The following is a 250460-nucleotide window of genomic DNA, read 5'->3' on the forward strand; positions in this document are numbered from 1 at the left end:
AATGCAGCAATGCTACTTCCCGGGATTGTAGTGTCTCAAAACAGTGGTCTATGTATCAAAATGTGGAACTGGCCATTTTGGGCAGAGATAAGAATATTTTTGTGAATCGTTGGTAACCAAGAAGGCTGTGATGGTTCTGTAGCTGAGTATATTCAAGATAGAGATCAATACAATATATTAATTAAAGGAATCAACTGATTATGGATTACTGCAGGAAAATGGCCCCGAGGTAAAAAATATCAGTTATAATATCACTGAATTGAAAAGAAGGGTTATAGCAGGGTTACTCCTGCTTCCTTTCTGTTACATTTGGACCCTTTTGGCTGCAGCGGTTCAGACTTGTTCTGTTGCTAGTGGCATTGCCCCAGATCAGGATTGAGTTGGTTCTGCCTCTGTATCGTTTCCTTGTAACCAGACGGCATTCGCTTGGTATGTGCCGCATTACGCCTTGATCAGGATTGCAATGTGTTCTGCACTTTACTGCATTGCTCTGTCCCCAGTCCTCAGTGTGTGCTGCTCTTATCGCACTGCCTGACTGAGGGCTACTGTATGTCCTGCACGATGCAATGGTGTCTGTTTTATCCTTATTCATAGTTACAGAGTGATACAGTGTAGAAACAGGCCCTTCGGCCCATCTTACCTAGACTGGCCAACATCCCATCTGCCTGCGCTTGGTCCATATCCCTCCAAAATGTGTCCTATCCATGTACCTGTCTAACTGTTTCTTAAACGTTGGGATAGTCCCAGCCTCGACTATCTCCTCTGGCAGCTTGTTCCATACGCTCACCACCCTTTGTGTGAAAAGGTTACCCCTCGGATTCCTAGAAAATCTTTTCCCCTTCACCTAGAACCTATGTCTTCTGGTCCTCGATTCTGCTACTCTGGGCAAGAGATTCTGTGAATCTACCCGATTTATTCCTCTCATGAATTTATACACCTCTATAAGATCACCCCTCATCCTCCTGCACACCAAGGATAGACCCAGCCTACTCAACCTCTCCCTATAGCTCACGCTCTCTAGTCCTGGCAACATCCTCATAAATCTTCTCTGAACCCTTTCAAGCTTGACAATATCTTTCCTACAACATGGTGCCCAGAACTGAACACAATACTCCAAATGCGGGTTTCACCAACTTTTATATAACTGCAACATAACCTCCCAACTTCTATACTCAATACTCTGACTGAAGGGTGCACCTTATCTACCTGCAATGCAACCTTCAAGGAACCATGCACCTGCACTCCTAGATCCCTCTGCTCTACAACACTCCCCAGAGGCCAACCGTTCACTGTTTAGGTCCTGCCCTTGTTAGACATCCCAAATGCAACACCTCACATTTCTCTGCATTAATTCCATCAGCCATTCCTCAGCCCATCTGGCCAATCGATCAAGATCCTGTTGAACCATCCATCCTTACAACCATCCTCACTATCTGCAAAACCACCCACTTTTGTATCATCTGCAAATTTGCTAATCTTGCCCTGTATGTTCTCATACAAATCATTGATGTAGATGACAAACTGCATCGGGCTCAGCACCGAACCTTGAGGCACACCACTCATCACAGGCCTCCTGTCCGAGAAGTAACCTTCCACCATCACCTTCTGCTTCCATCCATGAAGCCAATTTGCTATCCAGCTATCGCTCCTTGGATCCCTTGCAATCTAAGCTTCCAGAGCAGCCCTTGTCGAATGCCTTACTGAAATCCATGTAATCAACATCTACAGCTCTTCCCTCATCGACCTTTTTGGTCACGTCTTGAAAAAACTCAATCAGATTTGTGAGACACGACCTCTCACATACAAAACCATGCTGACTATCCCTAATCAGCCCTTTCCCATCCAAATGCCTGTATAACCTATCCCTCAGAATACACTCTAGTAAGTACAGATGTTAAGCTCACTGGTCTATAGTTCCCAGGATTTTCCCTGCAGCCCTTCTTGAATAGAGGCACAACATTTGCCACCCTCCAGTCTTCCGGCACCTCTCCTGGATTTAAGGATGACTCGTAAATTTATTGTGTTGCTTTTGTTTAAGATTGCAGTTTATTCTGCACTTGATACATTGCCATCTGTTTAGTCCTTACTTCAGGGCTGAGTTACTGTACGAATAAACCTATTTATTCATTCAGGATTGCATTTGATGCATTGAGTCAGGACTGACGATTATTATAAAAACAAGGAACCACAGATGGTAGTTTACAAAAAAAGGACACAAAGTGCTGGAGTAACTCGGGTGTCAGGCATCATCTATGGAGAGTTTAAGAAGGAACTGCAGATGCTGGAAAATCGAAGGTACACAAAAATGCTGGAGAAACTCAGCGGGTGCAGCAGCATCTACGGAGCGAAGGAAATAGGCACCGTTTCGGCCCGAAACGTTGCCTATTTCCTTCGCTCCATAGATGCTGCTGCACCCGCTGAGTTTCTCCAGCATTTTTGTGTACCTATCATCTATGGAGAATAGGGATAGATGACATTTCAGGTCAGGACTTTTTTTCAGAATCACAATTATTTCTCTCACGATTGTTTTGCCCCCTTACTCCACCGCACTTGTTCAAGATTGCAGTATGTTCTGCACTTAATGCATTGTCACGCCTGTTCAGGACTGCGTTATGTTCTACATTTGATGCATTGAATCGGGACTGTCGATTATTTTGTCCCCTTACTGAAACGCACCTGCTCAGGATTGGAGTATGTTCTGCACTTGAAGCATTGCCATCTGTTTAGTCCTGACTGCACCGCACCTATTTAGGATTGCAGTATATTCTGTCAGGATTGCAGTCGATTCTGCACTTGATGCATTGCCATCTGTTTAGTCCACACTGCACCGCAGCTTCTTCTTCTTATTCTTTGGAGTTTTACGGCAGCCGGCATCCACAATGTTGCATTGCTGCCACCTTCTGGCTTCACTCCACAGTCCTCATGTCTTTACATTATATCCTTTTTATAAGGCCAGAGGCCCTCAAGAAATTAAACAACACCTTTACTCCTTTTCCTTCCCCTCCATACTCTAGAATGTTCTTTTCTGATATATCTGTCATTCCAATTTTCTTCATTTCACTGATCAAAACTCTTCTTTCTGTTTCATATCTTCTACATGCAACTAGAGCAAGCTGAACTGTTTCCGGCTGATGGCATTCCTCACACAGCCCAGTAGGGTGTTTTCCCAACATTTTTAATGTGCTGTTCAGGTGAGTGTGTCCTATCCTCAATCTTGCTAATACTACCTGTTCTCTCCTGTTCCCCCCTCTTCTTGCTGTAATGCCCACTCTATTTTGTAGCGAATAGAGGTGTCTCCCCTTTGTCTCCTGTTCCCAGTATTGTTGCCATTCCTGATTTATTTTCTTCCACACAATGTGTTTTCCTTCAGATTTGAATAATTGTAAGTTTACCTCTGTGTTCTCTTTTTTAACGGCCTCTTATGCTAATTTATCTACTTTTTCATTTCCTAGCACACCAATGTGTGCTGGGACCCACAACAAAGTCACGTCACTGCCCTTCCTTGTTACTTGGCTTAATAGTAGTAGAATTTCATACACTAGGTCAGGCCGCCTATGGGATGCACCAGACCCAATACTCTGGATTGCAGACAATGAGTCGCTACATATTAATACTTTGCATTGTTGCACCTGTTCTATCCACCGAACTGCCATCAAAATAGCGTACAGTTCCACTGTATACACTGCCAAATAGTTATTTGTTCTTTTGCAAATCTCAACATTCATCCCTTGCACTACCACAGCTGCCCCTGTTGTTTCAGCTACTGGGTCCTTTGATCCATCTGTGAAAATTAAGAGGTGTTCCCTGTATCTATTATATATATGGTTATGGTATTCTGTTTTTAAGTCCGAATTTTTTCCCCTCCTTTTTGCCTCCCATATCTCCAGATCAACTTTTGGGATGTTCAGTAACCATATTGGGACAGATGGCCACAATACTGCAGGGCAGAACTCTTTGTCCTCTACTTCCATGTCCCTTGCCACACCTCCTCCAACCCAGCCGAAGCTTCCAGACTGAGCCACCCCTCTCTCCCAGCACTCCTGTACTACCTGTTTTGTTGGGTGGTTCTCTCCATGACCCTTAAGGCTTAGCCAGTAATTAGCCATTAGTTGTCTGCGGCGCAGTCTCAACGGCATCTCCCCAGTTTCCACCTGTAGTGCACATACAGGTCACGTCCGCACACCTCCTATACAGATTCTTAGAGCTTCCGCTTGGACTTTGTCCAACTCGGACAACACTGACTTAGATGCTGATCCATAAGCTATACTGCCATACTCTAGTCTGGATCTGATCAGTGATACATAGATATGTTTAAGAGATAATATATCTGCTCCCCACTCTAAACCTGCTAAGCATCTCATTACATTGATGGCTTTTTTGCATTTTCCAATTATTTTTGTAATGTGGACCCTCCATGTTAATCTGGAGTCAAAATGGACTCCCAGGAAACGGAAATCTTTTACTCTTTCCAAATTGTTGCCGTATAGTTTTAACTGGACATCCTCTTTAATTTCCTTCCTTGTGAAAACCATTGTCTTTGTCTTCTCTATAGGGAATGTAAAACCCCATTTCACTCCCCACTCTTCCACCTGGGCTATCCCTTGCTGCATTTTTCCCACGATAAAATCTATATTCTTCCCCTTTCTCCATAGGCTGCCATCATCTGCAAAGAGCGATCGCCCCATCTCTGGTTGAATGTTTGCAAATATATCATTGATCATGATTGAGAATAGGATCGGGCTTATCGCACTTCCTTGGGGAGTTCCATTCTCGACTACACATTTACTAGAGATGTCTGACCCTATTTTAACTTGGATACTTCTACCGTTAAGAAAATCCAGTATCCAAGTTAAAAATATTTCCTCCTACTCCCATTAAATGCAGCTTTATTAGAAGACCTTCTCTCCACAACATATCATAAGCCTTCTCTACATCAAAAAATACAGTAACTACAGATTATTTTTTAACTTGTGCTTTCCTTATATCATCTTCCAAGCACAGAACTGGATCATTAGTACATCTCCCTTTTCTAAAGCCACTCTGATAATTAGCCACTATACCGTTTTCTTCCATTAGATGCATTAATCTTTCATTTACCATTCTTTCCATCAGTTTACACATGTGTGCTGTTAAAGCTATAGGTTTATAATTTACTGGATTACTTGCATCTTTCCCTGGTTTCCTAATAGGCACAATGATTGCTTCCTTCCACCTCTCCGGTATTCGCCCTTCTTCCCACACCTTGTTATATAGTGCAAGTATCTTTTGGAGTCCCTCCTCACTTAGATGCTTTATCATTATGTAGCAAATATCATCCTTCCCTGGGGCTGAGTTCTTACACTTGGCCAGAGCTCTCTTTAGCTCCCCCAAAGTAAATGGAATATTGTACTTGTCCTCTGTGGTACCTTTCCTTTGTAAGGCCTCAACATTTTCCTCTCTTGTTCTTTCCCTACCTCTTCTTCCTTCATCTGATAAGTTGTGGGAGCTGTGAACCCTACTAAAAGTGTTAACCATTAGTTCTGCTTTGTCTTTATTTGAGACTACAGTTTGATCTCCATTTGTTAGGATAGGATAACTCCACTCCCTTTTATCACCTTCCATTTTTTTAATCATCCCCCATATCTCCCCTACCTGTGTTGTGTTTCCAATTGAATCACAATACTTCCTCCAATATGCTCTTTTTGTTTGTCTTATAGTCCTCCTTACAATTGCCTGAGCCTGTTTGTAATTAATCATGTGTTGGTAGTTATGAGTTCTTTTTAATAATCTGAATGCTCTGTTTCTATTCACCACTGCCTCTTTACATTTATTGTCCCACCATGGCACAGCTTTCCTTTTTGATCTTCCTTTACTTTTAGGTATGGAAACTAATGCTGCTCTTTTGATACCTTCTGACAATTTATTCTCAAAGTTTTCTATATCTGTCTCTTCTTGTATCGGTTTTACATATCTATCACTTTCCTCCTTAAATTTCTCCCAATTAGCCTTTCCAAACACCCATCGTCCACTTCTGTTTTCTTTACTCATAGTTAAAGTAATATTTATTTTGCATAGCACAGGATGATGATCACTTCCTATGGTACCCTTTTCATATACTTCCCAGTTACATTTAGCAGCAATCCTATTAGAAACAAGTGTAAGGTCCAACACAGACTCCTTCCCTGTCCTAACATCTACCCTGGTCTTCTTTCCATCATTTAGACATACTAGATTACCATCATTTAATAATTCCTCAATTACCTGTCCATTATTATCTGACTTTCCACTGCCCCATAATGTATTATGTGCGTTAAAGTCCCCACACCAAATAACATTAGATTTGCTCTGGCCTTCTACTTCCTGTAACTTATTGACCTCTAATCGCTTACATGGATTATAGTAATTTATTACCTCTATTTTCCTCCTCTCAGACCACACTTCTATTACCACATATTGCTGTTCCTGCCCAATTCCTAATACCTTGTATGGTATCCCTTTTTTTAATGAAAGTGGCACAACCCCCTCCTCCCCCATTTCCCCTATCACATCTCACTGCAACATAATCATATAGAACAAAATCTAAACTTGGTTTCAACCAGGTTTCCTGGATACATACGACATCTGGTTTTTCCTTCCTACTGTCTATGAATTGCTTAAAATCTTGCCCATTGGCTAACAAGCTTCTTGCATTCCATTGTAGGATTAACATTAATATTATTAACCCACACATGTTGACTCTTGGCTCGCCTGGATACTGAGACCATCATGTATTTCCTCCCACTTCAATCCTGCCATGCCCAAGTGGTGGACTGCAGCCTTTACAATGATTTAGATCCTTTCTGTTTTGGATTTTACTTCTGCTGTCGCATTTATTACTCCTGCTATAAATATAACCAGGTTTTTCTTTTCTTTCCATATACTCTTTTCTTTTTCTTTTATTGTTTCCATTATGCCCATATCTTGCTCCCTCCTGATCCTTCTTTCATTCATCTGTTTTGTAGGGTCAGCCTTTTTTGCTGCCTCTGCATAGGAGACCTTTTCCTTCACTCTTATGTTTTGTACTTCAGCTTCACGTTTCATCGCCTCACAGCCCCAGTAAGCCACACTATGCTCTCCTCCACAATTACAGCACTTTGGTCTGACCCCCTCTCCACACTGACCATATTCATGGTCCCCACTACACCTTGCGCATTTCCTCGCCCCCTTGCACATTTTAGCTATATGCCCAAATTTCTGACATTTGAAGCACCTTCCCCAACCTGGGCTCTGATTATTTTTGTTAGCTTCATTGGCTCTATCTTCTTTACTCCTTCTCCTTCAAACCTCGCCACTACATTTAACGAAATTTCCTTTTCTGGTTCCTTTTCTGGTTCCTTGTCTTCACTCTCCGATCCACCAATAATGCTTTTCCTTCTTTTACGGCTGCTCTTCCTGGGGCTACCCCGTGTTCCCACGGTTTCCCACTCCTTCTCAACATTTCCTTCATTATCCTCTCCTCCACTGGCCTCCATACCACTAGACCCACTCTCTCCTGTCATTTTGTAACAGCAGGGCGCCGTTTCCCGGACCTATACAGGCCGTCGGCCGATACCCCAATACAATATTTCCCTACTATTACTACTCAGTGTCTCCTCTCTCTCTCTCTCTCTCTCCCAACCTCCGGACCGGCGCGGTCCCTCCCTGCAGCTGCACTCAATCGACAGCCAAACTCCGTGAGCGGCGTTCAACCCGCTCCTCAATCAACCCCCCTGCACCGCAGCTGCTCGGGATGGCAGCATTCGCAGCGCTGGCTCGCAGAGGACAGACAGTACACCCCCGGATACTATGCGGCACTGCTTCACTCGGGACGCCACAAGGTTGCCTGCAGGCTCTGCAGTTCCTGGTGCCGCCGGTGCATCCAGCATCTGCAGTTCGAGGTGTTGCCTTTGCCAGCTCGGGCGCGCGCGGGGGAGAGGAGAGGGGAGGGGGGGGTCCGGGGAGGGGAGAGAGGGGGAGGGTCGTGGCCAGGTGACGCTCCCCACACAGACCCCGCCCCCGGCCCTCAGCCCCGCCCCCACCGGCCGCCCGCCCGCCCAGTGGGAGCGGAGAAGGAGAAGAAAGGGGAGAGCACGGGGGGGGCGGGGAAGGCTGAACGGCCCGACCTGCAGTCCGGCTTCTGCGGCCGTTCACCTCGGAGGCGCCCATGGAAAGTTAATCATTGACAGGAGGGCGAGAGAGGAGGCGCTTAATCTTTCCAAGGTAAGGGGACTGACCGACCGGCCGTTTAACCATGGTGGAGAGGGAGCCGGCCGGCCGGCCTCTGCCCTCGGCTCCTGTCCCCTGTCCCCTGTCCCATCTCCAGTCCGACAACCAACCCCGCAGCGCCGACACTCGGGCGGCCTGGCCAGCGGTCTCCAAAACTCGGACTGGCACAGGACAGGAGTCGAGTCTAGGCCCAGTTACTGCAGCTCCGCCGGGGGGCGGCTGCTGCCTGCGGGACACCCGGGGGAACCTGTTGGTGGCCGGGGCTGGTGTTGTTCTGGCAGGGTTGGATGGTTTGTTTATGTTTCTGCTGCTGGGCTGTCCCTGTTCTACCTTGCGTAATGCAGCCAGGCCCGATATCGAAGCAGCTCTCACTGCCCCTGTGCCAGCTTGCAAGAAACCACTAAACATGAAAGAAAACTCATCATCATTGATCATTTCCTTGAGTTTCGTTCAGCAGCATTTCATCGGATATATATATTAAAATCATTTAATAAACGGCCTTTAAAAAAAAATCTTTCAGTGTATTGGTCAGTGGTTGGTAAGGTGAAGTGAAACTCAATCAGCGTTCTGTTACTTGGGTGACATTGAATACCACATCAGTACAATAAATGAAATGGATTTCTGTGGTGTGTGCAGTTTTATACTCGCCTTGGTTTTGTGGTTTTGTTAGTTTTGGAGGTGATAGTTTTGTACACGTCTGACTTTTTAATCAGGTGTGGGTGGTGTATTTGCAGTGTGAACACAATTCCTAGTTTGTTGTAGAAACAAAGAAGTGGTTTCCAAAAATGGACACGAAGTGCGAGAGTAACTCAGCGGGTCAGGCAGCATCACTGGAGGAAAAGGATGGGCAACGGTTTGGGTTTGAAGATGGGTCCTTATCCACAACATCATCCAATCCTTTTCTCCAGAGAAGATAGGCACAAAATGCTGGATTAACTCAGCGGAGCAGACAATATCTCTGGATAGAAGGAACGGGTGACGTTTTGGGTCGCAACCCTTTTCTTTCTTTTCTCCCGAGATACTGCCTGACCCGCTAAGTTATTCCAGCATTTGTGCCTCTCCTATTTTAATATTTTTTACAGCCTTATGTATTGTTTATTTTCTGTAAGGCAGTTATTTGGTATTTGTGATTCTTCAACAATATGCCCAATTGGCTACTTGCAAGTTACTACATTTGCTCTGGGGTCAAATAACTTAGCCCATTCACAGGCTCTCAATACTTTAGAACCTTGGATAATATCTTTTACATGTATTTAGGTATACTGGGACCAATTGTAGCACCCTGTTGCCATACTAATTTGACTAATCCAGGAATCTAACCAGTGATTCATTGCTTAAAATCACATTGTGACAACAGGCAAGGTAAATATGGTACTCTGTGTAGGAAAGAATTGCAGATAATAACTCAGCAGGACAGGCAGCATCACTGGAGAGAAGGAATGGGTGACGTTTCGGGTCGAGACCCTTCGTCAGACTATGGGATGCTATGCTTCTGCAGTGTGAACTGGCGTTGACTTAGAACAGAACAGCACAACACAGTAACAGGCCTACAGTATCGATGCCGAACATGATGCCAAATTAAACTAATCTCCCCTGCCTGCACGTGATCTGTTCCCTCCATTCCCTGCATATTGAAAAATGCAGTGCAATGTGAAGTTATGCTACAGAAATTGTAGGATTTAAAATGATTGTTGCTAATTATTGTTCTCAGGAAACTAACAGCACCACGCAGTTGACTATTGTTTTTGCAATGACAAATTTGTTGATGGAAAATGTTAATTTGGAACAAGGAGATTCATAGGAAGCTGAAGTGGTGGAGTGGAAAGCATTGAGACTGTCTGATGGCTGATATTTCAGCCTGGATAATGTAATGTTTTTCTTACTGTGCAATTGTATTTGCTTATTAGCTTATAAACAGAAGTGTGTTTTTTTAAGATGGTTAGCCAATGAACATTACAGTTGATGTTTTTATTTGTTATGTAAACTGGAAGCTCTTGTGTTTTTGTATGCTATGCAGAAAGTCAAATATTTTCCTGCTTAAAATGGGAAATATGAAGTGAAATTATGACATCATGTTAAAACATGTTTTTTTTGGTTTTCCGATATTATTTTCCACTTCTAATCCTATTCTAAATCCATAGATCTGCTTTTCGGTAGGATTGTTGGAAATGCTGTCAGTTTTTCCATCTTCTTGCTGTGGCTAGTATTGGTGTTCCTGATAGGCGTACAGGTTTGTAAGTTAATTGGCTTGGTATAAGTGTAAATTGTCCCGAGGATGTGTAGAATAGTGTTAATGTGCGGGGATCGCTGGGCGGTGCGGACTCGGTGGGATGAAGGGCCTGTTTCCGCGCTGTATCTAAACTAAACTAAACCAGGGATTGGAGAGGATTGCTCCTTCAGTGCAGATAATTCTTTGAACAAGTTGCCTGGTAAAGTGACTCACTAAACCAGCTGTGAAGCACAAACATTTTTTTAAGTGTAAGTAGTGATGTCGGTTGCAGTTCTAAGTTTCTTCCCTTTAATTTTAGATTCATCTAGAATTATTGATCATTAATAGGACAAATGATCTTGTATCGAATTCTTGAAACACTTGCTCAATGTTGACACCCATTTTGAGCAGCTGATTAATCACCTGCTGTTTAGTTACATTGATTAGTTTAAGCTGAAAAGCATTATAAACAATGCCTTGCTAAATTGAATCACAATGCTGGGAATGCACAACAGATCAAGCAGAAGGTACACAAAAATGCTGGAGAAACTCAGCGGGTGCAGCAGCATCTATGGAGCGAAGGAGATAGGCAACGGTTAGGGACAAAACCCTTCTTCAGACTGATAGGGGGAATCTGTGGAGAGAAAAATAATTACAATTCAAGTCAATTATATTCCAGCGGTGTACCTATTGGAGGCAGAGAAAAGGGGGAAGAGGCTGAAGATTGGTATGCAAGAGAGATTAAATGACAAAATAAATGAAGATGCAGAGCAAAAGAAGGTGGCAATGGGCTGTAAGAAAAAAAGATTGATCTTGAGTCGGTGGTTCACATGGGATCATCTATACTTAATCTACATTTCACGCTGCCTTGGGGAAGTAGTAAACACAATCCACTGATGCCTCCCCCAGAGGTGGGAGTGTTACAGGAAAGTGACAGATCACTAGAAAGTCACTACCGTGCTCTCACACTAAGTGGAAGTATTTGGCAAGGCAGTCATTAGTTCTTGGAGCAGAATAAGGCCATTTGACCCATCAAGTGTACTCTGCCATTAAATCATCTTTCTCTCTCAACCCCATTCTCCTGCCTTCGCTCCATAGCCCCTGACATCCTCACTAATCAAGATTCTGTCAATCTCCATCTTAAAAATATCCATTGACTTGGCTTCCATAGCCGTCTGTGGCACTGAATCCCACAGTCACCCAATCTCTGATAGATAGATAGATAGATAGATAGATAGATGGATAGATGGATAGATAGATAGATAGATAGATGGATAGATAGATAGATAGATAGATAGATAGATAGATAGATAGATAGATAGATATAATTTATTGCCACACAACCAGGGTTGGTGGAAATTTGGGTTGTCAGCAGCAGTACAATAATAAAGAACACACAATAAAGAACACATGTTCCATCTTCCTAACAGAAAAAATGATAGCTAATTGCAAGCATAGACACCAAACATAATATTCAAATCAGTACTTGTAAATTGCTGTTTCAACTGGAACGAGTATTTTGTGTTGAACTGTGCTAAGGCCGGAGTTAAAAGATGTTGCACAGGATGGTGCCTGTGGGAAGGTGTGATGGTGGTGATAGAAAAGTGAACCCGTGCTTCTTTTTTGACAACTGAAAAGTGAGGGGAGGATGATATGTATGGTTGTAAAATCACCTTGGAGATGGTGGAAATGCAGAGGATGATTAGTTTAGAGCTTAGATGCATCAATGACCCTTTCATGCTAGTTCTATGTTATTCCACTATCTCATCCACGAACGAGACATTATGGCTGATTTTAGAGGCCAATTAACTTATAAATCCGCACGTCTTTGGAATCTGGGAGGAAACCAGAGCACCCAACAGGAAACCCACGCAGTCACAGGGAGAAAGTGCAAACTTGACACAGACAGCACCTGAGGTCAGGATGGAATCTGGGTCTCTGGCATTGAGACAGCAGCTCTGCTTCTAGGCAGAGGGATGGGTTAAGGGGACTAGATCTTTACTTTGTAGAGTTTAAAACAATTAGAGGTGCTCTCATTGAGATTTGTTGAATGGGTTTGATTTCTCTTGGTTAGGATGTCTAAAACCAGGGATCACAATCTAAATATAAACAGCTGGTTAAGAATGCCAAAGGTTAGTGAATTTTTGAGATCTCTTATCAAGAGAGATATAGAGGCTGCCTGTCTCCATTCAAGATTTCCTTGATGCTCAGAGAATCAAGGTTTATGCAAGGAATGTTGTATTGATGTTACAAGATCAGCCATGATCTTATTGAATGCCTTAAGTAAGGGCGAGTTGGTATGTTTCTACTTAGTGAATGGTATTCCTGTCGGCACAAACTAAGGGATCCCATGCAGAATTTGTTCCATGTGTCTCTTCTGATTAGCTTGGTGCAACAGGAAACCCATATGTAAGGTCAGTGAGATATTTCCTTGTAACATGCAAATATTACGTACTGGAAATCTGAGAAAAGGCAGAATATCTGATGTTCAGAAAAGAGACCTGGCAAAAGATTAAAAGCCTGAAACTGTTTTCCTGACTGCAGAATATACAGAATATTTTCAACACTTTCTGGTTTTCTAACAAATAATATGAATGTTGGAAATTGGAAACAAAAACAAGCTAAGTGGCAAAGCTCATCCCAGGCAGCAGTGTGGGGAGCGATGCAGTTAAACCTTCTCTTGAACTCTAGAACTGATGTTACTATGTCTAAACACAAGGATCACTTGCCTGGCTTCCTCCTGCCCACACCTCTCTTCCAACTTTCTTCCTCCTTTTACAACCAGTCTGATGAAGGATCCCGACACAAAATGTCACGCATTCATGTCCTCCAGAGATGGTGCCTGGGCCACTGGCTCCAGCACTTTGTCTTTTTTTAAACCAAACCTAGTTTTCTCCATTGCTTGCAGTGAGATAGCTAATATATAGTGTCCTGCATAATGTTTGGGACAATGACCCATCATTTATTTATTTGCCTCTATACTCCACAATTTGAGATTTGTAATAGAAAAAAAATCACATGTGGTTAAAGTGCACATTGACAGTTTTTATTAAAGGCTATTTTTATACATTTTGGTTTCACCACGTAGAAATTACAGCTGTGTTTAATTATAGTCTCCCCCATTTCAGGGCACCATAATGTTTGGGACACATGGCTTCACAGGTGTTTGTAATTGTTCAGGTGTGTTAGATTGCCTCCTTAATGCGGGTATAAGAGAGCGCTCAGCACTTAGTCTTTCCTCCAGTCTTTCCATCACCTTTGGAAACATTTATTGCTATTTATCAACATGAGCACCAAAGTTGTGCCAATGAAAGTCAAAGAAGCTATTATGAGACTGAGAAACAAGAATAAAACAGTTTGAGACGCTATTCAAGAATCAGGTGTGGGTTTGTCAATGTCCGCAGAAGACTTCATGAGCAGAAATACATGGGCTAAGCTGCAAGATGCAAACCACTGGTTAGCTGCAAAAATAGGATGGCCAGGTTACAGTTTGCCAAGAAGTACTTAAAAGAGCAATCACAGTTCTGGAAAAAAGGTCTTGTGCACAGATGAGACGAAGATTCACATATCAGAGTGATGGCAAGAGCAAAGTATGAGAGAAGGAACTGCCCAAGATCCAAAGCATACCACCTCATCTGTGAAACATGGTGGTGGGGGTGTTATGGCCTGGGCATGTATGGCTGCTGAAGGTACTGGCTCACTTACCTTCATTGATGATATAACTGCTGATGGTAGTAGCATAATTAATTCTGAAGTGTATAAACACATCCTATCTGCTCAAGTTCAAACAAATGCCTCAAAACTCATTGGCTGGCGGTTCATTCTACAGCAAGACAATGATCCCAAACATACTGCTAAAGCAAGAAAGGAGGTTTTCAAAGCTAAAAATGGCCAATTCTTGAGTGGCCAAGTCAATCACCCGATCTGAACTCAATTGAGCATGCCTTTTATATGCTGAAGAGAAAACCGAAAGGGACAATACAGGCCTGGCAGAGCATCACCAGAGAAGACACCCAGCAACTGGTGATGTCCATGAATCGCAGACTTCAAGCAGTCATTGCATGCAAAGAATATGCAACAAAATGCTAAACATGCATACTTTCATTTACATGACATTGCTGTGTTGCAAAAATTATGGTGCCCTGAAATGGGGGGGGGGGGGACTATGTATAAACACTGCTGTAATTTTGACAGGGTGAAACCAAAATGTATAAAAATGGCCTTTATTAAAATATGACAATGTGCACTTTAACCACATGTAATTTTTTTTCTATTACAAATCTCAAATTGTGGAGTACAGAGGCAAGTAAATAAATGATGGGTCTTTGTCCCAAACATTATGGAGGGCACTGTAGATTGATTAGTCAGTGTGTTTGGGATTATGGGGCGAAGACAGGAGAATGGGGTTGAGACGGAAAGATAGTTGCACCATAATTGAATAGACTTGATGGGGCCGGATGGCCTAATTCTGCTCCTAGAACTCATGAACTAATCAATGATCTAAAGAAGATGTGTATCTGTTGTTTATGAGTGTGTAATTTAAACCTTGAATATTTTGTTTAATTGTACACTTCCTTGCGACTGTCTTGGTCACCACATTATAACGTTTGGTTCTTTTTAGGCATTCTGCTGGTGAAATCCACTCAAACAACTTTTCCACTGAATAATCATTAACCCCACTTAATACCATCTGAAATTTGGGGAACTGATGTATCACAGCCAATCCAACTCGGAATTAAACTCCCAAAGGCACTAGGCAGCTGTTTCAGAGTGTCATGGGGGAACAAGACCAGGGCCAGATTGTGAGTAATGGTGAATTTACACTTTTCAGAAAGTTGAAATTTTATTATGGTTTTGATTTTTCTTTTCTCTCTCTTTATTTGTTGCTTTTTATTTCTGCATGTTTTGTCTGTTTTTTGTTTTAAATCAATGCTTTCTATACCTCACTGAGCAATAGTTGCCTGGATTTTTCTCGGCCTGTTTCTCAAATATTGCCAGATGATTCAACATGTGGGAAGATCTTTTTGGACCTCTTCCTCGTTTATTTTCTATCCTGTCAGAAATGTTCATAAGTTTGTAACTCCCGTGTCTATCTCTGGAGGAAAGCAGCCGACATAATGAAGGACCATTTACACCCGTCATTTGTTCTTTCCCTTCAAACAGTCCTCTTTTAAATTGGGGCGCAGCCCCGAACTCCCATCCTCTCTCTTTGTGGCACTTGCACCTTTTCTTTCCCACTGCACTTTTTCTGTACCTGTAACACTATAATGCTGTAACTCTATATTTGGCACTCTGTTATTTTTTTCCTTTGCACTATCTGTGTACTTGTGTTTAGCTTGATTGTACATGTGTAGTTTAAGATTTGATGTCTATCCTGGTACAGGTGACAATAATAAATCAATGTTAAAACTAATTTGGTTTATCCATCATGATTCATGAATTATTATAGTTTCTTGAATTTAGTGAACTGCTTTAGGATAACTGGATGTTGCCACGATTTTCTGAATTTATTTCCTTGTGAAAAATTAACACCAAAGTGAAATTCAAAACATCTCTTTGGAGAGTTCCCCTTTTGTCACTTCTCACTTAAGAAAACCGAGTTTTAGTTATCGGTGTTCAGAGAAAACAGGAAACGCGTCTTTTCTGTAGAGAAAGATTAGCTGAATCTTCAAATTAACTGCCAGTTGAGTGAAATCCTGGGTTTTGGGAAATTTTAGGAGGATGAAACTCTTTAAGATGGTCAACTGAGAGTCTATGTTGCATACTGTTACTTGGTTTTGAGATGTCTAAATTAATTCACTACGTTTGTAGATTCTGTGGCCACTGAAATGCAGGCACCTATTTTATTTATTTATTTTCAAACATCCTGCAGGGTTTTCCAGAAAGGATGATGTCATTGAGTCATAAGGCTTGTAACAGGCCCTCCCATCCAGCAGGTAGACGCAAAGTGCTGGACTAACTCAGCGGGTTAGGCAGCATCTCTGTCGAAAAATAATGGTGACAATTACGGGTCACAGCATGTGCAGTTCCTTTCTACACCTTCCATCCAGCAGACCATTAAGCACCCATTTATGCTAACCCCATTCTATTCCCCGTGTTCCCAGCGACTTCTCCATCTTTCCCCAGATTCTATCATTTGGCTTCACTCGGGGGACAATTTATACAGGGCCAATTAGCCCAGATGTCCTTGGAATGTGGGGAGGACATTTTAGCACTAGGAGAAAACGCACGCAGTCACAGGGACAACGTACAAATTCCGCGGAGCGCCGGAGATCAAAGTTGAGCAGAGGTCACCGATACTGTCATTGTACAGTTCACTCACCTGGGGGCATTAAAGTGAAATCTGCCTCTGCTTGTAATAATCTCCCACGAGTTGAGGTACAAGGGAGCAAGTCATTTTACAATACTGTAGCTGTGGATTCCATACTGTATCTCTAAACTAAACACAATGGTAAGATGAATGAGTTTAATGGAATATTAGTGTGACTAAGCATGATTTCAGAATATTATTATTCCCTCTGCTGGTACAATAATTTCTGGGTAGAGCAAATTAAAATAATTCTGGGCTAATATAGTGAATAAAATACATATGATTCACTATTGGCTCTCAGAACATTGCTAATATGTTCCAGGTGATCAGCACAACTATCGAAGTGCATATTTAGAATTACATTTACCTTCTCTGGACAACGATTTTAGTTATGTTGAGGAACTTGTTCAGTTCCTTTCTGATCTGTTTTGGGGAAGTACCAGTTAGTTGACAATATGTTCCAAATGTACAAACAGAAAAAAAACACTCAGCACTTAATGGAGAATTTTGCTTACGTAGAACTGCAGCATGCAACAAATACCAATCTACTTTTTCTTTTGTGTCAAAGCACTTTATCACGAACAACAGAGGCGGCAATCTGCGTTGAAAAAAGATTGGCTGTTCTCCAGCGTTTCTCAGTATCGCTTTTTGTATTCATGACATCCTGCTTGATGTTATGAATGGTAACGTCTTCGATTCAGATAATGGCGAATGAGGTGAGACAGTGCTGCATTTTGTCTGAAAAAAGGTCCCAACCCAAAACGTCACTCATCCTTTTTTTCCACACATGTTGCCTGACTCGCTGAGTTACTCCAGTCGTTTCTATCTATTTATGTCTTGGCTCATTTGGCACTTTATTTTTCTCTCATATTTTTGACTCGAGCTGTTCATATGAACATAAAACCTTCGTACATGATTAGATGGAAAGACTTACAACGTGTTCAGACTGAAAGTGAAGATGAGGGAGCAACACATTATGATTATAGAACTTTGCTATGATGAAATACTAAGTGTACGGTTAGTTGTTTGAGAAGGAACTGCAGATGCTGGGGAATCGAAGGCAGACAAAAATGCTGGAGAAACTCAGCGGGTGAGGCAGCATCTATGGAGCGAAGGAAATGGGCGACGTTTCGGGTCGAGACCCTTCTTCAGACTGAAGAAGGGTCTCGACCCGAAACGTTGCCTATTTCCTTCGCTCCATAGATGCTGCCTCACCCGCTGAGTTTCTCCAACTGTATGGTTAGAATCATTTGCTGACAGGGTTTCTGTGCGCCATGTTCTCCCTTATCATTGGGAAACTAATAATGGTCCAAAATAATGTGTTGTCACCATTGATCACACCTGACTATAGTCCAGTGGAATAGCAATCACAAGAATATTAAAAGTGTGGCATTTGAATCCTTGTATCTTCACCATTCAATATTACCATGGCTGGTCTTTTATTTCCATGCTACTTCCCCACGCCTTGCCCATGTACATTGAATTTGTGAATATCATAAAAACATCAGAGTCTGTGTCGAACTACTCTGTGACTAAGCTTCCATAGCCATCTTTGTTAGAAATTTATTCTCATCTCTGTCTTGAATTTTGAACCTGATCGTTGGTTCTAAGCAAGTCAGCCAAGAAAACCTCACCCTGTCAAGCCCTACTTCTTAAAAAAAAAATCTCAATGAAGATCTGGGCATGTGCTTTGGCAAAGCAACTGATAATTTTGATTGAGTAACGATCTCTTCCTTGACTTTATTAGACCTGCATCTTAATAACACAATCAAATCCCTGTCTAATTTTGGATCTGTGATCCTATTCCACAAGGGTTACCTACTGCAGAGCCCTTTGTCAAAACTTGAAGGATGGCACATGATCACTCAGTTCTGCTCAACCACTTTATTTTTACTGTACAGTATTTTATCAGCATTGCAGCCTGTTGTATTTGTGAACCACCGTCCCCTTTGTACTTAGAAGGGTGATAATGGGGGTTGGGTAAAAGTCGTTGGACAGCCACAAGTGCAGCACAGCAAAATGTTTCAAGACGCTACACAATCATGATTTAAAAACTAAATGAAGGTTAGGAGAGGTGATTGGCAAAAAAAAAAGTCAAAGGTTAAATTTGAGGAAGTAAAATCAATTGTTTATTATATTTGTTCAAAAGGGAACTGCAGATGCTGGATATGATATTTGATATGTTTCCAGGGCGTAGAGAACACATTCTAGAAACCCTATTGCCAAGTGACCTTTTTCCACCCACTTCAGAATGTTTCCTTGCTATTGGCATCCCTTACATTAAATATGTTTTGTAGTGATACTGAAAACATTTTTGATTTACTGAAATTCAATGCATTAATGAAAACTGTGTGAGACACATCATTTTACTTGTGTTGCATCAAATACTTCTACCCATCAATAATTGTCAAGAATGATTCTTTTTCAAGAATATTTCAGAGTTACCGTCAGGGAGGTCTGAGAGGATGTAAGAGGAAGATTCAAGATCTCATTTTTTTTTTCTCTCTCGGGGATACATGCAAAGTCTGGATGGCCCTTTCCTTGTAATCCAGCTGCCGACTGAATCTTAATTTTAATCGTAGAACCGGAATACAACAGAAACATTTGTAATTTAGGAAAATGACATCAAATACAAATTCCAATCTATATTGATTTAGATTATGGTTTTGTATAATTTCTAACTGGAATTTATTGTAGAACAATCTATTTAATGACAGGTTAGTTTTTCCATTAAGCTGATTAGCATTTGTCCAGGGCCATTAGGTACCATTAACCCACTTCTAATTTACCCAAGTGACCACTCTTTACATGTGTATAATATCGCCGTTTAACTGTACACGGGATCTGGAATGAAGTGTTGCATCTAGAAGGAGGAAATGTAACTAAGAGACCGTTGCATAAGTAAACATGTGCTTTTGTGCTTGCACTTGTTCATCAGAGTCGGCTGAAACCCGTGCTTTCTAGCCCCTGCCGATCTCCTTCCCATTCCCAAACTGTTCTGTCTGTCCTTAGCCTCCACCACTGCCAGAGTGAGGCCACATGCAAACTGGAAGAACAGTGCCCTCCATTTCGCTTGGGTGGCCTACAACCCAATGGCAATTAATCAACAATTTCAGGCAACCTCCCCCTCCCAAGCACTCCTTTATTTTTACTCTGCCTACCACCCAGCACCTATGCCCTCCTCTACACCCCCCCCCCCCATCTGCACATCACCCACCCCTCCCTACTCTCTCCTAATTTTTCTACCCCACCCCCCAGTGCTCTGGTCACTATGGTATCTAAAATCCAAGAGAGCTCAAACAGATTTCACCATTATCATAATAACACAAGAAACTGCAGGTGCAGGGATCTTGAGCAAAAAGCAAATTGCCGGAGGAATACACAGGTTAGGCAGTATCTGGAGGGAATGGACAGATGAAGTTTTGGGTCGGGGCCTTTCTTCATATGCTTTTATCTGTTATCTCTGATAGTTGTGAAACATTGCTCTTGGTAAATTGTTGTCTTATTTGCTGCTGTGGCTTCACTTGAAATGTGTTCAGTCAGCTGTAATGTGTTTTAGGTCATGATAGTGAACATGTTTAAACCAAGAAGAAGGGTCTTGACCCGAAACGTCACCCATTCCTTCTCTCGGGAGATGCTGCCTGTCCTGCTAAGTTACTCCAGCTTTTTGTGTCTTATCTTCTGATATTTAAACCAAGACTCTCTTTCTACTTTTTGTTTTGCCTCTGCCTACAATGTTGTTGTATTGCTAACTACACAGCCAGAACTGAAGCTTCTGATTCGAGTGAAGATACAAAATGCTGGATTTAGTAGGTCAGGCAGCATCTCTGGAGAACATGGCTAGGTGACTTTTTGGGTCGACCCTTCTTCAGATTGATTTCTACATTCTAATCCAAGTGACTCGGTACTTCACTGGGTACACCTTACAACCAGCGAGCGAAGAAATGTCCCTTGTGCCTTTACTGCACTCATTTTGAGAATTAAGTTGAGAGCACTGAATACCCCAAAAAGATTGTTGGAAAAAATGGAGAGATATACGTTAATCCCTTTGAGAATGGATCTGCAAGCACTAGTAATGGAAAGTTGTAGCAATAGCTATGGTTTAGGGTTGTCTTTGAAGCCTTGTTGTTATTTGCATTGACCTCTTTTGTGAGTAGTTATAGGCCATTCTCACGTTCCGAGCTGACGCAAGAGGTAACCCGAGTGAAGGGGTCGTGGTTGAGCACGATATAACAAGTGAAAGATCAAGAGGTTAACCGAGTTCCCATGGGTAGACGGCAGTTTCCCGTTCACTTGTAATTTCTGCGATGTTCCCAGTTCGTCTCCCGAGTTACTCTTGAGCCAATCCTGATTGAAGATTTGTTTTAATAAGCAACAGTGTTATGTTTTAATAAGCAACAGTGTTAAAGAAGACCTCTCCATCCTGTGGCTTTGTTTTAAAGATATAATTCAGAGCGGCCGCATCTATTGATGTGACCTACAAAGGGAAAATGCGCACCATCCAGTGCCAGAGCAGTTATACTTATGATTTGTTTGAAACACACAGGTTTGAACACACAGGTTTGATATGTTTTAATTGAATTTACTGCCATGTCTACACACTGCGTGGAGACGGGAGATTAAATCTTTGAATGTGGACGGATGTGCACATCCGATTGATGTGAGACGGACTCAAGGTTCGCCTCCTGAGTTGCTTTGGTGCCCAGGCGTGAGTTGAGATGGAGAGGGGGGGGGCATCATTAATCTGTCTGGGGTGACATGGCTCTTGGGTTAGGCTGGGATAATTCTCTGCGGGGTGATCTTAGTGCGGGAGACAAGTGTAGGAGAGGTGTACTGACTGTGTGGGCAGAACTTTGGAAGTGATTGCCCACCAGTCTCAAAAGCCGCTGTGTCTCCCTGTCCCTGGGATAGCAGGGGGCGATCAAACAGCACAATACCCCCCTCCCCCTCCAACTCCAGAGGAATCCGCTCCCCGATGGGCCGCTACGGCGACAAGTGGCAGTTCGCCCACAGCCCGAGCTGCACCCCTCATCTGCCACCCCAAGAACAAGACGTACCTTGCACACCATCAGCTTCTGCCCCTACGGGGAGCGTGTTCTTCTGGAGTTGGAGCGGGGCTGGGCTGGAGTTGCTGCTGGCTGTGGGTCTCTGGGATCTCCGTGCTTGCAGTGGGCCTGGGGGTCGGTGTCCCGTTGGTCCTGACGTCTCCGGCCACCCCCCTGGACAGGAGCTGAGACTGGGAACTGTACCGCCCTTGCCCCCTCCCTCTGCAACTGCAAACAACCACACGCTCCTGCTCACCTGTAAGGGCGGTACAGTTCCCAGTCTCAGCTCCTGTACAGGGGGGTGGCTGGAGACGTCAGGACCAACAGGAACCCGCTCCCCGATGGGACGCTACAGCGACAAGTGGCAGTTCGCCCACAGCCCGAGCTGCGCCCCCTCATCCGCAATCCGGGTTCCTCTGGAGTTGGAGCGGGGCTGGGCTGGAGTTGCTGTTGGCTGTGGGTCTCTTGGTTCTCCGTGCTTGCAGTGGGCCTGGTGGGCCTGAGGGTCGATGTCCCATTGGTCCTGACGTCTCCGGTGACTGGCACGGACCTGCTGGCATCGCCGACGTGATGACAGTGCAAAGCCCCCGCGCCGGTGCAATGGGCGGGGAGCTGGAGAGGGGAGAGAAGGGGTCACACACATGGCCGGGAAGCAGAGGGGTGTAGGTGGGGGTGGTGACAGATGGGGCCAACAATGAGTGGAGAAAGACAGAAACACCGACGTGCAAAGGAGACCTACAACAGTGCACGATCTCTCTCGCGTGGCAGGTGACTGTCGCTGGGAAACTGAAGGGAGCGACAATCTGCTACTGCCTGCCCGCTGAGTTAAAGAGTTCCCACGGTAGACTCACGATACACTAAGGTAAACGCACGGGCCACTACGTTCTTAAATCGAGTTAAAATGTTTCAAATATTAACCACAAGAGTAAAATTGACTCGTGGAAAATTTGAAACATGTTTGATTTTTTGCAAGAGCAGACAAGTTACACGAGAACCTGCCGTTAGCGCCACGATGCACTACGTTGCGTCCACGAATGCTGTACGTTAATCGTACGTTATTACCTCGAGGTTTAACTCGGGTTACTTCTTGTGTCAGCTCGTAACGTGAGAATGGCCTATTAGCCTGATTGAATGTATGCTTTCATCAGTAACAATTATCTGGTGAAGTTGGAAAAATGTAAGTATTGTGGAACTAGGGTAAAATCAGTCTGTGCTGGCATTTCACTATGTGTTACATCCGGTTTCTGCCCTTAGTTGAGTTGTTCATTTGCTCTTGCGTAATCTAATTCTTAACAAAATGCAGTGAGATTCTCAGACGAAGGAGAGTAGCCCATTTAGTTTACCTTTTATTTTGGTAGTCATGACAGGGCAAGTGAATTATTGAGGTTAATCAAATCATTCAATCTTCATATGACGTTTAGACTTGTATTTTAATGTCTTCAGTTTTCATGAGTTGCATTTATAGATTGGTAGTTTAGCTTCACTTTCTGTCACATTTCTAAATGAACAGAGCTGTGTTGGAAGTGTCTGTGGTGCCTGGTGTAAAACTAAAGAGGCAGCTATGAAGTGCCCTGATTCAAATTCAGATTAGTTTATTGTATACATTGGGGAACAATGAAATTCCCTGTTTGCACAAAGCTCATAGAGTAAACAATATACACAGTAATGTCAACTGTAACACTAAATACAGTGACGGATATAAAACAGCAGAATGGTGCAACATTTGCAGTGCATCATTGAGAAGTGCAAATAAAACTAAAATGGAATAATAGATGAACTGTCGAGATGGAGTTCAGAGTTTGGGGAGCATGGTGGCGCAGCGGTTGAGTTGTTTCCTTATAGCGCCAGAGATCCAGGTTCAATCCTGATTACGGCTGCTGTCAATACGGAGTTTGTACGTTCTCCCTGTTGGGTTTTATCCGGGTGCTCCGGTTTCCTCCCACACTCCAAAGACATACAGGTTTGTAGATCAATTGGCTTCAGTAAAAACTTAAATTGTCCCTGATGTGCAGGATAGTGCAAATGTATGGGTTGATCGCTGTTTCGTGCGGACTCGGTGGACCGAAGGGCCTGTTTCCGTGCTGTATCTTTAAAGTCAAGTCTAAAGTAAGAATATGTGGCACCACCTCTGGGTAGGGGGCTGTTCACTACTCTCTGCAGGTTCAGGCATTCAAAAGTGCAGTTGCCAAACCGGCTGTGATGCATCCAGTCAGAATGCTTTCTATAGCACATCTGTCGAATTTCAAGAGAATCCTTGTGGCTATGCTAAATCTCAGATGCCTTAGAAAGTAAATACACTGATGTGTTTACTCGATCACCACATGAGTGCGAATGAACCATAACCAGGCTAGCTTGCGGATGGTAGACACAAAATGCTGGAGTCAGGCGGCATCTCTGGAGAAAAATAATGGGTAAAGTTTTGGGTGGGAACCCTTCTTCAGACACTTGTTATTGCTCTGCACTATGACACAAAGTTAGTTCTTGGATTTCAGAAAGAAACACGTTTATTGTTATTCCATTTATTACAATATATCAAGGAATGTATTTCAAGTTAAGTAAATAAGTTAGTTTAATATAAGGTATTACGAACTATCAAGTTGGATTTGATCAACCTGGATATATTTTGTTTCTGACATTCTTGATTTATTGTCAGAACAGGTTGCATTTTAGGAGGTGATGTTGACCTAATTTCTTCGAGGAATTCAAGCATTGCAGAACATTCTTTGCTTAAAGGGACACTTTAACTAGAGAATTGAGGTGCATGTTGGCAGTTGACAAGATCCAGATGAGTACAGTTGGCATATGTCAGGAGAGATACTGGAGAAGCTTAAATCTAGAATTGTTAAGGTTGTCCTCTTATTCGAAATGGGCAGTGGGGATGAGGGTGAAAACGACAAGCTGGTGAACCTTGCTTCAGTGTTATGGAGGTTGCTGGAAAATATTCGGAGCGACAAGATTTGTTTGCCTGGGAAAGGCAGGGACTGTTCTGCACATATACTCGTACTCAAATGACAATGATGGGAATATAGGGGGTATGATTAGTAATTTTGCAGATGACATGAAAATAGGTGGACAGTGTAGAAGGTAATTTAAGGATACAGTGGGACGTAGATAAACTGGATATATTAGTGGCAGATAGAATTTATTTTATACAAGTGTGAGATAATGCATTTTGCGTAGTCATATTTAGGTAGGACATAAAAGCAAACATGGCAGGAACCTTAGGGGCATTGATGTACATGAAGACCTTGGGGTGCATGTCCGTAGCTCTCTGATAATGATGACACGGGTGGATCGGGTAGTGAAAAAAGAAACGGTATGTTTCACTTAAGTTCAGGCATTGAGTATATAAATTGAGAAGTCACATTGGTCAGACTGAAGATAGACAACGTTCTGGAGTAACTCAGTGGGTCAGGCAGCATCTCTGGATGAAAAGGATAGGTCAGACTGAATTTGGAGTGTCTTGTACAGTCTAGTTGTCACTGCAGGAAGACTGGTAGAAACTGTGTAGAAGAGAATCTTGGCTTGAATGGAGGACTGGTTTGAAGTAGAGACTAGTAAACTAATGTCACTGAAATGTTGGAGGTTGCGGGATGACCTTGGAGGTTTACAAAATTAAGCGGGGCATGGATAGGATAGGTAGTCAGAATCGGTTACCTAGGCAGGGGAGTTCAGAACTGGGGAAGGGAGGGGGGTAGTTACAGGTCATAGTCATTCAGTACAGAAATGTCCCCTCGTCCAATCCGATCAAGATCCCTTATCTCAGTTCGTCCCATTTAACCGTGTTAGGCCCATATCTCTCTAAAGCTTTCCTATCCATGTACCTGTTCAAATGTTTTTTTAGGCAAGCCTATTAGTCTTAAAGAATAGGCACTTAACATATCTGGGCTTAGAAACAACCTTATCATTGCTTTGTGAATGTTCCAAGTCGTGCATTCATAGAATCGCAGAAGCGTACAGCATAAGAACGGATCCCTCTATACCTTTCCTGCCCATGTACCTGTCGGAATGTCTTTTGAAGGTTTAATGTGAAATTTAAAGATCTTTGAGGGGACGGGGTCAGGAGTAGATTTTTCCACAAAGCAGGTGATGAATGTTTGAATGAACTGCCACAGGAGATGGGGGAGGGAGATACTATCACAACATTTAAAAGGCATTGTGACAGTTATTTGGATAGGAAAAGAGCTAAGGGATATTGGCCTAACCTGGGCAAACAGGATTGGCATGGATGAGGTGGGATGAGAGAGTCTGTTTTCATCTTTTCATCCTTTTCTGTGATTCTAAGACTGCAGAACATGGCACATTAACAAAGTAATGTTAAGGTTGTTTCTAAGCCCAGATATGATTACCTATTCTTTGAGTCTCATAGGCTTGCCTGTAGTCATTTATTCAGATCCAACAGCTAGTGTGTTTCAGCGTGGATCAGTGAGTTGGAAAGACTTTAGGAAAAACTGAAGCAGCCCGGACGGACTCTGACTATCATCAGCAGGTCTGCACGAGAATTTTAACTGCATTTGTCTGTCACTAGTCATGCAAAGCTGAAGCCAAGCTAAGCCATTTCCCATTTTGCGATTCCGGAGGCTTTGGTGGTGTGGGGAGGAGGGGTTAAAATGCAGGCGAGGTTTATATTTGTTGTGGAGAGGAATGTTCTCCACAGATCCTTGGAAGTGCAGGACAAAGAAAAAGGTATGTAGTTTATTTAACCCTTCCCCTCGCCGAACCTCGCCGCTGCACCTGGGGGCCTATTATCCACCTCGCATCCGCACTGGGGGCCTATCCACCTCGTACCGCACTAGGGGCCTATTATCCACCTCGCATCCGCACCTGGCCGACCCACCTCGCACTGGGCCCACCCAACAATGCCGCCGCACTGGGACCTACCGAACATCGCCGCTGGAACGGGGCTTTCCGAACATGGCCGCCGCATCGCGCCCTACTCGCCTCGTCGCCTCATTGGGCTGGCCGATCCGCCCACCGGGACCTCCCACGCATCGCCCGTCGACCCCGACTCTATTGCCCGCGGACTCCTACCATCGGGTCCGCCGACCCTCGCCACTGCACCTCCCTCCAGCAACCCGCAGCCGTCGCCTTACTGGAGCCTGGACTCTGCAATGGGCCTGAAGCCTCCACGCTGCTAACCAAAGATACTAGTATCTTTGCTGCTAACTCCCACTCTCCTGGGTTTGACTCCACTGGGTCCAAGTGCTAGTCTGCCCAGCCTTGTTAACCTCAGTGGCCGTTCCATTGAGTCTTCCCCATCCCCCTCCAACTATGTGACCCCTGCTCTTCCCCTCCCACACTACAGCCCTCTCACCCCCCACCCCCTGACCACCCACCCCCTCCCCCTCATCAGATATCGCCATGGCCTCAGTTCTGCCTTCCTCCGGCCCCAACCCCCATCGCTGGTGTGTGCTCACCATCCCCCTCTGACCTCCCCCTCCCCGACACCGAACGGTCGGTCCTCAGCAGAGGCGTTAACTTTATCCCCCTCCGTCCCCACCTCAATGAGTTCTGCGCCCACTACAACTTGGAGCTCTTCTACCGTCGCCTCAGCCTCACAGCGTTCTTCCATGGGAAGGAGTCCTCGCCCCCTATTGATGATCCCTTTTCCCTTCTCCAACGAACCCCCTCCTCGTGGACCCCCCCTCGTGGCCATCTTCTGGCTTTAGACATTTTTATCCAAAACTGCCGGCGGGACATCAACCACTTCAACTTCTCCACTCCCCTGTCTCACTCCAATCTCTCCCCCCCTAAACGTACAGCTATCAACTCACTCCTCAACAACCCAGACTGGGTGATCCAACCCACTGACAAGGGAGGTGCCGTGGTAGTCTGGCGCGTCGATCTCTACAAAGCTGAGGCCACGCGCCAACTCTCCGACACCACCTCCTACTTACCCCTGGACCATGACCCCACTGACGAGCACCAGGCCACTATCTCTAACACCATCACCGACTTCATCAACTCCCAGGCCCTGACCCCCCGAGCCTCCAACCTCATCGTTCCACAGCCCCGCACAGCCCAATTTTACCTTCTCCCCAAAATCCACAAACCTGACTGTCCTGGTAGACCCATTGTCTCTGCCTGTTCGTGCCCCACCGAACTTATTTCCACATACCTTGGCTCCATCCTGGTTAAATCCCTCCCTACCTATGTTTAAGACACCTCAGACACTCTCCGTCATCTCTGGGCATTCCATTCTCTAGGCCCCCATCCCCTCATCTTCACCATGGACGTCCAGTCACTACACCTCCATCCCCCACCAGGATGGTCTCAAAGCCCTCCGGTTCTTCCTCGACCAGAGAACCAACCTATACCCATCCACTGATACTCTCCCCCGCCTAGCGGAGCTGGTCCTTACCCTTAACTTCTCGTTTGACTCCGCCCATTTTCTCCAAATACAAGGCGTAGCTATGGGCACGCGCATGGGCCCCAGCTATGCCTGCCTATTTGTCGGGTACGTCGAACAATCCTTGTTCGAGGCATACCAGGGCCCCATCCCCGACCTCTACCTCCGTTACATCGACGACTGCTTTGTTGCTACCTCCTGCACCCACACACAACTGACTGACTTCATCCGCTTCACCACTAACTTCCATCCGGCACTCAAATACACCTGGACCATTTCCAACACTTCCCTACCATTTCTTGACCTCACTATCTCCATCGCAGGGGATAGACTTTTGACCGACATCCACTATAAACCCACTGACTCCCATGGCTATCTAGACCACTCTTCTTCCCAGCCTGCTTCCTGTAAGGACTCCATCCCCTACTCCCAATTCCTCCGTCTACGCCACATCTGCTCCCAGGATGAGGTGTTTCACACCAGGGCATCGGAAATGTCCTCCTTCTTCAAGGAACGGGGGTTCCCCTCCCCTACTATAGATGAGGCTCTCACCAGGGTCTCTTCCATACCCCGTAACACTGCTCTCTCTCCCCATCCCCCCCACTCGCAACAAGGGCAGAGTCCCCCTAGTCCTCACCTTTCACCCCACCAGCCGTCACATACAACAAATAGTCCTCCGTCATTTTCGCCACCTCCCACGTGACCCCATCACTCGCCACATCTTCCCATCTCCACCCGTCTGCTTTCCGCAAAGACCGCTCCCTCCGCAATTCCCTGGTCAATTCTTCCCTTCCGCACCACCCAAAGGCCACAGGCTGAGCAGGGCGGAGATTTATGCTGGCGGCCCTCGGCAAAGGGATCCCAGGGCTCCACGATGTTTAAATCAGTGCAGCCCGAGGCTGGGAGCTCCGCAAACCACAGCTGCATGATGTTGAAGCAGCAGGCCCAACACCCCAGAGCTTCAAACGGCGATCCAGGTAACGCATCGCGTTAGGGCCTTTCTTCATCTAAATCCGGCCCTGCATGTTCCCGATGTTGGGGGAGTCAAGAACCAGGGGTCACAGTTTAAGAATAATGAGTAAGCCATTTAGAACGGAGACGAGGAAACGGTCACATATTCTTTTTTCTTTAGAGATGCTGCCTGACCCGCTGAGTTACTCTAGCATTTAGTATCTTATCTTCGGTATAAACCAGCATCTGCAGTTCCTTCCTGCACATTCTATGACCGCATTGGTTTTCCCATGTGCTCCAGTTTGTTCCCACATCCCCAACATTTAGTTCAGTTTTGTTTATTGTCACAGGTACAGTGAAAACCTATAGTGGAAATATGCTGGTAAGTCAATTGGCTACTTCCTGTACATTGCCCCCGATGCTTGTGGGTGGCAGGAGAATCAACGTAGCATGGATGAACATGTGGGAGAGAATGGGTTTCATGAAATGAGGAAGAATGGCACATTGATGTGTCTTGAATGTGTAGACTCATTTGACCGAATAACCATCTTGAATAACCAGGATGGAATCAGCCGACTTGCACAGGTACAGGCCCGTGTCTGAGGTCTCCGCCTTGTTCATAATCAAGGAGCCTCTCCGTAGATTGGCTCGGCTTCCCAGTTCGCCCATCGGCCCTTGGTACACCATCAAGTGCCAGGGTCCGATGAAGGTGCGGGGTTTGGCTTGAGGCTGGCTGAGGTCTTGGTACTGCCAGTAGACGGAGCCTGCCGGTAGTTCAGTGGCACTCGGGCAACGCAGGCTGAGTGGGTTGTTTGACAAGAAGGCCAGGGAGCAGGGGGCTGTGCCCGAGCAGTTAGCTCAGTCGTCCTAGTTTATGAAGTTGGGCAAGCCGCCTATTAGAAACAGCATGACCAGAATGAAAAGCACTATCGTTTCTTTGCACATCGTACTTCACTGATGGTTCGTCCAGTTGACTGGGCTGGAGCAGGGATGTAACTGTCACCACATCTACTGTCCCCTGATCTCATCAATGGGGCCCCTTGTGACTCCCCGTGAACTCATCAATGGACCCAAGTGACCTCATCAATTCCCATTAGTTTAGTTTAGAGTTTAGAGATAGAGCATGGAAACAGGCCGAATCAACACCGACCATCAATCACCCTGTCACACTAGTTGTCCCACTTTTTCATCCTCTCCCTGCACATTAAGGGCAATTTATTTTACAGAGGCCAATTAACCTACAAACCCACACGTTCTTTGGGATGTGAGATATGTCTGGAGCAACTAGAGGAAACCCCTGTGGTCACAGGGAGAGCGTGCAAACTCCACACAGACAGCAACCGACGTTAGGGTCGAACCCAAATCTCTGGCACTGAGGCAGCAGCTCTACCTGCTGCACCACTGTGCTGCCTTATTTCTTCATTGACTCTTTGTTCTCATGTCCTGCGCTACTTTTGTCTGATGATTAGCAGAGGCCCAGAATTGAGATGTTAATATTTTGTTTTGTTGTTTATTTCATTTTTCTGCATGTTCATCTAATTTTCCTGTGGACAGTATCTACAGAAGTTTCAACAGTACACAGGACTCGTGGGACTGAGCTCTAGGGGGAGGTTGAGAGGGCTAGGGCTTTATTCCCTGGAGAGTAGGATGATGAGGGGTGATCTTACAGAGGTGTCCCAAATCATGAGTGGAATAGATCAGGTAAAGGTAGTCTTTTGCCCAGTGTAAGGGAATTGAGAATCAGTAGACATAGGGTTAAGATGAGGAGGACCCGAGGGATAACTTTTTTACACAAAGGATGGTGGGTGTATGGAACAAAGTGCCAGAGGAGGTAGTTGAGGCAGGCACTATCTCAATGAGGCATTTAGACAGGTACATGGATAGGTAGGTTTAGAGGGCCAAAAGCAGGCATGTGGGACTAGTTTAGAGGCATGTTGGTTCGCGTGAGCAAGTTGAGCAGAAAGGCCTGTTTTCACGCAATAAATTCCTGGATTACATAGAAATACAGAAATGTTAAGGAACAGATGCTCTCCTCGGGGCCGGATTTACCTATTAGCTAGACAAGCTTAAGCTTAGGGCCTCGAGGTCTAGGGGGGGCCTCGCAGAGCCGGATTCACCACTTGTCTTCATAGGCTGAAGCCTAGGGCCTCGAAATCTAGGGGGCCTCCGGCCAAGGCAGGACACCTACCGTTCAACTCTGGGCGGGGCCCCCCTCTCTATCTCTCTCTCTCTCTCTCCATCTCCCCCCGCTATCCGTATCCGGCCCCCCCGACTCCGCTCGCTCCTCATCCGCTGGCACGGCAGGCCGTCTTGCACATGCGCATTGCTGCGGCCTGCGCGTCCTCCCCCCATGCACATGCGCACAACCACGGCCAGCACATCATCAGCCGCCCTGCGCATGCGCACTGCAACGGCAACCGGTCGGCACTGGGCACTTTCTCCCTCGCTTTGAATTGTGGGAGATTTGGCCGCCATGGATGTCCGGTCGCTGCCTCCGCCGCCAGCGCTGAAAACCAACGCGGAGGGGGCCTCACAAGTGGAACAGCTTAGGGCCTCTCTTCATCTAAATCCGGCCCTGCCCCCAGGAACCTGAAGCTGGAAACACGTTCCACCTCCATCCCGTTAATGTGGACGGGGGTGTGCGTGCCGCCCCTAGACTTCCTGAAATCTACAATGAGCTCCTTGGTCTTCTTGGAGTTAAGGGCCAGGTTGTTGTCAGCGCACCATGCTGCTAGGAGCTGGACCTCCTCCCTATAGGTCAACTCATCGTTGTTGCTGATGAGGCCAATCACCGTTGTATCATCTGCATACTTGATGATGTTGTTAGTACCATGTACAGGTGTGCAGTCGTAGGTGACGAGGGAGTAGAGGAGGGGGCTCAGCACACAGCCCTGTGGGACGCCGGTGTTCAGGGTGAGGGTTGAAGAGGTGTGCTTGTCTAACCTAACAGATTGGGGTCTGTTGGTTAGAAAGTCCAGTATCCAGTTGCAGAGGGAGAGGTCGATGCCCAGGTCACCGAGTTTGGTGATCAGTTTAGAGGGTATGATGGTGTTGAATGCTGAGCTGTAATCGATGAACAGCATTCTTACGTAGGTGTCTCTGTTGTCGAGGTGGGAGAGGGCGGAGTGAAGTGCCGTTGAGATGGCATCCTCCGTACTCCTGTTCTTGTGGTAGTCAAACTGATAGGGATCCAATGTGGGGGGTAGGCAGCCTTTGAGGTGTGCCAGGACCAGCCTCTCGAAGCACTTGGTGATGATGGGAGTAAGTGCAACTGGGTGGAGGTCGTTGAGGCTTGCCGCAGTGGAGTGTTTTGGCACCGGCACGATGGAGGTGGTTTTAAGGCACGTGGGGACAACTGCTTGGGCAAGTGACAGGTTGAAGATGTCAGTCCAGACGTCTGTCAGCTGCGCAGCACAGGCCCTGAGGACGCGCCCGGGGATGCTGTCAGGGTCAGCAGCCTTACGTGCATCAGTCCTACTCAGTGCCACGTACACGTCGTAGGGGATGTACGTGGCACTGTGAGGGACTCGGATCTGTGAGGGACTTTGTCTTGCCTGAGTCTGTAGTGCTAGGCTACGTTATAGTTGTATCGGGGGTAGTGTCGTTTCAATTAATCAATAAAAACAAAAATGAAGCCATTTTAAAAAAAAGATCAAATAATAGAGATATCCCACAGGGATGGTGGGTGGGCCTATGGATTTGAGAATTAATCTTATCATTCATTCTATCCATCGGCCTATTTGTTCTTCTGCGGAGAAGAACATTGATATATTTTTAACCAGCTATGCAGTTTGAATTGTAGTGCATTAACCCTTTGTTATAAGGGATCATCTAGGGGAATGGATATGATTGTCCACGATAACCGAATACGGTATTATCATTGCATATGTAGTAAAAATAAACAACTGCAGTTGCTGGTTAATATATAAAGGGACACAAAGTGTTGGAGTAACTCGGCAGGTCAGGCAACATCTCTGCAGTGCATGGGTCGGTGACTGTTTGGGTCAAGACCCCTTTTCAGACTCTTGGTCCCAAACTGGGTGAGGAACGGCAGAGTCAATGGTCGCAGCCCGTGGGTGGCCAGAGTGCAGGTCAGGATTGCTGGCAGCAGGAGCATGGCCTGGAAGCAGCTGAGTAAGTTGTGTGCACCGGTAGTGGCTGCAGAAGGTCTGACCGGGGTGGGGGCAGCTGGAGCTGCAAGCGGCTGGGGAAGTGGGGCGAGCCGGGGAACAGCTGGCGCTGCACGCGGCCAATGATGCAGCACCGGACGGAGGTGACGTGGACAGCCGCCTGCCTGTAGGTCTGTCCGATGTAATGAAATCCGTTACAACGAGGTCTGTGAAAAGGGTTTACTGTATCAGTGGATAGCACTTTATCTCCTGTGTATGTTTAGTTATTCAGCTTGACAAACTAAGGAACATTGCAAGCAACAAGCTTGCGGATGCTGGAAATCTGAAATAAAGCCAGTGCAGGAAATACTCAACAGGTCACGCGACACTCTGCGGATGTGGAAATTGAGTTAACTTTTCAAATTAATGCACTGGGAGGACCTTTGACCTGAAAAATTTATCTTTTCCCATCCCCACAAAATCCTGCGAGACGTGCTGACTATTTCACTACTTCCTCTTTTTATGTCTAACAAAGTAAAGAACTGCTGACATTTTATATTTAATTGGTATGAAACTTATGGTCATATGATCCCAGCAAATCAGGGTATGATATTTCAAATGAAGTTGCTCATTTCTACCCAAGTTTTTCCTTCAGCATGATGCAACATTTGAAGATACAGTCCCCCTCCATAATATTTGGGACAAAGATCCATCTTTTATTTATTTGCCTCTGTACTCCATAATTTGAGATGTGTAATAGAAAAAAATCACATGTGGTTAAAGTGCACATTGTCAGATTTTAATAAAGGCCATTTTTATGCATTTTGGTTTCACCTTGTAGAAACTACAGCAGTGTTTATACATAGTCCCCCCCCCATTTCACCTGATGTGATTTTTTTTTTCCTATTACACATCTAAAATTGTGGAGAACAGAAGCTAAAAAACAGTAGGACGGAGTATAAAGGAAGAAATAATTTAGTGAATTTCAAAAAGAAAACCTGCTTTGAGTAGTGGGACCAATAGTTGTGTTAAAGGTTCCATTTGGCAAGGTGTTGCTGCATCCAAGGTTATTGCTGAAAATAAAACCACATGGTAACACGGTAAGCATACGTAACATATTGACATAGATGGAAGAAGATTTCCCATTAGTTGGACAAAGACTGGGCAGAGATGAGTTTGAATTGTAGTCCATGGGATTTGTGCTGGCATTCCAGCGTTTTGCAATTTATAAAAATGATTTGTATGAAGACACCAGAGATAGCTGAGAAAGTAAATTTTGAAAAATATTTACAATTTTATCTTGTTCATGGGCTTCACTATTTTGGCCAGCATTCACTGGCCTCTAACCCACACCTCCCTCCCCCAAATTATATGTTGCAATGAGTCGCTTGCGAGGCCATTTTGGAATTGAGCAGTTAATCCAAAGCCAAAGATAGACACAAAATACTGGAGTAACTCTGTGTTTCAGGAAGCATCTTTTGAGAAAATGGATAGGTGATGTTTTGGGTCGGGACCCTTCTTCAGACCTGAAATGTCACCGCTCCGTTTTCTCCAGAGATGCAGCCTGACCCGCTGAGTTACTCCAGCTTTTTGTGGCTATCTTTGGTATAAACCAGCATCTGCAGGTCATTTTTATTAAATTAGTACCAAACTGTTCTACATGCAAGCAGGAAGATATCAATAAATGTATTTTTATATGCAGTGATTTCTAACAATAGTTAGAAATGTCTAAGTGACACAAAGTAGTGGTCTCTGAAAGGGTGATATTTGGTCAGTCGATGGCCAATTCAGATACATCATGAGCTTAGGGATAGAAAAACCTTTCAAGCATAGCTGGATGTCACTGCGTAAATATGAAAATATTATCAGGCACTTAACATTTTTTAATATGAATACTTATTTTGAGAGTTGATAAAACACTTCCAGTTTATCATTTAGTTTGAGAAAAAATAATGTGATCAAAGAATAGATTCAACTTCTCCGATTGAAAGACATTTATTTTGATCTGAGTTGATTTAAGAATAAGTTATATTTTGTAAATTTAGAATTGTGTTCATCAACTGTACAATACAGAATATTTTTGAAGTTTTTTTTATCAGTGTTTACATTTGGAGTTTGGTCCATTAATAAAGTTCTTGGTTAAGTTTTCAATTTAGACTCGCAAAGACAATTTTTTTTCCCCTTGTGTATTGAGTGATCTGAAATATGGTATACAAAAGCTAAGTAACTGCGAATACTGAAAATCAGAAACAGCAGAAAATTATGCAGCACGTCAAGCAGCATCCACGGGGAGGGAAGGGGAAGAAAACTTCCCTGCAAATGCTGACTGACCTGAACATTTCCAGTCTATTTTCCATTTTGTTCAAAAGGACACTTTATTTACTGTAAAGAAAAGAGAATGATCCGGTTTTGGTGGAATGTATATTACGCTCAAGGTAGAAAATAGATTATTTTAAAAGTGGTTTTAGGTGAGCGTCAGCGTGCTTTTTCTTTCCGTCAGTTGTCTTCAGCAATATTATTTTATTGGATACAAATAGATAAAATTGTAATAATTTCAGTGCTTTTTTCATAATTCCCTTTATGTTCCCTTTATGTTGGCAAAGAAGGAGCCTTTTTCTCCAGAGATGCTGCCTGACCCACTGAGTTACTCCAGCACTTTGTGTCTATCTTGGGGAAAATAATACTTTGTCATGTAATTGAAAGCAGTGTACATCATTGTCCCAAAAGCATCAATTTAGTTTTGAGATGAAAGGCTAACTGACCTTCTCTGCTGTTGAGGTGTTGCCCTCAATGCTTTTTTTTTTAAATGCCTTGCTTGAAGAAGCTTGTGGTTAAGTTTGTGTAAGAAGGAGTCAGAGGGGAAATGAAGAATCTGTGCAAATCGTCTTTTAATCTGTAAAGCACTGTATGAAAAGGCAGTGAAAGCTCATTCAATAATAACTGCAGAAGTCAATTGGATGAATAATTGAAGTAGCAAAATAGGCTGTGGGAAAAAACCGAGGGAATGGAACTAATTGGATTGCCCTTCCAAAGAGCTGGCATATGTGCAATGTAGCAAATAGCTACCTTCTGTTGTGATTCTAAATGAGGCCCTTGTTTGTGACTTGTGGCAAACCATCTACAAAGAAGCTCTGGTTGGTTAACCCATGCTACTTGCTATTTTATTAAACCTACATTTTGTCAATGTTTTGTGGCATGGCTTTAACTGGGGAAATTAATGTTTGGGAATGCATTTTTTTCCTGCAGCTACTATGATTGAGACAGTTGTATTGCAATGAATCATATCTAAATAGGAAACTTTCCTGTGATTTACAGCTGCAATCGTGAACTACTGTGTGAGTCATTCTTGTTGGAATATAAATGAAAAAATAGATGAATCCTGTCTCATTTTAACTGTAGAATTACTTTAGATAAAATCAAAGAGTACAGATTCAGAAGATCAGGCAGCACCTGCAGAATATTGTGTGGATGGAAGTAATTTTGATTGCATGGTGCATGTTTTGTGATGTACATGAATCTGTATTCTGTTTGAATTAATGACTACCAAAGTACTTTTAAGGTGAATGATTAAACCATCGACGTGGTATGTCTTTTGTAAAAGCCAATGGCTTGCACATTTCCCTTTGTAAACGCTGATGTCATGCAGTCTTCTGTTTGTACAGGAAGTTCTGCTATAGCACGATAGTTGGGTCCCCAAGGAACCTTGCGTTATAGAAAATCACATTACAACAACAATTCTGTCAATTGGGAAAAGGGATTGAGGGGGCTAGAGAGTTTTAGACGGGTAATAAAAGGTTTCTTGTCATGCAGGATTTGTAACAATATAGCTCTTTTTAACAGCTAGTTTATATTTGCTACTGCAAGCTAAAAATACCAAAGTCTGTCTATTACGTTGTTGATTAGAGTATCATTGCATTAGTATCAATAGAAGTGATTGCTTGCCAATTTTATTTGCTACCTGGGGTGAAACTGACAGACTGTGTTCTTAGAACAGAGTGTCTGATTACATAGAAACGTTTGTTCCCTTGACCTTTTTTTGAGCAAGACTGCTTTTTGGCCAATACAGCCCACATAATACAAATACTGTTCCCCAAGTCGTCAATCAGTTAAGAGTGTTTAATTGGCATGTGTACTGAAACTGAACAATTAAATTCTTATTAAATTAAATGGCTCTATTTTAATCATGCATTTTCTATCCGTTGACTGGTTAACCCACGCGATAATAAACTAAACTCAAACTCATAACGGGTCTGTAAACGCAGTACTCAATAGATAACATAATAAACAAAATAAGTTTAATGAATAAAATCCTCAATATTAGTACAAAACTAAACAAGTCTTTTGTTTAGTGCAAACAAGACTTTAGTTTGAAGTTTAGTTGGTGTTTGCAGTGTTGAATAGTCTGATGGTTGTTGGGAAGAAGTTGTTCTTGAACCTGGAGGTTATGGTTTTCAGACTCCTATACTGCTTTCCTGATGACAGAAGTGAAATGAGAGAGTGGCGAGGGTGGTGTTGGTCCTTGATGATGCTGGCTGCCTTTTTAAGACAGTACCTCCTATAAATCCCTTCATAGGTAACTAGATCAATACCCTTCATTCTCCTTCATTCCTGTTGCATAAACCAGCCCGTGATGCAACCAGTGAATGTGCTCTCTAATAATAATAATAATAATAATAATATCTCTACTGTACACCTGTAGAAGTTTAAAGAAGTAGAGGCATTTATGGCTCTTTTTGATTGCATTAACGTGCTGAGTCCAGGACAGTTCTTTAGAGATATGCACACTCAGGAACTTGTTGACTCACTCCACCACTGACCCGTTGATGAAGAGGGGTTTATTGATCCTCAACCTTCCTCTCTAAAGTCAACAATAGCTCCTTGGTTTTACTAACATTGTGAGTAAGGTTGTTGTTCTGGCACCATTCTATCAGATGACCAATTTCCCTCCTGTACTTCGACTTATTATCTATAATTCGTCCAACAATATTGGCAAATGTAAACATGGAGTTGGAACTATGCTTTGCTACGCAGTCATGGGTATAGAGTGAGCAGAGCAGGGGCTTGAGTGCACAGGCTTGAGCTGCCCCTGTGGTGATCATATGCAATGATATGTGGAAGCGTGTGTTATAGCAGAACCTGGACACTAATGTAAAGAATAATAATTTAAAGATCCTTCAAATTAGTATACCACCGGCTGTAACAGACTGCCATTTCCTCCAGTCAAGTTTGACTTTTGTTTTTCTATTCATTATGACAATCTTCAACAAAATTACTTGGAAGCATACAGATACCTTGTTTATGAAGCATGATGAATAATGAGAGAATAAAAAATGCAGTTGGAAAGATTGAAAAAAATGTTAACTAATTATGTCTAAGCATGAATTAATTACTTGCTATCATTCTGGGTTATGAGAGGTAATGGTTTTTAATATATATTTTGGCAGTCTGTTGCAATGACCAAGACATTTTGTTATTGTTATCACTTCAGTTACTTTTATGTGCCCTCAGCAACCTCAACCTTGTGTAACAATATCTCATTACATGCAGCAGATTTCAGACTGGAGGAGATAATGCTTGTTCTGAAAACCTTGCCAAATCTTCCTAGTCATAAATCTTCCTAGTCATAAATTTTCACAGTATAAATCCAAATAAAGTTCATGAACATTTAATTAAAAGTAGTCTTTCAACTCTCTTAGGCTCATGATGTGGCATAATATTTTGAGATAAATTAAAACATAGTAAATAAAACAGAAAATGCCTAAAACACTCGGCAAGGCAGGCAGCATCTGTGGAAGAGTAACAGTTAATCTTTCATGTCAAAGACCACTCCTCAAAATATAAGATACATATGTAATACAATGATCACACAAGTCATACACACTTCCCATGCCAAGAAGAAAGATATTTCTATAAATCTAAACAATTTCTATGTCTAATGTTTACATTCCTACTAAGACAATACATTTCATAAATTGGAGAAACTCAGCGGGTGCAGCAGCATCTATGGAGCGAAGGAAATAGGCAATGTTTCGGGCCGAAACCCTTCTTCAGACCCGAAACGTTGCCTATTTCCTTCGCTCCATAGATGCTGCTGCACCCGCTGAGTTTCTCCAGCTTTTTTGTGTACCTTTGATTTTCCAGCATCTGCAGTTCCTTCTTAAACATTTCATAAATTGTTTCACTACAATTTTACACATTTTAAAATATAATTACCTATGTATTTAAAACATTAATTATATAAGTTTGCTGAATTACAGTTTCTAAGTTCAAAACACACACACATCTCCCAACCTGAGCATACATGGGTCGTAAATCTGTCAACTCAATTAATAAGTGTTTGGTGCAAGGATACAACTCAATTCTAATTTGTAGCCCCTTTCCTGCTATCTGAAAGCTGGATTTCCAATCTCATGTACAAGGCAGAACACAAGGTTCTTTCAAGGTACAACTCAGACCATTACATCAGAATTACATCTGCTTCTTCGACTTTCTATAAACAAATCCATCAATCTAATGATCTTCCTCTCCTAAGCAACTACTCCCCTTCACATACATCCAATCCCTTATCACAATCTCATTATAATTTAACATAGCCAAGGCTAACTGCAGGGTCTATTATCTCTCAGCCTTGAATTCTGTCTCAAACTCAGCACAATCCTCACAGTTTAAGAATGTGCCATAGAGAAAAGAGCAGTTGACCTCTGGCCTAAGATGAGGCCCCTATTCAGCTATCCATTCTCCAACACAATCATACCAAATACAATTTCCTCCAGTGTTATAATTGCCGCAAAGCAATAAACTAAGCTATGCAGGTTCAGGTTCAGGCCTCCATGTTTTAATTCATCTTTCCCTATGTGTATGTTTCATTGTACTTTATTTCGTTAGGAAAACCTTAAGCTTTTCTTTTGCAACTTACCTAGCTTATATAAAAGTCACTATCCGAGCGGTCCTATTATATAATACTTCCTCATATTGTCTATTGATTAAAGTAGGTATGGGTGTCTTTTTGGTTTAGGTAACGTGACGTTACAGGACTTTGTCAGGGATGTTGCTACCCTATCTGCATGTTCCTTCTTCCCATTGTCCAGGGTATTTTCTGAATTAGCATATCCTAATTTGTACAATGACCTGATAAGTGCTAAATATGTCAAAATTTAAATTTTAAATATTTGTATTGTAGAATGTTGAAATGTCATTAAGTCAAATCCATTCACTATTCTTAGTGTTATTTAAACCATTGTGCTGTCAGAACTGCTTGGAAAACGGGATTATTTTAAATGCTATTTAGAACACATGGGCTAATGATATTTATTAAGCCGTTTTTTCTCTATAATCCAAAGATTCAATAGAGTGGATTTAACATCAAAGACAAATAAGCACCGGAGTCCATCAGGCCCATACCAGATCTTTAAAAGGGTGACACAAGGAACTGCAACGCAGCGAGTCAGGCAGCATCTGTGGAGGGAATGAGTAGACAACAAATAGGGTCCGCACCCTTCTGAGCTTAATGGTGTCTCAACGGTGTCTCAAGTGATCTAACTGAAGAAGGGAACCTATCCTAAACGTCATCTGTCCATTTCCCAGGCAGTCAGGAGCATATTGAAATCAAGTCAACACGAACAAATGCAAATGATTTGGAAGCAAATGAATTTGCACTGGGATGGAATTGGGTAATGGTGCAGGAAGAGGAGTGATGAGGCTAAGCACGGACCATAAAATAGGTTTCTTGTGAAGTGAAGGAAATGGTTGAAGTATTAAATAAGCATTATGAATAATGCAAATGTTACATCCTTGTTTTTAAAAAGTGTGGAAAATCCCAACAGCTACACATCAGTCAGTTTAACCTTTGTGGTGGGGAAACTTTTAGAAAAACGTTAGCAGGGTGAGAATTGGCAATTATGCCGAGAAGCGAGGACTGATTATTGTGAGCCAACATGGTAAGTGTAAAGTTTAACTGACTAAATGCATGTTTTAAATGTTCAGGGGGCCAAATGTTGAGAGAGTTGATTTGGTGTATGTATTCTTTCAAAAAGCACTTAATGTTGCCTTGCATGACAGACTTATCTATATTGAACCCCATGAAAGGGAAGGAGATAGTTGGCTAATTGACAGGAATTAGAGTGTGATTGTAAATGGTTATTATTCAGCATTTCAAGTAATATTTCCCAGAGGGTTGGTGACATACACTGCTTTTCATACTATACATTAATTACTTGGACTTGAGTATACAGACTTAAAGTTGCAGTTAATAATAAACTTGGAAGTGTCTGGAGATTAGGAAAAACTATAAATATACATAGGTAGGCTGGTGGGGTGGGTTAGGGGCAGGGTTGTATGTACATCATTGAGAACAGCAAGGGACTTTAAAATCGCTGTATAAAATTCAGATTGATCTTGGTATATTATGGTGAATTGTTCTGAGATGATCAATAAAGTTCTGGGTCTTTTTTTTTCTCCGCAGAGAAATAATGCTTTTGCCTAATTTTGATAATTGTTTATGATTCAATATAATCTTAGGCAGTCCTTTGGGATTGAGGATGACTTGCTTCCACTTTGGTTGTAACTCCTGAGCTTACTGAGGCTGGCTTGAGAATCAGTTTTTCCTTTGGGACAGGAATTGATTGACTATATGAGAGACAGGTAATTAGTGGAGACAAACAAATTTTAAATTGACATTTAATTGATTTGCACAAGAATAAGAGGTAAATTGTTTTCTTTTGAACTTGCTGCTTCAGCATGCCTTCGTCAGTTTGCAATTAAAAATACAAAACACTGGAAACACCCAATGGTCAGGTAGCATCTGTGGAAAGACAAATAGACGTAACATTATGTTGAACCAGATATGGAAACAGGATACATTTAACCCTGTTTCTCTTTCCACAGATACTACCTGACTTGCCGAGTAATCCCAGCATTTTATTTTGTTCCAGATCTTGAGATATTTTTCATATTTATTCATAAGTTTGCACTTGTTTTTTCAACATATGCATGAAGCTCTATTCAGAACAACGTACCATTTAACTACCTGCATATGGAAACACAATGAAATGTATGTGCAGACTTGCAAAAGTATTTAGACAAGCTATTTCAACAAATGTGCCATCGCTTATTTGCTAGCAGCGTCATGCTTTTCCGAAATGCTTGCAATCATGAGTTATTTGTGCTGGCAGCTGGTTGCTTAAGTGTGTGATGTTTAATGTAACACAGCTTGTGGGTTGCTGCTAATTCTATCATTACTTTAAGCAGGCTGTTGTTGCCATTCTACCCTGAATGTGTCCAATGTAGGCAAACCACGGCAGCTGCTATTCCAGTTTGGCATGTTTGCTGACATAATACCCGGCTCTTGAATTCTTAGTGAGGAACTCTGCCCTCCCTGACTTCTATTGCCTCATAAGTACAATTTGGAAAAGGTCAAATTCGGTAGGGAGCATTACCGAATCTGAGGATTGGTGTTACGTGTGACGTGTAGAATCACAATTAAATTGTCACAAGGAGGCATGTTGCCGCACCCAATCATTGTTGGTGCTCATCCCATGCAACAGCATTGAGTTTAATACTGCATAACTGGCTGGGCCCATATTGATTTATTTCCTAATACTTCAGTCACGTCAGAGAGTAGACGTGCACAAAACCTCGGCAGACACTGTGTAGTCGTGTAGTACTGACGGTGTGCTGCATTGTCAGGGCCACCACCTTTCAACTGAGATGTAAATCAATGTCTGTAGACTCTTTCTGTAAAGGCCCACTGAGCACTTTTGGGGGAAAAAAGGAAGTGAGTTACCCTGGTGTTGAACCAAATGCCCTTCATTCAGCTATTTTTGTGTTGCTATGCTCAAATGGGCAGCCAAATATCCAGAATTGACTGTACAGGTCCTTCCCAGTATACACACGCCTAACTTGTGTGCAGTCTGTACATATGAACATTTGGGAGACATCAATGTGGATTTTCCAGCTGTTCTGGGGCAAGCATCTCCTTCTGTGTGACAACACTATCCACAACGTATTTCTGGCTTGCTCGTTGTTGGTGTTGTGTATAGTTCACAGGAGTATTTGAAAAATCAATTCTTGGTTCTTTAGCTGGAAGAGAGGTGGGGGCAGGATAAAGTCTGGACAGTGATAGCTGGATGCAGGTATTGATTGGCAAATGATTGGACAATAGTCAAAGTGTGAGATAAGAAGATAAAGATAAAAGGTGAGAATTGTGAAGGCAGAGGAAGGAATATAGTGGAAGGGGAAAGGGATATTACCTTACCTCACACCCTTTGTCTTGTCATCTCCCAAACAAAAATCCTGCTCTATATCCACCTGTCACTTTAATAGGATCAGCCTACCATTGGAATTTTTCCTGCCCTCCTTACCTCTCTGACAGCTTTCTTACCCCCCCCCCCCCCCCCCCCCCCCCCATTATCAGTCTGAAGAACTAACGTGACCCGAAATATCAACTATCCATGTTCTTCAGAGGTGTTCCTGGACATGCCAAATTTCTCCAGTACTTTGTCATTTTCTGGAATTGAATTGTCTTTATTTCCACTTTCTGATCCGTTGAAAACCTTTTGACCAACATTTCAGAAAACTATTAAATCTAATGTACTTTAGATTTCATTTCCTGTATTATACCATAAGGCGGCACAGTGACGCAGCGGTAGAGTTGCTGCCAATAGTACCAGAGACCCAGGTTCGATGTGTGCTGCCTGTACGTTCTCCCTGTGACAGCATGCGTTTTTTTCTGGGTGCTTGAGTTTCCTCCCACTCTCCAAAGATATACAGGTTTGTAGGTTAATTGGCTTCTGTAAATTGTCCCTAATGTGTAGGCAAGAACGAGTGTACGGGTGATGGCTGCTCGGTGGACCGAAGGACCTGTTTCCAGGCTGTATCTCTAAAACTAAAAAGTGTAATATTTGAACATTGAATTTATCTGCCACAACTGCTGAAGGGACAACATTGCCATTGATTCTGACTTCATAAAGAGGGAATTATTGATCCTTTGCTTTTACAGGAGACTGGAGAGTATAGTGCATTGTAAGCAATTAACAGATTCTCATTTGTTGGTAAAACATACTGATTTTTATGCATAATTTATTAATTAACGTGCAGACTTGCTGCTATCCCAGACCCACTTGGGGATTATAACTGGTTTAAGACGTTTACAGCACTTGCATTCACGGTACCTTTTTTGGTAAGTTGGTAAAACAGAAAGACATGAGAAAGATTTGATTGCCTAACTAAAGAAGCTTCTTCCAAACCAAGTTCCATTGTTTTGTAAATCCTACATTTAACTTATAGTCCTCTGATTCTTGATTCCACCACCCCAAGAAAAAGACTGCGTTCAGTCCTTGTAATCAAGTTTAGTTGCCTCGAAAGAGGAACCAGATTTTATTTTCAACATAGTTATTGGTCAAAGATGTAGCCTACTTCTTTGCTATTCCGTTATAATTTTATTGCAGTATTCCAATTCTCTTTTCCTGCTGTGACAACCACCATACAGTTCACAATTCCTATGGTAAATGTAGGATTTGCAAGGACAACATATGCTTGTCTTTGAAATTTCATGTGGATGTATGCTTGTCTTTGAAATTTCTACCCTTGTAAAAAGAGTCTGACTTTCTACCTCAGCCATGCTTTTCATAATTTTATATACTTGGAGTCATAGGGCATGGAAACAGTCCCCAGAGCCCAACTTGTCCTGGCCGGCCATACTTCTATCAGATTTCCGCACAACGTCCAATGCTCCAGAGCAAACAATCGAAACTTTAAAAAGGTATGTGGTTAAATGTAATTATATACGTGAATTTTCTTTCTCAGGTGGCGACAGACAAGGTTGCAGAGAAGTTGAGTTCTACTCTCTCATGGGTGAAGAACACAGTGTCTCACACTGTCAGTCAAATGGCTAGTCAAGTGGTAAGCCCATCTACTTCATCGCTGCACACTACATCTTCATCAACAACGCTCTCGACACCTGCACTTTCACCAGGCTCACCAACTGCACTTAGTCCTGATGATTTGGAGCTTCTTGCAAAATTAGAAGAACAAAATAGGTGGGTTTTGTATTGATCCCTGAATCTTTTAAGTAAAATGTTAAAAAACTGAAGAAAATGATGGGATTTCAGCTGCTGTTTGACATCCACAATTTAAACTCTGGTGTACTCACTATCCACATGAAATGACTTGACCTTGGTAATCAATGATTGAGCAATATAAATTAAGATATCTAAAATATATAATTGTGAGCAGATGTGATTTAATTGATTTGAAAGAGAAATCTTGGCTCTTATTTACGGTGTACAAATGGGAATGTAGAAATAATATTTCTGCCAACACATTTCTTGGTTTCCAGTGCTTGTTATGTTGAAATTTCAGTTAATTAGGTGCTGCTCAAAGGAGATCTTGAAAAACTTTAATTTGCCCTGAACAGAAATTCATAAATACACTCATTCTGCTTGTCTGAGATATCTACCGTGAGTAATGCTTTCACAATGAAAGGTTAATGGTTAAATGATCTATTGATTTTTGAGCTGTAGAGGCATGCACGTTGTCTAGAGTGTACGGTGCTGAGGCAGAGCTACAACTTGGCTAGTTTGCGATATTGTTTATACTCCAAATAAGTTGACTTCCATTCCACTTATTTCAACTCGACTTTCAATCCTATCTTTTAACTAACATTTTCTCTTGCGCACTTCTAATTTCCATTCAAAGGCATTTTGGCTATATGCCTCAACCACTTCCTGCAGTGGTAAATTGTACATTCTAGCAATTCTTGGCCAAAATATTTTTTTAAACTTCCCAGTTTGTGTTCCAGTATTAACTGTCTTGTGTCTATAGCCCTTACTTTTGGATTTTCCCCAAAGTGGAAGCATTCGCATGACAAAATTTGACCAACAAACCCTCTGGGTTTTTCCAAAATTCTTCCCTTTTCTAAAGAATAAAAAATTACAGGCTGTTTTATCAGTTTCTGTGATTTCCCAATACTGATCCTGTCTTTGTAAAAATATTGTGTATGTTCCCCTGTACTTTTATGCCTTTTCCCAAGAAATGCGCACAGTACTCTTAGCACAGCCTGATCATGCTACTCGTATCCTCATTAATATTTCCCAGTCCTAATAAATGTTTAACAAATTACCTTTCTTTGAAGTGCTCTGTTCAAGTCATAAGGAATAGGAGTTGAATGAGGCCATTCAGCCCATCAAGTCTACTCCACCATTCAATCATGGCTGATCTATCTTCCTCCTAACCCCATTCTCCTGCCTTCTCCCCATCACCCCTAATACCTGTACTAATCAAGAATCTATCTCTGCCTTAAAAATATCCACTGACTTGGCCTCTGCAGCCTTCTGTGGCAAAGAATTCCACAGATTCACCACCCTCTGACTAAAGAAATTTCTCCTCATCTCCTTGGTGGCTCAGCGGTAGAGTTGCTGCCTTACAGTGGTTGTAGCGCCGGAGACCCGTGTTCGAGCCCAACTACGGGTGCTGTCTGTGCGGGGTTTGTACGTTCTCTCCGTGACCGCGTAGATTTTCTCCGAGATCTTTGATTTCCTTCCACACTCCAAAGACGTACAGGTATGTAGGTAAATTGGCTTGGTAAATGTAAAAAATTGTCCTTGGTGTGTTAATATGCGGAGATCGCTGGTCGGTGCGGGCCTGGTTGGCCGAAGGGCCTGTTTCTGCACTGTATCTTCAAACTAAACTAGTCCTGGACTCTCCCACTAGTGGAGACATCCTCTCCACATCCACTCTATCCAAGCCTTTCACTACTCTGTATGTTACAACGAGGTCCCCCCTCGTTCTTCTAAACTCCAGCGAGTACAGGCCCAGTGCCGATAAACAGTCATCATGGGTTAACCTACTAATTCCTGGGATCGGTCTTGTAAACCTCCTCTGGACCTACTGGAGCCAGCAAATCCTTCCTCGGATATGGCACCCAAAATTGCTCACAATATCCAAATGTGGCCTTACCAGCGCTTTATAGAGCCTCAACATTCCATCCCTCTTTTTGTGTACAAACCCTCATGAAACAAATGCTAGCATTGAGTTTGCCTTCCTTCTGTTGTTGAGCTGGATGATGTTTCGTCTGGCCCATGCCTTGCACTTGTCCTCGGTGTGATCTTTGTCATTTCTCCCCTGCCCCATCACAGCATGATGTTTGCTGCTTCACTATCCCAGTGTGTCCCTGCAAGTCCAACTGAGCCGGAGGATTCCCTATCATGGGCAACCATCCGGTCGGTAGTGGTCTGTGAGCGGCAGATACTGTTTGTTTCAGCAGTGTATCTGGAGGCCTTGTGCTAGACTACTTTATCGGTTTCTAAATTTTCTGATAATCAGAAAATTTAAAAATAGTTGCAGTGGATGAAAATAATTACAAATTAAAATAGATTATTAATAATACATTTAATTGATATTTAAAAAAAAAAAAAAATACATATAAATTTACATAAATACCTGAATTTGATTAAGATTGTCCTTGATTTGAGCACTTCAGTTTTCCCCTTTATGTTCCTTGGTGCCACACCAATCTCTTCCAACTCTCACAAAGTATGATAGCTGTGGTCTGTGTAAAGCTGAGGAGCTGAATGTGATGTGTCTGCAGCCTTTTAGTTTGACACAAGGGATATTCACCCGGGTGTTCATTGCTGGGCACAATGGTCGAGTAGAAATTCGGAACGTGCCATGGTTTGCTTTGCTGTCAGATGGAAATTCCCTCCGGATAATCTAGTAACAGGACAAAATCAGCCCAATATTTTCAAACAGTGTTGAGACTTTGCTAAATGAATTGTAAATTCCATGAGACCACAACATTGTAATTATGTCACTAGTGTAGAAATGCAAAGACATTATTTAAAAACATGATTTACAATCTTTGCTGAAGTATGTAAATTCACTGAGTTGGAATAAAATCTTCATGCCAGAAACTGACCGTGTAAGTATATACAATATGTATAAAAACCTTGCATTTTACACATGCTTGATTTACACGTTTTTAAAATACCATGTTTATCTAATTACTATCAAAGTTTAATTTATGTACTCTTTTTGTAATAATACGCTCAAACCTTTGCCTGGCAAACTTACACATCAGCAGCTTTCAAAGTTATCTTGTAAGTTCAGTTCTGCTTAATAGAAGGAAAATTCAAATGATTAGCTGCAGCTATTAAGTTATATGTTTAAATGTATCTGCCTTTGGGATATATTTTTCCAATTACGGAGCACAAGCGGCTAATTTTCAATTTTTATGCTGACGGTTAGTATCATGCATTTCAGGTACAGCATTGTACAGATGGAAAGCTTTCTTATGTTGTAGGAAGTAATTTCCCCTCATTTATTTCAATTGGCAACATAGGCACATGCAGTGCCTAGCAGATGTTTGATTTATGGAATAGGAATTCGAGGGGTAACTTTTTCATACAAAGGGTGGTGGATGTATGGAACAAGTGCCAGAGGAGGTAGTTGAGGCTGGAACTATCCCATCGTTTAAGAAACAGTTGGATAGGTACATGGATAGGACAGGTTTGGAGGGTTATGGACCAAGCGAAGTTAAGTGGGACCAGGGTAGCTGGGACATTGTTGGCTGGTGTGGGCAAATTTGGCTGAAGAGCCTGCTTCCACAATGTATCGCTCTATGACTCTATATAACACTATGTGCTTTTTGATTTACACACTGCTTTTCAAACCCATAAAACACAAGGTGCCTGTAATGGATTTTCATTAAAAACATAGTTGATTCAATATCAGCAATGGGATGGAAATCCTGTTTTGGTTGTCTGGGTTTAGCTGCAATATCCTTGATTCTTAGCTACCCTTTAAAATGACCACTCTTGCCACCTCTGCTGTAACAAATGTCATCAACCTAACAATCAGATTTGGACATAGAAATGGCAAAAAAGTGCTTGTCATTCAAACCTGCCCAGAGGATTGAGGACCTACCCAAAATGGAAATGCTTTCTCACAGCCTGATTTGATCATTCTCAAAGAATAATTTATTTCAGCCAGTGCCCCCATCATTATCCCTATGTGTGTTCTGTCTCGGCTACAGAATAAATCCTCCAGAGTTACCAGTGAGATAATATACAATTGGTTGTCCGTCATCCTTGATATTAATTCTGGACCTCTCGACCCAAAACGTCACTCATTCCTTCTATCCAGAGATGATGCCAGCCCCGCTGAGTTGCTCCAGCATTTTGCGTCTATCTTCTGAGCCCTTTAAAATCAGGTCACTCACAAGGAAGTGTCTATGGCAGTTTTGATCTTTTAATTATGACGTTCCACCCATCCACACATGGTTAATTGGTACATCTTTCTTTTGAACACCACTTTGAAGGAAAACTGAGATTAGCAAGGCCAAACAAAGTACTCTGTATAGGGGCCTTCGGTGTCCTTCACTATGCCTGGTTTGCAGACCCATCACAGGTGCGTTGCCTAAATACTGGATGAGTGACTGAGTCTGCAACTGCCAAAAGAGAACTACGCTGTTAAAAGTGAACCAGCTTGAGGAAGATAGAACTAAATCATCCTCTACAATTGATCTTGCAATTGCACCTGTCCATGATAATATTAATAGGAGTGACCAGTGCACAATCCTGGTGGGATCAAAGGTCTGCCTTCAACTGAGGGCCACCTTCCATTATGTTGTGTGGCAACAATGGATAGTTTAAAAACAGATAAAGCTGGACCTTGCACTCTTAGAGCAGAGTTTATTTGTCAAAACTATCATAAACATTTCATCTTGCTGAATAATTTCAAAAGCTTAAAAATATATTAACATGTCATTTAGATTTGGAAAACAATCTTGGTAACATGTGAGAGATTTCATTTAATGTTGTGGTTTGAAATGTTGTTGAATTACCTTGGCTGAGATTCCTGTGGCTGATGTTCAGTATTCAAATCAAGGGCAAAGCAGATTCTTTACATCTTAGGCGAAGCTATTTATCTCAAGATCAAGTGCAGGACATTTGTCCTGAATTTAAGCTTGTGCACTGAATAGCATGAGGTATGCAGTGTTTTGGTGAAGCGGGCTGCCCTGCAGTAAATCACAGAGGATTTCTGCTTTCACGCACGGAAATCTGAATTTACATTCAATTATGGAGTGAAAATGCCGACAGTTTCACCGTCATTATCCTTCAAAATGTGGGCCCATTAATTTTCTGTTTGTGCCGCTGATTCCACAGGTAGGCTGCGGCAATGTCATTTACAGAGTGAAGGTCTGTATGTTATTGCAACATTATCAGGGCATGCTCAGTACTTGAAAACGAGATATAGTCGGTGGGAGGAGACTCTGCTGTTTAAAGTCCAGGTGGCAGACCACAGTTTATTTGTTCAGGCTAACTGGGCTAGTGATAGTTTTTTAATTGCATTGGAGAATTATGAGCCTCACAAGGTAGGGAGTTTTTCCATTGACAATAGTGTTCTTTTGTGCGGAAGCTGCCTATTATTCACAACTGGCCAAAACATGTTGGCAACAGAAAGAAAAGTTCAGTGAAATTGACCATGTGGATTAAAGCGCATTTAGTGTTCTAATTAATTATTTGCAATTGGTTCAATGTATTTAATTTATTAATATTACTTTATTTTGCTTACCATTGTTTAAGTGTGTGTATCTTTCTTCGAATCTGCTGTTTTAAAACGTGATTAGTTTTATCAAGAGGCTGACTGCCAGGAGTCAGGGGGTAGCCTCACTTGGAGAGAACAAGCGGTGGCAGCTGAAGACGGGTTCTCGAGGTTGTAAAGGGGATTGGATTTAAGGTGTTGAGACCCGAGAGAAGCAGTTTGGGGGGGGGGGGGGCAACGGGGAGGAAAGAGGTGAAACTAGGGAGGGACCGTGTTGCGTGAGTTGTGTGGCATGAGATTTGCTGAGGTAAAAGGTGTGATCATGTGTTCATGTCCATTCACATTCACGTTTGTGGTAAATTAGTTTGTGTGAGCTAGGATAGTGTGGATGCTGTAATCTGTGCAGTAGAGACCACATCTAATTGTTTTAACCCTTCTTGCCAGTGGACCAAGATTGCACTCTGTCCATGTGGTCACTGGGCTATCCCTTCTTAACAAGATTCAAACACAGACGTCGTCCACTCAGTAACTTCAATACGTGCATTGCCATTGACTTTAAGACTCTCAGTATGTCCAAGGCAAAGAAGATAAATTGATTGGCACCTTAACCACCTTACTAAACATTCACTTTATCTACTTTATTCACTTTACTTTTATCTGGAGTATTGTGTGCAGTTTTGGTCCCCTAATTTGAGGAAGGACATTCTTGCTATTGAGGGAGTGCAGCGTAGGTTTACAAGGTTAATTCCCGGGATGGCGGACTGTCATATGCTGAGAGAATGGAGCTGCTGGGCTTGTACACTCTGGAGTTTAGAAGGATGAGAGGGGATCTTATTGAAACATAAGGGTTTGGACACGCTAGAGGCAGGAAACATGTTCCCAATGTTGGGGGAGTCCAGAACCAGGGGACACAGTTTAAGTATAAGGGGTAAGCCATTTAGAACGGAGACGAGGAAACACTTTTTCTCACAGGTGTGAGTCTGTGGAATTCTCTGCCTCAGAAGGCAGTAGAGGCTGGTTCCCTGGATACGTTCAAGAGAGAGCTAGATAGGGATCTTAAAGATAGCGGAGCCAGGGGATATGGGGAGAAGGCAGGAACGGGATACTGATTGGGGATGATCAGCCATGATCATATTGAATGGCGGTGCTGGCTCGAAGGGCCGAATAGCCTACTCCTGCACCTATTGTCTATTGTCTATCACGGGAGCATAATGACTCCAAAGTCATTATCCCCAGATACTCTTTGGAGTTCAAAATAGTTTCTTTGTCGCATCCCAATTCAGTGACTTTTTCAACATGGAGCAAACAAGGCAGCAGGTACATGAGTCCACCACCAGTTCAATATTTTTTTCTAAGATAAACCATGGAAATATAAATGTTCCTTAGTCCACAGGGTCAGAATCAGGCAAATTCCTAAGTGATAGAACTGAGATTATCTTCACCACACAGACAAGGTGGCCTCTCATCTTCTCAAAGGCATTGGGATTGGCAATAAATCAAAGCCTTGTTTACATCCCATGAATTAATGAAAAAGGAACACTTTGTGCACTACTGGTTGATAAGCAAACATTTTTGAGTTGTTTGAGATCCATGCTTGCATACAACTGTATGGCACGCGGTTCCCTGCTGAGGAGATGTTATGTAAATCTATTTAGAAAACAAATAACAGATTAACTAGTTGCTGCTTTTGAAGATTGCTGAAAAGGTCATAGAGACATACAGCACAAAATAGGTCTGTTGGCCAACATGTCCCTGCCGACCAAGGTGCACCATCTAAGCTTGTCACCTTTGCTCGTATTTGGCCCATATCCCTCTTAACCTTTTCTATCCATGTACCTGTCCAAATGTCTTTTAAAAGTTGTTATAGTACCCGTCTCAAACACTTCCTCTGGAAGCTCATTCTACATACACCGTGCTCCGTGTGGAAAAGGTCCCGCCTCTGGTTCCTATTAAATTGTTCCACTCTCACAAACTTATGACTGCTAATTCTTGATTTTCCTAGCCTGTGAAAAAGACTCTATTCACCCTAAAGGGCCTGTCCCACTTTGTGATTTATTTTTTTCCGGCGACTGCCGGCGTCATATCAGGGTCGCCAAAAGATTTTGAACATTTCAAAATCCAGCGGCGGCAAAAAAATGTTGCGACACTTGGGGGAAAAAACGCCACGCGTCATACGTCGTCACCACATCATGCCGCAAATTTTTCGGTGACCTGATACGTCAGTCAATGATACCGGCAGTCGCCGAAAAAATCAGCAAGTGGGACAGGCCGTTAACTATTCCCCGCATGATCTCCTACAACTCTATAAAATCACCCTTTGGCCTCCTGCCCTCCATGGAATAAACCCCTAGCCATCCCAACTTCTCCCTGTACCTCTTCCACTTTCAGGGAACAATGTATTTGTACTCCCAGATTCCTCTGCACGACATATTAGCTATCTTCCCTCTACACCAGTGGCTCTCTGCCTTTTTCATTCATCGATCAAACATTTGCACTTGCGGCCTATATTTTAAGGATGGATAATTATGTCAATTTTCAAAATGTTTTACTTTGATTTGCAGCTTATTAATCACAAAATTAAAGTAAGTAAATAAGTTTTATTTATATAGCACGTTTTAAGTCAACTCGCACCAAAGTGCTTTACATAAATTAAATAATAAGTTTCCATACAAACCATAGAAAAAGGTTAAAAATAAATAAATAAAGAAAATGGACACAACACATAGAGTTCAACACAAACGTCCCCCCACAGCAGAATCAAAAATCTCCACTGTGGGGAAAGGCACCAGAAAGTTAAGTCCTCTTCCTCTGAAACACCCGAGGTCAGGGCCCATTTGTGGCCTTGCAGCCAGTCCGATGATTTTCAGGGCCCTCTTGCCGTGAAGATGGAACTCTGGCGTCGGGTGAAACAATTCCTCAAGCGGCTTGGAAAGTCTGGAGCGGCTGCCTCCTCCCCGGAGACCGGAGACCGGGGCACTCGTAGACCTCAGGCCGTGCCGGTTGGAGCTCCGACCATGGCAAATTCGATCCCAGGCTCCGTGGCGCTCCAAATCCAGCGCCGCCGCGGCCGGACGCCCGCAACCACAGCCAAAGTCTCCGCTATAAGATCTTTGGCCACAGCTCTGCAATGTTGGGAGTCGGCGGCCACAGCGCTCCGGAGCTTACCGCACGGCGACCCGGTAAGGCATCGCCCGCTCCGTGGCTCAGCTCCGTGATGGTGTCCTTGCGCTGTGCCGTCACCGAAGCTGTAGTCCCGGCCGGTCCCGACAGGAAACGCCGCTCCATTCTCGATGGTAGGCCGCGAGGACGGGGCGAAGAAGCAGCTCGGAGGGATGCTGCCTCTCCGACCAGGTAGGTGACTAAGAATTAAAGTTTCCCCCTTCCCCACCCCCACCAACCACATAAAAGACCTCCACTAACATTTTGGACAGGACTTAAAATTAAAAAAAGGTGAAGAGACGGACTGCGGGCAGGCTGCCATACACAGACGGCGCCCACTCCTGCACATCCGCCATCCGAGAGTATCAAATAAAAAGTAAACAAATCATTGTACACAAAATTAAAGCATTAATTTAAAAAATAAAAATTTACGGTTCACTATCAATCTTTTGCAGCCCAATTTTGGGCTGCTGCCACAGGTTGGAAACCACTCCTAATGAAGGTCTCAAACTGCAATGTCAACTATCCCTTTGCCTCTTGACCCACTGGGTTCTTCCAGCAGTTTGTTTATGCTCCAGATTTTAGCATCTGCACTTTTATTGTTCTTAAACACTTGGTTAGAAGAGTAGTGTCTCAATTACTTTTTTTCAGACCCGTAGAAAATTGTGTTGTGTTGTTGCCAAAGTAACGTCCCTTTTTCCCAGCAAGACACATATTTCGCAGATTTGTATGTTTTATGAAATGCTGAAACCAGCCTTGAATGTTTGGCAATTTCAATTCGTGTTCTTTCAAGTCTTGCTTTTCCCTAGATCATCACCAACTTGGTGATGCAGACATTGATCCCAATCTCCTAACCACATATTTAACCCTATTTCTATTCTCTCCTTTGTAACATCTGTTATCCATAATATGTTTTTAGGGGTAACATTAGGGCACTGGATTCTACTTTGTCTGCATTGATTAGGATTGTTTCATTGTCAATGCTGCCTGATTTATTAAATGTTTAATGTCCTCAAAATACCCACTTTATCCATATTTGCAAATTAGATAACTTTTAGTATTGATCTTTAAAGCTTGCTTGATTTCTCGGAAGGGGTGCAATCCCCAGGACAACTGAGCATATGTCCTGAGACTGCTTTGCTGTCTTAAACTATACTCAGAATAGTGAATCCTGTCCTGAAAATAAACCGCGCACTGTGATTTTACAAAAGACAAAATTGTGGAAGTTTGAAACATATTGAGTTGAGATTGACATGCGTTTTTTGTTACGGGGGGCGGGGGGCGGGGAGAGAATTAACATCACACATAGAGGACATGTATCCCAGAATGCCAATTGCATTTATAGTGAAAATCTGTCAATCGAACATTTGTAAATCGGGGAATTCATATGCTTTACGAATGCAGTGTGTGTGTTCAGAAACTTGCCAGTGTTTCCCTGCTTTAGTTGAATGTGCGCTGATATTTGTGAGCACTGTCACGATGGACTGTGGTTATCATTATCCCTTCTCCTCATGTTGCTTTGTCTTTCCTTTTAATTTTTTTAAAATTGCTCCTCACCCTTACTCCCCCCTGCATTATGCTGGTTAAACTGTAATCCACAGCTCATATTGAGTTCACCAGCACTCTAATCCTTGCCCAATTCAAGTGAAGCCCATCCAAATAGTCTAGCTCCCTTTTCCTCCAGTATTGGAGCCAATGCCCTTGATTAACCCTTATTACTGCCACATAAATTTTTGAATTATGCATTTATTTCTCTGATTCTTCCTTGCTCTATGCCAATGTGCATGAGATTATGCAGTACAGAAACTTTTGGCCCAACTCATCCATGTCGATGAAGATGTCAGTCTGATGTAGTTCAATTTCCTCGCGTTTGGCCCAAAACCCTCTGAATCCTTTCTATCCGTGTATGTGTCCAAATGTCTTTTAAACATTGTATTTGTACCCGTCTCCAGCTTCCACTATTACAATGGTATTTTTTTTATACCACAACGTCAATAATCTGTTGCGCCACAAAGCTACCATCAGCCTCCTCATCCAACTGCCAGTCTCTTTTCGCATTGACACAGGCTGCAAATACCTCACACCTATTGGACCAGTGCATGGACGACACTCCTGCAATACAATCATCTTAGTCCACAAATCTGCCTCACTCGTATCACTCTTAAATAACAAGTTGTAGAGTGTTTAATAAAAAGTTTGTTACAATCTGCTGGAACAAAATATCCAGTTATCTTTCTGCTTCATTGATGCTTTTCAGTGCCCAACTCATCAAATCCAAGCCAAATTTATTTGGCCGGCAAACACTAACCGCAGATTTTGTTAATCCTAACCTGGAATTTCCATGATTTCCCGAATACCACATCTGCCACACATCAGCTACCTTGCCACGTATGAATTAAATATTTATTTTGTCATCTAATTTTGTCGTCATTAGTTTTATTGGCAAAAGTCCATGCTCTGTGGATGCTGTGCAAAGCTTTTAGCTGGAACCATAGAGTATTTCCTGGGCATCAGCATCTTTGTGACACCTGCTTAATTGGTTTTAGCTGGTTACCCAAGCTCCGAGGAGACTACCTTGTTTATCACTGCAGATTGAAACTGCAAGGTTAACAGAATTTAATTCTAAAACCAAATTAAACAAGGTTATAAAATTAAACTATAACCACCAACTGACCAAGATTTACATTCCAGGGATGCTCTGCTAAAGACATAGCATCCACAGCATTCCAACATGGGTAATAAAGATTCACGACCCTCTGAGGGAAATTTGTGCTCCCCAGATTGAGACACCCACCAAGGGAACTATCCTAGCAATGTGTGAACATTTCATGTAGTTCCGTGAGTTGGGTCAGGAACTTGCCCAAAAAAAGCTCCTCGGCCCACAGCCTAGGTGGGACCCCTTGAAATCTTGTGTTTTAATAATCAGTCAAATCTGCCATTTGCCCCTTCAGTAAATACAGGCCTAATCTTTTGTGCTCATAACATCAGCCCTTCATCCCAGAGAAACATGCACGCACGCACGCACGCACACACACACACACACACACACACACACACACACACACACACCTTCAGACTTGACTCAACTTCAGCTATTTGAAATATAGCAGCAAGTTTCCCTAGAAGTATACAGAACTACGGTTAGACCACACATGACATTTTTCTTATACATATATATGTAAGTGTTGCATATATATTTATATCATAATCTATAAGAAATATTTAATGTGTGGTCTAACTGTAGTTCTGTATACTTGTGGCAAGACTTGCTGTTATATTCTGAATAGTCTGAAGTTGAGTCTCATCTGAAGAAAGGTCCGAGACTGAAAAAGGGCCCTGACCCGAAACATCACCTACCCATGTTCTCCAGGGATGCTGCCTAGTTACTCCAGCACTTTTTTTTGCTGTTACATTATCTCATGCGATAAAGGGTAGCATTTTATTTGCTGCAGTAATTACTCGCAAATGGCCCATATACTAACCGTCACGTCTGTTCTGGTAGGAGCGCATTGATGTCTCTCATAGCCCTAGTTTCACATCATTGACATGTTCTGTGTTTCTTTAACAGTTTCCAGCTTAGCGAAAAAGACTAGTTCAAGCATGTGCCACTCTTTGAATAAATGTTGTTGCTGCTAAATTTCTACGTTTTGGGTCATTAAATTTTGAGACGTTATCATAGTTGTCCTGACTCAACTCTACAACTAAACAGATCTCTGAAGGTAGACAAAAATGCTGGAGGAACTCAGCGGGTGAGGCAGCATCTATGGAGCGAAGGAATAGTTGACGTTTGACCACAGTTATGCGAGTCCAGGTGTTACCACTGGCTCTGGAGCAAGATACATACCATTTAATAAGAATCATTCATGCCATACCAAGTGCTAATGTATTTCACTTTGTAGCAGGTTTGTGTTTTACTAACTTGAATCAATTGAACTGACATTAAAATAGCTCATAGGTTTTCTTTCCTGGATTTTGGATTTGTAATTTCAATTTCATTGAAATTGGTCCTCGGCATATTCAATTGTATGTTAGTTTCTGAGTCGTCATTTGAGCAGGGAAATTCTAAACTCCAAATTACATCCTCTAGTTACTCATTAGTAAATCCTCTTGTGTGACCTTGCTGACGGTTTGTAGAAATGAGCATGTTGCACTGGAGCAGGAGTTGCAGAAGTGTTGCATTTGCCTACTAAAGAGTTTGGAGAGGTGCATTGATATACTGAAATAAATATCTTTATTTCATTCCAGAAAAGCCAAAAATTAAGCCATTCAGACTTTTGAGGATGGATTCTTCCCAAATGGAACAGATGTAGGCCAGGTGCAACACCAGAGTAAAATAAAAACAGGAAGGTTAAAATACTCATCCGGTCAGGTACATTTGAAGAGAAAGAATCAGTATCTTAGCCTGATGACCTTTCATCAGAACTGGAAAAACTTAATATCTAACTTGTTTTCGGCAAGTACAAAGGCAAGAGTAAGGGAGGAAAAAAATCTTCTGTGCCAGGTAATAGGAGGGAAGGTTAAATGTTGCTGCAAGGCAGAGGTGATCTAGATGCATGCAAAATTGGCCAAATGGAACTACAATCGGGCGAGCCTGTCATCAGTGATGGGTGAGTTACTGGAGAGGATTCTGAGGGGCAGGAATTATCAGCATGGGATAGGCAAGGACTGATGAGGGACAGTCACTATGGCTTTGTGGGTAGGAAATCGTGTCTCAAAAATCTAATTTTTTTTTTTGAAGAAAGATCAAAATATTGACAAAAGCAGGATGGTGAACCTTATCTAGAGGGACTTCAGTGATACCTTGACAATATCCTGCATAGTAGGTTAGTCAGAAGTTGGATCACCGGAGAACAATGGTGAGCTAGCCAACCGGATTTAAAATTGGTGAAGAGGAAGGAGTCAGTGGGTGTCAGTGGAGGGTTGATTTTTCTGATTGGTAGCCTGTGACCAGTATTGTGCTGCAAGACTCTGTGCTGGGTCCTCTGTTCGTCAGCTATATTAATGAGTAGGAAGGAACTGCAGATGCTCCTTTATACCAAAGATAGACACAAAATCCTGGAGTAACTCAGCGGGTCAGGCAGCATTTCTGGAGTAAAGGAATGGCTCTGTATTGTCCTGAAGCATTACCTATTCCTTTACTCCAGAGCTGCTGCCTGACCTGCTGAGCTATGCCAGCATTTTGTATCTATTATTTTTACTATATATTAAGGATTTAGGTGATCGTGTAGTTAAGAAATGTAAAATATGCAAACTCCATGGAGATGAGATTGAAGGTCGGCACTGAATCCAGTTGCTGGAGTTGTGAGCAAGCAACTCCGGTAGTTGCACCATGCTGCCACCCATGTTGACTAACTTAAAATATACTCAGAAATGCTCTGGGACGACTCGCCCACGCTGTTGTTAAGATGAATAATGGAAGTAGGAAAGTCTGAACCTCAGCATTTCATCGAGCCTGAACTAGAACTAAAAGTTCTGGACATGAAACACTAACTGTTTCTCTTTGTACAGGTACCACCTGACTTGCTAAGTGTTTCCAGCATTTTCTGTTTTTATTTCAATTTTCAGCAGTTGTAGTTTTGTTGTTGATTTTTGTGATGAGGACCGAGATGCATACTGTAAGGGGGCTATTGGGCTGTCATGGAGGTGAGGTTGGAGAGATAGCAATATCTTTAAGTTAGACGTTAATTTAAGTCTTGCTCCCTCACTCCCGCGAGTATAGTGAACTTGCACAGTGTTATGGAGTATTGCATACAGTGTGGAAACAGGCTCTTTGGCCCAATTTGCCCACAATAACCAATGTGTCCCATCTACACTAGTCTCACCTGCCTGCATTTGGCCCATATCCCTCTAAACCTATCCTATCTATTTGCTTGTCTAAATGTTTCTTAAACATTGCGATAGTAGCTGGTTCAACTACCTTCTCCGGGAGCTCGTTCCATATGCCCACCACCCTTTGCGTAATTTTTTTTTATTTTATAATTACATCTCGGGTTCCTATTAAATCTTACCTTAGATGTATGTCCTCTGATTTTCAATTCCTGTACTCTGGGCAAGAAATTCTGTACGTTTCCCTGATTTATTCCCCCCATAATTTTGTACACCTGTATAAGATTGCACCTCGCATCTTCCTGCAATCCGAGGATTGGAGTCCTACCTTGCTCAACATCTCCCTATAATTCAGTTCCCCGAGTCCTATACATCCTCGTAAATCTTCTCTGCACCCTTTCCAGCTTGGTGACCAAAACGGAACACAATACTCAATGTGGCCTCACCAACATCTTGTATAACTGCAACATGGTTTCCAAACTTCTATACTCAATACTCTAACTGACAAAGGCCAATGTGTTAAAGTGTTATGGGCCTGTCCCACGTGGGCTTCATTTGTGCGTCACGCAGGTAGCGCGTGAGGCTTTTGAGAATCCCAAAATCCCGGGGCGCTGCACGCTACGGTGCGTCACTGCCTACGCCACCACGTCTCACCATACATCGTGATGCGTAAATGATGTCGCGTAAATAACGCCCAAGTGGGATAGGCGCTTTAGGAAGCCAATGATAATGAATGAGTAAAGTTTGCACAGTGGATGAATTTAGATTACACTTTTGGTTTTAGTCTACCATTAACATTTTGAACTATAATGAAAACTCTCAACACTACACACAAAACAAGCTAACACATGCAAAGTATTTCTAAATGTATGAAATTGTGCAATGTGTCTGTGGCCTGAGGTAAATCTGAACCTCAACAATGAAGTTCATGAATTGTTTTATTTTGTAGAAGTTCAAACCGAAAAACACTGAATATGTTACCCAAAATTTGTTACACAAAAGATAAGATTCTTGTACAGGTATATGGAAACATTTTTTTAAAAATTGCTCTTACTTTAAAAAATAACTGGATTCTGGATGTTTTGGGGGTATAAATTTAGACGTCATGCATACTTTGTCTCTTAAATATTAAAGATTATTAAAACCTTTATTAGCTGTAGCTATGTGTTAAAATATATAGTTACAGCTAATAAAGGTTTTAATATTTTTTAGTCCTTAATGCTCTCTTAAAAATGCGAAGGAGTGCTTAATGTCCTGGCTTGCTCTCTATAGCCTGCCTTCCTACAAGCAAAGTGTTCTATAATGAGCCATCATTCTCCAAATGTGCTTATTAGAATCGATGCGTGGGCAAATGAGCTTTTACCCAACCCAATTGAGAAATTGTAAATGTAGACAAGTACTCCAAATTGATCCTGCATGTCTTGCAAGAAAATCTGGAAGAGTTATTTTCTTATTTGTAAGGACAAGCATAGATGTATATTTATAGCAATTACAATTTTTTGACAAAAATGGTACCTACTCCATGAGGTAATTTACTAATAAATAGCTTTATATTTATCAATGCACCTTTTAAAAATGTCTGATCTCTCATTTCTCCTGCTGTCTTCAGCCATACAGACATACACAAGCATTGTCTAAGGAATAACTCTCCTATATCATGATGAAGATCGAATACTTGAGACAGTATGACATAACTTGTAATTTTATACCTGAGTGCTGTCAGGCATCATGTTGACTTTCCTGATAATCATGAAAATTTGGAAATGACATCCAAATTCCAGTAATTTTGGAAAGTAATAAAGAGCCACAAAAACACAATGATTTATCCATATTTAAGAATTTTATCTTTTGGGTCACACGAAATAACATTTACAGCTTTCACACCATGATTTAAGACGACATGTTGCCTTTGTTGTTACAGGTTACTGGAAACTGATAGTAAGTCTTTGAAATCTGTAAATGGATCGCGACGCAATAGTGGATCTTCCCTGGTATCTAGTTCTTCTGCCTCGAGTAACCTGAGCCACCTGGAAGAAGATTCCTGGATTCTTTGGGGGAGAATTGTTAATGAGTGGGATGATGTGCGGAAAAAGAAAGAGAAGCAGATGAAGGTAAGGGCCACCACCTACATACACGTGCTTGTCAATACTCTTGTTTAAAATTAAAGGACGGAAAACTGCTGAAAGATTTTTGAAAGGTCACTCATATCTTTGATTTTCGTGTGATTTTCATAATATATAGAACAGTACAGCACAGGAACAGGCTCTTCAGCCCACAATGTCCATGCCGAACATGATGCCAGGTTAAACTAATCTCCTCTGCCTGCACGTGATCCGTATCCCTCTATTCCCGGCATATCCATGTACCTATCTCTAGAACGGCACTGTCATGTCAGCCTCCACCACCAACCCTGATAGTTTCAGGCACCCAAATCTGTTTTTAAAAATAAAACTTACCGCACACGTCTCCTTTAAAATTTGTCCCTCTCTCCTTAAGGCTATGCTTACTTAAATTGTTAATTTGTATTGCATATACTTAACAGCATTAACACAAAGTAAAGTTGGATAAATAAATGTACCTTTCTCAGCCTCATTTTCAATTCCCATTAAAATGAATGGAAATTATAAAACTCTGCCAACACTGGTGGATTCCCCAGAGTAAGGTTGGGGAATCCCAGCATGATTTATCTGATAGATTTACAGATGGAGCACAGACATGTTAGCATCTGTAGATAGACACAAAGCTGGAGTAACTCAGCGGGTCAGACAGCATCTATGGAGAACAGGAAATGGTGATGTTTTGGGTCGAGACACTTCTTCAGACTTCTGTTTCTTCTGCATCTTGCAGAACAAGTTCAAGATCTATGGTGGGGTCTCAAGTCTGGTACGTGTCACCTGCAAATGGCGGAATATTGGGATTTCCCCCTAGAAACGCTAAACATAACCAGCTCAATTCTGCCTAAAATTGTACAGATCTTGCATTGTTCCCTAATAGTAACTCCATGCAAATTCTGCTTGAACTCCCGGATGCAACTGTCTGCAATAGACGAATAGCAAATTTTAGATTTGATTTGATTCCTTTATTGTCATTCAGACCTTTCGGTCTGAACGAAATTTCGTTGCCTGCAGTCATACACAATAATAATAAATAACAAAACATACAATAAACACAAATTAACATCCACCACAGTGAGTTCACCAAGCACCTCCTCACTGTGATGGAGGCAAAAGTCTTAGTCTCTGTGTCTTCCCTCCTTGTTCTCCCTCTGCGCTGAGGCGACCCAGGCCGAAGATGCCGCCCTCCAGTCCAGCGGACTTCCGAGGTGATGTCGCCGCTGCCGAAAGCCGGAACGCTGTCTCCGCTCCGTCGGCCCGCCATAGCCTCAGCTCCGAGTCCCGCTGCCTCAGCTCCGAGTCCCGCTGCCTCAGCGAGTTGGGCCACTGCTGCATCAGCTCCGAGTCCCGCTGCCTCAGCTCCGAGTCCCGCTGCCTCAGCTCCGAGTCCCGCTGCCTCAGCTCCGAGTCCCGCTGCCTCAGCACCGAGTCCCGCAGCCTCAGCTCCGAGTCCCGCAGCCTCAGCTCCGAGTCCCGCAGCCTCAGCTCCGGGCTGCTGCCGAAAGCTGGAACGCCGCATCAGCGAGTCGGGCCACCGCTGCCTCAGCCCCGAAGGCGGCCAGCCTCGCGTTGGTGAGTCCTGGCTGGCTCTGCCTCCGGAGCCTCGAGGTCGGTCGCAGGTTGGAGACCGCCAGCTCCGCCATTAGGCCTCAGCGCAGACGGAGGCAGAGAAGGGGGATACGACAAGAAAGTCTCATTCCCCCGAAGGAAGAGACAAAAAAACATGTTTAACCCCCCCCCCCCATAACACAACCTAATAAACTAAAATTTAGTTAAAACAAGACAAAAAAAACAAAACAAAAAAGTAAAAACAGACGTACTGCAGGCGAGCCGCAGCTGTTCAACAGCGCCGCCACTTCCAGAATCTGTGTTCTATTGCATAACTTCAGGTTCACATGATAATCCTTCAATGCGACTTACAAAACTGAAAACCTACTATCTATTGGCCAGGTGGGCGGAGGAATGGTTGATGGAATTTAATACAGAGAAGTGTGAGGTGTTGCATTTTGGGACATCGAACAAGGGCAGGACCTACACAGTAAATGGTTGGCCTCTGGGTAGTGTTGTAGAGCAGAGGGATCTAGGGGTACAGGTGCATGGTTCCATGAAGGTCGAGTCGCAGGTAGATAAGGTGGTCAAAAAGGCTTTTGGCACTTTGGCCTTCATCAGTCAGTATTGAGTATAGACGTTGGGAGGTCATGTTGCAGTTGTATAAGAAGTTGGTGAGACCGCATTTGGAATATTGTGTTCAGTTCTGGGAACCATGTTATAGGAAAGATATTGTCAAGCTTGAAAGGGTTCAGAAAAGATTTACGAGGATGTTGCCAGGCCTAGAGGGTGTGAGCTATAGGGAGAGGTTGAGTAGGCTGGGTCTCTATTCCCTGGAGCGCAGGAGGATGAGGGGAGATCTTGGAGGTATACAAAATCATGAGAGGAATAGATCGGGAAGATGCACAGTCTTTTACCCAGAGTAGGGGAATCGAGGACATAGGGGAAAAGATTTAATAGGATTCCGAGGGGTAAGTTTTCCACACAGAGGGTGGTGGATGTATGGAACAAGATGCCAGAGGAGGTAATTGAGGCTGTGACTATCCCTATCATTTAAGAAACAGTTGGACAGGTACATGGATGGGACAGGTTTGGAGGGTTATGGATCAAGCGCAGGCAAGTGGGACTAGGGTAGCTGGGACATTGTTGGCCGGTGTGGGCGAGTTGGGCCGAAGGACCTGTTTTCACACTGTATCACTCTATGACCTGACAGGGAACCACTTGATGGTTTTGACATTGGATTTTTGAATAGCGTTATTGTAAGGGAAAAGTGCAAGATTTGTACAAGTTGCACAAGTGGAAATAATAATCAAATTAAGCTAATTTTATTCCGATTTACTTGAAATTTAGGGTGCAGTAATTCGACTGATTTTGTTTCCCTCCTTTTGGTGCACTGTGTGGTATACATTCTCTTCTTGCATGTTGTGCATTTGCAGAGTGCCAATGTTGATGTTAATATGATTGAGCATTACCCAGATTTCTATTAAAAGAACAGCTAAATCTCAGTTTGTTCAGCTAAGTACAGCTTAATTAGAAGTTATGGTGACTTCAAAGGTAGATCATTCCCTAAAAGGATGGAAGCAAACCAATGTTAAAGGGTTTGAAGCCAAAAATGACAAGCAATTTGCCATCCTCACAATGAACTCTGTGTTTAAAAGCATTTACTCTCTGTTGGCTGCTATGTGCTGAGTTTTAACTGTTACTACAGTAATACCAGGAGTGAGTTGATACCCTGGGTATCAGTTTACCATGACTGTCTGAGCTCGGGCCAATTCCTATTCCAAGCTGCTGCTGGTAGTTGTGCCAAGGGCCGCAATTTCGCTCACAAACCTTTCATTTGCGACTTGGTCAAATATCTTCTGAAGAAACAAGATTCCCTTCATCCAGCTACTCTTTCCCATATTGAAAAATTCATGAATGTTGCAGAAGTATAATTTGCCTTTCACACACCTGCGCTGGCCTCTTTATTAAATAGTCTAGTCAAGTTTATTGTCATATATGCACAGGTAGGGTGAGATACAGGTACAATATAGATCATATGTTGCATCATAGGCACGTACACACATCACACAAAACATAAATTATACATAACTTCTACAGTGAAAAGCCTCCCCCCCCCAAAAAAAAGACATTGCACGGTTAGGAAATAAGTCTAGAGTAGTGCAAGAGGTAGTCCACAGTGTTGCAGAGCTGAGGTAAAATTAGGGTTGTGCAAATCTGTTCCAAGAACCTGATAATTTTAGGAAAGTCGCTGTTCCTGAACCTCATGGTGTGGGACATGAAGCTTCTGTACGTCCTACCCAATGGTAGTAGCGAAAAGGGGCATGGCCCAGATGGTGGAGATCTTTGTCAGATTATGCTGCCTTGACCCAATGCCTCAGGAGGAGGGCTGTGTCCATGATGGACTGGCTCTGTCCACCACTCTGCAGCCTCTTGCATTCCTGTGCATTGGAATTGCCGCAGCAGGTTACGATGCAACCAGTCAGGATACTTTCTGCAGTGCATCCGTAGAAGATTAGGGGGGCATAGTGGTAGTTGCTGCCTTACAGCGCCAGAGACCCGGGTTTGATCCTGACTATGTGTGCTGTCTGTACAGAGTTTGTACGTTCTCCCTGTGACCACTTGGGTTTTCTCCGGGTGCTCCGGTTTCCTTCCCACATTCCAAAGATGTACAGATATGTAGATTAATTGACTACTGTAAATTTTCCCACTGTGTAGGCTAGAGCTAGGGTAAGGATGATGGTCGACGTAGATTCATTCGAAGGAGACATACATTCACACTGTACCTCTAAAACTAAAAGAATGTTACAATATCTGGTGATGTTTTTGGGGGTGGCACAAAGATTTTGATGTTAGTTTGATGTTTGATGTTTACTTGTTGATAACTCATACATTGTAAATGGGATATCAGTAATATCTGTTAAGATATGGGAAGAATGGTTTGCAATTAAAATAAACAGTGGTTTTAAAACTATTTCTGTACATTCCAGGAGCTTGTTCGAAAAGGGATTCCTCATCATTTCCGAGCTATTGTGTGGCAACTCCTATGCAATGCACAGAATATGCCCATCAAAGATCAATATTCAGACCTTTTGAAAATGACTTCACCATGTGAAAAACTTATCAGAAGAGACATTGCAAGAACATATCCAGAACATGAATTTTTTAAAGAGAAAGACAGCCTCGGACAAGAAGTTTTATTCAATGTGATGAAGGTAAATCTATCATTGAAAGTCATTCCTTAAATAGTGCTGCTGCTTTATTACAAAAATCTGAAAAAGCACGAGAAATATCAGATGTGATATTATTGGAAAAATGTGTAGGTTCAGATTATTTAACTCTCAGATGTAATGAGCTGCACATGGAAGCTCCCGCTGTGTTGTTTTAAGAATATTTTCCTTGCTTGGAAGAACACCCAGCTGCAACTTTGAATTTGTATTTCTTGCATGACAGCAGTATTTAAGTGTTATTGCCTGTTTAATTCCAATTGCTGGGTCCCGATGCATAATAAACAATCGCCCATCAGAAACTGCGGTATTACCAGCTTGCATCTACATTAGAAGACTATTTAACAAGAGAACGAGCGACGTGTGGAGCAAAGGTGAAGAGCTTGATTGTTCTTTGTGAATGGTGTCTTTTTGGATCATCAACAAGTTTCAAGAATATTTAAAGATCCTATTATTTAATGAAGGAAGGAACTACAGATGCTGGTTTAAACCAAAGATAGACTCAAAAAGCTGGAGTCACTCAGCGAGACAGGCAGCATCTCTAGAGAAAAGGACTAGGCGACATTTCGGGTCGAGACCCATCTTCTGAACTACACCAGCTTTTTGCGTCTACTATTATGTGTTCTCTCTTTCCTTAAATTTGCTTTTGTATGTTATTTACGAACTTGTGTGATTAAAATCTTCATAAATATCTCACTAGGTTTCTTTAGTGACAAGATATCAACTTCCCCACCTTCCAATCTTCAGATTGCTTGTCCGAAGAAGGGTCCCGATCCGAAATATCACTTGTCCATTACCTCCACAGCTGCTGCCTGATCTGCTGAGTTCCTCTAGCACTTTGTGTTTTGCTCAAGATTCCAGTTCCTTCTGCAGTTCCTTGTCTCCTATATACTTTCGCTGTGCTGTCACCCTGTAATTGCTCCCATTCCCTAATTGGGCAGGTAACTGCATCCATAATTGCATCCTTGCTGCAGTTTAACAGCTTTTCTTTGGTGTCCTTCCCCATTTTGATGAAGAATCTTCAACCTGAAACATCGACTCTATTTCTCTTCCCACTAATGAGGCCTGACCTGAGTATTTCCAGCATTTTTTGTTTTCATTTAAAACTTTAGGACTGGGTTCTAAAAAAAATTGTAAATGAGAGGAAGGGGAGGTACAATTTTGGAGCTTTGCAAAGTGAATGTTTGACTCGCAGTGTCAGAGACCTGGGTTTGATCCCAACCTTATACGCTGTCTTCGTGGAGTTTGCACATTCTCCCTGTGACAATAGGGGTTTCCCCCCCCCCCCCCCCAAGTGCTCCAGTTTCATCCCTCAAGCAAAATGCATGTGTGTTGGTAGATTAATCGGCCTCCATAATCTGTGTGAGGAATGGAAGAGAAAATGGGATAACTTACAACTAGTGTGAACCTTGTACCTTGTACTTTCCGAAGAGTCCACCAGGGGTTATACTGGAAGTTGAACAATTTTATACGGGACAATTTTTACATTTATCAAGCCAATTAACCTACAAACCTGTACGTCTTTGGAATGTGGGAGGAAAACGAAGATTTCAGAGAAAACCCACAAGGTCACGGGGAGAATGTAAAACTCCGTACAGACAGCGCCCGTAATCAGTATCGAACCTGGGTCTCCGGCACTGCATTTTACTGTAAGGCAGCAACTCTACCGCTGCGCCACCATGACAAGTGATCAATGAGCAGCATGGATGGACTGGATAGGCAATAGATAGAGTGGATGTGGAAAGGATGTTTCCACTGGTGGGAGGGTTTAGGACCAGAGGTCATACTCAGAATTAAAGGACTCACTTTTAGAAAGGAGGTGAGGAGCAACTTCTTTAGACAGAGGGTGGTTAATCTGTGAAACTCATTGCCACAGAGGGCTGTGGAGACCGTCGGTGGATATTTTTAAGGCAGAGATAGACAGATTCTTGATTAGAGCGGCTATCGAGGGTTATGGGGAGAAGGCAGGAACATGAGATTGGGAGGCAGGGACAGCCATGATTGCATGGTGGAGTAGACTTGATGGGCCGAATGGCCTAATTCTACTCCCATAACCTGTGAACTTGTGACTTGGTAGGCCGATGAGCCTTTATCTCTAAACTAAACTGCTTTTAGAGGGGAGATGAAAACTGTAGATGTGCAGCATCCACAGTTTTGTTTTCCATGGATGCTGATGTTAGTAATTGATCGGTGAAGCAGCAGCCCAGAGCTATCATACTGATTTTTCCACTGGCAGAACAGTTTTGTGCTCATCAATGTCCAGTTTGTTGACTAAGGTTTATTATTGATGTAGCTTCTGGCTCACGGATACCAGGATGGTATCCTTTGGAGGTGATAGTTTAAAGTGGTTAGAAAGGATGAGAAAAAGAAAAATCATGGAAATGGAATGTAACAGGGCTGCATCTTCCTCATGACAGCTGTCTGTTTCTCAATTTATGGATTAATGGAAGCAAGATTAATACTTTGATTTACTTCAAAGAAAGTTACCCATTGATATAAAATTGTTTAAAATTTTAATATTATAATTTCTGAATTAAATTCCTCCACAAAAAATTTATTTCAAACGTTAGCATTGCACTAGAAAGACACAAAACTGCAGATGCTGGAATCTTGAGCAAATCACAAAGTGCTGGAGGAACTCAGCAGGTCAGGCAGCATCTGCCTATCATTTACTTGAATTTGTACTGCCCCCACTTTCTTTCATCAGCTTTCTCCCCCCTAACACAATCTGTCTACCTTACTTAGAGAATGGACAGGCAACATTTTGAGTTGGGACCCTTCTCCAGACTGATTGATGCCATTTGAATTGTAAACTTAATTTATTATTTAAGTATCTAAAGCTTTTAGCTACTACCAATTGCAATTTGTGCAAATTTACTAAATATAGTAACAGTAAATTTTGCTTTGAAGAAGGGGCCCATATCACCACAGATGCTACCTAACCTGCTGAGTTAATCCAGCATCTGCAGTTCCTTATTTCTAAAATTTGCTAAGTGGTTTCAAACTTAAATTTGTTTGGCAGTTTCTACTTGGCAACCTGTCTAAAGTACATTTGATGGTGACCTTGTAGAAATGTAGATTTATTTAGCCTTGATTGAATCATTTGCTCTTAATTAGATCTTAAAATTAAGTGTTGAGACAAAATATTCTGCCTCTTGGTTCATGTTTATAGCATAGTGGCTTTTCTGAACAATGTTTTAGCATTTCAATATTTTTTTCCTTGCAGGCCTATTCACTTGTAGATCGGGAAGTTGGTTATTGCCAAGGGAGTGCTTTCATAGTTGGTCTGCTACTCATGCAGGTATTTTATTTTTTAATTTAAAAAAAGTCACTCATTGTGCAATTGCTGTACTTTGGCTGATTTCTGGTCCTCATAATTACCAATATTAGGGAATTGTAGCTGTGTTTCATGTTGTGCTGATTCCGTGTAAATAAATAATTTAAAATTGATAAGTTCTGGAATATTTAATTTAACCCTACAGAAATGTTTTAAATTAATAAGTGATCAGCTGCTATCCTGTGTACTGTGATCATCAACTAAAGGAAGTGAACAGAAACTTTGGCAACCAGTCAATAATGGGAGTAATAAGTCTGGAGGTACCTTTGTCCATGGAAAACTAGAAATACCGCAAAGGACAAAGGGAGTTTTAATATTTGTTAAAACACATCCATTTTCCATCTTTTCTAGATCTTCCACGGTGGCGTGGATAAAGATCACTCCAGGCTCCATTGCTCTTGTTATTGACTGAATGTTGAAGCATCTGTTCACATTCTTTACTTTCAATTTCATTAGATTTGATAATCATGGGATTCTTGGTTACCAAGAATAAAGATGTGTCTCCCACTTCCTCCATTCTCATAACCCATCAGTTATTCCCTTAGACAGATAGACGCAAAATGCTGGAGTAACTCAGTGGGACAGGCAGCATCTCTGGAGAGAAGGAAAGGGTGACGTTTCGGTCGAGACCTTTCTTCAGACCCTTGCCCTAGTAGGGTCACTAGGGTAATGGTCACTCTCTTACCCTAGTTGCCCTCTTATCTGTTATGGAATAATTATAGAATAATTATAGAATGGTAGGAGACTGTTTAGCCTGTCGGGCCTGTACCAATTCTTTCCTTTCAAATGGCCTCTCTTGAATGCTACAATTAAACTTGCTTCCATGACAATACATTAAAACCCTGCCCTAATTACTTGCTATGTAAAAACATATTTCCTCCTTTCTCCAAACACAGATTGTCTGTGAAGCCGTCTTTCTGCTGCGTTGTCCCTATAAGCTCTAAACGACTACCATCAAATTTTCATTCCGGGTGCACATAATTGGAAATGTTCTTGCATCATACTTATTGTCATTGCCCAGCCAAACAGAAAAGGGTCATATGACCTTCTAGTCACTGCCCCGTTTCTTTCCCTCATAAGTTCTTGACTTGATTGTCTGATAAACTCTGATCATGCCTTCCTCTAGCATCAGCCATTGGTTGATATTTGCTAACTCGAGGCAGATGAACTTTGGTTCAGGACTGCATTGACAACAACAATGGTAGCCTACCTGTGAAAACAGCCCATCAACACTGATTCTTTTGGCAGCGACAACTTGGGTCAAGTTGCTCAAGGACAATTTGGCTTTCGTAATGTTGTTGACCATTTTCCTGTCATGGCTTTGAACTTGTCCATTTTCACTTAATCTTTAAAACTATGACTTCCAGGAATATCCATATATTCATCTGTCATTTTGCTTTGATCCAATGTTCCTAAATCTGAAGTGTGGATAAGGAATTGTACCTGAAATAAACCGAAAATAAACATCCAGCCTGTCACAGAGAGTGGTGAATCTGTGGAATTCTCTGCCACAGAAGGTAGTTGAGGCCAGTTCATTGGCTATATTTAAGAGGGAGTTAGATGTGGCCCTTGTGGCTGAAGGGATCAGGGGGTATGGAGAGAAGGCAGGGATGGGATACTGAGTTGGATGATCAGCCATGATCATATCAAATGGCGGTGCAGGCTCGAAGGGCCGAATGGCCTATTCCTGCACCTATTTTCTATGTTTCTATGTCGGGCATCATCTGTGGAAAGCCAATTAAGTTTTATTACAGTTTTTCTGTGTGTGAACTCGCCAGTGCACCACAAATTTATATCCGAAAGCCACTACTCTTGCACTCCATTTGTATCCATTTGTAATCTATTCCATTAGCTTTACTAATTACTTGAAGTACAAGTTAGTCTGCAAATAAAGCTTTTATTAGGATGTATTCAAGAGAGTTAGATATTGCTCTTTGGGCTAACGGAATCAAGGGATATGGGGAGAAAGCAGGAATGGGGTACTGATTTTGGATGATCAGCCATGATCATATTGAATGGCGATGCTGGCTCAAAGGGCCTACTCCTGCATCTATTTTCTATGTTTCTATAAACCCCGGATTCCTTGAACCTCAACGTTATGATGTCTCACTGATAGTTATTGTTGCACCAATATTTAGATACTTGAATTCTAAGCATATGATGGTAATAATGAATTTGGATCCTCCTCATCTTAGTGCATGTTTATTTTTTCCTGTGAAGATGCCAGAGGAAGAAGCATTTTGTGTTTTTGTGAAGCTAATGCAAGACTATAGACTCCGTGAGCTATTCAAACCCAGTATGGCCGAGCTAGGTCTCTGTATGTACCAATTTGAGTGGATGATACAGGTAAGACGAAAATAGATATATTTAGGAACTGCATTTTTGGAAAATAGTGCCATAAACTAATTAACTTTGATAATTTTACACCATGGATTTGGGGTTTTAGTTCATTTGTATGAGTCATGTAAAAAATGTAAGACTAGTTATCCCATTTGTTTTCTCTTTGCCATGATGTGTATATTGACTATTTGCAATGCCTGTATTAATTAATAGTCAAACAGCACGGAAACAGGTCCGTTGGCCCAGCTCATCCATGCTGACCAAGATGACCCGTCTTAGCCAGTCTCATTTGCCCACGTTTGACCTGTATCCTCTAAACCTTTCATATCCATGTACCTTTCCAAGTGTCTTTTAAATACTATTATAGTATCTGCCTCAACTACCTCCTCTGGTGCCTCTTTCCATGTACCCCACCACCCTCTGAATGGAAAAAGATGTCCTTCATGTTTGTTTTTAATTTGCTCCTCTCCCTTTAAACATGTGTCCTCTTGTGTTTAATTTGTTTGCTCTGGGTAAAGAAAATAATATTTGAATCTATCTGCTGCATGACTTAATGGCCTCTTTACAAAAATACAAGCATTTTCTAAAGATGATATATCTTTTAATTGAGGAAAATGCATTTGAATGATCAGAGGACTTGATTATTACTAACAAAGTAATTAGTACTTAATGTTCCAAGTAGTCTTGTTAAAAGTTGTGGTTCCCTATTTTTTTTTAGTTAGATTTACTTGATATTTTGCATAATGTTATTTCAGTGGCATCAAACTGCAAATTATCCTATACTATAAATCAAGCGTAAAAGGTTAATGCAATGTCTTTCTGCTAGTAGGTACTGATATGTGTAGTTCAGTACACTATGCTATTTCAGATTCTATTAACTAACTTCTTTACTCCACACAGGAACAGCTACCAGAACTTTATGTGCATTTTCAATCTCAGAATTTTCACACTTCCATGTACTCCTCCTCCTGGTTCCTAACTATCTTTCTGACTTCATTTCCATTACCGGTTGCCACAAGATTATTTGACATTTTCATGTCAGAGGTAAGTGATTGCCCATTTAATAAAATCTAAGTAAGGGCTTCATTTGGTGACAGTAATCAGAAAATGCAAAACTTATTCGCTGCCAGTTGCTATAGAATGATGCTGAAAGATTTATTTTGGGAATGGAGGAAGAGGAATGAACAAAACTGTTCTCTGCCTTCATCCTTGTTAAGATTTTACCTGTATTTTATTTTCTCAGGGTCTCGAGATTGTTTTTCGTGTTGGGATAGCTATACTACAGTCTAATCAGGCAGAATTGATGCAGCTTGACATGGAGGGAATGTTACAAGTAAGGAAGAAGTTAACTTAATTATTTCTCATTTTAGAGAAAAAGTTCTAATTTTGCAGATTTCGTAAAAGGTTCCACAGCATTAATTGAATCTATTTAATTTATTCACCAGCATTTTCAAAAGGTCATCCCACATCAGTTTGACAGTGGCCCTGACAAGTTGATCCAAACAGCTTATCAAATTAAATACAATGCAAAGAAAATGAAGAAGTAAGTAATGGATGGACTTCCATTTAATTTAAAAATACAAACCTATCCCATCATTACAAATTGGACAATCATTTAAAGCCACTGTTATATATAACTGCACATTTTTGCCTTTGAGCACATAAACAGGTCTAATATACAAAACTGGGCGATTAGCCAGGTTTACTATTTTCTTCCTTCAAGGATTCTTCCTTCAAGGCTCTGTATTACAATTGAGTTGAACGTTCTTTGAAAAGTGAACCAAGTGCAGAAGGAATTCAGCAATTCAGGCAGCATCTGTGTAGGGAATGTCCAGGTGACATTTTGGCTGAGGTACCTCCTTCAGCCCCGACCCAAAATTTTGTTTGTCCATGGCCTCCATAGATGCTTCCTGACCCGCTGAGTGCGTCTAGCACTTTGCTCATTGTTCAAGATTCCAGCATCAACAGTTTCTGGTGTCTCTGTTCTTTAAAAAGTCTTTAAAATACTACAATACTTAAGTATTTCTATCTTTATCAGAATAATATGGCTTTTGACTTGTTTTAGATAGTTGCAATACATATATCACATACATGGCTATACTTTTTGTCAGATTGGAAAAGGAATACACTACCATAAAAAATAAAGAGATGGAAGAGCAAGTGGAAATTAAGGTAAGTGACAAATTAATCCCACCAACTATAATGAACATAGAATTGTATGGAGGAATAAGAAATGAACCTTTTTTTGGCCCGGAAACCATCTTTGAGGTATGCACAATGAATTATTGTCTGTAATTTTAATGTTCACCCTGTTGTGCATTATCTATCTGAAGAATTTTTAATTTGATTATAATAATAATAATGATGCTATTTACCAAATTAACATAATGTTATTTGGTTATTTTGCCCTCCCCAATAATTCTGTGGTGTAAATTTTTAGGCTTTCATTTATTGTTCCTTTATATTCCTGTTTAATTTTCTATCTCACCAATTTGTTTTGTACATGACTCGTGTACAATAATTGACTTCCTGTTGTGATTGCACTCTGACACTTTGCATTAATTCATGTGTAAGACCAGATATTGAGTCCATGGTTTAGAATCATGATTCATTCCCTTAATTGCCTTGTGTTGGTGAGTCCAAATGTTGGGAAATACATTTACCAAATATGAATGTATATTCCTGGTATGAACAAGTGCAACTTTTCCTCTACCACTCCTGTTAGGATGGGGCAAGCCGAAGCTGGGAAATACACATTCTACCTTCAGCTTTCTTTCTAATTCAGTGAGGTTAAAAACCTAGGATAAAGTTGGCAACTTAATGGAAAATACAAATACTTTGTCTTAGTCATAGTCATGCAGCATTGACACAGACTCTTTGGCCCAACTGGTCCGTTCCGACCAAGATGCCCAATCTAAGCTAGTCTCACCTGCCTGCGTTTGGCCTATATCCCTCCGAACCTTGTCTGTCCATGTACCTATCCAAATGGTTTTTTAAATGTTGTTATAATACCTGCCTCAACTACATCCTCTGGCATCTTTTTCCATATAGCCACCACTATCTGTGTGGAAAAATGTGCTCGTCAGGTTCCTATTAAATCTTTCCCCTCTTACATTAAACCCGTGTCGTCCGGTTCTTCAGGGCAGAATGCAGCCAAAGAAAACATGGCGGCAAAAGGGAGGCAGGAGCTTAAACTATCACTAGGGACAAACTGCAAACACAACAAATGCTCTGAACCTGATTGCCTGCATCCTCTGGACTTAAAAGAAGTGGCTGCCGAGATAGTGAAATGTCCTTATGAAGGCAGATTGTTTTCCAACTGGAGGAAAAGGAGTAATTTGGCGAAGAGGGAACCCATCTAATTCACATTTGCCCTGTTGATGTTTCTTAAATTCGTACTTCCGAAGCAATAGGCCTCACATCTTAAACAGGAGACAAAAGCACTGTAAGTAAAAATGTAGACTTGTACTATCTATGGGACTATAATCTGGAGCTCTTCAGTGTGGTAGATTTTTATTTTTAAAAGTGATGATGTATTTCTTCCTGCTTGTAGAGGTTACGCACGGAAAATCGTTTGCTGAAACAACGAATTGAAACATTGGAGAAAGTGAGTGCTATTAAATTGAGTAATAAAGATTTCATCTTTAAAAACTGGTTTACTTTATTAATTCATAAAAAAAATGTCACTTTATTTATGAAGGTGTTTTAATTGCTTCCCCGATAAAAGATGTGTCAGCCATTGAAATAGTCTGGCTTCTTTACTAACCGTGCTTGGCTCAGTGGCACATTAACATCTAACAGAGCGGAGCAAGTGACAGAGGATATGTTGAGAACAAGCTGGTGTTCTTTTGAAATATGTGGAGGACAATAGGGCATGCTAAACCAATGGCGCTTTTTCATTCTGGCAAGGCAAAGGGATGATATTTTAGGACTGGCAAATGCATATTCCGTAATTTGAGATCTAAATGGTTTTGACTAGCTTGAAAGCAGCCTTTGTTTCTAATTGCTTGCTTGTTTTGGGGGGAAGGAGAGCAGGGGCAGGACTAGTAGGAGAAAATTGGATGGTTAGAAAGGAGGTTTGATGCTCATTAATCTGAGATTATTTCCAGATGGTTGCATTGATATTAGAAGTGAAGGTGCATTGGAGAAAGGGGAATCGTGCAATTTTTTTTCCTGCAAATATCCATTGTTTTCATCCTGTTGAATTCTTCACAGAATTAATTAATGGCAGATGGCAGCTTTTCACACAATATTATGAAACTGGTTTCTAAAGTTATCATTCTAAAATCAGGTTTTGACACATTTTCACCCATCTTTGAATCCTTCCATGCTGTTTATCTTTTCATACATGAAATGGCAAACGAACACCACTTTCATGAATTTTTTTGTGCCATATCCTGACAGTCCCAAAGCTTTATCTATTGTTTGGAAACTCATCCAACCTATATTGAGATGACACATGGCAACACTTTACCACTCTATTTTTGACCAATATCAATTATTGATATAGTCTCTTAATGGTTTGCCTAAAAATAAACTCTAATAACCAATGAAAAACAACAAAATGGAAAGACTATATCCAATACGAATTTGAAGCAATAGTCTTGAGTGGTCTGAACACATTTACTAAATGCTTGCTTGGTTGAGCATTTTTTGATTTTCAACGCTAGTCAAATTTGCTGCTGGTGTGAATTTAATGTATAAACTTTTTGATGATCACACCTTTAACAAGGATTCATTTGTTCGTCCCCGAGGCAAAATGACATAGTAAATTTAAACAATGCACATTCTTAATCTTGTAAAATATTGAGCTCCCCTATCAGAATAAAATGCCCCAAAAAATAGAGTTTAATTTACAAATATCTCATGACACTTGGCCGCCTCATAATGCTCGAAACTTATGAATAACTGATCTTCACTAATATCTTCTTTCGCAGTTGGAATTATCTTCCTGTAGAGTGGTGTAACATCATCTGTAAAGAGCTAGGGAAATAATTGAGAGGAAATTAAAAAAATATATCTAGTTTCACTTAAATTAGGTGACTGCATGAGGGTCTTTATGTTCAACTAAAATATAGTTTGAGGTGTGATTTGTTAATTTGTATGTGATTCTTTCTGCTGAATTGTTAGCTTCAGATTGAATAATTGAATAAAACCGTTGTTTTACTACTGTGTGCTTCTTGGCTATAGTTGGAACATAATTATGCATGTTGAGCTACGTTCCATCAGAGCAGATGCAAGCTGTAATCTGCTTTGCAAATTTTAAGTTTTGCATCCAGATCCAACTTTCAATTTCATTCTGCATATTTTCCTAACTTTACCAAAATATGACACTAAACGTTTATTTCTATCTTGCTGGAGTGCTCTATTCTGTAAGTCATTCTGTTAAACAGTCATTGATTTCATAGTGTTGTTAAAGGCCCTGTCCCACTTTCCCGAGTTACTCACGAACTCTCCCGAGTTTACTCCTTGATTCGAACTCGGGTAATGTCGGGTAATGTCGGTAGTGAGCCCGTAGATGTTTCGTAGCGGCTCGTAATGCCAGCCGTAAGAACTCGGGGCATCAGGTAAGTCGGGACGTTTTTTCAACATGTTGAAAAATGTCCACGAGTTTAAAAAAAATAGCCCTGAGTACCTACGGACGGCTATTACCGTAATTCTCCGAGTTCGAATCAAGGGGAAAACTTGGGAGAGTTTGTGAATAACTCGGGAGTGTGGGACAGGGCCTTAATTTATGTAATTTGGTGGATGATAAGATGTATATTCACAGCTTGTATGATGAATGCACTGAAGTACAGTAGCGTTGAAGTCTATTTAGTTTGTTTTGGTAGAACTTAAGTGGTTAATTGCAAAGACATGAACGTAGACACTTTTCTAAATAGCAGCATGATGGGTATGACCTGCTGAATGCTTCTTTACTTTGGTTAGTTTTATAAGCTGCATTGGGAAATGGAGCATTAATGTGAGTACTAATGTGCAGTAGTTTCAGAGTGAAATTGAACATTTTTAGCTCTATGCAGGAAACAGTTTAAAAAAAAAATGTTTATGGCCAAACTTTAACATTTTGTAATAGCTGTTCTCTAATTATATTTTCTAATAGCCTCTAACAATAGCATGGCTTCTTATTTTGTTTGTACAGTAGTGGCAGAAACTGCATTGTGGCCCTGTTTATGACATAATTGACAATAACTAGCTCTATGCTTTGCAAAATTCAGTTCTTTAGCTTTAGTCAAATACCTCTGCTTTGCTAATTCCTGACATGATGCAAGTTCTTTCTCACTGTCCGCCCCTTTTCTGCATAAGTAATATAACATGTAAGTATTAAAGGAAACAATCTGAACTATTTAGTGGCAGTAAAGGCCGTTTCGAGGAGTAATTTGAAAAAGTGACAACACCTTCCAGAATTTTCATGCAGTTTCTCTTTTGCCAGGTTTTACAACTTATTTTTTATCAAGCTTTCTTTTATATTCATTGTTTTCCAGTCTTTCTCTTATATCTGTCTGGATTTTTCCTTTGTAGGAAAGTGCTTCTTTGGCAGATAGATTGATTCAGGTACAGTTCATCATCCTGTCCATGTTTTATAAATGGATAACCACTGCATCCCATGAGAGAAACTGTCATACTTTAATTTACAGTTTCTTCCTGTTTTGTTGCAAACTTGTAATGATGACGTGTGTTTCTGGAAAATGGTTGTTTTAAAAAAAGTTTTAGTTAAATTATTACATTGTTTTCTTTACAGTAAATTTTTCCGATAATTAATTAAGGGAAACACCGTACGATTGTAATGGAATCAATCCCCTGTTTAAATTAAAATTTTACATAAAATCAGTAGATATATTTGAATAAATTACCATTCCAGATTCACATTTGTAAGTTTTTAAAGATATGTTTATATGTATATGAAGGAGTGTTTATAATTTTAATGCATGTTCAACTCCTCACTAACTCTAAGTTTTCTAATTCAATCAAGGCCATTAATTCTTACTACATGTATATTTAGCAGAATTGCATGTAGAACATTTGGTAAGTGCTTTACATTGCTAAACAGTATTATCAGGCAAAAATCTTCAAATTATAAAATCTAATGTTTGTCCACTGGGATGTATTACTAATCTACCATTGTAAATTCGGAAAACTTTTCACTACCCCCCCGCACCAATCCTTATTCCCTGCACAATTGTGTCCTAAGGGACAAGTGACAAGGGCACAAGAGGCAGAGGAAAACTACCTCATTAAACGGGAGCTGACCACCATTAAACAGCAGAGTGATGAGGCTAGTGCTAAGCTGGAGAAAGCTCAGAATGCCTTCAGGGAGCTCCAAGAGCAACGGGTAAGGAGGCTGGCAGCATCATCTATTTCCTGTTCTTCATTGCTTAATTTGCACCTTATTGTTCATGCCATCTTGTCTTATTTTCATCTCTGAAGTTATTTTGTGCTTGTTCAGTAAATGAACAGAATGCTTTGCGCTTTTTTTTCTCCTTTTCTTCCCAGGATAATTTTTTTGCTGGTTCTATACTCGGATAGACTAGATTTTCTTTCATTTTGTAGTTTAGCAAAAATCCATAATCTTTCATTTATATCCTCGCAGTCAATTTTAGATTAGGTTCATCGTAACATGAATACTGTGAATACAAGACAAATTGCTGGGGATTCTTGCAGTTTCCAAAAATCTCAAAGATTTTGAGAAAGGGACTCAAATTCTTTAAAATGTCAAGGTAGGGACCCACAGAGTTCAGATAGAAATGTGCAGATTTGGTTGTGGGATGGAATTAATTGCTATGATGCCTCGTGATCTATTTATCTTGCAACTTCAAATTTGACAAATTTTACAATGAGATGATAGAAAGCAGGAGGTTAATGATCAAAATATATATGACCGAATAATCCAGCAGTCAAGGAATGGTGCTTGATAGAGGATCACTTCACAACATTTCTTTGCGTGACAGCAATTGCTAGTGGCTCTCGTGTGTGGGGGAATTAAGGAGGGGAGATTTGGATGGTTATTCCTGATAACCTTTTCAATAAATGTCATAGAAGTAAACAATTGCTGCATAAATGTAATCGTAAGGTCTCTTAGTCCATAGAGATGTCACTAACTTCAGTTATAACTGAGTGAATAGTGATATGAGTGCCATTAACATGATTACTGTCGGCCTTTTAAACGGTGCATTGGCTGTTTCCAATGTATTTGTGAGGCCACAGGGCATATCTGAATTTATATTTCAAGCGGGAAAAAAACAAACTGTTGGAGGAACTCAGCAAGTCGGGCAGCATCTGTGGAGGGAAATGTAGTGTTAACATTTTCAGTGGAGAATCTTCCTCGGGACTGCTTCAACCAGATGAAGAGTCTCGACCTGAAACACTGACTTTCCATTTTCTTCCACAGATGTTGCCTGAAAGTCAACTCGTCAAGTCGAGATCCTTCACCTAGCTAAAGCAGTTTAGGGATCTCAACCTGAAACGCTAACTTTCTGTTTTCCTCCACAGATGTTGCCTGACATGCAGAGCTCCTCCAGTAGTTTATTGTTCAACATTTCCCGATTTGCACTCAATTCTCTGCCACAATGAACAATTTGCATTCCCGTATCATTTAATGTATTGTTACAACATGAAAGGCGGATTGCATTTACTAGCTTTGAGATATGAATCCAGGCAATAGCTTGCAAGATGTTTGACATTCACTACCAATTTTCATGCAAACTAATTTTTGATAAAAAATTTTTTATTTTTAATATGTCACCGAGTGCTGGGCATTGAGTATTTAATCTGACAGAAAGTGTCAAAGTGATATGACATTTGACACCTGCAAAAGGAAGGTGGAGGAAATACTATCAAACGGCAGATGAATTCAACAAGTCATGCAACATGGAAACAAGCTCACAGAATCTGTGTCGACCATCATGCACTCTTGAGTTTATCTTCATCAATTAGCATTTGGCATCCACAACTTCAGGTTGCGATGGGAGCTGAAATGATTAGAAATTACATTACAACATTTTTGGAATAGAAAATTGATCTAAGATATTTCACAGAATATATATTTTGCATTTCCATGTATAAGAACGCCCCCAAGCTGGTTATCGTCAAGTAAGTACTGCAAATTAGTCACTTCATTATGGAGGAAATAGAGCAGCCAGTTTGTTGAGAAAGCATTACGGTAATGGCTGGAAAATCTGTTTGTTTTTTTTTTCCCCCTGATATCAAACGAGGATTAAATGTTGCTGGCAACATGGGGAATATGTCCATGCTCCTCCTTAAAGTAGTCCCCTGGGATTGTTTACGTCCATCTGAGAAGACAAATTGCCGCAATTCAATATTGCGCACCAAAATGTGTCTCAGACTATTGCAAAGATTTACACCAATCTAAGGTTTTCCCACGTTCTATTTGTTTTTCAAATGGTTTCCCCGTAAATATTTTTTAAATCTCTAAATTGTTATACTATAGAGAGGTAGAAGATATGCCAACCTCAGGATTGTTCTGGAATTTTCAAAACATTTAAATTAATGTTTAGAGTGCAAGTGTTTGGTTTAATGAAGTGTTTTCAAGAAGAGAGTACAGAAACAGGGGTCTTCTAAAGGGATATTGTGGAACTTCAGATGAGTGAAAGTAAGGCAGCCAATTGTAATTGAACAATTGGAGGTAGACAAGAGGCCAATGTTGTTGGGTGCTGAGTTCTCTGGATTTAGAAATGTAAGGAGTTACAGAGATATGAAAGGAATGAGGCCTTGAAGCGATTTGAGAAGGTTTGACATTTTAAAATCTGAAGCCTAAATAGATCGAAGCTGTTACTCTTCAGCAAATTTATTATGAGGGGCTCTCTATAGATCAAGCTGATCTCAGAATAAGAGACCACTTTTTAAAATATCTTCAGCAGTATGATGGTGCAGCAGTGCTGCAGCGGTACCTCACAGCTCCTGAGACCCAGGTTTGGTCCCAAACTTGGATACTGACTGTAGAGTTGACAAATTGTTCTGTCGGGTCTTCTGCCAGATCCCCTGGTTTCCTCCCTCAACTTGATAGGTTGATTACACATTACACCACATTGTAGGTGAGAGGTGAAGGAGCAAAAGGAGACTTGATGGACTTGAGAGAGAATTTGCCAGTGTATAGGGAAATAACTGAAATGGAAAGGAAGTGATGAGGTTCTTCTGCTCGAATTTGGCATGGACCTGATAAGCGAAATGGCTTCATTAAATGACACAGGTAGACAAAAATGCTGGAGAAACTCAGCGGGTGAGGCAGCATCTATCGAGCGAAGGAAATAGGCGACCTTTTCGGGTCGAGACCCTTCTTCATACTGATGTGGGGGTGGGGGGGTGGGAAGAAGAAAGGAAGAGGCAGCCAGTAGGCTGTGGGAGAGCTGGGATGGGGAGGGGAAAGAAGGAGAAAGCAGGGACTATCTGAAATTGGAGAAGTCAATGTTCATACCGCTGGGGTGTAAACTACCCAAGCAAAATATGAGGTGCTGCTCCTCTAATTTACGGTGGGCTTCATTCTGGCCATGGAGGAGGCCCAGGACAGAAAGGTCGGATTCGGAATGGGAGGGGGAGTTGAAGTGCTGAGCCACCGGGAGATCAGGTTGGTTATTGCGAACCGAGTGGAGGTGTGAAGCGATCGCCAAGCCTACTGCTTGGTTTCACCGATGTAGAGCAGCTGACACCTGGAGCTGCGGATGCAATAGATGAGGTTGGAGGAGGTGCAGGTGAACCTCTGCCGCACCTGGAAAGACTGCTTGGGTCCTTGGATGGAGTCGAGGGGGGAGGTAAAGCGACAAGTGTAGCATTTCCTGCGGTTGCAAGAGAAAGTGCCAGGAGAGGGGGTGGTTTGGGTGGGAAGGGATGAATTGACTAGGGAGTTACGGAGGGAGCGGTCTCTGTGGAAAGCCGAAAGGGGAGGAGATGGGATGATGTGGCCAGTGATGGGATCCCGTTGGAGGTGGTGAAAATGTCAGTGGATTATTTATTGTATGTGATGGCTGGTAGGGTGGAAGGTGAGGACAAGGGGGACTCTTGTCTTCATTATGCCTTCATTAAATGACATAATAAGTAAGTACAAACCTAGCCCATCATGAGCAAAGGCAGTTTCAAAAACGAGTCTCTTGAAGTGGGTCTCAGGTCATCTCAGTATAAGTGAGCACTTGTGGATTAGTTCTTTGTTGCTAAATTCCGAATGGCTCAGGGTAGTGCTACTCGTGCATCATCTCTCTATATACAGGTCTGAAGGAGATATCTGTGGTCTGAAGACAGCTTTTTAAAATGAAGTATGATATAATTGATCAGCAAAGCTTTTCATTTTCTTTTTGAAATGAAATTGCCTGTTGCATTTTCCTGTCGTTCTTGTGACAACATTTTTCTATATCAGCGTCATGATTGTTCATTGGTGCAATTTCAAGAGTACCATCACTGGCTTGTTTCTGTGTGATGTTTGTATAGTTCCATGTACTGTTGACTGTCTTCATTTCATTGTAGATGGTAGAATGTCGATATAAGTTTGTACTATAACCTCAGCTTCGATGACATCAATTCTGTGTTCCATAACTGCTGAAGCTGTGACCAATTGTTTAGTTGTAGACATTATATTTCTGCATATTTGTGATTTTACCTGATAAATGATGTCTAACAAATATCATAAAATGAACCTGGAAATTATTTACATTTGTGTTTTTAGAATATTAGTTTTATGCCAAATATATATTTTCAGTGTTTTATTTAAACTATATTCAAGAGCATAAGAAAAATATGAATGAAAACAGTAAAAGAGGGTGTTTATTCAAAAAACATTTCTACTCTCACGTATATTTAGTTAACTTCCCTAAAACAAACAAACACCAGGATCAAATACTTAATGTATTCTTATTTTGAAGAAGGAATGAAAACTGATTTGCTTTTGTGTAGTTAATTACAGTAAACAGATAAACTGTTCAAGGGAATTAGACAAGTACATAAATAATTATAGCAGCTGTTAGCCATGTTGCTGCTTAGGTCTGCTTTACTATTTATTAAGATCATGGCTGGACTCCTAAATCGGGTCCACTTTCCCCACCCTATCTCGTATATATATAACCTTTAGACAGTGCAAATGCATGTTTGAATGTTAAAAGCTGCATCAAGTTTAGTGTACACAAGTGATCAGCATATCAAAATCAATATTTTGATAACATTTACTTTTTTTCAATGAAAATTGGTATAAACTATTAAGATCTTAAAGCTTGCAGTAAATACTTGCTTTTTGTTTCAATTTGATTACTTTTGGGTGTTAGCGGGAGTAAAATTTTAATTGTTGCAAGTCTTTCACCCAGTTGGAAGAAATTTTGTAGGATCAAAGATCTCATGCCAAAGTTTTGAGATGGCCACTTGTAATGGGGTAAAATTATTCCAGTTACAGAAAGGCAACTAACTTTGTGTAAATTGGAAAAGTTACTTAGAGCTTAGGCATATTACTGGTCGAGGTGGTATCTGTGTGTAAATGTGTGTATGTGTGACATTATTCTTGATTGCAATGCCTTTGTTTGCTGAACTGAGAGTACTATTAAGAATCAAGCTGGAAAAAATGACCACATCTGAAGTGTGCAGCACAATTTTTTAATTCTGTCAAGACATCCAGGTTCGGTTTTCATGTCTGTTTAGGGACAATTTAAACAATGTCTGAAAAAAAAGTTCTTGAAATGTCCACTCTTGTATGTTTTTACCCCCCAAACGTTTTTCAACAGCTGCTTCAGTTGGATTTTCATCCATATGTATATCTGGTGCACACTCCAGAATAATGGGTATGAAGCTGCAGCTGTATTGGTAATACAAGGGCTGTAAGTTTGGCATTTATTGCATAGGTAAATTTAGACATTGATGTGGAATAAATGCTGGTATGCAGATCTTATAAATCTGTGTAATTCTACTTGGGAATAAGCATCTACATCACAATATTGCAAATCTCCTGCCGAAAATAAATATTTTTAAGAAGGTGCTGGTGGTTTACTGGAATGCATAACATGTACATTAGTACAATATGTTTTGTGTATTAAGATCCAGATCCTTAATTTGAAAATCCAGCCAATTGCACAGATTTTTTCAATAAGCATTTGAAATATAAGATTCTTCCAAAGCTATTATTTGTAAGTGTTCATTTATACACTTTAATTCCCATCACTGTAAACTAAAACTGGATTTTAAAGCTTTAGTCAAAGCTTTTTCATAACGTGACTACTTAGACGGGCTAAAATGCCTCTGTATTTAATGTTTTTCAGAAATTGATACTGAAGTATCTTTTTATAAATGTGTTTTTTTGCAGCATAAATGCAATCCACGCTACAGTGAGGATTTTGTTCTTCAACTGGAAACTGAACTCGTGCAGGCAAGGTTAAGAGAAGCAGAAACACAATGTGCACTTAAAGAAATGCAGGACAAAATCTTGGACATAGAAAAGGTAGTTGAATTAACAACTTTGACCCTGTTTTTATAGTTTAGTAGAAATGTTAAGACCAAGATTGTTCAGTAGCAACTAAAACTTTCATTCTCACTTAATCAAATTCCAAACATTAAAAATCTATTTTCCATTTAGCTTAGTTTTAGAGATACAGTATGAAACAGGCCCTTCTGCCTACATTAGCTATTGATCACCAGTGCACATTAGTATGATATCCCACTTTCTCATCCAATCCTTACATATTAAGGGCCAATGAACCTACAAACCCACACGTCTTTGGGATTGAACATGTAAATATTACAACTTGCCGTTTTCCGTCAAACTTTATTGTGCGCCACAATATTTTACTGTGTTACAAACTATTTACAAAAAGCCATTGTTTTAAAGAAAATGGTGGAAAAGCTATTGATTAAGATCTGAATACTGAGAAAACGCTAAATAAAGCAAATGTAATCAGGGGATTCAAAGGTGATAATCTCCTTTCCAGCTGTAAAATTGTAGTGCTTAGTACACAAAGATGGCCATGCTGATCTTTAAGTCGACTTAATTGTTTTCCTAGTCACCCTTTTTATTCTTGATATTCCTGCAGAACAAATTGGGATTTTCCTTTACCTTGCCTGCCAGATCTATTTCATGTATTTTTTGGCCTGTTCGTTGCTGCCTCAAGGGCCCTCCTACGCTTATACTTTGATGTATGCCTCCTTTTTCCCCAAACAGAGCCTTAACATCTCTTGTCAACCAGGGTTCCCTAAACCTGCCTACTTTTCCTTTCACGTCAACAGGTACATGCCCCTGTACTTCTGATATAACACTAAGATTTGTAACTTTGTACCATTTTTAACAACAGCGAAGCAGCTCCTTACCCGATGAGGATAATGTGGCCAGGTTGCAAGAAGAGCTCATAGGGGCAAAACTAAGAGAAGCAGAGGCAATAGTGAGTCTAAAAGATCTTGGGCAGCAAGTTAAAGATTTGGACGATCATTGGCAGGTAAGAGAACTCTTATTCCAGTTGGCACTTGGTACATAACAATGTTTTTATGTTGCATTATCTCCAATATTCATTGGATAAAATGTTTATCAGGTTTCCACAAAACATAATGTGGGGTTTTATACAAAATATTTACTTAGAATTACCAGTGGTTTCTTTTCATATCCTTTCTTGCAGTAGAAATTTATTACGTGCTAAAAGAGTCGAGTGTTTTATTGTCATTGTCCCAGATCGAACATTGCAGCAGCACAACAGCATATGGAAACATAGTATACTGTAAACAATATAATAAACAAGAAAAAAAAGTTCAATGTGTGACACGCGCGCACACGCATGCACGTGCAAAAAGCCAAAACCAATGCCTCCAAGTCTATGTAGTTCAGAACTTACTTGGAGGTTATAGTGTTCAGTAGCCGGATGGCTGTAGGGATTAAACTGTTCCTGAACCTGGACGTTGGTTTTTAGGCTCCTGTACAACCTTCCCGATGGCAGGGGTGAAATGAGTGTGTGGCCAGGCTGGTGTGGGTCTCTTATGATGCTGAGGCAGCGCTCCTGTAAATCCCTTCGATGGTTGGGAGGTCAGAAGCCGTGATGGACTGGGCAGTGTTCATCACTTTTTGCAGTCTTCTACGCTCCTGGGCATTCAAGTGTGTACTGCAGTGAAATTTGCTGTTCTGACACAGACACACAGTGCCCTCCATAATGTTTGGGACAAAGATCCATCATTTATTTATTTGCCTCTGTACTCCACAATTCGAGATTTGTAATAGAAAGGGTATTTTTACACATTTTGGTTTCACCAGAAATTACAGCTGTGTTTATACATAGTCCCCCCCCCCCCCCCCCCCCCCCATTTCAGGGCACCATAATGTTTGGGACACATGGCTTCACAGGTGTTAGTAATTGCTCAGGTGTTTTTAAATGCCTCCTTCATGCAGGTATAAGAGAGCTCTCAGCACCTAGTCTTCAGTCATTCCATCACCTTTGGAAACTTTTATTATTGCTATTTATCAACATGAGGACCAAAGTTGTGGCGATGAAAGTCAAAGAAGCTATTATGAGACTGAGAAACAAGAATAAACTGTTATAGAGATATTAGCCAAACCTTCGTCTTACCAAAATCAACTGTTTGAAACATCATTAAGAAGAAAGAGAACACTGGTGAGCTTACTAATCGCTAAAAGACTGGCAGGCCAAGGAAGACCCCCATGGCTGATGACAGAAGAATTATCTCTCTAATAAAGAAAAATCCCCAAACACCTGTCCGACAGATCAGAAACACTCTTCAGGAATCGGGTGTGGATTTGTCAATGACCACTGCCACAGAAGACTTCATGAACAGAAATACCGAGGCTACACTGCAAGATGCAAACCACTGGTTAGCTGCAAAAATGGGATGGCCATGTTACAGTTTGCCAAGAAGTACTTAAAAAAGCAACCACAGTTCTGGAAAAAGGTCTTGTGGACAGATGAGACGAAGATTAACATATCAGAGTGATGGCAAGAGCAAAGTATGGAGGAGAGAAGGAACTGTCCAAGATCCAAAGCATACCACTTCATCTGTGAAACACGGTGGTGGGGGTATTATGCCCTGGGCATGTATGGCTGCTGACGTACTGGCTCACTTAGCTTATGATGATACAACTGCTGATGGTAGTAGCATAATGAATTCTGAAATGTATAGACACATCCTATCTGCTCAATTTGAAATAAAATGCCCCAAAACACATTGGCCAGTGGTTCATTCAACAGCAAGACAATGATCCCAAACATATTGCTAAAGCAACAAAGGAATTTTTCAAAGCTAAAAAATGGTCAATACTTGAGTGGCCAAGTCAATCAACTGATCTGAACCCAATTGAGCATGCCTTTTATATGCTGAAGAGAAAACTGAAGGGGACTAACCCCCAGAACAAGCATAAGCGAAAGATGGCTGCAATACAGGCCTGGCAGAGCATCACCAGAGAAGACACCAGAGAAGAGAATTTTCCTAATCGGTGGCCGATTAGGAAAAGGGGAGATGCAACGAGACCTGGGTGTCATGGTACACCAGTCATTGAAAGTAGGCATGCAGGTGCAGCAAGCAGTGAAGAAAGCGAATGGTATGTTAGCATTCATAGCAAAAGGATTTGAGTACTGGACCAGGGAGGTTCTACTGCAGTTGTACAGGGTCCTGGTGAGACCACACCTGGAGTATTGCGTACAGTTTTGGTCTCCTAATCTGAGGAAATACATTCTTGCCGTGGAGGGAGTACAGAGAAGGTTCACCACACTGATATCTGGGATGTCAGGACTTTCATATGAAAAAAGACTGGATAGACTCGGCTTGTACTCGCTAGAATTTAGAAGATTGAGGGGGGATCTTATAGAAACTTACAAAATTCTTAAGGGGTTGGACAGGCTAGATGCAGGAAGATTGTTCCCGATGTTGGGGAAGTCCAGAACAAGGGGTCACAGTTTAAGGATAAGGGGGAAATGTTTTAGGACCGAGATGAGAAAATATCTTTCACACAGAGTGGTGAATCTCTGGAATTCTCTGCCACAGAAGGTAGTTGAGGCCAGTTCATTGGCTATATTTTAGAGGGAGTTAGATGTGGCCCTTGTGGCTAAAGGGATCAGGGGGTATGGAGAGAAGGCAGGTACAGGATAATGAGTTGGATGATCAGCCATGATCATATTGAATGGTGGTGCAGGTCGAAGGGCCGAATGGCCTACTCCTGCACCTATTTTCTATGTTTCTATGACACCCAGCAACTGGTGATGTCCCTGATTCGCAGACTTCAAACAGTCATTGCATGCAAAGGATATGCAACAAAATATTAAACATGACTACTTTCATTTACATGACATTGCTGTGTCCCAAACATAATGGTGCCCTGAAATGGTGGGGGTGGGGGGGGGGGGGACGGACTATGAAAAAACACTGCTATAATTTCAACAGCAGCAAAAGAGCAGGTAAAGACTGGAAAAGGAAATAGGAACGTTTGTTATTATCTGAGATGCTGCAGTTGGTTTATTTTATCAGTTATCAATGTTTTATTACAAATTGCAAAATAAACATTTATATAGCATTTTAAGGTATCGTGAAAGCATTTGGTATGATTCCACTAGAGGGTGCAGTTATTTCAGTGCTGATCTCAGTGAATTGGATTGGATTGGATTCAATTTATTGTCATTATAAAGTGATAGAAATGTATTTCTCTTCATTTTTGTATGGCATTGATGATCAAAAGGTGACTGAAAACTCGATGAACGTTGAAGCATGTAATTCATTCTTAGTTTATATTTTGTCATTACATTTTCTTTACATTTTGATCCTTTTGCTGCATTTGGGTAACGATATAGGTAAAGCGATTGTTATGGATATTCATGCTTCATACACACTTCACAAAATATATCTAAAATAAGTCTTAAGTATCTGTGACAAAGGGAATAGAGTTATCAAAGCAATAATAATACTGTTGTAATAATATTAAATAATTGATTCCCAGTTTAAAGAGGCAGTTAATCATGTGTTTAACTTTAAATTCTCAAAAAATATTCAATGATTATGCAGTGTATTCCTTGCATAAAGAAATGAAACAAACTGCACCTCCTTGTGGATTCATACAAAGTGCTCTATGATTTAATTTTATGCGCCACGACCACAATTTACATTAAATTTAACTGTTATCTGTCCCTTAGTACTTTGAAATTTCTGGGCACTTAGTAAAATTGCTTGAACAGTTTTCTGCAGTAATTGAACATTTTTCAGGAAGAAATATATCATAGATATTCAAAGTGAGGCCTGTAAGATTTGTGTGTAAATATAAATGTTTTGTGAAATTGATGCAGAATTTAATTTGATACTAATACAGTGTAAAAAAATAAAAAGGCAATGCACCAAGTAACCAGTTAGGCAAAACAACTAGAAGGACTAATATATTAGCCTTCATTATAACTGATTTGGAGTGCAAAAGTAAGGAAGTCTTGGTATAATAATGTAAAGCTTTGATACTGTGTGCAATCTTGATCTCTCTAGTTATGAGGATATATTGGTCTCAAAACAAAAACACTGTTGGAATAAATGAGAAGAAGTGTCCTGACCCAAAACATTACCTATCCCTGTCCTCCCGAAATGCTGCCTGACCGGCTAAGTAACTCGAGCTCTTCTTTTTTTTTCCCTTTTTTTTTTTTTTGTAAACCACATTTGTAGAGCCTTGTTTGTCGATATACATTGTCTCAGTCAGTGCAGCGTATGTTTATAAGACTGATTCCTGGAATGAGTTTATTGTACCAAGTGGAGGGATGCAAGTAAGACAGGGTAAGAGGTGGTTTTGTTGATTGGAGTTTGGAAAAATGATGGATAAAATTAGACAAGTTTTCTACACCTTGATAATAGACAATAGGTGCAGGAGTAGGCCATTTGACCCTTCGAGCCATTCAATGTGATCATGGCTGATCATCCCCAACCAGTACCCCGTTCCTGCCTTCTCCCCATTTCCCCAGACTCCGCTATCTTTAAGAGCCCTATCTAGCTCTCTCTTGAAAGCATCCAGAGAACCTGCCTCCACCGCCCTCTGAGGCGGAGAATTCCACAGATGTCACAGTTGGTGGAGCAACCCAAGTTGCACTCCTTCAAAATGTTCCCATTTTCTCTCTGTCTCTTGGTGATGTTGAGCCTCTTATTTATTTAACCGTCTTCTTGAGTTCCTTGGCTTTGCTTGATGATGGTTTATTCAAAGGCATAGTGACTGGATATTTCTTGATACTGGGATATCGAGTTCATGGTGAACACTGCAAAACACTGCAAAAAAACTGTAAACACTGCAAAAAGACTGTCAGTAGCACCACTCAGTAACAACACCACTTATGGATACCATCATGCGCTGAATATCTCAACCGTGAATCCCAATCATTGTACAATGATACTCTGGTCAGAGATACTGTGAGATGGCAGATACTTAAATGGGATGAATAAGTTGGCTTTTACTTTCAAGGCCTTGTGCAAGAATTGTTACTAAACAAGGTATCATGCAAGAAGAAGCATGACAGAAGGATTGGAAGGTTGTGGGAGATGCACATTCAAGCCTGAAAGGGGAGCACGAAGGAGGTTTTCCGATTTTGATCGACCTGCAAAAGTCAAGAGTACGTAGAATTATAGGAGATAAGAGCTGGGCAAAATTAACATTTCAGCCGCACAACTGTTAGCATATTTCCACCACCCCCCCCCCCCCCCCCCCCCCCCCTCACCTCCCCATGTCCAAAGCCATCTGGGAAGCTCATACCCTTGTCAAGACAAGGAGAAACTCAAACCATAGATACTAAAATAGTAACCACTGATTGGAACTCCTCAAGTATAAGGCCTTTATTTGAGAAAAGAGGAGAGTAAACGGTGAGTCATACTTAATTCCTGATACTTTGGACAGTGGTTTGGGCAGGGGGGGGTGGTGTTGTCTTATGATAACTTAGCAGACTAAGTGCACAAGCTTAGAAGAATGCAAAATGATCTCCCCGAAACGTGGAAAACTCTTACACAGCTTGATAAAGTAGACTGCTTTCGTCTGGCTCGGTTGCCAAGGAGTCTCAATATAAGGGCTGAGGAGTGGAAATTTCATCATCCCAAGGATAATGAATCTTTGAATTTTTGCTCAAGAGGGCTGTGGAAGCTCAATTGATGAGTATGAAGACAGATCATACAGGTCTTTAGGAATTAAAGGAATCGATGGATATAGTGTACATAAGAGGCACAAAGATAAAAGATAGGCCTTGATTTTATTGCATGTCAGAGGAGCCAAAATACCTACTATTTCTTTGGTTCTTATAATGTCATGAGTGTTTCAGAAAAAAGGTATCAGTAGTGAAATGAGTGTATAACTATGTGGCATCTTTTGATCTTTACAACTAGATTCATTTCACGATACTCAGGGCACGAACTTTAATTTTCCGTATTTCTACTGGTACTAAGGTGGTTAGAGTTTCAGTCAACTACTTTGTTTAAAAATGAAAGTTGAAGAGTTCATATGTTCAGGTTTTTAGAACATAGCAAAGTACGGCACAGGAACAGGCCTTTCTGCCCAAAATGAACATGCCAAACATGGTCTAGTTAAACTAATCGCTCATGCTTGCATGTGATCCATATCCTCCCACTCCCTGCATATCTGCATGCCTATCTTAAAAACTTCTTCAACATTACTATTGTATCTGCTTGCACCATCAGTCCTGGCAGCACGTTCCAAGCACCCACCACTCTGTAAAAAAAAAAAAAACTTGTCCTAATATCCCGTTTAAATTTTCTCCCTCTGAACTTCAGGTTATGTGCTCTAGTCTTTGACATTTCTACCCTGGGGGAAAAAAGGTTCTGACTGTAATAATTGTTTGATTCAGCAGATGGCAGTATGAATGCTGTTTGGTCTGCGGAAGATTTAATACTGCAGACGTTGTCTTAAATAAATTATTATCAAGTAACTAGAACTCAAATCATTTATTTTATTATAAAAACACCCAAAATGTGATTTTATCACTAGGATACATGATGGATATTTGTAGCAGTAGCAGGAAAAATAAATGATATTTGTTTATTAATTGGTGTAACAGATTGATCGAATGGACCATTTTTCCAGTCTATCAGCGTTTTCTGCCCAGATATATTTTAATCTAATTTAGTGTTGTCATTAATACACATCAGGAAAAACTATTTTTGCCACATTTACCTTTTCATTTCCGTCTTTCATCCTCTCGTATTCCTTCAGTCCCCTGATCTGATCACTTTGACACCAGCTGACTAAGTGGAATATCTCACATTTGAGATGAAGCAGTTTTGGGCTGACTTTTCATGGGACTCTTGCGCATGAGAATCTGAACTCTTGCACCCTCAATAGCCGACTTGCACGGTAACCACATTGCTTAGTGAAGAGAAATTTATCCGGTAACTGCTGCATAATTTGCATTTGTGGAGATAAATGAGGTAAGGATTTTGTTCTTCCTTCCCCCTTGCCTCCACCCCTTCTCAACATGACCAAGAGGTTTAGAGGGAACCAGAGGAAGAACTTCACCCAGAGAGTGTTAGAAATCTGGAGCGGTGGTTTGTGTTAAGTGTTCTCACAACATTCAAGAAGTATCTAGACAAGCATTTCCAACGTAGAATATGGCTATATGCTGAGTGCTGGTAAATTAGTTTAGCAATGGGATGCTTGATGATCAGATTGTGGATTCTCAGTGGTGCGGATAGTGGAGTCATTGCCTTGTAGCACCAGAAACCCAGGATTGTACCATCTCTCAGACAGTTACCAATCTCATCATCTCTGGTGATCTCCCCTCCACGGTCTGCAACCTTATAGTTCCCAGCCCTGCACTGTCTGCTTCTGTCTCCTTCCCAAAATCCACAAACAGGACTGCACTGGCAGACCCATTGTTTCTCCTTGCTCCTGCCCTACAGAATGCCTCTCCAAATACCTTGATATCATCCTACCCTCCCTTGTCCAGTCCCACATGCCCTTCAATTCTTCAATAACTTAACGAGGGTGAAGAAGCGTCCTGAGCCGAAAGATCACATATCCATGTTCTCCAGAGATGCTGCCTGACCCGCTGAGTTCTTCTAGCACTATCTTTTTTTTTGTAAACCACCATCTGCTGATCCTCTGTATCGTTTGTTATCAGGAGAGGTTATTATTGGATAATTTTATTGCTGTATTTTATAATTTTATAAAGCCTTCCATTAGTATTCCCAAATGTACTTTCTTTTCACATTACCTGTCTGATAATTGCAAATTTAGAACTGCAATTTGATCCACAAATATTGTAACACTCGTGAAATAAAAAGTGCCCAGGTCCTATAACTATTTTGTAATTTCAGTAACTTGTTAACTTGCCAACCTAGAAAGCAAATATTTTCTTTGGATTCCAAAATTTGCATTAGTGGTGAATAGACAAGGTGATCTTGAAGCAGTGTCATAGTCATCCAGCATGGAATCAGGCCCTTCAGCCCAACTTGCCCACGCTGACCAAGATGCTCCTTCTGCACAAGCCCCACCTCCCTGCATTTGGTCCATATCCTTCTAAACCTTATTTAACAACCTTTTGACTGCTACAATTGATCGATGGAATTTGAATAAATAGACGAAGATGATTGAAGCAAACTACCTGATCAGTTGAATATGTGTGTGTGTTTCTCTAAAACTGATCGTCATAAAGTCATGGAGGTTTACTTCAATTTTCTCATTGTTTCCAGCGCCATCTGGCTCGAACTAGCGGCCGGTGGAAAGATTCGCCTCGGAGGAACATCGTAAGTGAACTGCAGGACGAACTGATGACAGTGCGTTTGAGAGGAGCCGAAACACAGGCTGAACTGAAGGAGGTTAAGCAACGAATGTTAGAACTTGAAACACAGGTATAAACGGTTGCTCTGGGTTTTTCCATACCTCAAAGCTTGTTTTGTAATATTAATATCATGTAAATTCATGTTATTTCCGGTTTATTAATTTTCATGGTTATACTGAGAGTGCAGTAGGTTAGTGAGCGACCCACTTGCTGACCTCTGATTGCTTTCTCTTCAGTTTTATGTGACTCTCCCTTGTTATTTATTTGTGTCCTTGTTGTTTAACTAACTCATAAAAGTTGCTGTCTGAGGAATTCTTGGCTTTGAACGAGAATTTAACACCGATAATAGCGGCAATGCATTTTGAAAGCACTAATGAGGCTCAGACATAAATTATGAATGGCAAAGCCCTACAGTGTATTGAGGATCTGAGGTGCATCATGCTGTGCTATAGGATAGGATAAAGGATGGGTGTGATAGTACTGGAGAGGGTACAAAAGAGAGCAACCAGGATGATGCCTGGGGTGGAATGTCTCAGTTATGAGACCAGAATGGTGAGGCCAGGTCTGTTTTCCTTGCAGCAGAGGAAGTTAAGGGACAATTCTAAGGTACATAAAATTATGATGGGTATAGATAAGATATATTGCAGGAATATTCCATTTGTTAGGAGGACATAAAACCTAGAACACCTAGATTTAGGGTAGGAAGTAAAGATGTAGAGGGGTATCTTTTTCCACCCAGAGAATGAGTTCTAGAGCACTGTCAAACTGGTGGTGGTAGAGTCACTGACAACATTTAAGAAGTGTCCAGAGGAACATTCAAAGCATAGAAGACTGTGGGCCAAGTGTTGGATGATGGGAAGCCCATTGCTCAGGCCCTCGGGGTGCAATTGCATCTCAGACTTTTCCAGACCACAGTTCATCATTGAAATAATATGCCAGTAAACTGTTTCTTGCATTAAGATGCAAGAAATTATTATCCAAAGTTTTGAAACGCATTTAGTTGCAAAGGGAGTTGTTCACTTAAATCACTTCAAGAAGTTTGCACATCGTGCGCTGTTCCTTCTCATGATCTGCAATGAACATTTCAAATAAATGACCTTCCAGCTGAACTGGGGCAAATTTGAGGTGAGCAGCTTTTAAATTGCAGAGAGGAGGGAATCAGAAAATGAAAGGGAGAGTCTGCAATAGGGCGGAAGTCAGGAGATGAATGGTGATGAAGGAAGGGTGCAAAGTGAAGGAGGCGATTGAACAAGGAAGGGAACAAAAGGTTAGTCTGGAGGAGGTGTTAATGAGTAAAATAATTATTTGAATTTACTGGAAGAAAACACTGAGTTACTGAAGTCTGAAATGGAAATGCTGATTGTATTAATTATCAACACCTGCAACGTGCCTTTGTCGGAAGGCTGCAGCACCCTGGAGTCGAATGTTGCCTATGAAGGCAAAACTAGAACCATTCAAAAACTCATGCCTTGTAAGATTGCCTTGTTAATGAGACTGAAGAGTCTCAACCCGAAATGGCTTTTACCGAATTCCTCTATTGCATTCAGTGAACCAGTCTGTTCCCAAATACAACAGATCTACTCTAGAGGGCACTGAATTCAAGCTGACATTCAAAAGGGGGATACGTTTGTTTTAGAGCCTGCTGAATTTTACAGCTACTGTCCAAAATATCGTTAACTGAAAAACGTCTTGACCCGAAAAGTTACCCATTTTCTTCAGAGATGCTGTCTGACCCGCTGAGTTGCTCCAACCTTTTTGTATCAATATCCTTTAAGTATTTCTCCCTTGTGTGGAAAAAACTATAGAGTATGTGGAAAATGAATGTAATCAACTGATATCCTTGTGGAGAGAAAGCATATAAATGCTTACAATGACAACATGTTAACAATATTTTTCTATATTCATAAGCATGTGAAATGGAAAATAGATTTAGGAAAATAAATTTGAAAGTTTGTTTCTTTTTTTTTCTAATTTGTCTTTTACCTGTTTTTAACCTTGGGAAATATCAGAACCAAATCAGCAGTAACCAGTTATGTCGAGCAGAGAAGGAATGCAATAGTCTACGTGAGAAGGTGCAATATCTCACAGCCCAGAATAAGGGACTACTCACTCAGTTAAATGAATCTAAACGGAAAATGGCTGAAATGGACTGCAAGGTACAGTATGTTAAGTATATGGTCTGCAGAGTGAATCAGATAATAACTGTAATTCTGCCAGAAAATATTTTGCCTGCAATTTATTTACCAAGTTCTGCATAAATTTGAGGAAGAAACTGGAGGAATTAACATTTTGAAATGGTTGATGAGAGAAATTGTGTTTAATTTTAGAAAGACGTGCTCTTAATTGTAACAGCTTTCTTTTTTTTAAAACAATGTACTGTATGTACTTTAGCTAAATTGGTATGAAGAATGCAATTATCTGTGTTCATTTACCACCTTGGTATAAACTGTGGCGGTATTCAATGTTGACAAATGATACAGCAACCGTCATAAAAGCCCCCTGCCACAAAGCAAGCTGGTTTGCCAGCATTCTTCATGGAAACCAGAGTTCCGCGGAAAACCCACGCAGGTCACGGGAAGAACAAATAGACAGCCCCCGTAGTCTGGGTCGAATCCGGGTCTCTGGCGCAGTAAGGCCGCAACTCTACAGCCGTGCCACCGGATTATCCAACCTGCCAACTGGCTTGCTAAAGATCAAGGAGTGGTATGCATTCTAGTTGCACCCCGAATCGGTCTGGTTGCACATAAGCTGGTTCAGTAAATATACATTAGAATGGCTGACCAGTCAATTCCCAAGATGGACCATGCAGTCAGGCTTCCTTTTCTTCAGCTGTATAGCTTCCAGCAAACTGCTGGTGCTGCTGTGGTCATGGTGCACAATGAAGGGGTCCAGAAGCAGCAAATAAGTGACAAGTAATGGAGGCAAGGACACCTCCCCATTCCCCTCACCACAAACGTCCTTGATGGGCTTCAGCAAATTATGATATCAATAGATCTTTCACTATTTGCAACACTTCCTGATTATCAAGGACATTTAGGAATAATAAAACTTTAAAGTAAATGCTATATATATATATTAAACATTATTTGAAATCTATTTAATCAACAAATTGAAGCGTTTAGTTTGAAGATACAGTTTAGTTTAAGGAAACAGACTCTTCGGGCCACCGAGTCCGCACCGGCCAGTGATCACCACACATTAACACTATCTTATACACATTGGGGACAATTTACAATTTTACCAAACCAATTAACCGACAAACCTCTGTATCTTTGGAGTGTGGGAGGAAATTGGAGCTCCCGAGGAAAACCACGCTGGTCATGGAGAGAACGTACAGACAGCACCTGCTGTAGGGGTCGAAGCTGGGTCTCTGACGCTGTAAGCCAGCAACTCTACCGCTGCGCCACGGAATTGTACAACCTGTCAACTGGCTTACTAACTGATAGAGGAGCTGTGTGCATTCTGGTTGCAAACTAGGGATGTCATTTGGAGATCCTGTCGGTCGAACTGGCTCAATATTTAAGTGAAAAGGCACAAACCACTTTTTGTCTCTTTTTAGCCGAGTGGACTGTTTTTCTGGCTGGTGTAAAACTGAAGGTCAGATATGAAGTGGCCTAATTCAAATTCTGATTAGTTTATTGTCATACACACCAGGGTGCAATGAAATTCCTTGTTCACATGAATCTCAGAGTAAATAATATACATATAATAATAATATATACACCTGTGACAAGTCCAAAACAGCAGACTGGTGCAAGATTACAGTGCAAAATCCGAATTGAAAATTGAATTACAATAACAGACTAACCAAATGAAATGGAGGTCAGTGTTAGTCTGTAGCAGCACCTCTGGGAATGGAGTGTGTAAGAGGCGTTTGGTTCAGGAGTTGGATAGCAGGGGGAAGAAGCTGTTCTTAAGACTGGTTGACAGGGCTTTCAAGCTCCTGTATCTTCTCCCAAAGGTTGAAGAGGAAAAAAAGGGAATAGCGAGGGTGGCAGGCATCCTTGACGAGAGTTCCAGCCTTCGTAAAGTAACATACTGTGAAGATAAAATGGATGGGAGGAATTAACAAAGAACATGATGGGCGGGGCTGAGTTCACCACTCTCTGCAGGTTCTGACGGTCAAAAGCAGAGCAGTTGCCAAGCGATGTGTTCAGAATACTTCCTATAGCGCACCTGTAGAAGTTCAAGGCAATCTTCATGGACATGCCAAATCTCAGACAGTGAAGAAAATACATATGCTGATGCACTTTCTTGTTCGCCACAGTCATGTGAAGGGACCAGGTTAGGTTGCTGATACGGATGTGTTGAAACTTGAAGCTATTGACCATCTCTCCAGCAGCTCCGATGATGAGTGCACGGTGGTGTTAACCCCCTGACTTTCTTAGGTCAATAACCAACTCATTTTCATCGTGCTGATGCTGTAGGCCAGGTTATAGTCCTGACAAATGACACTAGTTTTTAACACCAGCTCCTTCCTGTACTTCGTCTCACTGTTTGCATGCCTTTGGTGTGTAACCTCCAGGACTCTTGTGTTCAGTCCAGGAACAGATGAGAATATATCCGCAGTTCCGGCTAGGTGTTGGTGTGATCCTGGCCATTATTTGAGTGTTGAGGAATTGTCTAGATGTCATCTGTGTTTAACTGAAAGACAAAGTATGCATTTTAATGTTCAGAATTCATTTCAGTCAAAATATAAGAATGTTTTAGATAGGATGAGAAAGCTAGCTAAAAATAGGAGGGGAGCAAAATTGGTAAGGAAAACTTAAAAGGAGTCTATGGTTTAAAATTATTTAATAATGTAGATGAGAAAACTGCAGATAGTCTGGCAGGGAATGTAAATGCAGTTCCTGAACCTTCAAATGAATGCTTCCAACCAGTCTTAAAGCTTGTTCGGGCACTGCATTGGCATTTAGCATTGTCCTTTCAAGATCCCGTTCTGACCAAATCATTGAGTTGTCCAGCACAGAAATAGGTCCTTTGGTTCAGCACGTCCAGGCCAACCTTTTTGTCCATCTACACTAATCCCAATTGCCCACATTCAGTCTTTCTTGCTCTATGCCTTGCACATTTATGTGTATCTAAATATTTTTTTAATCGTAGCAATTGAAATGATTCCACCATGTGAGCTTGTGTTTCCTTGATTATTCATATCCAAGTCAGTTTACAACTATTTATTTTTTGCAAACTGTTGGCTATAAATTCTATGCACATAGTTTAGATTTTGTTTTAAGTATGTTACAGTAACTATAAAACAATCTTAGAACCAGTGTGAATGTGTGGTCGATGGTCGGCATTGGTGGGCCGAAGGGCTCGTTTCCACGTTGTATCACTAAACTAAACTTTTCGTTAAAATGATATCCAGAAGTCGATACTAATTCCAAAAGGCAGAACAGATTACCATATCAATTGCAAAATGCAAGGCTTCTCCTTTTGAGTTTGATCGGGTTGTTGCACTTTAGTCACTTGTGTACATTAGCCTTCATGTCTTGCCCAATCCTCTTGAGAGTATCTTCAGTTTGCAAGAGCTGCAGTTTAACATTGTTCCGGTGTATCCAGCTGTAGTCAAAACCAGTATCTACACTCTCAACTGGTATCCCCTTCAAGGAGATTAAATTATGCAGCTGCAAATTTATGTATGTGGAAAAGCTTAATACATGAATTTTACTGCCTAAAATGTCTTTTGGTGGTTATAAAACCACAATCTCAGAAATTGCAGTCGTTTAGATGTTTATAAGATTGTAATAACTGCAAGCCTCCCTGATTTCCTGAGGTTTAAATACATTACTTGCTCCCCATAATCACTTAGATGAACCATTGAAAATTCTTGAGCTGATCTAGTAAAATAAATAACATCATAAATGCAATAATAGCAAGTTATTTCCATATGGTTGTTTCTGAAAAAGAAATACTGCTCTGAGGATAATTAAATTAAATGTAAGGTAACATTCTCCTTGCAGGTGGTTTCACGAATGGGTTATTTCACAGCGACAGCTTTAAAATGTATTGTGTCAACATTTATTTTGTGTCATTATTTAATTATTTTGAATATATTCATTAACTACAGATTAAGTTAGCTCTTTAAAAAAAAAAAAAAAAAAAAAAAAAAAAAAGGATTTCAATACAATACCCAAGATTGTAAATGCCCCATAATATTTCTGAAAGCACCTATTAAGTTGAAATCAGAAACTGCAGGTTACCAGAGCTTTGATTTTGATTTGAACTCAGATTTTAATTATTTTCTTGATTGTTTTACAATATCAGTCCAAGGAAGGTTTATGGAAAATTGTCAAACATCTTATTCAGATTGTGCATGTATGTGCTTATATATGAAGAAACATGATATATAGGTTTTTTTCCTGCCTGGTTTACTTTTTAGTTGGGAAATTATCACTGCATTTATTCTCAGCAAGTTAATTCAAACAGTGAAATGCTATTTCCTTATGCTTGCAAAATATTAAAATTTTGATAATTTCATGTGACAGAAACTCTATTTGTGTGCTCGAGTATGTTATTTATCTTTTAAGTGATAAATTTCTATTTTATTTTAGAATAAAGAAGACGTGATGGCAGTAAGACTTCGGGAAGCGGAAAGTATTGCAGCTGTGGCAGAACATCAACAGAAAATTGCTGAATTAAAAATGCAGGTACCTAAAACTTTTTTTTTCTTTTCCCCCTTGGTTGCCTGTCTGCATTTTACTTGTTCGGAAGTGTTCAGTTATAGTTTCATGAATTCTGGAGATTTGCACCTAGTTTAACATCGATAGTCTTGACAAGGAAATCACTTGCTGATGTTGAAGTTTTCTTTAGTTGATAGTCATTATGTGTCTGCAGTTGCTGAAACTAAATCAATTGACTAAATAAAATCAACGTATTATATCAGAGTATCCTGTTGGTCCTGTATGCACACAATAATATCAGGTGGTTTTACTGAACCAGTAGAGGCAATGTGCTTGTGATTTCCTGTTTCAATAATTGTTTCACGTTTAGGGGGATTGCATTTTGTCAAATGTAGAGAAGCACTATATATTTTTTTTAAAACCCAACATGAAAAATGGTGAAAAGGCCATTGTACCAAAACAATAACACTCCAGATGTTTGTTTAATAGAGGGGAACAAATTAATATCATAGCAGTATTGCTCAATGAGAACTCATTCTTGATTTTTTTTGATTTTTAAAAAAATCAGTTGAGTGTTATCACTTTTTATTGCTTATTCTTTTTTGCCTATGCAGATTGACATGATAACATTGGTTTTAGAAAATCTTTCCAGATGTTACAACAGGTGTGTTAGCATTCTGTTTAAATTCAGACGTTTTTATGGGTGGAAGGCGGAGCCAAATTTGATGAATACGTTTTTTAGCTTAACAAGAATGTAGTTTATGGTTTCATTTTTATTGAATTAAAAGCCTGATGATTGAAGTAATTTGCTACAGGTGCACAACCTTTTATCCGAAGATCCAAATAACGAAAACCTCCGAATAGCGGCCATTTTTTCGGTCCTTGAAGAAAGGTCCTTGAAAACATTCACCGAGGGCGGCCCGCAGAGGTGACAGCGGAACCTCCGGTCGGTCCTCGAAGAAAGGGGAACTAAATCCCCATTCATAAAAGAGAAGATGAGGGTATATTGCGCGGGAGGGTTAATAATTGACAATATGCTGCTGCCTGCCCGCTGAATTAAAAAGTTCCCACGGTAGACTCACGATATACAGTGTTTCGTGAGTCTTGCGTGGGAACTTTTTAACTCAGCGGGGCAGGCAGCAGCAGATTGTCGCTCGCTTCAGTATCACCCCACCTACACCCCTCTGCTTCCCGGCCATGTGTGTGACCCCTTCCCTCCCCTCTCCAGCTCCCCGCCCATTGCACCGGCGCGGGGGCTTTGCACTGTCTTCACGTCGGCGATTGCAGCAGGACCGTGTCAGGACCAATTGGACACCGACCACCAGGCCCACCGCAAGCACGGAGATCCCAGAGACCCACAGCCAACAGCAGCCCAGCCCAGCCCCACTCCAACTACAGAGGAACCTGGGTTGCGGATGACGGGGCGTCGTAGGGGCCCATCGGGGAGCGGCCACTCAAAGCCACGCCGGGAGATGTAGGGCCCTGCCCCGGTCTTGATGTTGGAGCCCCCGGCGGGCGCTAGCAAGTCCGCGGCAATTTACAGCCGCGCCGGGTGTTGTAAGGCCCCCCTCCAGGTCACTCTCAACCTCTATGATCTTTGCTCTCAACCCCGTAATTCGGGCGGGAGAAGTCGCCGCTGCTGGTGCCCCACAAAGCAGTCTCCCACCGGAGACCCGCGAGCTCCCGGTGTCACCATCCACCGGAGTCGGGTCGCAGCAGCTCGCCCCCGCAACTCTCCACGCTCCGAAGCTGGCTAGCTCCACGGAGGTAGGTCCGTAGGTCCACAGCTCCCACCGCCGCCCACCGACCCCCAGGCCCACTGCAAGCACGGAGATCCCAGAGACCCACAGCCAGCAGCAACTCCAGCCCAGCCCCGCTCCAACTCCAGAGGAACACGTAGGGGCAGAAGCTGATGGTGTGCAAGGTACGTCTTGTTCTTGGGGTGGCGGATGAGGGGGCGCAGCTCGGGCTGTGGGCGAACTGCCACTTGTCGCTGTAGCGGCCAAAGATCATAGAGGAGCTCCTCTATGATCTTTGGTAGCGGCCCATCGGGGAGCGGATTCCTCTGGAGTTGGAGGGGGAGGGGGGTATTGTGCTGTTTGATCGCCCCCTGCTATCCCAGGGACAGGGAGACACAGCGGCTTTTTAGACTGGTGGGCAATCACTTCCAAAGTTCTGCCCACACAGTCAGTACACTTCTCCTACACTGTATTTCACACAAACATTTATTCTGCAAGAAAAAACGACATTGAAGACTCAAACTCGCGATCGAATAACTGCCAGGATCAAGGCGCAAACTCGCGACCTTGAGGATATGAGCCGAGCACTCTACCACTGAGCCAGCCATTAAAATCTACGCTAAAAAATTTCCATTCCGAAGACCGACAAATTCTGAATTACGAAAAGTGTCTGGTCCCAAGGCTTTCGGATAAAAGGTTGTGCACCTGTATTAACATCTCACTTAGTTAACCGCACTCAACCTAGCAATATTCTGTTTGCATATCAAATGCCCTGCATTATTCCACTTGTGCAAAACCTGCAGAAAATTATGTTTATTGATTGGCCTTTATCCTCCCCAGAAACGTTTCTATCATTCGTTCCTCAACCAGTCATAAATGACACGAGCTGTTAGTCTTGCAAAAGAAATGGAATGGGTTCCAATTAGTCTAGTGTGAATATGTGTGTGTGTGTGTGTATATACACGTGTGTGTGCTGACACATGACTAATTGGGACCCGTTAGGGCTGGTCCCCCAACGCAATGTTCCACCTTTCCACCAATTCCAATATTGGTGGCCAGTGGGGGGGGGGGGGGGGGGGGGGTTCTGGAGGGCTAATATGGGTGTTGTGGGCCGGTGACTGGTTTCCAGAGAGCTAGTATGGGCATTGTGGGCCGAATGGATTTTTGGGCTGGCGGCTCAGTCACTCAGGCCTGGTAGGCTGGCAGCTCAGCCACTCGGGCCTGGTGGGCTGGCAACTCAGTCACTCAGGCCTGGTGGGCTGGCAGCTCAGTCACTCAGGCCTAGTGGGCTGACAGCTCAGTCACTCAGGCCTGGTGGGCTGGCAGATCAGTCACTCAGGGCTGGTGGGCTGGCAGTTCACTCACGGCTATTCCTTGAAATAACATTTCAAGCCGAGTGCAGGCCACCAAATTCTATTTCATAGCATTTCAAGCAGAGTTCAGGCCACCAAATTGCCAAACAACTCATTGCATTGTCATTAAGGGCTAACAAATCACTTATTGCAAGTACATTGCAGACTCACAGTTCAGTGGATTCACAGCTTAGAATCACAGTTGTGGACTCTCCCTCGCGATCTTCAAGAGTGACTGACTCGCGTCCAGGCATCTGGGGTTTTATAGTCCTATTACTATATGTTAATGCAGGTTGGGAATGTGTGGAAAGCAAATTGGTTATTTTGTTTTGGATTTGTTTATGGCTATGTCTATTCCGGAAAAACAGTATCACATTTAGTCTTGTGTAATGATTCTCATGATGGAGAGGTCACTTGGAATTATAATGTAATTAAGAAGGGGTCCATGTCGCACATCGTTCTGGCTAGCTCTCAATAAGTTTGCTTCATTCCCCTGCTCTCTCCTACAGTCCTGCATATTTTCTGTTCATATATTTATTCCCTTTAGAAGGTTTCAACAGCATTTCATATCCAACGCTTTTAAAATTGAGATCATTTCAAGTTCGTAACTAAAATAACTTTGCATCGTGTTGCCTTTGGATCTGTAATCAAACAGATAACCGTACCTTCTGGTTATCTGTTTTAATTGGCAGTTTATTTGGCTGCCCTTAGTATGTAGACCAGTGGTAGAATCTGGTGTTTGTTGAGGGGAATGGGAAAGAGGGAAGAATAAAATATGATTGGTGTACATGGGTGGTCAGTGCAGGTTCAGCAGGCCAAAGACGTGGTTTCTGTGCTCCGACTCGTTGACTACTCCAATAGCTGTATTCAGTTGTTTAATCTGGTTGTCACTATTCCTACAAAAGAGAATACAGATAATCGATGGGAGGTTAGGGTTATTTCTCTCAAAACAAAGTAGACTGGGAGGGACTTAATTAAGGTTTGTAAAATTATTAGAAGATTGTCTGTGTGAATAGGAAGAACATATTTCTCCAGGGTCCATAGATTTATGTTGATTGGTAGAATGGTAGAGGAGAAAAAAAATCCCCCAAAGGTGGTGCAGCCAAGAACTTGCTGCTAGAAGGGCAGCAGAGACGGGAACCCTCACTGTATTTAAAAAGCACCGTGATGAGCACTCAGAGACATGGAGGCTACAGATGAAGAGCTAGTAACTAGTCTCTTTTGAAAGACCAATCTGAAGAACGGTCTCGACCCGAAATGTCACCCATTCTTTCTCTCCAGAGATGCTGCCTGTCCCGCTACTCCAGCTTTCTGTGTCTATCTTCTTTTGAAAGAGTATTGTTTTAAGAATTGTTAACAGTAAGCCAACTTTTTTAAATCAGAAGTTACAAATATTCAAAGACTGGTAATGGAACTTTTTATTACAACACATAGTTTATTTTAGAAAAGCATTGACATACAATGCACTTTTTTCAGACACCTAAAATAATCTGGATCTACCATGAAATTAGCGAAAGAAAAATGGGGGGGATTATAGTTTGTGCAAAACCAAAGTAATGTGTCAAAACTTGTTTGAAAGGTGGAATCGTTGTCTAAATATTATAACTACTGTTATAAAAGATTTAAGATGGAGGGGAAAGATTAAATAGGAAGCCGAGGGGCACTGTTTTCACAGTGGCTATATGGAACACACTGCCAAAGGAGTTAGTTGAGGCAAGTACTATCATGGCCTTTAAAAGAAATTTGGACAAGTACATGGATAGAAAAGGTTTAGAAGAATATGGGCAAAAGACAGGCAGGTGGGACTAGTGTCGATGGGACATCTTGGTCGGTATGGACAAGTTGAGCTGTAGGGCCAGTTTCCATGCTGTTCGACACAATGAATCTATGATTGTTAATTGGTGTTGGATCAAACAAAGCGTTACTGCGTAGATTGAAAGGATCGTTCTGATTTGTTTGCGGTGTTGCAAGTTCTGTTTCGGTAGGGGTAGAAAACCTGGTACAAACGTTGAAAAAAGGATAGTAATCCAACGCCATAAAAGAAGGAAATACAATAAAGCCAAATTGTGTGCATGCTGGAAATCTAACTAAAATAGAAAAAGCAGGAAACACGCAGGTGGGGCAGCGTCTGTGGTGAGCGAAACAAGATCAGTCTTTCAGGTTGCTAACCTTTCATCATAACTATTCACTGTAAATATGTTGTTTTTGTGCCGCGTTAGTAAAGCTTAAACATGAAAAGATGAAGGAAGTGTGCAGGAAACCGTGTTAGTGCACACCCAGATTTGTTTTTCCATATAACGCTTTTGGTGAGGATGACCAAATTCAAAAGTAGTGATATTGGCCCATCATTAACTTTTTAATCTGATTATGCACTTGTCTGCATTTGTTCCCCTCCGTGCGTTAAATATATTGGGTAGAAATGCACAGTTTGCACCTTAAGTCTGTGCACCCACACAAGTTCTTGAATGAGTTAAACTACAGAAATGATAGATTTAAATCAGTGTTGGTTTCCTTACCATTCAGGTCATTGATAAGTCATTCTTCAGAATTATGTCGTCATTTTCATATTCTGAAACCACAAATACCTTCTTTCTCGACTTTTTTGAAAAGTCAATGAATTTAATTTTGAGATATTAAAGAAAACATCACGTTACAACTGAATCTTTACAAAATGAATTGAAAATCAAAATATATTTCAGAGTGATTATATAATTATTTCCTGACATTAGTTTAAAAGAAAGCAGAAATTAAATTTTACCAGATGCTCTTTGCACATCGGGCAAGGAATGGGAAAGGAATGGAGGGTTGTGGTCTGAGTGCAGGTAGATGGGACTAGGGGAGAATAAGTGTTCGGCACGGACTAGAAGGGCCGAGATGGCCTGTTTCCGTGCTGTAATTGGTATATGGTTATATCGCAGAAAACACGATGTTGCACAAACTCACCAGTCAGTTAGTTGGAATGGATTTCTGCATTCCTGTGATGTTTGTTTGTTCTTGAGGGATTGTTGTTAATGTAACCCCAATCCTAAATTGGGGTTACATTATTTTCCCAACTATTTAGGATCTAATACTCAATCGTTGAATAGATGATGAAGGAGATTGTTTGCTGCAATCCCTACAACAGCACACAGGATCTCAACCTTGCTGAAAAGCTGCACTACACATAAGTGATCATCCCTCAGGATTAAAAACCGTTTGATGAGACCTATCTCATTTTTGTCTATAACCAACAAATTGATGGATCAAACCCTTTTCCTCTATCTTGGTCATATTATCAAAGCAGGTTTGCTATGGAAAAGATCTAGCTACCAGCCAGGGGACACTACTAATCCAATCCCTCAAAACAACTACGGAACACTATTTCCTGATTGGTCTGAGAACTAGTCACCTTTTCCATCTGTCAACCAACCGTTAATGTTCTCTTAAGTATTTTTGCAAAATTGTGGCAACGCAAGAATTGCATTTCACAAATGATATTGATAGTTTGGTGGCTTAGAGCATCATCATTGACCTAGGAGAAGGTAATAACATACATGTAGTGCTGGCTTCTTAAAAGCCTTCCTGCCCTGTCTGAAGACAACAGCAAGTGCTCTCCTCTCCGATCTCTGAGCAGTCTAGTGTTCTACCTCAGAATGATTTAGAATCACCCACATGCAGATGGTTCGATTCCAAGTTGACACTATAATGATTTTCTTGGGACTGCTTTATTCATCTGAGTAGTTGCCAACCCTGTGTGGCATCACATCTTGCTTGGTGCTCAAAGATCACTTGGCAAGATTCAATTCCTGATTTCTTTCTTGAATTGAGGGTGAAGGGGCCATTGTATCTGTTGTTTGAGAGACATGAAGAAAGTATAAGAATTGAATTACTTCAATTAGGGTGCGACAGAGAATAGGTGTGAAACCAAATGGAAGTGTTAAATTAAATTATAAGCACTTGTGTGGATAAGATAGACAATTAATAAGAAAAGGAAATGGAGGAAATAGAACTTGGGGGAAACCCCTAACTTGGTGGAAAAAATGAACTATCAGCAGCAACACAAGAATTAGGAAGGTGGGTTATTTTAGGAAAGATTTGCGTTTAAATTTAATTCGAAATACACGCTTTGATGGAAAAAAAAATAACTTTAGAAAAAAATTACTAGTTAGAATGGAAAAGTTTTACAAATCTTTCAGTTATTGTCAATGTTCCAGTGTTTACGAATTATGCATGGTATGGCTATTTAATGTCCTCGGAGGTCTTAACACACAGAAACAGGCTTTTGGCGCAACACATCCACGCCAGTCAAAATGCCCGACTGTGTTTGGCCCTTATCACTCTAAATCTGTCTAATCCATCCACCTGTCCAAATGTTTTTTAAATGTTGTTTTTCTACCTGCCTCCAACATTTCCTCTGGCAGCTCATTCCATTCACACATCACCTCCTGAGTGGAAAACATTGCACCATCGGTTCCTTTAAATATCTCGCCTCTCACTTTAAAGCTCTGCCCTTAAGTTCCCCATTCCCTAACGCTAAGAAAAAGCTTGTGCATTTACCCAACCAATGCCCCTCATGATATAATACATCTCTATAAGATCTCCTAGATCTATTATATCATGAGGGGCATTCGTTCCAAGAATGAAGTCCTAGCCTGCCCAACCTTTCCTTGTAACTCTGGCTCTTGAATTCTGACAACATCCTTGTAAATATTATTTGGACTCTTCCCAGCATAATGGCATCTTCCCTATAACAGGGTGACCAAAACTGATCACCATACTCCAAGATTGAACTTACCAGTATCTTGTGCAGCTGCAAACATAACATCTTTACTTCCATACCCAACCACCTGACTCATGAAGGCAAAGGTGCCAAAAGCTGCCTTCACCAGCTGTCCACCTATCGACCTATGGTGTTAATTTCAGGGACTATGTACTTTTACTCCTGATCCCTCTGCTTTACCACACTCCCTAGGGCCCTACTGTTCACTGTGGAAGTTCTATCCTGGTGTGACGTCCCAAAGTGCAACACCTCATACTTATCTGAATTGAGCTCCATTAGCCATTCTTCGGCCCATTTGGTCCAGCTGATCAAGGTCTTGATAGATGCCTCCGCTGTCTACAATACCACTTATTTTAGTGTAATCTGCAAATTTACTAACCATGCCTAGTACATTCTCATCCAAATAATTGATATAGATGACAAACAACAGTGGACCCAGCACTTGCCCCCGAGGCACACCATTTGTCTCAGGCCTCTCTAGTCTGAGAAACAATCTTCCACCATCAATCTGTTTCCAACTATCAAGCCAATTTTGTATCCAATTAGTGAGCTCTTCCTGAATCTAATGCAAACTAACTTTCCAGAGCCTTATCAAAGACCTTGCTGGTCCATATAGACTGTACGAATTTGAGGGCAGAGCCGTAGACAATGTGATCACCCACTTACAAAGCCATCCTGACAATCTCCAATCAACCAGTCTTGCATGTATGTCTTATACTTCGGCATCCTTTCCAGTAACATACCCATCTCAGATGTCAGGCTGAGATGGTTGTACATTCAGTAGACAGAACCCATAGTTTATGGACTGTATTTTTTAACGGAAATTTCCTCCCCGTACCCAGTACTGGATGTCTCTCATGCAACACAACTGTTAAGAGATGGTGATACTGCTGTAGAGCTGTGGAAACTAATCTACAGTTTCTTATGCCTGTGAAATATTGTCCTTTTGAAGGTGACCTTGAAAATTAAATTTATGTTCTTACCAAACTGCATGTTCAAGAACAACTATTAATCAAATTGTATCTTGAACAAAGTTTTATCATTGAATCCATGACGACTAAAAAATTAAGAGAAACCAATTCTGTTTTATAGTAAACTTCTAATATATAGCCTGCAATTTGGACAATTGTTTTTACAATATTGGTATGACCATCAGGCTCTGAAGCACAAATATTTGCATTGAAAATGGCCGTTGTGAATTTATTAAGACAAGTCTTTGAGCTATGCTATTCAGGTTTGTTGACCTATTTTTTGAACGGTTGTTAATCTCAGCATTTTACTCAGCAGAATATTTTGTTGACAAGAAATACTATTGTAGAGTTCTTTGGTTAAATCATGAAGTTAGTTTTTTTGCTATAATATTGCACCTAACTGTTTTTGATTAAATAATTGTTCCCCTATGTTACATGCAGTGATTTATTATTTATATATGCAAGTGTGGTATGTCAGGGGAGCAAATATATTATTTATTTCAATTGGGTAAAAGGAACATTTAGTCTGCAAGAAACAATAGAAAAACACTCAATCCACTGTTTCAGGAAAGATCTCATAATTTTTTTTAAAAGTCCTTTCAGAGGTGATGTGCATCACTCCAGTGCTACAATCTTAGTACCGTGCCACTAGAGCACGATAACGTAATGTAAAACTTGGCTAAGCAATACAACAAAAGATATGATGATATTGATGCCACTCATTCAGCTGTCGTTCAGAGTTCATTTCCCCCAGTGATTGAGCTGCAGTGCGTGCATGCTAAATGGATCAAGCTCTCTGCTGCAAAATTGGCTTAAAGACCAGGTTTAGTTTATATGACACGTGAACAATTGGTATATGAATTCTACAGGCTGAGCAGAAGCCAGTATCAAAACGAGAAACAAAGGCATGACTTTTCATGAAAGCGGCAGAGTGACACAGCAGGTACAATGCTGCCTCACAGCGCCAGAGACCAGATTTGATCCTGACCTCGGGTGCTGTCTCTGTGGAGTTTGCATGTTCTACCTGTGATCGCGTGGGTCGCTAATTGGTCTCTGTAAATTGTCCCTCGTGTGCAGGGAATGGATGCGAAAGTGGGAACTAGTGTGAACAGGTGATCGATAGTTAGCGTGGACTCGGTGGGCCAAATGTCTTCTTTCCATGCTGTATCTCTAAACTAAACTTTTCTTTGATTCTGTTACTTCAATTGTGAAATGTTTGGGGGAATTTTATTTTACTTAACTTTAAAATCACCAGGGTCCCTTCTATATCCCGTAGCTTCGCTCTCACTCCCCATCCCCCCCCCCCCCCCCCACTCGTAACAAGGACAGAGTCCCCCTTGTCCTCACCTTCCATCCTACCAGCCATCACATACAACAGATAATCCTCTGACATTTTTGCCACCTCCAACGGGATCCCATCACTGGCCACATCTTCCTATCTCCTCCCCTTTCGACTTTCCGCAGAGACCGCTCCCTCCGTAACTCCCTGGTCAATTCGTCCCTTCCCACCCAAACTACCCCCTCCCCTGGTACTTTCCCTTGCAACCGCAGGAAATGCTACACTTGTCGCTTTACCTCCCCCCTCGACTCCATCCAAGGACCCAAGCAGTCATTCCAGGTGAGGCAGAGGTTCACCTGCACCTCCGCAAACCTCATCTATTGCATCCGCTGCTCAAGGTGTCAACTGTTCTACATCGGTGAGACCAAGCGCAGGCTTGGCGATCGCTACGCCCAGCACCTCCGCACAGTTTGCATTAACCAACCTGATCTCCTGATGGCTCAGCACTTCAACTCCCCCTCCCATTCCATATCCGACCTTTCTGTCGTGAGCCTCCTCCATGAGTGAGTCCCACCACAAATTGAAAGAGCAGCACCTCGTATTTCGCTTGGGTAGCTTACACCCCAGCGGTATGAACATTGACTTCTCCAATTTCAGGTAGTCCTTGCTTTCTCCCTCCCCTTCCCAGCTCTTCCACAGCCCACTGTCTCCGCCTCTTCCTTTCTTCTTCCCGCCCCCACCCCCACCCCCACATCAGTCTGAAGAAGGGTCTCAACCCGAAATGTCACCTATCCCGCTTCATAGATGCTGCCTCACCCGCTGAGTTTCTCCAGCATTTTTGTCTACCTTTGATTTTTTCCAGCATCTGCAGTTCTTTCTTAAACTTAAAATCAATTCTGATAGGTTTTGAAGCAACAGGAAATCTCAATTAGAATTAAACCGTAAGACTATTTTTCAAGTTAAATGCATTAAATAACACTTGACATCAAACTAACCTTTTTCTGCATTAGCCTTATCTTGTTATATCTGTTGATTATTCATTACCAGCTTTGAAACTGGAAAAACCCGAAAATTTGGCAAATTAAAAATGGAAGATCTGTAAGCTATGATGTATGAATAAGAAAAAGATTTGCACCTTCTGATTCAACTAACCTTTCCTAGCATAAAATTCTATTTTATGAAATTACAATTCGCTTGGGCTACAAAAGTATTTAAGTTTCATTTTACTGGGAGAAGAAAATGGTGACATATGTGAGAGACTGGTGACATCATTTTGGAGTAGAAAAGGGGTCAATAAGAGGTCAAACGAAGGTTTCCTCTCAGTCATTACAAAAATTCAAATCTGAACCTTTACATGTTAGCCACAAAATGTGTCTGAGTGTATTGTATGACTAAAGCAATGAAGTTTCTACAGTTGTGTGGCTTTCTGTTTTTGTAAACCTCTACCACCTTTTTTCTAATTTCATAAACCATATTTTTTAGGCAATTAATTAAATCCATTTTATTGTTGCTGTTAGAGTGGATAATTGGCTGTGGTTGACCCCATGAAATACCCAGAATGTGTACAGATCAGAGTTTAAAATATTTTCGATATTAGTCCCAGCCTTGATTAGGCTGTGGCTTTATGAGTTGTGCCAGTCTGCTGCCCATCACTAGACTGCTCTGCAATTTGTTACTATTCAGATTACATGTTTAGTTTTATTTTCCTGCCAAAGTGGACAGTTTCACATTTTTCCACATTATACTCCAATTTCTAGCTCTTTCCCAACTCACTTAATTTGTCAAACTCCCTTTGTGGTCTATTTTTTTGTTCCCAACACCTTTTATTTTCCTCGCTAACTTAGTCATCAGCAAATTTTGCAACCTTGCCTTTGGTGCATTGGTCCAAGTCATTTATATAGTTGAAGTTGAAGCTCCAGCACTGATGTCTTAGCAGATCACTCATTAAACCGTGCCAGACAGAAAAGAGCTCACTTGAAGACAATTTCTTTATAAACCAATTGTAGAACTTCCTGCCCTTTTGTTGACAGCAAGCAAGGGGAATAACTTCATTTCAAAATGCTGCAGAGGATTCTTTTGATGCTACATTATTTCCAGATGCAGTTAAAGAAATGGTTGGAAGATGAGGGGAGACTTGATAAAAAATATGTTAAATTATGCGAGGCATTGATAGGGTAGGCAGTCCGATCCTTTTCCCTAGGATGGAAATGTCCAACACGAGAGGGCATAGCTATAAGGTGAGGGGGGTAATGTTTAATGGAGATGTGCAGGGCAAGTTTTTTTACACAGTGGGGGCCTGGAACACTTTGACCGAAGTGGTGGTGGAGGCATATATAATAGTGGTGTTTAAGAGGCATTTATATAGGCACATGGAAGTGCAGTGAATAGAGGGATGTGGATCATGTGCAGACAAATGAGATCAGTTTAACTTGGAATCATCTTTGGTGCAAACATTGTAGGCCGAAGTGCCCTTTCCTGCATTGTACTGCAGGGCTGCCAACTCTCATGCATTGAGCGTGAGAATCAGGCATTTTGACAAATTCTCACGCTCTGTTGTGAGAAATTCTGTGATCAACGAAAATTTCAAAACTCATATCAACTGCAAGGGTGTTGGAGAGCCTGGGCCGAGGGAGGGATGGAAGCAGAAGCAGCGGCTGGGACAGATACGTACGGGCAGCCGGGGCTGGCGAATGTTTGCCAGGCTGGCGAGTGTTTGCCGGGCTGGCGAGTCGCTCGCTGCAGCTCTGCCCATGGAGCAGCCTCAGTGCAAGAGTCCCGGGCCGTCGGAAGCGATGCGCTGCTGCCGTGAGTCTCTGTGCCGAATTCGCCCAGGTGACTGGCATGGATCAGGCTGCGGCTCGGTGCATCCTGGAGGACAACCAGAGGCTGCTGGAAATAAGTACCAAGCACTGGGTAGAAACGGTGGAAGATAGTGGCCTTCAAATAGGAGTGGCTGGAGAAAGTATCCTGCTTGCCTGCTAGATTTTCACTTACTGTAACTGCAGGAAAAATGTTCCCGATGTTGGGGTAGTTCAGAACCAGGGGTCACAGTTTAACAATAAAGGGTAGGTCAGTTAGGACTGTGATGAGGACAAACTTTCTTCACACAGAGTTGTGAATCTGTGGAGGCCAATTTCAAGAGAGAGTTGCATTTAGCTCTTGAGGTTAGCAAAATCAAGGGATATGGGGAAAAAACAGGAAAGAGGTACTGTTTTTGATGAACAGCCATGATCATATTGAATGGCAGTGCTGGCTCGAATGGCCGATGGCCTATTCCTGCACTTTATTTTCTATGTTTCTATGCTTGAGTATATGGCAATAAAACGCGACCACAAGGGATATGGGGAAAAACAGGAAAGAGGTACTGATTTTAGATGAATAGCCATGATCATATTGAATGGCAGTGCTGGCTCGAAGGGCCGATGGCCTATTCCTGCACCTATATTCTACGTTTCTATGCTTGAGTATATGGCAATAAAACGCAACCACTTGATTGTGAAGCATTCATGCATGGTGGAGAAGTAATGTAGTCATAGAGTGATACAGTGTGAAAACAGGCCCTTTGGCGCAACTTGCCCACACCCGCCAACATGTCCCAGCTACACTACCTGCTTTTGGTCCATATCCCTCCAATCCTGTCCTATCCATGTATCAGTCTAACTGTTTCTTAAATGTTGGCATAGTCCTTGCCTCAACTAGCTCCTCTGGCAGCTTGTTCCATACATCCACCATTGTGTGGAAAAAGTGACCCCTAAAAAGTTTCCTCTTAAAAATACTTAAAAACAAAATAAAATTGAAATCATACTTCTACAAGGCACTAAAACATGATTTTAATACATCAAATTTCAACCCCCCCCCCCCCCCCCCCCCCACTCGGTTGCTCCACTCCCTCGCCGGCACCCCAAGGCCAGCGATCACTCAGCCTCCCCACTTTCAAAAACGCTCCAAGGCCCCCTGGTTCAGACAGAGAGCACTGCCAGATGTGAGCGGGGAGCTGAGGCCAGTTGTCCGTGATGTCTGGATCCCATGCTCAGCGCTTCATGTTTCGGAGTTGGCTAATGTTATTGATATGTAATTAGCCTGATTTTTAATTAGTTGCCAAACCCTCAATTTATTAATCTGGAATATCCAGGGGGATTGGATAAGTGTAATATTAAAATTACATGCAAGGTGTCAGGCTGTCTGTCACAACATAACCCATTATTTCCTTCAGTTAAACATTGGGAAGGTAGCACTATTGTCATTTGCCACTGAACTATTATGTTTGCTTACCTCACTGACTACTGACTATTTCTAACCCCCCCCCCCCCCCCCAATTCCTTTGACAGGTTGAATAGAAATGTCCCCAATCTTGCTGTTTTATTAATTGAACATGTAGATGGACATCCTCAAGGCGTGTAATCAGATGGAAACTGATTCAGACGCCATGTTTAAGAGCTTGTTCAAAGAAGGGGCATATTTTAAAGGAGTGACAGAAATACTTGCAGGGGAATGGGTGAGGAAGTAGTCTTTAGTTTTAGCTTGAACCAGGACATCTGAAGATTCAAAGTTTAATATAGTAATTGTGCTGATACTGACTCCAAACAACCACGTAATGAATATCATCCATTCCGGAGGTTTTATTTTTCTGATGCCATTTAAACTTCACTTGGATTTCAATCAGTTCAATGTAAAAGTAATTGGGAATGGGGAGCATTGGAACAAAAATTTGCCCTCGGTACATATTAACTGTAATATAATAATGTATGCATGTTGGTAGGTGCAATCAAAACCAAAATGTTTTTATCATTGTTGTGTTATGAATACCACAGAAAATATTATGTACTCTCAAGATCACATTTAATAGAATAATATTGCTTAAATATAGTTATTGGACTTTGCATTTTGGAAAAGTCCCAGCTGAGAGGAAGACGGCAAAATACTGAAAATCTTGGGGGTGTAAATGACTTCAGGACAGTTTGCTAGGAAAATTAAGGAAATGGTAACAGAATACTTGTACAGCTGAGTGAGTATAATTTTATGGACGAGAAATTGTGTTCAACCAATTGATGACTTATTTGACAAAGTAACTAGCATGTTAGATAACAAGGAAGCCAATGGATGTAGCAAATTTTGTTATACAAAATTTGGTCTGTGAAGTGCCCCATAAAAGATTACCGCATTAGATAAGCACCTGTGGACTTGAACGCAATAGGTTAAGTCCAGGGGGGCAGATATAGGGCTTTATGTGTGGGTCCGATATTGTCAGTGCAGAGGGGCTTAGGAGCAAGGCCAAGTGTGCATCCGGAGTTAAGGTCTGGAATAGTACTAGGTGTGCAGTCAAAGCTGGGACAATGGGAGTGTTCAGCACTGGGAACTTAAGCAGGTAAGCAGCTATGATCAGGGTGGAATAGGGGGCCAGGTGTACGGATGGACTCGGAGTCAGGAGTAGTACCAGGGGTGCAGTGAGACCCAGGTTGGTCAACACGGGCCAAGTGTTTGATTATAATCTGATTTCGATACATGAATATTCTAAGATCAAAAGCTCCGTACCAATGGGAGGGGGGGGGGGGCACCCCACACCCCCCTCCCTCGGTCGCTACGCTCCCTCAGGCTTGGTCTCTCGCAATCTCTCACTCCCAACTCTCACCCAATGTTGGAAGTCCTGTTGTACTGTATCATGTTCTATGTTGGTTTGGGGGCAACAGACTGTTTGCCAACCATCATACCAAGAGTAGTGGAGAAGATGGTGAAATGAGGATGCTGTTGATCTAGAAGCAATATGTTTGCATCCTGTAAGGAAGTTTTCTACAATAGGTTCTGCAGATGATGAAATACAGCAACCTTTCTGTATTGTACAGGCAAGAACAAGTTTTCCACTGTACCTCGATACAAATGGTAATAAACTCAGCAATTGACCCAGTGTTATAGAAAATCATGTTAGAAAACCAATGGGTCAAAAGGGGAACTGGAGACTTTCAGGCTCAAAACAGAACGTTTTTCCATGTAGAGTTTTCAAAAATAGATTTACATTTATTTTTGTTACTGCAAACTAAAAATATCAAAGGCTATGTGTTACATTGTTTAATAGAGTACCACTGCACGTGTCAAAAAAAGCAATTGCTTTTCAATTTCAATGATCACGTATGGTGAAATTTTCTGCTCTGACAGTGTGGTGTGATTACTGCGGGAAGGTGACATTGAAGCCCCAGACTGTTTTACTGCATGACAGCATTTTTCTCTGCTTGTCAAACTCCATAGTAACTTTTAAGTCGTTCTCATGTATGGGAGGCTGCTGTATTTTGCACATTTTCTTTTTGTATATTCCAATTCCAAAATTATTAATTTAAATCTCTATCCAGGTAAGGAATTACTAATAACTTTTTATAGTTATGATTTCTGTGAGCTGCCTTTGCAGCACACAGATTAAAATTACCCAACTTTTCTTAAAACTAGTCTTCACCTTACTCTTGAGTGGCCATATAGCTAGGTTGGAGTCAGTTCTTGAATGTGCAGCAGTTTATCCTGATTGCAGCCCAGCCAACTATCCGAGTGTTTCCATTAGTTACTCTCCTGGCGAGAGGACGTCTTCTAACAGGAGTCCAGGCCCGGCCAGCTTCTAGTGGGAGACTCGATTGGACCAATGCCCTCCCAACAGAATCATGTTTTTTAAAGCGAGCCCATTCGATTCAACAAATCTACACTAACCTTCGGATCAATCCCATTGCCCCACCTATTTCCCTGTTACCTATCCTTTCTCATTTGCTCATTAGCTCCCCTGATTTTTCCTACCGCCCACCGGCACTATTAAGAGGCAAGTTAACATACCATCCAGTGTGTTGCTGGCAAACGGGAGGAAGTGCATGCACCTGGAAAAAAGCCCACATTACCACAGGGTTAACGTACATACCCCACACACAGCAGGGTAGGTCAGGATCAAATTCCGGTCACTACAGCTGAAAGGTAGCTGCATGACCAGCGTGCTGTAGCATGACCTGCTGCACCACGGCGCTGTCCCTGCATGAGTCACTGCTGTCCTGGCTGGAACACATTTTCATTCTGGTGATTCCTTTGCCGATGAAGCATTGACAGTTAAGAACACGCCTTGGGTTGCAATTAACAATAAAATACGGTGAAACCGTTTAGATGTCTTCAAGATATTCTTTTTGTGTTTTGTGCATTATGCCCGGAAGACTTCCACATTCCACTTGGCTAATCAAGATTTGAATGTGCAAAGCTAGGTTTCCCAGTGTATAAAATGCCTGATTTTTGGCACAAAGGACAGGTTCTTCAATTTAGTTCAGTCTGAATAATATTCAAGTGAAGTTTATTATTTATTATATGACTCAGTTGCCTCTACTCACATCTCTATACCAGTTCCTTCTAACTGAACTTGACAAATTTGGTAGATTCTATATTCTTAAGTATTCACGACTTGAGTCGTTTAGGAGTACTTTTATTGATCAAATTTCAATCAGTTCTGCTCCCTGTATTGAAACCAGTGACCACAAGCATTTTTGGAAGCACTAATTTTAATCTTACTAATTGTGAACCTTTGCAATTTAAAACACTGTTAAGCGGCCTTTTCACGGGGCGACTTGACGCAAGAGTTAACCAGAGTTTAACATCGTGGGAACCTCGTGCGATAACAGTACGGCATTCGTGGACCACCGTAGCGCTAACGGCAGGTAATCGTGTACCTTGGTCACTCGGGAGAAAATTCAAGAAAGTTTGAATTTCTCCAAGAGTGACTTGTACACTTGTGGTTGAGCATTGCAACATTATATGGACGTAGTGGCCAGTGCGATATCCGTAATAACTCTTGCGGGTACCGTGGGAACTCTTGCGAACGGTGAACCCGGAAGCTGGACAGAGGGGACAGAAGGTGAGTAAAAATTGTCTTCTGTGGGATTGAATTTAAAAAATAAGTAAAAATAAAGATTTGCATCCGCATATGGACATCAACTTATTCATGAGTTATGTTAATGAGATTCAAGAAAATAACTATAATCTTTAAAAGGGACTTTAAAAGGGACTTTACAGAAAGGTTACGCATTTTTACGGTCCGTGAGAAATTTTTCACATGTACTTCTTTGAGAGATACAGGTCGGAGTCCTCGCCGACTAGCGATCGATGCCTTTCCGAAGCAGGGTCCGGAACGCTACCAATCAATGTTGTACAGAGACCCGTGTAAGGAGTGAACTGCACATGCTGGTTTAAACCGAAGACAGACACAAAAAGCTGGAGTAACTCAGCGAGTCAAGCAGCATCTCTGGAGAAAAATAGCTGATGTTTCGGGACGAGACACATCTTCAGACTCAATTCCGATTAGGCTGTCTGAAGAAGGGTTCCGATTCGAATCGCCACCTATTCTTTTTCTCCAGAGATGCTGCCTGACCCGCTGACTTACTCCAGCTTTTTATGTTTTTCTTCCCAGATCTGACTTACCTGCTGAGTTACACCAACATTTTGTGTCCTTCTGTGCGTATTAACCAGCATTAACCAGCGTCTGCAGTTCCTTTAGACATTACCTAACTTCAGATTTTAGAGATATAGCGCGTGGGAACTCCTGCGAACGGTAAACCCGGAAGCTGGACAGAGGGGACAGAAGGTGAGTAAAAAAGGTGGTCTCAATATCGACAAGGGAACATGTGTCCTTCGAGGACGTCCCACCTAATTGTCATTGTTGGATAATCTTTTTAACAGGAACACTTGCAGAGATGGCTCCCAGAAAATCTCAAAGAAAGGGGGTAAAGCGTGTCAGAGATGTTTTTGCCATGTTGCTCTATTCAGTTTCTATATTGTTTCAGTTTCTATATCTATATTGTTGCTCTATTCAGTTTCCCAGGGGGTCGGGACGGGACTGGAGTTGGGAGGGAAAGGTGGGGGAGTCGAGGGAGAGGAGGGGGAGACAGATGGGGGTGTCTTCATTTACTGGCGGCGGGTGTCTGTCACTGAAACAGGCAGGTGAGATTTCACATCCACCTTGTGTGTGCCTCTCTCTCTCTCTCCCTCCCTCTTACACAGGCTGAGAGACTCTGCCTCTGTGAGTGTACATCTCTTTCTCCCCCTCTCCCACACACAGTAAGACCGAGGTACTGTGCTCAGTCCATCTGTGTCTCCCACATACACAGTAAAACATGTCTCCAAATGAGCCAATTCAACCAAGGGAGGATATTTATAGTGTGTGAAAAAAAAAGTGACATCATTTGTGTCACGTGTAGTTCACGATGTTCATTCAAGATTTAACGCGACAGCTCGGGAGACGGACAAGTCACTCGCACAAATAACAGAAATGCCGAGTACCGTGGGAACTCTTTATCTACCCCCCGTTATATCGTGCGAGACTCGTGCTGGACCACGACCACTTCACTCTGGTGACATCTTGCGTCAACTCGCCCCGTGAAAAAGCCCCATTACCTTGTTAATGAAATACTGGCCAATATTGGCGCTAGTTGACATTGGCGCTCCTTGATGTTAATGCAAGTTCTGTGCAACAGCTTCAAATAAGCTCCAAAGGTAATTGCAAAAGCAGTTATACTTAATTCTAACAAATGTCTGGATACAATAACAGTAGGACCCAATGTCTTGAGACATCTAAGTGAGATGGAAAACAAACCTGAAAAGATAACATGTAAATATGTTGTTTAAGAAAAGAAAATATGTATTAAGGTTTGAACCTGATGCCAATATGTTACTAGAAAATCTGCGGATCAGATGTAAACAGCCGCAGCTACACAGGAGGGAATGTTGGTTGGTGAGCTCAATAAAACTGTATATTTCATAAACCAACATTTTGGAAATCTGGCTGTAGTGTCAATGGCACAAACCAAAGCATCATAGGTTTTCAAAAAGATAGCATGCGGCACTTTAGGTGCAGACTTAATGTTTAGTTTAGATACAGCATTGAAACGGGGACTTTGGCCCACCGAGTCCATGCTGACCATCAATCACCCGTTCACACTAGTTCACATCCACACTGTACATTAGGGACAATTTTACAGAGGCCAATTAACCTACATGTCTTTGGGATGTGGGAGAAATCAGAAGGAAACCCACATAGATGGCACTTGAGGTCCGTACAGACTCTGGTTCTCTGGTGCTGTGAGGCAACAGCTCTACCAGCTGTGCCACTGTTTGCATATCTAGCCTCGCCTTTTAATTGTACATACTGCTTAAAGTATGAACTATGTTCTTGCTCTGCTTGCAAAACAGTTGAGCATTTATAACATTTGCATAAATTACGACTGGGTCAGAGGTTTTTGTATACGAGTCATCGAGACTGTCATTAACTTACATGAAAAATAACAATTTTCATTGCAAAGATTTGACTTGTAATAGAAATGAGAATTCTTCAAGCAGAAGTCCATTAGTTCACCGTATTTGTCTAAATATTTTGCTCGACGTTACCTAACAAATATTGAAATGAATGGATTTAAGCATAGTTCCTTTTTTGATTACTGTTTTCAGGCATCAGGTCAGAGCTGAATACAGCATTAGGAAGTGTGGTAGTGGTTCTCATCAAAGTACAAATGGTCCAAAAATCGCTGACGTTTTCTCACTTCCCAGTGCTGCTGATTCATCACCAGAGAAATATAGGATAGAGGCAGTGTGGTTCCTATATATCATAGCCTGCGTACAGCTGCAAGCAGAAGCTGTGATTGATGCAAATGTTATTCTTAGAATTATGAACCAGACTGATTTTGGTACTTAGAAGCTACTTGACAATGAGTGATTTATGTCCTTCTGCTAAGAATCAAATATTATGCCAGAAGTTGACTAAAATTCTTGGATTTTAGATTGTAAAACGTGAACTTCTTTTACAAGATGTCTCATTGTAGAAAAAGCTATACTTTCTCCTTGTATCAATATTATTTATGTGCACAAGGGAAAACATATACTGCAGGTATGATCTTTTATAGTATTTTACTGAAAACAGTTCATAAAGTTTTTCTTCAGAGGGAAATCATTCACATAAATACGTGGTTGTCCAGATTTTTCCAAACACTTTATTTAGAATTTTAAAAAATATATAAAATAAAAACTGCAAAAATGCCTCGTAATCTGAGTGTCCATACGTTCAATGGTATTCTACTCAATAGTTTTTGCACTTGCCTTTAAACAAAACACCCGTGCCACTCACATGGGCCCCCTGGGGTGATGTCACTTCCCTTGTTTGAGGGGTGTCTCCACCGGACACTGCTCCTTAATGTCCATCTGTGAAAGGATCCTAGACTGTGGTCCTCCCCACAGAGTCTTGACGTTGGTTGCAGCAAACTTCAGTTCGTCCTTCAGCGAGTACTCCCAGCCTGGAATGGGCCAGTCGACAACGTTCCCTCACTGACATCTCTTTGTGCTGAAAGACTAAAGTTTTGAGCAGACAAAAGACCATCTTTCACCAAGTTGATGATCTTCTAGCAGTACTCAATGTCTGTCCGTGAATGTGTCCCTGGGACCAGCCTGTAAATCAGAGAGTTCTCTGTTACAGAGCTGTTTGGGATTACCCATGACAAGGATCATACTCCATGCAAATCCACACTGCAAAGAGGTGGGCAGCCATCTACTCTTCAGAAATGCAGAAGACATGCAACATTTCCTGATGCTGTTGCTTCATCCTTGAGGAAAGAGACCCCAGAATCTCATTGTTGTCATCACCAAAGGGAGAATAATGGTAAATTATATTCACTCAACTGTTATAAAATTGAGTCAAAAATATGTACCAAACATTGATCTGTGGGGAGTATTTCATTATATGTGGTGGACAATAGACAATAGGTGCAGGAGTAGGCCATTCGGCCCTTCGAGCCAGCTCCGCCATTCAATGTGATCATGGCTGTTTGACTTGTTGGTCATGACTAATGTTTATAAATGGAGATGATTTAAGTAAGTATTTTGCCAGATAGGCTTGGGAATAGCAAATCATTTCCAGTGAAAATATCTTAACAGGTTGTCATTGCTAACTGGTATATGAAGACAATGGAGGACCCGGCGTGGGGGGGACTGCCATGAGGTGATGGGGAACAAAGGGGGACCTGGCGTAGATACTGTGTATTCTTGTAACGTTGTCAGCGCCCTTATGTGGCCACTATTTGCATACCGTGGGTATGCAAGCAAAGAATTTCACTGACTTATCACATGTGACAAAGTATTCATTCAAGCACACATTTAGAACTACTTAATCTGTTTATTTAATCTCTATTGATGCTGTTTAATGTAGTTTACATTTGCAGTATACATTATAATATACTTTACATCTATAGTATGCATTTGTTTGCTCCATGTATACAATGTGCCTTTATTTGTTGCCTGAAAGTTGTGCAAACTACTGTACCTTATCAGTTTAGCAGCATCTCATTTTCTTTGCATTTTTTCAACCAGTTTACATTACTGTACATTATCTATTTTGTTACCAAGTCTTCTGTCCTTTTACACATCTCCGATATTGACTGTTTCAACTGACTGGGTCTTTAACATTTGAAGCATGTATGAAGCATCTTGGAATGTTAACTGTGTTAAAGCCACAATGTATTATGATAAATCTCAGAGCCGCTGAGAAATACAGCACGGAAACAGGCCTTTGGTGCATTGAGTCCTTATCTTCACTCGCACTCAATGTTTACATTAATCCTACCCCTATCTGTTTTATTCTCCACATTCCCATCAACTCTCCTGAGATGACACCGCACATCTCTATACATAGGGCAATTTGCAGCAGTAGACGAACCTGCCAACCCACTTGTGTTTGGGACCTGGGAGGAAACTGGACTGCCCTAAAAATATACACATGTTGTAGAATCTCTTTTATCATGCGTCTTTGTATATCTGTCTTATCACATCTTTAAAATATAGCGATAATTATTTTTGAAATATTGAGGTGGAATAGTTACCTAATCTGCCAGACAAAATCCAGCAATCTGTCTTTGGCAGGAATTAAAATGAGAAATTTGTCACTATCACTATTTATTAAATTCATTTTAGCTGTATTTTTCTGCTCCTGTATGTCGTGAGTGTAGGGTATTCTACATTTTAAATTCAATTACTGTATTTTTATTTTTACATAAATATCCATTGTTTCACTTCAAACCGAAGTAAGAGTGACATTAAGATTTTACTGAAAATTGTTGTTGTAAAAACTCCTTTTTTCTTTCATCCCCATGCTTTAACTTTGCTACAAAAGGATGTGCTTTTCCATTTTTTAGTTGACTAGGAATAGGTTAGAACAAAAAAACGGCATAAAATGTTATGGTTTCTATTTAACCCACCCTCTTGCGTACTGCTTTTTACTGACAATCTTTCCTATTCCCTCACAGTCCTGATGCAGGGTCTCAACGCAACACGTCAACTTGCACTTCATGCCTCCGGAGAGTCATTATGTGCCCATTAAACTTTTAATTATGTGCAGTAATATTGAGCAATACAATTCAGGACAGTTCACATAAGCCTCGTATGCTAGTTTTGATTTGCAAATGAATTTAAACCACAGTAGTGCAGACCTATAGATGCACTCGGCACCTTTTGGGGCTGAAGGCATTCATCTGGTATTTTTGGACCCAACACCCTTGCTTGACCTCCCCTTGCACTGCACGTGTCTTTGCAAAAACAGCACAAGGAGGAAACCACATCCTTTGTTCAGATTTTCTGATCCTTTACTCTGTCTGCTAAGCTATTTACAAGAATGGATGTAGCATTTAGTTTAAGAACATATCCTTTAGATAGAGGGGAATATGAAGTTTAGCAGTACTTGTTGATGGGAATTTGGATTTGGAGCCTCCGTCACAATGGGGAAGGCTGAGGTCAGTTTGGGTGTGGGGCGGAGAGTTAAAGTGAAGCTCAAAAAAACTATTGTGGACAGAGCACAAGGGTTTCACAGAATGTTGCCTTTGTGGTCTCTGCATTGGTAAACTCCTTGGAAGTAAATCAATATGTCCTACGATCTGTAAATGTGAACTTTGAGAATTCAATAGTTTTTGATGTTATCCTAGAGGAATCTTTCGGGGATGCAAGCAGTCCCATTCTGAATTAAATCGACAGTGGACGAAGGAATTGTCCATAGACCTTTGAGACAGTATTGTGTTGAGAGACAGATCTGGGGAAGGGTATAAAACAATTTCTGCAGCATTGCAGGTCCCGAAGAGCACAGTGGCCTCCGTCATTCTTAAATGGAAGATCTTTGGTACCACCAGGACTCTTCATAAAGCTGGCCGCCCGGCCAAACTGAGCAAACGGGGGAGAAGGGCCTTGGTAAGGGAGGTGACCAAGAACCCAATGGCCACTCTGACAGAGCTCCAGAGTTCCTCTGTGGTGATGGGAGAAACTTCCAGAAGGACAACTGCAGCACTCCACCAAAGGTGAAGGGGTCTGAATACTTTCTGAATGCACTGTCGATATCCTGAGGCAGTCTCTCTTACTAACATCCCCAATAGAAAACGTGTGGGTACATTTTAAGTACCTAGGGCTTAAAGCGGAGGTAGTCGTGATTATCCCCTTCTGTAACAACTCTATGCTTTAAATGATTGAATGTGTGTCTCTAAGACCTTGAACCATAGACACTGTGGTTTGGGATTGGTTACCTTGAACTCTTCATCTAACCAATTTTCCTGAGAATGGTGAAACATTTACAATAGAGGGAAGCCATTTGAAATATGTTGCAATACCAATTTAAAAAAAAAGAGGAACCCAATGTGATCTCACGGCCGTGCAAAATACAGGTCTGAGGGTCATGGCTCTCCATGTGTGTGTACGGTACTTTTTAAGTATACCTCTGGTTGCTTGGCAATCCATGATCTGTAATTCCTTTTATAAGCTAATTGTTTGTGTCAAGTCAAGTACTTATTGCCATGTGCTCCAGTATGTGAGGTGCAGGTACAGTGAAAATCTTGCTTGCAGCAATACTGCAGGTACATCTATTCGGGAAAAGCAAAAAATATAAATTATAGACCCCAAGCTGCTGGGGTAACTCAATGGATCAGGCAGCATCTCTGGAGGAATTGGAGATGCAATGTTTCAAGTTGAGACCCTTCTTCAGACTGGTCATCAACAATTTGTCCTGGCCTAAACACAATGACATCCCGCCTAGCAATGTTACTTATGCATGTTCTCCAGAGAAGCTGCCTGACCTGCTGAATTGCTCCACCAATTTGTGTTCTATGCAAGATTGCAACATCTGCAGTTCCTTGTGTCTCCAAACGCAAGCTGTACATTGATATTGGTTTATTACTATTACATGTATCACGATGCAGTGGAAAATTTTGTTTTGCATGCTCTCCAGATATCATAAAATACATTAGTACATCAGGTGCATGAATCCATGAGTGCAAATAGAAAATAAACTACAGTTTATTTTTAATTGCAAGAGCCACAATAAGGTAGATTGGAATATCAGTAATTCATCCGTAGCATGTGAGTGGTCCGTTCAAGTCAGATAATGGTGGGGAAGAACCCGTTCTTGAATTTGGTAGTCCCTGCTTTCAAGCTTTTGTATCTTCTGCCCGACAGAAAGAGATGATGACTGGCGTGTGAATAGTCCTTGATTAAGTCCGCTACTTTCCCGAGGTAGCAGGAAGGATTGAGTTGGGAGGTGCAGGGGAGGAGGCTGGTTTACGTGATGCATCTCTCACATCTTCACATCTCTGCAATTTCTTGAGGTCTTAGGCAGAGCAATTACCATACGTTATTTTGTATATTGTGAAACGTTTCGATAGGCTGTTTTCTGTGGTGCAAGTGTAGAAATCGGTAGAGTCATTGGCAATATGCCAAATTTCCTTGGCTTTCTGAGGAACTAAAAGCATTTGTATGCTTTCTTGGCCTTAACCTCATTGTGTTTAGACCAGGACAATTTGCCAGTGATGTTTATGCCTCTTCAAACTTCAAGCTCTCAACAATCTGCACTTGGTCAATGTTGATGCAGACTGGAGAGTACACTCCCCTGCTTTCTGAGGTTGATGAAACTTTGTGGTGAAACGAAAAAGACTGCAAAAAGAAACAAGACATTAGTGCAAAAATACAATTCAAAAACAAGTGCTGTTCCTGAACCCGATGGTGTGCGACTTTAGGCTTTTGTACCTCCTGCCCAATAGTATCAGCAAGATGAGAGCTTGGCCTGGATAGTGAGGATCATTGATGGTAAATACCAGCATCTTGAGGCAGCACCTTATAGATAGTTTGTATGATGGACATGGCAGTGGCCACGATGGACTGGACTGAGTCCACCACTCTCTGCAACCTCTTGTTAGATTTGTCATACCAGACAAATGCAACCAGTCAGGATACTTTCTACAGTGCATCTTTACAAATTTGTTAAAATATTAATTGACTTGCCAAATACTCTTTAAACTTCAATGAAAATAGGGATGCTGGCACACCTTCTATGTGTTAACATCTATTTGCCATGCCCAGGAAAGATTATTTTTGATGTTAACACCCAAGAACGCGAAGCTGCTAACTCTGTGCACCACCGACTGTCCAATGAAAATAGGCATGTGGCCTCGCGACTTCTGCTTTCTGAGGTTGATGTTGTTCCTGGGGTTTTGTTGACGTTGAGCAAGAGATTTTTGTTGCTGTCACACTCAACCAGGTGTTCCATCTCTCTTCACTACATTGACTTATCACCTCCCCTGATTTGACCAACAACTGTGGTGTAGTTAGTGAATTTGTAGATGGCAATGGAGCTTTGCTTAGCCACATAGTCCTAAGTGTAAAGAGTCGAGCAAGGAGCTAAGCACGCAGCCCTGAGGTGCACCTGCGTTAATGGTTGATGAGGAGGAGATGTTGTTAGCGATCCACACTGAGGTCTGTCAATGAGGAAGTCAAGGATTCATTTTCAAAGTTCCAGATTCTAATCTCGCTTTACCTCATATAATTTAGTGGGTTCTGGACTCCGACCAGCCTCTAGGTTGAACTTTTTTTTCTTCTTCTTGTTTCCCTGTAATCTATCTATGCTCTCACCTTGTTTGTTTGTATGTGTGTGTGCATGAGATCCCAAAAGCCCACCAAAACGATACATGATAGCATTATAATTTTTGGCCCACATTTTAAACTATACAAAAATCCCTTTCAAACCACTTTTCCACTTGCCCAGCCCGTCAGCAGCGTTCGACGTCACAATGGGATCCCGTTCAACATCACAATGTGGGGGGGGAAGGTGAGGAGTGGGGGAGCAGGAAGATAGAGGGGGGTCGTGATTTTAAAAATCAAGTCTGCAATTTATCCCATCAGATAAAGCATAAAAAGAAGTTTAATTTGACACCTAATTCACTTTCATATCTCAAGTATTAAAAACATTATGGCCATTTTCATACTCGGAAATTAGCATCTTGTTCCCTATTGATTTTCTATGGACATAACAAAAAAGCTGTGATCGTGGACAGTCAAAAGCCCACAACTTTCTTAAAAATTAAGAGAACTGAATGAAATCTTCAGTTATTATAGATTGCAGCATTCTGAAACAAATATAAAACAATCTTACTTGGATGACCTGAAATTAAAGCATATAATTAGTTAGTTACCCGATTGTAGCTAATTACAAACTTCAATTACTAGATCTAAACATCTATCAATTTCTTAAGAATAGATTAACATTTTTAAATAGCCCAAGTGTCCAAATAACATTCACACAATAATTCAGAATATAACATAATTTTTAAATCTCATTTCATGGGTTTATAGGCCAAATGGAAGGAATTTAATGTTTAATACCTGTAAATTAATGCCCATTTAAATCAGCTTGCGAGTGGGATTTACTGGAACGGGACCATTTAGAACGTTCAGATGCGGTGAATTTAGTCCCCCATATCTGCAGCACATACATTGCCGGTTGTTCGGGGGGAAAAAGCACCCTTTTTGCAACTTAAAATGTAAATTAAATACATCTTAAGCAACACTTTTATACATTACAAATAAACTACTTTCTTTTACCTAGTCCTGTATAAAATCCGTCTCCGTTTTCGGCATTGACGGCTTCAGAAGCTGCTTTTAAAATCATTCCAGCGATTAACTTTTCGGGTGAATTTTTTTTAAAACACACAGAACGGCCGTAGGAACGACTCTTTAGCAAAATCTTTCACTCCAACAAATATAATTCAGGACCAGGTCAGGAAAAAACCCCGTTTTAACCCCGCCCCCCCCCCCCCCTCAAACGCGCCAAAATCGCACAACCGGCCAGTGGCAGAATTACATCGCCGCTGAAGGTAAGTTTTGTAACATACCTAGGTAGAGGGAGGGGAAAGTGGGGAGGTGAGGAGGGCAGTGGGAGAGGTGAGGGGGGGGGGGGGGGAGTGGGATAGGGGGAAGATGAGGAGCGGGGGAGCAGGGAGATAGAGGAAGAGGAGGGAGTAGAGAGAGGTTATGGAGGGAGGGAGTGACTGAGGGTAGGGGAAAGGTGAGGGTGGGAGAGGTGGGGAGGGGAGGAGGAGAGGGGAAAGAAGAGGAAGTGTGAAGAGGAGGGGAGGGAGTGCTGGGGATGAGGGGGAATGGAGGAGGATAGGGGTAGGAAGCTGGATGGTGAGACGCAGGGAGAGGGTTGCCGTGACTCGCGTCACAACGGGAACCCCTCAGCCGTGCCTGTGCAGTTGGGGGCTATGGGTCAGTGGTGGAATATTGCCTTGGGGACGGGCCCAACGGGGGCGCACCTGGTCTAGTCCTACCTATAACTTTAACTCTGCGTCCATGCTTTAGTGTACCTTCTGCTGAGGAAAATGGGTCTTTGTATTTACCCCTTCTCGACTCCTTTTGATTTTATATATACTTAAAGCGATCACCCTTGAGCTTTCTTGGTTCCAAAGAAAACGGCATTAGGTTATTCAAAAGGACGCAGTGGTGGAGTGACTCAGCAGCATAGGCAACAACTCTGGAGAACATGGATAGGTGACATTTCAGGTTGAGTCTACTTTAGCATTCACATTAGCTTATTTTTAAGCTTCATAGCTTCAATTTTGCAGTAACCTCTCCCATGCAGTTGCATCTTTGCTCTGGTGGCAACATCGAGTGTGGCAGCCTCTCCAGCAGCCTCTTTCATCCTTTTTGTTATTTTTAGTCTGTCTTAAGGTGTTTTTGGAGGTCTTTTAGTCTTTTTTTATGAGGGGGTGGGGGAGGGGAATGGGAAACCGTTTTTCTCAGTGACTACCTGGTGGAGGATGCGTCTTTCCTCCGAGCCGCATCTTCGCCCCCTCCTCGCGGCCTACCATCTGGATTGGCATGGTCTTTCTTGCCGGAGACCTGCCAGAGCTTCAGCTTCAGCGCAGCACTGGATTCCATTGCGGAGCGGGCAATGCCTTACCGGGATCTCCAAGTTGGAGCTCCGGAGTGTTGGGACTGCCGCCTTTAACACCGTGGAGCTGTGGTCTGTGGCGCCTCCAGCCGCGGGCGCTGACTTTAACATCGCGGAGCCTGGGAACCTTGCCCAGTTGAATCTCTGCCCAGCTCGGCCTGTGGACTTCGGGAGCTGCGGTCTCCGGTAGGAAGCGACCAATTCGGAAACTCCAAGCCGCTGAGCGTATTTTTCCGTTCGAGGGCCTGAAACATTGGGCTGCCGTGGCGGCGACTGCAGAAGCCTCAATAGGCCCCGACCACGGGTGAACATGAGGAGAGGACTGAACTTTGTTGCCTTCCCTCACAGTGGGAAACGTTGATTACGCTGTGGGGGGATGTTTTTATGTTTTATGTTAAATTCTATACTGTTGTGTTTATCTTATTTGTGTGCTGTAATGGTAACTCAAATTTCACTGCACCAATTGGTGTATGTGACAATAAATGTCCCTTGTCCTATTGTAGTGACCACACTGCTCAAGCTGTGGTTTAAGTAGCATGGTAGAAGTATCCTGCTCTTTTTTATGCCTTGGCTAATGAAGGAAAACATCATGTATTTTTGACGTTCACCTCACTTATTTTTATGGATCTTGGGGACCTAAATTTCAAGGTCTATCTATTTCTTCACAACTGTCAGTGTCCTCGCACTCATTGTGTCTTCTGTGCTACAAGGCCCCAAATATATTACTTCTCGCTTCCACTTGAAGAAGTGCCCTCTCCTTTGCAGGTAGATCTTTCCTTTATTGTGGTGACCACCGCAGGAGGCAGTCCTGTGCCTATAAGGTCTTTTTTTTTTTTTTTGCCATATCTGTAAATTTCATTATCATGCCCTCCTACATTTGGGTCCAAATAATTAATGTATAACGCAAAATACAATGCGTAGGAAAGATCTGTAGATGGGTCTCGACCCGAAACGTCACCCATTTCTTATCTCCAGAGAAGCTGCCTGTCCCACTGAGTTATTCCAATGCATCTGGGGAACTGAAGTGGATGCTACCTTATGGTCTTTAAACATCCATTAATCATTGTCATGTTCCAGCAAAGCTGTAGGATATGGCGTTCCCAGATGTAGTCAGAGGAACATGTTATACAGTGGCCTCTAAATTTAGCAAGACCACCTTTTTCATTGGAAAACATGTATTCTGTAACATCATTCTAGCATACTTGACTTTCCTCAGTTTGGTACTTTCCCTCCCTCTCCATCTCCTGCCAGTGGTACCACTGCCCTGCAACTTTGCTCTGTGAGAAATTAAAATTTGTCTCTCTTAGAAATGTTGTGAACCGTTTCTTGCCTTAACAGCATTGTATTGATGCAAGTTGTTGATGGTTTTATACACGCCTTGCTGTGTAATTATTTTAAGATGCATGTCGTGTTCAGCAGTATGGATGTAGATTTGACCACATTAAGCTAACTGAAAAAGCTATGCTATTGCAATCTTGCAATTTTTAATGGTGTATACCTATCAATGACTCTGTTGACCAGTGACGTTTATGAGACTATAAGAAAGGCACATGCTTGTGTAGGGAATGGAGGGATATGGAGGGATCATGTGCAGACAAATGAGATTAGTTTATTTTGGCATCATGTTCGGCCCAGAGATTGTGGGCTGAAGGGCTGATCCTCTGCAGTACTTTACATTGTTCTAATAAGTTAGGGTTAGGTTTGTGACTTTAATGTCCTACATCAAACAGTCAACTTACTCAAAACTACATGATTAAAGAGCAGTAGAAATGCAAACAATGCCAACTTCTGATAAAAAGTAAAGTTTTGCCAGAAAAGCACAGCAAGTGGAGATAATTACTGAAGACTGTGCATAAAATCAATCTCAAATCTTGCAGCAATTTGTTCACTGTTTGACAAAGAATTATCCACACATTCTTATCCTGCCTGACTGTGGTTTTGTCACTTTGAGCCTTTTTAATGCCATTAGACATTTACTGCTGCACTGTTTCCACATTGCCTTCAGTTGGTCATTGCTTCCTGTCAGTTTGTCAACTCTCTTTGATCCCATAGGCATGTATTTTTTTCCCAGCCGGCAGTATAGGACGTCAAAATTTTGTTACCATCCACAAAGACTACATCCAATGGATTGCTTTCATTGATCCCATTTTTTTTTTAAAGATCATATTACTAAGGATTTGGACTTTTGAAATTCATTTTCTGTGATCTGAAGCTGGCAAGGACAGTTTTTATTGCCTGCCACTAATTCCCCATGTGGAAATGGTGTTGAGTTGCTCCCCACCCAAAAGTCAGGAACCTTTCCTCCCTCCCCTCAGCACCACTGCACTACATTTGGCTTTGTCAAATTATAACTCATCACTTTCTTTGTGTCTTAAACCATCTACAACCTTGATACCACTGCATTGATGCAAGTTGTTTGTAACTTAATGCTTAATTGGAGCATTTTATAATGCAGGGTATATTCTGCAGTATTAGTGTGTGTTGGATCACATTACTGTGATAAGCAATCGGAAAAACTATATTATATTCTTGCTTTTATTAAATGTAGAGCATCTATTAATAACCTTTGACACACATTCAATTATCGGTGTGGCTTTTGTGTCATGTCCTATCGCAACCAGACAATTTACTCATCACAAATTTGAAGAGTAGAATAAATGAGAACTATGCCAACTTCAATAAAAGAAGGAATATTTTGCTAAAAGAAAAGTGCTGATAGTTACCTGAAAATTGTTCAATAAAATTGATCTCAATAACTTGCAATGGGTTGCTTCATTGACAAGGGAGTTATCCAGTCAAACATTCATGGCTGACTGTAGTTTGTTTTGTCACAAGTGAGCCTCTTGAATGCATTTATTTATAACACCCTCCCCCACCCCTCCCCATCTGATGAGCAGAACAAATGAGAACGATGCCAACTTCTAACTTTGCTAAAAAAGAGTCCCCATAGTTACTTGAAAATTTGTTGCATTGAATAGGAATGTTACAAAATTTTGAGATTTAAAAAATCAAGCCTTTAATTTATCCCATCAGATAAAGCATAAAAAGACCTTTAATTTGACACCTGAATCACTTCCATATCTTCAGTATTTATAAAGTTATGGCCATTTTCATACTCGGAAATTAGCATCTTGTTCCCTATTGCTTTTCCATTGACTTCACACAAAAGCTGTGATCAAGGACAGTCAAAAGCCCATAACTACTTAAAAAATTAAGGGAACTGAATGAAATTTTCAGTTGTTATAGATTGAAGCATTCTGAAACAAATATAAAACATATTACTTGGATGGCCTGAAATTAAAGCATATAATTAGTTAGTTACTAATTGTAGCTAATTACAAAATTGACTGTTGTGACAGAAATAGTAATAAACACCCAGACTGCCTTGAAAATTCAAAAATGTGATATTCTCAAGATCAGAACTTTAGTATTATTGTATTATATGCTGTAAGTCCGTAACAGATAGGTAAATAAATTACAATTTCTAGCAATAGACCAAGTCTTTATGGAGAAGATCAGTTGCTAGCTGGTACATTGGCATATCATAATCAGTAGCATCATCATGCTCCTCAGATTGTAACCAATAAGCAACTCTGTACACCTTGTTTTTCCTCAACTTTACAATTTTGGCATTGTAAACTACAGGTTTTTGCTCTTCAAACCATGAATGACATGCCTTTCTGCCTACTACTTTCCCATTAAGAATGTCCTGTAGATCATCACATTTGGAGTAGTCCAAATTCAGATAATCTCTGCGAATGCTGTCTAAATCAGTCTCTTTTGCTTGGCATTTGGATTGACAGTTTTGCATTTCTTCTTCGGAGACATCTGTTTAAAATGTAAAGGAAAAAAAACACTGAACAGCATTAACAGAAACAAATTATTATTTGCAGTTTTAGAAAAAAGGTAGAAATGATAAAGTTAAACGCTAAAACAAATAGTAAATACCCAACAAAAAATTCATATTCATCAGTTTCATCAAATCAATTAAATTCATGTAATCAATTAAATTCATCTACATTCAATTACTAGATCTAAACATCTATCCATTTCTTAAGAAAAGGCTAACATTTTTAAATAGCCTAAGTATCCAAATAACAAACTAATCCCATTCACACAAGAATTCACAATATAACATGATTTTTACATCTCACTGTCATGAACTTATATGCAAAAATGGAAGGAATTTAATGTTTAATTCTGATAAATTAATCTAGAAACATCCACTCTCGATATAATCAAAATTATTATTTTTTGCACAGTACATGTGACTAAAACTGTTGTGGATATTTAGTTTAAAAATATTGATTATGGATAGACAATAACACAAAATATAGACGATTTAGATGCTCTTATGACATGATTGTCAAAAGAAAAAGAGAATTTTAATCATCTTGCGAGTGGGTGTTTCTGGAATGTGATCGATTGGAACGTTGCCGTTGCCGTGAATTTTAAGCCCATATAATCTTGCTTCTTGGGTTGGCTTTAGTCCAATTTTACGATGCGAAAATGGCCGATTCATAACTAAATAACATTTTCGCATCGTAAAATTGGACTAAAGCCAACCCAAGAAGCAAGATTATATGTGAAATATATGACTTACCTTTTGTTTTGTCCTGATATTGCGATCCGTCACGTTGAAGGCGCTGAGGGCGTTAGAAGTCGCTTTTTACTTTAATACAGCGATTAAATTGTCCAGCAATTTTATATTTATTAAAAAAAAAGGGAACGGAAGTCCAATCGATTTTTCTTCATCGACTAGCAGCCCGAGGAAATCCCTCTCCGACAAGCGACAAAAACCTGCATTTTAATCCCCCCCCCCCCCCCCCCCCCTCAAAGGCTCCGGAATCGTACGCAAAGCAGTGGCAGATCTGCAGTGCCGCTGAAGGTAGGTTTTGTAACATCGTTACATTAAATTGATATCAATAACTCCCAAGAAACATGCCCTCCAGTCCTCTTGTTCAGGCTGACCAAGCTGGCATGCTGTCCCATTCCTGCATTTGGCCCATAGCCCTCTAAACCCTTCATATCCATATACCTGTTCAAATGTCTTTTAAAACATGTGATTGTGTCAGCTTCTACAGCTTCATCTGACGGCTGATTCCAGACACAGGCTACCCTAGGAGTGGGGAAAAAATGCCCCGGAGGACCCTCTTAAATCTCTCCCCTCTCACCCCGTGCTCTCTGGCTTTAGAATCCTCCACTCTGGGGGGAAAAGACTGAGAGTTCACTTTATCCATCCCCCACAGGATCCTGTACACTTCAATTCAGTTACTCTGCAGCTTCCTTCACTCCAAGAAAAAAGTCCCGGCCTATCTAGCCTCTCCCTGCAACTCAAGCACACGGGCCCAGGTAACATACTGAAGAATTTCTTCACCCTTTCCAACGTAATGACATTCTTCCTAGATTGGGGCAATCAGAACCGCACACTGTACATCAAGTATGGTCTCGTCATTGACTCGTACATCATGACTTGCCAACTTTTGTATTTAATACCCTTCCCAATGAAGGCAAGGCCTGCCAATCATCTTTACCACACTGTCTTCCTTCCTCGCCACTTTCAGGGAGCCATTCGCCTGCATTTCTAGATCTCTCTGTTCCGCAACACCCTAGGGCTCAAACATTTACTATGCAAGTCCTGCCGTGACATATCAAAGTGCAACACGTCACACTTGTCAGCATTTAAATTCCTTGGCCCATCTTCCCAACTGTAAAATTAGGTATCCTTCCTCATTATCCATTATACCACTAATTTTGGTGTCATCGGCAAATTGAAATTTTGGTCAAAGATACTTATCAAGTGCTCTCATTCACTAAGTGGCTGCACATCATTGGATTTATTGCATGATACAAATCTTCAGAAGACAAATGATTCATGTAGAAACAAGATGGATACTTCAAAGTAGTATGATGAAGAAAAGACAGAATCCAATTGAAGAAAACGTGTAACGCAAAGGAAAAGGGGACCTATTGTTTGCAGATACTTGCAGGGTCTCTACATTTTAACAGGCACCAGTGAGTCTTTTGTTCCCAGCTAGGAAGTGACTGCTCTTGTTATCAGTTGGTTGAGGGAAAACCTCAAAACTCTGATTCCAAGAAGTCTTGTGCTGCCTCCAGTGTAATCAGGTCTGCTACATTGCCACTGGTGAGCAATTACAATCAATCCTTTTTGGCAATAATGAACTGAAGGATTAATTTAGAAAAAGTTTAATGTGGTATTGAAGTTCCCCTCAATAATTTTTAACACAGAGATCTAAGCTCACAAGTCTTTGTAACACAGAGGGCATGACACGGATAAAGGTGCTGTACTTAAAATTAATTTGTGCAAACGTATTGCACTGTGACAAGTAACAAGGACTCTGGTTGAGATAAATAACAAGCAAAGTATAGAGAAAGAGAATCTCAAGCAAACCAAAGAAAAATAAATTATAATAAATGATTTTTTAAATTGTAAAAGTTTGAGTCGGGTACTTGGTGATAAACTAAAGAAGGTTGCAAGACTAGCAAGTTTATTTTAATTTTGAAAATAGTTCTTTGGCATTTGGTTAATAACAAGTGTGCAAATTGTTTCCATATCTGATGTTTCAAAGGTCAAAGGTATTTTATTAGTCACATTCACATACACCCAGGTGTAGTGAAGTGAAATGCTTTTTGCCATTTTGCAGCACATAAAAAAAATTACAGACATAACACCAATGAGAGTCTTAAACACATAGAACATCCCCCCACAATGGCTCCCACCATGAGGGAAGGCACAAAGTCCAGTCCCCAACCCCAGTTCACCCATAGTCGGGCCTATTGAGGCCTCCACAGTTGCCTCTACGGAGGCCCGATGTTCCTGGCCGTTCTCGCCGGGTGATGTTACTCCGGCGTCGGGAGAGTCCTCCAAGCGGCCTGGGAACCCTGGAACGGCCGCTTCCGCACTGGAGGCCGCAGCTTCCGAAGCCAACAAGGCCGCGCCGGTTGGAGCTCCACAACTGGCGATCTCATCTAGAGATCCCAGGCTCCCGATGTTAAGTTCAGCGCCGCCGCCCGCAGCTGGTCGCTCCACAGTCCCGCAGCTCCGCGATGTTTTACCCGGCGGTCTCAGCATACCGGAGCTCCAGCGCGGTGACCCAGGCAAGGCATCGCCCGCTCCGCGATAGCGCTCCAGCGCTGTGCCGCCGCCGAAGCCGAGGTTCTGGGCGGTCCCCAACAGGAAACGCCGCTCCAGGCACGCTGGTAGGCCGCGAGGATTGGTCGAAGCTGCATATTCCACAATTTCAGATTTGTAATAGAAAAAATCACATGTGGTTAAAGTGCACATTGTCAGATTTTAATAAAGACTATTTTTATACATTTTGGTTTCACCATGTAGAAATTACAGCAGTGTTTATACACAGTCCCCCCATTTCAGGGCACCATAATGTTTGGGACACAGTAATGTCATGTAAATTAAAGTAGTCATGTTTAGTATTTTGTTGCATATCCTTTGCATGCAATGACTCTTGAAGTATGTGATTCATGGATATCACCAGTTGCTGGGTGTCTTCTCTGGTGATGCTCTGCATTGCAGCCATCTTTAGCTTATGCTTGTTTTGGGGGCCAGTCCCCTTCAGTTTTCTCTTCAGCATATACAAGCCATGTTCAATTGTGTTCAGATTGGGCGATTGACTTGGCCACTCAAGAATTGACCATTTTTTAGCTTTGAAAAACTTATTTTTTGCTTCTACATTATGTTTGGGATCATTGTCTTACTCTAAAATGAACTGCCGGCCATTGAGTTTTGAGGCATTTGTTTGAACTTGAGCAGATAGGATGTGTCTATACACTGCATAATTTATTATGCTACTACCATCAGCAGTTGCATCATCAATGAAGATAAGTGAGCCAATACCTTCAGCAGCCATACATGCCCAGGCCATAACATCTCCACCACCGTGTTTCACAGATGAGGTGGTATGCTTTGGATCTTGGGCAGTTCCTTCTCTCATCCATACTTTGCTCTTGCCATCACTCTGATATAAGTTAATCTTCGTCTCATCTGTCCACAAGACCATTTTTCCAGAACTGTGGTTGCTCTTTTAAGTACTTCTCGGTAAAATGTAACCTGGCCATCCTATTTTTGCGGCTAACCAGTGGTTTCCATCTTGCAGTGTAGCCTCTGACTTCTGTTCACAAAGTCTTCTGCGGACAATGGTCATTGACAAATCCACACCTGACTCCTGAAGAGTGTTTCTGATCTGTCGGTCAGGTGTTTGGGAATTTTACTTTATTATAGGGAGAATTCTTCTGTCGTCAGATGTGGAGGTCTTCCTTGGCCTGTCAGTCTGTTTGTGATTAGTAAGCTCACCAGTGTTCTCTTTCTTCTTAACAGTTGATTTTGGTAAGCCTCAGGTTTCGCTGATGTCTCTAACAGTTTTATTCTTGTTTCTCACTCATAATGGCTTCTTTGACTTTCATTGGCACAACATTGGTCCTCATATTGATAAGCAGCAATAAAAGTTTCCAAATGTAATGGAAAGACTGGAGGATAGACTAGGTGCTGAGAGATCTCTTATACCTGCATTAAGGAGGCAATTAAACACACGTGAATAATTACAAACACCTGCGAAGCCATGCGTCCCAAACATTATGGTGCCCTGAAATGGGGGGGGGGGGGACTATGTACAAGCTCAGCTGTAATTTCTACATGGTGAAACCAAAATGTATAAAAATGGCCTTTAATTTCTACATGGTGAAACCAACATGGAAAAAATGGCCTTTAATAACATCTGACAATGTGTACTTTAACTACATGTGATTTTTTTTCTATTACAAATCTCAAATTGTGGAGTACAGAGACAAATAAATAAATGATGGGTCTTTGTCCCAAATATTATGGAGGGCACTGTATTTGCCATGTGCAGAATTGTGGGGACCTATTTTAACACATTCAATATTGTGACATATTAGGTAGAATGGTACAAGTTGTTATTTTAAAAATTGGAGCAATTCACTTACTTTGTGCATCATTTGTGTGATGCATAACTCGGCTGTTTGAGTCAACTGATTCATGTATACTGACAATGATAATTTTGATCTATTAAACAGTTATTTATTGCAGACTCTGTAATTTTCTTGGATGGAAATGGCCAAAATCTTGCTCTTTTTCAGCAAAGGAGTGTTTCAGTTTGAGTAGCTTTCCAGTCAGAACAGGGTGAAGTGATGTTCAATATATATGTGTGTGTGTTGTGAATAAGTGTGTAAAATTGTGCTTTTTTCCCCCCAAGTTAGCCACATTTTTATGGAGCACGTATATTTTGTATGTACAAAATGATGCGTTTGTTTTCAATTTTACCTTTTCGGGTTCATAGATTGGGACAATTGCTGTAGTAAGTGTTCTTGTTTTCTGCACTAGAAAGAAGAGGGTAAAGTTAAAGGCCAGCTTAATAATTCAGACTCCACCCAATATATTCGAGAACTGAAGGATCAGATAGAGGAGCTGCAACATGAGGTAAGTGATAAAATCTAGATTTGCGTACTTTGTTAATCTTTTCCATTATCTTTAGCACTTTTTTTGTACAAATCTTGCCTGTTGAAAATTGCAGCTGGCTCTGATGTAAATCTACTAGTGCAGCATTCTGCTGTGAAGTTATTAACATACATCTGCATAAGATAGCAACGTTCCTTATCTTGCTTCCCTTTCCTCCTCATTTTTTCCTTCACTCCCTATTTTGGTGCTTTTGGTTTAGCTTGTGGCCAGAGTTAACTTACTCATGTTTTTTAGCTTTACATTCATCTTTAATTTTCATTGCCATATTTGCTTTAATAAGAGTATACATTTCATTTCCATCCCAAATCATTAGCCTATAATTGATTTAAATTGTTTTCGGGCTAGTACAAGTTCTTAAAATTAAGCAACCTTGCGTAGTGTGCGGTTATGTGACTTCACTGAAATTAAAGATAATAGTAAGCAGAAGTGGATTTGGTCTGTGTGTTAAACAATGTATACGTACGTATACAATACATGATTTTTATTTCTCTCTGATTGCCCTTTTAGGCACAGGAGTAGGTATCCAAATAAAGTACAAATGATTTAAGTGATAAAGAAGGTGTAACTTTTAAACGATAGCCAGATACATTTAATTATTCTCCCTTCCAAGTTCTCCTCAAAGTGGTTACTTTTTGCTGGGATGTGGTTCTGTGGCACTAGTGAATCTCCATTGCCTTGCACAAGGTGCCTTTCACTTATGAATCTTGAGAGTTGACTGATCAGTCAATAGTTGATCGCAGGCCGTTATCGCGCTTCAGACCAATCCTTGCTCAGCCAATGTTAATGCATACACCTGCAGCAGGTGCTGCAGAATTGTGATCGCAAGGGGCAGCCATACTTAATTCTTCCCTTCCAACTGTTTCTGCGGGTCATGGCTGCTGCTACCCTGGTTTAGAGTAACTAATGAGGGCCCACTCTGAGATTTATCCGTCTCTCTAGTTTAATTTATCACTGAAGTAGTTCACCTAGTCCAGAGACAACTAGTGTTTTAAATTAGTGATTTAAATTAGGCAAGCCATTTATCAAATTTGCATTTTCCACTGTGCCCTGACTAAGAGGATTGGTGCCGAGCATCTCCAGGATCGCGACAGGTACAGCTGAACCACTAACTACTGAAAGTTACGGAATTAGCAAGGGGAATTGCTAGTCTATTTTAATTCCCCACTTTGTGGGGAAATGCCAACAGTGATACTGGTATTTAAATTCTGATGCCTGTCCTTGCTTTTTGACAATATCCACCAGGCCCCACTCTGAGATCAGCCATGATTGAATGGGCTGAATAGCCTAATTGTACTCCTATAACTAGTTCTTTCACTTTAATGCACAGAATGGAACTTTTTACCCCATTGCATCCATATCAACGTGAGAAAATGAGCCAATCTGCCAAGGAAAATGAACCCCTGTTTATCCTACCTGGTTTAGTTTAGAGATGCAGTATAGAAACAGGCCCTTTGCCCTTCGGCCCACCTAGTCCATACCGACAATCATTCGACCATTCACACAGGTTTTATGTTATCGCACTTTCTCGTCCACTGCCTGCACAAGAGGGGCAATTTACAGAGCCAATTAACCTGCAATTACATGGTCTCTGGGATGTGGGAGGAATCTCGTGCACCCGGAAGAAACCCACACGATCACATGCAAACTCCGCACAGGCAGCACTCAAGGTCCAATCCAACCTGAGTCTCTGGCGCTGTGTGGCAGCGGCTCTGCCAACAACGCCACCGTGCCACCATGTTCTTTAATATCTTTGTACATTCTGTTAAATATCCTTTGTTTTAAAGAAAACATACCTAGCCAAGATAACTTTAATTATTTAGTCTTGCCAATCTGTTTGTCAATTTCCCTGCACCTCCAATGCTAACACATCCTTTCTATAATGTGACGACCAGAACTCTGACAACTGCTGCAACTGGAGACTAACTAGTGATTTTTATAATTCTATCAAGATCTCTTTGTTATATTCTATGCTTCTGATGTTTAAAGACAAGTATCACTGATACCTTCTTGATCTCCTTATCCATGTAAACATCAAAAACTGCTGCAGCTGGTCAGTAGATTAATCAGTATTCATGGGCAGAGATACAATCCAGGTGAAGGACCCCTCATTAACCAGGGATATAAATTGAGCATTTTCTGCTATTGTTTTGCAAGTTCATAAGTTATAAGAGCAGAATTAGGCCATGCCTACTCTGCCATTCAATCATGGTTGACCTATCTTCCCCTTCTCCCAAACCCCATTCTCCTGCCTTTTCCCCATAACCCCTGACACCCGTACTAATCAAGAATCTATCACTCTCCACCTTAGAGATGTCCATTGTCTTGGCCTCCACAGCCTTCTGCCGCAATAAATTACACAGATTAACCACCCTCTGACTAAAAAAAATTCCTCCTCATCTCCTTTCTAAAGGTACGTTCTTTTATTCTGAGGCAGTGGCCTCAGGTCCCAGACTCTCCCATCAGTGGAAACATCCTCTCTAGATCAAATCCTCTCGACAGCAGCTGCAGATTTTGCTCCATCTTATCTACCTATCCTGTGTTGAGCACAGCACGGAAACAGACCCTTTGGCCCAACTTTCCCATGCTGACCTTTGAGCATGTCTTCTGGGATCCCTCTTGCCATTCTACCAGTTTATGTTGAACTGCTTAATCTGTGCCATACTGCTTCTCTACTTGAAATCCATGAGCTGTTTTTGTGTCTACTCAACCATATATTGATATCTTCCTGTAGCTTAGAATCTACTGCCTGAACATCATCTGTACTGACAGTTTAGGTACCATCAGCAGACATCTTGATCATTGCCCCATCATCTAAATCCACATCATGCAAAATAAGGAACTTAGTATTAAGTCAAATCAATGTTATTTCTATAGCACATTTAAAAACAACTCTCGTTGACCAAAGTGCTTTACATTGATGCAAGTACTAATGTGCTACAAACAGTGGTACATAGATCAACAATACATAGATGCATATATACAGCGCTCGCTCAGAGGACCTCAAGAAAGGCGAGAGTAGAAATAAGTTTTAAGTCTAGACTTAAAAGAGTCAATGGAGGGGGCAGTTCTGATGGGAAGAGGGATGCTGTTCCATAGTCTAGGTGCTACAACTGTAAAAGCTCGGTCGCCCCTGAGCTTAGGCCCAGACCGCGCTTTTACAGTCAGTAACCCCAAGTCGGCCGATCTGAGGGACCTGGAGGTGGTATGGTGGGTAAGCAGATTTTTGATGTAGGTGGGGGCAAGCCCGTTAAGAGCTTTGTATACATAAAGAAAGAGCTTGATTCGGAACCACACAGGGAGCCGGTGGAGAGAGGCCAGAATCGGGGTGATGTGGTCCCTTTTTTGGGTGCCCGTCAAGAATCTTGCTGCTGCGTTTTGGACCAATTACAGGCGGGACAGGGATGATTGGCTCTTGCCAGTGTAAAGGGAGTTGCAGTAATCAAGGCGGAAGGAGATAAATGAGTGGATGAATTTTTCGAGGTCGTCAAATTGGAGGAATTGTTTTATTTTAGCTATCGTCCGAAGCTGGAAGAAGCTAGCTTTTACCACGGCATTGACTTGTTTGTCAAATTTCAATGCGGAGTCAAATATCACGCCAAGGTTTTTGACGTGAGGTTTGAGTAATGGGGTAAGGTTTCCAAGGCTGCCTGCTATCGTTTTGATTGAGTCCGAGGGGCCGAGTAAGACCTGAGAAAACCCAATGGCACATAACCCTTAATCAAATTGAACATTATTTTTCCATTTCTCCCAGTTTTTAAGCCAATCTGACACATATCTTTGGTTCCCACCGACTGTTACTTTCTTAATCAACCTTCCACCTTAGATGTTGTAAAATACTGAGATTATGCTGACCTTTTAATAAAACCATATCATTTCAAATTCAGACCAACCCCGCCCTTATCCACCTCACTTATTTGTCGTACTTCCACCTCTCTTTTCTGGCTTTCTCATCCCAAAGATAATCAATCTGAAGAAGGGTCCTTGAACTGTTACATTCCCTGTCCATTCCCTCTACAAATGATGCCTAACCCGCTGAGTTACTCCAACGCTGTGTTTTGCTCAGGTTTCCAGTATCTGCAGTTCCTTATGTCTCCATTTCATGTACATAAGTCTTTTTTTTCTTCTTTTTTTTCATTTAAATTTTTTATTTAAATTTTTTTTATTAGAAGTACGGTAAATTACAATACTACACAACACATATGTCTTAATACATTTTTTGTACCGCTTCATTTTTTGAGCTTTAAGAAAAAGATAGAAGTAACGAAAGTAAAGAAAGTGTGCAAGAGTCGTGAAGGTGCAAGAGAGTGTTGAGAAAAGAAAGCCCCTTAGAAAATAAGTTAGAGAAGGAAGTAAAGAAAGAAAGAAGACCCTAGAAAAGAAGGAAAACGAAAGGAGAAACAATCGCTCTATTATAACATTAAACTCCGCAGAAAGGGGACTACCAACCAAGTCTGTTTTTGTTATTTTGTTGTGTTGTTTTTTTTTGTTTGGTTTTTTTTACACCCCGTTACCAGATCCTGGTACCTTTTATCTATTTATTTATTTATTTATTTATTTTTAATTACTATTGCACCTTATGCTTATAATAGTTCCAAAAACGTAGACCACGTCTTTTGGAAATGGTCTGCTTTGCCTGCTAAGAGGAATCTCATCTCTTCCAGATGTAGTGTTTCAAACATATTTGATATCCACATTTTTATTGTTGGTGTAGGTGCATTTTTCCAGAATTTAAGTATGAGCTTTTTTCCCATTATTAGCCCGTAATTGAGTAAATTCTTCTGAAACACGTTTAGTTCCGGGTTACCTTCCGATATTCCAAAAATAATCCATTTTAGTTTTGGTACCAGTTTTATTTTAATTAATTTTGTAAAGATGTCAAATATTTCATTCCAGAATTTTTGTATTTTTGTACAAAAAACGAAAGAATGCGCTATGGTAGCTTCTTGACACTGACATTTATCACAGATGGGTGAGACATTAGGGAAGAGTTTATTTATTTTAGTCTTTGAATAATATAGTCCTATGTAATGTTTTGAATTGGATGAGAGTATGTCGTACGTTGATCGAACATTTATGCACCTGTAGTAAGTGATTATCCCAGCTCTCTTTTGAAATTTTTATAGCTAATTCTTGTTCCCAGTCTCTTCTAATTCCATCAGTTGTGGGTATTTCTATGTTTTAGATGATGTTATATAAGTACGATATTAGATTAGCTGATTCCGCCTTTGTCTTCATTGCTTCATCCAGTAAGTCTGTAGGCATATTATGATAGTCTTTTGTGTATTTTTTCAGATAATCACGAATTTGAAGATATTTAAAATATTGATTATTTTTCAAATTATATTTCAGTTGTAGTTGTTGAAATGATAGTAATTTTCCCAATTCATACAGATCTCCGAGCGTTTTGATTCCCATTCTTTCCCATTGTATAAATGATTTGTCTATAATTGATGGTTTAAACGATGGATTATTAACTATTGGTATTAAAAGAGATAGGTTTCTTAATTTTAGGTTCTGTTTTATTTGTTTCCATGTTCTAATTGTGCTATGTATAATTGGATTTTTATTATAATTTTTGTTATTCAGATGTATTGGTGAGAGGAGAGTCGCTCCTATATTACACGGAGAGCAGTCCTCTCTTTCCATTACAATCCAGTCCACCTGCTGGGCAGAATTGTCCAGCAGGTGAATCATATTTTTAATATTTACTGCCCAATTATAATACATAAAGTTGGGGAGCGCTAGACCACCCAACTCTTTTCGTTTATTAAAGTGTGCTCTTTGTATTCTATGGGATTTATAATCCCATATAAAATTTGTAATGTCGGAGTCCAATTTTTTGAAAAACATTTTTGGGAGATATATAGGTATTGATTGAAATAGGTATAGGATTTGTGGTAGAAGGATCATTTTTATAGCGTTTATTCTGCCTATTAGGGACATCAGAAGTGTTTTCCAAAATTTAATCAAATTATTTAGTTTCTTAAGTAAGTGATTAAATTGGCTTTAAACATATCATGGTAGTTTCTAGTAATTTTAATTCCCAAATATTTGAATTTTTCTGTGGCTATTTTAAAGGGGAATTTCCGGAGGTGTGTTGAGTCTTTTGGTTTTATCGACATAATTTCACTTTTGTTCCAGTTTATTCTATATCCTGAGAATGATCCAAAGTCCTCAATTAAATTTAATATGTTTGGTATACTAACATTAGTGTACATAAGTCAATGGAACAGAATTAGGCCATTTGGTCTATCGAATCTACTCCGCCATTCATTAATGGCAGATCTATCTTTCCCTCTCAACACCATTCTGCTGCCTTCTCCCCAGAATCTTTGACAGGCATGCTAATCAAAATCTTATTTCACATACCCTCTTTTCATATATCAGGGTAATAATGTAGAGATCACAGATTACAGTTCATCGATTTACTAACGGAGCAGAGCCTTTATAATTAGTGGGAGCAGTGGGCAATAATGCAACTGACCATCAGATATGCAGTTACAGCATATCTGTATTTTTCAAGAATGTTGATAAGGCATGGAAAGTGATAAACCCTGAGTTGTTTCCTTCGTTCCTTATTTTTAGAATCTGCTGTATATTTTTACCATATTTAGTTATTTCTGCCACTTTTCAAGAAGCTGAAGCTCTTAATTTCTCTTTACTGTCCAGCATTTCCATTACTTCACCTTCTTCCTCGGTGTCATCATTGTCTTAATCCTCACATCTCACAATGCCCCATTTGAACAACTCTTTCTCCTTTCAGTTGGATCTATTCTTTCCGTTGTTATACTCCTTCCCCTCACAATCTACAAAATATCTTGGGGTATTCCTTGATCTTCCCTGCCAACCTCTTCTTGCATGCTCTTTGCTATCCTAATTTTATTTTCATTAATAATACCTTGTATACTCTTCCAGAATTTATTTTGGTGTTCCATTTGAACATCTCTCCTAACCTTCTCTTATACTGCCTTATCTATCCTGTATGTTCCTCAATATCTTTCTGGGTCTCGTCTTGTCAGTGCCTCTTTACTTTTATCAGGATCTTTTTTGCTGAACTGCTGCTTTCTCCTCTTTGAATGCTTCCGACTCCTTTACTGGTTTGCATTCAGGTAGTTAGTTTTTTTGCTGAGCTTTGCTGAAACACGACTTGTTCAAGTAAAATTGACCTTGTGTGTGAGTTGAGAATTTTTACCCTCCATTCTATGTCATGTTGAATTAGGATAGTTGTCTCCAAATTCCTCTCCTGTTGTCACTCTGTTTGCCAAGGTTCATTCCCTAAAACTAAGACTGGTACTACTTCCTGTCTTGTTTTTACAAAGCACTGGTTATTTTTTTTTTAAAACAGTCTCTAATGTGCATTCCAAGAATTCAGCATCAACTTCCTTTGCTCAGTTAACATAGGGATTGTTGAAATGCTCCCTCCCAGATAGCCTTTGTATCAGAAAATCGCCTACATATTTTCTCCATTATCCTTCTCCCCATACAAGGCCTTCCGAGAATTCTTAGAACCATGATTGCTCCCTGTTCGTCATTTTAACCCATGTTGTAATTGCTATCATGTCCTCTCTCACCGCCGCTCTAATTGTTGACTTAAATGGTATGCTGGCAATGCCCACCTCTCGTTTCCTTGAAACCCCACCTGGCTAATTCATCTGAGATCCCTGTAACGTGTAATATTGAGCAACCCTTCCGGTCGAACTTTTGCTGTGTTTCAGTAACGGTCATAATTTTGTGCTTTCTTATGTCATCTGCGCCATCAGTTCTTTGCATCTATTTTGTAAAAAGCTTGATTGAAGTATAAAACAAAGATTGGTGTTGCTTAATTAGCATGGCATTAACTAAATTCCTTTCAAGGTTATTGGTCTGAGCCCTATTGAGATGCACCTTGTCTGGCCTGTACAGATCCCATCTCCCCTTCTTTGCCTCAATTACCCCAAAATCTAAAGCCGTCCCTCGTTAACCTTCAATTCAGCTATGTATTCATTTCAGTTTGACTGCCAAACCAGTTTACAGTTCAGTTTATTGTTGCGTGTACTGAGGTACAGTGAAAAGCTTTTGTTGCATGCTATCCAGTCAGTGGAAAGACAATGCATGATTACAATCGAGCCATTTACAGTGTTGTGGTATCCTATTCCAGTGTACACTGGTGTGTGTAGGAATTGAATTGGACTATATGGGGATTGCTGTCAATGAGTTGGCTCTGCCTGCAGCATTGTACATTTTGGCTGTCCATTTCCTATTGTGAAAGTCTCATGAAACCTCTGGCTTTTTTGCCAACTGCCTTAAAATCATGTGCATTTTATGGCCCTGTCCCACTGTACGAGCTCATTCAAGAGCTCTCTCGAGTTTAAAAAAAAATCAAACTCGCGGAAGCACGGAGAATGAACGTAGCGGGTACATTGGAGCTCGGGACGTCTCTTAGCGGCTCGTAACGCTAACGGCAGGTACTCGGGAAACATGTTGAAAAATGTCCACGAGAGCCCCGAGTACCTACGAGTGGCCATTACCGTAAGCTCGGGAAGACTTGTGAAGATTATTCAACATGTTGAAAAATGTCCACGAGAGCCCCGAGTACCTACGAGCGGCCATTACCGTAAATCTCCGAGTTCGAATCAGGGCAAACTCGGGAGAACTCTTGAATGAACTCAGGCAGTGGGACAGGGCCATTATTACAGTTGCTTGTATTCTATAGGAAGTTATTCATAGATTTGATTGCCTCCTATTTATCCTTTAACCTTTTGTAATCTCTTCTCGCACTTCAAGGCCTTGGTGTGCATCATAAACTGCAGTGCTCAGAAATAGACACACTAAAATAACTGAAGCTTGACCACATTTTATAAAGATTCAGCCTGATCTTTAGCACTCTGTCTCTATTAGAAGAGGAACATCATGTTTGCCTTTAACAAACAATAGAATCTATATTACTCAGTCACCTAGAGTCATACCGTACAGAAACGGCCCCATCGACCCAACTCGTCCATGCTGACCAAGATGCCTATTTATGCTAGTCCCATTTGCCTGTGTTTAACCCATATCCCTTGACACCTTTTCTATCCAGGTACCTGTCCCAATGTCTTCTAAATGTTATCTCATTGAAACTTATGGGATCCGAAGGGGGCATGGCAGAGAGGAGATATAGCGATGTTTCAATTAATTGGAGAGCATCTGCAGTGTTAATTACAAGATATGAGGACAATTATTTAAAATTATGGTTTATCATAATTTCTCAGAGTAGCGAATCTCTGGAATTCTTCATGCCAGTGAGTTGTGAAGGTTGCATTTTTGGAGGTATTTAGTGAGCAGACATAAGACACTGCAGATGCTGGAATCTTCAGCAAAAAACAGTGCTAGTGGAACTCTGCACGTCAGACAGCATCTGTGGATCTGTGACTTTTTTTACCTGCTCCTTTGTTTTCATGAAGGGCAATTAGTAGCTCCTCTACATCTGCTATACAAATTAGTTAATACTGAAATCTTATTGTGCATATGACTTAGCTGTGCATCAATTTCTAGATTTCTCTCAAAGGCCCTTATTTTGTTAGCGATGTATTGCTGTTGTTTTAATTTTCAATGTGTTATTGAGACGTTTCTAACCCTGACATCACAGGCTCGCTTTACCTATGAACCATTCGTTGCTGTTTTTATTCAGTCTTGGTGGTGTCAAGGCTTTAATCTTTGTTCTGAGGTAGCTGTGCCTCATGATAATGGGTGCTCTAAGGGCACAATTGTGAAGAATCACTCGGAATATCAGGAATCACAGACATAAAATGTCCAGCATGATCATGAGATGATAGTGCAGCATGTGAAGCTATGCCACGTCACATTTGTCAGTATTTTTATGGTTAGTTGTGCAATAATAACTGTTTTAATATTACAAAAGAACAATAATTAACATCCTGTTCTCTATTGTGATTGAAAAGTTTTTTCAGCATTCAAAATAAAGGGAAGTAGAGGAGCTACCTGAAGAATAGCAGCCTAATTTAATGTTTCTAAGTTATAAGTCTTAGGAGCTGGATTAGGCCATTTGGCCCATTAAGTCTACACCGCCATTCAATCGTGGCTGACCTATCTTTCCCATAACCCCTGACACCATTACTAATCAAGAATCTGACAACCTCCGCCTTACGAAATATCCATTGACTTGGCCTCCACAGTCTTCTGTGTGTCCATATAGTGTTTGAATGTTTTGGAAATAAACCATGGAGGCTGAATGTATTTCTATTATCTCCATTTCAGATGTGTTTTGTGTAACCATGTTTTAACTGACATATGCTTTATATCAATTGCTAATTTCTTTGTTACTTTCCCCCAAACTATTGTTACTCCTTGCACTTTGATTGTTTTGTCGACATTTAGTACTCTTCAGTTGTTTATCTTGGTGATTACTTTGAACATGAGTAACGTGACAGGCTGTTCACCTATGATACGCATTATTTTTGATTTTTGTCATTCATGGATACGTTTTCAACAAAATACTTCTCCTTTTTCCCCAATGAGGGGTTGAGATCACTATGTCATAAGCGATATGAGTATAATTTGGCCCATCAAGTCTACTCCGCCATTCAATCATGGTTGATCTATCTCTCCCTCCTAACCCCATTTTCCTGCCTTCTCCCCATAACCTCTGACACTTCAAAAATCTATCTCTGCCTTTAAAATATCCACTGACTTGGCCTCCACAGCCATCGGTGGCTAAGAATTCCACAGATTTGCCACCCTCTGAATAAATACATTTCTCCTCATCTCCTTCCTAAAAGAGCATCCTTTTATTCCAAGGCTATGACCTCGAGTCTTAGACTCTCCTACTAGTGGAAACATCCACTCCACATCCTTTCACTATTCTGTATCTATCAATGAGGTCCCCCCCTCATTCTTCTAAACTCCAGCGAGAAGAGGCCCAGTGCCGACAGACGCTCATCAAGGTTAACCCACTCATTCCTGGGATCTCCAAATAATTATTCACAGGGTTATTAACTTTTTAGTTATTGGCTTCCATTTCATAATATAATGCCATATTTTCCATGGGTAAGGTGCTGTTGAGATTATTTTAACTTTTTACTGTTTTAGAGTTGCAAAAAGTTGTAAAAAAACTTGTATCACCAAACATTAATATGTTGTACAAATAGCAGTCACAGTAATTTGGGTTTAACTGTTGGAAGTATCTATCACGGGCATGAGTCGTTACACAGCTGATAACCTTCTTGACGAGGAATCAAAATATTGTATTTTTGTATCCACCTGAAATATTAGTATAAAAATCCAGGTTGCTACATCTGTAAGGAAGTGCTGCATAGATGGATGTTATGTTCAGTTGGGGAGTGATGGTTAGATGGATGTAATGTTAGGGTTGGAGCGTTGTATGCATGGATGTAATGTCAAGCTGAAGCCCCCTCTGTTTTCTAGTGGATGTAATATATCCCAAAGCAATATTTTGAGAGACACTAGTAGAGTAATGCTTACTGTCCTGACTGGTGATGATCCTGCAATCAACATTATTGCAACTCTTACTACAATGCAAATCAGTTAAATGTTGTGTATAGGTCTTCCTTTAAAAGTCATCAAGTAACGTGTGAGCAGCTCATTTTTCTTTAATGTTTGTGTTCCAAGCATCTTTGGCAAGGAAAGTACATTGTCCATCCCTAATTCCTCTTGAGAAGAGAATAGTGAGCTGACTGAATTTCTGAGTGTCTGAGTGAGCTGTTAAATTTCTGCAGTCTTAGTGATGAAGGTACAATGCTTTTGGGGAAGGAGCTCCAGGATTTAAATCCAGGAAATATTTTAGTTTAGTTTATTGTTGTCACGTGTACCGAGCTACAGTGAAAAGCTATTGTTTGTGTGCTATCCAGTCAAAGAAAAGACTATACATGATTACAATGGAGCCATCCACAGTGCACAGATAAATAATATAGGCCAAACATCTAGTGCAAAATAAAGTCTGATTAAAGATAGTGCTTTAGTCTCCGACGTGGTGTATGGAAGGGCAGGACTGCACTCTAGCTGATGAGGACCATTCTGTTGCCTGACGACAGCTGGGAAGAATCTGTCTCTGAATCTGGAGGTAGATGTTTTCAAACGTCTGTACCTCTTGCTTGATGGGAGAGGAGAGAAGCGGGAGTGACCAGGATGAGACTAGTCCATGATTATACTGGTGGCCTCGCCGAGGCAATGTGATGTGTAAATGGAGTCAGAGAAGTGATGTTGGTTTGTATGACGTTCTGGGCTACGTCCACAACTTTCTGCAATTTCTTGTGGTCTGGGATGGAGCTGTTTCCAAACTAGGCTGGTCATCCTGCTACAGCGCATCAGTAGATGTTGGTAAAGGTTGTCGGTGACATGCCGAACTTCATAAGCAAGGATTGGTGATAAGCCATCAAATAATGTGTGACTTGGTGGTGTTTCCATGCAGCTGCTGCCCTTATCCTTGGTAGTGCAGGTCATGGGTTTGAGAGGTGCTGTTGTAGTATCCTGCCTGAGTAACTCCTGTCGATGGTGTGTGCTGCAGCCACTGTGTGCAGGTGGTGAAGTGAATAAATGTTTCGAGAAACCAAAATGTAGAAACAAAGAACTGCAGCTGCTGGTCAATACACAAAAGGACACAAAGTGTAAGCATAAAGTCTGAAAAAGGATCTTGACGAGAGTCGTCAACTAACCATGTTCTCCAGAGATGCTGTCTGACCTGCTTAGTTAATCGCGGTCTCTGATTTGCACTCCTGGGCTAGTTGAGCTTTTGTACAATTAGTCTGAAGAAAGGTCTCGAAACAAAAAGTCACTAATTTCTTCTCTCCAGAGATGCTGCCTGTCCCGCTGAGCTACTCCAGCATTTGGTGTCTATCTTCGGTGTTGCATGGAACACATCAATGGGCGATAATAAACATTTTGATCTTGAATATCTAACATAGATCGACTCCAGTGTTGTTCACATATCCTATTCTGACAAAATAAATATTTTAGTGTTCATATTACTTCAATTGATTATGTTATGCTTGTCCGTGGCTTAAGATAACAATGAAGTCTGATTGGATATTGTTGGTAATGGCCAATGCTTGATTCTTGTCGAAACTTAAATTACTGATAAAATGTTGGAGAGCTAACATAGAATGACCCAAACATGGCCCTTATGTTATCAGCAAGACAATCTGTGATTTTACTTCTCCAAATGTTGTGGAAAACTAAAAGAAGCAAGTTTGCACATTCATCTTCCTGAAGATAGGGATGTGTTTTATGTGAAATGTTGACCACAACTGTCTTAACAGCCAATTCCTCACGTGGGAAATAAAGAGACCAGTTAACTGCTACCTCGTTCATTATCACTAGATTGCTGAAAGGATCAAAACCACCTATGTTGGAGCAGGTCGATGTTTTAAACAGAAAGGATGATCCGTTGTTGTTTGATTTAAATCAAATTTTACTCGCGTGCAAAATCAAAAGTTTTTGTTTGGGACTAGGTTTATTATTGTCACATATTCCAAGATAATGCTATGCAGGTAAATCATACCATAGATGAGTACATTGGGTAGTGCAAAAGAACAAATAAACAGAGTGCAGAATATAGTGTTTCGTCTATAAAGTGTAGATTAAAAAAGTGCAAAGGTCGCAATTAAGTAGTTCGGAAGATCGGGAATTCATCCTTAGATTATGAAAGGTCCGATAACAGTGGGAAAGAAGTTGTCCTAGAATCTGGTGGTGTATGCTTTCAAGCTTTAGTATTTTTTTTTTTTTGCCAGGAGGCTTTTCCAAAGTAGTATGATGAATAGATGGAGTCGGTAACAGTTGATTTGTATGAGGACTGACTGCGTTCTCAACTCTGCAATTTGTTTCAGTCTTGGGCATTGCAGTTGCCATACCAAGCCACAATGGATCTTCCTGTACTCCGTCTCATCATTGTTTGTGATCTGCCCACTACAGTGGTGTCATCTGCAACTGGTAAACGGCGTTATAACAGAACTTGGTATCATAGTCATGGGTGTATAGGGAGCAGAGTAATGGGCTGAGAACATGGCCTTGCAGAGCACCAATATTGACAATTGTCATGGAGGATGTTTTGTGCAGGAAAGAACTGCAGATGCTGGTTTAAATCGAAGGTAGACTCAAAATGCCAGAGTAACTCAGCGGGACAGGCAGCATCTCTGGAGAGAAGGAATGGGTGACGTTTTGGGTCGAGATTAAAAGTCAACGATCCAGTTGCAGCAGGGATTAATGAGCATTGGGTCCAAGAGTTTGTGGATGGGTTTGGTTGGAAGGCAGAGCTATAAATAGGATTCTGATGTAGGTGTCCTTGTTGTCCGAATGCAAATTGCAATGGATCAAGGCTGTCCGGCAGTTTGGAGTTGATGTGCACAATGACCAGCCTCTCAAAGCACATCATGGTGGTGGATTCTAGAGCCACTGGACGATAGTCATTAAAGCACACTACCTTGACTGGGATAATAATAATAATAATAAATTTTATTTGTGGGCGCCTTTCAAAAGTCTCAAGGACACCTTACAGAATTTAACAAGAGTATATCGGAGTATAATCGGAGTAAAATAAATAATAAAGATATCACCAATACACAAATTAAAGACAGAATTCGATCCAAAGACAAAAAAATCAAAAACACAATGTGAAGAGAGAGCAGCGGCAGCTAAACCGCGCTAGCGTACACTCACCCTTCCGACAGCCATCTTGGACACAAACTGAAATAATCACTTACACACAAAAATCATCCCCCCACAATGGTTACCACTGTGGGGGAAGGCTCAATGTCCAGTCCCCATCCCCAATTCTCCCAGTCAGGCCTATTGAGGCCTCTGCTATTGCCTCTACGGAGGCCCGATGTTCCTGGCCGTTCTCGCCGGGTGCTGTTGCCCCGGCGTCGGGAGAGTCCTCTCAGCGGCTGGGCCACCTGGAACGGCCGCTTCCTTACCGGAGACCGCGGCTTCCGAAGCCGACAAGGCCGCGCATGTTTGGAGCTCCCAGGCTTCCGATGTTGAAGTCGGCGCCGCCCGCTCCGCTCCGCAGCCCGGAGGTGTTGAACTCGGCGGTCACAGCTCACCGGAGGTCCAGCGCATCGACCCAGGCAAGGCATCGCCCGCTCCGCTCCGCGATAGAGCTCCAGCGCTGTGCCGCCACCGAAGCCGAGGTGCTGGGCGGTCCCCGCCAGGAAACGGCACTCCACGCCCGCTGGTAGGCCACGAGGACGGATCGACGGGGCAGCCCGGAGAAAAAGCTGCCTCACCGACCAGGTAGGGACCTAGAAATATAGTTACCTCCTACCCCCCACATTAAAAAGTCTATTTCTCCCACAAACAAAACACAGGACTCACTAGAACTACAAAAAAAAAGTGAATTAAACGGACGGCTGCTGGTTAGCAGCCGTTCCCCAAGATGGCTCCTCCTCCAGAGGGATGACAATGGTGTTGCTGAAGCAAGTGGGAAACTCGGGTTGGAGTAGAGTCATACAGTGTGGGATATGGGCCCTTCAGCCCAATTTGCCCACACCAACCAACATCCCCATCTATACCAGTCCCACCCGCCTGCATTCGGCCCATATCCCTCTAAACCTATCTATCCATGTATCTGTCCAAATGCTTCTTAAACGTTGTAGGGAGAGGTTAGAGATGTCCTCTTGACTATAATGATCCACACAAATGAGGGGTCACAGCTGAGGTTTCCACCTGGGCAAGTCACTTTCTGCAAGTTCACACTCGGGCAGATCAATCTGATGTCTACGATGGTGACCCTGCGTACAGATGCATCCAAGGCTGTCTGGTCGGGTGATGTCATTCCACCGACCTTGTGTTGAAAACAAACATCGAGTGTATTCTTGTCAAGGAGGGAGGCGTTATGGCCAGAATCCATTTTATAGCCCGTTGTAGCATGCAGGCTTGTGTGGTTGGTTTGCCACTCTAACTTGGTCTGGACTTGTCTCTTGGTGTCCCTGATGGCTTTGTAAAAGTCATACCTAGATTAAATGTAGAGGATGGGATAACCCGACGACGTCTCAGACTTAGTCTTCACTAGGGAGTGGATCTCACAGTGCATCCATGATTTCCAGTCGAGGGACACTCAGATTGACTTTGTTACATGGTCCTCTGCACACTTACTGATGAAGTCCACGACAGGAGTGGCATAGTCATTTAGATCAGCCACAAAGTCCTTAAATGTGGACCTGACCACCAAACTTAAAAAGATAACATAGGAGCTCATTTGTTTCCTCAGACCAGCTCTGAACAACTTTCTGTACGGTGGACGGTTGGGCATTAGTGGTTGAAGGTGGTTTGGCCTCTGATGGTGCGGGAGACATGTTGATTATATTTTGGGAGCACAATCTCGAAGTTGGCCTGATTGGTCCCCCTTGGCTATGTTGAACTAGGCCTCGGGGTACTTTGGTTCCAGGCTGTTGGTAGCAGTACATAGTTTATCCAGTGCAGGCTTCATGTTCATATGGGGAGACAGCACATTACTGTTTAATATTCCACGTCCAGGGGACAGGAACTCAATGCTGTCTGATTAGCTAAGTAATCCCAGGAATTTTTGTTTTCATAACCTCTCTAAAGTGCTTCAAACCTTATGCAAGCTCTATGTTTATTAGTTGCCACAATTTGTTTGTTTTTTAATGGTCTGTTGTTAATTTTGCTGCAGTTTCAATGTGGATCCATAATTAAAATGTTGCTGAATCAAACATAAAGAGGAGAAAATGATTTTCCACTTAAAAGCCAAATTAACTGTTAAATGATCTAGTTCTTGCATTTGATATTTTTCAGATGTATCTACAGGAATGAATTTGAATATATAATTTATTTCTGAATGAGATGCATTTATTAAATAAATAAAGGCAGCACTCCTGCTTAGAAAAGCTTCTGGGGCTTATGTTGAAAAAAAAATTCTGCTTTTGTTGAGAAATATTACCATGAAGAGGCCTTTGTTTCCTGTTGGGTGTTGTAAGACTTGTCTGTGCTACCTAGATTATGGAAGTGCAAAGATGCAGAAAAGATGGCCAGTCAAGTCACTGGCCACAGGTCAGTCAGTGTAGCTTGTGAAGCAAGCTCAGTTGCCACATTACCCGCCAGAGATGGGCACTGCTTTAGGAAAAACTAAGAGTGAGCACAGATCTTTGCTCCGTTACAACCCGACCATCAATGTAATTGTAACTGAATAATTTTATCACATGTACAGTAATGGTCAGAGCATACAGCACGGAAACAGGCCCGTTGACCTGACTTGTCCATGTCGACCAAGATGCCCATCTAAGCTAGTCCCATTTGCCACGTTTGGTCCATATCTCTCAACCTTTCCGATCCATGTAAACTGCCCAAATGTCTTTTTGTAATATTGTTAATGTACTTGTTTCAATTATTTCCTCTGGTAGCTTGTTCCATACCCCCCCCCCCCACCTTCCTTAAAAATGATGCCCCTATTTGGGTTCCTAGTAAATCTTTCCCCCCTCAGCTGAAACCTTTGCCTTCTAGTTCTCGATTCCTCTACCCTGGGAAGACTGTGTGCATTCACCCTGTCTATTTCCTTCACGATTTTATACAACTCTGTAAGATCTATGAAATCACCCATCAGCCTACTGCGCTCCAAAGAATGAAGTGCCAGCCTGCCCAACCTCTCTCCATCCAGGTCCTCGAATCCTAGCAACATCCTCGTGAATCATCTCCGCACTCTTTCCAGCTAATTGCATCTTTCCCATAACAGGGTGACAAACCCTGAATCACGGCAACACTTACCAACAATTTGTGCAACTGTAACATCCCAACTTCTACACTCAATTCTTTCACTGATAAAGACCAGCGTGCCAAAAGCTTTCTACTCCACTCTGTCTACCTGTGAGCCACTTCCAGGGTATTATGTACTTTACTCCTTGTTCCTCTGCTCTGCAACACTCCCCAGGGCCCTACCATTCATGGAGAAGATGTTGCGCTGGTTTAACTTCTCAAACCTCAACACCTCACAATTATTATCAAAATTAAACTTCATTAGCCATTTCTTTTCCCACATGCCCAGCTGATCAAAATAGCAACACAGAGAAATGAATTGACCTATCCTTTTAATAAAAGTGCATGTCTTAAAATTATACATACGTTTGTACTAATAATTTCAATCTTCCAAGACTTTTAAAGTCAAATATTGGAAATGCCTCCTGCAATTCATTGTACAGGAGAGACTGATAAGAAATTAGTATGGTAATAACTTGAGACTAGATGGTTTCCAGTAAATTATATTGCTGTATAAGTGTAATGCTAAAATATAAATCATTATTTTACTCTTTTGAGTTGAATGGGTGAGTACCTTTAAATACCCTGTGTTTAACCATTAGAATATAAGTGTTTTTGGAAGTAGCCTGCAATGTAGAATGGATAACATCAATTAGCATTTGTGGTATTTATAAAAGCTTGCCATTATTGGTTACTTTAAAACAACAGTTTTATATTTTTGCAAAAAATGTGTGAAAATGGATGGATAAAATAACATGAGATGCCAAGTATTGACTCTCACCCACTTCCCCCATCTTTGGCTCAATGCAGAGTAAACATTGTGATCTTAGACAATCATTTTAAAGCTACTTTCATGTCTCTCTTCAACTTTATTCTGGAATCAAGTTCTTCATTCAGTCCTGCAACGGTGCATGGCAATGCTTCTCTGGCCCCACGCAACATGGCGATAGACTTAATTTGCAGATACTCAAATTACCAGCTCCCATTGTTGCTGATAACAGAAAATAAAAAGATTACATTCATGGTGGCTGAACACCTCCATAATTCCTACACCGTACCCTTCCTAGAAATTAAACTGGGTAAAGAATCTATAAGATCACCCACAAAGATTAAATTGGCTTGCTTCAGTCTGCAAAATATTCACCCATTCCTTCTCTCCAGAAATGCTGCCTGTCCCGCTACGTTACTCCAGCATTTTGTGTCTATCTTCGGATTAAACCAGCATCTGCAGTTCCTTCCCACATATTAAATGTTAAGTAGTTTTTGATAATGATTCCAAAAGTCAACTAAAGTTACTACTACCATAAATATCTACTTGGGTGAATGCATGTCCTAGCTGTAATGTACAAAACAGATAACCAGTTTCTTGAATGCTGAAAAGAAATGGTGACTTTAATGTATCTGTATGTAAACTGAACAACACTTGAGACCAAAGATCCTAGAGGGGCTCCTCAAGTATCTTTGCTTGAGACAAAGCTAATTTGGTAACTAAAGAGCAGTTCTCAACTGGTAGAAATCTCTATATTGATATACAATCCCCACTCACCTGTATTAATATTTTAATATGGCAGGCATTGTCCTGCTCCTCCTATCTTCCACTTTTCTTCTCCCCCCCCCCCCCCCCACCATAATCGGTCTGAAGAAGGCTCCCAACCCAAAACGTTACCTTTCCATTTTTTCCAGAGATGCTGCGAGACCTGTTGAGTTATTCCATCACTTTATCTTTTTATAAACATACCAGAGCCGCTGCATGAGGCTAGTCAGAAATTGAACCCCTCTGCTTCTGCCTATCTCTGCCATTCCATCATCCAAAAGGTTACCAGTTGATTTGTCGTTGGAATGGTGTTATAATTTTGCCTTGCTCCTAATTTTTAATGAGGAAATTGTGGAATTTACCCGTTTTGCATGCGGTTTTAAGAATCTCTTTATAGAGAAATAGATTTTGAGAATATGATTAAAAACTAGATCAGCAGACCTGTGGTCAAAGGGCCTTATGGTGTCTCTAAGCCTTCCTGCGACTTGTTAATGTTTTTTTTTGTTGACCAGTGATTAACAATGTACATTTACTGTACTATCTTCCCATGAGGAAAGCATGTCAGGTTTGATGGTCCCTCTCCTGATGTATGTGTAGGGTAAAGCTGCGCCTGTATTGGCTGCAGGGCAGACTGACTTCACAGATTGGGCATCCTGGAGATCCAGGCATGGTGCCCAAGTGCCACGTGTCTGCATAATGAAAAAAGACACAGTTCTGGGGTAAGTCACTGGGTCAGGGAGCATCTCTGAAGAACATGAATAGGTGGTGTGTCTGCTTAGTAGTTCTTCACCAATATTAGAAGATAATGTCCCAGATGTTGCTGTTCATTAACTATAGTCCGGTAGAGAACTGTCAGGTAACTGTAGTGCGTGGGTCAACTCATTCCCACCTTCTGCACTCTGCAATGAATTGAAAGTCAGTGTGTGATCTTCAGCTCCACCACTACACTCATTACTTACATGCATTCTGAAAGCTTAATGCCAGGGTAGGTTATGTTGCACATTTCATTCAATGGGGTTGTCAACCTGGATTGAAACAGCAAGTTTTTTTTATTGCAACATTTTTTTTGTTTTACCAGTTTTTGCCACTATAACGTGTTCTAATGAATGTATCCCCCATTTTACTATGTTTTGGTTTAATTGTTAATCTATTTAAACTGTTTTTAAATGTGCCTGATTTTTTTTTAAATAGCTACATGGGCTCTTGATAGCAGTAAGCTAGTAAAGAGCTTTCAATGCAATCAAATCCAGACCAAGAGGCCCGCTCACTACTCTGGGACTGTTCAGCTTTATGGCACAACTGGAACACTCTTGACTGCATCATTTCCCCATTTGTCCAGGGTTTGGAGAAGATAGATGTAATAGTGATGACCTGGAGTTAATCTGCCCTGCCCTCTGCAAACTGGAAATACTAATCTTTCATGTTGTTGCAAGATCTCAAAGTTGAAGCTGTACCAGATGGCTTGGTTGGCAACATTGGTAGTTTTAGAGCCCAAAACATCTTCACTGTAGCTGGGATGGCATCAGCTCCCATAGTTCTAGACTCAAGGCAGCAAAAACATCAGTGCATCCGTGGGGTTAATACATTCAGTAAACATGAAGAGTGGGGAAATTCAAGCATGGTATAGCCCACTGTTTCCTAGGCATGACAATTTTTGACAATTTCATCTCGAGTGACTTCATGTGACTATCAATAATGATTGAGGGAACTGAGACTCAATATGGCTTGTAGCAGCTTGTAGCAGCAAGTTATAACTAGTCCTAACTAACCATGATCTTATTGATTCTGCGCACATGTTACTTGTGATGGCAGTTTACCACAACTCGAATGACCTGTGTGGACGGATTTATGAGTTGTAGATTTTAAGGCATACCAGTGGAGAAGGCTGCATTTTTTTGCAACTGAATCGTACTACAAAAGGAATACTGTCAATAGGAAAAACTGAAAGATGCAAGTACTCTTGTATCAAAGGGGCTTTTATAACACTTCCCATTCAATCTTGGGCGACAGAAAAAAAAAAATCTTTTGATTAGTATTCCTTTACTCACAATAATATTCAACTTCTCCTTTTATCAGTGTCAGTTTTCTTGTCTATCGCTCTCCAATCAATTATTTTGTTCTTCCTCTAAACCTTCCTCATTTCCCCTCAGCTTCTGAATCTGTCGTTCAGTACACTCACTCTGAACCTTACACTTCTGTGTCCAAGTGTGGATTTAGCACAACATCTTGAATTCATTAAGACAGCCATCTCAGGGCCTCAGTATGAGATTCTTTCCGTTCTTCAACTTTGTTTCTACTGCAACTGGTTTGTAAAAAGCAACTTTAAAGTTGGTTGGAGACGCAAAGAATTGTAGGTGCTGTTTTACAATAAAATACACAAAGTGCTGTAGTAATTAAGTGGGTCAGGCAGCATCTTTGGAGGACACGGACAGGTGACGTTTCGGGTCGAGAACCAAAGTGGGTTGATCAGTCCTTCCTTCTAAAGATGGACATTATTGGGCCTTAAAGCCCTGTCCCATTGTACGAGTTCATTCAAGAGTTCTCCCCGAGTTTGCCCTGCTTCGAACTCGAAGATTTACGGTAATGGCCGCTCGTAGGTACTCGGGGCTCTCGTGGACATTTTTCAACATGTTGAAAAATCTTCACGAGTCTTCCCGAGCTTACCTGCCGTTAGCGAGTCTTCCCGAGTACCTGCCTTTAGCATTATGAGCCGCTAAGAGACGTCCCCGAGCTCCGATGTACCCGCTACGTTCATTCTACGTGTTTACCATGAGTTTGATTTTTTTTTTAAACTCGGGAGAACTCTTAAATGAACTCGTACAGTGGGACAGGGCTTTTATAGTAGTTTGTGGGTGAATCAAGGGAAGGAATACACCACAAAACCTCCTCCTAAGTATACCCGCTGAGTTTCATCTGGCCCTGAATGTATCTGAAAGTGTGATGTCTGTACAATTCTTGGAAGGACTGACTCTCATCTTCATGTCTGGACACTGGTTACCCTGTTATGCCACATTTCGATAGACAGAGCTAAAACTTCTAGCAGTGCAGTCATATGTAACAGCATAGTCCACAACATTCCCCACTCTTGCATTACTATCAGGCCACAGGATTGATCCAAGTTCAATGGGGTACATGGAAGATCATGCTGAGAGCAGCACCAGGTACACCTGAAAATGAGATGTCAAGCATGCAAATCTGTAAGATGGGACATGTTATACTTCAACAGCAGAATGAGATAGACATGGCTAAACAATGTTCAAGCAGTGGATTACATCAGTGTTTAAGAAGGAACTACAGATGCTGGAAAATCGAAGGTACACAAAAATGCTGGAGAAACTCAGCAGGTGCAGCAGCATCTATGGAGCGAAGGAAATAGGCAACGTTTCGGGCCGAAACCGTTGGGTTTCGGCCCGAAACGTTGCCTATTTCCTTCGCTCCATAGATGCTGCTGCACCTGCTGAGTTTCTCCAGCATTTTTGTGTACCTACAATGGATTACATCAGTTGTCTACCTCCTGTCATGATATAAGGTGGGCAATGAAACCTTTAATGGGAGGTGAATGCTGCTCTGGGGACTTCCTCATTCTCAGCAGTGGAAGGATCATTTGTTGTAATTTGAGCCAAAATATTAATCCCAGCTTTCCATTGAGGGCCCTGTCACTTTGATTAATTCTATCATTATGATATCAAGACTAGTGGTGAAGACTTGGGCTCTAGAATAAGCCACACCTTTGGCCAGGATGACCAGTACCACTACTTTACCTGCTGGTATGGAAAATTGTTTTGGCCTGCTCTGTTCAGAAAAAGCAAGAGAAATTCAATCTAGGTAATTAATATTGCTTTTGCTGTCTCTCAATCATTGTGAAAGTGAGGGTGTTATCAAGTGACTGTTAGAACCTGCTCACCAGAGCTCACTTTGTATGTCCTGTTGCAGCTGATCTGAGCAGGGGGCCATAGAGTTGAACTTAAGGTGAGTTAAGTATTAAGGTGAGACCCAGGTAAAACTGAAATTAAGGGAAGCACTCTCCAACGACTTTAGGCGAGCATGTAAAAAGAAGAGTTGTTGGCGCTCAGTCCTCTCATGACAATCTTGGAGGTCAAAGCATTGGAACAGTAGATGCTCATCGTGGTATTCTGAATGTTCTGCTGGCTATTTAATTTGTATTGCCATTTGTCAAAATATATTTCCCTTACATATAATTGTGTTGACTCTGCTTGATTCTTATAATTTTCTGGACAAGGGACTCGACCCGAAACGTCACCCATTCCTTCTACCCAGAGATGCTGCCTGTCCCGCTGAGTTACTCCAACATTTTGTGTCTGTCTTCGGTGTAAACCAGCATCTGCGGTTCCTTCCTACACTTATCATTTTCTAAATGTCTTGCTGTTATTTTAAATGGGTGTTTTCCCATAAACATTTGATAGCTGATATTCAGTCAGGATAGGGACCTTGCAGTGACATTCTGAGGCTTGACCCATCATGGATGTGTCTCCTGCTATTCTCATGGTCCACTGACACGGCATCACCGCCTGCTTTCTGGTTGTGGTAATTGGGTGGTGGCCCATCTCTTGAAGTAGAGAAAAGACAACTATATATGGTCATACTTTAGAGCACTAGAAATGAGCCAGTGCAGAATTGACGGGCACTGAATAGTAAGTGTGGTTGAATGGAAGCTTGCTGGGGGGGGTTTCCTCTAGGTTTCCAGCGTGGGTTTCCTCTGGGTGCTCAGGTTTCCATCCAATCCCAAAGACGTGCGCGTTAGTAAGTTTATTGACCTCGGTAACTTGTCCCGAGTGTGCAGGGAGTGGACGAGAAATGGGATAACATTGAATGTAAATGGATAATCGATGGTTGGTTTGGACTCGGTGGGCCAAAGGCCATGTTTCCATAGAAACATAGAAAATAGATGCAGGAGGAGGCCCTTCGATCCAGCGCCACCATACATTGTGATCGTTGCTGATCATCCACAATCAGTAACCCATGCCTGCCTTCTCCCCTTACCCCTTGATTCCATTAGCCCCAAGAGCTCTATCTAACTCTCTTTTAAATTCATCCAGTGAAATGGCCTTCACTGTCTTCCGTGGCAGAGAATTCCACAAATTCACAGCTCGCTGGGTAAAAACGTTTTTTCTCATCTCAGTTTTAAATGGCCTCCCCGTTATTCTTCGACTGTGGTGCCTGGTTCTGGACTCCCCCAACATAGGGAACATGTTTCCTGCATCTAGCTTGTCCAGTCCTTTTATAATTGTATACGTTTCTATAAGAAACCCTCTCATCCTTCTAAACTCCAGTGAATACGAGCTCAGTCTTTGTAATCTTTCCTCATATGACAGTCCCGCCATCCCGGGGATTAACCTCGTGAACCTATGCTGCACTCCCTCAATTGCAAGTATGTCCTTCCTCATATTCGGAGACCAAACTGCACACAATGCTCCAGATGTGGTCCTAATTTGAGGAAGGACATCCTTGCAATTGAGGGAGTGCAGCGTAGGTTCACAAGGTTAATCCCCGGGATAGCGGGACTGTCATATGAGGAAAGATTGCAAAGACTGGGCTCGTATTCACTGGAATTTAGAAGGATGAGAGGGGTTCTTACTGTAGGTACTTACTGTACTGTAGGTCCTGCAGAAGGAACTCTTTACTCCTATACTCAAATCCTCTCGTTATGAAGGCCAATGTGCCATTAGGTTTCTTCACCGCCTGCTGTACCTAATCTGACACCATTCAGATAATTATCTGCCTCCTTGTTCTTGCTGCCAAAGTGGATAACCTTACATTTATCTACATTATACTGCATCTGCCATGCATCTGCTCACTTACTCAACCTGTCCAAGTCGCCCTGCAACCTCCTAGCATTCTTTTCGCAGTTCACACTGCCACTCAGCTTTGTGCCATCTGCAAATTTGCTAGTGTTACTTTTAATTCCATCATCCAAATCCTTAATATATATTGTAAATAGTTGCGGCCCCAGCACCGAGCCTTGCGGCACTCCACTCGCCACTGCCTGTCATTCTGACAGGGACCCATTTATTCCTACTCTTTGTTTCCTGTCTGCCAACCAATTCTCTATCCAAGGTAGACAAAAATGCTGGGAAACTCAGCGGGTGAGGTAGCATCTATGGAGCATTGGAATAGGTGATGTTTAGGGTCTCCTGGTCCCAGAACACTGATGCAATCATAAAGAAAGCACATCAGCGCCTCTACTTCCTGAGAAGATTACGGAGAGTCGGTATGTCAAGGAGGACTCTCTCGAACTTCTACAGGTGCACAGTAGAGAGCATGCTGACCTGTTGCATCGTGGCTTGGTACGGCAACCTGAGCGTCCAGGAGCGGGAAAGGCTGCAAAAAGTTGTAAACACTGCCCAGTCCATCATCAGCTCTGACCTCCCTAACATAGATCTATCGCAGTCGCTGCCTTAAAAAGGCTGCCAGCATCATCAAGGACCCACACCATCCTGGCCACACACTCATCTCTCCACTGCCATCAAGTAGAAGGTACAGGAGCCTGAAACCTGCAACATCCAGGTTCAGGAACAGATTCTTCCACACAGTCATCAGACTATTAAACACAACTTCAAACAAACTCTGAACTATAACAGCCTATTGCACTTTATCTGTTTATTTGTGTGTGTGTGTTCCTGTGTGTGTTCGTGTGTTCAATGTTATATGGACACACAGATCTGATCTGTATTTATGCCTATAATATTCTGTTGTGCTGCAGCAAGCAAGAATTTCATTGTCCTATCTGGGACAAATGACAATAAACTCTCTTGACTTGACTTGAGACCCTTCTTCAGACCCAATGCTATTTCTTGCCTAATGCAAATTTCTTTCAGTTCCTATATCCTCTGTCCTCTAGTACATCTGGAACATTGTTTGTGTCTTCCTTAGTGAAGATTGAACCAAATTACCTGTTCAACTCTTCTGCCGTTTCCTTGTTCACCATAATCGTCTCATCTGTTTCTGCCTTCAAGGGACCCACATTTTTCTTTACTAATCTTTTTCTCATAACTTGCCTAAAAAAGTTTTACTCTCCTTCTTTATATTCTTGGCGAACTTATCTTCGTACTTCATATTTTCACCCCGTATTGCCCTTTTTGTTACCTTCTGATGTCCTTTGAAAGTTGTCAAATGGTCAAAAATTAACTGACCATAACTTATCAAATGCACAAAATGAATACACTTGTCCATAACAACTAACCGTTATAATATGATTTCTTCTTTGTGATGAGTTTGAAAGCCAAAATGAACCATTGATAAAAGCACAGTGCTATGAATCACAAGGCCTAATCATTTCAGGGCATTTCTTAAACTATGGACCATCATTCTAGCTAGATCTTATTTTTTACTAAATTTGGTTTCTTGGCACAGTGTAGCAAAATTAATAATCTTATTGTATGGTTATTTAGTAACAGTGCCTGCTCTGACTTTTAACTGAATCCACCCCTCAACTGCCTATCCTTCAGGGTGAAAAAAAAAACAAACATATTGTTTTGGCCTGAAAGAATGTAACAGTAAATCTTCATTTTGTCATGCTTCATGATACGCTATCTTATGAGTGCAGTTGGTGAGCTGGGCGATGATCAGATTTGTGCTCGGTGCAGCAGAGGTTTATAAGCTGATTGGTGACCAGAAACTCTATCAGATTGTTGGTACGTGTCAAAAATCCCGAGTCACCTCGCTGGTTTAGTCTGATTTAAGTGGTTGTGGTCACCCTAAGGAACCTGTGATGCGATAAGATAGCATTCGCAGGGGTCATGTGGTTTGCAAGCTTTAGTTCAGGAGCCCTCATTACCTCTTCCTAATATGCAGAGCACAAAACAAGCACAGCATAAGTTTCCATTACTTATATGTTAGTCCCACAGTGAATGTGTTTTTTAAGGCCTAGCCAGAAAACTCAACATTGCCGACACGATTTACAGATTTGGCATGCAAGTGCACAGAAACTGAGAATTGCCTGACATTCATATCTTTACCCACTGAGTAAAGTGTGGAAATAGAACCACGCAGAAGTGTGATGTTTATGTAGGCTCAAAGTCACAACTGATGATTTTATCATGTGTTTTTAAACTTGCATGTGTGACTTTCTGTAGAATTCACAATTTTGTGCAGCCACATTTCAGACATTTTGTATGAAATTTCTCCACTATCACAGTAAAAATCCTGGTATTAATACTTTCACACTTTATGTGCGGTGGTTATTTAAACATTTCATCTTTTAGAGGAAATATATCCTGTTTAATTTTTTTTTAAAGTTAGCTTTTAAATCCTGTTCAAAATATCCAGCTATATTTTGTGAGATTCACTTTGTATTGGAATTAACTGATACTTTGCCTTGATACTGCAGTAATTTCATGTTGCAGTTATTGAAGCAGAAAACTGCAGACGTTGGCGATCTGAAACAAAAACAGGTCACACCGTGTCTGTGGAGGGGGAAATATAGTCAACAATTGAGATCAGTGTCCATCGATCAGAACTGATGATGTTTCATGTTGCAGTGGTTGGAATCAGGACATTTTGTTTAAATTCTTAACTCGTGTTGACTATAGACATTTAATTTGCAACATCGTTTTTATTAGCAGCAGATACTACATTAAGTTGTTTCTTTGTCTTTTGTTCATGCATGAATAACAACAACATACAAGTATATAGTATTTATACAGAAATATTCCGAATAGATACAAGGAAAGCAGACAGCTGTCAGAAGGCAGAATGGCAGAAGGAAATTTACCACCTGGTTAAGGAGATGGAATCTGAGAAATATTTCTTTATGGTGAATAAATGTAAGTAGGGAGTTCCAGAGTATGAGATTTAGGTTGTTGAAGACCATGTTGCCAGTTTTAGAATAAAGATATGGAAGGATGTCAGGGTCAGGAATGAGGCACTTGAGGAGACTGAGAAAGGTGCGCCACACTTCAGGGGATCAGGCTAACTTGTAGGCATAGACAATAAGTGCTGATCATGCCAGTGCATCTCAGATCTGATGAAAATGAATATGTCAGCTTATGTCAGATAAACAGCATATTTTCGTCGGCTGGAGTATGATTAATTGAAGAAGAGAACATGGGCGTAGTCAACTTTAGCAGCATTAGAACTATAGAAAAAGATTTTAAGGCAGTATGGTGAGATATGCAGCAAGGGATAGAATTGTAACAGATGAGTTCTAAATTTGATTGGATAGGCGCCTAAATGCCCATCTGTAGTTCAAACAGGATGCCAGGATTACAGGAAATAGTGGCAAAGGAGCAGATTTTGTGGCAAAGCAGCGGCTTGTTTTTTTATTATGTCAAGCTGGGGGAAGTTGAGATTTCTCCAGTGCTTAAGATCAGACGAGCAATCCCGCAGCATAGAAGCAATTAAGATGGTTCGAAATGTGGTGGAGACATGGCACAAAGTTGTAGGTCATGTGTGTGAGGATTGGTACTCCACTGGTGATGGTCGCGGTGCAGATAAGGAAGAGAGGGAAGGCTGTGTGGAAGGAGCTTTGGGAGAACCAGAGATGATGTTGATGGCAAGGGAGAGATGTCATTGATAAAGGTGTAGCAGCAGTGTTTGGAAAGATCAGAACAGCACCATTAAAGGTGTTCCAGGCCAAACCAATATTTTGGGCAAAAATGCGTGTTTTTGGACACTTTGCCTTTCTTAATAAAACCAAGGATTTAGAGATAGATACATAGTGCTGGAGTAACTCAGCGGGTCAGGCAGCATCTTTGTAGAAAATGGATAGGTGACGTATCGCAAAATCTCTTGTACACATTGTGCCTTCCTGCACGTTTGGCAGAGTATGTATACATTACTGGATTAATAGTCTTAAGGATCAGAATCATGAGTGGAGATATAACCTTGCATTCCATCAAAGATGGACACAAATTGCTGGTGTAACTCGGTGGGACGGGCAGCATCTCCGGAGAGAAGGAATGGGTGACGTTTCGGGTCAAGACCAGTCTGAAGAAAGGTTTGGTGTCCTTACTCAGCCTGAATAAGATGCTAGACAGTCAGTGATGTAGTTGACAGTTCCTTCTGTAATGTCCTAGCACATCAAGCAATATCAAAACTGCTATGCACCTTGAACTTCTGCAATCTACTACCGCCCACTTCAAATGAGGATGATTTTCCAGCAATCCCCACATTCTGTGAATGAATAAAAATAAAATTCAGTTGAACAATTTAATAGATTTCTTTACGGTTAGGCTATTTTCTGTAGTTTTTGGAAAAACCAATTTTTTTATAAATAGCCCAATAAGAAAAGTTGTAACAATTCACTTTTAAAATTTACATATTAAACTGCAAATCAAGGTCATACACAGGTTACTGTCAAATAAAGGGCATGTGGTTACGTTTCTAAAGTTCTTCAGTTTGAGCTTCAATCTCTTTCATGTGAAGCCAGACTCAGCACAGATAGCCAGTGGATTCAAATCATGGTTTTCTATTTTACAGTAATAGAGAAGTCATAACCTACCAGAGTTAGCTTTATTCTGGTTTCCTGTTCTGATTCACTGGAAACCTTTTGGTTTCAGGTTTTTTGCTCATGCTAATCTTTGGCACGTTTACACTTGAGCTGATTCTTTTTCAACTTTGCAACTTGAAGAACACTGATATTTTTTGGAGTGAAGTTGACAATTGGTTAAGTAGAGGTTCGCAATATCTAGACCTAAAATCCGATCAGAAATGGAAATGTTATGCTTACTGCTGTCATTTGGTTGATGCTGCCTTAATCCCAACTTGCTAGGCTATTCAATATTTCTTCCTGTTTGTAATACGGTATTGAAACACAGAAACATAGAAAATAGGTGCAGGAGTAGGCCATTGGGCCCTTCGAGCCTGCACCACCATTCAATATGATCATGGCTGATCATCCAACTCAGTATCCTGTACCTGCCTTCTCTCCATACCCCCTGATCCCTTTAGCCACAAGGGCCACATCTAACTCCCTCTTAAATATAGCCAATGAACTGGCCTCAACTACCTTCTGTGGCAGAGAATTCCACAGATTCACCACTCTCTGTGTAAAAAATGATCTTCTCATCTCGGTCCTAAAAGACTTCCCCCTTATCCTTAAACTGTGACCCCTTGTTCTGGACTTCCCCAACATCGGGACTAATCTTCCTGCATCTAGCCTGTCCAGGACCATACTGCCAAGTCAAGTGTAGTTTATTGTCCAAGAAAGATATAAAATGCTGGAGTAACTCATCAGGTCAGGCAGCATCCCTGCAGATCATGGATAGGTGACATTTCGGGTTGGAACCCTTCTTCAGACTATTACTATTTAGATTAATACTGATTTGTCATATGCACAAGTAGTGTGGTACAAGTACAAGAAAATCTTAGTTGCAGCAGCATCACAGGCACATGAACTCGGTCATGAATTCAAAGAGGCATATTATCTTGTAAAGATAATTAAGAATTGTAAAAAGAGTTTGGAAATATCATCTTGGATATCACGTGTCATTCTTTTAAATCTGTGAAATTGGTGCTATGTGTTGTAAAGCCTGTTTACTTGTCTATAGCAATGAATATAAATGGTCCAACTAAATAAAACAAAGATCGAAACAGCAGCTATTTCATTCCTTTAGTATATTATATCAGAAAGTTGAAGATACAGGATCAGCATGCAGGCCCCTGAACAATTGATCCAGAGTGTTGAAATTCCACAGCAGGACCTGGGAAATTTAAATACAAGCTAATTTGTTTCTTTGCATCTATTTTCCAACTTATTGGCAATGCCAACATTTATTGCCCATCCCTGGTTACACATGCAAACCACCTTCATGTGAAAGTACTTTCAAACTGTTCTTGCAAGGGTAATTCCGGCTTTAAAGTCCATTGAAAATGAAGGGGCGGCTATATATTCCCAAGTCTGCGTGATGTTCATCTTGGAGGGGAATCTGCAGGTGTTCCTATGCACCTGCTGTTCCTATTCTTCATTGTGGTAGAGGTTACAAGTTAGGCTGATACTGTTGGGGTTAGTTAAATATATATTGAATGAAAAGCATGCATCGGCAATGTTAATAGTGAAACTATCAGATTGTTGTAAAAACCCATTTGGCTCACTCTTTTTCTTCAGGTAAGGAAATTTTAAGTCTTTGCACAGTTTGCCATAAATTTATCTTGATCTTTCAGTAATTGCTGTGATTATTGATTGACTGCTGAAATATCCAAACACATCACTCAGTTTGTGGGATAGTTGTGGATAGGCAAGAAATAGCAGCAGCCTCCACATCCCATAATCATTTTTTTAAATCAGCCTGTACCATAATACAAGTTGCATCATACAAGTCCATAAAGTGTACTTAAAAGACTAAATAAAATTATCCCAAATGACTTGAGCATCCATCTTTCTTTTGTGGTTAGCTTGAGCTGTAATATTAGCAAGGAAGTATTTTTGTGGCAGTCTGGAACATCCCTATTCCTCCAAGGTTTGTCACGTTGGTGCACATTTCCCTATCCGAAATAAATATATTTCCATGTTGGATATTTTACATTTTTGTCACACCCTTAACATTGAGTGGCTTGTCATGGAAGCTGCATTTAATTTTGGTTAGTGGTAAAATATTTTTTTTACAAGTTCTGCCTGGTCTTTTCATTTCAGGTTTTGTTTATCTAGATATAGAACAAGTGCCTTAGCATTAACTGCGGGTTCAAATTTTTAATATGAGCACCTTAGCAATTGGTATAATCTAGGATGGAGTTAAAGGCGATTTTGTAAAATTAGAGAGGCTTTTTTTGAACAAGACAATGAAGATCAGGAAATTCACATTAGGCAGGAAATGGTGTTGGGTAGACTGATGGGACTGAAGGCTGATAAACCCCCAGGGCCTGATGGTCTGCATCCCATGGCACTTAAGGAAGTGGCTCCAGAAATTGTGGACACATTGGTAATCATTTTCCAATGTTCTATAGATACAGGATCAGTTCCTGTGGAATAGAAACATAGAAAATAGGTGCAGGAGTAGGCCATAAGGCCCTTCGAGCCTGCACCGCCATTCAATATGATCATGGCTGATCACTGATTGAAGGGTAGCTAATGTTATCCCACTTTGTAAGAAAGGCGTGAGAGAGGGAATTATAGACCAGTTAGCCTGACATCGATGGTGGGGAAAGATGCTGGATTCAATTATTAAAGAAGTAATAACAGCACATTTGAATAGCAGTAACAGGAATGGTCCAAATCAGCATGGATTTATAAAGCGGAAATCCTGCTTGACTAATCTTCTGGAATTTTTTGAGGATGTGACAAGTAAAATGGATGAAGGAGAGCCAGTGGATGTAATATAATGTGGCTGAAATAGCAGCACATTTGAATTTATGGAATTTCCTGCCACAGAGGGCAGTGGAGGCCAAGTCACTGGATGGATTTAAGAGAGAGTTAGATAGAGCTCTAGGGGCTAGTGGAGTCAAGGGATATGGGGAGAAGGCAGGCACGGGTTATTGATAGGGGACGATCAGCCATGATCACAATGAATGGCGGTGCTGGCTCGAAGGGACGAATGGCCTCCTTCTGCACCTATTTTCTATGTTTCTATGTTTCTATTTGGATAAGGTCCCACATAGGAGATTAGTGGGCATAATTGGAGCACATGGTATTTGGGTAGGGTACAGACATGGATAGAAAATTGATTGACAGACAGGAAACAAAGAGTAGGGATTAACGGGTCCCTTTCAGAATGGCAGGCTGTGACTATTGTGGTACCGCAAGGCTCGGTCATCGCAATTGCTGGGACCACAGTTATTTACAATATACATTAATGATTTAGATGACAGGATTAAAAGTAACATTAGCAAATTTGCAGATGACACAAAGCTGGGTGGCAGTGTGAACTATGAGGAGGATGCTATGAGGATGCAGGGTGACTTGGACAGGTTGGGTGAATGGGCAGATGCATGGCAGATGCAGTTTAATGTGGATACATGTGAGGCTATCCACTTCGGTGGCAAAAACAAGAAGGCAGATTATTATCTGAATGGTGTCAACTTGGGGCAAAGGTGAAGAAAGTGAATGGCATGTTGGCCTTCATAACAAGAGGAGTTGAATATAGGAGCAAATAGGTCCTTCTGCAGTTGTACTGGGCTACAGTGAGACCACACCTGGAGTATTGTGTGCAGTTTTGGTCTCCAAATTTGAGGAAGGACATTCTTGCTATTGAGGGAGTGCAGCATAGGTTCACAAGGTTAATTCCTGGGATGGCGGGACTGTCATATGTTGATAGAATTGAGCGTATGGGCTTATATACTCTGGAATTTAGATGGATAAGAGGGGATCTTATTGAAACATATGATTATTAAGGGCTTGGACACGCTCGAGGCAGGAAATGTGTTCCCGATGTTGGACGAGTCCAGAACCAGGGGCCACAGTTTAAGAATAAGGGGTAAGCCATTTAGAACGGAGATGAGGAAACACTTCTTCACACAGAGGGTTGTGAATCTGTAGAATTCTTTGCCTCAGAAGGCAGTGGTGGCCAATTCTGTGGATGCTTTCAAGAGAGAGATAGATAGAGCTCTTAAAGTTAGCGGAGTTGGGGGATATGGGGAGAAGGCAGGAATGGAGTACTGATTGTGGATGATCAGCCACGATCACTGAATGGCGGTGCTGCCTCGAAGGCCTACTCCTGCACCTATTGTCTATTGTCTATCGACTTGGAGGTAAATATATAAAACACTTATTGTCCTATAACAAGTCATTTTCCACTTCCTGTTTTGTAAATGGTTCGATGCACATCTGCGGTTGAGACCTTTCCCACCTATGTTATGTAGTAGTATGAGCTATCAGCCCTCAATTTGATTTTCTCCAGGAGCAGGTGGTGCGTCATGTATCGAATGACTGATTCACCAAAATATGCTGGCCAAACCTTGACCATTGCATCATCTCAGTACAACCTTGCCATGTCAAAGATCAGCGTAATGTGCGCATGCTTTTCAGAAAGTAACAAACCAACTGAATGAAATAAAACACTGATTAGAATAGAGCCAGAAGTCTTCTCAAGAATCAGAGGACATCGGTTTAAGGTGAGACCGGCAAGATTTAATAGGAACCTGAGGGGAAACTGTTTCACTCAATGGTGGGTATAGGCAGCAAGCTGCCAGATGAGGTAGTCCAGGCAGGTACAGTGCCCTCCCTAATGTTTAGGACAAAGACCCATCATTGGTTTATTTGCCTCTGTATGCCACAATTTGAGATTTGTAATAGAAAAAAATCACATGTGGTTAGAGTGTACATTGTCAGATTTTATTAAAGGGTATTTTCATACATTAAGCAAAAGCCGTTGACTCCATTTATTTAATCGCTAGTAAGGGAGTTAAAACCATTAGAGTTTACAGTGAAAACAGTGAGGGAAAATAATCATGAAGGCTACTGAAAAAGAATGTGTCACTGGGACATAATGAATTGAGTTACCATGGACAGTGAGTCATAGGGCGGATTCCTGGTCCATAATTTCTTTGAGTTATAGAGTTACACAGCAGGCGAAGCAGTGCCTGGGGCCCAACCTGTCCATACTGACCAAGACGCACCATCTAAGCTAGTACCATTTGCCTGCATTTGGCCCATATCTTTCTAAATCTTTCCTATCCATGTACATATCCAATTAGGCTTTAATATCCAAATAGACTATTTCTATGATAGCTCCTTAAATTTTCAAGCTAAAATGTGACAATTACTGCTTAGTCTGCTAAATTACAGGTTATGGAACCTAGATTTGTAAACTCCAGAGAGATTCCTGGTAAATGGATGCTGCAGCCCTGCTGAAGCCAATGTAATTATCCTGAGGTATAGTGCCCAGAATAAAATAAAATGTCGGCAACCTGACTAATGTTGATCTGTGGCGAGGCATTTACAGAAATTTAAGTTGCACTTTCTTTATAGTGACATTCTAAATATTTGCATATCTTGCCTGCTGCCTGTTATCTACATTGCATGCTGTGTTAATGTGGTTAATAATTAAGTTCTCGTGATGTGTATAAAGCAGAATAAATCTAGTCAGGATAGCTTACTGCCCAATCAGTCCACTCTTAGTCATCAGCAGCAGTGCAGGATGCTCTCGGCAGATATTATTGAGAATCTGTTCACTGAGGCCCAGTTGCTACTTGACTGGATGTTTCGGCTCTGGATCTCGTTACACCCTTGGCCCAAAAGTGGACTGGATAGCTGAATTCCAGTGGTGTGGTGACAGCCTTTGACAGCCAAAGTTGTGACAGCCTTTGACAGCCAAAGTAGGGTAAAATACACCAATGGGTGCAGTTTTGCCATGGGGTCGTAGAGTTGTACAGCACAGAAACTGGCCCTTTGGCCCACCATGCCCATACCAGACATTTTGCCAAATTCGAATACAGATTCTATTCGCCTACACTAGGTCCGTATCTTTCTATGGCTTGCCCATATAAATGTAATTCTAACTGTCTCTTCAATGTATTGGATCGAACTCCAGCATCTCCTCTAGCATCGAGGTTCAGATATCAACTGCTCTCTGGGTAAAATAAACCTTTCCCCTTAAATCCCCTCTAGAACTTCTTCCCCTCATCTTAAACCCATGCCATCTTGTTTTTAGTACCCTAACCATGGGGAAATAGATTCTTGCTATCTTCCTCAATCACAGGATATTTCAAAATACATATCAATTGTGTTTTTTTGAGTATTTTGGTCCTATGTTACAACAGTAAGTAATGTATGATTGTAAAAGGTGACACTGAGAATCCTGATTTTGAGGCACGGTGGTTTTTCCGCACTGTATATATGAAGGGAATGTCCCTGAAGAATATTTTCCAACATGTGGTTCGTCACAGGTATGAATTGTAGCATTGGAGGATACAAAGCATTAAACAGTTGCACAGGACCTGGTACTGCACTAGAATTATAGAGGGTGGGGTGGGGGGGGAGACAAGAAATTACCAGAGGTGAATTATATGACAAAGGAGATAACAGCCAGATTTTCAACCAGAAATTCTGTTTGGAGTCAAGATAAGGGAACAAATAGATCGAGTGAAACAAAACTGTCATAAGTTGAGATTCCAAATGTGTCATAAAGGCAGAGGAAGTTGGAGGGGAAATCTTAGCAGTTGTCTTTAGACTTTAGAGATGCTGCGTGAATACAGGCCCTTCGGCCCAACGAGTCCATGCCAACGTGATCACACCCTACACTAACACCATCCTACACACTGGGGATAATTTTACAACTTACCAAAGCCAATTAGCCAGAGAAACCTGTACGTCTTTGGACTGTGGGTGGAAACCGGAGCACCCAGAGAAAACCCACTCGGTCACAGGGAGAACATACAAACTACAGGCAGCACACGTTGTCGGGTTGAAACCCAGGTATCTGGTGCTGCTGGGAAGGCAGATTATTATCTGAATGGTGTCAGGTTAGGAAAAGAGGAAGTACAACAAGATCTGGATGTCCTTGTTCATCAGTCAATGAAAGTAAGCATGCAGGTACAGCAGGCAGTGGAGTAAGCGAATGGCATGTTGGCCTTCATAACAAGTGTAGTTGAGTTTAGGAGCAAAGAGGTCCTTCTGCAGTTGTACAGTTGCAGGGCCCTAGTGAGACCACACCTGGAGTATTGTGTGCAGTTTTGGTCTCCAAATTTGAGGAGGGACATTCTTGCTATTGAGGGAGGGCATCGTAGGTTCACAAGGTTAATTCCCAGGATGGCGAGACTGTCATAAGTTGAAAGGATGGAGTGACTGGGCTTGTATACACTGGAATTTAGAAGGATAAGAGGGGATCTTATTGAAACATATAAGATTATTATGGGATTGGACACGCGAGAGACAGGAAGCATTTTCTCTGTGTTGGGGGAGTCCAGAACTGGGGGCCAGAATAAGGGGTCGGCCATTTAGAACAGAGATGAGGAGAAACTTTTTCACCCAGAGCTGTGAATCTGTGAAATTCTCTGCCTCAGAAGGCAGTGGAGGCAGATTTTCTGGATGATTTCAAGAGAGAGTTAGATAGAGCTCTTGAAGATAGCAGAGTCAAGGGATATGGGGAGAAGCCAGGATTGTGGATGATCAGCCATGATCATAGTGAATGGTGGTGCTGGCTTGAAGGGCTGAATGGCCTACTCCTGCACCTATTGTCTATAAGACCTCTCGATTAAAAAGATCAGATTGCTCAGTGCATTGCTGGAAGGTTGATCTGGTTCAGAGGCCATTAGACTCCAAAAAGACCGGTAAGTTCTGACCAGTGAGATACATTGGGGTATCAAGCAAGAGAAGTGTTCTGATGGACAAGAGTACAATGGAAACAAAAGCAGGCCACAAAGAAAGGGAACTAACAATGGATCATCTTTTTTTTTTAAATTCCATGAAGACTAGGCGTAACCTATTAATCAGGCATTTGGGTTTTCATACATGATTAACATCCATTGGTGACTAAAATGCACAAGGTTTTCTGCAGCTCAAGGACAGAATAAACAGGAAAGGTTGCGAGGCAGCTCTATCTCTGCAACAGCGGGGAGGGAAAGGAAACCAACTGTGGTGCAGCATAGCCTTTCTATTGACGTTGCTTGAGTGAGTGTATGCTTTTTAAAGAAGCAACGATAACCTCTAGTTTTCTAACTTTAAGATAATGGCAGATTATTCTATGAACTGAAATAGGTATGATCAAAACACAAAATAATACCTATGGTTTGGTGAGAGGAAATGGTAACTTTAATCAATTTAGTATAAATTGAAAAGTTCCAAGTGGTTCAAAATCTCAGTTAATGATCGTAGCATAGTTTCACTCGGTGTGTTACAAGCAACAGAGGCTGTGGTTATTCTAGATGATAGCAACCATAATGCAGTTACCAGCATCTGCAGTTCATTCTTAAATACATTTTGACAGGAATTGCTATAAATTAATGTGGTGTCTATGAACTTTAGGGCTGTGAAAAAGTCAAGTAGATAATGAGAAATAATGTGTTAATTCTTCGGACAGTTTCAGGTAAAGACATTCTCTTGTGTAAGTAGGATGTTTACATTCGAAGGAAGAGTAACCACAGGCGAAAGAAACAGTGTCCTTAGTGAGACAATGCAAAAGAGAAAGAAGCATTCTATAAAGAGGCAGCTAACAGAAACCCCACCAGAATGAAACTAAAATCTGTGGACAACACAGATGAGCAGAGGGGAAATATTAATGAGTTAGGCCATTGCAACCAGGGTACAAGACATTTCCAGTTGTATAAAGAAGTGAAATATTGAAGAAGAAAGAATCAACCAATAAAATGGTGTTAAAATTAATGATTCTTAAACTCTTATTAGTTACTATAGAAGGCTCTTCTATACTTATGAGACTAGAATGAGACCAGTTGTGATATAAACAGTGATCTATTTTCACTGGGTTGGAAGCAAGTCAATGTGGTGCCCATTTTCAAGGAAGACAATTAAGTGAACCCTTTGCACATAATATTCAGATTGGGCTGGATTTGAACTACTTCTCCTACAACCACTGTTCAGCCTGACTGAAATTTCAACTACTGGGCCCTGCAGCAAAGGGTTACAGATGTGCATTGGTAACTTGAACTCTGCTGAAGGACTGAGTTCTGAGTCCTGGGCTGATGTTCAATTGCGTTGAACAGAGTGAGCAAATGCACTTTGTATCTGGCCCCCTTGTCTTCAAGGCATTATGGCTACGGCAGTGGAATTGTGCCTTACGGCACCAGAGACTGGTTTGATCCTGATTAAGGGTGCTGTCGGTACAGAGTTTGTACGTTCTCCCTGTGACCAAGTGGGTTTTATCTGCGTGCTCTGGTTTCTCCCTACTTTCCAAAGATGTGCAGCTTTGTAGGTTAATTGGCTTCTGCAAATTGCTCCTCATGTGTAGGATTCGATAGTGGTATAAGATAGGACTAGTGTACAGGTGATCAGATCACGGGACTCGGTGGGCTGAAGGGCCTGTTTCACCGCTGCATCACTAAACATATATAAAGTGGTGGGGAGTTATCATGTTGAATAGGATAGGAAAGTGGATTGTGTTTTCTTTCCTTATTTAACTATAACTTTAAGTTAAATATTTTTTAATTTAAAAAATATATATATTTTTTAGTTTTTCATGTTTTTTATTAATTTTTCTCAAATAAAAGACAATAGACAATATGTGCAGGAGTAGGCCATTTTGCCCTTCGAGCCAGCACCGCCATTCAATGTGGTCATGGCTGATCATCCCCAATCAGTACCCGTTCCTGCCTTCTGCCCATATCCCCTGACTCCGCTATTTTTAAGAGCCCTATCTAGCTCTCTTGAAAGCATCCAGAGAACCTGCCTCCACCGCCCTCTGAGGCAGAGAATTCCACAGACTCACCACTCTCTGTGAGAAAAAGTGTTTCCTCGTCTCCATTCTAAATGGCTTACTCCTTATTCTTAAACTGTGGCCCCTGGCTCTGGACCCCCAACATCGGGAACATGTTTCCTGCCTCTAGTGTGTCCAAACCCTTAACATTCTTATATGTTTCAATGAGATATCCTCTCATCCTTCTAAACTCCAGAGTGTACAAGCCCAGCTGCTCCATTCTCTCAGCATATGACAGTCCCGCCATCCCGGGAATTAACCTTGTAAACCTATGCTGTACTCCCTCAATATCAAGAATGTTCCTTCCTCAAATTAGGGGACCAAAACTGCGCACAATACTCCAGGTGTGGTCTCACTAGGGCTCTGTACAACTGCAGAAGGACCGCTTTGCTCCTATATTCGATTCCTCTTGTTATAAACCTAGAGGACTCAAGTTTAAGATGAGTAGGGGGAAAGTTTAAAGAACAATCATAACAACATTTAAAAAACATTAGAACGGTTGAATGGATGGGAAAGATATAAAGGGATAAGGGCCAAAAGAGGACAAGTGTGACTAGTGTAGATGGGACTCCATCTTGGTTGCATGGGCAAGTTGGCCCAAAGGTCCATTTTCCATGCTCTACGACTGAGGTATACAAGGTCTTTTATTTTACACGGAATGATAGCCAACTGGAACTTGCTGCCACTTACAATGATAGAGGCACATACGATAGCAATGTTTAAGAGGCTTTAGATAGACAAACAAACAGGCGGTGAATAGAAGGATGCCGGCTGTGTGCAGGTAGATGGAGCTAGTGTGGCATCATGTTTGGCACAGAAATGGCAAGCCGAAGGGCCTCTTCCTATTCTGTACTGTTCTATGTTCAAGCCTTTTAATATGTCCATGGCTGTTAAAGACATTTATGGCTGTGACTGCAAGAACTGTCAGAAAGTGAGCAAGGCCTTGGGTTCTGTCGCCTGAGGCTGACTTGTCCCGTGTGAATTCCTCCACTTTGTGGGATGGCCATTAGCTGCCGGGTCTCAGCGTTGATTGGCCCCACCAGACCACAAAGGTTGAGCATGGACAGGCGAATGGAACACAAGGCACACGTCTGGCCAAGCACTATCTGACCCATTTGTCCTTGAATCGATAAAACAGCTGGTCCCTGCAGATGAATTGTGGCAGGTAGGGGAAAATGTTGAGTGAAATCTTCGGCAATCATAGCTGATCTCTGCAAAGTTTGTGTTTAAAAATATTTGATCAAATTCATGGTTCATCTCCATCTTCACAACTCTTGTTCCATACAAGATCTTAGAAGTGAGAGCCTAAGCAAAGGTGTGGGAGAGGTTTACTGGGACGTAAGAGTATTGTGCGTATTCGGCTGGGGAGAGGAAGTCCTGGAGTCTGGCTCATGAATTGCTGTATTTTTTTCAGAAACTAGATCTGCTGTTGATGAAGTTACAGTCACAGAAATACCTTGTCTTGTAGGTGCGCTTGTAGCGTTTGTGGGTTGTGATCACACGAGTGCACTCCCAAGCACATTTCAGTTCTTGCTACTCTCCGCCTTTCCCAATAACATTGAAGTGATGCCAATTAGCTACTAAAGGGCCTGTCCCACTTACGTGTCCTTGGCACGCAAATTACGCGACCTCGTGGTCGCGTTGAACCGCGACGGTCCCGCGAAGGTCGGGCGCGATTACATGCGTACGCACAGCCATCTGGAGTGCGTGACATCATTTGAAGATGGGCACAAAGCTGGAGTAACTCAGCGGGATCGGCAGCATCTCTGGAGAGAAGCAATGGGTGACGTTTCGTGTTGAGACTGTTCTTCAGTCTGAAAAGAAGGGTCTTGACCCGAAACGTCACCCATTGCTTCTCTCCAGAGATGCTGCCGGTCCCACTAAATTACTCCTGCATTTTGTGTCTATCTTCAATTTTCTTGGCCCCGCTCTGGGAGTAGAAGTGGGGGCGGATCCGGACCGCAACGGCAGTGAGCCCCAGGCCGAGTTTGGCGATCGTTTGCCTGCTTCTGCTGCTGTTGAAGGTGAGACGTTGCGTCGCACCAGGGTCTTGGGCCTGTCCCACTTTGGCTGTCAGTTCCGCGACAGGCCGTTGGCGCGCAAAGATTTCGTTCACTACAAAGATTTCGGAGCCCCGCGCGATGTCGCGCACAACTACATCCCCCTTCACGCTTCTAAGTGGGACCAGCCCCGCGCGGCCATACGATGCCCATGCGCCTCAGCGCGACCACGAGGTCATGTAATTTACGTGCCAAGGACACGTAAGTGGGACAGGCCCTTTACCCTGACCAGAATACTGGTTCTCCTACTGTTAAGGCAAGTACTTAACAGTCCTTGCTATCATACTGTTTAAATGCACTGAGGGAAAAGAGCACAGCTACATCAGTGAAATAATGTTAAGCAAGCTCATCTCATTTATGTTTGCATATATCAACTGCACCATTGGGAGGCTCTTGTAAGTGTATCTCTTAACATTGAGCAATAGTTCCGTGCAGCCATAAACTACATTATCTGTGGCCAGGAATTATACAGCAGCCTCAATGGCGACTGGATTAGTCTGACATCGGTCAGTCCATTGTCAAGAGTCAGTTTGCCACTGTACCAAAAATAATGAAGCAATGTTTAAAAATGCCATTTTTTAAAATTATTCCTTACAATTATTATGGTGTATTTTAGACAACGTCTAGCAGGTATACATTGGGAGGGCTTTTCTTACAAATGATATCCATTACCTGCAAAAGAAATGAAGGTGCTTTGAGATATAATGTAGCCGTTCTGGTAACACAGATATATTTTGGTTTACAATTTGTTGGACAATACTTCTGTAGCTGTTTGCCTTTGCTCACTGCTGCTGTGATCTCTGATAAAAGTACATTGCTGCTGCCTTGGGGTGAGAGTGGGGTTCATTTGTGAGGGTTCTCACTCCTTATCACTATGTAGCCAAGATGTTCATATGTAAATCAAAGATTCTGTGATGCATTCTCCCTGCAGCCAAGTAACCCAAAAATGTCTTCAAATGACTAAAATCCAAGTGGACAAGTTTACATAAGTTCAGTCCCCTAATGTTGCCCCAATAATGCCCACTAATTCACACTTTTTGGAAGAATCTTGAAGAAAGCAATTGTAGATTGGCAGACCCTGTTCAGCAAGATTTGCTCTTGTCAGAGCTTCAGATTCAGCTGTAGTGAATCTTTAATGCTGTGGTGTAAATAGTATTATCTCTGCTAAAATACTGTCTTTTTGCTCCCTCCTTCCACCACATGCATAAATGACTGGGGCAGTCTCCTTCAGGTAAGTAACTGTATATGTCCCCAGTCCATTCTAACTGGTGCAATTCATACCACTTGCATTTGTATGAGTGAAACTGCCACTGACAATGTAATCATTCTCATTACATACCCATGTCTTGTATGAAGGTTAGATCACTTTTACACACCTAACCAGTGAGTGGCATTTTGTGTGAACGTATTCTGAAATTCCTCATATAGTTTGAATCATTTTTAAAAACATGTTTATGCATATTCAAAATGGTTGGCTTGTACACTTGTGCCTTTTGAGATATAGAAAGAAAATGTAACAACTGGACTTGTGACTAATTTACTAATATAAGTTATACTTCGTGTCGACTGAGAAACTTAAGACTCAACAAGCTAACATCTTTGCACGTATTTTTTTCTTTTTGGATTTCTAGAGTTGTGAGTTGCCTTGTATTTGCTGCGCTACTGAGAGTGATTAATAGATGTATAACAGACATTTTTTTAGTATTCCTTGGTAACTGGGATTTCCAGCCCTTTCTTAAAAAAAACTAATCCTTTTCAAGCACAACTAAGGTATCTACATTGTATATGTTTATAAAACTTACATATCTGACATTGACTGAGGTTCTGCGTGAATTTATTGCCAAATCTCTTGCTGATAGTTTGATATTTAATTGTCCTCTAATCGATTGTTATTTGCTCAGTTTAGTTTATTGTCACATGTACCAAGGCACAGTGAAAATCTTTTTGTTGCATGCTATCCAGTGAGCAGACAAATAGTTTAGCATTGGACAAAATAATAAGGCTATTCAACACCTATTACATTGCAAGTCCAGCTTATTATGACCGTGACACCAATTTAGTCAAGATAAATGAAAACTGTGTATCTGGGCTGCCCGTTGGAATGGGGGAGGAGTTTGCGAGGCATTGGAGAGAGAAAAGTAAAACCCATGATCATATGGAAAGAGAATAGAGTGGATTATAATTGCCGTTTTGATTCTTTGTCTAAGGCGATCTGATGAAACCTATTCTTTCGCATTGTAATCTGTGTACTTACACTACTCACTTTATGGGATACATTTGGTTCCATGAGTTTATTTGCTCTGGCTATTAATGTGTACAATGATAATAATAATAATAATAATAAAAAACTTTATTATGGGCTCAAGGTCCAGACAAGGGGCAACATTGCATATTAAAAAATATCATAAAGTACATATAAAATCTTAGTATATCACTTATAAAAGCATCATAAATTATATATATTTTAAACACAATACATAAGTTAAAAATCCAGATTAAAAGAATGATAGTGTGCCAGTAGTTTTTGATTTCATTTAGAAAGGCCGGTGTAATTCTATTCATGTCTCCACTAAACTAAGGGGAGGGCAACTGGATGTTCTGTTTAGATGTGATTAATCAGCTGAGTTCAAGGTATAGTTCTTTTGCCTGAAACAATCAGATCATTTGATCAACAGTGTGATTAATTGGTGAGTATTAAGACAATGGTAATATGACTTGAAAAATTCAAGTTGGCGTTTAGGAAAACTTGTCTGAAGAAAATGTGGCAAGGAATGTTTTCATCAAATCAGAATAAAATCTAGTTCTGTTTAGTTCTATATCATAGACAGTCAATGTTGAAAATGTTGTGAAACAGGAATAATAATATTCTCCTTTATTTTTTTTCAACAGGTCATGTGTCTAAAAGGGCAGAGCAACTTCTCAGACCGACTCACTTTTGATAAGATCCATATTGTGAACCACATAGCTGATGATGATTCATTCCACTCCTCCGATGACGATCTGATTCCAAATACTCTGAGGGTTTGTGGTCTTCGGGGTGTTCCTCGCCATTTTCACCACCTTGGCAGAAACGTACAAATGGAAGCTAACGATAAGGACAGTGAGGACAGCACAGACAGTGATAATGAGGAGGCAGCAACGCACCCTCATCACTACGGCCAGATTAGTCATCAGAATATCTGCCCAAAGGGTCAGGACCAGACAGAATCGCTCTCCACCACCGTGTGACCATCACTGTGAACATGAGGCTCTCCGGTTCATGTCAAAGACCAAATGGGCTCCAGTCATTCAGACTAGAATGCAGGTTTCAGCCTTGCCTGCTGATTAAAATAAAGTGACTGACATGTGGAAACAACAAGGGGGTGGGAGATCTGCCATTGAAATGGTGGAGATGATGTTCTGGATTTCATACTGTTTTTTTTGGGGGGGGGGGGGGGGGGGGGTTTACAAGGAGGGTGTCATTTTACCTGTTCTTTTGTCTGCCTTAACCTCTGCCAAACCTTTCCGAAATAATTGTTGCCACATGCGAAAACAAGAGAGGACTTGTAAAATGGACAGAACAGGAGATGAGATAGTGACAGTATTATATACAGTATCATCTTTTGTCTTTTTAAACTTGAAATACACTTCCTAATTTATTTAGAAAAGGGGGTTTTATTTTCCCTTTGCTTGATACTTCAGTCGATGGAATTGAGCTCTTGGATATTGGTTGATAATGGAAAAGATGCATCACCTTGTGCAATATTAATTGTATTTTATGCTAAAGAGAACACATTTACTAGTTTATGATATAAATGTACCATGATGGTCTTAAGAGGATTAATTAAAGAGCTTGTGCCTTTAAGGCATGGTTTGGTCAGGAGTATTGTCGGTTAACAATCTTATTCGGGCATCAGAGTTTAATATGTGCAATTGGAACATGTTCAGGACGCAGCTCCACAGTATGCTATGTCATGGGCTTGCTTCATATCCCAGCACAAAAACACGTTTCTTCAAGAAAATACTTTTTTAAGTACAAAAAAAAAAATCAAATGCTAAGATTGCTGTTTATACCTTCACATGATCTTATCCATTTTATTTTATCTGAGTTTTCATTTGAAGTGTCTGATAACAAATAGTGATGTACCAGTAGTATGTGTTCCAGCAATATCTAATTTTATGTGTTACTTTGTTATGACAGAGAAATGTAGTTACATTTAAATATAAATATGTTTTATTGTTAACTGAGAATGCATAGGGTTACATTTCTGACTTTATCACAAATCAACCACTTCAAATTTGGAGATTTCAACATAGGCATGGACTGATTACCCGAGTTTATACCATTCAAGGAAATGCAGAAACACTATCAGGAAACTGTTATTCAGAAGTAAGGAAACCTCCTCAGAAAATATCCGTGTTGAATATGTTAGCTCTGCTTGGCAGTTGTTAACACTAGCTTTTTCACTTCACTAATGAGAATGCTTGTATAAACACTATCAGTGCATCTCTTTTAACTTTAAATTATAACATAATCACAATAAATAAACTTATATGATTTTAAAGGGATTATACTGTATCTTGTTACTTTGCTTGCTTTTCCATTACTGATGTAACAGGGAATCTTAAAACTGAAAAGGGAATGCGAATTTTGGACATTATTCCATGTTTTAAAATGGTGTGATTCCTTATGACCACAAATAAATTGTTGGTATCTTTCACCATCTCATATTTCTGTGCAAAGAGATTAATTTCAAAATTACTTCAGAGATTGGTGTGCTGACTTAACTTATCTTTGCAAGTTCTTTAAGATTTTTAATCCGTGTTACTAATTTATAATCAAATAACTGAATCTGTAGATTAGTGCCTGAATCTGCTGCTAATATTGCATTTTCTCAAGTCCAGTAACATATATTCACTTGACTCCTGTAGGAAAATAACATTTCAGGAATTTGGCACAATCATGAGCAAAAGACAAAGTGCTGGAATAACTCGGCGGTTAGGCAGCATCTGTGGAGGGAAAAGACAGAAGATGTATCAGGATGGGATCATTCTTCAAGACTCAAAACAATATCTGTGCATTTCCCTCCACAGATGCTGTCTGACCCGCTGCGTTCCTCCAGTACTTGATTCTTTGCTCAAGATGCCGGCATCTGCACTCCTTTCTGTCTCCATCTGACGGCAGCAAGCTGAGATTACTTGTATTTCCAGTAAAACGTTTGTGAATCCAATTGTGAGCTGGTAGAGTAGCTGCTCCAGAGACCCGGGTTCGATCCTCACCTTGGGTGCTGTCTGTGTGGAGCTTGCACGTTCTCCCTGTGATTGCATGGGTTTCGTGTTCCAGTTTCCTCTCATACCCCAAAGATGTGCGGGTTTCTAGGTTAATTGGCCTCTACAAATGACCCCTATTGCATAGGGAGTGAATGTGAAAATGGAATAACATAGACCTAGTGTGAACGGGTGATCAATGGTTTGTGTGGACTCGGTGGGCTGAAGGGTCTGTTTCCATGCTGTGTCTCTAAACTAAACTAAATTCAGTGGCAGTTTTTATTTTGTATATGACTGTATTTATAAAATGATCTATTACTTAAAGATATAGATAATTCTTTTCTACAGTAAATTCCTATCTGCTCATTTCAATGCAAAATTGTTTACCTGTAGCTTTCATCTCCATTATTAAACATCTTTCATTTGTAATTTTGCTATAACTTGCATACAAAGTTCATCCACCTGCTGATGTTTTGTCATTTTTCCCCCTTTGAAGTATGAAGTGGATGCAGATTTCATGCAATTATTCAAAACCCTTGTCTGGGTATATTGATACACAGTTGAGTTCCCTTCTCCCATTTACCTATCATCTGATCCTTCACTAAATTAATTATCTTTGTCCCTGAAGTGAATGAAAAAAATCATAAACACAGAGGCCAAGAGAGTGCACCTTTTGTTGCATCGTGTTCCAAACCTGAAAGTGGCACTTTTCATTTCCAAGGAACTTTGAAAGATTTCCATCAGCATGTAAGACCTCATCCATCTGTATGCCTGACAGAGGATGCTTTATTTTCTGGTGTTAAACTCTCAGTGTTATTTGCAAGTCATTGGACCTTGCTCAATTCAACAAACAGGGCGCCATCACTTTAGATGGGGGGGGAGAAGGGGAGGTGTCAGAAGGTCATGATCTTAATCAACAGCAACCACCACCTCTTCTGAAAACACACAAATAGGAAAATAGTAACAATACCATTCTCAGACAGTCAGTAATTCCACCATAAGCCGAGTTTCATCACCACATTGTTGGATGTGACTGAGGTTGAATTGCTTATGGTAAGACCTACATTGTCTCACTATCATAAAGCTGGCTTTATGGCATCATTGTTGACTACACTAAATTTTGACCTGATGCCAGGTAAGTTCATGGGCGCATCAATGTTTAAAAACTCCCACAATTTCTCCCAGTTGATTCGCAGAAACCTATGACACAGAGAGAAGCCATTCATATTTTAGGCCACGCAGGTCAAAAATACCTCGTAGACTAATTCCACATCCCAGCCTGTAGCTATGCTTGTGCAACATTTCAGCCAGGTCCTTGCTCACAGGTAGTGATTTCTAGGCCCCCAGCACTGGATGGAATTACCTATTTTCAACTTTCTTCTAATCCAACAATTTATTTTACCTGGCAAATTGGCTTGTTTGCAAAGAGAAATGGGTCTTTCCTCGTTATCCCATCTGGTTGTCTCATCTTTTAAATGCCTCCACTGGCACTTCCAGAGATTTGGGAGGGTGGGGGAGGAGGGGAAGGTGAACATGATCAAGCTATTCTCTCAATTCCAGCAACATCTTCTTAATGTGCTCTGTGATCGTATCCTTGAAATATGGTATCCAAAACTGTCCACAAAACTATGATCCAGTTCTTGCTTTATATAATCATAGCCCCCTCTCCTCCCCCCCCCCCCCCCGCCTCCACCTCCCCCTCTCCCCCCTATCTCCCCCTCTCCTTCCCTTCCTCCCCCTCCCTTCTCTCCTCTCCCCCCTCTCCTCCTCCCCCCCTCTCCTCCTCCTCTTCTCCTCCTCCCCTTCTCCTCTCCTCCTCTCCCCCTCCTCCCCTCCTTCTCCTCCCCCCCTCCCCTCCTCTCCCCCTCTCCCCCTTCTCCTCTCCTCCTCCTCCTCCCCCCCTCTCCCTCTCCGCCTCCCCCCTTCCCCTCCCCCCCTCTCCCCCTCCTCTCCCCCTTCTCCTCTACTCTCCTCCTCCCCCCCTTCTCCTCTCCTCCCTCTCCGCCTCCCCCCCCCCCCCTCCTCTCCCCCCCCTCTCCTCCTCCCCTCTCCCCCCCCCCTTCTCCTCCTCCCCTCTCCCCCCACTTCTCCACTGCGCTTGTCCACGGCCGCGCCGCGATAACGACCCCCCGCCACCATGTTGTTGAACTTGAAGGAGCCCAGCGGAGCGCGCTGCACAACTTGATCACGTGTTCTTTCAACGGCTTCAATTCAGACCCCTGGGGGGGAGGGGGGAGGGACAGCTGGGCCACGTGACTCGCAGCACATTGAAAACTGCGCAGCTTGCCGCGAGGACCAAAGGCATTGTGACGTCATCCAGCTCGCTTCAGCACGTTAGATTTTAATAAGATGTCAGATTGGTGAACAATTTTAGTAAAAAAACTCGGGAAATAATCAAATTTTCAGATGAGGGGTTTTTGAAATCATGAGGTAAATCTCTACCGGAATATGTAAACATTTCACCGTTACCGCATCGGGTTTTCGAGTAGATGTGAATCACATATGAACACACACACACACACACACACCATCAGAGTTTTAATAGTTACTAGACCAAGTGCAGACCCGTTGGGTTTGTTCCCCCAATGTGCAGTTGCGGGCGGGAGGGGTGGCATGTGGCGTCACACACACTAACTACCACCCTGCGCACACGCTAACTACCACCCTTGATATTATATTAATATTATTAATTTGCTCCTTTTACCCCATAACTGCCTTATCCACTGACGCATAGCCCCCAACTCGCAGACACGTCTCGAGAGGAGGGGGGGGGGGGCTAGAGAGTGAGGGCAGAGAGAGAATGGGGAGAGACAGAGAGAGGGGAGCAGAGACAGAAGGGCTAGAGGGAGAGGAGAGGGTGGGTGGGTGAGGGGGGAGGGAGATGGGGAGAGAGTGGGGGGGGAAGGGGAGGGGTGAAGGGAGAGAGGGGGTTGAGGATGTGGGGAGGGGAGGAGGGTGGGAAGGGTGAAGGGGGTGGTAAAGGGGGGAGGGGAGGAGGGTGGGAAGGGTGAAGGGGGGGAAGGGTGGGTGAGGGGGTTAGAGAGGGGTGGGGGAAGGGGAGAGAAGAGGGAAGGAGGGAGAGAGAAGGGGAGAGAGAGAGAAGGGGGGAGTGGGGGAAAGGTATGGGGGAGGGAGGGAGGGGAAGAGATCTCCCACCCCTGTCCCATTGTGATGTCAAATGTAAATGAGATCCGTTGTGATTGGACATCTGTGCGGTGGCACTGTGACTCATGCAGCAGTTTGATTTAATTTTTTTGTGATGTTTTGTGAACAATTTTATTCAAAATCTGGGAAAATAACTGACCAAATCTAGAGAGGAGTGGATTTCTGAAATCATAAGTTAAATCCCTGCCGAACTATGTAAAAAATCTCCGCGTTTTTGCGTCTGGTTTTCGAGGAGATACGTTTCAAAGGCGAAATGACATACATCCGACACAGCCACACACACGCACACACGCACAAACGCACACACACACACACACACACACACACACACACACACACACACACACAAACACAAACACACACACAGTTTTAAAAGTATATAAATATGATATGATTCCATGCTTTGATTTGGTGCGTAGTTCATGCTGATGGCACAGGACATTGGACAGGACATGTGGTGCAGTGGCAGAGCCTCTGCCTTACAGCGTCAGAGACCCAGGTTTGATCCTGACTACACGTGCTGTCTGGACGGAGTTTGCACGTTCTCCCTGTGACTGCATAGGTTTTCTCCGGCTGCACCGGCTTCCTCCCGCAATCCAAAGACGTACAGGTTTGTAGGTTAATTAGCTTTCTGTAAATTGTCCCTAGTGTGTAGGGTATAATTAGTGTATGGGTGATTGCTGGTCGGCGTGGGCTGTTGGCATGTTTTCACGCTGTATTTCTAAAAATAAAGCTAAAGACTAAAGACACGTAGAATGATGCTGGAATTATGAGCATTGGCTGCAGGTTCTGAAACAATTGTTCGACACATTTTATCCAACTTGTAGGCTTCAACTTCCCTCAAAACGGTTGGCTTTGATCAATGATCATCCCACACTGTTCGCACCACCAGTTAAAGGAAGATTTTAGAAACTCGGTGTGTGCGCATGTACGTCAGGAGAAATAATAACTGAAGAATAACTTACAAGTTGCTTTAAAAATGGAGTGTTTGTGCAATGCTCAGTGGCAATGGGTTAAGGGACCCCATCACAGTTCTCATTTACTTTAAACAATGTAAAAACAAGCTGCAGATTTTTTTTCAGAAAGACTGACATGAATGTATGGTTATTAAGCCAAGAAACAATTTATATCTGATAAAGCTATTCTCACAAAGCAAGAATTTTATTAATACTATGCCATAACTTGCAACAAATGGAGAGAAGCTAACATTTTGTTTTCATTGTAATGTTGTAACATTCCCCCTCCCCCCAACACCCCCCAGAATAACCCTAATTTAATTTCTGAGAATTTTCAAGTGGGTTGCGCAACTGTTGTTTATTCTTTTGGTTCATATAACATTGCAGATGTCTGAACATGGAAAAGGATAGTCCAGAGATTCTGGACCAGAGGCGACTGTAATTCGGAATCCAAACCAAGTGTCATCTATTCGCCAATGTTGGCGGCAACCAAGGCCCCTCACATTAGGTCACAATACTTTCTTATTCTCAAGTGGTAGCGGCACAGTGGCGCAGAGGTAGAGTTGGTACCTTACAGCGGCAGAGATCCGGTACGATCCTAAATGCAGGTGCTGTCTGTGTGGAGTTTCTACCTTCTCCCTGTGACTATGTGGGTTTTCACCAGGTTTCCTCTCGCCCTCCAAAAATGTACATGTTTGTCGGTTAATTGGCTTTGGTAAAATTGTAAATTGTCCCCAGTGTGTAGGATAGTGCTAGTGTACGGAGTGATCGCTGGTTGGCAGGGATTTAGTGGGTCGAAGAGCCCGGTTCCTCACTGGGTACACAAAAATGCTGGAGAAACGCAGCGGGTGCAGCAGCATCTATGGAGCGAAGGAAATAGGCAAAGTTTCGGGCCGAAACCCTAAGGGTTTCGGCCCGAAACGTTGCCTATTTCCTTCGCTCCATAGATGCTGCTGCACCCGCTGAGTTTCTCCAGCATTTACGTGCACCTTCGATTTTCCAGCATCTGCAGTTCCTTCTTAAACAACTGTTTCCTCACTGTATCTTTAAAGTCAAATTCTGCTACATCTTCAAATCGTCACAGCACAGAAGGTGACCGTTTGATGAATCGATTGATCTGTTCTCACTTTGTTGAACTGCAATCATCTTATCAACTGGGGGAGGTAATAACTAAAGAGATTTCCAATTTGCTTTAAAAAATGTGCATTTGTTGAATCATTCAGTAAGCAAACATTGCACAAACCCATTTGAGGCTTTGTGGTCTATGTCACTCGATTATTGAAACATTGGATTGAAAAAATTGATTCCGAAATTCTAGAGAAATTAACGATACCCATTACTTGTGCGTGGACCATGCAGTAAATAGAAATCCCATCAGTCGCCCTGTGAGTTCCAAGAAATTACTGCAAATTACGTTCAATGCAAGAAGTTAGGTCCAGTGTTGAAGGAGCTTGTTTCATTCAAGCTGGGAATCCCAGATAAGAAACATTTGAAACTGGAATTCCTCTCCTGCAAGCTGGGTATAGTTTCTAGATTTTGCATTTTTAATCTTTCGCTTGCTGTCACTTTTTCTCATTTTGTCTCAATTCAATCTTTTAAACTTGACTTCTCATTCTGTAACTGACTGCAGTTCATTCAGCTTTTCCAGGAATATTGGCCCGTACATCAGTGGTCAAGGAATATTGCCGTGGGATCATTCAACTCTCAAGGAAGGGGAGTTGGTTTAATGTCTTGTCTGCAAGGTGACTTCACTGACATTGCAGCATTCCCTCATTACTGACAGAACTTGCATTAATATAACAAGATGTCTCTTAGCTCTTTGCAAAACCATGATGAAATAAAATCCAAAGTGCTCACAATTCAGTCTGTAAGCTTTCAGGAGATCTTGCACAGATATTTAGGAGGGAATTCCAATCAGAAAGTCTGATATTTGAAGGCCTGGCTACCAATGGAAAGGTGACAAAATTGGAAATCTAAAGAGGGTAGAATTTCTAAAGAAGACGAGCTTTTGCTCTTGCCGTTAGGAGTTTTGATCTACATTGGATAATGTAGAACAAGTGCGGAGTGTTTTCTGGTTATTGTATGTTGGCCATTCTCTGTGCAATCTGAGCTTTCAGCTTCTGGGTTTCCTCTGCGGCTGAAGAGTTGCTTCATCATAAATGGTGAAAAATTGCCACTGGATGAAGCAACTCGTCCACTGTTGCAAACTGCCTCAGTCCTCCTGTGTCACATGGTTGTAGTCGGGACCAGGCATGAGTCAGTCTGCTAAAGAACTCTGCAAATAGATAGGGGCAACAAAAATGTTTTTTGTTTGTTGCGCTCATTTTGGTTGCTTTATCATCAAAAAGCTTACTTTTGATGAAATGCGCGTGAAGCCGACAGATGTAAGCAGCAGATGAATCCGTTAACCTTGTGAACTTTGTAAAGCTTTCTCATTACATTACTGTGTTTGCTTTAACCACTTCAGTTTTGTCGCCAATACTAAACCAGAGCTGCTTGCAATAATGTCAAAAGAATTTCTTGCAACAACTGTTAGCTCACTTTACAGAAGTTATTTTACATTTTCCATGGTTTGTAATTTTCAACGCATTTTTAATGAGAAGGCCACGTGGTAATAGAGGCGATTTAATTGTATATTGTTAATACTAGTTTCTACCGTCTACCTCACTAGTATTAGATGTAATTATGCAATTTTTTAAAATTCATTCAAGGGATGTGGACTCCGCAGGCTGAGCCAGCATTTAATCGTTCATCTCTAATTGCCTTTGGGAAGGTGGTGTTGTGTAGCCTTGAACTGCTGCAGCCCATGAGACGTGAGAATACCCACTATGGTGTTGGGGAGGGAGTTCCAGGATATTGACATGGAACTCGACATATTTCTCAGTCAGCATAGAGTGCGGCTCGGCGGGCAACTTCTAGATGGTGGAACTGGTTGGTTGGAAAAGTGCTGTCAAAGATGTGTTGGGGAGTTGTCGCAGTGCATGGTGGAATTAGTGCAAACTGCTGTTACTGTGCATTGCTGGTGGTGTGAGTGAAAGGTTGTGGGTGGGGTGCGTGTCGAGCAGGCTGCAAGATTAGATTAGATTAGTTTATTGTCATGTTCACCAGGGTGCAATAAAAGCTCATGGAGTAAAGAATATACATGCAGCAATGATAGAACGTCGATGAGTGCAAAACCGCAGAAGGGTGCAAGATTGCAGCGCAAGTTCTGAGCAGTACAAAAGAATATTAAAGTACAATAACAGAATAACCGATTGAGGTAGAGTTGAGAGTAAAGGGCCTGTCCCACGAGCATGCGACTGCATGCGGCAAGCGCGACCTAACGTGGTCGCTTGAGCCGTACGGCCTCACGGGGCCGGTCCCACTTCGATCGCCGGAGCCGTATGGAGTTGTGCGGAGCTGGTCCCGACATCGCGCGGGGCTACGAAAAACTGACACTGTTCAAAAGTTCCGCACGGCAACGGCCTGCCGGCCCGCAGCGGCATTGAGGTCGTACACGCCACCTCGAAGGGCGTGCGCAGCGTCTCGACGCCGTATGTCACGCGCGGACTTCGCTCGAACTGCACGTCAACTCGTACGGGATCATTCGACCTCCGTGCGGCTTCCGGTTTGGTCGCGCTCGCTGCATGCAGTCGCATGCTGGTGGGACAGGCCCTTAAGAGAGCTCAGCAGCCCCTCTGGGAATGGGGTGTGAAAACGCTGATTGGTTCAGGAGTTTTGATATCAGTTGGGAAGAGGCTGTTCCTGAGTCTGGACATCCAAGCTTTCAAAATCTTGCATCTTCTCCTAGAAGGAAGAAGAGAGACAGGAATTCTTGATGATACTTCCAGCTTTCCTGATGCCACACAGTGAGAATGGACTGGGTAGAAGGAGATGGCGACCCAGGGCCGTATTCACCACTCTCTTCAGCTTCAGGCAGTCGAGAGCAGAGAGGCTGAGATGCTTCCCATCAGAATACTCTCTAGAGCAGTGGTTCCCAACCTTTTTTAGCTCATGGCGCCCTTGGGATCTTTTAATTTTTCTGTGGCCCTCCCCTGACATTATTAGTGGAAAATAAATACTTCAATATTATAATACCTTCCATAAAAATATCAGTGTCTATTAATTGCACATATATTCTCTTTTATTCTATTCCACAAACGTCAAAAATATTTAAACTACATAGATTTAATTTTATTAGAACTGTAATTTAGGAGGCAACAGGGTGGTAGCTCTGTGGCCACCTGTGGCCCCCTAAACCCCAAAATGTTTCTGTGGCCCCCCTGAAATTTGCCATGGCCCCTTTGGTTGGGAATCACTGCTCTAGAGCAGTGGTTCTCAACCTTTTTTCAGTGATGTACCCCCTGTGAAATATTTTTTCAGCCAAGTACCCCCTAACCAGCGCAAAAATATAGGCCTACATATATGTAGGCCTATATTTTAAAATCTCACTACCCCCTGGAGTGCCTTCACGTACCCCCAGGGGTACGCGTACCCCCATTTGAGAACCACTGCTCTAGAGCACACCTGCAGAGTTTTGAGAGAATCCTCGTGGATCTGCTGAATCTTCTCGGATGCCTGAGTGAAAGTATATCTGCTGATGTGGTTTCTTGATCACTGCATCAGTATGAAGGGAACGCATTCGGTTGCTGGTCATGGTCATAAGTAATAGGAGCATAATTAGGCCATTCGACGCATCAAGTCTACTCTGCCATTCAAACATGGCTGATCTATCTCTCACTCCTAACGTCATTCTCCTGCCTTCTGTCCATAACCCCTGACACCCGTATTAATCAAGAATCTATCTATCTCTGCTTTAAAAATATCCATTAACTTGCCTCCATAGCCTTCTGTCACTGAGAACCCCAAGATGTTGACCATCTCAACCTGTCAACTATTTGCATTTTAGAGACTTTTGGATAGCATATGGATATGCAGGAAATGGAGGAATATTAATTCAGTGCAGGCAGGTAAGAGATGGACTTGGCACGATGTTCAGCACAGATATTATTTTATTTTTTATTTATTTATTTTTTTATTTGTTTTTAATAATATTTTTATTAGAAGTAGACATATTATAAAGTATAGTTACATATTATAGTTTAAAAAAAATTCATATACATCAGTCATACATTATTAAAATATAGAAAAAGAGAGAAAGAGAGAAAAAAGAGTTACAAATATCAAAAAAACCAAAAAAGGTGGAATGGATTACATAATACGTAATTGGAGATAGGTTCGTAGATTATAAAGTATGACTTTTCATCTAATCCTGAGTTCAAGTTTCAGTTGGGTTTTCATGCTGGGCCAATCTATCCCGTCAGATAATTAATGAATGGAGCCCATATTTTATCAAAAAGTTCTTGTTTGCCCATTAAGACAAGTCTAATTCTTTCTAGATATAGGGTCTCCGACATCTCCACAATCCACATTTTAATTGTGGGGGTCGTAGGGCCTTTCCAAAATTTTAATATTAATTTTTTCCCGGTTATTATACTGTAGTCGAGGAAATTTCTTTGGCTTGTTGTGTGTTAAACTTTGCTCTGATATTCCAAGTATTATTAATTTTGAGTTTGGATCCAGTTTTGTATTAATAACTTCTGAAATTATTTCAAAAATATCAGTCCAGAAATTTTTAATTTTTATACAATTTGCAAATGTATGTGTTAAATCAGCGTCTAGATGTAGCTATTTATCACAAATAGGAGGGATTTGTGGGAAGATTCTATTTAGTTTTATTTTAGAGTAGTGTAATCTATGTAAAACTTTAAATTGTATTAAAGCATGTCTGGCATTTAACGAACAGCACAGATATTATATTAATAATAATAATAATAATAATAATAATAATAATAATAATAATAATAATAATAATAATAATAATAATAATAATAATAAAAATAAATTTTATTTATTGGGCGCCTTTCAGACATCTCAAGGACACCTTACATAGATTAACAGGAATATAAACATATAATCAGAATAAAATAAATAATAAAGACATCACAGAAACACAAATTAAAAACAGAAATCAGTCCAAAAGCAAAAAATCAAAAACACAATGTGAAGAGAGAGCAGCGGCAGCTAAAGCGCGCCAGCGTCCACTCTCCCTTCACGGCAGCCATCTTGGACAAAGACTAACAGGATTACCATACAGACAAAAAATCATCCCCCGAACAATGGATACCACTGTGGGGGAAGGCACAATGTCCAGTCCTCAACCCCAAGTTCACCCCAAAGTCAGGCCTATTATGGGCCGAAGGGCCTGTTCTCGTGCTGTGCTGTTCTATGTTCTGTCTACTGCAACTATGTCCTGTACAAACCTTGAGTGGTGTTGAAGCTGCACTCATGCAGGCAAATGGAGAGTATTCCATCACACTCCTGACTTGAGCCTTGGAGATTAGGGAGGGGCTTTGTGTTAGGAGGTGAGTTATTCCCTGCAGGATTCCTCACCCCTGACCTGCTCTTGCAACCAATTGTGTATTTGGCAACTCCAGCTCAATTTCTTGCCAATGTTAACCTCTGGGATATTGATAGTGGGGGATTCAGTGATGTTAATGCCATTGAATATCAGGGAGTGAGAGCTGGATTTGCTCTTGTTTGATCATGTCATTGCCTGGTGCAAATGTTACTGGCCACCTGCCACCCCGGCCTGAATATTGTCCAGGTCTTGCTGAATTTGAATGTGAACTTTCGTTATCTGACGAGTCGCAAATGATGCTGTATCAGGAGATGGTTTGTCACCATTGGCTTACTTCCATTGTTACTGCTCTCGTGTTTAATCCACCAAACTAGGAATCCACCAATAGGAAGAAACAAAATGATGTTTCATTTCAATGCTCTGCATAAAATGTCCAAACTCAATTGATTAAACAATGGATCATTTCTGAACTGACTTCTTCCAGATGTCCATGTATAACAAAGATGGGTCTTATGTGTAGGAAGGATCTGTCGATGCAGGTTTAAACCGAAGATAGACACCTTTTCACAAGGGTCAATTTTAGTTTCCACTAAATAGCCTGAAGGAGGGTCCCAACCCGAAACGTCACCTATCCTTTTTTCTCCAGAGATATTGCCTGACCTGCTGAGTTATTCCAGCACTTTGCATCTATCTTCGGTATAAACCAGCATCTACAGTTCCTTTCTACACACCACTTAAAAGGGTGATATATGAATGCGAGACTTTGTTACAATTGGTTCAACCAACAAAAATGGCATGTATTGAATAGAACAGAGGATGGATCCAAGGAGCTGCAGATGCTGGTTTACAAAAAAAGACACAAAGTGCTGGAGTAACTCAGCGGGTCAGGCAGCAGCCCACTGCTGGAACAGAGTCTCATACCCAGTGGATTTACTGCAGAAGCAGAAAAAAAAAGACACTTTTTTCGGCAAATTCTACTCATGAGCTTTAAATGGAAGAAAAGCGTCACAGAATTAGAGATACACTTGCATTTGGAGGTACTCCTCCAACCTCATCTGTTCAAGATGTGACCTCTAACACATCGGCGAGAGCAAAGATAGACTGGCCGATCGTTTAGCTGAACACCTCTCTCAGTCCGCCTGAACCTACCTGATCCGGTTGCTAAACACTTTAATTCTCCTTCCCATTCCCCAGGTCTCCTCTATTGTCAGAGTGAGGCTAAACGCAAATTGGAGGAAAGGCTTCTCATAGTTTGCTTGGGCAGCTTACAGCCCAGTGGTATGAATATTGATTTCTCTAACGTCAAGTAATCCCAGCATTCCATCTCTCTCTATCCCTCCCCCACCGAAGTCGCACCAGCTTCTCGTTTTCACCCAACAAACAGCTAACAATGGTTTATATCCTTTATCATTGTTACTTTTAGGAATATCATTCATTCATTGTTCTTTATCTCTCTACATCATCGTCTATATCTCTCGTTTCCCTCATCCCTAACCAGTTTGACGAAGGGTCTCGACCCGAAACGTCACCCATTCCTTTTCCCCAGAGATGCTGCCTGTCCCGCTGAGTTACTGCAGCTTTTTGTGTCTATCTTCGGTTTAAACCAGCATCTGCAGTTCCTTCCTACACATGATTAATGGTCTTTATGAAAGCTGGCCTTACAAGATGCCTTCACTCTCATATTAGTGCAATGCACAGATATGCAACAATTGTTGGATGTTTTGCTAACACCACAGTGAAATTTTATAGATTGCTTTATGTGGACAAGTGCTTTGCAAAACATAGATCTGCACAAAACTGTTGGAAGGGATTGTATCGAATGATTTGCAACAAAAAAAAAAGTAGTCAGTGATACATTATTTGCCTCATAGGGTCATAGAGTGATAGAGTGTGGAAACAGGCCCTTTGTCCAACTTGCCCACACCGGCAACAATGATCCAGCAACACTCGTCCCACTTGCCTGCGCTTGGTCCATATCCCTCCAAACCTACCCTATCCACGTACCTGTCTAACTGTTTCTTAAACGATGGGATAGTCCCAGCCTCAACTATCTCTTCTGGCAACTTGTTCCATACACCCACCACCCTTTGTGTGGAAAAAGTTACCTCTCGGATTCCTATTAAATCTTTTCCCCTTCACCTTGTACCTATGTCCTCTGGTCCTTGATTCCCCTACTTGGGGCAAGAGACTGTGTGCATCTACCCAATCTATTCACCTCATGATTTTATACACCGCTATATATCTCCCCTCATCCTCCTGCGGTCCATGAAATAGAGACCCAGTCTACTCAACCTCTCCCTATAGCTCACACCCTCTCGTCCTGACAACATCCTCGTAAATCTCTTCTGAACCCTTTCAAGATTGACAATATCTTTCCTATAACATGATGCTTAGAACTGAACACAATATTCTAAACGCTGTCTCACCAACGTCTTATACAACTGCAACATAACCTCCCAACGTCTATACTCAATACTCTGACTGATGAAGGCCATAGTGCCAAAAGCTTTTTTGACCACCTTATCCACCTGCGACTCGACCTTCAAGGAAAAATTCACCTGTACTCCTAGATCCCTCTGCTCTACAACACTACCCAGAGACCTACCATTTACTGTGAAGGTCCTGTCCACGTTCGATGTCGCATAATGCAACACTTCACACTTCTCTGTATTAAATTCCATCAACGATTCCTCTGCCCACCTGGCCAATCGATCCAGATCCTGCTGCAATCGTTCACAACCATCTTCACTATCTGCAAAACCACTCACTTTTGTATCATCAGCAAACTTGCTAATCTTGCCCTGTATGTTCTCATCCAAATCATTGATGTAGATGACAAACAGTAACGGACCCTGAGGCACACCATTAGTCACAGGCCTCCAGTCTGAGAAGCAGCCTTCCACCATCACCCTCTGCTTCCTTCCATGAAGCCAATTTGCTATCCATTCAGCTATCTCACCTTGGATCCCATGCGATCTATCCTGCCAGACAGCCTATCATGTGGCACTTTGTCGAATGCCTTACTGAAGTCCATGTACACAACATCTACAGCTCTGCCCTCATCAACCTTCTTGGTCACATCTTCAAAAAAATCAATCAGATTTGTGAGACACGACCTCCCACGTACAAAACCATGCTGACTATCCCTAATCAGCCCTTGCCCACCCAAATGCCTGTATATCTTATCCCTCAGAATACTCTCCAGTAACTTACCAACTACAGATGTTAAGCTCATCAGCCTATAGTTCCCAGTATTTTCCCTGCAGCCCTTCTTGAAAAGAGGCACAACATTTGCCACCCTCCGGTCTTCCGGCACCTCTCCTGTATTTAAGGACGGCTCGTAAATTTCGACCAGGGCTCCCGCAATTTCCTCTCTAGTTTCCCGCAATGTCCTTGGATATACCTGATCAGGCCCTGGAAATGTTTCTACCTTCATACATGACAGTACCTTCAGTACTTCTTCTACGGTAACACTAACTGCTCTCACGGACACTTCCAGTGACTGCCCCAAGTTCCTCCATCCTACTGTCTTTCTCCTCGGTAAATAGAGGAGAAATACTCATTGGGGACCTTGCCCATCTCCTGTGGCTCCACACAGAGGTGACAGCTTTGATTCCTGAGTGGTCCCACTCTCTCTCATGGTACCCCTTTTCCACCTTATGTATTTATAAAATATTTTGGGATTGTCCTTAATGCAACCCGCCAGAGTTATCTCATGGCCCCTTTTTTCTCTTCTGATTTCCTTTTTCAGTTTACTCCCCAGCACCCGAAACTACTCCAGGGATGCATTTGATCCCAGCTGCCTATACCTGTCCCATGCATCCTTCTTGTTTTTGACCAACGCCTCAATTTCCCTCATCAGCCAAGCTTCCTTACATTTGCCTGCTTTGCCCTTCACTCTAACGGAGATACATAATCCTGAGCTTTCATCAGCACACTTTTAATAACATCCCACTTGGCCGATGTTCCTTTCCCCTCAAATAACCTGCTCCAGTCAACTTGAGCGAGACATTCTCTCATCCCCTCAAAGTTGGCCTTATCCCAGTTGAGCATTTTAACACGTGGACCCTCTCCGTCTTTATCCATAACTATCTTAAACCTAATCGAACTGTGGTCACTGGCTCCAAAAGGCTCCTCCACACACACACTTCATTAACTTGCCCGTCCCAATTTCCCAATACTAGATCCAGCGTTGCCCTCTCACGTGTGGGGGGCATCTACATTCTGCTTAAGAAAACTCTCCTGAACACCTTTGAGGAATTGCACCCCATCTAAACCCTTCACGCTATGATTTTCCAAGTCTATATTGGGAAACTTAAAATCCCTGGCTATAACAACCTTATTTGACCAGCAGCTGTCTGCAATCTCCCGGCACGTTTGTTCTTCTAATTCCCCTTGACTATTCGGGGGTCTGTAGGGTGATCATCCCTTTCTTGTTCCTCGGTTCCACCCATATAGCCTCACTTGACGAACTGTACGTAATGTCACCTCTGATCACTGCAGTGACATCCTCCTTAACTAACAATGCAACCCCACACTCTTTTTCCCTCACCCCTGCCTCTCCTGAAGTTCCTGTACCCCGGAAACATTGAGCTGCCAGCCCTGCCCCTCCCCTTAACCAAGTTTCAGTCATGGCTACAACGTGCATATCCATGCCCTAAGCTCATCTGCCTTACCCGTCAGGCCCATTGCATTAAAATACATGCAGTTTAAACCAACCCTCCTTCCTCGCTCTCCACCTTGCACCTGCCTATTCTGTCCACTACCCTTTCCTACACCACCCTCCATACCAACTTCTAGCCTCTCACGTGCCTTTGTCCTGTGGGGCCCCGCCAATCTAGTTTAAACCCTTCCATGTTGCATTAGCAAACCTGCCCGCTGGGATGTTGGTCCCCCCCCCCCCCAGTTAAGGTGCAACCTGTCCTTTTTGTACAGGTCACCCGGCCCCTGCCCCAGAAGAGATCCCAATGACCCAGAAATGTAAATCCCTGTCCCCAACTCCTCAGCCACACATTCATTTCCCCTATTTTCCAGTTCTTGCCTCCACTAGCAGGAGGTACTGGAAGCAATCCTGAGATCACTCACTACCCAGCAGACCCTGCACCCGAGGAGCAGTGAAATGTATCTTTGTATCCAGTTTAGTACAAGTGTCATTATACTTGTACTTAGTACTTAGCTACATCTTAGATAAGCAGAATAATAAATATTGTTCATTCTTATAATGTTCTCCGTTAACTAAATTGTACAACTCTGAAGAAGGGGTTCGGCCCGAAACGTTGCCTATTTCCTTCGCTCCACAGATGCTGTTGCACCCGCTGAGTTTCTCCAGCACTTTTGTCTACCTTGTACAACTCCAGTAGGTTTTGTTACTTTTGTTCAATATTCCAACATCTGCAGGTTCCCGAGTGTGAACTTCTCTCTTTTATTCCCCAGCTGGATGTTGCGTGGCATTAGTGGTTTTATATGAGAGGAAAGATCGGGTCACAGCGGGGAAAGGGCGCGCCGAGAACGGCGAGATTTGCTGAAAGCGCTTACTCTTAAATTAGAAAACAGCCCGCGCATGTAAACCCACGGCGTGTAACACGCCTTCGCTTAATGTGTGATGAAGTCTGAGCATCTCACTGTGCAAAGACTAAAACGAGCACCTGAACGAGAAGCTGACAGAGCTGCGACTTGTATCACCAATCAGAGCGCACACAACTAAATCAGAATAGAGACACGAAATGCTGCATTAACTGCCTGTCCCGCTGAGTTACTCCAGCATCTGATGTGTATCTTCGGTTTAAACCAGCATCTGCAGTTCCCTCCTACACATAAATCAGAATACATACGGGGTGGGGCCTGCATGTAGCAACCCCCTACACACGTTCTTGGTTGTTAAAAAAAAATTGGACAAATTACAAACAACAAAAGCGGCGAAAAATAGTGACACGGAAGACTGCAACTGGAGAAATCTTGAGCAAAAAACAAACTCCTGGATAGGTGAGATATCCATCACATGCTCCTTTTCTCCAGAGATGCTGCCTGTCCCGCTGAGTTGCTGCACCAGCATTTTGTGTCTATATTAGTTGTAAACCAGTATCTGCAGTTACTTCCTACATGTTCCGCCAACACTGTCTTGTTCATGTACCTGCCCAGTTGTATCTTAAACGTCGCCACGGTACCTGCCTCAACTACCTTCACTAGCAGCTCGTTCCTTCCACCCACCGCCCTTTGTGTGAAAAAGTCACCCTTCAGATTCCTATTAAATCTTTAAGAAGGAACTGCAGATGCTGGAAAATCGAAGGTACACAAAAATGCTGAAGAAACTTAGCATGGGTGCAGCAGCATCTACGAAGGGTTTCGGCCCGAAACGTTGCCTATCTCCTTCGCTCCATAGATGCTGCTGCACCCGCTGAGTTTCGCCAACATTTTTGTGTACCTCCTATCAAATCTTTCCCCCCTTCACTCTAAAACTGTGCTTTGATGAACATGTTAGTTTTAGGCTCTGGTTTGGACCAGGATAGCGTTCTTTGACCAGGTTAAAAAAAAGGGGGGGGGGGGGGGTTTGCACCCTCCACTGTGATGTGGAGTCTGGAAGTCGGGCCATGGATCGTGAAGTGGCCTTTACCCCAGCGCCCGGAATTCTCACTGTGAATCATCTGGTTGAGATTGTTGCAGGGAACGGCGGGCCGTGTCAGGTCGGCGCTGATCATTGAACAAACTTGCGTCAGGCACGTTCTGTTCAAAGCAAAACTGCAACTGTGCCAAAGAAAGCAGCCATCTCTGCAGAAGTTTCTGTCTCCGCTGTGATCAGAGCCCCCACTTCCCCTTCTCCTGGTCAAAGCCGGGTTCGGGACCGACCGACCCCCCCCCCCCCCCCCCCCCCCCCCTCCGGCCCCGAGCACGCAAGTCTGTGAACAATCAGTCTGAAGAAGGGCCTCGACCCGAAACGTTGTCTGTCCATTCCCTCCACAGATGCTGCCTGACCCGCTGGGTTCCTCCGGCACTTTGTGCTGTGTTCGAGTCAGTGCCCAATTTGAACCGGTGAGTTGGATTTGGAGAATGTTCTACTGGTTGGTTGGTTAGAAATAATGGCTTTTGAAATAAATGAGTGCAAATAAATCTCTTGGCGTTATTTTGGGCGCGCAAGCTCTCGATATCCAAGAACAGACGAAGTTTCAAATAGCTGTATTTTGGGGTTTTTTAATGCAATCGTCCGAGAGGGACTGGGGGTGTGTGGCGAGCGCTTCACCGTGTGTGTGGCAAAGTCAGGAGTGGTAGGTGGATGATAAAGTTGTTCAGTTCTACACCGCAGTTCCCACTCACTCTCGTTACCTGCTCTAGTTGCGAACCTACATGTATTGAACGAGTAGTTTACAACCAACCAGTCTATTGCCGCGATAATGCTGAGGAAGAGACACACAGTCTCGGCCGTCATCACTGACGCCGCACTTTGCACTTGACACGCTGAGATGTGGAGGCGCCCGCTCTCACTGACCCCCTCTCTATGACCCATCGCCTGGCCAGAGCCGGTAAGATAAACCATTCTCTTTTTTTCCCTCCCCAAGTTGCGTGATTTTTAAATCCGCCTAAAACGTGCAGGAGTCGCTACACTTAGAGGCATGTAATGATACAGTGTGGAAACTTGCCTCCACAATTAAGTTAAAGTGGACTTTGAGAGAAAGCGGTCGTTGGGGTCGGCTCGTTTCAGCTCTGGGTCTAGGAGGTGTTATTTAAGGAGGGAACCGTTGGTTTAAGACCATGTCGGATCCAATAACATTCTCCACTTCAACAGCGCAGATCCGCCGGAGCTGCAGCAGTAAACTCGCTCCCGCAGCATCTTGAGATCGGCATTAAACCATGCGGGTTTGGGGTATTTAGGACAGAATTTGCCCTGATTCGGATCTTGCTATTCGGAATCTACGTGTAAAACCCAGCGAGCAGCCTCCGTTCTTAAAGCCAACTCGATGCGTTGCTACATTTCTACTTCCTGGTAAATCCTGTTATGATTTTATTCCATACTCTCAAATCAGAAACATCGACAATTTTAAATTAAGCACAGGAAGGGCGAACTTATTCAGTGTTTAAAAATGTGTAGTGGAATAACATGAAACATTTCCATGTAATGTACAAACTTTACATGTTTACTCATCAAGCTACTTCTCCAATCCCTGTCCATTGAGAGAGAGCCTTGTCTGTTTATATCTGCACTCTGGGTCATGTCCGGGTGATTCACCCCGGTCCAGGTGAATTCGGACATTCACTCATCCTTGTACTGCCTTGACCCAGGTCCGCCGTAGGGTGTTTTATATTTTATCTCCAATCTTACACATTGATTCTACACAAATCACGTTGGCCAACTGCAAGGTTAAGAAACATTTCAACGGCACCGTGCAGGTCCACCTTGCACCGGGGACCTTAAAAGCTCCGGCGCGGGTGCGTAGGCGAACCTCTGTCCCTCTTGCCACAAGCCGGTGTCATTGCAGTTGTACTTGGAGTTACGACCGCACTTGGCTCCGGTGTGGTGTGACATTCGCCAGCACTACTACCTCTGCCTCCCGCTCTCCTACGGTTTAAAGACTTCAGTCCTGCACTGAGAGGGACTTCCACAGGCGGGGCCGCCCCGCTCGACATCCAGTCAAAGCCGCAGTGGCAAAGATGCAACAATGAGGCAGAGATCCTGAACAGTACAGCACAGGAACAGGCCCTTCGGCCCACAGTGTCCACGCTGTTAAACTAATGTCTTCTGCAGGTGAACCCTGCTTATTCATGTGCCTGTCTAAAAGCCTCTTAAACGCCACCATTATATCACCTTCCACTATCAACACTGACAGCGGGTTCCAGGCCCCCACCACCCTTTGTGTAAAAAACAACTTGTCCCCCACACCTCTTCCAAAGCTCTGTCTTCGATAATTCCACCCTGGAAAAAAATAGTCCCGACTGTCTACTCTATCTGTGCCTCTTCCCCATCCTCACATTGTGACACCCCCTTTATTTTTGTCAAACTCGGTGCGGCTTTAAGGCGAGGGTGACGGGCAAAATGTACTTTAATTGTTTGTCGGTTTCACGCTGGGAATTTTGATTGACCTCCCATTGAATGTGGGATGTGCCGCGTTTCAAAAGCAGGGAGAGGAAAATCTAAATCTCCCGAACTGATCGCAAAACCTTGCCCATTTGATCTAAGTTGTATCCGCACAAATCGGCGGAGACTCATCAAGACAGGCTGTCCAACTCTCCATAAGGGTCAGTCATTTGCCCTAACGAAGGGCACAACAAACGAAATGTCCGCTCCATCGCACGACTTAAGAATCACGGAGCAAAACTGCAAACTAGCGACGCAGACAAAACCAAAACACTTCATAACTGGTGCTTAGGGAGAAACCTATTAACTAAGAGGCTTTGCAAATTTAATTCGCTGCAAGAATCTCCATCCCTCGTGCTTTAGACGAATAATATGACAAATGCTTTGAAACATTTACTTTGAAACAAAGGGAAAATAACCGCAACAATTGCTGAGGTGGGTTTGATACAGAATTGTAGAGTAGACAATCAGAACAATTGTCCCAGAGTGGAAATGTCAAATACGAGAGGGCGTAGCTTTGAGGTGAGAGGGGGCAGTGTTTAAATATGATCATTTAAAGTTTAAATGAGATGGTAATCTACAGCCTCCAAACGAATCAAATTTCGAGGTGATTTCAATAAGTCAACAACTAGAAGATAGAACAGCACAGCACGGGGACAGGCCACAATGTCTGTGCCGAACATGGTGCCAATATAAACCAATCTCGTCTGTCTATACGTGATCCATATACCTCCATTACCTGCATATCCACGTGCCTGCTTCCACCACCACCCCTGGCAACGCGTTCAAGTCACCCACCTCTGTTGTAAGATAAACGTACCCGCACATCTCCTTTCAACTTTGCCCCTCTCACCATAACGCTAGGACCTCTCGTCTTTGACATTTCCACCCTGGGAAAAAAGGTTCTGATTGTCTACCCCACCTATGCTTCTCATGGTCTAATATACTCCTATCACGGCTCCCCTCAACCTCCAGAGAAATCAATCTAAATTCGGTTGAACGCCAACCTCAATTGGACTCTGGTTCTGGACTAGGTATTTCAAGTTGTAGTGGGCTTCTTGATGGATCACCTGGCTGCCCGGTGAGTTTCGCCCGTGTTTTATCCCTTCTCTCTGTCCGCACCACACATGCACATGTGACACAGGCGGAGTCCAGGTTACCTGAAGCTCCAACGTCGTTTCCAACAATGCAGACAATTGGGACCCTCATTATAACCCGGTGGGGAAAGGATAAATAATTGATTAGCTTCAACTGAAATTCGAATCAAGATTAGGTAAATGGGAATGGGATATAAATAGTTAACATTCTCAGCGCAACAGTTAGTATAACCCATTGGCCGCTGTGTAGGTTGGAATATTTCGCGATTTTTAGCACCCTTCCGTTTGTGGGTGCGGAAGATAAGAGTTCCTCTCAGATTCTTAGGAGTTTTTTTGTTGTTGCTAGAACTTGCTTAGTGATAGCGGTCAGCTGGAAGTTTCGCAACGCTACTGTGTCAATGTGCGGAATCTCACCCTGGCTCCATTTCAGGTACAAAGCTATCATCGTGTCCACTGAGTTAGTATTGTGTAACAGAGGAGAATAATAGCGTCACTTATCCCGATTGCTGTCAGTTTGATTTCCCAGTGGATGAAAGAGAGATGTAAGATTAATTTTGAGTGTGGCCGGCGGTGCCTTATCCAATCTGGTGGCAAGGATTTGAATGGGGAGCTTTGTGCTGGCAGCTGGCGGGGGCAACACCTGGTAAACGGGGAGCGCACCTGCGCAGGCGCCGAGCCGACTCGCCCAAGCCTATATCTAACCAATGATGTACAACTCCACAGCGCTCAAATCGAGGACTCTTCTCTCCGGGAATTAAAAAAAAGATTCAATTGCTGCTGAAACTGATTTTGTCCAAGACGAGCGAGTGGGGCTTGCGAGATGCCACGGTCATTCCTGGTGAAGAGCAAGAAGGCGCACAGCTACCACCAACACAGACCCATCGAAGATGACTACAGCAGCAGGCTAGAGCACATATTGAAACGTATCTGCTCAGGTAACCCAACGCACGCACACACACCGCAGTAAAACATGGTCAACCCAACACCCCGAGCCGCTGTCAACATTTCTATCAATTGGCTTTATGTTGTAGGATAATGCATGTTAGAATTTGACAATGGAATACGATTTCAAACAATTATATTTCCTTGAAGTGATTTTACTTTCAAATTATTTACGGCCAAAATATGATGTTTTCAACTGTTTGCCATTTTTTGTTTTTACACATTAGAAATTCGAAAATGGAATACGATTTTAAAACTCCTGTACATTTCCTTATTGATTTTACTTTTTTAAATAATTACGGCAAAAAAAAAAATGCGTAGGGAGGAACTGCAGATGCTGGTTTACACCGAAGATAGACACAGAATGTTGGGGTAACTCAGCGGGTCAGGCGGCTAAAAAGGGAGGACTGACTGTCTTTTCGGGTCGAGACCCTTCTTCAGACTGGGTCTCGATCCGAAACGTCACCTATTCCTTCTCTCCGGAGATGCTGCCTGACCCGCCGAGTTACCCCAGTATTTTGTGTCTGTCTTCGGCTAAAGAAATATGATTTCAACTTGTTTGCAATTTATGCTTAGGATGAGTCGGTCATGTCGGATATTATCTTGAATGCATCAAACTGTTTTTTGTCAATGTGACTTTAAACATAGATTCAATGTTTTCTTTGATCTTTTTAGATGTTTAATAGACGCGTTGATTTATTGATGATTTTGGCTTGTGGTTAAATTAAGCCCTCTATTTCACGGAATGTGTTAATAATTCAGGGGTCAGTTAATTGTCAGCTTCAGTCGTTGTTATTGTTTGTCTTTTCACGGACGTGTAGTCGGCTGTTTAGTTTTGTCAGCTTTAACGTGTCATTTCAGTCAAACTAAAGTAGGGATTTGATACAGTTCCAGACAAAATAAAAGTTCTTCATTGTGAATTGGTACACGTGATAATAACACAAGGCGAGGTTGGGGGGACATGGATTATTCACTCAGGAATCCCAGAGGTAGAGATTTGGTAGAAGCACTGTGACTGTATGTAAAATTGTGAGAGGCATAGCTTTAAGGTGAGTGGGGCAATGTTTGAAGGAGATGTGTGGGGTATTTAGGGGGTGGCGAGCAGCCAGAGTTGGTGGTGGAGACAGGTGCGATAGTGGCGTTTAAAAGGCTTTTAGGCAGACACGCGGAGAAGCAGTGAATGGAGGGATATGGATCATGCGCAAAGATGTGAGATTAGTTTATCTTGGCGTCATGTTCGGCACAGGCATTGTGGACCGAACGGCCTGTTCATGTTCACTTTGCTATGGTCTGTGTTCTAATCAACCAGAACCAATATCAATACCAATCTCCGAAAGACGTGAGCAATCCACATATTTTCAAATATTTCGTTTTCAATTAGATCATTATTAATTTGTACAAATCACTTTAAATAGTAAAGTCACACCGTGGAACTGGTTAATGCCTGAGTCTGGAGATGTATGTATGTATTGTACTCCTATCTTCTGCTGTTAATAGAGGCGACGTTTACAATAGATCAATTAAAAGCTGATGACAGCAAAATGTTTTCACGAACCCTGCGCCGCCAGTTTGATAAGTTCCTCTGGTCCTTCCCTACCTACCTACCCCAAATGTGATCGCAGACAGCAAGGTGCCGGATGATGCTCCCTGCCCGGACTCCAAGGGCGGAGTTTCGCCGAGATCCCAAGCGGCGGAGGCGACCGAGGTACCGGAGTCCCCCGTGAGCAGCAAGGACAGTGACTGCGGCAGAACCACCGACTATGAGAATTTCTGGAGACCTCCTTCTCCCTCGGCATCGCCAGGTACTTGAGCGCAGCGGTTGTCCAGGGGCCGGACGGGGTCGGCATTCTGCACTGACAAATCATTAGGTGGTAGACACAAAATGCTGGAGTAACTCAGCGGGACAGGCAGGCAGTATCTCTGGAGAGAAGGAATGGGTGACGTTTCGGGTCGAGACCCATTAGGAGGTAATCAGAATTACAGAAACGACTGGGTCAGTAGATGGGAAAATATGTCATTTCATAAGTTCATAAGTTCCAGGAGCAGAATTAGGACATCCAGCTCATCAAGTCAACTCCGTCATTCAACTGTGGCTGATCTATCTTTTCCTCTCAACCCTATTCTCCTGCCTTAGCCCCTAATCAAGAAAATATCTATTGGCTTGGCCTCCCATAGTCTTCTGTGGCAATGAATTCCACCCCCTGACTTAACACACCAATAGGCATTTCATCGGCAAATCAGTTCCTAGCACAGCTGCAAATGGGTAGATCAAATTTGTTATTGATATTACTAGTATTAGCGGAATCTTGTATCGAAATATTTTAAGCCACAATATTTTAAGGAAATGCAAATGCTGGAATCTTATGCAAAATACAAAATACAAAGTGCTGGAGTAACTCGGCATCTCTGGAGAACATGGATAGGCGAGGACCCTTCTTCAGACTGATTGCGGAAGGCGAGGGTGGGGGGGGGAGAAAGCTGGTGGGGGTGACTAGGTCTGGCAAGTGATAGGTGTATACAGATGAGGGAGGGGGGGGGGGGTTGAGATTGACACAGTGGAAATATTTTCCTCAACGAGAGATAATGCGCTTTGTGCTGTCCGGTGTTTATTGAACAATTTAGTAACTAGATATAATTAGAATGTTTACAACCCGTTCAAATATCACCAAAACATGTGTTTGTATGCGTGCAATCGTGTGAAATTGGACAGTTTAAACTAAACTGAACTCAATATTGGTTATGATCTCAGTGCCTTTCCATCCCTGTGTTTATTTAGACTCTGAGAAATCCCTCACCCCGTCTGTGGAGGAGAATCATCCGTTCGTGATGCCAGTGAAGCAGTACGCGTGGAATAATTACACAGGTTCCGAGTTAAAGTACCTGGTGCAGAATTATCGCCCCCCAGCTCTTGAACGGAGCTCCGTGGTCGGGCTATACGACGAACGCAGCTCCATGCCCGGGATCTACCCCGGCTCTGCCCAGGGCCTGTACCCCGAGCGCGGCCGTGCCCGCGGGATTTACGGCGACCTGGGGGCGGCGCCCGGCCTGTACCCCGAGCGCGGCCGCAACTTTCACGAGAAAGGGAACGGAGTGAAAACCGAATCAGGCCTCCTGTGCACCCGACTACTTCTCAACAACGGCTCCTATAAGTGCATCAAATGCAGCAAGGTATATATCAAGGACGAGTCACACTCTGCTCCCCTCTCCCATCTGGCAAAAGGTATAGAAGTGTGAAAACGCACACCTCCAGATTCAGGGACAGTTTCTTCCCAGCTGTTATCAGGCAACTGAATCATCCTACCACATTCAGAGAGCAGTCCCGAACTACCTCTTTTTGGCGTCTCGGACTATCCTTGATCGGACTTTGCTGGCTTTACCTTGCACTAAACGTTATTCCCTTATAATGTCGCTATACACTGTAACTTGACCGATTGTAATCATGCATCGTCTTTCTGCTGACTGGTTGGTTGGCACGCACACAACACAAGCTTTTCACTGTACCTCGGTACACGTGACAACAAACTAAACTAAACTCGTGCCCAGCTCACCCCAATCACACCAAATGGTTCTGGTATATTGATTTCTTCCATTTTATCCGTGGTCTCCATTTACCTTCTACTGGTGTCTCACCCAATCCAGGTTGGCTGCCGTGTTGTCCTCCAGAAGGGCACATGGACTGCTGCATGGTTGTGGAGAAATGAGCTTCCCCCTGCCCTCTGTTGCTCAATTCATGTTCACGGGGTCTAGGATCAGAATTGGGCCATTTAGCCCAGAAGTCTACTCCGCCATTCAACCATGGCTGATCTATCTTTCCCTCACAACCCCATTCTCCTGCGTTCACCCCATAACCACCTGACACCCATACTAATCAAGAATTTGTCAACTTCTGCCTTAAACATATCCATTGACTTGACCTCCACAGCCTTCTGTGGCAATGAATTCCAATGATATCACGACTTAGCCCAACCTCAACCTAGTGCTTGTTTCTCGGGCCCAGATGCCAAACTTTCACGGTGAACAGGACATCTATCAACATCCCTGCACCCCAAGGAGAACAAGGAGACCACTTCCACTGATATTCCTTCCTCCAGCTTCACAATTCGCACCTCTGTTATCCGGATCACACACTTTTTTATCTTTTCATCTCTGTTCAATCATGGATGGGAAAGGTTGAGAGGGATATTGGCCAAACGCGGCCAGGTGGGACTAGTGTAGATATGGGCAATGTGGGCCAAAGGGCTTGTTTCCATGCTGTATGCCTATCAGACCACCCCCTCACCTGTATCATCTACCTGTCACTTTCCAGACTTTGTCCCGCCCCACCTCTCTTCCAGCTTTCTCCCACTCCCACCACCACCACAATCTGTCTGAAGAAGGGTCCAGACCCCAAACGTCACCTACCCATGTCCTCAACAGGTGGTGCCTGACCCGCTGAATTACTCCAGCACTTTGTTTTTTTCTTGTTAAAAGTGGTAACACAAACTTAGTTAAGGCGTCCAGCCCCTTACCAATCAAATAAGCCACTCGTAACATAAAACTATTCACATTTCCCTGCAATTACGATCACAATTAAAACACTAAAGACAGAGACAACAAGTTGGAGTAACTCAGCGGGTCAGGCAGCATCTCTGGAGAAAAGGAATAGGTGGCGTTTCGGGTCGAGACCCTTCTTCCGTGATGATTTCTGGACCAGGAGGAACCATAATCTTCGCTAATGAACATGGATTTAATTCTTATCAAGTGTTCTGCATTAATTGTATCCCCGTTGCAAAGGAATTGTTGGTAGCCCTTAAGGCATTGAGTTACATTTCAGATCATGTTAAATTATCATGCCTTTAATAACTCACATTGGTCATGGGAAATTCACCTAAGGAGGTCCCGCCCTGAATCGAAATTGCTCCGGGCTGTTGACACGAACCAAAGTATTTCCCTGTGTGGCCTGGTCAATACATTCATCTATTTATCAGTGGCAACATTGCAGGGATGAAGCATTATGGCCACTTGTAACAAGAGGAAAGGAGCACATGAACCAAAACGCGATTTGCCGCGTGTACAAGCGACGTTTGTGCTTTAAAGATGGGATAAATTGGAATTACATTGGGGCAAAAATCAGATTTAAATGCAACTGGTGTAAAACCGAAGTATGCTGGAAAATCACCAGGCCAGATGCTAACGAAGTGTATATATGAGAGAGAGGGAGAGAGGAGATAAAACAGTTCACACAGCACAAAGTGCTGGTGCAACTCAACATGCCAGGCAGCATCTACAGAGGGAATGGACAGAAGACGTTTCGGGTGGGGACCCTTCCCCAGATTATTTGTATCGTGTTGATTTGTATCTCTTTCTCTGTTCCTCTTCACCTTCTCTCCTGCAACTGCGAAACACGTCTTCACCACCCGCACCACCACCACCGGAGTCCTTCAATCCCTCTCGATCCCACCCCCATCGCAGCCGTTTCCTTTGTTCACCACATCCCATCCCCTTTCTCTGCAGATTGAACTATATTAGATTTGTAACTACCGTCACCTTTGTCTGCCGGTTAGCGTTCTCTCTATTACATAGAGTTCCCAGACACCGTCAGATCCGCTGACAGATTACAATTGGCTATTTATAATTGATATTTCACTGGCTTTGTGTTTGTGGTTTTTAATTTAGTTTGTGATGGTCACGTGTACCGAGGTACTGGGCAACGCCTTTGTTTGCGAGCTATCCAGTCAAAGAAAATACTATACATGAATCAATTCAAGCCGTCCACAGTGCACAGTTAAAGAATAGAGCGTATCACGGCATTTAGCGCAAGATAAAGAGAGATAGGGCCCTATTAAAGATATTAAGAAGGAACTGCAGATGCTGGAAATTCGAAGGTACACAAAAGTGCTGGAGAAACTCAGCGGGTGCAGCAGCATCTATGGAGCGAAGGAAATAGGCAACGTTTCGGGCCGAATCTTCAGGCAGAGTCTGAAGAAGGGTTTCGGCCCGAAACGTTGCCAATTTCCTACGCTCCATAGATGCTGCTGCACCCGCTGAGTTTCTCCAGCACTTTTGTCTACCCCCTATTAAAGATAGTTCGAAGGTCTCCAATGAGGTTGATGGGAGATCAGGACCGCACTCTAGCCGATGAGCGGACGAAATAAGGCTTCCAGCCTTATTGTGTAGGAATGAACTGCAGAACCGAGGATAGGCCCAACATGTTGGAGTAGTTCAGCGGGTGAAGCGCTTTATTTCTTGTTGCATTACGTTGCAAAATATGGATGAGAATCATTAATTCATATCCATTATGTGTCTATGCCATGCTCAATATTGTGGCTTCTCATTCTAATATCAATGATTCCTGCGTGCGACAACACATATATCAATGATTCCAATGGAGACCACACATGCAGTCTCATGCCATAAGGAGAATTGAACTGAATTTCATTTTGACTGTATAGATTCTGATCTCATGAGCGATTTTAATATTGAAAAACGCTCAGCTGGTCGCTTCGCGCCCCCGGAGAGTGGAAGTTGACCAAACGGTTCAAATCAAGATATGATCCACCTTGAGGAAGAGGAAATTGGGAGGTGTAGTGGACCTGAAACATTATCCCAGTCTCATTAAGTCACTCTTCGTCCAAAGAGTTGGAACCGTCTTAGTATTGCAGTTGCGCAAGCATTCATTGCAAATGGCTGCAATTAAAAAAACTAACAGAAGTAGTTCATCTTAAATTAAATAGAAATATACAGGACAGGAACAGGCGCTTTGGCCCACGGTGGCTGTGGCGAAAATGATGGCAATTCACGAATGCGCATGGGGCACTTTGTTTTGATGTATTCAATCGGGTTTAAATGTGTTTTTAAATAAACATTTCACTCTCAGGAAGTGATGGGCAATGCTTTTGCTGGGGTTTCGATTTATATTCAAAATAACACAAGGTGCCGGAGTAACTCAACAGGTCAGGCAGCGTCGTTGGAGAACATGGTTAGGTGACGTTTCGGATCGAGGCCCTTCGATTTAAGATTCAAGATTTAAGAGAGTTTATTGTCATGTGTCCCAGATAGGACAATGAAATTCTTGCTTTGCTTCAGCACAACAGAATATTGTCAGCATAAATAAATACAGAACAGATCAGTGTGTCCATATAGCATTGAATATATATATATACACGCACACATAAATAAGCATATACAGTGCAATAGGTTATTAAAGTTCAGATTTTTGTTTTGAGTTGAGTTTAATAGCCTGATGGCTGTGGGGAAGTAGCTATTCCTGAACCTGGATGTTGCAGATTTCAGGCTCCTGTTTTTAGACAATTGATTCTATTTAAGGTAAAAATAGACACAAAATGCTGGAGTAATAGAGGGAATCGGTCGTGACCATTCTTCGGACTGAGGGTCAGGGGAGGGTAAGAGAGAGAGACTAGAGATATGGAAGGGTACAAGGGTGTTAAAGGATGTCAGCGTTCACACGGCAACAATAGGAGTTTTGGGGCTCCGTGTTCCCGCTTCTCGTCACCTCTCAAGGCCTTCGGTCGGGTTGGAACCCGCGGGAGCACCGGCCGCGGTCGTGATTTCCTTCATACTAATAACGTCCCTGCTTCCCCCCCCGCCAGGTCTTCTCCACTCCTCACGGCCTGGAAGTCCACGTCCGCCGCTCACACAGCGGCACCCGGCCTTTCGCCTGTGATATGTGCGGCAAGACCTTCGGCCACGCGGTCAGCTTGGAGCAACACAAAGCCGTTCATTCGCAGGTACGGCGCAACTATCAGCTTGTGCAGATCAGCGCAATTAAATTATGTTTTCCTTAATACATAGTAAATATTTTGGACGTTTTGGAAATCGGAAAATAGTCAACTCTGGAAAGACTCAGCGGGCCAGGCAGCATCTGTGGGGAGAGACACGCAGAGATCATTTTGCAGGACAGGGACCTTCTTTCACCTGAAATGTTAACCTTTTCTCTTTGTATTGTAAACCCTGTTGAGTTTCATTTTCGGTTGTATTTGCTTAATTAGATTGAATGCCATTACCCACATCCGGTACCATGTATGCCAAGAATTTCGAGCATTCTGCTCGATCGATTAAAGATCAAGTTGTCATTTAATTATGCTAACTTGATTCGCAATTTATTTTGGGGTTTTTTTGTTTAGGAAAGGAGTTTCGATTGCAAGATCTGCGGGAAAACGTTTAAAAGGTCTTCCACGCTGTCCACACACTTGTTGATTCACTCGGACACTAGGCCTTACCCGTGTCAATACTGTGGGAAGAGATTCCACCAGAAATCAGACATGAAAAAACATACCTTCATCCACACAGGTCAGTGAATGCTCGGCGGATGCTAGTGTGACGACTATGTACATCGCTTGTCCTTTGTACAAAAGCTGAAACAAAGTCTGAAGAAGGGTTTCGGCCCGAAACGTTGCCTATTTCCTTCGCTCCATAGATGCTGCTGCACCCGCTGAGTTTCCCCAGCATTTTTGTGTACCACCAAGTTATCATATCACTACACAAATGGCGGGCCCTCGAGATAAATCGATTAAACTCGAACTAAACATTCACCGTCTGTAAAATACGATGGTGATTTTTTTCCACAATGCAAAACGTCGATGTTTTTTAAATATAATATTCGAGTTCTGTTTGGACAGCATGCAAGACACTGGTTTTCACTGTACTTTGGCACACGTGACAATAATATACCTAAACCAATAATAAATCAATAGGTACAATTAATAGATACTAAATCCTGGTTATGCAGGGATCGAGCAGATATGGATCATGTGCAAGCCAATGAGGTTAATTTAGCTTGCCGTTATGTTCGGCACAGATATTGTGGGCCGAATGGCCTGTCATGTGCTGTATTTTGCTATGTATTATGTTCTACATACTTACAAGGGCAGTAAGTTATGACCGAAATGAAACACAACACCTCAGAGAGGATAGCTTTTCATTCTGCACCAGGATCACAGGGCACTGGAGATACAAGGACAAAAAGATTAAAAGCACCACCAGATCACCTAATCTCACGGGCAGTAGGTGAGGTAACGGAGACACAAAAGACTGTAGATGCAGGAATCGAGAGCAAAAACTAAACAAAATATTGGAAGAACTCAATCAGTCAACTCCTTCAATCCTGATTCAAAACGTCCTCCGTTCATTTCTCGTCACCAAATGCCGAAAGACATTTAGACAGGTGTATGGATCGGAAATGTTTCGAGGGATATGAACCAAACGCAGGCAGATGGGACTAGTGTTGATGGGGCATGTTGGTCGGCTTGGGCAAGTAGGGCGGAACGGCCTGTTTCCACGCTGTATAACTCTAAGATTTCCTCCCGCATTGTCTTTAATTTTTTTGCAGTAAATTAGATAATGGTCGATGAGCAGCAATCTAGGTGTTGAAACCTTCAGTTAAACCTTCACCTTTCCCCTACCGTTGCGAGTAACTCGTGTTTCCTGATGTCTTTTCTCATTATGATTCACAAAAGCCCAGTTTCCCGGCTGGGGTTTGTATGCATTTCATGCTTCATAGTTTGCACTGCAACTCAATGCCTGCACAATAATGAATCTCTTCCTGAACAATATCCGACGAAAGAAACGGCTTTTGGCAATGATTTGATGAACGGCATCTGTTTAATAATTGAATCGTGGCAATCCAATCAGTGGTGGTTTAATATGATCCGCCCGCTGTTTATTGAGAGCGGCTGTGTAAGATGACAGTGACTTGCCTGATATGACTAGCCCAGTCTTGATTTAGAGACCAACGCAAACGACAGGTGAATCACACTTTACTGTGAGGGAAGTCAGCTCGATGCTCATATGCCCTGCCATGTACAAGCTGTGACAATAGAAGGGATAGAGATCAAGGAGACGATCTTATTTCACATGGTTGTCAGGACTCTTTAGTCATTGTAGAGGGTCAAAGGTAGACATTGGCGTTTAACATAGAAACATAGAAAATAGGTGCAGTAGTAGGCCATTCGGCCCTTCGAGCCTGCACCGCCATTCAATATGATCATGGCTGATCATCCACCTCAGTATCCTGTACCTGCCTTCTCTCAATACCCCCTGATCCCTTTAGCCACAAGGGCCACATCTAACTCCCTCTTAAATATAGCCAATGAACTGGCCTCACTACCTTCTGTGGCAGAGGATTCCAGAGATTCACCACTCTCTGTGTAAAAAATGTTTTTCTCATCTCAGTCCTAAAAGATTTCCCCTTTATCCTTAAACTGTGACCCCTTGTTCTGGACTTCCCCAACATCGGGAACAATCTTCCTGCTTCTAGCCTGTCCAACCCCTTAAGAATTTTGTAAGTTTCTATAAGATCCGCCCTTTAAGATGGTGTTCATCGGTTATAAACAGGCTGCCAATACTCACGCACAGTATTAAAATCAGCATAGAGGCAAAAAAGCTGGAGTAACTCAACGGGACAGGCAGCATCTTTGGAGAAGGAATGGATGACGTTTCGGGTCGAGGCCCTTCTTTTAACCAGTCTGAAGAAGGGTCTCGACCCGAAACGTCACCTATTCCTTCTTTCCACAGATGCTACCTGCCCCGCTGAGTTACTCCAGCTTTTTGTGTCTATCTTCGGGTTAAACCCGCATCTGCAGTTCCTTCTTTAACACGTTAAAATCAGCATTGTCTGTAAAATCAGAGGAAATGTCCAAACACCTTTCTGAATGTTGAGTGTTCATTGTGAATTTCCATTTTCGTTTTCATTTGTGTTCTTATTTCGGGTATCTTTCCAAGTAGTTGTATTTCAGCAAACTCAGGGGGCGTTGATGCAATTCGATGCACCTTGGTTATCTGACACATTCTAGTCTAATAAAAGCTATCGCTTTGTCAGGAGGAAACAGCGCAGACCAATAATGGGCGGCTCTCGTGTTTCAAAGTCAACATTCTCATCTTATCACCTGACATTTAATGCGGGGGAAACGACAAAGCAGCTAAAATCAGGGCTAACATATTTTTAGACTGTGCATACACGTGTGTGGGTATCAAAACGAATTGATATGTTGGAGTGTGTCTCATGGTTCTGGGCGTTGTGCAGCTTATTTATTGCAGCGACGCGTGTAGAAACACCATCGCTTCGCTCTGTCTCTGCACTGTGCTCTCCAGAGGTGAGAATGTCACTGTGCTCATCTCGACTAAAAATAAACACTGAGCACAGCATTTAAGGCAGATCGAGGCCGATGGTTACATTGACACATCACGCCTCGATTTTACAGCCCCCGTCTCTGCATTTCCTGATTTAGCTGCATCACATCTCTGATAGAAACCCTTATCTAACACACTCCAACTGACCAGGGGAAGGAATTACGTGGCGGCCACGCTATTATTACAGTAGGCAACAGACAATAGGTGCAGGAGTAGGCCATTCGGCCCTTCGAGCCAGCACCGCCATTCAATGTGATCATGGCTGATCATCCCCAATCACAAGGACTCAAGGAACAGGCCAGGGGGTGGTATTGAGGTAAAGGGTCGAACGCTGACCCGGGGCCGAATGGCGTGCTCCTGCCCTGTTTTATATCAGTAATATTAAACGACTTCAATGAAAACGTTTAGAGAAAAACCCTTTCGCATTCTTTGTAGAAACAAAGAACTGCAAATGATGGTTTATACCAAAGATAGACACAAAATGCAGGAGTAACTCAGCGATTCAGACGGTATCCCGAGAGGACAAGAATAGGCGACGTTTCGGGTCGGGACCCTTCTTCAGACACTTGCATTCTTTCTCATTTCGATTCAGTATTTCGATACCTTGTCTGCTATTTTGGGGGTTTGATATCCAACAGTTTTTATACAGTAAATTACAGATATTTTCAGATTGCGGACCGTAAAATCCACGGCGTGGGTAAAACACTAGAACTAAGAAGGTACACAAAAATGCTGGAGAAACTCAGCGGGTGCAGCAGCATCTATGGAGCGAAGGTCCTTCGCTTTCCTTCGCTCCATAGATGCTGCTGCACCCGCTGAGTTTCTCCAGCATTTTTGTGTACCTTCGATTTTCCAACATCTGCAGTTCCTTCTTAAACACTAGAACTAACGAGACCGGCGACAACGGACCTCAAATCACAAATAAACCGTTCCAGAGGCAGCTATTTTTGATTTACTTACGCACGGATTGTTTTCCGCGATAGTTTAGTTTATTGCCACGTGTACCGAGGTACAGTGAACAGCCTTTCTGTTGCATGCTACCCAGTCAACGGAAAGACTGTACACAATTACAATCGAGCCATTCACACAGATGCAGGATAAAAGAGAATGACGTTTAATATATATGGTTATAATCCAAATATGATTGCCAATGAATTATACAAAATATGTGCATTGTATTTATGATATAAGTGCGATCGCGATCCGTCTAGTCTGGATCAAACAATCAATGAATATTTCTACGCCAGAGATAGATATATTCTTGATTAGTACGGGTGTGAGGGGATTATGGGGAGAAGGCGGGAAAATTGGGTTTGGAGGGAAAAATCAGCCATGATTGATTGGCGGAGTAGACTTGATGGGCCGAATGGCCTGATTCTGCTCCTATCACTTATGACTTCATGAAACAAATAGAACAGGAGAAAGAGGATTGTCGTCCTTGCAAACCAGCCACACACTTGCTACAATCGGACAGACTCGTTCCCACATCCAAAATACCCGCTTTAAAATTAGTCCTATTATGAAGACAATTATATTTCACTCTGCAGATTACAGTTTTCCAGCATTTTTGTCTACCCTCGATTTTTCCAGCATCTGCAATAGTTTGTACTCAGGTCATCTAATTCTCCGACAAATGAAAAGTAAAACAGTTTGCCAGTCTTTGTGTAGAAATAGGAATTCTTCCAAAAGCTTTGCAAAGGGACAGAGTTGCCCTTATAGGATGGCGTAGACTTGATGGGCCGAATGGCCTAATTCTGCTCCTATCACCTTATGAACAACGTGACTCCCGCAGCAATGAATAGGAAGGAACTGCAGATGCTGGTTTAAACCGAAGGTAGACACAAAAAGCTGGAGTTATTCAGCGGGACTGGCAGCATCTCTGGAGAAATGGAATGGGTGACGTTTCGGGTCGAGACCCTTCTTCAGACTGGTTGGGGATAAGGGAAACGAGAGATATAGACGATGATGTAGGGAGATAAAGAGCAATTAATACAATATATGCAAAACAAGTACCGATGATAAAGGAAACACAACATGCCATTGTTAGTTCTTTGTTCAAAAGGGAACTGCAGATGCTGGAATATCGAAGGTACACAAAATTGCTGGGGAAACTCAGCGGGTGCAGCAGCATCTATGGAGCGAAGGAAATAGGCGACGTTTCGGGCCGAAACCCTTCTTCAGACCTGTCTGAACCTGTCTGAAGAAGGGTTTCGGCCCGAAACGTCGCCTATTTCCTTCGCTCCATAGATGCTGCTGCACCCGCTGAGTTTCCCCAGCAATTTTGTGTACCATTGTTAGTTCTTTGTTGGGTGAAAACGAAAAGCTAATTCGACTTGTGTGAGGGAGGGAGAGAGAGAGGGAGAGGGGGAGAAGGGAGAGGGGAGAGGGGGAGAGGGGGAGAGGGGGAGAGGGGGAGAGGGGGAGAGGGGGGGGGGGGGGGGGGGATGCCGGGGCTACCTGTCCCGCTGAGTTACTCTAGCTTTTTGCGTCTATCCCGCAGTAATGATTTTCTTGCTGTTATGATGCAGGTGAAAAGCCTCACAAGTGCCAGGTGTGCGGCAAGGCCTTCAGCCAGAGCTCCAACCTCATCACTCACAGCCGCAAGCACACGGGCTACAAGCCGTTCGGCTGCGACCTGTGCGGCAAGGGCTTCCAGCGGAAAGTGGATCTCCGAAGACATCGTGAGACACAGCACGACATCAAATAGGCGGCGACAGATCTCGACACCCGCGCTGCAAAGGGGCTCACGTATGAATTACTGTCCGACCGCACGTGTAACCCCCCCTCTACCTGTGTTTATGATCAAAGCGTTTGTGTGACCCGTGGCCCGAGTGTGGCCTTGACTCTAATACCGGACGCCTGCTCGTTTTATTGCAGTGTACGTGTTTGCATTCGCGTGCGAACTTTTTTAACTCATTGTAAATACGTGTCTGATGGTTGCAATATTGTTGAAATCTACGTTTTAAACTATTTGAGAGATGTTCTATTTATATACAGTGCATGTCCGCCCCTGGTTACGAACCGCCGACCTATGTACGGCCCAGTGTACGAGAGACCGGCGGCTTGGATTTGCCTTTTGTTACCGGGCTGCGGGAATCTTCAGCCGTGTGTGGACTCAGTTCGCGCCGGGATCTGAATTGGTTGAGTTTAACGTTCCGGTTGAAATGCTCGTTTACGTTAGTGGCCTATGCTTTTTTGTTAAATATATTACCGAGCGGCCGCAACACGTCCCACCTGTGAACTGTTCGGGTTACAGGCAGCTCTCAGGAACGGAAGCCCGTCGCACCCTGGGGCAAATCTGCAAAGCCAATAGTCTGATTAGATTTATTGATTCACGCATGCATTCCAACATGGATTGTCGCGATGTGTACATAAGTATCTAAGTTCTATCCAGAGATGCTGCATGTCCCGCCGAGTTACTCCAGCATTTTGTGTCTATCTACATAAGTATTTGATGTCTATATATATGAAAAAGGAAAAACAGTAGCCAAAGACATGTGCTAGCCTCCGTAAATATTTCTAAATCCAGTTACAACCTAGCAAGTGAAACACGTTTTGATCGTGTGTATGTGGCGACACGTTACAAAACAGGCAAGATTTCCATCAGGTGCTGGGTAATGATGACAATAAACCCCGTAACTTCCAGCGGGCAATCTGTGTAGTATTATTGTCTTACTCATTATTGTCTTACTGCTAGTCCAGATTAAACCATCGGACCCAGTCTCTCTACCTACCACCGACATCAGGAGGAGTTGCTGGAACAGACAATATCTCTACCGTTAATCTAAAACTTGGCAGCAAAGATCATTTTCTCTCAAATTTCCATGTGTGGTAAGATGACATGTGCCACGGACCCTCAGAGGAATGGTGATTATGACCATCTCCAAGAATCTACTTGCAGTAACTCCTTGCATCTTGCCAGGGAAAGTATGACCGGGTTATCCTACCTTCCCAGAGGCTGAACTGCAATTCCTCCACCTAAAACGTGGATGCCATCCACATAGAGGTACAATCAACGTGAGCTTCACCAGGCAGCAACTCCACGAACAATGCAAGGAGCAATGCCAAACCTGGCCCTTCCTGATTTATCAACATTTTTTGACGCCATCGATCAATAGAGAACGTGGAGCAGTCGCTTCAAATTTGCTGCAATGTGATGGCATGCAAGCCAAGATTTCCCCCCAACAAGTCCACAGCAGACCCCATCTCAGTGCAGAACTATGGCCGGCAAGGATGTATGTCCCACCACTCGAACACTTCTCTCAACCTTCCTGTCTGAAATGGTGCACTTCACCTGCAACAAGCTTCCAATGGAACCAATCCACCGGGCAAATGGGTTAATGTCCAACCCAAGGTGGCCACAACCAAAATGACTTCAACTTCAGTAATGGTGTGATCCAGGCGTGCGAGAATTGCGTTTGCACATATTTGGGGAAACAAGTCCCAAGTCTTCATCAACTTCTCCACAGGAGATGACAGAACAATGGAACCTATACATAGTCTCCACACACCAAACGCCCTCGCTCTACCAACCTGCACACACCAAGCCCACGATGAGACCCTGGCTGACACTGATGATGAAGTTCACCATTGCCTTCAGTGTGCCCATGCAGACTTTGGACATCTGAAGAAGGTAGTCCTTGAAGGCCAAGATCTCAAATCCTAACCCGAAAGCCCTTGGTCTACAGGGGAGGCGCGATGCCCACCATCTTGTACATTTCTGATGGATGGGTTACCTTTGGTACCGGAGAGACATCCCCAACGCTACCTCCTCAAAATTCTCCAAATCCACCGGCAGAATAAATGGGTGAAATTAGTTCACTTTCCCCGGTCAATGATCCCAACACCGAAGCTCCAATTACCCTCAATCGTGCTCTGGTGGGCAGTCTGCATTTGTATACCCAACACTATGCTCCTGGATCACTGCGTATTGCAAGTGTTCACACTGCAAGAGATTGTTAGGTGGACTGAGAGAACAATTCAAGGATATCCTTAAAGCTTCCTTCAAACAAAAAACAATGCCGTATCTTCATGCAGTAGCCAGGTATCCCAGGCTCACGACTGCTCAAAATGCTGAAGAATGGTGGCCATAGCGAATCTCACGTCTATTTATCGGGAGAGCACAAGTGCCCAATTCAAATGGTGGAAAGGGAGGGAGCGCCTCTCTAACTAACCCACTTGTGGCAGAGTCTATAGATCCGGGCATTGACCCCTTCGCCTATGTTAGAACCCACAACTTGGAATGGGAGCATCTCATCAATGGACCCAAAGGGACGGTCAGTGAAGCAGTAGGGTCTGTAAAGAAGAACATCCCCAGCCGTTATCGCAAGAGTGTGAACGTGTGGGACACATGGCATTGTAATAAATTACACCTATAACTGAAGTCACCCTGACATGCTGAGCTCTGGTGGTTCAGAGGATAACGAAAGTTGCATAAGGAAGATGTATTTTGATAGTTACATTTCCGTGACTACTTCTGAACTGTAATCCTTTGTTTTCAAATGAAACGACGAAGTCACTAAATGTTTCAGTAAATTAGTAACCTATTCCTGCAAGAATATATATTTTGGCATCAAGTATCCTGCAGTATTCGAGGTTTGCTCGCTGTTCCATCAGTCCAAGTTGGGGGTTTATTTTCACAGCCAGAAGCCGGAGTTCACAGTTTATCCCCCAAACACTCTTTCAAACTGGTAAAATAAATGAAATGTCTCCTGAAAACGGCGTACTAAACTTGGTCTCATTTTGGGACTGTAAACGGCAGGATGCCGAAAATAGTAGTTAATGATTATTTGAAAAGCATTAGAATTTGTGTAAAGATGAAGTTAACGTTATGGCTGTTCTGTGTCTGGCTACTAAATCAACAGACGTAATACGTAAATATGTTCATTTTCTGTTAAAATGTGTCGGGCGTGGCATTATAATGTATTATACTTTATTTATTCATTACGCCAAGGTCTAAAATAAATGGAGGAATGTATTTAATGTGTTGCCGTTGTTTGTCTGTGAACCCACGCCGCATTCAAAGACCAACTTTCCGAATAAAAAAACATACAACCCAGGAATTGAGAGGTGAGAAACTTTGGGAATATTCAGAAGCTTTTGCCTCGGTAAATTAGAAACATTACTTTGCAACCGGAGGAAGAGTGCGATATTGAATCACCACAAGAAATTAATGATTGAATCACCACAAGAAATTATTACAATGATAATGTAATTTCAATGACATCACTTCAGTACAACCTTCAAGGCCTTATACGAGATGAATAGATAGGGTACAGAGTCTCTTGCCCGAGCACAGAGTCTCTTGCCCGAGTAGGAGAATCGCGAACCAGATGACACGGGTTTAAGGTGAAGGGATAAAGATTTCATAGGAACCTGAGTGGGAACATTTTCACACAAAGGGTGGTGGGTGCATGGAATGAGCTGCCGGATGAGGTAATTAAGGCAGAGACTATTGCAACGTTTCAGGAAGATTTAAGACAGAAAGCATGGATAGGACAGGCTTAGAGGGATATGGGCCAAACACAGGCAGGTGGTACTAATGTAGATGGGGCATGGTGGGCGGCGTGGGCAGGTTGGGCCGAAGGGCCTGTTTCCACGCTGTATGACTGTGACTCTCTGATTCTAAATACATTTCAAGTCTCTTGTAGCAGCTCAATAATCCGGCCGGGACCTATTACTAATGCTGATCATATTGCGAAATTTAAAGATTGTAAATATATTTCTTAACGCGGTTACTGGAGCCCTATTAAAAATGCATTATGCAGATTGCATGCCACATTATTCATGAGGTAGAAGTCGTACCTTTTGAGCGCGGCAGAAACAGTAGACTGGAAGCTGAGCACACCTTTGTCTAGCTGTGTAAATTTTTAATAACACCTCCAGCTCGCCATTTGTTGAGACACAAGTCAATGCACAAAAGTGGAATTTCAGAACTCTCCTATGGAAAGGCAAACCTTTCAAGGGCTTTGGAGACTTTTAGTGTGTCTTCACACACTCGAGTGGTGATCACATTACATATCAAGTGTACACGGATATCGAGATTCAGACACTTATAGCGAACCTCGTTTGATCGATTTCTTAATTGGACACGGCTAGTGTCGTTCAGTTTAGTTAATTGTCACGTGTACCGAGGTACAGTGAAAAGCTTTTTGTTACGTGTTAACCAGTCAGCAGAAAGACAATACGTGATTACAATCGATCCATTTACAGTGTACAGATACATGGTCAGGGAAGAACGTTTAGTAAAGCCAGCAATGTCCGATGAAGGTTAGTCCGGGGGCTATCAAACAGCAAATGTACAAACCAAACCATTTCTATGCTCGGGCTCATTTTATTGATCATACACACACCAGCTCAATTTTAAATCCTCGTGTAATTTTGTGTTCCAAATCTTTTAATTAGACAACACCCGAATAATATAATAAGAAACTGCAGATGCTGGTTTAAACCGAAGATAGACACAAAAAGCTGGAGTAACTCAGCGGGTCAGGCAGCATCTCTGGAGAGAAGGAATGGGTGATGTTTCGGGTCCAGAGATGCTGCCCGTCCCGCTGAATTACTCCAGCTTTTTGTGTCTAACAAAGTAACACCCAAAGAGTATGCTTTACAAATCAAATCATGTCATATAACGCGTTCTGCGTATCGTAGCGAGATTATAATACTCAGAACAACTCCACCCAGAGTGTGTGGGTTTTTTCTCTCTCTCTCTCTCTGCGCTTCAGTCTGGCCTTTGTGAACTGTTCCCGAAGTGTAGCTCGCGTGGCATCTGGTGCAAATCAAATACTCGTTCTTTTCACAAAACAAATATTTGTCAAATTAATTATAGGAACAACCTTAAAGGCGATGAACCCATCCCTATTTTCGACTGAATATTAACGTCCACCTCATTTGCAAAGAACTCGGCCGGGATTATACAGACAAAAAAGTCACTTTAAAATCACTGTTTTATTTTAAAGGCTTAAAGTGAAGAAAATGAAGAAACACGTGTTGTATGTTGAAATGGATGTCGGTAGGAGGGGATGATGCAACGTAACAGCCCAACAGTTTAACTCAGTGCAGGCTGTTGGGATAATGCAATACATTTGTCCTGGTTTTGAAAGAGCTGTTGGATTACAGCATCCGTTTGGATATTTCACTTGGGTTCCTGTTTTTTCTTTCAATCGAAGGGCAAATGATCAAATGGTGACAACATACCAGGTTGTTCAGCAAGAGGGGCCGGTCTCGTGTGTTTCTGGGAAGGTCCCAGGGACTGGTCGGCATCCCATTCATTTCTATCCGAAACTGAGATTTGCAGCCATCAGTTGCTGAACCGTGAAGGAAATCTCTGGGGAAAAGGAATAGGCGTCGTTTCGGGTCGAGACCCTTCACCAGTTGCAACGTGTAAGTGGTAGTACTGTATGAGAGAGCACACGCTTACTTGCTTGTACCATTCAATTGGATTAGAAACATAGAAACATAGAAAATAGGTGCAGGAGTAGGCCATTCGGCCCTTCGAGCCTGCACCGCCATTCAATATGATCATGGCTGATTTCAACCCGAAACGTCACCCACTCCTTTTATGATGTAGAAACAAAGAAATCAAGTCTAATGTAGAGTCTGAAGAAGTGTCTCGACCCGAAACGTCACCTATCCTTTTACTCCAGAGATGCTGCCTGACCCGCTGAGCTACTCCAGCATTTTGTGTCTATCTTGGGCTTAAACCAGCATCTGCAGTTCCTTCTTACATATGAAGGAAATCTGTCTGATAAAGAGAACATACTATTGGTCCCAAGCTAAATCTGTTTCGTTGGTACTCAACGAAAATAATAGTATGGAGACACAAGGAACTGCAGATGCTGGAATCTTGAGCAAAATACAAAGTGCTGGAAGACCTCGACTGCTCAGACAACATTTGTGGCGAGGATGGATGGGCAATGTTTTGAGTCTTAGAAATAAGCACCAACCATATGATTAAAAGGCACACACATAAAAAAAATATTACCATGCTTCCCAAATTCGACATAGAACTGAGCTGTGGATAAGATGAAAATACATAGGAAGGGACTGCAGATAGACACAAAAAGCTGGAGTAACTCAGCGGGACAGGCAGCATCTCTGGAGAGAAAGAATGGGTGACAATTCGGGTCGAGATCCTTCTTCAGACCACAAGGAACTGCAGATGCTGGTTTACACCGAAGATAGCCCCAAAATGCTGGAGTAACTCAGCAGGTTAGGCATCATCTCTGGAGAAAAGGAATAGGTAACGATGTGGGACGAGAAGAAGGGTCCTTGTCTCAACAGATGCTGCCTGACCTGTTGAGTTACTCCAGCATTTTGGGTCTATCTGTAGCAAAGGTAGAATTAGATAGTGATGGGAGGTCTTTGTAATAAAGCTGATTTGTAATGAGAAGCTCATCTTGGGGTCAAATATGATATCAAGTTTGTTAACAATTTGGTTCAGTTTTATACGAACAGTGGGGGCGAGGTGGAGTTATTGAGCCAAGAATGGAGTTTATGACAGGGATTTATGACAATGGATTTTGCCCCTGCCACATCACCTCGGCTGTATGTAATAGAGAAAGGCACATATAAATGACAAATTCCATTTCAGGACAAAACTCTGCTCAGTTTTGGTGACTCTCCAGGCAGAAATCAAAATGGATAGCGACACTCTACCAAACCTTTATGCAAACCATTAAATGATAATACATTCAAAGCACCTTGAAGATCAAACTAAATACTGTACATCATTACTGAAGTGGTCTATTCAAAATTACATAAATCAACACGTTCAAATTGGTGGACTTTAAACATTGGTAGCATACATCTGTTAAGAGGATATTTCCCTTCAGGTACTATTTCAAACTACAAATTTTCAATTTTCAAGATATTATATTTTAAGAAAATGATTGTTAATGATTGAGCATCCCTTGATGTGTTCAGATTCTGACATCAAATTTAGTATTTCATTTGCACACAGCTGTTGGTTCACTTCTTTTACGTTTATATCTTTAGTCTAGAGGTACAGATTGAGAACAGGCCCTTTAGCCAACCAAGTCCAGCCCGACTATCGATCATCTGTTCATGTTATCTCACTTTCTCATCCACTCCCTGCACACGAGGGGAGATTTACAGGCCCTACTAACCTACAAACCCGCACGTCTTTTAGAATGGAGTACCTTTTAATAAATCTCCTTCAGCAAGATTAGGAGCAATTTCTTTAGCCAGAGGGTGGTGGATCTGTGGAATCCATTGCCATAGATGGCTGTGGAGGCCAAATCATTGGGTATTTTTAAAGCAGGGAGAAGGCAGGAGAACGGGGTTGAGAGGGAACAATAGATCAGCCAGGATCAAGTGGCTGACCCGATGGGTCGAATGGGCTAATTCTGCTCCTATGTCTTGTGGTCTTATAGTCTTAGAAACTGACTTCTCAGGGGATAGTGAGATGGGCTTGGCATTTCAGTCTACCGTTTTATGGTTATATCCTAATCCAGCCTTAAGTGTCTTTCTGAGGTTGACTGGAACTCAGATTCAACTAGATCCAAAGATAGGCAGAAAAACCTGGAGTTTCTCAGCCGGTCAAGCAGGATCTCTGGAGAAAAGGAGTAGGTGACACTTTGGGTCGAGACCCTTCTTCAGATTCCAGTTAGACTCCTTTTATCCAGTTTCATTGGATAATAGACAAACGTACATAAGGCATAAATTAGGAGCAGGCCAATTAATCCTCCATGTCTGATCTGCCATTTAATGGATCTTGGCTGATCATGGAGAAAATAACAATATTATTCCCCTTAATAACTGGGATATAATAGGGGAAATATGTATCTGTTGCTGTGCCTACTGTAGTACTGGGTGTGAGTACATTGTCAGAGCAGGACTTAGGGAGGCTTACTCCACTGATGATGATAAAACATAAAATACTACAGCTATGATCCAGGTACAATTTTTCTGGGCTTAATTTAGATCTAGAGCTAGAACAGTTTATGGGGGCATGATGGTGCAGCTGATAGAGCTTCTGCCTCATTGCGCCGGAGAACTAGGTTCAATCCTGACATCGCATGCTGTCTATGTGGAGCTTGCAAGTTCTCCTTGCAACCGTGTGGACTACCTCTGGTGCTCCGGTTTCCCCCCACATCCCTAAGACTTTCATGTTTGTAGGTTAATTGGCCTCTGTAAATACTCAACTGTGTCTGAGAAACTGGGTGAACATAGAACTTGTGTGAATGGGTGATCGATGGTCGGCGTGGAACTCGGTGGGCCAAAGGGCCTGTTTCCATGCTGTATTTCTAAATTCTAAAATTTAAAACTGTAAAGGAAAGGGCCTGTCCCACGAGCATGCGACTCCATGTGGCAAGCGCGACCTAACGTTGTCGCTTGAGCCCTACGGCCTCGCGGGGCCGGTCCCACTTCGATCGCCGGAGCCGTATGGAGTTGTGCGGAGCTGGCCCCGACATCGCGCGGGGCTCCGAAAAACTGACCGTGTTCAAAAATTCCCCGCGGCAACGGCCTGCCGGCCCGCAGCCACCTCGACGGGCGTGCGCAGCGTCTCGACGCCGTATGCAGCGTCTTGACGCCGTACGTCACGCGCGAACTTCCCGCGGACTTCGCTCGAACTTCACGTCACTCACTCGACCTACGCCCGGCCCCCGCTTCCGGTTTGGTCGCGCTTGCCGCATGCAGGTCGCATGCTCGTGGGACAGGCCCTGAAGAGCATGAAGAAAACCAAATGAGGGAGGAAATGCAATGGCCAAGTTATCTTGGGAGCGTCATGTTGTAATGAAAGAGAAGTTGTGAATAGTTCCCCAAATGTCAGTATCAAAGTGTATTTGACATTCAGCACAGACCAGTGCAGGGATTTTACAATTGCTTTATCTAATTTATTGCACGCATTTTGAAACAAGGTTTCTACATTCTAACTGGGAAACTTTCACAGCAATGTGTTCTGTTATGCCACAAGGTTCACAATTACCCTGACTGGTAACCTTGAAAGAGAGAGAAATCTGAAACAAAATGGTCTTGTGTAAACCATACTTAAAACGCCGCTCTCCACAGCACCGGCTTCAGCTAAACTCTGCGAGCAATCTCGGCCATGTTTCAGAGCATCTTAACCTCAGAACTAATGTACTTGTTCTATAAAGGTTTTTTTTGCCCTTGGCTACATTAATGGAAATCTGGGCTGAAACAGGCTACAGAATAAGCAGCCTGTGAAAAACATTGTACTCAAGGGCCTCTGGTCCTGTTAAAGTAAGAGTCCATGTTATTTCCATTATTAATTGTTTAGTCCTATGGATGTTACCCACAGCTATATTGAGAGTCAACCACTACTTCTTTTTGGTTGCACTCAATAAATAGAGAGATGATTTGAACTTGAGGGTTATACTTCTGTTTCAAATTCAACGTTTTATAATTGATGCCCTCAAAATTATATATTCGTTTGGTTAATCTTAGGTATGAAATTATTGCCACGGATTGCAATGGGCTGCATCGTGGAACAGAATCAATACCCCCAGTGCTCCATGGCGCAAGTGGACTCAAGTTACTAGAGTTTTTCATCAGCTTCCCGAGTCCTCAAACAGTCAGCAGCAGTTACACAAACAAATGTTCGTGACATTTATTTGTCATGGACATCTGGTAGAGCTGCTGCCTCACAGCGCCTGAGACCCAGATTCGCACTGACCTTGGGCGCTGTGTGCGTGGAGTTTGCACGTTCACATTGTGACCAAGTAGGTTTTCTCTGGGTGCTCCGGGTTATCCGAGTTTTGGTCTCCTAATCTGAGGAAGGACATTCTTGCCAGAGAGTGAGTACAGAGAAGGTTCACCAGACTGATTCCTGGGATGTCAAGACTTTCATATGAAGAAAGACTGGATAGACTCGGCTTGTACTCGACAGAATTTAGAAGATTGAGGGGGGATCTTATAGAAACGTACAAAATTCCTAAGGGGTTGCACAGGCTAGATGCAGGAAGATTGTTCCCGATGTTGGGGAAGTCCAGAACATGGGGTCACAGTTTAAGGATAAGGGTGAAATCTTTTAGGATCGAGATGAGGAAAACATTTTTCACACAGAGAGTGGTGAATCTCTGGAATTCTCTGCTACAGAAGGTAGTTGAGGCCAGTTCATTGGCTATATTTAAGAGGGAGTTAGATGTGGCCCTTGTGGCTAAAGGTATCAAGGGGTATGGAGAGAAGGCAGGTACAGGATACTGAGTTGGATGATCAGCCATGATCATATTGAATGGCGGTGCAGGCTCGAAGGGCCGAATGGCCTACTCCTGCATCTATTTTCTATGTTTCTATGTTTCTATGCCCCACATACCTAAGACGTGCTGGTTTGTAGGTTAATGGTCTTCTGTAAATTGTCCCTAGCGAGTAGGTAGCGGATGAGAAAGTGATATAATATAGAACTAGTGTGAACGGATGAACAATGTTTGGCATGAACTTGGTGGGTCGAAGGACCCATTTCTATGCCACATCTCTCTAAACCTATCTGGCACTCATCGCAGAAACTCACTGTAGAGAAGGATGCCGCTCTGATAAAGAACCATTTACACTAATCCTTTAAGAAGGAACTGCAGATGCTGGAAAATCGAAGGTACACAAAAATGCTGGAGAAACTCAGCGGGTGCAGCAGCATCTATGGAGCGAAGGAAATAGGAAACGTTGCCTATTTCCTTCGCTCCATAGATGCTGCTGCACCCGCTGAGTTTCTCCAGCATTTTTGTGTACCTTACACTAATCCTTTCTCAGCCCGCTGGCATGAGGGACAAAGGATCCTCTTGGTCGTTGGCGAACCCACATCAAAAAGCTCCAGATACTGAACTTCGAAAATAAAACAAGTAAATGCTGGGAAAGAAAACTCAGCAGGTCAGACAGCATCTGTAGAAAGAAAAATTGTTAACATTTTAGGTTGAAGACCCATCGCCAGAACTGAGGAAACGAGAAAGCAAGATGGAGACACAAGAGACTGCAGATGCTGGAATCCTGAGCACAAAGTAGACTGCTGGAGGAACTCAGCAGATCAGGCAGCCTCCGTGGAGGGAAATGGACAGACAATGTTTCAAGTGGAAACCCTTCTCAGACTGTAGAGAGAAAGCAAGTTGGTCAAAGTTAAAGAAAGGTGGGTGGAACAGAGGGAATGTAATGCTCTAACACTGTAACACTGGAATGTAGTTACAGGAGCACAATTAGACCATTTGGCCCATCAAGTCTATTCCGCCATTCAATCATGGCTGATCTAACTATCCCCCTCAATCCCATTCTCCTGCCATCTCCCCATAACTCCTGACACCCGCACTAATCAAGAATTTATCTATCTCTGCCTTAAAAATATCTTTTGACTTGGCCTCCACAGCGTTCTGTGGCAAAGAATTCCACAGATTCACCACCTTCTGACTAAAGAACGCAGGTCGGGCCTGGGTGACGGCACAGTTCTGTCACTGAGATCAGTTCATACCTGGATAATTATCAAGTTAGAAATGTGGCCTTAAACTGTGTTTCCACACCACAGAAGATGCCTGCAGCAGCTGGCAAATCCATCCCTCCAGTTCCTCCAATCCTCGGCTGGAGGGATCTGGGTTATGTGCAGGTAGATAAGTGATGGTCTTGGCAGACATTGTGGGCTGAAGGGTCTGTCCTTGTCCTGCATTATTCTATGTTCTATTTTTTTTATGTTTTATGACTGTTTAATTGTCATATCCACCGAGAATGGAACCAATACAATTATTTCCTGCTGGTGAAGGGTGGATAAAGATATATAACCATATAACCAAATAACAATTACAGCACGGAAACAGGCCATCCCGACCCTTCTAGTCCGTGCCGAACACGTATTCTCCCCTAGTCCCATATACCTGCGCTCAGACCATAACCCTCCATTCCTTTCCTGTCCATATAACTATCCAATTCATTTTTAAATGATAAAAACGAACCTGCCTCCACCACCTTCACTGGAAGCTCATTCCACACAGCCACCACTCTCTGAGTAAAGAAGTTCCCCCTCATGTTACCCCTAAACTTCTGTCCCTTAATTCTCAAGTCATGTCCCCTTGTCTGAATATTCCCTACTCTCAGTGGGAAAAGCTTATCCACGTCAACTCTGTCTATCCCTCTCATCATTTTAAAGACCTCTCTCAAGTCCCCCCTTAACCTTCTGCGCTCCAAAGAATAAAGCCCTAACTTGTTCAACCTTTCTCTGTAACTTAGTTGCTGAAATCCAGGCAACATTCTAGTAAATCTCCTCTGTACTCTCTCTATTTTGTTGACATCCTTCCTATAATTAGGCAACCAAAATTGTACACCATACTCCAGAATTGGCCTCACCAATGCCTTGTACAATTTTAACATTACATCCCAACTTCTATACTCAATGCTCTGATTTATAAAGGCCAGCACACCAAAAGCTTTCTTTACCACCCTATCTACATGAGATTCCACTTTCAGGGAACTGTGCACAGTTATTCCCAGATCCCTCTGTTTACCTGCATTCTTCAATTCCCTACCATTTACCATGATAGGTATATCTCTTTCAATCTCTTTCTTTTTATTTCCTTTCTTTTTCTCTATCTCTTCTCTTTTTCTCTTCTCTATCCCCTTCTACCTTTTCTTCGGGCTTTCTTTACTCTCACGAACTAACACTATCATCACTGCTTAGGATACTCTTTTCTTCTCTATCTTGGCGTCTCATTTTCTGTTCTATTCTGTTAAATTTGAAACAAGAAGTTGTACATGAACTGTAATATCTCATTATGTATTAGGTACTTATGTACTACATTATTGTACATACTTCTAATAAAAAAAATATATATATATTTCCTGCTGCAGCTTTACCAGCCCATTAATGCAAGAAACGCAACAAATACATATTTAATAAACAATAATACAATAAATGGTCAGTTATACCTGGTAATTACAACATAATAGTTCATAGTGCAACATTATATAAACTGTGATTTGGTGCTGAGGTAGGATTGTGGTTAGGGTTGTGCAGGGTGGTTCAAGTGGCTGATGATTAATGGGATGAAGCTGTTCTTGAACCTAGAGGTCACGGTTCTCAGGCTCCTGTGCCTTCGTCCCGATGGTAGCATTTAGATAAGAGCGTGGCCAGGATGCTGGAGGTAAAACTGAGATAGTCTTTTCTGCGGATCCCTTCCAATTCTTTTATCTATTACCTTTACGCTATATCTCCCTTTTGCTCAGGAAATAGCTGTTTCCTGTTGACTCTTTCTGTAATTTTTCACAGCTCAGATAAATCTAACCTCAACTTCCTCGGTTCCAAAGGAAAAAAAAAATTATCTGGCCAAGTTAAATCTCATCACTAAAATCCTCAGGCAATTTGCTTGTTTTAACATCTTTTAAACGTTGTAATTTTACCCAGATCAGATAAGTCTCCCCAAACCCTCTTTGCAGCAGCCCAGATATTTCTAACAAACGACCCTATTTGAAGCAACCTTACGTGGATTTTCTAACATCACAATTATATTGCAAATAAAAGTAGACACATGGAACTGCAGGTGTTGGTTTCGGAGTAACTCCGCGGGTCAGGAAGCATCCCTGGAGAACATGGATAGATGACGTTTTGGGTCGGGACTGAAGAAGGGACCTGAAGCGTCGCCTGTCCATGTTCTCCAGAGATGTGCCTGGCCTGATGAGTTACTCCAGCACTTTGTGTCCAATGCATTAAGTCCATTGTGAACACTTAAAAAAAAAAAAGCCATATTGCTTATCCATAACAGTTATCCTGTATGTTTGTTCGTAAGGAAAGGGTAAAATATTGTAGACCAGATGCATGTAGAAGATATGCTTTGCTTCACTGTTCTTTCATCCAGTCCTTCACTTCCATAAAGTTTGCTGGGAATCTGATACCAGCTTCCTGGGGGACATTATTGAAACTAACGGATTTGTGAAAGGCCTCTATAGAGTGGATGTGGAGAAGATGTTTCCACCGGCTTCGGAGCATGGAGAGCTGTGGTGAGGCGCAGCTGCGACCCGGCTCCAGCCGCAGGCCCGGTGGACGGCACAACGGGAGCTCGCGGGTTCCTGGTGGGAGACCGCTTTTCGGAGCTCCCGCAATGGTAACTTCCCCCGCCCGAGTTGCAGGGCTGAGGGCGACCCGGAGCGGGGCCTTACATCGCCCTGCGCGGCTTTAAACGGCCGCGGGACTTGCCGTTGCCCGCCGGGGGCTCCAACATCGGGAGAAGAATAAGGAACGGGGAGAGACAAGACTTTGCCTTCCATCACAGTGAGGAGGTGTTTAGAGATTCACTGTGATGGATGTTTATGTAAATTGTGTTAATTGTGTCTTGGGTTTTTTTTCTTGTTTGTATGACTGCAGAAACATAATCTATATAATAAAATATCTTGTATCTTGTAATGGGAGAGTCTAGGACCAGAGGCCATAGCCTGAGAATACAAAGACCACACCTTTAGAAAGGAGATGTGGAGGAATTTCTTTAGTCAGAAGGTGATGAATATGTGGAATTCATTCCCACAGACTACTGTGGAGGCCATGTTTAGAGGGATATGGCCCAAACACAGGCAATTGGGACTAATGTAGATGGGGTATCGTGGTCGGTGTGGATGAGTTCATAAGGTCATAAGGACATAAGTGATAGGAGTAGAATTAGGCCATTTGACCCATCATTTGACCCATCAAGTCTACTCCACCATTCAACCATGGCTGATCTATCTTTCCCTCCTAACCCCATTCTCCTGCCTTCACCCCATAACTTCTGACACCTGTACTGATCAAGAATCTATCTATCTCTGCCTTTAAAATATCCACTGACTTGACCTCCACAGCCTTCTGTGGCAAAGAATTCCACAGATTCACCACCCTCTGACTAGAGAAGTTTCTCCTCATCTCCTTCCTAAAAGAACATCCTTTAATTCTGGGGCTATGACCTCTCGTCCTAGACTCTCCCACTAGTGGACACATCCTCTGCACACCAACTCTAACCAAGCCTTTCACTACTCTGTATGTTTCAATGAGGAACCCCCTCATTCTTCTAAACTCCAGCGAGTACAGGCCCTGTACCGTCATGCGCTCATAGGGCTGACGAGCCTGTTTCCATGCTGCATGGCTTTATAACTCTGACTACTTTTGGCAACTCATGCCATGTCCTCATCGCGTTCTGTGTGAAAAAATTACCCCTCAGATTACCTCAAATCTTTCCATTCACAACTTAAGTATTTTCTTTAACTTAGATACCATCTTTAATATTTTTACTTACTCAGGTAGTGGGATCTCCCCTTGAATTTTTTTCTCGTTGAAATGTGTGTATTCTGAAAGATCTTCTTAGATAGCTGCCACTGCATTTCGACCGACAATTTTCCTTAACCTAATTGGCCATTTCTCTTTAGCTAGCTCTGCTTTCATGCTCTTATAGTTGTTCTACTTAATGGGGGACACTTGTTCCACGTAGGTTTCCCCCGGCTGCTCCGGTCTCCTCCCACATTCCAAAGGATGTGTGGGTTTGTAGATTAATTGGAGTCTGTGCAATTGCCTTAATGTGTAGGGAGTGGATGAGAAAGTGGGATAACAGAACTACTGTGAACGGGTGATCGATGGTCTGTGTGGACTTGATGGGCCAAAGGACCTGTTTCCATGCTACATTGTTAAATTAAACTGACCCGCTGAGTTACTCCTTCATTTTGTGTCTATCTTTGGCATATACGAGCATCTGCAGTTCCTTCTTGCCCAAGTTCTTTATCAAGACTAGCGTCAGATTTTCCTGGTTTTTATATAGATTTAAATCCCCTCTCCACCCCGATCAGATCGATATATCTTGCTTTATATTCCATTTTCTGGTCGCTGTTAGAAGGCTTTTACTTCTCCTCTCTTTTATTTCTCACTTCCTCCCCAAACCACTTCCACATCTTGCTTTCTAGAATTTAGATCATCCTTCCCTGTTGCACTAATACCATCTTTAGTTAGCAGACTGGTTCTTTAGTCTTTAGAGTCTTTAGAGTTGCAGTGTGGAAACAGCCCCCTTCGGCCCACTGAGCAGCAAACACAAACACTATCCTACGCACTAGAGACGATTTACAATTTACAGAAGCCAATTAACCTACAAACCTCGTCATCTTTGGAGTGTGTGAGGGAACCGGAACATGCAGAGAAAACCCACGCAGTCACAGGGAGAAAGTACAAACTCCATACAGACAACACCTGTAGTCAGGATCGAACCCAGGTCTCTGGCACTGTGAGGCAGCAAATCTACTGCTGTGCCACTGTGCCGCCTCTTCTGAATGTCATGTACCTTTTAATATTTGGGTTGCAATCTATGTCACCCTGCTGCCTTGGGCCTACCTACAGTGGTGACTAGATCATAACTATTTCTCAGAAGGACACAAAGTGCTGGAGTAACTCAGTGGGTCAGGAGTAAAAGGATAGGTGACATTTTGGGACGAGGCCCTTCTGCAGATTAGACTTGACTTATTTGTTTCTACATCATAACTATTTCTATTTTCTGTCTCTGATGCATTTGTATACGCAGTTATTAGTCCTTTTAGTAAGGCTGGAGGATACAAAAATAATAAAACGGCAATAATGACCACTTTGCATCTGAACGCACAGAATACTTCCATTAAGTATTAGTCTCAGCGTGGCCGTCACTTATCGTGTCAGCCATCAGGGGAATACTGAGCCAGATATATCCTGCCCTCGATTATCTCCATTAACTTGCCTTCAGGAAGTGGACAAGGTATAGTGGACATCAACAGAAATGTCTACTACAGAAATTCCACTCATTTCAATGTCAGTAACAAGGAAGATGCCAAAATATAGTATTAGGGATCTGGTGACGTAGTAACACAATATTAAGCAGATTGAATGTGCAGGAAAGAACGGCAGATGCTGGTTTACACCGAAGATAGACACAAAAAGCTGGAGTAACTCAGCGGGCCAAACAGCATCTCTGGAGAAAATGAATAGGCGACGTTTCGGGCTGAGACTCTTCTTCAGTCTCGACCCGATACGTCACCTATTCATTTTCTCCAGAGATGCTGTCTGACACGCTGTCCTGCTGAGTTACTCCAGCTTTTTGTGTCTATCTTAACCAGATTGAATGTGGTTTTAGGAACAGGAAACTACATTTAACAAGTCCATTACGGCTATTTACAGGTATAATTATCAGACTGAGAAAAAGGGAATAAGTTGTATTTCTGCAGCTGTTTGTGGAAAATTAGCCTGGCCTTTGGTCATCTGATGAAAAGACTGTTTGAAGGTCGGGACCTCAAAACCAGCACGGAACCCATGGGGAAGCTTTGCACTCTTCGCTTCGTACACTTCTAGGAGATAGACTACCTCCAGCAGATAGGTTCCTCAAAGCACTGGATGTTCACCTGGGGAATAAGTGAGTCAACATCAGTGTCCTCTCTCAGGTCAACATTCCCAGCACTGACTTCCTCTTCATAGAAACATAGACATAGAAAATATGTGGAGGAGTAGGCCATTCGGCCCTTCGAGCCTGCACCGCCATTCAATATGATCATGGCTGATCATCCAACTCAGTATCCCATCCCTGCCTTCTCTCCATACCCCCTGATCCCTTTAGCCACAAGGGCCACATCTAACTCCCTCTTAAATATAGCCAATGAACTGGCCTCAACTACCTTCTGTGGCAGAGAATTCCACAGATTCACCACTCTCTGTGTAAAAAATGATTTTCTCATCTCGATCCTAAAAGACTTCCCTCTTATCCTTAAACTGTGACCCCTAATTCTGGACTTCCCCAACATCAGGAATAATCTTCCTGCATCTAGCCTGTCCAACCCCTTAAGAATTTTGTAAGTTTCTATAAGATCCCCCCTCAATCTTCTAAATTCATTCCGAGCTCATTCACTCAGCACATTCTGACTGCCAGGCCACTTTGTTTACTTATCCAACACCAAATATTCCAAGATGGACATTCACTGCAAAGGCAAGGAATTGCCAGGTGGATAGAGGGAACCATTTAAGGAAGTGCTCAAAGTCGTCTTATGTAAGTGTAAGATTCTTAGCAGCTCTTGAGAATTCTTAGACTATGGTCACTTCAAATGATGAATGAGTATTTGTGAACACATTGAGTCCTTTGGGAGGACACAAAAGCCCAGTGTAAATGGTGGAAGGAGACCCCATCTCTCAAACTCAGGACCATCAAACATCTTCTGTTCTGCCATTGAATTCATCGGCTACCTCAGAAGCAACAGAAATGGAATGGAAGCAAGTCATCCTTGATGCCGAAGAAGAAGATGGAAGTAAAGTAAGTAGTTAGAGGCTCCAACGAGATGGAGAAGTGAAGGGCCAGCAGTGATGTTTGAGTGGAGATGATATCAGGAACATGCCTTCTCCCCCACACGAACCATTGCTGATCATGTTCACTACACTATCTACTTAACTGGCCTTTCCAAAAGGAGTTTAAGTTGAATTTTAAATTGCAAGTGTACTATAGTACGGCAAAGTGTGAAATTTTTCTCTTTGGCAGGAACTTTGGAAAAAATGTTTTTTTTAAAAACATCGATAACAGGTGAAGGTTAGGTATCCTTGTACATGGATCAAATTGTTAACATGCAGGTACAGTGTGCAGTGTGATCAAATGGTATCAAAGCTTTTATTGCAAAAGAAGATCATAGTAACACACTAAGGAATTTTTGCTGCAATGATAATGTAAGATCGTCCTTGGAGTTTGGTCTTTTTAGACAATAGACAATAGACAATAGGTGCAGGAGTAGGCCATTTGGCCCATCGAGCCAGCACCGCCATTCAATGTTATCATGGCTGATCATCCCCAATTAGTACCCCGTTCCTGCCTTCTCCCCATATCCCCTGACTGCTATTTTTAAGAGCCCTATCTAGCTCTCTCTTGAAAGCATCCAGAGAACCTGCCTCCACCGCCCTCTGAGGCAGAGAATTCCACAGACTCACCGCTCTCTGTGAGAAAAAGTGTTTCCTCGTCTCCGTTCTAAATGGCTTACTCCTTATTCTTAAACTGTGACCCCTGGTTCTGGACTTCCCCAACATCGGGAACATGTTTCCTGCCTCTAGCATGTCCAAGTCCTTAACAATCTTATATGTTTCAATGAGAATCCCTCTCATCCTTCTAAACTCCAGAGTGTAAAAGCCCAGCTGCTCCATTCTCTCAGCATATGACAGTCCCGCCATCCCAGGAATTAACCTTGTACACCTACGCTGCACTCCCTCAATAACAAGAATGTCCTTCCTCAAATTAGGGGACCAAAACTGCACACAATACTCCAACTGCACACAATACTCCAATACTCCAGGTCTCACTAGGGCTCTGTACAACTGCAGAAGGACCTCTTTGCTCCTATTTGCTCTGTGATATAGGATGTGATAAAGGATGTACCTGCCTTATAGAGAGTGCTGAAAGATTCACCAGATGATTCCTGGGATAGGAGTGATGCTCTATGGGGGCGTTTGAGTAGAATGGTTCCATCTTCTCATGAATTTGTAACAGTGAAAATTGTTTTCATCAAAATGCATAAAATTCTACACTATGACAAAAGGTTGCCTTGAGTACTGGAGTAACTCAGCGGGTCAGGTAGCATCTGTGAAGGGAATGCATAGACCACATTTTGAGTCGGGCCCTTTCTTCTCTCAGATGTCTGATGGACCTGACTGATCTGACTGAAGAAGTTTCCTGACCTGAAATGGTCGTATATCCATTAGTTACACTGGACATATATATATATATGGTGCTGCTTGACTCGCTGAGTCACTCCAGCACTTTGTGTTTTGCTCAAGATTCCATCTTTTGCATTTCCTTGTTTCGCTGTCTTGACCTGGATGGATGATTGAGAAGTATTGATCATGGGGTTGCAGGATGACTAGCAAGGATTCAAGATTTTTTTCTCTCAGAGAATAGTTGATCTTTTGACTCTGCCGTTCTTAACTTGTCTTCCAAACCTTCTGTGGTTTCACTTCAAATGTACGTCATGGATTTTAAAGAGTTTTGAGACTTATTTTTCAGTTTGTTATTCTCAATGGGGGTTTAATTTTATCTTGGGGCTCCGCCAGGTGTGATCACAAATGAGATCTATTTCTTTACCACAATAACGAGTTTACCAATTATGGTCATACATAATTCAATACTTTATAATACAATTCTTATACAAATGTTATTTTGCAATAAGTTCCTGTGAAATCCATCAAGGTGCATGCAGTTTCCTTAAAACCATAGCAACATTCAATATTCCAGACTGAATCAATTCATGGCAGTTTTGCAGAAATCTATGCAATAGGTCGGCCTATAAACCACAATGTAGAAAATGTGGAATTTACTTGACTCAAACATGAGAAATGTTTCACTGATGGTTTAATAATGAATAGCTAAAAGTGAGTCCAAGCAAAGCGCTTGCACAAGTGATGTTAGAAACCACAAGAAACAGAGTTTTAAATTAGTCTGATACATGAGAATAAACATCTAGGCTGATGCTGCAGTGTAGTCGTGGTGCAGTGATGTAAAATCAGAGGTTGCACCTCTCAAAGGAGATACAGTATTAACCATGGGGAAAATGCCCTTTTAAATGGAAGGAGCTGCCAGAGGAGGTAGTTGAGGTAGGTACTATAACATAAACTGAAAGACATGTGGGTAGGAAAGGTTTAGAGGGTTACAGGCCAAATGGAGGCATGTGGGATTAGCTTGGATGGTCCATGTTGGTCGCCATGATGAGTTGGGCCAAAGGGCCTGTTTCCGTGCTGTATGACTCTCTATCAGTGGTTCTTAACCTGGGGGGTCGGGACCACCATGGGGGGTCGTTTGGGCTTTACCAGGGGACATGAAGGAGTCAAAAATAACATATCAATTTGCTGAGTACATTTTTAGAAACCTAACAAACGTACGTACCACATACAGTATTTTGTTCGCGTATGCCAAAAAGATTAAGAACCACTGCTCTCTATGAATCTACCGAACCTAAAGATTACAGGTTACGTTTTCAAGCAAGAATAATGCCCTGGTCAATATTAACATAGAAACATAGAAAAATAGACGCAGGAGTAGGCCATTTGGCCCTTCGAGCCAGCACCGCCATTCAATATGATCATGGCTGATCATCTAAATTCAGTACCCCATTCCTGCTTTTTCCCCATATCCCTTGATTCCTTTACCCCCAACTAAATCTAACTCTGTCTTGAATACCCCATTCAATGTCACTATTAAAAGTACAGGATATATGCTGTGCCTGGGAGCTGGCTATTTACAAATTGGCAGCTACCTTTCCGACACTGTAATAATGTATTTCAAAAACAAATCATTGTTTGCAGATTGATTTGGATATTGAGAATCTTTCTTTCGTTAACTATTGGAATTTGTGATATGCATTTTAGAGGAAAGATATTTCAAGTAATGATAATGGTTGGCAGTTATTATTGGTTTGTGATTGGGTGAAATTTAGCTGGGGATTCATTACACAGGCTCACCAGATCTCTGATGCAAAAATATAGAAGTCTCAATGTCCACACCAATCTTAGGTGATCACGTGGCAAAAACAAACATAAGGACAATCATTTTTTCTCATTTAAATTCATCCATCAAGAACGGCCTTCCCATTGAAATGCCTAATACAGAATCCAAAGATTTCTTAGTGTCGAGACAGCATTTCTTCCCATCCTTTGTTCCCGATGTTGGGGGAGTCCAGAACCAGAGGCCACAGTTTAAGAATAAGGAGTAAGCCATTTAGAACGGAGACGAGGAAACACTTTTTCTCACAGAATGGTGAGTCTGTGGAATTCTCTGCCTCAGAGGGCGGTGGAGGTAGGTTCTCTGGATGCTTTCAAGAGAGAGCTAGATAGGGCTCTTAAAAGATAATGGAGTCAGGGGATATGGGGAGAAGGCAGGAACGGGGTACTGATTGGGGATGATCAACCATGATCACATTGAATGGCGGTGCTGGCTCGAAGGGCCGAATGGCCTACTCCTGCACCTATTGTCTATTGTCTATTATCTTTTCCTGTCATAATGGGTTGCATGTGGAGTTAAGCTGGGTGAATTTACAGACCCAAGAGTAGCAAATAGAGAGTGACATAATGTTATGTACATAAGGTTACAAAACCCAAACACTGCTTAAACTTTTCAGAAAATCCTGTTAAAGATGTTGATCAAGGAAAACTAAAACACAAAGTACTGGAGTAGCTCGATAGATCACTCAGCATTTGTGAAGACCGAAGAGTTTGAAGAAGAGTTCTGATCCAAAAAGTCGCTTATCCTTTTCTTCCGGAGATGCTGTTTGACCTGTTGAGTTCTTCCAGCACTTTGTGCTTTATTCAAGATTCTAGCATCTGCAGTTTCTTGATCAAGAAAATAATCTGATCATAATATAAGGTGATGAAGCATTTCATATCTCAGAGCGTCATGACTCTTTGGATTTCTCTGGTCCAGGGCAGTGCAGTCGGAGTCATGCAAGGCAGAGGTTGACAGACATCTATATAATTAATAGTCTCATCTTGACCACTTCCTGTCTGCGCTGTATATTGATTTTAGAAAAAACGCTACCATATATAGCTATGATCTTTGGCCATCTTACTCACAGCTGAGCAGGCCCCGAGGATTTTTCCCATCGATGAAAAATAAAAAAGTTATGAGTGTTTAAAAATCCTTGAGATCCTCTCGCCTGTCAATCACCACAATGAAGGTAACGCCCCTTCCCGGGGGGGGGGGGGGGGGGGGAGAAAAGACAGCACAATTAAACCCCGGATGCCTGGACGTGACTCAGTCACTCTGCAAGATCGCGAGGGAGAGGCCACGACTCTCATTCTAAGCTGTGAATCAACTGAACTGAGAGTCTGCAATGTACTTGCAATAAATGATTTGTTAGCCCTTAATGACAATGCCATGAGTTGTTTGGCCTGCTGCCCTGCCTGTGCTTGAAACTGCAATGCTTTATTAGGTCCAACTGTGTTTGGAAGGAATAAATGCTTTATTAGGTCCGAATGTGTTTGGTTCAAAAGTCCCCCTCATTTCGTGACTTCCGCTGATTGCGTAATTTCCGGTGAGTGCAGAGGTCGCGCTGATTGCGTAATTTCCGGTAAGTGCAGAGGTCACGCTGATTGCGGAAGTGCCACTGACTGCGGAAGCCCCAAAGTGAACAGGCCGCGCTCAGCCGTGTGAGTATTCAAGAATGTTTACTGCCATATATATGGTGTGTGAGTCATTGAGTGTGTGTGTGTGTATGTGTTTGTGAGTGTATGTGTGTGTGAGTGTCTGTGTTTGTGTGTATTTGTGTGAGTGTATGTGTGTTTGTGTGAGTGTATGTGTGAGTGTCTGTGTATGTGAGTGTGTGTGAGTGTGTGTGTGAGTGTGTATTTGTGTGTGTTTGTGTGAGTGTATGTGTGTTTGTGTGAGTGTATGTGTGAGTGTATGAGTGTATGTGTGAATGTGTGAATGTGTGAGTGTGTGTGTGTGTGTGTGTGTGTGTGTGTGTGTGTGTGTGTGTGTGTGTGTGTGTGTGTGTGTGTGTGTGTGTGTGTGTGTGTGTGTGTGTGTGTGTGTGTGAGTGTGTGTGTGAGTGTTAGTGTGTGAGTGGTCTCAGTGACTGAACTGCCAACCCAAGAATCCATTCGGCCCACAATGTCCTTACTAGCCCTCTGGAAACCAGTCCCTTCGGCCCACAACACTATGCTAGCTCTCCAGAAAGCCCCCCCCCCCCCCCATGCCCCACTGGCCAGCAATATTGGAATTGGTGGAGAGGTGGAATATTGCGTTGGGGGACCAGCCCTCCCGTGTGAAGCTGGGACCCAACGGGTCCCACTTAGTCTAGTTTTAACTAAAAGGGAGTCAAGGGGTATGTGAGTGAGTGAGTGAATGGCAAACTGGTGTCAAGGTGAAGATTGTAGTAGTCATGAATGATCAAATAGCCCAGAAGGGACCGATTGCTTACTCTAAATCCTAAAGATTATCTTCTTGTAATAAAAAAAAGTCAGATTTGTTTAGTGATTTTCATAAACTTGGAGAGTGTTCCTGACCTGCTGAATGTCTGGTATTCTAGGTAGTTAATACAGTTCTGTGGTGGATTGTCAGTATTTTCCAGGATCTGCATGATTACCTGTCATGTTTCTGAAGGGGAAGCATTTTTAATCTCTTTGTTGCTGCTCTCCATTAATGTGTGTCTGGATTCCTGTTATAGAGTTTGTGTAACCGCTAAAACTGCACCAGGTTGAGCTAGCTAACTAACAAAATTGAGATTAATCATGTCATGTAAAAACAAGGAACTGCAGATGTTGTTTTACACAAAATGACACAAAGTGCTGGAGTAACTCATGGGTCAGGCAGCATCACTGGAGAACATGGATAGGTGACGTTTCGGGTTGTGACATTTCTTCAGACTAACAATCATGTACGTAGGTCGTTTGCACAATTCGCTCTGCAGCAACTCCACCTGTACCACATAACCTTCCTATTGCCTATAAAGAGAATACTAATCTTTTGCAGTTTTAGAACTTTTTCACTTAAGTCGGAGGTTTATTTAAATCTGGAACATACACAGGTGTCTAAAAATCAGGCCATTCAAAAACTGTGAATTGTTTAATTTATCTATGCTATCCACATAAACATTACATGGGAGGCAGAATAAGTTCCCTTTGCCAGTTGTCACCTGGGCTATGACTCACCTAATGTTTCACTCGATAGCCATCTGCTGTGTGTCTCTATGTCCCCTCCCTAATGTTAAGGTATATACTGGATAATTAGCCCTAATCACGTCACTGGATTTTCTATAAATATTAGATTATAGCCACCCCCTGCCCAAGGAACAAGACCAGATACTTTTGATTCTTTTCAAGCTTGTATCATTACAATACATATTATTTTAACTCTTAGATGGAGGATAATTTAAAGGAAGGTAAATTTCACTTTGATGACTCCTCACAAGAATTATAATGGCAATGACAAAATGTCACCCACTAAAAAATATATCATTACATTTTATTGTTAAAACACTGTACCTGCGATTTATATTGTCTTTAACATTTATATTGTCTTTAACATTTAAACCTCTTTCTTTTCTTACCCCGATGTCAAGCACAGAGACACAGTTGGTGTGTGTGCGCGCTTGGATTTATGTCACAACTCATTTATAATTAATTTTAATTTTATAAAGTGAATAATAATGAGTGTACCATTTTAACAACCCAGCTCCATGTAATATTATATGAGGGAAAAGCTCAGCTTTGGAAGAGCTTACCTGACTGCAGACAGCAATCAAATTATTATGTATTGTATTTCCAGAGCCACAGTCACCAGGTTATAAGAATATTCTAATCTCACTGGCTGACTGCCCATTGCCTCTTGTGAGTGTTTGAATACATTAGGCATGCAGCTTCAAAGGTAACTTTGAAAAATACCAGAAATTACACTCCACTTATGTTCCAAGGTTTGGCAATCACATTTCTGTGGAACATCCTGCTTGCCTGTTATCTTCTTTGAACTGAGGGCAAAGTCGAATGATCAGTTGAAGCAACAGGTGAATGCACGCAGTCTTTTTCCCAGGATTGGGGAATCAAAAACTACAAGGCATAGGTAAAAAGTGAGCGGGGAAATATTTAATCGCAACCTGAAGCTCAACTTAAACTTATGCCCTCTTGAGTAGACCATGATTACTCTACCCTGAGACAAGACATTTCATCCACTCTACCTATGCCCCTCATCATTTTGTATACTTCAACAAGATCCTGCACTCTCAGGGGAAAATAAATCCCTGCCTATCCAGTCTCACCTTATAAGTTAATAGGGCAGCACGGTGGTGCAGCTGGTAGAGCTGCTGCCACACGGTGCCAGAGACCCGGTTTTGATCCTGACCTTGGGTGCTGTTGGTGTGGAGTTTTCAGGTTATCCCTGTGACCATGCGCGTTTCCTCTAGGGGCACGGGTTATCTCCCACATCCCAAAAACGTGCGGGTTTGTAAGTTAATTGGCCGCTGTAAAATTGTGCCTCGTGTTCAAGGAGGTGATGAGAAAGTGGGCTAATATCGAACTGATGTGAATGGGTGATCAGTGGTCGGCGTGGACTCAGTGGGCCGAAGGGCCTGTTTCCACATTGCATTGCTAAACTGAACTAAATTAAACTAAACTCAACTCCTTGAGTCCCCATATGTAAGCCTTCAGCACACTAAGCTGTTGTTTCGCCATAATATTTCATGATCGTCTTCGCTAGGGGTAACTTAAGCATCAGATTTGTTTAATTATCCATTACTTTTAAAAAGATCAGCTTGCAACATTAACATTTCACTATTCCAAAATCCCAGAGGGATAGAATACACTTGTAGTATACCAGATGGTGAATTTGCAAATTTTAACAAGAGATAATAAACAAAGCAATGAAAACAATGGAAATATATTGCAATCTAATTAAGGGTAGCGTGGGTTACTGTCTGAGATAAGAGAAGTAGAGAATCGCTCACACAGATTCAGTGGTCAGTCCTTTATCAAACTCGTTAAGTGAGTGGAATAGTGATCTGCAGAGGAAATGTGTAGGAAGGAACTGCAGATGCTGGTTTACACCGAAAATAGACACAAAACGCTGGAGTAACTCAGCAAGACAGGCAGCATCTCTGGATAGAAGGAATGGGTGACGTTTTCGGATCAAGACCCTTCTTCAGACTGAGCTAGAAGGAATGGGTGATGCTACGGGTCCTTCCATCCAGAGATGCACCTGTCCCGCTGAGTTACTCCAACATTTTGTGTATAACTTCAGTGTTCTGCATCGATCACCTGTTCACACTAGTTATTTGTTATCTCATTTTGCATCCTACAAACTAGCGGCAATTTTCAGAAACCAATTAACTTATGCCCCTGTCCCACTTAGGAAACCTGAACGGAAACCTCTGGAGACTTTGTGCCCCACCCAAGGTTTCCGTGCGGTTCCCGGAGGTTCCCAGACGATTTTGTCAGTCTCCCTACCTGCTTCCACTACCTGCAACCTCCGGCAACCACCTGCAACCTCCGGGAACCGCACAGAAACCTTGGGTGGGGCGCAAAGTCTCCAGAGGTTTCCGTTCAGGTTTCCTAAGTGGGACAGGGGCAATACTAACCGGCATGTCTTTGGAATGTGGGAGGAAACCGGAGCACCTGGAGAAAACCCATGCAGTCACAGGGAGAACAGACAAACTCCACACCCGTAGTCAGGATCCAACCCGGGTCTCTGGCGCTGTAAGGCAGCAGCTCTACTGCTGCGCCAATGTGATTCACCTACTAGGGAAATCTAACAATATCTGTTTATCTTCTTTCCAAGCAGTTAACTAGTTCCCAGGAAAGACACAGAATTGAAAAATGAAATCTGGTTTACTTAAACAAGTGAAAGATTACTTGTGTTTTCTGAGAATACGAATTAGACTAACAGAGTCTGACAGTCTATGGTGGAAAGAACGAGTTTTAAGCTGTCCGCAACATAACGCCTCTACTTCCTCAGAAGGCTAAGGAAATTTGGCATGTCTCTTACCAATTTCTACAGATGCAGCAAACATCCCATTC

The 250460-nt window shown here is 42.2% G+C and overlaps 2 protein-coding genes and 1 long non-coding RNA gene across 12 annotated transcripts; 2 read left to right on the forward strand and 1 right to left on the reverse strand.

Moving 5' to 3' along the window:
* Positions 1 to 8047: 8047 nt before the first annotated feature.
* Positions 8048 to 186726, forward strand: evi5 (ecotropic viral integration site 5). Of its 10 annotated transcripts, XM_033028950.1 has the most exons (23): positions 8057 to 8217; positions 15054 to 15234; positions 17311 to 17458; positions 44999 to 45231; positions 61641 to 61830; positions 66372 to 66596; positions 69835 to 69909; positions 72166 to 72291; positions 73186 to 73329; positions 73529 to 73618; positions 73731 to 73828; positions 74397 to 74457; positions 75839 to 75892; positions 78805 to 78837; positions 79475 to 79615; positions 85571 to 85705; positions 86553 to 86693; positions 94903 to 95061; positions 97001 to 97147; positions 101543 to 101638; positions 140334 to 140429; positions 183242 to 183251; positions 184910 to 186726. In XM_033028950.1, exons 3-23 carry the CDS (start codon positions 17423 to 17425, stop codon positions 184957 to 184959), a joined length of 2340 nt encoding a protein of 779 aa, XP_032884841.1. In that variant the 5' UTR covers positions 8057 to 8217; positions 15054 to 15234; positions 17311 to 17422; the 3' UTR covers positions 184960 to 186726. The 10 variants fall into 10 exon arrangements, with proteins under 10 accessions (XP_032884843.1, XP_032884841.1, XP_032884834.1 ...); XM_033028943.1 differs by lacking the exon at positions 183242 to 183251; XM_033028947.1 differs by lacking the exons at positions 79475 to 79615; positions 183242 to 183251.
* A 21671-nt stretch (positions 186727 to 208397) lies between these two features.
* gfi1 (growth factor independent 1 transcriptional repressor) lies at positions 208398 to 225079 on the forward strand. The gene is made up of 6 exons (XM_033028954.1): positions 208398 to 208884; positions 210514 to 210693; positions 211668 to 212059; positions 216481 to 216618; positions 217015 to 217180; positions 222547 to 225079. Exons 1-6 carry the CDS (start codon positions 208770 to 208772, stop codon positions 222723 to 222725), a joined length of 1170 nt encoding a protein of 389 aa, XP_032884845.1. The 5' UTR covers positions 208398 to 208769; the 3' UTR covers positions 222726 to 225079.
* On the reverse strand, positions 211038 to 219035 carry LOC116977995. The gene is made up of 3 exons (XR_004413348.1): positions 218997 to 219035; positions 212806 to 212814; positions 211038 to 211057 (listed from the first exon to the last, which is right to left on the reverse strand). It is a non-coding gene; the product is annotated as an uncharacterized LOC116977995 (long non-coding RNA).
* Positions 225080 to 250460: the final 25381 nt, after the last annotated feature.

Source organism: Amblyraja radiata, chromosome 10 (genome assembly GCF_010909765.2).
Source record: "Amblyraja radiata isolate CabotCenter1 chromosome 10, sAmbRad1.1.pri, whole genome shotgun sequence".
Lineage (NCBI taxonomy): Eukaryota > Metazoa > Chordata > Chondrichthyes > Rajiformes > Rajidae > Amblyraja > Amblyraja radiata.

What these genes read in the sequence shown, in the direction of transcription:
- evi5 (XM_033028943.1), top strand. Translation starts at nt 17,423, where the DNA reads ATGGTAACGTCTTCGATTCAGATAATGGCGAATGAG. An exon ending in AATTTGAGTGGATGATACAG is followed by an intron (nt 72,292 to 73,185) that starts GTAAGACGAAAA and finishes TACTCCACACAG; the next exon opens with GAACAGCTACCAGAACTTTA. An exon ending in TTGCTGAATTAAAAATGCAG is followed by an intron (nt 101,639 to 140,333) that starts GTACCTAAAACT and finishes TTTCTGCACTAG; the next exon opens with AAAGAAGAGGGTAAAGTTAA.
- gfi1 (XM_033028954.1), top strand. Translation starts at nt 208,770, where the DNA reads ATGCCACGGTCATTCCTGGTGAAGAGCAAGAAGGCGCACAGCTACCAC. An exon ending in TTCTCCCTCGGCATCGCCAG is followed by an intron (nt 210,694 to 211,667) that starts GTACTTGAGCGC and finishes GTGTTTATTTAG; the next exon opens with ACTCTGAGAAATCCCTCACC. An exon ending in ACATACCTTCATCCACACAG is followed by an intron (nt 217,181 to 222,546) that starts GTCAGTGAATGC and finishes GTTATGATGCAG; the next exon opens with GTGAAAAGCCTCACAAGTGC.